Source organism: Hevea brasiliensis, chromosome 14 (assembly GCF_030052815.1).
Source record: "Hevea brasiliensis isolate MT/VB/25A 57/8 chromosome 14, ASM3005281v1, whole genome shotgun sequence".
In the NCBI taxonomy this organism is placed as follows: Eukaryota; Viridiplantae; Streptophyta; class Magnoliopsida; order Malpighiales; family Euphorbiaceae; genus Hevea; species Hevea brasiliensis.
The window spans coordinates 62767853-63056210 of record NC_079506.1 but is presented as its reverse complement, the minus strand read 5'-3'; the positions used below and the strand labels follow the sequence as shown (position 1 = coordinate 63056210).

General features: G+C 36.4%; 1 protein-coding gene across 1 annotated transcript; it reads left to right on the top strand.

The window, feature by feature from the left end:
* The first annotated feature begins 99657 nt into the window (after positions 1-99657).
* LOC131172965 (uncharacterized) lies at positions 99658-100604 on the top strand. Its single transcript, XM_058134601.1, has 2 exons — positions 99658-99749; positions 99845-100604. Exons 1-2 carry the CDS (start codon positions 99658-99660, stop codon positions 100602-100604), a joined length of 852 nt encoding a protein of 283 aa, XP_057990584.1.
* The last annotated feature ends 187754 nt before the right edge of the window (positions 100605-288358 follow it).

Here is a 288358-nt window from a genome sequence, read left to right as displayed (position 1 = left end):
GCAACTAGGAGCCCTAGACCCAGGGGAAAAATTATAAAATAATTTTTGAGACTCCAGAGAAGGGTCATTGAGGTTCTTATGGCATTAGAATGCCAAGAAAATACTTAGAAAAATTTTTCAATCGGTACAGACAATTTTGGCCCGTTAAGCAAAACAGAGGGCATTTTGGTCATTTCGTCTTCAGAGATGATTTTTGGCCGACTTGTCCAGTTAAGAAAATAATTATTATGATCTAAAATATGAATAAATATTGCTAAAAATTAAATTGAAAATGAGTAGAGAAGAGAAGAAAAGAAAATGAAAGAAAATGCTAATTATGACATCATATGATGTCATTTAAATTTCCTCCACCAATCACAATTTGTTAAACTCATTAAAAGAGATAAAAGAGACAAAAAAAAAAAAATTGAAAAACCAATCTGCATCTTTAACCTTTGGGCAGCCAAAAATTTTGAGAGAGAGAGAGAGAAGAGGTTCCACCATTTTCAAGCTTAAAAGCTTGAATTTCCTCTCCATTTGTTCACCAAAATTGCCAAGTCCCTTCACAAAAATTTTATCTTTCACCTTGAAAAAGCTATTGGCAGCCAAAGAAGAAGAGATTAGGGAGTTTCTAGTATTTTTAATTCAGGAGATTGTTTGCTAATCTCTTGGAATAGATGAGAGATGAAGAAGAAGAGAGGGAGAGCTTCAAAATGGCATCACAAAGGAGGAGTAGCTACTGGTTGTATTTTTTCTCTTCATAACAACACTTATATAGCTAGGTTAACACATTAAACCCTTGCCACATGTCACCCTCTGATTGGTTCTAGGTTTAATTGACCCAATCACATTGTGCCAAGTGTCAAACTTATATTTAATCTTAATTTTAATCATCTTACATGATTAAAAGACATTTGGCAAGCTTATGTGCAATGCCATGTGTCACCATCTCATGGTGCCATATGTCACCCTGTGAAATGACCAAAATGCCCCTGTGTCTTAATTTTGAGTTCTCAACCCAAAATAATTATTTATCTTCTTCTAATCAATTTATATCAAATATAAATTAATTAATTAATATTTATTAATTAATTTCTCATTAACTAAATTCATATTTAAACACTTTAAATATAAATTTAACTAATACTGTACATCCAATAATCTAGATTTGGTTTCAAGTCATGCTACGGACTTTGGAATCTAATTGCAAACCAAACCTATTTAATTAATCAATTAAACTCTTTAATTAATCAATTAAATCATATTTGATTAGGTGATAACTTGTGTATGTGTGTGACTTACCAGGCTCATCACTAATTGGCAATGAGATATGATATCAACTCTTAATATCATTAGAACTCTTTCTTACTATAAATGATTTCTCTAAATCATTTTATGCACCTCATAGACCATGGTTAACACCTAGCATAGCATGCCATGGCTACCCAATTAGTAATAAGGTTTACCTTAAATGAACCTATAATCATATGTTACCATGCACTAGAATCTCTCTATTACAAAATCCCAGCTCAAGCTGGAGTCATGATTTATGTCAAACACCATTTGCTATGAATATTATGTTCTCTTTTAATTCCAATTCTTGATTTAAAAGATTTCCTCATCAGAAACTCTTTTTGAATAAATCTATCCGTCCTGGCCGGGAACTTGAAACATCAAGAACAATTAAATTAACATAGGATTTTATCTCTATTTACTTAGAGGAAAAGATTCCATCTTGATCAACACCTACCTCCATATATAACTAGTAGGATCCAACACATGCCCATATACCCATACACAGTACAAGTATGAAAGCAGTACCAAACTCAAACCACCTATATACAAGATAACTGTGCTATCTCAGGTCTAAAGATTATATGCACTGATATAATTAATGACAATGCATTGACAAGAGTAAACTCCATGTGCTTGTCATAAGTGTCACTGGTTCGGCCTACTTATCATTTATAAGTGCCTATTATGTTTGTTATATGGCATGAGACTCACCATTCCATCTTATTTATATCTCATATAAATAACTTAGAAACAAACATGAATACAATCTTTCTGGATAAGTCATGTCCTTATTATGCAGTATCCTCGATTGTGAACCTATTTATGATACTTTGTACTATAAATACTGTCACTCATATTCTTAATAACTTAAGAATAGAATTTCGAACAAAATATCAATGGACCTTTTCTATTACACATAAATATATTATGTAAATAGAAAAGTGGAAATGCTTTTTATTAATAAAAACATGTACAAGATACATACTAAATGATATGCTCTAGGGCATACTACTAACAATCTCCCACTAGAACTAGAGTCATTCATTACAATATCTTAGACTCATCTTCTCAAGATGTCGGTCTAGCTGAGTCTGTGACATAGGCTTAGTGAATGGATCAGCTAGATTTTCAGCTGATGCTATTTTCTGCATGGCTACATCGCCTTGCCCAACTATTTCTCTACTAATGTGGTAGCGCCTTTCTATGTGTTTGGATTTTTGGTGAGACCTGGGTTCCTTAGCCTGTATGACTGCTTCATTATTGTCACAGTGTAGTGGAGCTGCTGACTCAATGGAAGGAACTACTACAAGTTCTGTCACAAACTTCTTTATCTAAACAGCTTCTTTTGCAGCATCTGATGCAGCAATATACTCAACCTCTGTAGTGGAATCTGCAGTCATGCCCTGTTTGGAACTTTTCCAACTGACTGCACCTCCATTACAAATGAACACATACCCAGAGGTAGACTTTCTACCATCAATATCTGATTGGAAATCAGAATTAGTAAAACCATCCAATTGCAAGTCTCCACCTCCATAGATCAAGAATAAATCCTTAGTTCTTCTCAAGTACTTAAGGATATTCTTGATAGCTATCCAGTGTTCCAAACCTGGATTGGATTGATACTTGCTAGTCAAACTAATAGCATATGCAATATCCGGCCTAGTACATAACATTGCATACATTAAACTTCCAATAGCCGAAGCATATGGAATCCTGGCCATCTTATCTCTCTCTTCAGGTGTCTTTAGAGACATCTCTTTAGAAAGGTGGATACCATGTCTCACTGGTAACAATCCTCTCTTGGAATCAAGCATGTTAAACCTCTTTAACATCTTTTCCAAGTATAGACTTTAGGATAAACCAATTATTCTTTTCGCTCTATCTCTATAGATACAAATCCCAAGAATATAGAATGCCTCCCCTAAATCTTTCATGGAGAATGTATTTGACAACCATACCTTTACAGTTGACAACATACCTGTGTCATTACCCATCAACAGTATATCATCCACATATAAGACAAGGAAAGTGATAGCACTGTCACTAACCTTCTTATATACACATGGCTCATCCTCATTTTTGATAAAAACCAAATGATTTAATGGCTTCATCAAAATGGATGTTCCAACTCCTCGAAGCTTGCTTCAACCCATAAATGGATCGCTTTAGCTTGCATAACTTTGAACCATCTTGGGATTCAAAACCCCTAGGTTGTTCCATGAAAATGTTTTCTTCAATGTATCCATTGAGAAAAGCTATTTTGACATCCATCTGCCAAATCTCATAATCATAGTATGCAACTATTGCTAATAGAATCCTAATTGATTTAAGCATGGCAATAGCCGAGAAAGTCTCCTCATAGTTGATTCCTTGCCTTTGGCGAAACCCTTTTGCTACTAACCTTGCCTTATAGGTTTCTACCTTTCCATTAAAATCAATTTTCTTCTTGAAAACCCATTTGTTCCCTATAGGTACAATACCTTCAGGTGGGTCAACAAGAACCCAAACTTGATTCTTATACATGGAATCAATTTCGGATTTCATAGCATCAATCTATTTTGAAGAGTCTATATCTGATAGAGCTTCTTCATAGGTAAGTGGATCATCTCCATGATCTACTTCTTCATGAGTAGACAACTCTTGTTCTTCTTCATGAAGGAAACCATATCTCACTGGTGGGTGAGATACCCTGGTTGTTCTACCAGGAATAGCTGTAGATGTTTCATCAATGGGTGTAGGTTGACTAGATGGATCTATATCCATCTGATCTGTTGGTTGGTCAGAATTCTCCAATTCCAACTCTATTTGCCTTCCTTTGCCTCCTTCTTGAACAAATTGTTGTTCAAGAAATGTGGCATCTTTACTTATCACAACCTTTTGTGAAGTAGGCAAATAAAAATAATATCCAAAACTATCTTTTGGATATCCAACAAATCAACCTTTTTCTAATCTGGTTTCTAATTTATCAGTGTTCAGCTTTTTGATATAAGCTGGACAACCCCAAATTTTAACATGCTTAAGACTTGGTTTTCTTCCATGTCATATCTCATAAGGTGTGGAAGAAACTGATTTTGATGGAATCCTATTCAAAATATACAAAGCTGATTCTAATGCAAATCCCCAAAAGGAGATTAGCATATCAGTATAGCTCATCATACTACATACCATATCCAATAGGGCACGATTTCTCCTTTTAGATACACCATTCAGCTGTGGTGTTCCTGGAGGAGTCAGCTGGGAAACAATGCCATGCTCTCTCAAGTGTTCATCAAATTCAGTACTCAAATATTCACCTTCACGATCTGATCGAAGAGCTTTAATACTCTTTCTTGTTTGATTTTCTACTTTAGATTTAAATTCTTTGAACTTTCAAAGGATTCATGCTTGAATTTCATCAAATACAAATACCCACACCTTGATTTATCATCAGTAAAGGTAATAAAATAATGAAAACCTCCTCAAGCCATTTTCTTAAATGGACCACATACATCACTATGTATTAGCTTCAAAATATTATCAACTCTTAGCCCTTGTCCAACAAAGGGTGTTCTAGTCATTTTGCTCTAAAGGCAAGATTCACACGTTGGAGTAGGCTCAAAACCCAATGAGGATAGAATCCCCATTTTCTCCAATTTTGCAATCCTATCTTCTGCAACATGACATAACCTTAAGTGCCAAATATATTTTGAACTTGAGTTGGTTTTCACCATGGCATTGCATTCATTTAGATCACTTGCATTCATTTTGTGTTTGTCATTATTATCCAAATAATAAAGACCATCATTCATATAACCCAAACTAACATATTTATTTCCAAAATAAATATTGCAAACATCATCTGTGAACTAAAACTCATAGCCATTTCTAGTCAAACTAGATATAGAAATGATGTTCTTAAAAGCATCAGGTACATATAAAATATTATCCAAACATAAAACATGTCCAGACATGTAAAAAGATTTAGATCCTATGGCTAAAGCTTCAACAGTTGAGCCATTGCCAATCCGAAGTCTAACATCTTGAGAATGCAAGCTGCTACTATTTACTAGTTCCTGCATATCATTAGAAATGTGAGAACTGGCACCAGTATCTAAAACCCAAGCTGTAGATGAACTATGAGTATCATCAGAATCTAAATAACAAGATAAGGACATATCTTCCGAAGGTGTATCCTTCTTGTCCTTCAGAGAAGCAAGATACTCTAGGCAGTTCCTTTTCCAGTGCCTATCCTTCTGGCAGTGGAAACACTTTCCTTTGCCTCCATCAGCTTTAGTCTTCCCTTTCTGTTCAGCTATTTTCTTGGAAGGACCAGGAATCTAAGGTTTCTTTTTCTTGTTGCCCTTCTTCTTGTTGGACTTTCCAGTAGAAGAAGATGCAATCAAAGCAACCTCTTTTCCTTTATTGCCCAACATATTCTTTTGGGCAATAACCAACATGTTGAGTGAACCAACTAAGGTGCTTTCCTGTTTAGTCATATGGAAATTTGTCACAAAATTCCCAAAAGACTCAGGAAGGGACTGAAGGATCAAATCCGTCTGTAGTTGGAAATCTATATTGAAATCAAGATGTTATAACTACTCAATCAGCCAAATCATCTTATGGACATGATTCCCAACATTTTGTCCCTCAGACATCCTTATGCGGAACAGCTGCCTAGATATCTCATACCTATCATTCCTGCTATGCTCACCATACAACTCTTGTAGGTGAAGGAGGATCTCACTCGCACTCTGCATGTTCTCATACTGCTTCTGTAACTCATTACTCATGGAAGCAAGCACGTAACACTTAGCTCTCATATCATGCTCCTTCCACTTGTCCAAAGTTTCATGTTCCTCTTGAGTGGCCTCTAGAGGTAAGGGACCAAGAACATTTAAATCTAGAATATATCCTATATGTTCAAGGTTCAGGACAAGTTTCAAATTTCTTAGCCAATCAAATAGATTAAGTCCTGTCAACCTATTGTGATCAAGTATGCTTGCAAGGATATTGGATGGTGGTGGTTGTTCTGTCCTCATTATTATTAGAAAATTAACTGCAAAAAATAACCAGATTAATTAGTAAATGTATCATGTAATTAACCAAAATGATTATGGTCTTTTAATCAAATTGGTCCTCCCACTAACTTAGCAAATCCTACACTTCTAAAGTAGAAAATGGAAATCCTAGTTGGATGGATTTCTAGTGGGTGATTGAATTCTTATAATTCTATTGATCATCCTCAGGTACATCTATTATTGGAATTACAATAAACTATAAGTGAGCAACTCCTTGCCCATCACATCTCATGTGAGGTTCAATCCTTTACCTAGCCCCTAATGCTCAAAATCTCAAGTACATCCATTATTGACTTATCTTGCATTAGTTAAGTTGATCCCATTGAGACAGTAATTATGCAAATAATTTTAATGTCCTCAGGTACATCCAATATTGGCCACCAAACCATTTACATATTTACAACATCTCATGCTTAACAATTATTCTTAAGAAAATCTCTTAAATTAATTGCATCTTATGCAAGTATTTAAAATTTCTTAAAATAATTGCCTCAATGGAGGGCCTATGTTATAATTACTTTAATTATTGCATTTGCAATTTAATCATTTGTTTGGAAGATTTTATGGTCATCCTAATTACTATTAAGGTCTCACTTTGCACATTATCCATTTAGCATGCATATATCATATAATTGTATACATTCCCATACATTTCATGCATTCATGGATAAGCAGTAAATATGGCATGATCATGGACTTTCTAAGGGATTCAATTCTGAGCCACCAAAAATTGAATCAGGGCATTCTTAGGTGCATTTCATTCATTCATTTTACAAGAGTTGCTGAAGGAGTACATAATCAACACTTGATCTTGAATTCCTCCCACTTGTCCCACCAATGCTCTTGACCTCCTTGAACTTCTTGCAATCCAATATTACATAGTAATCCTTGGCATACCAAGGCGAATTTACAAGAACTTATGTCACGACCCAGGGATGGGGTTGGGACGTGCTTGTTCAACTAGCTACGCACTGGGGTGGAAACTTCGTGTCCCACATCGGAAACGGGAAGAAAAGATTTGGGCCATATATGTGGGAGCCTTCCTCACCTGGTCAGCGCGCTTTTGGGAATGAAACCTCCCAAGGGACAAATCCGTGAGGCCCATGGGCCAAAGCGGACAATACTAACTGGAGAAGGATCAGGCTGTTACATTTGGTATCAGAGCTGGACTCCCTCTAGTACGGTGTGTGGTGCAAGGACGCACCAGGCGGAAGCTGGTGGGCTTGTCACGACCCAGGGATGGGGTTGGGACGTGCTTGTTCAACCAGCTACGCACTGGGGTGGAAACTTCGTGTCCCGCTTGAGAAAGAAAAGATTTGGGCCATATATGTGGGAGCCTTCCTCACCTGGTCAACGCGCTTTTGGGAATGAAACCTCCCAAGGGACAAATCCGTGAGGCCCATGGGCCAAAGCGGACAATACTAACTGGAGAAGGATCAGGCTGTTACATTGTAACAAGTGGCATAAAGGTGAATGTAGGGGATTGACTGGAGCCTGTTATAGATGTGGAGCCATAGAACATCGTCTGAAAGATTGTCCTAAGAGAAATTTACCACGGACCCAAACAGAGGTTGTGGAAGGACCAAGTACAACAGTAACACCACCTCGAAATGTCACCCAAGCCAGAGAGGAGCAAGAAGCCCCAAATGTGAATTTGAGGTAAAGTATCCTTCCCTTCTGATATGCCTAAGTGTATAATGATAGATTCGAAAAGACTAAATAGTACCATATATATGAAAGAAGTAGACAGAGGGAGCAATAGGAAGGTAAAAGAATTATCCTAGATACCTAAACCCAGTAAATTTCGAGGACGAAATTTAAATTAGAAGGAAAGAATTGTAACACCCTCATTGTAGCAATTACGTACATTCTACTGTTCCGGTGATCGGTGTCGGTTCGGACAGCTAGAACGTCCGAAAAAATATTTAAACTAAAGTAAGGAATTGTAATTAATTCAAATATTAATAAGAAAAATTTAGTAAAAATTTTAGAAATAAAATACAACCAAGTCAAATGAGCCGGTGCCCAAGCGATGGGTAACCAGAGGGAAGTTGCGGTTCTCGCAACTAGGAGCCCTAGACCCGAGAGAAAATTCATAAAATAATTTTTGGGACTCCAGAAAAGGGTCATTGAGGTTCCTATGCCATTAGAATGCCAAGAAAATATTTAGAAAAATTTTTCAATCGATACAGACAATTTTGACCCGTTAAGCCAAACGGAGGGCATTTTGGTCATTTCGCTTTCAGAGGTGATTTTTGGCCGACTTGTCCAGTTGAGTAAATAATTAATATGACATAAAACATGAATAAACATTACTACAAATTGAATTGAAAATGAGTAGAGAAAAGAAGAAAAGAAAATGAAGGAAAATGCTTAATTATGACATATGATGATGTCATTTAAAAGCCCCCTCCAATCACCATTTGACAAACCAATAAAAAGCGACAAAAATGAAGCAAAAATGAGATAAAAACAAAAGAAACCAGCAGTTTCCCTTCTTCATACGGGCTGAATCAAGAGAGAAAGAGAGAGAAAAGGAAAAGAAAGAAAGAAAGGAAGAAGGAGAAGGAGATGAACAGTAGCAGAAAAAGGGGTTCAGCAGGGCAGCATCTTTCTCTTCCGTCCAGGTGAGTTTGGCTCAACATCTATGGCTTATTTTTGGATATGTTTGAGGTATGTATGTGTGGAAGTTATGGTTAAAATTTGGTGATTTTTCAACGGTTGGATTTGGAGAAATATATTGTTGAACACAGGCTGTCTGTAGGTTGAATTCTGAATTTTGGCTACTGAAATTTGAGAAAAATAAATAGTTAGGATGCTTATAAAATTATGAAATTTGGTACAAATGATATTTGGGATGTTGAGGCTGCTGGGTTAAAATTTGGTGAATTTTAGACTTGTGGTTTATGAGATATAAATTGTTTTGCATGAGCTGTCTGAGTAAGACTGATTTCTGCAAAAATTCAGATTTTGAAGGGTTGAATGAATGTTTTGATATCTCATGATATAGAGATTATTTGATGCTAAAATTTTTACTGATATTGTATAGGGATGTCTTGAATATATGGTTAAAATTTGGGATTTATCTAACAGTTAGATCATTATATATAAATTTGAATGCACAAGCTGCCATATTGGGTATTAATGGGTGGTTGTGGATTTAAGATTTATGATAGGAGTTTAGTCCAATTTAAGGGGAAATGCTGTTGAATTTTTATCGGATATTTAATTTAGGAAAGTGAAGTTATAATTGATTATGATTATTATGATTCTAGGAGAAATCTTGAAGAATAACAAGCTCAAGGTTGGTTTCAAAAAGGTTAGTGCATATTTATACCTAAATCCCTTTCATTCCATGTTAAGGACTTAAAGTGAACAAGAATTTGTAAATTAAATGAAAAGAATTCATGTGTATGTATACCATGAATTTCGGCAGCCCTAATGAAGGAATGGTTTTGATTGTTTTGTTGGACTTAGAGTGAACTAGAAATGATGTTTAAGACATATATCTACATGGATAATAAATTGGTATGCTAACTAAGCTATCTTGTTGAAAACATAATGTGAAGCTAGGGTTTTGGGGAGTAAAAATTGACTTGGATTATGAAATTGTTAGAGAACATTTTAATGGTCAATTAGTGACCATTTTAGGTAAGTTGACCATAATATGGACTGAAAAATAGCATAGCAAAGTGAATGACTATGCTGCCTAGGGACAGCAACAATGGTGACTGAGATTCCAGTCCAATTAGACAGCCATAACTTTGGTTGTGTTGATCCAATTGGTGTTTGGCCAATTGGACATGAAACTAGGCTTATAATAGCACATTTTTTTCTGAAGAAACCATGCCCAAAAGACCAAAGCAAGAGGACCAAAAGTTGGCCCCAATCCGGATACCCTGCAACAGCACCTGCAGAAATGACCAAATGAACAGTAACTGTTCATTTGGCCATAACTCACTGTAGATTTGGTCCATTGACCTGAAATTTTTACAGAAATAAGTTAAGACATAGACAAACAACTTTCATGAAGGAACCTACCCCAAATTATGACCAGAACCAATTCAAAAATGCAGTCACATTCACTATTCATGGTACTGTAGATTTGGTAAATTCTGCAGAATTGAAATCCGGCTAGCTGTGGTTTTTGGAGCATATCTGGAGCTACAAAACTCCAAATGGAGTGATTTAAAAAAAGAAATTCAACTAGACAAAATAAGGAACAACTTTCATGTTTACCATTTCCTTAAATTCCCACTGCAACAGTGCTTAATGGAATAGTAAAGTTAGGCTTCAAAAACTGAAAATTCTGCCCTCTTGGTTTTAAGTTTAGAAATGGTATGGGTGCTCAATTCCAACAAGTTTTAAATGTAAAATGTGGTGCATTGGGAGTGTTAAAACCAATGTACCTATTTTCCATCCAAAATTCAACATTTTTGTTGACCAATAAGGTGAATAGTGACACCAAAAATTGAAATTTAAAATGTGAAATTAGAAATGCATCTAGGGGACTTTAAATTGCAATTGGCAATTAATACTAGCAAATGTAAAACTCAAAATGTGGGATCTTGGTGTAATTAGAACTAATATATCCATTAAGTAGAAAAAGTTAACATTTTGGTTGTCTAGTAAGGTGAATAGTAGTCAAAATAATTAGCAAATTAAGATGAAGACCTAGAACCAATTCTAAGCTTAATGCTTAGAATGGTATGACAAATGTGGACTATGCATCTTAGTCAAAATTGTTAAAAGGAAATTAAGAGCATAAATTTGAAGTCCATGAAATTTTCATGGATTACTGGAAACATGAAAAATAAGTCATCTAATTGATGTAAATAGATAGTTAGGGCTTATATGCCCATCACAAATGGAATTCATAAAATATTAGTAACTCAACTTAAAATATAAAAATTGTAATTACATAAGTAGATTCTTGAATGTATAAATGAGAAAGGAAAAATGTTTTGAATACAATGGTACATGTGAACCATTGTTTAGAATTGTAATCAATATGAATAACATAATGAATGAATAAATGAACTATATTAATGTATGAATGAGACATTAGTTCTCATTATTATAGAAAGGAGAAGTATTTTGAGTACAATGGTATAAAAGGATAATTGATGTGAATTGTGATCATATAAATGATCAAATGAATGCATGAATTATAATTGAAATTTATCATGAAATAATGAATTCATAAAATACAATATATTAATATTTAATGATATTATGTGCCCTTGTATTGCCTAGACACGTGTGTCAGATTGGATAGATTGGCATACCAATAGGGTATTGTTGTAGCAATACTGCAAAAGGCTTTATGCCTGTATTTATGGCTTTGTGCCCGCATTCATGGCTTTATGCCCGCATTCATGGCATTATGCCAACATTCATGGCTTTTATGCCTGATTATGTGTATCATGGCTTTTTAGCCATCGCATTATCGTGGTTGACGTTCTGCGTCCCATGGTATGACGGCCCGAGGCACCGCGGTGTCCAGTGCCAACGACCCGTTATCCAGTTTAGTCAGCCTGTCGTAGGTTACTTGGGCAGTGTAATCTATTGAAATAAATTAAGACTATTAGTAATTAAAAATATTAGAAATCAAATAAATGAGTTAATAAGACTTCAAAAGAATTAGTTAGAATTATGAAATGATCCAAACCACATAAAAAAAATTGTTAAGTAAAATGATAAAAGAGTTGCAAAAATAGGTATAACTTAACTAAATATTTTAAATGTACCTTCTATTGCCATATAAATATAAACTGAGTATTTTTATTAATTCTGTATGTTATATATTATCACTGTGAATTTCAGAATTAAACGCTTCCAAAGCGAAACAAATGAGAACAAAAGATAATTAATATTAGACACCTTGTATTAAATTAAACAGATTCTTAAATATTCAAATTATGCTTCGTTCTTTCTTTATTTGTATATTTTATTTTCTTGTTCTATTATGGCACCACTAAGCAGCAATGCTTAGCGCGATGGATTTGTTTCCTCGCAGTACTTTGACTAATATATTTGGACTCCAGAACAGCACAATTGGCTGGAGTATTCAAGGTTGTCACCTCCTCAGCAATGCATGTAGATAGGGCCCATATAGATCATATTTAGTATTTAGTATAAAATGCTAGATATTGTATTATAATGTAGATTATGAGCAGGTAATTAATAGAAATGTAATGTAATTTAATAAATTAGCTTTTTCATATGTAATTAATTTATATATCATGTAAATTATGAAATTATGTAAATTAAAGAAATTTGAAAATTTTACTTATGTGATTTGAGCATGAATGAGATTGTATGGATTCGAAGACAGATTTGACATATATAGATAATGCATGGAAATGAATATGAAATTGAGATATATGAATGAGATGTGAATTATGAGATGGTTATGAAAATAATTGATGAGATTTTATTTGTAAAATATTATTGAAACTTTCAAACAGGTAAAGAGTAAATTACGTCAACTGGTAGTAAAATAGGGGAAACTCTGCTGGTTTCTCCATCGAAGAATAATTAATATTAAAATATGACGAGATCAAAATATGAAAGGAATAAAGTAAGATAAGATAGGGTGCTCTGGCACCGAATGTAGCACACTTTGCTCGGCTACACTGTAGTCAGGTGAGGGGTGTTACAACTTAAATAAATGAAATTACATGTCACACCCTACTCCTTCATAAGATGTAACATGATCCCGTAGTACACCTAATGAATTAAAGTACTTCGCCTACTGGTAACCCATTAAATATACTACAAGGGATTTTAAATCAATTTTTGTGAAATTTAAATCATCGATTAAAATCTAGTGTTATAAAAAATTTTCAAAATTTCGACAGAGTGCCGGCTGTATTTTTAGAAAACAGTTCTTCAAAACCTGCAAGGAAACACAATCCCAATATGTTTTCTCAAATACAACTGCAATAACTTCATTTCAATTCACAATTCAAATATTAATAATCAAATCAATTCATTTTCAAACCAATCTCATCATAAAAGAAACATTTCATTGATTACAAGACTCAAAATTAATATTACAAAACTATTCAGGTAAATGAAATCTCAAATTTACATTTAAAATAATTTACATTTAATTACATACCAAAATATTTTACAAGAGTTTTTATACAACTGTTCAAATAATTTACATACATATTATTACATGCATACATCAAAACCTATGTACATGGGTATACCTATGATATACCTGGAGCTGATCTGAATGTGTCTTCAAAGAAGCTTACTCAATTACTCTATGCTCTTTTCACCTGCGACAGCATACAAAGCTATCGCTGAGTGGTGAACTCAGTGGTGCACAACTATAATTTAAAACATAGTACAATATACCTTAAAAAAAATTACAGCAATTAATTTGGAAATTTGGATACTCATCAAGTTCCAAAACTCAAAATATTCATTGCCAATAATATAAATCATTTGTATAAAATGACTTTGATCACAAAATTCAATTTATCAAATCATAACTAACCATTTAAGGTAATTCCAACAATTTATTGGAAATACAGATTTATTCCAATAAAATCAATTATACATAAATCATAATTGAAATCATAATTCTTTACTATTCAAAAACTATTCTTTATCTCAAAAGCCATTCTTTATCTCAAAAGCCATTCGTTATCTCAAAAACCATTCTTTATCTCACTAACTATGCAAGACTAATCCGAAAGGGCCATCTTCGGGGTGATTCTAACTCCCTATGGTCGGGGAGGTCAAATCATCGTGCACAATACACACTATAATAATGAATCTTCCGAAAGGGCCATAACATAAAAAAAAAAAAATAGATCTAACCTCTAATAAGAGGAGAATCTAAGCCTGTGCACGTACCATGGTAAGCAAAACACAACTAACTCCATTGTCTTCTCAACAAATGAGAGAGACGGGTAATAACCTAATCAAGCATCTATAGTGAGATATAAAGCAATATCACAATCCTTTTAGTGAGCATAATTCACTATACAATTCGATTCAAAGTCAATTCCAATATTCAAGAATTTTTATGCTCATCACAATTCAAATCATAAATTTGCATTTTTCCATGCAAATTGCCCATCACAATTCAAAACATGTTCTATCACAATTTTCCAAAACATAATTTATTCAATTCACAATAATGCTTAATACTTGTGGAAATACCATTTCACAAAGCTAAATTCATACATACTATAAAAATTTCAATAATCATTGAATTAAATCCAATGCTTGTTAAACATAATACATAAGAAAAATATATCATTTAATCATATGAAATATTCAGAACGAAATCAGTTAAAAACTAGTTGTGCACAAACCTCTGATAAATGCCTCTTGGCTCTGACTCAGTGTTTTCTTCCCCTTCCCTGAGTCTTTGCTAATTGAAACACACAATTTGAAGTGTTTCAGTACTCATTTAAACCGTCTCTAGCAATAAGGCTTAATAATTAATTTATTGAATTCTATTATTTCCTTAGTCAACCTATGATGTTGACCCTCGATGCATTCAAGGTGAATTAGGTTTCATATTACCAATATGTCACATTTTATAGCCCTTTAGTGTTGGTATATGTTACCAATTTCATTTTCAAGTATATTGCATTTTATTGCAATTTGCCAGATTTCGGTATACTAATTTGACCTAGCCGGATGACCTAGTTCCCTCGGTTTTCGAGTTTCAGTCCAAACTACAAACTTGTAGGTCTATGTCTTATTGCACGCGGGGCAAAATTTCAAGTCATTCTGAGTAGTGTAGACCAAGATATGGTCAATTTACCAATACTGGACAGAATGTACCAAAATGGTAACTTTAGGTCATTTTTATGTCAATTTTGGTTCGGCCAGTTTTAGTACCTAAACTTGTGTAAGCTATTTAGCTTGGTTATGGCCATTTCTAGGCTTTGGTGTCTTCATAAGAATTGTAGATATATGTCTAAAATATTCATGGTAAAAATTTCAGGTCATTTGGACCTGTTTTGAGTGAGTTATGGTCAAAACACTAACTTCTGCCCAAATGGTCAATTCTCAGGCTTTCAAGTCACTAATCTGGATTTGGTCATTTTTCAAGTCACCTTCTAGGCAGAATTTTGGTAAGCTTCCTTCAAGAAAGTTGGCAAATTTTGTGCCTAGTTTCACCTCCAATTAGTCTCATACCAATTGGAGTCACACACTTAAGGTTCTAAGCTAAAATGTACACTGCCCTATTACACATTGTTTATCCTTACCAATTACACATCCAACACTTACCAAATTAATTCTTCCATGCCAATTCTGGTTTGTACCATAACATTAACACACTTTACTTCACATTTTTTGTCATTTTGGTAGCTTGTAACAACTCTCAACAAATACATTATAACTCATAATTTTTCCAAGTCCAATTACAATAATTAACCACATGACATACCTCATTTACATGTCAAATTTCAAACCATTATACACATATCTATGCTGCCTTCAATAACAACATCTTAGACAACTATAAACAAGTAAAAACAAGCTACACATACAAAATTTATATGGCTGCCAAAAAGTACATCTCCATTAAAACATCAAACTTCAAAAATTCTTCCATAAATCAATTACCCACAAACTTGGTTACACTTTTAATGAAGCAAAAATTGAAAACACTCACTTATCACTTTTAAAATTCTTCAAAACCTCACCAAAACTTAACTTTCTTGCTGCCTATCTACTGCCCATGGTGTGAGGATCAAAATTAGTGAAGTGAGCTTTGGTGTTTGAGTTGAAAATGGTGAGGTTAGGAAGCTTTTACAATTTCGGCCATGGAGGATTTAAAGGAACTCACATTGGCATGGATAAGATGAAGGTTGAAGATGAAGTGCTTAGTGGACATACACATGTCCCTTAGTGCTTTTATACCTCCACTCATCCTTAGTGTAATTAATTAAATAATCAAGTTTTAATATTTCCAATTAGCACCTCTAATTTTTCCCTAATTACATTTTTATACATAATTTCATTTTTCATGTAATTTTCAAAATTTAATATTACTTATTTTTCATGAACATTTAAGTCAAAAGTCCACTTGGGGTGTCAAATGACCACAATGCCCCTATTTGGGTTGATTCCCGATTTTTCGGTAACACCGAGTTTTATCGTTTTCTCGATTTCTCATTTTTCTTTGTACTAATTAATTAATTTTTCTTTGATATTTCTGAAGACATTTATACTTCAATAGATGTTTATTTATGTCTTTCCAGGGTTCCCCATAGTTTAGGGCTAGTCAACGGTCCACGCCGCAACTTTTTGGTGTGGTCACCCATCGCTATGGTTCTCGGCGCGTTTAACATGGTTACATTTCATTACTATTATTTTTCTTTTGTTTTTCTTGTATTTTCTTTTCTTGTATTTCATTATTTTATGTCTCTTCACTAATATTCAAGTGTAGTTCTAGGCATCCTAGCTGTTCGGAAAACACTGGTCACCGAAACAGTAGAATGCACTACCGAACATAGGGGTGTTACATTACAATACAAAAATTATTACAAACTTAATAATACATGTCCAAAATAAATTAAAATAAATTAATTAATTTACAATCCCAAAGAAACATAAAAGAAATAAATCCAATCACATTGATCTTTTATAGTCCATGATCATCCATCATGCATATCACTATTTAACAATTAAATAAAACATACATACTTAAATTAAATTGAATATCTCATATTCAACTTAAAAATCCAGATTTGAATATGATTCAAATAAATTTAAAAATTCAGATTTGAATCTCATTCAAACAAATTTAAAAATTTAGATTTGAATCACATTCAAACAACCTTAAAAATTCAGATTTGAATCACATTCAAAAAACTTTTAAAATTCATATTTGAATCACATTCAAACAATTTTTAAAATTCTGATTTGAATCATAATTTAATTGTGTGATTAAAATTCTAATTAAACAATTTAATTAGACATAGGATGAGCTTTTAGATCATACAACAATTGTAAATTAAAAAGCCAAACCTTGAGCCACCCATGGAAGCCAAAATTGGCACACCAAAGATGGTGTTCTTCAAGCATGCCGCCACACATCCATTGCAACCAGCAATGGATAAATCATCTCTTGATCAAAACACACAATTAAATCATATAATCAACAATCTAAATAGCAAATATAGTGGCTCTGATACCAATTGAAGGAGCAGAAGTGTGAAAAACACAAGTTTATACCATTGAATTCAAAAATTTTCACCTAGGGTCACATGCATCATGCAAGATTTATTTTCATCTATTTGATTTCAATGATAAACAACATATTAAAACACTTTTAATATGTTTTTTGATCTGTATTTGCCATTTAAGATTTTAAAATTAATCAGATTAATTTTAGAACCCTAGATTAAATCAAGAACAAATACACTAACTTCTTGATGCACTATAGTGTATTTGTGCCTTTCAGATGCGTCTTTAGGACACCAGATGTTGTACTTCTAGCTTGTCCACACCAAGAACACCTATGACAGCCCTTGAACAGCTTCTAAAGCTTTTCTATTAATTAGAAAATCAAGTTCTGCCTTTTAAGAGATTAAATATGTAAACAGGACACTAGAAACGATTTCTAGTATTTTTAATTCAAGAGATTGTTTGCTAATCTCTTGGAATAGATGAGAGATGAAGAAGAAGAGAGGGAGAGCTTCAAAATGGCATCACAAAGGAGGAGTAGCTGCTGGTTGTATTTTTTCTCTTCATAGCAACACTTGTATAGCTAGGTTAACACATTAAACCCTTGTCACATGTCACCCTCTGATTGGTTCTAGGTTTAATTGACCCAATCACATTGTGCCAAGTGTCAAACCTATATTTAATCCTAATTTTAATCATCTTACATGATTAAAAGACATTTGGCAAGCTTATGTGTAATGCCATGTGTCACCATCTCATGGTACCACATGTCACCATGTGAAATGACCAAAATGCCCCTGTGTCTTAATTTTGAGTTCTCAACCTAAAATAATTATTCCTCTTCTTCTAATCAATTTATATCAAATATAAATAAATTAATTAATCTTTATTAATTAATTTCTCATTAATGAAATTCATATTTAAACACTTTAAATATAAATTTAACTTATACTGTACATCCAATAATCTAGATTTAGTTTCAAGTCATGCTAGGGACTTTGCAATCTAATTGCAAACCAAACCTCTTTAATTAATCAATTAAACTCTTTAATTAATTAATTAAATCATATTTAATTAGGTGATAACTTGTGTATGTGTGTGACTTACTAGGCTCATCACTAATTGGCAATGAGATATGATATCAACTCTTAATATCATCAGAACTCTTTCTTACTATAAATAATTTCTCTAAATCATTTTATGCCTCTCATAGACCATGGTTAACACCTAGCATAGTATGTTATGGCTACCTAATTAGTAATAAGGTTTACCTTAAATGAACCTATAATCATATGTTACCATGCATTAGAATCTCTCTGTTACAAAATCCCAACTCAAGCTGGAGTCATGGTTTATGTCAAACCCCATTTGCTATGAATATTATGTTCTTTTTTAATTCCAGTTCTTGATTAAAAAGATTATCTCATCAGAAACTATTTCTGAATAAATCTATCTGTCCTGGCCAGGAACTTGAAACATCAAGAACAATTAAATGAACATGGGATTTTATCTCTATTGACTTAGAGGAACAGATTCCATCTTGATCAACACCTATCTCCATATATAAATAGTAGGAGCCAACACATGCCCATATACCCATACACAGTACAAGTATGAAAGCAGTATCAAACTCAAACCACCTATATATAAGATAACTGTGCTATCTCAGGTCTGAAGATTATATGCATTGATATGATTTATGACAATGCATTGACAAGAGTAAACTCCATGTGCTTTTCATAAGTGTCACTGGTTTGGCCTACTTGTCATTTATAAGTGCCTATCATGTTTGTTATATGGCATGAGACTCACCATTCCATGTGAACCTATTTATGATACTTTGTACTAGAAATACTGTCACTCATATTCTTAACAACTTAAGAATAGAATTTCTAACAAAATATCAATGGACCTTTTCTATTACACATAAATAGATTATGTAAACAGAAAAGCGAAAATGCCTTTTATTAATAAAAACATGTACAAGATACATACTAAATGATATACTCTAGGGCATACTACTAACACTAATTACATAAGTTTGTCAAGTACAGGATATACAAATAATTTACAATATACTTAGAATGAACAAAATACATAACATGTGTAATTATGAGCCCTATCTACATGCATTGCTGAGGAGGTGACAACCTTGAATTCTTTTGACACTTCTATAGATCTGAACTCCAAAATCTCAGTTGAAGTACCTGCGCGAGGAAATAATTCCATCGCGCTAAGCATTTCTGCTTAGTGGTGCAATAATGTCACACCCTACTCCTCCGTAAGATGTAACATGATCCCGTAGTACACCTAATGAATTACCATGCTTCGCCTACCGGTAACCCATTAAATATACTAAAGGGATTTGAAATCAATTTTCATGAAATTTAAATCATCGATTAAAATCTGGTGTTATAAAAATTTTTCAAAATTTCAGCAGAGTGCCGGCTGTATTTTGAGAAAATAGTTCTTCAAACCTGAAAAAGAAAACACTCCCAATATGTTTTCTCAAGTGCAACTCCAAGAAACTTCATTTCATCTCACAATTTAATCTCAATAATCAATCATTTCATTTTCAAACCAAACTCATCATAAAAGAAACATTTCATTGATTACAAGACTCAAAAATTAATATTACAAAACTATTCAGGTAAATAAAATCTCAAATTTACATTTACAATAATTTACATTTAATTACATACCAAAATATTTTACAACAGTTTTTATACAACTGCTCAAATAATTTACATACATATTATTACATGCATACATCAAAACCTGTGTACATGGGTATACCTGGAGCTGATCTGAATGTTTCTTCAAAGAAGCTTACTCAATTGCTCTATGCTCTTTTCACCTGCGACAACATATAAAGCTATCGCTAAGTGGCGAACTCAGTGGTAGACAACTATAACTTAAAACATAGTTCAATATACCTTAAGAAAAATTATAGCAAACAATTTAGAAATCTGGATACTCATCAAATTCCAAAACTCAAAATATTCATTGCCAATAATATAAATCATTTGTATAAAATGACTTTGATCACGAGATTCAATTTATCAAATCATAACTAACCATTTAAGGTAATTCCAACAATTTATTGGAAATAAAGATTAATTCCAATAAAATCAATTATACATAAATCCCATTTGAAATCGAAATTCTTTATCTCAAAAACCATTCTTTATCTCAAAAGCCATTCTTTATCTCAAAAACCATTCTTTATCTCAAAAACTATTCTTTATCTCGAAAACCATTCTTTATCTCAAAAGCCATTCTTTATCTCAAAATCCATTTTTTATCTCAAAAACCATTCTTTATCTCACTAACTATGCAAGACTAATCCGAAAGGGCCATCTTCGGGGTGATTCTAACTCCCTATGGTCGGGGAGGTCGAATCGGATTCTAAGTCCCTATGGTCGGGGAGATCGAATCATAGTGCACAATACACATTATAATAATGAATCTTCCGAAAGGGCCATAACATAAAACTTAGATATAACCTCTAATAAGAGGAGAATCTAAGCCTGTGCACGTACCATGGTAATCAAAACACAACTAACTCTATTGTCTTCTCAACAAATGAGAGAGATGGGTAATAACCTAGTCAAGCATCTATAGTGAGATATACAATAATATCACAATCCTTTTAGTGAGCATAAATCACAATACAATTCGATTCAAAGTCAATTTCAATATCTAATCATTTTTATGCTCATCACAATTCAAATCATAAATTTGCATTTTTTCATGCAAATTGCCCATCACAATTGAAAACATGTTGAATCACAATTTTCCAAAACATAATTTATTCAATCCACAATAATGCTTAATACTTGTGGAAATACCATTTCACAAAGCTAAATTCATACATACTATAACAATTTCAATAATCATTGAATTAAATCCAATGCTTATTAAACATAATACATAAGAAAATATATGTCATTTAATCATATGAAATATTCAGAACAAAATTAGTTAAAAACTAGTTGTGCACAAACCTGATTTGAATCGCTCCTCAGCCTTGACTCAATGTTCTTTATGCTTCTCAATATCCTTATCAACTGAAACACACAATTTAAAGTGTTTCAGTACTCAATGAATTTGTTTCCAACCATAAAATCCAATATTTAAATTTTCTTGGTACTATTCCCTTCAATTCATTTCATTAGTCAACTTATAATGTTGACCCTTGATGCACTCTAAGTGAGTCAATTCCAATGTTACCAATATGTCACATTTTGTAGCCCTTTAGTGCTGATATATGTTACCAATTTTATTTTCAAGTGTATTGCATTTTATTGCAATTTATCGAATTTCGATATACTATTTTGACCTAGCCGGACGACCTAGTTCCCTCGGTTTTCGAGTTTTGGTCCAAACTATAAATTCATAGGTCTTATTGCACATGGGGAAAAATTTCAGGTCATTCTGAGTTGTGTTGACCAAGATATGGTCAATTTACCAATGCTAGATAGAATGCATTAAAATGGTAGTCTTAAGTCTTTTTTAGGTCACTTTTGGTTCGGCCAGTTTTGGTATCAGAACTTGTGCAAGCTATTTGGCTTGGTTCTAGCCATTTCTTGGCTTTGGTGTCTTCATAAGAATTGTAGATCTATGTTTAAAATATTCATGGTAAAAATTTCAGGTCATTTGGACCTATTTTGAGTAAGTTATGATTAAAATACTAACTGCTGCCTAATTGGTCAATTTTCAGGCTTTTAAGTCACTAATCCGGATTTGGTCATTTTTAAGGTCAATTTCTAGGCAGAATTTTGGCAACATTTCTCCATGAAAGTTGGCCTATTTGGTGTATAGTTTCACCCCCCATTGGCCTCATACCAATTGGGTTCACAGTTTTGCACTTATGACCTAATTTAGGTGTTGCCAACATACACAACCTGCACAAGACAATTACACTTCTAATTTGACATTCCTCCTCCTCCTCCTCATGACTTCATTATTTATTCATAGCACTTCTACAAATACTAAACACAATTCCAGCAAGCATATTGGGCAGAACAATCAAGTGCTCAATGCACACAATACACCATTAATGTTTAACATTTACTTCAACCCAAATTCAATGTACAACAACACATATATCACATAAACACTTCAATGGCAATTACACAAACTGCCCACCATTCAACACCATCATATTTCTTTGAAAAATTTCATAAACTCACACACAAATTCATGATATTTAAGGCTACCCAACATGGCAGTTTGGCAAAGCATCAAGGTCCCATTTCAAACCCTTAATTCAAGCATTAACATGCACATACTTGGACATTAACCTACTATAACTTTTATTTGAGTTAATCAACCTTAATTCCCATCCAATACATATAAGAATAAGTCACTAACCCTGCATGTCCACGGCTGCCAAAACTAAGGTTCACCAATACTCATCATTTCCTCAATTTTTCTTACCAATTCAACTTACCCAAAGCTCAACACAAGGATTAGTGAAGGAAAATGGAAAGATTAAGCACTAACCTTTATTTGGAGCTTGCTAAACCTCACCAAAACTTCTTTTTTTTTCTTCCTACATGCTGCCCATGAGGTAAGGACAAGTTCTTGTGAAGGCACCTTGTGGTTTTATGTGGAAAAATGGTGAGGATTGAGAGCTTTGATTGAAACCTTCCATGGAGATTTTGAGAGAATATGTTTCGGCCATGATTGTGCAAAATGAAGAAATGAATGTTGAAGTGGTCATTGCTGTCCACTTATGGGTATTTATACCCCCACTAAGGTCCACTAATTGTCCACTAATAACAATTAAACATTAGTTTAATCCAAGGTTTCAATATTTGCAAACTAATTCCCCATTTCTCTTTTAATTGCATTTCATTTTTAATTTCATTTTTCATGGAGTTCCAAAAATTTAATACCACTTATTTTTAATGGAAATTTAGGTCAAAAGTCCATTCTAGGTGTCAATGACCAAAATGCCCCTCTTCGATTTATATTCAGATTTTTCGATACTACCAATTAACTCCTTGTACCGCCGATTTCTTTAATTTTCATTTTTTGTTATACTAACTTATTAATTTTTCTTTGATATTTCCAATGTCAATTACATCTCAGTAGACCTTTAATTAGGTCCCGAAAATATTTCCCCGAGTTCCTCGTAGTCCAGGGCTAGTCAACGGTCCTCGCCATAACTTTCCAGTGTGGTCACCCATCGCTACGGGTTTGGCTCGTTTAACTTAGTCACATTTTATCTCTTTTATTTTTCCTTAATTTTTCTCATCACATATCTCATTATTTTATGCTTTTTTATTATCACTGGAGTGTAGCTCCAGACATTCTGACTTTCCGGCGCAGACATTAGCCATCGGAACAGTAGGACGTACGGACTACAAAAATGAGGGTGTTACAAATAATATAACAAGAAATAATATATACAAATAAAGAAAGAAATAAATCATAATTCGAATATCCAGGAATCAATTATTCTAACTGTATCGTATTTTAAGTCTCTACGGTTCTGTAAATTGTATTTTTTTTGTTATGTTTCTAGGGCTAATCTCTTTTACTCATTTCATTCAATGCTTAATTTAATTGTACTGAAATTTCCATATACTTAAATTAACTTAACTGCCTGAATTGAATAATGTTTTAATTGACTGCCCATGTAGCCTATACACTGACCAGACTGGATAAACTAATATACTAGCACTAGGTACCTAGTACATCGGGCCATCACACCATTGGTCACAAAGTATCTCCTGGTATGCAAACAATGTGGCTAAAAAGCCATACAATCAATCAGGCATTAAGCCGAGTATAATAACACAATCCGTATAGCCATAGGCTATTAAAATCATAGTATGGCATAATAAGCCAGAAAACACAGTACGGCGTGAAAAGCCATTTACAGAATAGCTGTCAGAATCCTATTGGCATGCTAACCAATCCAAACTAGTCAACTAGGCAAACTACGGCACATTATAAATTAATTGTTTAATTCTTCATTTTTAGAGTTTACTAGCTATTATGTAATTCACAAGTCAATGCAAATGTTGACCTTTTTAGATATCATGGATAACTTGATTTTAATATCAACATGTCACAATTTGTAATTCAATATGCTGTCAATATAGTGCAATTTACCCTTTTCACAAGTTGGCATTTATTGCCAAATTACTTCAAGCTTCATTGTATGTAAATGTCAAATTTTTAGTTTTAGTGTGCTAGTTTTAGTGTGCTAGATTGCCAAATTATAGCTCTATGTCTTATTGAACTTTTGGCACAAATTTCAGGTCATTCTGAGTTGTATAGACCAAGATATGGTCAATTTACTAAAGCTGGATAGATTGCATCTTTAATGTAAAATTTGATCAATTTTAGGTCAAATTCAGTTCAGGCAGTTTTGGTACCCTAAATTGGGCAAGCAATTTGACTTAGTTCTGGCAATTTTTGGCCTTTGGTGTCTTCATAAGAATTGTATCTCTATGTCTAAGCTTTCCATGGTATCACTTTTAGGTCATTTGGACCTGTTTTGTGTGAGCTATGGTCACATGAGTGACTACTGTTCAAATGGTCAAATTCTGGGTTGCAATGGTTCTGGACAGTTTGTTACCTCAACTTGTGCAAGCAATTTGACTTAGTAAATGACATTTCTGGGTTCTGTGATCTTCACCAAAGTTGTAGCTCTATGTCTAAGCTTCCCATGGTGTAAATTTCAGGTTATTTGGACCTGTTTTGTGTGAGTTGTGGCCAATTGAATGGCTACTATTCATATGGTCAAAATTTCTGGGTTCACTAATAGAAATCCGGATTTGGTCATTTCTTTAGGTCATTTCTAGGCAGAATTTTAGCCACATTTCTACATGAAAGTTGGCCTATTTTGTGTCTATTTTTGCCTCCAATTGGCCTCATACCAATTGGAATCACAAATTTTCACTTATGGTTCAATTTACCTACTGCCTTCAACACACACAACCTGCACATAAAAGAACACTTCCAATGTTTAATCCTTCTTCTCCCAAACTACAATACAATATTCATAGCACTTCTAATCTCATTCATCAAGTCTCAAGTTGGTCAATTTGGGCAGAACACAAGTGTTCAATACACATATTACTACCATAATTCTCAAAATTAAATTCAACACAATATATACATGTATTCACTTAATTTTTACTACATATAATTCCACCACTACTCCACATATACTGCCCTTAAACCATAATTACCATAATTCATCAATTTAATTCATGAAATCAAGCATCAATCCATGCACTTTAAGGCTGCCAAAAATGGCAGTTTGCTAAGGTCTCCAAATTTCTTTCCAAAACCCCTAAATTCAATACTTACTTACACATACATGGGAATTAATTGGCTAGCAATTCAATTTAACTCCATCAACACTAATTCCCATCAATTTAATGTAAGAAAAATTCAAAGAACATGAGCTCCCATGGCTGCCAAAAATTGTACACATCAATAACTCATCAAAACCTTCAAATTTCTTCAACATTCAACTCATCTCAACCTTAAAACAAACTTTAATGAAGCAATGAATGAAAAACTAGCACTAACCTTATTTTGAGCTTTATAAAACCTCACCAAAACTTCTTCTTTTTGTTGCCTGTGTTGCCCATGATGTGTAGACTAACTTTAATGAAGAACTCTTGAAGAAACTAGGGCTTGATCATGGAGGATTGGAGCTTCATGCATGGTGTGGCCATGGAGCTGTGGAAGAGAAATTAAATTCGGCAAGGGTGTTTGGAATGAAGAAATTAAGTGTTTTTTATCATGAATTATGTCCACTTAGGTCTATATATACTCCACTAATTTAGGTTTATAAATATATTTTGTGCCACTAACATTCCACTAACTTTAGGTTAACATTATAATAATTAACTTATGAATATTTTAATTATTTCCCCATAATTTCTTTTAATTACATTATGTATAAAACTTCTTATCTTCATGGCATTTTCAAAATTTAATGCCACTTATTTTCATGGACATTTAGGTCAAAAGTCAATTCAAGGTGTCAAATGACCAAATTGCTCCTCTTCGGGTTGTATTTCGGAATTTTTGGTACTACCGATTTACTCCTTGTACCGCCGATTTGTTTAATTTTTGTTTTTCATTTATACTAACTTATAATTTTTCTTTGACATTTCCAATGTCAATTAGACCTCAGTAGACCTTTAATTAGGTTTCAAAAATATTTTCCCGAGTTTCCTGCGGTCCAAGGCTAATCAACGGTCCTCATCATAACTTTCTAATGCAGTCACCGATTGCTACGGGTTTGGCTCATTTAACTTAGTCACATTTTATCTCTTTTATTTTTTCTTAATTTTTCTCATCACTTATTTTATTATTTTATGCTTCCTCACTGTCAATTAAGTGTAGTTCCAGACATTCTGACTTTCTGGGGTAAGCATTAGCCATCGGAACAATAGGACATACTAACTATGAAAATGTGGATGTTACAACTCTTCCCCTCTAAAAGGGAATTTCGTCCTCGAAATTCATCGAATTTAAACAACTAAGCATATCGTTATCTCACAATTCTATTCACTTTCCTATCATTGTTTTCTTTTGCCTTTAATATTTCTATTCATGAAAGTCTGTTATTCATTAGTTCTCTGATTTCTCATACTGGAATCCTTACTGGTCCTTCAGTCTCTTTTAGCAATTCCAACTCTGTTAAATTACCCTTTGTATAGGTATTCTACATTTATCTCATACAAAACTTATATCTTGATATCATTATGCTTATTTAATAACTATCACTACACACAAACTCCATCAGTGGAAGTTATCTATTCTTGCTTCCGGAGAGAGCATCAATGCAATTTCTAAATGTATTCTTAAATACCTACATCATTCCTTTCTGTCAAAAATATTAAAATACTTATAAGACTCCATATCGATGTCCAGATATCTTCATCCTCAAGGTGTTCTTTCTAATTTATAGCCATACTAAATTCTCTAAGCTCATAGTAATTTTTGTGGTAATGGCAATCCACATTAGTATAATCGAGTCATTGACTCTAGCTACTTTACAAGTAGGATCTTTCGATAGGCTAGTTCTAAAATTTTAAATTTCTGAATAGAATTTTCACATTTATTTCCCGTAATAGTACTCTATTTGGGCGTAACTGTATCAATTTATAGACTACTTACAAATATTCTTAGTTTATTGTATCACGAGGAAGCACGTAGCTCTACACAATAATCCCATATCGGTACTGTAATCTGCAGCTTACAATACAAACATCGAGAACATTACATAGTCACTACATTATAACCTCATGAACTAGGTTTTCTACTTCTTTTTCTAATGCCCTCTGCAGCTCTAAGTCCATATCTTAACTTTGAATAATCAAAAGTAAACAGATATGCATTAGTGTCATCTCGACTCTTATGAATGCAATGCATGTATGCACACTATCTTTCTACTTATCTTTGCCTAGGAACGCCTAAACCGTGCTCTGATACCACTAAATATAACACCCCTCACCCGTCTACAGTGTAGCCGAGCAAGGCGTGTCACACAGAGTGTCGAAGCACCTGATCTTATCTAATTTCATTATAGTTCTTGATTTACTTATTCAAAAACTTTATCTAAGGCTTAGGCTATTTTTACTATTTATCAAAATCTGACTAATTTTAAAATTTGAAAAATTTTAATAATAATCCAGCAGAGTGCCGGCTGTAATTTAGACTAACAGTTCTTCTGAACCTGCCAAAAACAATTTCAATATATATACTCAAATTCACAACTCAGAATCAGTCTCAAAATTTCTCATACTCAATCTCAATCAGAATCATCATGATCAGATACTTAACTCATATATCAGAATTCTTACATTTCATTATCTTACATAATTTGCCAACTAATTACATAAGTTTGTCAAGTACAAGATATACAAATAATTTACAATATACTTAGAATGAACAAAATACATAACATGTGTAATTATGAGCCCTATCTACATGCATTGCTGAGGAGGTGACAACCTTGAATTCTTCTGACACGTGTGCAGATCTGAACTCCAAAATCTCAGTCGAAGTACCTGTGTGAGGAAACAATTCTGCTTAGTGGTGCAATAATATAACAAGAAATAATATATACAGATAAAGAAAGAAATAAATCATAATTCGGATATCCAAGAATCAATTATTCTAACTGTATTATATTTTAAGTCTCTACGGTTCTGTAAATTGTATTTTTTTGTTATGTTTCTATAGCTAATCTCTTTTACTCATTTCATTCAATGCTTAATTTAATTATACTGAAATTTCCATATACTTAACTTAACATAACTGCCTGAATTGAATAATGTTTTAATTGACTGCCCTTGTAGCCTATACACTGACTAGACTGGATGAATGGATATACTAGCAGTGGGTACCTAGTACCTCGGGCCGTCACACCATCAATCACAAAGTATCTCCCGGTGTGCAAACAGTGTTGCTAAAAAGCCCTACAATCAATTAGGCATTAAGCCGAGTATAATAACACAATCCGTATAGCCATAGGCTATTAAAATCATAGTATGGCATAATAAGCCAGAAAACACAGTACAGCATGAAGCCATTTACATAATAGCTATCAGAATCCTATTGCCATGCCAACCTATCAAAACTAGTTAACTAGGGAAACTAGGGCACATTACAAATTAATTGTTTAATTCTTCATTTTTTAGAGTTTACTAGCTATTATTCAATTCATAAGTCAATGCAAATGTTGACCTTTTTAGATATCATGGATAACTTGATTCTAATATCAACATGTCACAATTTGTAATTCAATATGCTGCCAATATAGTGCAATTTACCCTTTTCACAAGTTAGCATTTATTGCCAAATTACTTCAAGCTTCATTGTATGTAAATGTCAAATTTTCAATTTTAGTGTGCTAGATTGGTCTAGCTTAATGTCCTATTTCTCTTGGTTTTTAGCTTCTGGTCAAAGAAGCAAAATTGTAGCTCTATGTCTTAATGAACTTTTGGCACAAATGTCAGGTCATTCTGAGTTGTACAGACCAAGATACGGTCAATTTACTAAAGCTGGACAGATTGCATCTTTAGTGCAAAATTTGGTCAATTTTAGGTCAAATTCTGTTCTGGTAGTTTTGGTACCCTAAATTGGGCAAGTAATTTGACTTGGTTTTGGCAATTTATCATCTTTGGTGTCTTCATAAGAATTGTAGCTCTATGTATAAGCTTTCCATGGTATAAATTTCAGGTCATATGGATCTGTTTTGTGTGAGTTATGGTCACATGAGTGACTACTGTTCAAATGATCAAATTCTGGGTTGCAATGGTTCTGGACAGTTTGTTACCTCAACTTTTGCAAGCAATTTGACTTAGTAAATGAGATTTTTGGGTTCTGTGATCTTCACCAAAGCTGTAGCTCTATTTCTAAGCTTTCTGTGGTATACATTTCAGGTCATTTGGACCTGTTTTGTGTGAGTTATGGCCAATTGAATGGCTACTGTTCATATGGTCAAAAATTCTGGGTTCACTAATGGCAATCCGGATTTGGTCATTTCTTTAGGCCATTTCTAGGCAAAATTTTTGCAACATTTCTACATAAAAGTTGGCCTATTTTGTGTCTAGTTTTGCCTTCAATTGGGCTCATACCAATTGGGATCACAAATTTTCACTTATGGTTCAATTTACCTACTGCCTTCAACACACACAACCTGCACATAAAAGAACACTTCCAATGTTTAATCCTCCTTCTCCCGAACTATAATACAATATTCATAGCACTTCTAATCTCATTCATCAAGTTTCAAGTTGGTCAATTTAGGCAGAACACACAAGTGTTCAATACACATATTACTACCCTAATTATCAAAATTAAATTCAACACAATATATACATGTATTCACTTAATTTTTACTACATACAATTCCACCACTACTTCACATATACTGCCCTTAAACCATAATTACCATAATTCATCAATTTAATTCATGAAATCAAGCATCAATCTATGCACTTCAAGGCTGCAAACAATGGCAGTTTGCTAAGGTCTCCAAATTTCTTTCCAAAACCCCTAAATTCAATACTTACACATACATGAGAATTAATTGGCTAGCACTTCAATTTAACTCCATCAACACTAATTCCCATCAATTTAATGTAAGAAAAATTCAAAGAAAATGAGCTCCCATGGCTGCCAAAAATTGTACACATCAATAACTCATCAAAACCTTCAAATTTCTTCACCATTCAACTCATCTCAACCTCAAAACAAACTTTAATGAAGTAAGGAATGAAAAACTAGCACTAACCTTATTTTGAGCTTTATAAAACCTCACCAAAACTTCTTCTTTTTGCTGCCTATGTGTTGCCCATGATGTGTAGATTCACTTTAATGAAGAACTCTTGAAGAAACTAGGGCTTGATCATTGAGGATTGGAGCTTCATGCATGGTGTGGCCATGGAGGTGTGGAAGAGAAACTCAATTCGGCAAGGAGGTTTAGAATGAAGAAATGAAGTGTTTTTTATCATGAATTCTGTCCACTTAGGTCTATATATACTCCACTAATTTAGGTTTATAAATATATTATGTGCCACTAACATTCCTCTAACTTTAGGTTAACATTATAATAATTAACTTATGAATATTTTAATTATTTCCCCATAATTTCTTTTAATTACATTATGTATAAAACTTCTTATCTTCATGGCATTTTCAAAATTTAATGCCACTTATTTTTTATGGACATTTAGGTCAAAATTCAACTCGAGGTGTGAAATGACCAAAATGCCCTTCTTCGGATTGTATTTCAGATTTTTCGGTACTACCGATTTACTCATTGTACCGCCGATTTCTTTAATTTTCGTTTTTCATTTATATTAACTTATTAATTTTTCTTTGACATTTCCAATGTCAATTACACCTCAGTAGACCTTTAATTAAGTCCCAAAAATATTTCCCCGAGTTCTCCGCTGTCCAAGGCTAGTCAACGGTCCTCGTCGTAACTTCCCGGTGTGGTCACCCATCGCTACGAGTTTGGCTCATTTAACTTAGTCACATTTTATCTCTTTTATTTTTCCTTAATTTTTCTCATCACATATTTTATTATTTTATGCTTCCTCACAGTCAATTAATTGCAGTTCCAGACATTTTGACTTTCCGGGGTAGGCATTAGCCATCGGAACAGTAGGACGTACGAACTACGAAAATGAGGATGTTACATAAAATATGGTTGTAACCTATTCAACATTGCTTGAAAAAGTGAGTCTAAAAATCTGCCTGGATTCTGGAAGTGACCTAAAACTTGAGATTTGGTCACCTGAATAGTTTTGGAAAAATGGCCATAAATCAAGCTACACAAATGAAAATTGAATGATTCCAAAGCCAAAATGATCATAACACATAGATCTAAAATTTTCATGAAGAAAGTACAGTATAATTCTTATTGTACCTTGGCCAAATCTATTAAGAAATTTGAGGTACCAAATCTGGAAATTATGAATGTTGAGCCAAGTAAACCTAGACAATGGGTATAGGATTGGATAAATGGGCATGCTAATGGTCAGAGCCATCGATTGGTCAGTACTGAGAATGAAAATCAGTGTTATACTGGTCAAAGCCACCGAGTGGTCAGTATCAAGAATGAAAATTAGTGTTATACTGAGAATGTAAGTTTGTGTTAAATCAACCAGAACCACTGAGTGGTCAGTGTCATGAGCCCCATTATCCAATGTATATGCCATCTGTCATAGGTTACTATGAGTACTAAACTGAAGTCATCAATCGTGATCATAGAAATAATAATTTCAAATAAGATATGATAAAGTGCAATTAACCTCATTCACTAGTATGACTAATAAGTCTGAATTTATTTACTTATTTTTTTATGTCATGATGTTGTATGATTATTTTAAAAACATTTAAATGCTCTTGTATGAACTTACTGAGTATGTTATGTGATAGTAAGCATAAGGAAAATTATTTTGTTTCAAATTAAAAGTGCACCACTAAGCTATTTAGCTTAGCATGAAGATTTGTTTCCTCGTGCAGGTACAGTAGATAAAGTATAGATAAGGACTAACAGGAAGTAGAGTGGATCTACAAAAAAGTCCAGAGTCACCGTGTCTCTGACTTTTGGGTAGATGCATCACCATCTTCTGCATTGTGCATTATTACTCATATGCATATGTATAGTTATATTGTAAACAATATGATGTAAATTTCATTTTAGAAATTGTAATCATCAGCATGTAAACATTAAATTAGCCATAGGAGTGGGTTAATGAATATTGTAACATTAAAATATTTCTTGTGCTTATGAAATATGAGTTAATGAATGGATTATGATGACATTGATGAGGATTGATGATTGTGATTGATAGAAATGATATAGAAATTGAGAATTGCATAGGTTATGAAATGTTTTTAACAGGGGAATTGCTTAAATTTAGGGGAAACTCTTGCAGTTTTGCCATTTAATAAAAGCTGTTAATTTATTATGTAAACAATATGGAAAGAAAATAAGCAAAATAAATAATAGACAGAGATAGGTGCTCCATGCACCGAATGTGATATTTCCTTAGTCAGTTTCACTGTAGACTGGGTAAGGAGTTGTTACATAAAAACTAACTCCACATACCAACTAAAATACTCCTTGATTACTATTCCTCTTAAAAGCAAAAATGCATAATATTAAACCAAAACCAACCTCGAACTCAACACTTAAAACACATAGATATCAACAAACAAGAATTTCTGATCATGATACTGTTTACATGATAAAATAGAGCAAAATTTTCATTTTTCAATTTTAAAAACAACCAACTATAGAAACACAATTCCATCATAGCATATCAAAGTTAGCAATAAGAAAATGAAATCAGTGGCGAATTGCTACTGTTCATATTGAAAGTGCAGATATGCTCACCAAAAATTTGCAATTTAGCAACAATTCTTGTAACGCCCTCACTTTTATGTAGTCCAAACATTCTACTGTTCCAATGACTAACTATTGTTCAGACAGCTAGGATGTCTGGAACTACACTTAAACTAGGGTGAGGAGACATAAATTGACTAAATTAAGACTAAGAAAAATTAAAGAAAAATAAAAGAAATTAAATGTTAATAAGTTAAAGGAGCCGGGACTTCGGCGATGGGTGACCTTAATGGGAAGTGACTGTGTATATAGTTGCCAACCCCATACTCATGAGAAAAGCTTGTGAAATAAATATTTGAGACCAAATTAGAGAATTTATGAGGTTTAAATGACAATAAAAATATCAAAGAAAATTTAAGAAAATTAAGTCAATCGGTATAGATAATTATAACCCGATAGACATAATGAAGGACATTTTGGTCATTTCACTTTTAGTGTTAAATTTTGACCTAAATGTCAATTAAAATGAGAGAGATTAAAACGCATAAAATGAATTAAAATTATGAAATATGAAATGGAAATGAAAAAAGAAAGAAAATGAAATAAAAATAGAATTATTACCTAAGCATTACATCATTGTGACATAGGCATGATAATAAAATGACATAATTAAAAATTAAATGAAATTGCATTAGGATAAAGATATAAACATAAGATAAATTTACATTGATTAAAGTCATCTTCTTCCTTTGAAGTCTCCCTTGGCCAAACCTCCATTAGAAAGAGCTTCCACCATTTTTTTCAAGCTCCAAGCTTGAATTCTCCCCCTTTCTCATCATAAAAAACCTAAGTGTCTTCACTAAAAATTACTTCTATACCTTGGAGAAGTGATTGGCTGCCAAGAAAAGCTAGGAAATTGAAGTCTTGGAAAACTTGGGATTGGTCACAAGAGGTTAGTGCACTAATTATACTCTCTTTCTTTTCTAGGAATGGTAAGCATGCTAAATTAGGTTGAAATTGCATGAAATCAAAAGAAAACCATGAACAAATGGGAACCCTAAATTCCGGTAGCCATGAAATGAGTTTGGATTTGATGATTTTTTATGAAATTAATTAGCTTGTTAGTGTTATTGATGAGTTTGTATATGGTAGAAATCAAATTATAAGGAAAATTGCATGAGTAGTGGACATTGAAGTTAGGGTTTTCACTTAACTTTGGGAACTTTGTGTGTGGCTTGAAATTAATGATACTTAACTTTGGGAACTTTATGTGTGGCTTGAAATTAATGATATTGAGATTAATTTTGATGATTAAAAGTGCTATGAATGTCAATTGAAGTTTGGGAGTTTGGAGGAATTGTTATTGGGAGTGCTGAATTTCCATGCAGGTTTTGGGACCTATGAGTTTGGTGTGGTTTTTAAGCCATAAGTAGAGTTCTGTTGCTCCAATTGATGTGAAGTTAATTGGAGATGAAACTAGAGTCATAATTCCCCATCTTTCATGAATAGACTATGCCCAAAAACTACCCCTAACCTGACCTAAAAACTGCTTGAATCCAGGAAATCCTAATCTGGACCTAGGAAAATGACCAAATGAACAATAAATATTCAAATAGCCGTAACTTACTCTAGAAAGGTTAGAATGACCTGATTCTTAAACCCATGGAAATATTAGATGTCGACACCATATTTTGGCCGATCCCTAGAATCAATAAAAATTCTTCTTTGAACAGCTAATCACGTTTCTGATCCCTCTTTGATAGGCGGTCACATTTCCGATCTCTCCTCACAAAGAATTGAATTAATGCTGAGTCCTCATATTCATTAAGGCCTTGCCGATCTCTCAAATCATTTACCGACCTCTCAAACCCGTTGTCGAATTTTCGGACCTGTCAAGTATATTCCTGATCTCTGTTGATAAATAAAATGAACTGGCACTAGATCTTTTCCTACCAGTTTTATTGCCGACCTCCTTTTCGGAAGATTAAGAGCTAAAGTTTTGGTTCGGTTTAACGAGGGTTCCGATCTTAAGTGTTCAAGTTAAATTTTCAATTTTAATCAAGTCCCGTTCAGCGTTTCTCCCCCACCGATCTCATGCTTATTGTGCTTTCCGATCTTTTATACTTAGATTAATAATGGCATTTAGTTCATGTTTCGCTATGCTCATACAATCAAATACTTAGGCAATTCAAAGATTTTCCAATCACATCCATTCATTGAACAAAAGAGATATTCCATTTCATTTCATAATTTGTACAAGTTATTCGGCTGGGGGATCACCCCACTGATTTACATTCTGCCACTCTCTCTCTCTCTTCCTCGCCTCCTCTTCACTATCTTCACCATCGCCCGGAGCCGTGTCGTCCATCCAAGAGAAGTCCTCTTCAGATAGCGCTTTGGAGTTCGCCAAGAGATCCTTATGAGCATTCACATAGGCTCCGGCTATTCCCGACACCATCTCTTCATCCTTTCCTTAAGCTCTTTGTCTTTCTCCGAAAGCTCCTTATCCTTCGCGTTAAGCTCCTCTACAAGTTGAGCGACTGAGCGGCCATGGCTCAAGTGCCCGGACTTCTCTCGAGAGCCCGTTCACTTTCACCAAGTCACGAGACCTTTCGCCACCGGGTCTTCATGGTACTTCGCCCGTCCCTCGACTTGAGATATATAATCCCGAGCGGATGAGAGTTGGGATCGGAGGGAAGCCAATTCCTGATTTTTCTTCCCGACCTCCTTACCCAGACGCTGAATCTTTTCCCGAATCATGGTCTGGTTCACCAGACACTCCACGTTTAGGCTCATGGTTCGAGTCAAGATATCATCGAGACCCATTCTGGGATAGCCTGTCCCGGTCCTCCTGAAAGAAGATGGTAGACCCGTGACTTTGGCAAAATCGGGTTCTCCTCGACAGCCGGTTATTCTTCAAGCGATGATCAGCATTTGAGCGCCACGAGAAGAGGTCCTCCCAGAAGCTTGAGGAGGCCCCCCTTCCGTGCTTGAGACAACTGAGAGAGGCGGAGGCTGCTCTTCCAATCTAGGAGGAGACCTGACAGCTTCAGTGGTCGGCGGACCCGAAGGTTGAGGTGGGTCTCTTTGTATCTCCCTGTGTTCGTGGATCGGTGTTTGAAGTCGTTCAACGCTTCATCTCCTTTACTTTCCTAAGATCTCTTTGTCCTTCTTCCGCTTCCTAGAACCCTCACCACCCGCCATACCGCACAAAGAAAAGGTTAGTGAGATCTCTAAGGTCCCGAACGAGATATAGAAAATACCAATGCCGAGGTCGAGAGCTAAGTTCGCGAGCTTGGCCGGTGATCGCTGCATGGTCCAATGGTGCGATTCGCCACCGCATTTGGACAGGAATATTTTAGAGTGGCGGCCTGACTTTTTAGCTCCATCACTACTGAGCTTTCCTCTTGACTCAAGGTAATGTGCTTCGGAAGCAGGGGCCCCTGGTACCACCAGCTACGAGGAAAGTCCTCAAAGCTCGGATCTTTACTCCTCAGAATGAAGAACCGGTTCTTCCAATTCTTAAGGGATGAGGGCGATCGGAAAAGAGTCCGCAATGAAGCTTCACTGAAAGAACCAAAGGTTCGTCATCCTTTCGGCGAGTTAGTCTGTGTAGCTCGGCGAACACCTTAGCCGTAGGTCTGATTCCCTTAGCTCGGCATAGACCTCGGAAAGCAACCAAGATCCGCCACGAGTTGGGGTGGATTTGAACAATGGATGTTCGGTGAAATTTTAGGACCGCCTTATAGAAATCGTCTAGAGGGAACCTCAGACCGGCCTTTAACTGTTCCTCATACACCATAACCATGTCATCCTCTTCAAAAGAGTGATCGACACGAAGATCGCCATGGCACTTGATCAGCTCATATGAATCAGGACAAATGTTGTATTCTTGAACAAACGATTGCAGATCGGATTCACGAAGAACCGACGGAAGCTCGTCTATAGGAAGGGTCTCTCTCCTTGAAGGTGGTGCAAGCCTTGATGGTATGACCCGACCCCGACCTGGAGCAGAGACCCTAGGGGGTTTAGGTTGCACGCTGGGCCCGACTGCCTCTTCTTCATCAGACGATGACCATGAGAACTGAATGGAAGGAGGGCTCGCCGCTCTCTGACCTTCGGCACCGCTCATTTTCAAAAAAACAAAGAACTTAAACTAAAAAGAGGATTAAAGCCCTTACCGGAGTCTGATCGGGCCAAGAACCGAGAAAAGGAGAGAACTTCGAAGTTGCGAACAAGAGGCTGAGAAAGGAATGAGAGAACAACTGGCTAACCCTCCCACCCCTATTTATACTAGTCCGAGCATTTAATGCTCGCGAAGTTCTAGGCAGCGCATCGATTGGTGGGACTCGACAGCTGTTCTCAAATAACCGAATGTTCTGAGATCGGTTAATTAGAGATCGGCATAATGAGTTAAAAATTTTGAATAAAGGATCAGTTAAGGGTCATTCAGGTAAAGAATCAGATTGGATAATCACATCAGAGATCGGAAAATAATCAATGCAAAATAATAAGATGATAACCGACAAAGTAAAGTCTTTATTTTCAAGAGATCGGATTATATCATTTGGGCAATCTCTAGGGATCGGATTACAATAAAGGTCTAACTACATCATTTGGGAGATCTCTAGAGATCTGATTACATTGAAGAATTACATCACTTGGGCGATCTCTAGAGACCGACGAAAATCCTATCTGAAGGGGCCGATCTAAGGATCAGTTTATAACTGATCCCAAGGATACCACCAGCCGATCTAAGGATCAGTTTATAACTGATCCCAAGGATATTGCCGACCGGATGCTTCATCCGCTGTCGGAACACCCAATGTGGATCAGAATCGCTGTCGGAACACTCAATGTGATGAGAAGCCGAATGAACTCAGTTGAGCAACTCGAGATCGGTACAACCGAGGCCCGCAATACGGATCGGTCAAATCCAGCTTCTCTCACCATCGCCAATTAGGATAATCCAATCACCGTGATCGTAAATATTCAGTCGGTGAGAAAGGGAATCCATCGGAAAAAGATCAAAGCCTCAGTAATAGCCAGAACTTATACCGGAGCAGATATAACAAGGAGAGAAAGAAATGAAGAGATGAAAGTCAGATGAAGAAAATGTCTCCGCGATGGGTATATATAGGGGAAATGGGCATTTAATGTCGAGCGGAAACGGCGACGCTTCGAGAATCGAGATGCAATTAATGCTTGGACCGAATCCAGACTGATCAAGGGACAATAGAGATCTGGAGATAGGAGATCAGCATGAGAGATCGGAATAGGAGCTAGGGGAGGGATCTGAAGACAAAAAGAATAAGCCAAATCCCAATAACCGCCGCCGAATCGAGCCGAGGTAGTTAAAGCGTGGCACGAGATCTCCACCGCACGCCTAAGAATCGCCCGCAATGCCGACAGTGCCGTGGTATGTCATGACAAATCCAGACATCCCAATCTCCACCGTTGATCTCACTTGTAAGGATGAATCCGGAACCCTTGGATCAAAAGAGAAGACGGCAATACCAGCATTTTTCACTCTTAGCCCTCAGATCGTTCCGGACAAGAGGACTCAAGACCGCCGATTAAAAGAGGAAAAGGACAAATATTCTCGAGAAGCGATTTCAGCCATTCGCTTTGATTCTCTTTAATTCCCGAACATCCGATCATGTACTTCAAAATCTTGACCCTCCATCTCCTCAAAATAAATCCTGACCCTTCATGGGGAGCACCCGATTCCTATAAATACCGCATGAAAAACTGCTCAAGGACGGAAAAATATAGACAAGAGGTCGCTATTATCGTGGAGGAACTCAAACTTCATTCAGCTTTGTTACTCATTGCTTTGTAGTGATTAAAAGACTTTTGAAACTAGTTTTCGTGGAGTGTTTTCTTGAAAAGATTTTGAATACTGGAACTCTACATTTCCAGCTTGTTCATTATTTGGTCATACTCTCATCATCTCGCTTTCTTTTCCTCTGCTCAAGCTCAACTTCCTTCCACTGGTTCTTACCGTTACCTTTTTGCTAAAGCATCTCTCGGTTTCACGAGCACATCAACTCTCGTGATGATCAATCCGCCATCTTCATCACTATTTACCACCTCATAGTTATTTCAATACATTTGGCTCCTCACAGACATCAACTCTCGTGCCGATCAATCCGCCATCTTCATCACTATTTACCACCTCACGCTTATTTCAATATATTTGGCTCCTCACGGTAAGAGTTCATATTATCGCTTTATTAAGTATTTGCATTTACTTTTCGCACTTTCTTTGTTCTCTTTACGCACGCGTTTTCTAAGTTTATTCTAAGCAAAAAAATCTCAAAGAACGTTACTCTCGAATTATCTCTTTAGTGATCGGTCCATCATTTCATCAATTTTCGTCATTTCGAATACGAGCTTTTAGCTCCTAGTAGCGTGTAAGTGGTCGTGCAAAATATAGGTATCTCAGAACTTAAGGGTCTCTTTAAAAGAGAAAGCTTGAATAACACGTCAGAAAATAGCCAAACTATTAGGGTCGACGTGAACGGAATTCGCAAGATACCATGAAGAGGAATAAAACCAAAATAAACTAGACAGTAATGTGATCGGACATTAATAGGTATGCGTAAAATGACTACATGGAAGGTCGGTAAATCAAGTTTAGTATTACCCATTTAGTCATAGGGTATCAAGAAACCTTATCTCCAGATTTTTGAATGCCAAAACCTTAGTTTTAGGTTCTTGTGACATGTAGCTGAAATTGAAATTCGAGATCGGCAAAGCCCCTTCCGTGCTCTCGCTAATCCGAAAGAGATCGGAGGAGGGTTCTTATCCTCCCCCAAAATTTTAATAAACGTCTAAAAGAGATCGGAGGAGAGTTCTTATCCGGTCTCCCTTCAAAATTTTAATAAACATTAAATAGAGATCGGAGGAGAGTTCTTATCCGGTCCCAACTCAAAACATTAATAAATAACTCTAAAGGAGATCGGAGGAGGGTTCTTATCCGGTCTCCCCTCAAAATTTTAATAAACGTCTAAAAGGGATCGGAGGAGAGTTCTTATCCGGTCTCATCCTAAAAATAAATAACTTAAAGGGGATCGGAGGAGAGTTCTTATCCGGTCTCCCCTCAAAACTTTAATAAATAACTTAAAAGAGGTCGGAGGAGAGTTCTTATCCGATTCTCACACTCGTTCACTAAGGTTGTCTCATTTACTTGTGTATCTGGGTAATCCTAATTAGTGAAAAACCAAATATTCCTCTTACCAAAAGGATTAACATTCCCGTTCAAGCCCTTCTAACTAATTTATAAAGGACGCAAAATTAAACCTACTTACCCTTATTAAGGGACGAGGTGGGGTGCCTAACACCTTCCCCACCCGTTTACGGACCCCGAACCTAGAATCTCTGTCTTGAAGTGGTTTCATTCTTTATTTATCTTCTCAAATGGTTTTCTTTAGTTCCCCTCAAAACTAAGGTGGCGACTCCTCACTCTTTCCCACTTCGGTGAGTGATCGTCCGGGCGACCGCAAAATCCCATTGCGACAGCTTGGCGACTCCACTGGGGACATATTGACCCAACCCCAGTCTAGAGGTCCAAAAGTAGGCTTAATTTTTGTCCGATCAAATTATATTTAGAGGGGCTCACTCGGCGATGTCTTATATGCTAATTATTATTGCTACTAACTATTTTGTTTTGCCTGTTTTATCTCCTACAGTGCTCTTCATTTCAAAGAAAAAGAAAAAAGAAAAATGGAAAAATAAAATCCCCCTGAATTGGGAAGAGGTAAAAGTGTCCCTTCACACACTGAACACTTACACAATGTCCTCACACACTATGGTCCTAACCCGGGCTTTCTTACCCTTTTAGGAAAGTAGGAGGGGGTCATGTAGCGGTACCCGTGGGTTTTACCCCGTTAGTATCCGTGAAGGCTTCTGCTCAAATTGAAACTCGTTCTATTTACCGTGATACCCGTGGAATTTTCCCGATAATATCATGGGGGTAGGATGGGGCTCTACTGTTTACAGTAGGGGCAATTTGGGAACCTGTGGCTATTAGAAAATTAGATCCTGAGCTAAACCGTCACGATAGCTGAAAGCCGTAGTAAACTGCCTCATAAGATAGAACTATCCAGATAGGTAGTGCTTACCCGGTGTTAGGAGTCTCCCTACTATAGGACAAAAGGGGCATACTTACTCTTACCCTATTCTGCTTTAATTTCCTTTTGTTCATTTCTTTAGAGGGTAATCTTGAATCCTACTAAAACGCCTACACATTTTCCTACTTTGATAAATGTGTACGTGTCACCCTGTCAACAGTATGATTCAAAATTACCCTAATTTGTCTTACTAACAAATTTTCCCGCAGGCGTTACCAAACCAAGAGTCTGTATAAGGATAGGCACCATTTTTATCATGGCATCCTTGAGTCAGTCGGCAGGAGAGGCTCAGCATGCTAAACTTTGGTCCAAATCAGCTCATTGGTCGGTACCCTCGCAAAATGATGTTTCCGAGGCACACGTTAGCTCAATACCTTCACTGGATCTGGACAAAATAGAGGTCAAAATGAACAACCTCGAGGGTCTGTCTAATAGATGGAGGTTGCTTCCCGATCAGGTCAAGGTACAGTTTGAAGAGAAGTACGGAAGGATTGCAACCTTAATGCAAGTCAAGGTCCAAATCCCTGCATTAAAAGCCATGTTGACGGTTTGGAATCCTAAGTACGGAGTGTTCTCTTTCAATGACATTGATACGGCCCCCACTATGGAAGAATATCAGGCATTGCTGGGGATCCCATACTCATTGCAGAACCGGATCTACTTACACCTCGAGCATAGGCGCACTGAAACGGTTGGCACATATGTTGGGTTCTCCCCGTAAGAAGTAAAGTCCGAGAAACAACAAAGGGAACACGCATGGATGGCATTGGACGTACCTTGAGAAGCGGTTAGATCATCACCTCCAAGAGAAACAAATGGGATCAAGCTCCGTGGCACTCGCCTTGGGAATCTATGGTCCGATCCTGTCCCGGGCCATTGGGGATCATCACTTGCAGCAAAGGAGGTATTTTGGACAAGAGAAAGGCGGGGATCATCCGATACCGCAATTCTTGCCGAAACCTTGTTAACCCTAACTTACCGCATAACAGGGAAAGGGTCCATTAAGTGTTGCTCTCGCTATTATACCTCTGGACTATCACCACATGTGTCCTTTGGAGACAAAAGGATTGACTTGGTACCTTGACCAGCCTCCCATTGAGAAGATGATCCGGTTAGTGATCACCAAGAATGAAAAACAAGTATGGAACGGATTTTGAGTTTCAATAGCCATGATTATCGTTGGAGGAAGTCGTGGACGCCAAGCCAACCCGCCTTAATTGGTACAGGAGGTATTCAGTCGGTGTCCCTGATTGGAATAACCGGGTATACAAGTTACATTCCAGCACTGGTAATGAGGCAGTTTGGCTCAACACAGTCCATGATCAACATTAAAGAATACCACCAAGGTCACTTCTACCATGAGCTCAAGGAAGAAGAAGGGTTGAAAATGGCTCGCAAGTCCTGGGAAAACATCACTCTAATGGAGAGATCACCCAAAGGCCCAAGTGCCTCGGGCGATTACCTTAAATGGAGAGCTGATAGGGACCAAGAACACTCTACCGTAGAATTCAAGGACGACAACCCTCGCCAAGACGCCCTATTAGAGGAAGCTGATAATCGCCTGGTTGACTCGCTACAAAAGGCAAATACCGAGAACTCACAGCTGCAAGAACGAATGAAACAATTGGAGGACCAACAGCAGAAACTTAAGAGAAGGGTAAGAAAGCTCAAGGAAGAGGCAAGGGCCGAAAGGATAGGGTTCGAAGAGCAAGAGGTACAGTGGGAAAAAGAAAGAAACTCTCTCCAAGCTGAGGTCAAAGAGATGAAAGGGCAGAATAGTAAGCTTCAGGAAAGGATGAAGTACCAAGAGGTACTCGTTGAAGAGTATAAACAGGAAAACAAGAAGAAGAAGCTTGAATTAAAAGAACAGCACTCCTCATCAACGACATCTTGAAAGAGTGTGCTAAAGAAAGGAAAGAGAAAGAGAAACAAGTCGCCTCTATCAAGGATCAAAGAAAATGTGGACCAGCTTGGAGAAAATGATAGCACAGGAAAAAAGGAACTATTACCAATCCGAGTATGCTCAAAGTGTTCGATCCTCGCCAAACAAGAGGAAAGGTTATATGAGTATCTCGTAAAATGTCATCTCATTATAAAGAACCTCCTAACCTAGGCCGATGTAAAGAATATGTCAGACAATTATTCATTAATGAAATGATTTTTGGACCATTGTTTAATAAGATTTTTGAATGAATAATATGACTCCCCTAGGATCTCCCTATCTAGGTTTATGTGAAAAATTGAGTTCGCTATATGAACAGTATCATAAATGCACATTCAATCCCCATTCACAAATGGACTATCAAACGATGCCATGATAAAGTTGATGCGTTATCCTTTGCGATTCCAACCGCTCTCAAATGCCATCAGTATCCTTCGTCCGCATCAGACTTTTAGTTTCTTTGCAAAACTCAAATTCATTTAAATTTTTATCTTTCACAGAAATCAATATTGATTCAAACAAGGCAAGTCCGACCAAGCACACGATCCAACCCAAGCGAGTGTACTTAACAAGATCTCGAACGAGGAAGATAATGGAAAATCGTGAGTGTGCAGTAACCTACAGGACAGTCTCCGAGTTGAAAGATCACCTTTCTCAAATTATGAGACTAATAAAGGAAATGTCTCGTAACAAACTCGCTCGTAACCTAGCCCACCATTACCTCCTCCGCCTCCTACAACAAATGATCCTCAGAAGCTTCAACCTCTTTTACCTTTCGCCTCCCATTCCGACCCGACAATCATCACAATCCGGTGACCATAAATAATGACCCACCTTTTTCCTATTACCCATTGCCTCAAATGCCGAGCCTCACCATTCAATCCCGATCCTCCAGCTTTACTCCACCCTCGCCTCCCGGTTGGAGGAGCGTATCACACGGTGGAAGGAGAACATAGGGCGAGAGAAAACGAGAAACTATCTCGCCTCTAGAAGAAAGATTGAGAGCAATAGAAGGGTTGAACATGTATGGCTCAGTCGATGTGTCGTCACTGAGATTGGTGCCAGATGTGGTGGTACCACCCAAATTCAAGGTTCCGGATTTCGACAAATACAATGAAACTCAGATCCTCAGATCCACTGCAACCTACATTGCCAAAATGTCTGCCTTAACAGAAGACGATAGGCTTCTCATTCACTTCTTTCACGAGAGCCTCTCCGGAGCAGCTCTGAGATGGTGCATACAATTGGACAGGAGCAAGCTGCACTCCTGGAAGGACTTAGCCGATACCTTTCTAAAGCAGTACAAATTCAATTGTGATGCGGCACCCACGAGGAGGGACTCCGTAACCCTGCATGAAAGACCGGAAGGTTTCAAGCAAGATGCCCAACGATGGAGGGAGAAGGCCGCAAGTATATCCTCCAAAGGACCGATAATGAACTCGCTCCTATTCATCGAAACATTGAAGGCTCCCTACTTCAACCCGATGATCGGAAATACCTCCAACACTTCTCAGATATCATCCAAGCCGGTGAGAGAATTGAAGCTAATCTGAGAATAGGAAGAATACAGGAGTTGGCTGAGAACCCTGTGAAAAAGACTGCCAATTTTGGCAAGAAAAAGGAGAGTGATGTGCATTCCATCACTCGACAGAATAATTTTCCCCAATTCCCCCAAAATAACTACCGGCCATATCCTCCCTCTCATGGCCAAACTATCGCAAACATCCCACCCCCTTTCCCTAATTATTCACAACCACGCCCACAATACGCCCCACCTGCAAATTTCCAACCAAGACCACCTCCTCCTCCAGCTCAACCACGACCACCACAAAATAACCCAAGACCTCCAAGGAATCCTGATCCACCCCTTCCCCTCTCGATGAAATATACCGATACCTTGTCGGTATAAACCAAATCGTACCAGTCCCTTTAGACCCAATCCAGCCGCCATATCCCAGGTGGTATGATGCCACTGCCCGTTGTGAGTATCATGGAGGAGCACAAGGGCATTCAACTGACAACTGCGGGGCACTCAGAGGGAGAGTGCACGCTCTAATCCGGAACGGGTGGTTGAAGATCGAGGGAAATGGTTCCCTCCCCAATGTCACCTCAAACCCACTACCTAACCATAATGCGGGTAGTGGTGTGAATATGATTGAGTCTGAGGGAGAAGGATCAACACCGGAAGTGGACAAGTTGGTCCCTTATTTCAAAGAAATTTTTGCCATATCAGTAAGAGAAGGTCACCTTTGCCCTCAGGTAGCAGGATTTGAAGAGAGTACGGGGTGTCCTTACCATGGAGGGGCAGCTAACCATAAGCTGCAAGATTGTGAGGGGTTCAGGCAAGAAGTCCGAAATTTGTTATCTCTTAAAGTTCTGAGATGCCAGACAAAGGCGGAAGGGGAAGTGAACACCGCTAGACTCAGCCAAACTGCTTCTACCTCCAAGCCCAGAATCACTTTCTCACCCCCAGTAGCCTCACCGCCAGTAACAGTTATCCGAACTACGCCCCAGCTTCCTGTCACCAATACTCACGCAGTCCCTTGGAACTATAATTTCCAAGTTTTTACTCGTGGAGCGCTGCAGCAAGATCCGTCCCTAGCCTTGCCCCCCCTCCGACACCACCAAAACCATGTTTCGCTCCTCACGAGCATTTCAGATGACTTATGCTGGACTCGCTAGCAACATTACTCCCAAACCGCTTCTTGGCCCGTTATTGCAACAAAACCTTCTCCACTGAGCAAGAAGTCGAGTTTATAACTCTGAGTGGGAGGTGTTACGGGAACGAAGAAAGAGAGAAGAAAAAAGGGAAAGTAAAAATGGGAGAGTCATCAAGAAACACGGAAGAGGAGGTTGAGAAAGCAGAGGAAGCAGAGCCTATTGAGCGCAAGGAAGATGAAGAACTGCTGCTCCAAATAATGAAGCAGAGCGAGTATGACGTGGTGGAGCAATTGAGAAAACCCCGCCCAATTTCATCAAGTATCACCGATCCTCGAGCTCTAAGTCCACCGACAAGCCCTACAAAGAATCCTGGATCAAGCCTTTGTGAACCCCGACATTACTCCGGGCGCTTTGAGAAAATAGTAGAACAAATCCAGCATCCACTGTAGCCTTTTCTCAAGAGGAGGTAGACCTGCGGGCTTAGGGCACAATAAAGCTCTACATGTAATCGTGAAGTGTAAGGGTTGTATAGTGGCCAAGGTTCTCATCGATAACGGATCGGCCCTCAATGTATCGCTTAGCGCGACCTTAGCCAAAGCACCGGTTGACCAATCGCATATACGCCGAGTGCAATGGTGGTAAGAGCCTTTGACGGTACCGTGAGAGAGGTATCGGGAGACATTGACTTGCCAATCCAAGTCGGGCATGTACTTTCAACGCCACGCTTCAAGTGATGAACATTAAGCCGCTTACACTATGTTATTAGGAGGCCGTGGATCCACTCTGCGAACGCTCCTTCAACTGTGCACCAAAAGATCAAATATATTAAGGACGGCAGAATTATCACTGTAAGGGGCGAAGAGGCCATACTGGTCACCAAGCCGCAATCACTTCCTTATGTGGAAGCGGCTGAGGAATCGTTGGAAAGTTCTTTCCAGGCCCTTGAGTTGCAAGATACTGGGAAGGAGGGGGCCATGGCTATGGTGGCCAAAGTAATGTCAAAGAACGGGTATCAAGAGGGGAAAGGCTTGGGCACTGCCTTGCAAGGAATCGTCGAGCCTATACCGGCTATTCAGAAGATAGGCCGTTGTGGTTTGGGATATGAGGAGGATGCCCTCGTGGATGGGCGATTCGGATGAGGAGAATGCTTCGGATCGGAGGTTCGACCAGAGACGGAAAATGAAAATAGTCCCAAGAATTACGAGATCTTCACCAAACCGGTCATCCAACATCCGCAAGTACGTAAGAATCACCGATGATCCATCCATAGATGTCATCCAACCGATTCCTTGTATGAGGCCCTAGTTTCACCCATGGCCGAGGAGCAGAGCTTGACAACCGGACAACGGAGGATATCCTCGCACTCAATTTCGAGTAAAGTACCTCTGGTTATCTACACTTGATCATTTTGTCCATGGTGACAAGTGTAATCAGAATGGACCTTTTCTTATGGCATTAATATTAATGAATTGATAGCGCATTTTAAATCCAATACTCTCTTTCTTTTTAATTCCATCCTTATAACATGTTCTATTCTTTATTCATTCAGACCATTCATCAATTAACACCTAATAATCCAATAGACTCGTAAATTCCTCCGTTAATTTTGAAATCCCCATAACCGCCATTACTTCAAGTAATTCGAGGAAGACCTTACGTAAGAAAGCAATGAAAAGATGAACCCTCCTCGTGCCTTGTGAAGATGAAACGCGCACAATAAACTTAGGCTCGGAAGAAGTAAAAAGGGAACTTAAGGTAGTGGAGAGTGAGGAATTGGGAGATATGATCGGTCCGCTAAGGAATTTCTCGACGATTTTCATGGAGCTATGATGATATGGTTGGTTTGGACCCCAGATAGTGACGCACAAGATTCCCTTAATTCCAGGAACGATCCCGGTGAAGCAGAAACTGAGGAGAATGAATCCCGACACACTGCTCAAGGTTCGGGATGAAGTCAAGAAACAGTATGACGCCGGATTCTTGGAAGTAGTCAAATATCCCCAATGGGTGGCTAATGTCGTCCCAGTAATGAAGAAAGACGGGAGAGTCAGGGTGTGTGTTGACTACAGGACCTTAATAAAGCAAGTTTGAAAGATGATTTCCTCTCCTCACATTGATGTGTTAGTTGACAATGCCATGGATTGGGTAGGTGTTCGTGTATTGATGGGGCATCAGGGTACAATCAGATTCCGATGGACAAGGAAGACAAGGATAAACTGCTTTCATCACCCAATGGGGGGTATTTTGCTATCGGGTCATGCCCTTCGGGTTGAAGAATGCCGGGGCTACTTACCACAAGCAATGGTCACATTATTCCACGATATGATGCATAAAGAAGTGGAGGTATATGTGGATGATATGATCATTAAATCCAGGAGAAGAGAGCCACGTTCAGTGATGAGGAGGGTGCTCAAAGGCTCAGAAATACAAGTTGAAGTGAACCCCGCTAAATGCATCTTCTGAGCTAGATCGGAAAACCGTTGGGATTCATAGTGCGAGAAAGGGATAGAAGTGGATCCGCATAAAGTTCGAGCTATTCAAGAAATGCCGTCCCCAAAAACAGAAAGGGAGGTGCGCAGTTTTCTAGGAAAGTTGAACTACATTTCAAGATTTATTTCTAATCTCACTGCCAAAGCTGAGCCTATTTTAAGACTACTCCGTAAGAAAAATCATACCCAATGTGATTCGGATTGTCAAAAGGCTTTCGAGACAATCAAACAGTATTTGTCAAACCCACCAAGATTGGTCCCGCTTTGTGGCAGTGTGCCTCGATCCTATACATGGCACCAACAGAGCTCTATGGGATGTGTTTTAGGACAAGATGATGATACCGCCAAAAGAGAGGGCCATTTACTACCCGAGCAAGAAGTTCAATGATTGTGAGTCAAGGTACTCTTTCTTAGAAAAGACTTGTCATACAAGCTCGACAAAGAAATCGCCTCAAGCACTACATGTTGAATCACAAGACATGGCTTATCTCCTGATGGATCCTATCGACACGTATTCGAAAGCCCATTCGTGCGGGAAGGATAGCCAAGTGGCAGGTTATACTCTCCCAATATGATATAGTCTACATGACCGAAAGCGGTGAAAGGTAGCGTAATTGCGACCTCCTAGCGGAAAACCCTATCCCGGATTATGAAGCTCGATTTTGAGTTCCCCGACGAACATATTAATGAAGTAGATCGCGAAGAAGAGGGGTCACTGATGTGGGAAATGTATTTTGACGAGCAACAATTTATCCGAATGGAATTGAGCCGCATTACTAGTATCCCCGTATGAAAGCACTTCCCAATAGCCGCTAAGTTGGGATTTGACTGTACCAACAATGTCGCAGAATATGAAGCTTGTGTAATGGGTCTACATGTCGCTATAGAGATGAAAATCGAAAGTTGGAGGTGTATGGAGACTCGGCCGATAATTTATCAGTCAAGGGAGAATGGCAAACCAAGGACCCCAAGCTAATCCCCTACCGTAAATACTTCATCGAGATGATCAGGAATTCAAGAAATCTCTTTCACTCATCCGAGTAGAGACAAGAATCAATTTGTCGACGCCTTAGCTACTCTAGCTGTTATGGCTCAAATCGAAGAAGGGCGACGCTTTGACGTTGAAGATTAAAGTAAGGGATGAGCCAGCCTATTGCTTCATGATTGAAGAAGAGCTCGATGGAAAGCCTTAGTATCACGACATCCCGGCTCATCAGAGAACCGGAGAATTCCCTTTAGGGGCAAGCAAAAATGAAAAGAAGATGATTCGGAGGTTAGCATTGGGGTACTTTCCCAGTGGGGAAACCCTATACAAAAGAAGCTCCAACGGTGAATTATTGAGATGTGTGGATGCAAAGGAGGCAAAGAGAATCCTTTTTGAAACTCATGAGGGAAATTGTGCAACTCACGCCAATGGACACATGATGGCCAAGCAAATCATGCGACGTGGGTATTTTTGGACCACAATGGAAAAGGATTGCATCGAGTATTTCCTAAGTGCCACAAGTGTCAGATTTACGCAGATCCGATAAATTGTGCCACCTCACAAGCTGTTCAATCTCGTCTCACCGTGGCCTTTTGCAATGTGGGGCATAGATGTGATTGGTCCCATCAATCCCAAGGCATCCAATGGGCACAGATTCATCCTTGTAGCCATCGACTATTTCTCCAAGTGGGTCGAGGCAACGTCCTATACTCACATCACGCTAACACGTTTCTCAAATTCTTCGTAAACAATATCATATGCCGCATGGTCTCCGAATGAAATTGTCACCGATAACGCCAAGAACCCGAACGGTCCAAGATTCGTAAGCCGTGTGATCAATACGTAATCCGACATCTCAATTCCTCCCCATACCGTCCCTCAGATGAATGGAGCGGTGGAAGCCGCGAACAAAAATCTAAAGAGGATAATCCGGAAAATGACGGTCACATATAGGGATTGGCATGACATGCTCCCCACGCTCTTCATGCATACCGACTTCCATAAGAACCTCAACTGGGGCAACTCCATACTCACTGGTCTACGGGATGGAAGCAGTATTACCTGTTGAGGTTGAAATTCCTTCCCTAAGGATTCTGAAGGAATCAGGGATTGGTGAGTCAGAATGGATCCAGTCAAGGTTGGATCAGTTAAACTTGCTGGATGAGAAAAGGTTAACAGCAGCATGTCACGGGCAATTATATCAGAGGAGAATGGCCGAGCATTTGATAAAACGCACGCCACCCGGAATTCCTACCCGGGACTTAGTTATAAAGAAAGTACTACTAAACCAAAACGATCCTCGGCAAATGGTCACCAACCTACGAGGACCCTATGTGGTTAAAAAGGCGCATCGGAGGAGCCTTGATTTTGACCCACATGGACGGTGAAGAATTCCCGAGACCTGTGAATGCCGACACTGTCAAGAGATACTATGCATAAAAAGGAGAAGGGATGAAAACCCGAAAGGGCGTCCTAAAAAAAAAAAAAAAAAAAAAAAAAACCTTCTTGGGGTGAAAACCAAAAAGGGCGTCCCAAGAACCAAACTGGAGGAATAAGGAAGGGGGCATGAAACCGCGGATAGAGAGGCAACCGTCACGTCATGGGACTTCAGAGAACTAGGAATATGGCAGTTAAAAGACTTCAAAACCAACTAAAAGGAATATATGAGATCTATCCTTGTACCTTTCCTTTTCCTTTGAAAGTCTATTTTTCCTAAAGCCATGATAAAGTTATACTCCATTCCTTCTGCTTTTGTTTTCCTGCTTACTCACTTTTTAATACTATCCTTTCTCTTTGACTAATGTGCTATTGATTAGTTAAATTTCTGCCATAAGATTTGAATTTAAAAATTGATAACCTCGCGTACTTTACTATGAGATTTGCAGGGAATAGCCGCCAAGAAAAAAAAAAAAAAAAAAAAAAAAAAAAAAAAAAACTAGAGGTGAAAACCCGAAAGGGCGCTTCTGGTCGAATGGACGAAAAGAAAGTGAAAACCCACAAGGGCGCTTTCCGAAGAATAAGGAGAAAGTCGGGAACAGAAAAGGGACATCCGAAAGAACGAGGTCATAGGTCAGGCCTTACAACTCCTCCTCCATTAATCGTCCGCCTTCATTATCTTGTTAAGTACACTTTGTCAGGAAATAACTTCATGTGCCAAAGTCAGACTTGTTTTGTAAGTTGATTTTAATTTCCAGCAATTTAAATTCCTGCTATCAACCTCTGGTTCCTTGATCTAAGTTGATTTTAATTTCATGCAATTTACATTTCCTGCTATCCCTTGATCTAAGTTGATTTTAATTTTCTGCAATTTACATTTCCTGCTATCAACCTCTGGTTCCTTGATCTAAGTTGATTTTAATTTCAAGCAATTTAAATTCCTGTTATCAACCTCTGGTTCCTTGATCTAAGTTGATTTTAATTTTCTGCAATTTACATTTCTGTTATCAACCTCTGGTTCCTTGATCTACGTTGATTTTAATTTCCTGCAATTCCACCATCAACCTCTGGTTCCTTGATCTAAGTTGATTTTAATTTCATGCAATTTACATTTCTGCTATCAACCTCTGGTTCCTTGATCTAAGTTGATTTTAATTTCATGCAATTTACATTTCCTGTTATTCCTTGATCTAAGTTGATTTTAATTTCCTGCAATTTACATTTCCTGTTATCAACCTCTGGTTCCTCGATCTAAGTTGATTTTTAATTTCCAGCAATTTAAATTCCTGCTATCAACCTCTGGTTCCTTAATCTAAGTTGATTTTAATTTTCTGCAATTTACATTTCATGCTATCAACCTCTGGTTCCTTGATCTAAGTTGATTTTAATTTCCAGCAATTTAAATTCCTGTTATCAACCTCTGGTTCCTTGATCTAAGTTGATTTTAATTTTCTGCAATTTACATTTCATGCTATCAACCTCTGGTTCCTTGATCTAAGTTGATTTTAATTTCCAGCAATTTAAATTCCTGTTATCAACCTCTGGTTCCTTGATCTAAGTTGATTTTAATTTTCTGCAATTTACATTTCTGTTATCAACCTCTGGTTCCTTGATCTAAGTTGATTTTAATTTCATGCAATTTACATTTCTGTTATCAACCTCTGGTTCCTTGATCTAAGTTGATTTTAATTTCATGCAATTTACATTCCTGTTATTTTCCTCTGGTTTCTAGATCCAAGTTGATTTTAATTTTCTAGGTCATTAACTTAGGTGTGCTTTAGTTCCCTAATTTCGAACACCTAATCGTCCAAAATATGAGTCTGAATCTTTACATAATTCCTATACGGAAATTTTTCCTTTAATAGAAATTATGTAAAGAGGGGCAGCTGTCGACACCATATTTTGGCCGATCTCTAGAATCAATAAAAATTCTTCTTTGAACAGCTAATCACGTTTCCGATCCCTCTTTGATAGGCGGTCACATTTCCGATCTCTCCTCACAAAGAATTGAATTAATGCTGAGTCCTCATATTCATTAAGGCCTCGCCGATCTCTCAAATCATTTACCGACCTCTCAAACCCGTTGTCGAATTTCCTGACTCCAAGTATATTCTGATCTCTGTTGATAAATAAAATGAACTCGCACTAGATCTTTTCCTACCGCTTTATTGCCGACCTCCTTTTCGTAATATTAAGAGATTAAGTTTTGGTTCGGTTTAACGAGGGTTCCGATCTTAAGTGTTCAAGTTAAATTTTCAATTTTAATCAAGTCCCGTTCAGCGTTTCTCCCCCACCGATCTCATGCTTATTGTGCTTTCCGATCTTTTATACTTAGATTAATAATGGCATTTAGTTCATGTTTCGCTATGCTCATACAATCAAATACTTAGGCAATTCAAAGATTTTCCAATCACATCCATTCATTGAACAAAAGAGATATTCCATTTCATTTCATAATTTGTTCTAGTTATTCGGTGGGGATCACCCCACTGATTTACATTCTCGCCACTCTCTCTCTCTTCCTCGCCTCCTCTTCACTATCTTCACCATCGCCCCGGAGCCAGTCGTCCATCCAAGAGAAGTCCTCTTCAGATAGCGCTTTGGAGTTCGGCCAAGAGATCCTTATGAGCATTCACATAGGCTCCGCTATTCCCGACACCATCTCTTCATCCTTTCCTTAAGCTCTTTGTCTTTCTCCGAAAGCTCCTTATCCTTCGTTAAGCTCCTCTACAAGTTGAGCGACCTGAGTGGCTTCGTTGGCCTCAAGTGCCCGGACTTCTCTCGAGAGCCCGCTCACTTTCACCAAGTCACGAGACCTTTCGCCACCGGTCTTCATGGTACTTCGCCCGTCCCTCGACTTGAGATATATAATCCCGAGCGGATGAGAGTTGGGATCGGAGGGAAGCCAATTCCTGATTTTTCTTCCCGACCTCCTTACCCAGACGCTGAATCTTTTCCCGAATCATGGTCTGGTTCACCAGACACTCCACGTTTAGGCTCATGGTTCGAGTCAAGATATCATCGAGACCATTCTGGGATAGCCTGTCCCGGTCCTCCTGAAAGAAGATGGTAGACCCCAGGACTTTGGCAAAATCGGGGTTCTCCCTGACAGTCCGGTTATTCTTCAAGCAGTCGATCAGCATTTGAGCGCCACGAGAAGAGGTCCTCCCAGAAGCTTGAGGAGGCCCCCCTTCCGTGCTTGGGACAACTGAGAGAGGCGGAGGCTGCTCTTCCAATCTAGGAGGAGACCTGACAGCTTCAGTGGTCGGTGGACCTGAAGGTTGAGGTGGGTCTCTTTGTATCTCCCCAGGTTCGTGACCGGGTGTTTGAAGTCGTTCCGAACGCTTCATCTCCTTTACTTTCCGGAAGATCTCTTTGTTCTTCTTCCGCTTCCTAGAACCCTCACCACCCGCCATACCTGCACAAAGAAAAGGTTAGTGAGATCTCTAAGGTCCTGAGAACTGAGATATAGAAAATACCAATGCCGAGGTCAGAGAGCGGAAGTTCGCGAGCTTGGCGGTGATCGCTGCATGGTCCAATGGTGCGATTCGCGCCACCGCATTTGGACAGAATATTTTAGAGTGGCGGCCCGACTTTTCACTCCATCACTACCGAGCTTTCCTCTTGACTCAAGGTAATGTGCTTGAAGCAGGGCCCTCGGTACCACCAAATACGAGGAAAGTCCTCAAAGCACTCGGATCTTTACTCCTCGAATGAAGAACCTGGTTCTTCCAATTCTTAAGGGATGAGGCGATCGGAAAAGAGTCCGCAATGAGGCTTCACTGAAAGAACCAAAGGTTCGCCATCCTTTCGGCGAGTTAGTCCGTAGCTCGGCGAACACCTTAGCCAGAGGTCCGATTCCCTTAGCTCGGCATAGACCTCGGAAAGCAACCAAGATCCGCCACGAGTTGGGGTGGATTTGAACAATGGATGTTCGTGAAATTTTAGGACCGCCTTATAGAAATCGCCAGAGGGAACCTCGCATCGCCTTTAATCGCCTCATACACCATAACCATGTCATCCTCTTCAAAAGAGTGATCGACACGAAGATCGCCATGGCACTTGATCAGCTCATATGAATCAGGACAAATGTTGTATTCTTGAACAAACGATTGCAGATCGGATTCACGAAGAACCGACGGAAGCTCGTCTATAGGAAGGGTCTCTCTCCTTGAAGGTGGTGCAAGCCTTGATGGTATGACCCGACCCCGACCTGGAGCAGAGACCCTAGGGGGTTTAGGTTGCACGCTGGGCCCGATCGCTCTTCTTCATCGACGATGACCATGAGAACTGAATGGAAGGAGGGCTCGCCGCTCTCTGACCTTCGGCACCGCTCATTTTCAAAAAAAACAAAGAACTTAAACTAAAAGGAGGATTAAAGCCCTTACCGGAGTCTGATCGGCGTCGGAAGAACTGGAGAAAAGGAGAGAACTTCGAAGTTGCGAACAAGAGGCTGAGAAAGGAATGAGAGAACAACTGGCTAACCCTCCCACCCCTATTTATACTAGTCCGAGCATTTAATGCTCGCGAAGTTCTAGGCAGCACATCGATTGGTGGGACTCGACAGCTGTTCTCAAATAACCGAATGTTCTGAGATCGGTTAATTAGAGATCGGCATAATGAGTTAAAAATTTTGAATAAAGGATCAGTTAAGGGTCATTCAGGTAAAGAATCAGATTGGATAATCACATCAGAGATCGGAAAATAATCAATGCAAAATAATAAGATGATAACCGACAAAGTAAAGTCTTTATTTTCAAGAGATCGGATTACATCATTTGGGCGATCTCTAGGGATCGGATTACAATAAAGGTCTAACTACATCATTTGGGAGATCTCTAGAGATCTGATTACATTGAAGAATTACATCATTTGGGCGATCTCTAGAGACCGACGAAAATCCTATCTGAAGGGGCCGATCTAAGGATCAGTTTATAACTGATCCCAAGGATACCACCACCGATCTAAGGATCGCTTTATAATCGATCCCAAGGATATTGCCGATCGGATGCTTCATCCGCCGTCGAACACCCAATGTGGATCGATCGCTTTAACACTCAATGTGATGAGAAGCCGAATGAACTCGCTTGAGCAACTCGAGATCGGTACAACCGAGGCCCGCAATACGGATCGGTCAAATCCAGCTTCTCTCACCATCGCCAATTAGGATCATCCAATCACCGGATCGTAAATTTTCGGTGAGAAAGGGAATCCATCGGAAAAGATCAAAGCCTCGCTTATAGCCGAACTTCTACCGAGCAATGAACAAGGTGAGTAAGAAATGAAGAGAGGAAAGTCGATGAAGAAAATGTCTCCGCGATGTGGGTATATATAGGGGAAATGGGCATTTAATGTCGAAGGAAACGGCGGACGCTCGAGAATCGAGATGCAATTAATGCTTGGACCGAATCCAGATCGATCAAGGGACAATAGAGATCGGAGATAGGAGATCGCATGAGAGATCGGAATAGGAGCTAGGGAGGATCGGAAGACAAAAAGAATAAGACAAATCCCAATAACCGCCGCCGAATCGAGCCGAGGTAGTTAAAGCGTGGCGCACGAGATCTCCACCGCACGCCTAAGAATCGCCCGCACGCCGACAGTGCCGTGGTATGTCATGACAACTCAGACATCCCAATCTCCACCGTTGATCTCACTTGTAAGGATGAATCCGAACCCTTGGATCAAAAGAGAAGATGGCAATACCAGCGTTTTCACTCTTAGCCCTCGATCGTTCCGACAAGAGGACTCAAGACCGTCATTAAAAGAGGAAAAGGACAAATATTCGAGAAGCGATCTCACCATTCGCTTTGATTCTCTTTAATTCCTGAACATCCGATCATGTACTTCAAAATCGTGACCCTCCATCTCCCTCAAAATAGATCCTGACCCTTCAGGGGAAGCACCCGATTCCTATAAATACCTGCATGAAAAACTGCTCAAGGACGGAAAAAATATAGACAAGAGGTCGCTATTATCGTGGAGGAACTCAAACTTCATTCATTTGTTACTCATTGCTTTGTAGTGATTAAAAGACTTTTGAAACTAGTTTTCGTGAGTGTTTTCTTGAAAAGATTTTGAATATCGAACTCTACATTTCCAGCTTGTTCATTATCCGGTCATACTCTCATCATCTCTCGCTTTCTCCTGCTCAAGCTCAACTTCCTTCCACCGTTCTTACCGTTACCTTTTAGCTAAAGCATCTCTCGGTTTCACGATGCACATCAACTCTCGTGATGATCAATCCGCCATCTTCATCACTATTTACCACCTCATAGTTATTTCAATACATTTGGCTCCTCACAGACATCAACTCTCAGCCGATCAATCCGCCATCTTCATCACTATTTACCACCTCACGCTTATTTCAATATATTTGGCTCCTCACGGTAAGAGTTCATATTACTGCTTTATTAAGTATTTGCATTTACTTTTCGCACTTTCTTTGTTCTCTTTACGCACGCGTTTTCTAAGTTTATTCTAAGCAAAAAATCTCAAAGAACGTTACTCTCGAATTATCTCTTTAGTGATCGGTCCATCATTTCATCAATTTTCGTCATTTCAATACGAGCTTTTAGCTCCTAGTAGCGTGTAAGTGGTCGTGCAAAATATAGGTATCTCAGAACTTAAGGGTCTCTTTTAAAAGAGAAAGCTTGAATAACACGCCAGAAAATAGCCAAACTATTAGGTCGACGTGAACGGAATTCGCAAGATACCATGAAGAGGAATAAAACCAAAATAAACTAGACGTAATGTGATCGGACATTAATAGGTATGCGTAAAATGACTACATGGAAGGTCGGTAAATCAAGTTTAGTATTACCCATTTAGTCATAGGGTATCAAGAAACCTTATCTCCAGCATTTTTGAATGCCAAAAACCTTAGTTTTAGGTTCTTGTGACATGTAGCTGAAATTGAAATTCGGAGATCGGCAAAGCCCCTTCCAGCTCTCGCTAATCCGAAAGAGATCGGAGGAGGGTTCTTATCCGGTCTCCCCCCAAAATTTTAATAAACGTCTAAAAGAGATCGGAGGAGAGTTCTTATCCGGTCTCCCTTCAAAATTTTAATAAACATTAAATAGAGATCGGAGGAGAGTTCTTATCCGGTCCCAACTCAAAACATTAATAAATAACTCTAAAGGAGATCGGAGGAGGGTTCTTATCCTCTCCTCAAAATTTTAATAAACGTCTAAAAGGGATCGGAGGAGAGTTCTTATCCGGTCTCATCCTAAAAATAAATAACTTAAAGGGGATCGGAGGAGAGTTCTTATCCGGTCTCCCCTCAAAACTTTAATAAATAACTTAAAAGAGGTCGGAGGAGAGTTCTTATCCGATTCTCACACTCGTTCACTAAGGTTGTCTCATTTACTTGTGTATCTGGGTAATCCTAATTAGTGAAAAACCAAATATTCCTCTTACCAAAAGGATTAACATTCCCGTTCAAGCCCTTCTAACTAATTTATAAAGGATGCAAAATTAAACCTACTTACCCTTATTAAGGGACGAGGTGGGATGCCTAACACCTTCCCCACCCATTTACGGACCCCGAACCTAGAATCTCTGTCTTGAAGTGGTTTCATTCTTTATTTATCTTCTCAAATGGTTTTCTTTAGTTCCCCTCAAAACTAAGGTGGCGACTCCTCACTCTTTCCCACTTCGGTGAGTGATCGTCCGGGCGACCGCAAAATCCCATTGCGACATTAGACATAGTAGAACAACTTTAATGAAGAACAGAAACCCAAATTCTGACCATAACCAAATTAAAATTGCTAACCAAAGCTAGCTTGTCAAAACTACCAGAACCAAAACTGCCCAGAAATTCTGGACTTGAACCTAACTGACCAGTTTTGGAAAACATGCCATACCTTTGTTCACAAAACTGCAAATGCAGTGAAACTAAAGCCAAAATCTCTATAAGACATAGAACTACAATTTTGGTGTTTTGACCAAAACCCAGAACCTAAGGGAACTTGGCTAATTTGCTAGGACAATTCAGCATGCCAAAACCTGAAATTGAACCAAATAACCACTTGACTCGAGAACAGTATTTACATCATAACTTTTAGTAAAAAACTTCAATTGGGTTGAACCAAACTGTTTTGGAAACCTAGGAAATAGGGCTTCAACTTTTATTCGGGCACTTTTCTCAAATTTTGAGTGTAAGAACCCTAAAATGGGAGACAAAGCCACTAACCTAAACCTAGAATCCTGAAGGCACATGGTACATGAGTCCAGGCTAGTCAATTGGCTATAACTCATTCTATATAACTTGAAAATTTGAAATTCTAAAATCTAAGTGATCCTAAGACATAGGGAAACAACTCATATGAAGAACATTAGGCCTAAAAGTGACTGTAACATGCCCAAATAATTGAACAAATTTGTACTCCAGAATCTGCTTATTTCTGAAACCAGAAAGAGATAATGAACTAGTTTTGTATATTTGACCATAACTTGAGTTCTAGAACTCCAAATGACATGATTTAAAAAACAAAGATAAGACATAGAGGAACAACTTCCATGAAGGAAATGTGGCCAAACAGTGGCCACATCTTGACCAATTTGCTAGGTGAAGTTAAGACACCATTTTTGGACCTAAAGAAAAGTTCAAGAAATAACTTGATATATGGTAGGGAAATTAACCCTAATGAATTACTAAATATAAAAGTGGCATGAATATATATGTGGGACCTATTTTCCCGCTATAAATTGACATGAAATAATAAAACTATACGTAATTAATAATATTTATTTGCCCAATGTATACCTAAACTTATGTATATAGCATGGATCATTTGGTATACCAATTAGGGACTACAGATAGTAGTACTGCCCATATGAATAATCATTGATAAACAATATCTGTTTGATATGGTTGTTCTAAAGGTTTTATGCCTGCCCATTGGCCATGGTGCTTGATATAATTTCTGGCTTTAATGCCTGCCCGCTAGTCTTATGCCTGAGATGACAGATGTATTCATGGTAGACATATGGCTGTCTAACTAGTATACTCCCATGTATTCAATCTTTATAGTCTGTTATAGATTACTTGGGCACTAATATGAATTTAATAAGATTGAATATAAGAGAAATGAACAGAAAAGATCCGATAAATTTAAATTATTCCCAAATTGCATTAAGTATGTAAATGACTCAAATTTATGAAATTATGCATAGAATCATTATCTTTTATTTATTTAGTTATTTTTATTTTGAATTATGCACCATAAAACGTTATGCTTAGTGCGTTGGTTTTCCATCGCGTAGGTACTGGAGACCACCACCAGCAGCAGCAGCCACAGCAATAGTGCTTTGGTAGAGAGAGTTGTGCAGATCTGCTATAGAGTTAGGTCACCTCTGCAGTCTATTTTTGATAGGGCCCATGTATTTATATTTTATATTTTGTTTATTGTACATAAGGGAATGATGTAAATTACATTTTGAGATTGTAAATAATTTGTAAATTACTGTATATGAATTTTTATATAAATGAAATGAAATGCATTTATTTAAAATAGATATGAGCAAATTTTATGAGTACATGATGACATGATATGATACATGAAAATATGAAATAACTATTAACTGTTTTAATAGGTAAACAGTGGAACCCACTGTAAATACTATATTTTGTTTGGATCAAAAATAATTTTTTTAAATAAAAATAAAATAAATTAGGAAAGTAAAGAAGAAAAAGAAATATTCTATTAGGTTTTAATTTGTTGCCATTAAATTTTAGTTATATATATGCATATATATATTTTTGGAAGAAATAAAAGAAAATAAAATCAATTAATGAGGAATTAATTTTATTAAATTTCCTAAACTTTTTATCTACCTGTACAAGGAAACTCTTCCCTTTTCCCTTTGATTGCTCTCTTGAAAACAACCCAATTTTATGTGAAAAGAGGAACCTTTCCACTCCCTTTGACTATCTCGAAAAGACACAAGCCTCTCTTTAAAAGGGGAGAACAAATCATCTCTTGGGGACTCTTGATAGCAACGTCATTAGCTTTCCTAGAAGGGGACTCATCTTCTTTCCTCTCAAAAGGAAAAATGTTATCCCCTCCAAGATTTGATTCTCGCATCAGCTGTCTTCGGTTCAATTCTCAGTTTTGCTCCAAGGATTAAGGTATCTTTCTTGATCCCAAACAACTCTTTTAGATTAAGTTTCATTCAATTTTAATGGGTTTTGTTAAAATAAATAAATTTATGACTTTGATAAGATGATGTTTGAAATTTGTAGCTTTAAAATTCAGATTGTTTTAAGTTGTTGAGTTGATTTCTTTTTGCTTTGGTAGTGATAGAGAAAAGGAAACCTTCATTGTTATTTGTTGGTAACCAATTATAATGCTGGGTAAATTGAAAACGTATTCTCCTAGATGATCTATTGATATATGAATTGATTGTTCAATTTTCTATGGGTTTAAAAATTATCTATCATATTGAAATGAAATGTCGGTGTGGAAAAATTATTAGTTCATTTTAGATCTCATCAATTAATCTTATATTTATTTATTATTTATTTTATTTATTTTATTTATTTTATTATTTTATTATTATCATTATTTTTTTTGTTGAGTCTAAATATAAGGCCTTCAAGTGGTATTATGTCAGTAGGGAGTAGTTGGACAGTTTTTTTAAGAATGGGTTTTTTACATTGGGTTGTGGTTTGGATAGATAATTTTTTTAAAAAAATAGTGACAATTCCATTGTAAATACTGAAAATAAATATTAAATAAATAAAATTAAAATTAATTAAAATTTTGAATTTACTGATATTTTCATCATAAATCTTGAAAAACAAAGTAAATAAACAAATTAAATTAAAGTAAAATTTAAATATCAGAGGCCTAATGATAATTTCATCATAGACCCTATTTGTCATGAATTTGATATTAATTATTCTAGGTCTATTGATAATTGCATCTTAGACCATGTAATTAAAAATATTAATTAAAAGATTAATTGGGATTTATTGATAATTTGATCATGAATCTTAAAAACAAAAAAAATATATATTGAAAATGAGCAAATTGGATTAAAGGAACAAGATCTTTGGTCTAATGATATTTGTATCTTAGACCTCACAAAATTATATTAATTTGTTAGACTTATTGATAATTTTATCATAAATTCTAAAGATAAAAATCTAAATTAAAGCTTTGGGGTTAATAATAATTTCACTTTAAATCCTATTGAAAATAAAATTTTATAATTAATGCTTTAAGTTTAATGGTAATGTTACCTTAAACCTATTAAAATAAAATAATTAATCTAAATCTTGGGTTTTATGAAAAGTTTTCTTAAGCCATATTAAAGTCCAATGGAAATAAATTAATTAAACCTTTGGGTTCATTGGCAATTTCGTCATGGACCCTAATTAATATTTGATGGTAATTTCACCTTAAACACACTTTAAAAAAAAATCATTAACTAAAATTTATTGGATTGGTTGATAGTTTCATCACCTAAATATAAGTATAGCCTTCAACCCATAAAATGCACTTAAATACAAAATTAAAATAATTTTAGGTCTAATGATAATTTCACCTTAGATCTTTTTAATTACAAAATCTGGAATTAATTACTTCAGGTCTAATGATAATTGCATCTTAGACCTTAGGATTTAAAAATATAAAGTATTGTTAGGATTTAATAATAATTTCATCTTAAATCTTACAAACTTGAAATAAAGTATATAAAAATCTTTCAGGATTTAATGATAATTTTATCTTAAATCTTATAAGTCAGATAATAATCAACATTTTAGAGTTTAACGATAATTCCATTTTAAGCTCTATGAATCAAATAAAACTAAAACAACTAGAGGTTTAATGATAATTTAATCTTAAATCCCACAAAATAAAATACAATAAAGATCATGGGTTCAATGATAATTGCATCTCAGACCTAAAGAAATAACAATTAATGGTTTGTTAGGTGTAATGATAATTTCGTCTTATACCCTATAAAATAAAATAATTAGATTAATTTCTCTTAAACTATTTTAAAGATAATAATAAATTCAAACAGAATATTATTCTTGTATGGGAATTATTTAACCTGTCGAGAGCTACAAATTTTTCAAAAATCCAAATTTTGGGAGCATCTTGCTAAATCTTTCGATCAATTTGTAAGTAATATACGTGTTCAACTCATAATTTGCATTTGTATGTAATTAGGCGCACCACACACATAACACCCTCAGTCATTCAGACATCGATGATGGGATTTACAATGGGGAGTTGAAAGTTTTCACGGTCTATTGAAATCCCTAGAAACTAAATGACACCTTTCCCTGTATTAAAGTTTTAATCAAGGAAAGGGAGGAAATTAGTAAAATGTTAAGTAGGCATCACTTGTATCACATATATGTTTGACTCCTTTTAACAATATTTGTATTTAATGAAAATAACTAAAAAATTTTTAAAATAAAACTAAAATTCAATTTCTTAAAAATAATTGGCTTTATTTTTTTAATAATATGGTTTAAAAAAAATAAAAATAAAACATAAAAAATCTTAAAACCAAGAAATCTATTTTAAAATCCATTTTCAATTTTAAACATATTTTAATTTTCAAGTTAACCCAATTTCCAAAAAATTTTAATTTATAAGTCATTTTTAAGATAATTTCATTTTAGGCGGAATTATATTTCAACAAATTTAATTTTCAAAGCTCAATTTAATTTTCTAGCAGAATTTACTTTTCAAACCAAATTTAATTTTCAAATAAAATTTCATATTAAAATCAAATTAATTGTCGAATTTAGGAGCCTCTTTTAAAATAAAAGTTTTCAAAAAAATAAAAATAAAACAAAGATCAAATGGAATCAAAATTCACTTTTAGGATTGCTTCACTTACTTGTGTATTTTTCTTGCCCTAATAGTGAGATATTTAAGCGTTTATACATTTATATTTCTGATAAAATGCAAGGAACCAATATTATAAATTAAGTTCCATTTCAAATTATTGACATTAATTTATTTGAGCACATTCTTAAATTCATCTACCCTTTTGGGACGATGTGGGATGCCTAACACCTTCCCCACATGTATAAGGACCCTGAATCTTGAATCTCTGAAATAGAAGTGGATCATTTTCTTTAAAACAAAAGTTTTGAAAATATAATAAAAATTTTCTCTATTTTTCCCACAAAAATTAGAGTGGCGACTCCTCACCTTTCCACTTCGGTGTGAATTATTTAGCAACCGTAAAATACGTTGCGACAGCTTAGCAACTCCACTGGATAACTGACTCAAACCAATGCTTTTGGTCCAGTGGTTCAATGGTGGATTTATTTTTGTGCTCTAATAAATTAAAGTTAATAATTATGGAGTTTAATTTATGGTATTCTTGAAATTTCGTGTGTTTGATTAAACTTGTTAAATTTGCCTCATCTTATTATTCTTTCTATGCTTTATTTGTTGATTGGTAATTTCTATTTGTACTTAAATGTATATTTGTGTATATATGTTTGTTTTTATTTTTTAGTTGTTTGGGTATAGTAGTGTAACCCCTCAAAGGGAAGAGGTTTGTATGTCCCTTCACACACATTCACTTTACACAATGTCCTCATGCACTTGAGCTCTACACCCAAGCTATTTTAACCCTTTAGGAATTAGGAAAAAATCGTGTAGCGATACCCGTGGGCTTCCCCGTCAGTATCTACGAGGACTTTTACTCAGGTTGGAACTTGTTTCATGTACTATGATACTCATGGATTCCTCGTCACTATCATGGAAGTGAAATGAGGCTCTACTGTTTATAGTAGGGACAATCTGAGGACCTTTTAAACCTTAGCAAATTAAATCTTGACTTGAAACTCTGCACGTTAAAAGCTACAGTTAACCACCTTTGAGGATAATACCATCCCATTCGATAGCCTCTTCCAAACCCATAGGATGGTTCCCTGTTAGGACAAAAGCGACATGCTTACTTCTCTCTTACTCTTTTGCATATCATTTCACAATCATTAAAGCAAGAACTTGAATCATGTGCCATTAATAATAGAGAATGTTTTCAAATTGTATTATCAAAATGAGTCAATAAGCATCTTCCTACTTTGACAAATGTTTAAATAATTTTTTCTCACCTTGATAATACAATTTGAAATTGTTGAATAAATACACACATAAATACGCATATCAGTGGGAATAATTTCTCACAAATTTTGGATGCTTGGATTGTCCATTCTTTGTGTTTTAACTTGTTTCTACAGTGTAGGCATCACTATTCGTTGTTTACAAAGGGTAATTAAATTATCTTCATGGCATCTTCAAGCCAATCACCCAATCAGATCTTGCAACAAGAATAAAATATTCAAGAGTCATGAGTGTTACATGGACACGTATCATGGATACGCACATGACCCCATCATTCATACGAAGTGATTATTGAATGATGTCAATGTATGGATGATTTGAAGTACCCTTTCTCGCAAACAATAACATGACAATTAATATTGTCACTGTATCCTTAAATAAAAAAAGAAGTGACCAAACAAAAAAGTGACTCAAATAATTTTTTTTTAATTAACATAATTATGCTTTCTAAGGGATTAATTTATCAAAATTGCTAAGATCAAATGATCCAGTAAAGCAATTTAATACGCAAATAAGAATTTACTAGACACGAGCTAGAGCAAGGAAACAGAGAATGGAGGAGCAAGAACAAAATCAGGATTTGCAAGGACAAGTAATAGAGCTGAAAAATCAGATTGCTGAGTTAACAAAAATTATAAAGGGAAAAGGAATGGCTAATCTAGAGTCATCTGGTCATCTACTTAACACAATTGTTCATTCTGATATTGCTACTTTTAAGCAGCATGTTGGTGATAATTTCCCTCAGGTTTACATGCCAGGATCCTCAAGACAACCTGGAACTGCTTTTACTTTTCAACCTCTACAAGCTTTTCACAATGTTTCTACCCCCCTAGAGGGATATGTTTACACATATACGATGCCTCTATCTGCCAATTTGCCAGTTCCTCCAAATGCCACTAGCTTGCCTATCCATAATTTTCCTGCCCACCAGAATTACCCTATGGAACAATTGACACAAAGCTTTGCCCAAACTTCTCTTGTCCCACCAGCTACTCCCACTACTCAGGCTATTAATTTTCAATATTCGACAGGAAATGAGATACCCCAGGGACCTACTACGTTTGATGAAGGAAAGGTAAAAGTAGAAGATGAGAAGTTTTCTTTAATTAAAGAAAGGTTATGAGCAATTGAGGGGTTGAACATGTATGGATCAGTCGATGTGTGTAACACCCCTCACCCATCTTCAGTGTAGCCGAGCAAAGTGTGTCACACGGAGTGCCAGAGCACCTGATCTTATCTGATTTCATTACAGTTCTTGATTTATTTGTTCAAAAACTTTATTTAAGGTTTAGGCTATTTTTACTTTTATCAAAATCTAACTAATTTGGAAATTTCAAAAATTTTAACGATAATCCGGTAGAGTGCCGGCAGTAATTTGAACTAATAGTTCTTCTGAACCTGTCAAAAACAATTTCAATATATACTCAAATTCACAACTCAGAATCAGTCTCAAAATTTCTCATACTCAATCTCAATCAGAATTATCATGATTAGATACTTAACTCATATATCAGAATTCTTACATTTTATTATCTTACATAATTTGTCAACTAATTACATAAGTTTGTCAAGTACAGGATATACAAATAATTGACAATATACTTAGAATGAACAAAATACATAACATGTGTAAATATGAGCCCTATCTACATGCATTGATGAGGAGGTGACAACCTTGAACTCTTCTGACACTTCTGCAGATCTGGACTCCAAAATCTCAGTCGAAGTACCTGCGCGAGAAACAATTCCATCGCGCTAAGCATTTCTTCTTAGTGGTGCAATAATATAACAAGAAATAATATATACAAGTAAAGAAAGAAATAAATCATAATTTGGATATCCAGGAATCAATTATTCTAACTGTATTGTATTTTAAGTCTCTACGGTTCTGCAAATTATATTTTTGTTATGTTTCTATTGCTAATCTCTTTTACTCATTTCATTCAATGCTTAATTTAATTGTACTGACATTTTCGTATACTTAAATTAACTTAACTACCTAAATTGAATAATGTTTTAATTGACTGCCCGTGTAGCCTATACACTGATCATACTGGATAAACGGATATACTAGCACTAGGTACCTAGTACCTTAGGCCGTCACACCATCAGTCACAAAGTATCTCCTGGTGTGCAAACAGTGTGGCTAAAAAGCCATATAATCAATCAGACATTAAGCCGAGTATAATAACACAATCTGTATAGCCATAGGCTATTAAAATCATAGTATCGCATAATAAGCCAGAAAACACAGTACGGCGTGAAGCCATTTATAAAATAGTTGTCAGAATCCTATAGGCATGCCAACTTATCGAAACTAGTCAACTAGGCAAACTAGGGCATATTACAATATTAAATATTTATTTTTAGGGTTTACTGGTCATTATACAATTCACTGGTCAATAAAAATGTTGACCTTTTCATACATCATGCATAAGTTGATTCTAGTATCAACATGTCACAATTCGCATTTCAATATGCTGCCAGTATAGTGCAATTTACAATTCTCATAAGTTGGCATTTATTGCCAAATTACTTCAAAGCTTCATTGTATGTTAATGTCAAATTTTCAATTTTAGTGTGCTAGATTGGTCTAGCTTAATGTCCTATTTCTCTTGGTTTCTAACTTCTTGTCAAAGAAGCAAAATTATAGCTCTATGTCTTATTGAACTTTTGGCACTAATTTTAGGTCATTCTGAGTTGTATAGACCAAGATATGGTCAATTTACTAAAGCTGGACAGATTGCATCTTTAGTGCAAAATTTGATCAATTTTAGGTCAAATTCAATTCTGGCAGTTTTGGTACCATAAATTGGGCAAGTAATTTAGCTTGGTTCTGGCAATTTCTGGGCTTTGGTGTCTTCATAAGAATTGTAGCTCTATGTCTAAGCTTTCCATGGTATAAATTTCAGGTCATTTGGACCAGTTTTGTGTGAGTTATGGTCACATGAGTGACTACTGTTCAAATGGTCAAATTCTGGGTTGCAATGGTTCTGGACAGTTTGTTACCTCAACTTGTGCAAGCAATTTGTCTTAGTAAATGACATTTCTAGGTTCTGTGATCTTCACCAAAGTTTTAGCTCTATGTCTAAGCTTTCCATGGTATAAATTTCAAGTCATTTGGACCTGGTTTCAGTGAGTCATGACCAAAATATTGGCTATTGTTTAAATGGTCAGTTTTCAAGTTTGCAAGGTTACAAATCCGGATTAGGTCAATTTTAGTGTCACTTTCCGGACAAAATTTAGGTATGCTTCCAACATGAAAGTTGGCATATTTTGTAGCTAGTTTCACCTCCAATTGGCCTCATGCCAATTGGCATCATATATTTACTGTTATAGGCTCAAATGTATACTGCCCTTAACACATTCCTCAAACACCCATCCAAATGCGCATTCAACTTGTTCTAGCTTACTTTCCATACCTAATTCTAACTTTTTATATTACCATATTCATCAATCACTTTACATTATAGTCAATTTGAGCAGAATACAAATATCTTCAATGCACCAATTATAATTCTAATTCACAAAGTCCAATTCTAACCATGTATACACATAAATACTCCTAAATATTACATACAACTTCCACTACTAAATTACATGCACATTCATCCATTCTTAATAATACAATTCATCAAGCAACTTCATGAATTCAAGCATTCTTTAAGAAGTCACAAAGCTATCGAATTGCCCCAAAATGCATAAGCCTTCTTCCATTGCTTCAACTCCAATTTCAAATGCTTAATCATCACATACACATGAAGTTAACTTTCTACTACATTAAATCACCTTAATCAACATTAATTCCCATCAAAAAAATTTAAGAATAAGTCACTAGCCATGCATTTTCATGGATTCCAAAACTAAGGTTCACCAATACTCAATCATTTCCTCAATTTTTCTTAGCAATTCAACTTACCCAAAGCTCAACACAAGTATTAGTGAAGGAAAATGGGAAGATTAAGCACTAACCTTTATTTGGAGCTTGCTAAACCTCACCAAAACTCTTCCTTTTTGTTCCCCATAATCTGCCCAAGGTGTGTGGACCACTTTTAATGAAGTGAGTTACAAGAACCATGGCTTGAAGATGAGGATTAAAGCTCTTGCATGTGGCTGGCCATGGAGGATTTAGGGAGAAGGACCATTCGGCCATGGATGGTGAAATGAAGAAAATGAGTTTTTTTAAGTGATGGAATCTGTCCCATATGTACTTATATACTCCACTAACTTTAGGTTAATTAATATAATATACTCCACTAACTTTATGTTAATTAATATAATAAGTAAAGTTTTATTATTTCAATTAGTCCCCCCTCATTTTTCTTTAATTGTATTACCTATGTAATTTCATCTTTTTATGGGGTTTCAAAATTTATTACCACTCATTTTTTTTAATGGACATTTAGGTCAAAGGTCAACTCTAGGTGTCAAGTGATCAAAATGCCCCTCTTTGGGTTGTATTTTGAATTTTTTGGTGCTATCGATTTACTCCTTGTACCACCAATTCCTTAAATTTTCGTTTTTGTTTATACTACCTTACTAAATTTTCTTTGACATTTCTAATGTCAATTATACCTCTTTAGACCTTTAATTTGGTCCCGAAAATATCTCCCAATGTCCCTCGCGGTTCAGGGCTAGTCAACGGTCCTCGCCGTAACTTCCCGGTGTGGTCACCCACCGCTACGGGTTCGGCTCCTTTAACTTAGTCACATTTTATCTCTTTTATTTTTACTTAATTTTTCTCATCACATTTCATTATTTTATACTTCCTCACTATCATTACAGTGTAGTTCCATACATTCTGACTTTCTGGGGCAGACATTAACCATCGGAATAGTAGGATGTACGGACTACGAAAATGAGGGTGTTACAATGTGTCTGCATTGAGATTAGTTCCCGATGTGGTTGTCCCCAAGAAGTTTAAGGTTCTAGAGTTTGAGAAATACAATGGAACTTCTGACCCACATATTGACTAACTGAGGATGACAAGCTCCTCATCCATTTCTTTCATGAAGGACTTCCTGGGTCAGCTTTATGCTGGTATGTTCAGCTAGACAGGATTAAGCTGCATACATGGAAAGATTTGGCAGATGACTTTCTTAAGTAGTATAAGTTCAATTGGGATGTTGCCCCAACTAGAAGGGATTTATAGAATCTACTACAGAAGGAGGGGGAAACTTTCAAAGATTATGCTCAGAGATAGAGAGAGAAAGCGGCAGAGGTGTATCCCCCTGTGACTGATCATGAACTTTGCTCCTTATTCATTGAAACTCTGAAGGCGCCTTACTTTAATCTGATGATTGGTAATACTTCCAATAGTTTTGCGGACATAATACAGACTGGGGAAAGGATTGAAGCAAATCAGAGAATAGGAAGGAAACTCTGAAGGCACCTTACTTTAATCTGATGATTGGTAATACTTCCAATAGTTTTGCGGACATAATACAGACTGGGGAAAGGATTGAAGCAAATCAGAGAATAGGAAGGTTACAAGAAATAGCAGGGGAGGGTACTATGAAAAAGGCTACTAATCCTAATAGAAAGAAAAAAGGAGAAGTGCATGTTGTAACTCATGGTAACTATCTGCCTTTTTTTTCCAGAGGCAATTTTAGCCCAAGATTCCCTAATCAAGCTCCCATGGTAACTCCAAAAGCCCAATGATTGCAAACATTCCTCAGACATACAACTAGCCATCATTCCAAACCTATCCTCAATACCAACAAATTCCTCATCCCAAAAACCAATACATCCCTAGACCAGTAAATTAATTCCCCAGACCACCACTGCAAGTGAATCAAAATAACTTTAAGCCCCTAAGAAATTTAAATCCTCTATTTCCTATGCCTTTGAGTGATATTTATCGCTACTTGGGGAGTATAAACAAAATTTTGCCCGTTCCTGTGGACCCCATTCAGCCTCCATACCCAAGATGGTGTGATGCCAATGCTAAGTGTGATTACCATACTGGGGCAATTGGCCACTCCATTGATAATTGTTTTAAGTTTCAAGGTGTAGTATATGCTCTCATTCAGAATGGTTGGTTGAAAATTGAAGATGATGGGACATCTCCAAATGTATCAACTAACCCTTTACCCACTCACAGGGCTGGAAATAGTGTCCAAGTAAATATGGTGGAATTCAAAAAAGGGGAACAAATTGTAAAAATAGAATAGTTGACAGATCATTTTGAAGATATTCTAGAATTGGCAATAAAGGAAGGGTATGTAACCCCAGTAGCATTAAACGTGGATGAAAAGTTTGTTGGGAATCAGCTAGAATTGAGTTGTAGCTTTCATAAGGGAGCTCGAGGTCATGACATCAGTAGTTGTAATCGCTTTAAAGAGGAGGTCTTGAGACTTCTAGATTTTAAAATTCTAAGGTGTCAAAAAGGAAGTTTGGAAAGAGAATAGGAAGTAAATGCTAATGAGTCAACTAAACCCACTTCAGTATCAGTTAGTGGCCCTAGAATCTCATTCACCGTTCCCATCATGTCGTCACCTCAAGTAGTTATCAGAGCTCCTACTCAACTCCCCATCACTAACACTCATGTTGTACCTTAGAATTACAATTACCAGATATTTACCCCGTCTGTTATGGTTAGCACTTCCTTTCCACCTTTGAGTAATCCCACTTTTGCCTCACCTGCTGTGTCATCTAGCCTACTTTGAAATACATCTCCAAGCCTCAAAATAATTTACACATGGTCATCTTACCTTGACAGTCACTTAAGCTTACACAATAACAAAATTGAGCCTAAGATTGAGTTTCAATCTCCTTACCCTCAAGGTAGTTCAGTTGCTAAAGAAGGGGAAATACAGTATATCACTAGAAGTGGAAGATGCTATGGCTCAGAAGAGGCTGAAAGGGCCAAGAAAGGGAAAGCAAAGGTAGGAGAATCAACTGAGAGTGCAGAAGAAGTTCCTAAAGAAAAGGAAGAGGGGGAGGTAAGTGAAAAGAAAGATGAAGGGGAATTGTTGCTACAAGTGATGAAACAAAGTGATTATAGTGTGGTTGACCAGCTGAAAAAAGCACCAGCCAGAATTTCACTTTTAACTTGATTATGAGTTCAAAAATGCATCGACAAGCACTACAGAGGGTGTTAGATCAAGCTTACATTGTTCCTGATATTTCTCTAGAAAAGTTTGAGAAAATTGTGGGGCAAAGTCAAGCTTTGAATTTTGTGACTTTCTCCTATGATTGTCGCAAGGGGATTTTGCGGTCGCCTGAACGAACCCTCACCGAAGTGGGAAAGAGTGAGGAGTCGCCACCTTAGTTTTGAGGGAAACTAAAGAAAACCATTTGTGAAAATAAGTTGAAATGAAACCACTTCAAGACAGAGATTCTAGGTTCGGGGTCCGTAAATGGGTGGGGAAGGTGTTAGGCACCCCACCTCGTCCCTTAATAAGGGTAAGTAGATTTAATTTTGCATTAGTTAGGAGGGCTTGAATGGACATGTTAATCCTTTTGACTAAAGGAACATTTGATTTTTCACTAAATTTGGATCACCCAGATACATAAGTAAATGAGACAACCTTAGTGAGTTACTGTTGTATGTTAATTTTATTTGAAAGGAATATTTTATTAAAATTTTAATTTAAGAATCAGATAAGAACCCTTCTCCGAACTCTTTTATTATTTATTAAAATTCTGAGTTGAGACCGGATAAGAACCCTCCTCTGATCTCTATTCAATATTTATTAAATTTTGAGTTGAGACCGGATAAGAACTCTCCTCCGATCTCTATTTAATGTTTATTAAAATTTTGAGTTGAGACCGGATAAGAACTCTCCTCCGATCTCTATTTAATGTTTATTAAAATTTTAAGTTGAGACCGGATAAGAATTCTCCTCCGATCTCTTTTAAATTAACAGGAGCCTGAATGGGATCTTTCCAATCTCCCGAATTTTAATTTCAGCTGCATGTCATAAGGACCTAAGGCTAAGGATTCTGGCGTTCAAAGGTGCTGGGGATAAGGCTTCTTTTAACTAATTGATATTTTGTGACTAAATAAGGGAAGCCGGACTGAATTTTGCTAACCTCCCCTAAGGTCACTTTACCAGTATCCTATCTGTACCCTTTTACTTATCTGAGTTTTGATTTTTATTCTGCCTTATGGCATTATGCTGGATCGCTTCCCACGTCAGCCTAGTGATTCATTCTTGCTATTTCCCTGACGTGTTATTTAGACCCTCTTTTTCCAAAGAGACACTTTAAACACAGTTACCTACATTTTGTCTAGCTGCTTCTACGTAACCCGGGGCTAGATGGCTTGTGTTCAGAAATAATAAAGATTAACAAAAGTGTGGATTAGCCAACACGGGAGTAAACTAGAGCATATCTTCCTTTTGTATTTTTTTTAGCGTGACATGAACTTAAAGAAAACAATAGGCATAAGAAAGAGGACAAAAGGAAATACGTAAAACGAGAAGTAGACTTAATGAAATGGCGATATTAACACTGACCTGTAGGGAGTCGAGTCTATTGAACCAACTACAGAATCGCAAAAAAGTAGCAAGATTGCAGGTTGGCAGCCGGAGGACTACGGTTTGCCTTGAAATGAAGTATCCTTTGTTAAAATGTAAACAGGTCAAAATAACCAAGCTTGAGTGGAGTTGAGCTTAGACAATATGAATGGAAATAGAGGATAACAAAGACAGAAAGTGGGAGTGCCACAGGATAATGAACGAACTGAAAATGAAAAATTTCAGTATTCAAGAATCCCTTTTTGCAAGAAAACACTTCAGAAAACTAGTTTCAAAAGTTTTTTCTACGAAAACTCCAAAAAGAAAAATAGCAGAGTAACAAACCGAATTAAGTTTCAGAGTTATTCTGCTATAGTTACTGCCTCTTGTCTATATATTTTTTCATCCCCTTTGAACAGTTTTCAGGCAGGTATTTATAGGAATCGGGTGCTCCCCATGAAGGGTCAGGATTTATTTTGAGGGAGATGGAGGGTCTGGATTTTGAAGGACATGATCGGATGCTTGAGATTTAAAGAGAACCAAAATGAACGGCTGAGATTATTCTTCAGAATATTTGTCCTTTTCTTCTTTCAATCTGACGGTCTCAAATCCTCTTGTCCGGAACGATCTGAGGGCTAAGAGCGAAAGACGCTGGTCTTGTCGTATTCTCTCTTGATCCAAGGGTTCCGGGTTTGTCCTTACAAGTGAGATCAACGGTGGAGATTGGGATGTACACGACTGTCATGACATACCCTGGCACTGTCGGCGTGCGGGCGATTCTTAGGCGTGCGGTGGAGATCTCGTCTGCCACGCTTTAACTACCTCGGCTCTGATTCTGACGATGGTTATTTGGGATTTGTCTTATTCTTTTTGCCTTCCGATCCCTCCCACGCTCCTATTCGATCTCTCATGCTGATCCCCCATCTTCCGATCTCTATTATTCCGATCCCTAGAGATCGCCCAAATGATGTAATCCGATCTTTTGGAAATAAAAGTCAATTCTCATCTTGTTATTATTGCATTGATTATTTTCCGATCTCTTATGTGTTTATCCGATCTGGTTCCTAACTGAACAACCCTTAACTGATCCACAATTCGAAACATTTATCTTAATATGTCGATCTCTAATTAGCCGTTCTCTTTATGGAATTTGGAGTGTTCGAGAGACGTGTCGAGCATTGTGAATCCCGTTAACCGATGCATTGCCTGGGACATCATGAGCATTAAATGCTCGGACGAGTATAAATAGGGGTAAAGGGTTAGCCATTTGCTCCTGTATGTCATTTTCAGTCTCTTGCTCATAACTTCAAAGTTCTCTCGTTTTCTCAAGTTCTTCCGACTCCGTTCAAGCTCCGGTAAGGGTTTTAATCCTTCTTTTAGCTTTAAGTTCTTTGTTTTCCTTAAAAATGAGCGGCGTCGAAGGTCAGAGACGGGCCTCCTTGCGTCTCCCCAGGTTCATGACCGGGTGCTTGAAGCAGTGCCGAACGCTTCATCTCTTTCACCTTCCGGGAAATCTCCCTTTCTTTCTTCCGCTTCCTGGAACCCTCACCACCCGCCATACCTGCACAAAAAAGAGGTCAGTGAGATAGCTAAGGTCCAAAGATCTGAGAAATAGAAAATACCAATGCCAAGATCAGAGAGCTGAAGCCCGCGACTTTCGCCCGTGATCAACTCCATCGTCCAATGATGCAGCTCAGCAGTCACCGCATCTAAACAGGAGTACTTTTGAGTGGCAGCTTGATTCTTCAGTTCCATCACTATTAGGCTTTCCTCCTTGTTCAGGGTAATACGCTTCGGAATCAAGGGCCCCTGGTGCCACCAGCTACGGGGGAAGTCCTCAAAGCAGGTCGAATTTTTGCTCCTCAGAATGAAGAAGCGGTTCTTCCAATTCTTAAGGGAGGAGGGCAGATCGGTGAAGAGCCCACAATGAGGCTTCGCCTGAAAGAACTAGTGCTCGTCATCCTTTCGGCGAGTCAGCCTGTGCAGTTCGGCGAACACCTTAGCCGTAGGTCTGATTCCCTTAGCTCGGCACAGGCCTCGGAAGGCTACCAAGATCCGCCACGAGTTAGGGTGAATTTGGGCAATGCACACTCGGTGAAATTTTAGGACCTCCTTGAAGAAGTCGTCCAGAGGGAACCGAAGACCGGCCTTTAACTGTTCCTCGTATACCATAACCATGTCATTCTCTTCAAAGGAGTGATCGGCTCGGTGATCGCCGCGACACCGGATAAGTTCATATGAATCGGGCTCAATGTTGTACTCCTGGCTAAACGACTGTAGATCGGTTTCTTGCAAGATCGATGGCAGCTCGTCCATAGGAAGATTCTCCCTCCCTGAGGAAGGTACAAGCCTTGATGGTGCGGTTCGCCCCCGAGCTGGAGCGGAGACCCTAGAAGGTTCTGGTCGTGCGCTTGGACCAACCACCTCTACTTCATCAGACGACCATGAAACATGGACGGAAGGTGGGCTTGCCACTCTCTGACCTTCGGCGCCGCTCATTTTTAAGGAAAACAAAGAACTTAAAGCTAAAAGAAGGATTAAAACCCTTACCGGAGCTTGAACGGAGTCGGAAGAACTTGAGAAAATGAGAGAACTTTGAAGTTATGAGCAAGAGACTGAAAATCACATACAGGAGCAAATGGCTAACCCTTTACCCCTATTTATACTCGTCCGAGCATTTAATGCTCACGATGTCCCAGGCAATGCATCAGTTAACGGGATTCGTCAGCTGTTCTGACACGTCTCTCGAACACTCCAAATTCCATAAAGAGAACGGCTAATTAGAGATCGGCATATTAAGATAAAAGTTTCGAATTGTGGATCAGTTAAGGGTTGTTCAGTTAGGAACCAGATCAGATAAACACATCAGAGATCGGAAAATAATCAATGCAATAATAACAAGATGAGAATTGACTTTTATTTCCAAAAGATCGGATTACATCATTTGGGCGATCTCTAGGGATCAGAATAATAGAGATCGGAAGGTGGGGGATCAGCATGAGAGATCGGAATAGGAGCGTAGGAGGGATCGGAAGGCAAAAAGAATAAGACAAATCCCAAATAACCGTCGTCAGAATCAGAGCCGAGGTAGTTAAAGCGTGGCAGACGAGATCTCCACCGCACGCCTAAGAATCGCCTGCAATGCTGACAGGTGCCAGGGTATGTCATGACAGTCGTGTACATCCATCCCAATCTCCACCGTTGATCTCACTTGTAAGGATAAACCCGGAACCCTTGGATCAAGAGAGAAGACGACAAGACCAGCGTCTTTCGCTCTTAGCCCTCAGATCGTTCCGGACAAGAGGATTTGAGACCGTCAGATTGAAAGAAGAAAAGGACAAATATTCTAAAGAATAATCTCAGCCGTTCATTTTGGTTCTCTTTAATTCTCAAGCATCCGATCGTGTCCTTCAAAATCCAGACCCTCCATCTCCCTCAAAATAAATCCTGACCCTTCATGGGGAGCACCCGATTCCTATAAATACCTGCCTGAAAACTGTTCAAAGACGACGAAAAAAACATATAGACAAGAGGCAGTAACTATAGCAGAATAACTCTGAAACTTAATTCAGTTTGTTACTCTGCTATTTTCTTTTTGAGTTTTCGTAGAAAAAACTTTTGGAACTAGTTTTCTGAAGTGTTTTCTTGCAAAAGAGATTCTTGAATACTGAAATTTTTCACTTTCAGTTCGTTCATTATCCTGTGGCACTCCCACTTTCTGTCTTTGTTATCCTCTATTTCCATTCATATTGTCTAAGCTCAACTCCACTCAAGCTTGGTTATTTTGACCTGTTTACATTTTAACAAAGAATACTTCATTACGAGGAAAATTATAGTCCTCTGGCTGCCAGCCTGCAATCTTGCTACTTTTGCGATTCTGTAATTAGTTCAATAGACTCGACTTCCTACAGGTCAGTGTTAATATCGCCATTTTATTAAGTCTAGTTCTTGTTTCACGTATTTTCTTTTGTCCTCTTTCTTATGCCTGTTGTTTTCTTTAAGTTCATGTCACGCTAAAAAGATACAAAGGAAAGATATGCTCTAGTTTACTCCCGTGCTGGCTAACCCACACTTTTGTTAATCTTTATTATTTCTGAACGCAAGTCATCTAGCCCCGAGTTACGTAGAAGCAGCCAGACAAAATGTAGGTAACTGTGTTTAAAGTGTCTCTTTGAAAAAAAAGGGTCCAAATAACACGTCAGGGAAATAGCAAAGTTGAATCACTAGACTGACATGGGAAGCAATCCAGCATAATGCCATAAGGCGGAATAAAAATCAAAACTCAGATAAGTAAAAGGGTACAGATAGGATACTGGTAAAGTGACCTTAGGGGAGGTCAGCAAAATTCAGTCCAGCTTCTCTTATTAAGTAATAAAATATCAATTAGTTAAAAGAAGCCTTATCCCCAGCACCTTTGAACGCCAGAATCCTTAGCTTTAGGTCCTTATGACATGTAGCTGAAATTAAAATTCGGGAGATCGGAAACATCCCATTCAGGCTCTTGTTAATTTAAAAGAGATCGGAGGAGATTTCTTATCCGGTCTTAACTCAAAATTTTAATAAACATTAAATAGAGATCGGAGGAGAGTTCTTATCCGGTCTCAACTCAAAATTTTAATAAACATTAAATAGAGATCGGAGGAGAGTTCTTATCCGGTCTCAACTCAAAATTTAATAAATATTAAATAGAGATCGGAGGAGAGTTCTTATCCGGTCTCAACTCAAAATTTAAAATAAATACTCAAAAGAGATCGGAGGAGAGTTCTTATCCGGTCTCAACTCAAAATTTAATAAATATTGAATAGAGATCGGAGGAGGGTTCTTATCTGGTCTCAACTCAGAATTTTAATAAATAATAAAAGAGTTCGGAGAAGGGTTCTTATCCGATTCTTAAATTAAAATTTTAATAAAATATTCCTTTCAAATAAAATTAACATACAATAGTAACTCACTAAGGTTGTCTCATTTACTTATGTATCTGGGTGATCCAAATTTAGTGAAAAATCAAATGTTCCTTTAGTCAAAAGGATTAACATGTCCATTCAAGCCCTCCTAACTAATGCAAAATTAAATCTACTTACCCTTATTAAGGGACGAGGTGGGGTGCCTAACACCTTCCCCACCCATTTACAGACCCCGAACCTAGAATCTCTGTGTTGAAGTGGTTTCATTTCAACTTATTTTCACAAATGGTTTTCTTTAGTTTCCCTCAAAACTAAGGTGGCGACTCCTCACTCTTTCCCACTTCGGTGAGGGTTCGTTCAGGCGACTGCAAAATCCCCTTGCGACAGCTTGGCGACTCCGCTGGGGACGTAATATCCGAATTTAACCCCGGTCTAGAGGTCTAAAAGTAGATTTGATTTTCCAATCAAATTATAGTTAGGTGGGCTCACCCGGCGATAGTTTACGTGTTAATTTTTGTTTATTCTTACTAACTGTTCCGCTTGTTTTGCTTGTTTTGCTTGTTTTATCCTCCTACAGTGCTCTTCGTCTCGAAAAAAAAGGAAAAAGAAAAAATGGAAAGAATAAAATCCCCCTGAATTGGGAAGAGGTAAAGGTGTCCCTTCACACATTGAACACTCACACGATGTCCTCACACACTTCGGTCCTATACCCGGGCTTTCTTACCCTTTTAGGAAAGTAGGAGGGGGTCATGTAGCGGTGCCCGTGGGTTTTACCCCGTTAGTATCCGTGAAGGCTTCTGCTCAGATTGAAACTCGTTCTATCCATTGTGATACTCGTGGAATTTTCCCGATAATATCATGGTTATAGAATGGGGCTCTATTGTTACAGTAGGGGCAATTTGGGAACCTGTGGCTTTTAGAAAATTAGACCTTAAGCTAAACTATCACAATAGCTGAAAGCCGTAGTAAGCTACCTTATAAGATAGAACTATCCAATTAGGTAGCACTCATCTGGTATCAGGAGTCTCCCTATGCTAGGACAAAAGGGGCATACTTACTCTCACCCTGTTCTGCTTTAATTTCCTTTTGTTCGTTTTTGTGAGGGTAATCTTGAATTCTACTGAAACACCTACACATTTTCCTACTTTGATAAATGTGTATGTGTCACCCTACATGAGATGATTCAAAATTACCCAAATTTATCTTGCTAACGAGTTTTTCATGAGCATCATCAAACCAAGAGTCTGTGAAAAGGATAAGGCATCATTTTTATCATGGCATCCTCGAGTCAGTCGGCAGAAGAAGTTCAGAATGCTAAACTTCGGTCCAAATCAACTCATACTCCAGTACCCTCGCAAAATAATGTTTCCAAGGCACATGCTAGCTTACTACCCTCATGGGATCTGAATAAAATTGAGGTCAGAATGAACAGCCTCGAGGGTCTGTCTAATGGATGGAGGTCGTTTCCTGATCAGGTCAAGGCATGATTTGAAAAGAAATACGGGAAAATTGCCACCCTAATGCGAGTCAAGGTCCAAATCCCGGCATTAAAGGCCATGCTGTCAGTTTGGAATCCAAAGTACGGGGTATTCTCTTTCAATGACATTGATACAGTTCCCACTATGGAAGAATATCAGGCACTACTAGAGATTCCTTACTCAACACATAATCAGATCTACCTACACCTTGAGCATAGGCAGACCTGGAAACGATTAACACATTTGTTGGGTATTCCTTCAGAGGAGGCAAAGTCAAAAGAAACGGTCAAAGGGAACACGCATGGATGGTATTAGACCTACCTCGAGAAGCGGTTGGATCAGTACCTCCAAGAGAAACAGTGGGATCAAGCTTCAGTAGCACTCGCATTGGGAATCTATGGCCTGATTTTGTTCCCGGGACCATTAGGAATCATAACCTGTAGCACGGTGGAAGTATTCTGGGCGGTAGAAAGGCAGGAGGTCAATCCGATATCGACAATTCTTGCGGAGACCTTATTAACCCTTACCTACTGCAGACAACAGGGTAAAGGGTCCATCAAGTGCTGTTCTCAATTGTTATATCTCTGGATTATCAGTCACATGTGCCCTGTGGAGACAAAGGGATTGACTTGGTACCCTGACCAGCCTCTCATCGAGAAGATGACCCGGTTAATAATCAGTCCAAAGAATGAGCCACAGTGGCAAAAACGAATTCTGAGCTTCAACAACCATGACTACTGCTGGAGGAAATTGTGGACGTCGGGTCAATCCATTTTGGTCGGCACGGGGGGTAATCAATCAGTATCCCTAATCGGAGTGACTGGATACACAAGTTACACTCCGGCATTAGCAATGAGACAATTTGGCTCAACACAGTCCAGAATCGACATTAAAGAATATCACCAAGGTCATTTCTACCATGAGCTCAAGGAAGAGGAAGGGTTGAAAATGGCTCGCAGATCCTGGGAAAACATCTCTCTGATGGAAAGGTCGCCTAAAGGTCCAAGTGCCACACGCGATTATCTTGAATGGAGGGCTGGCAGGGACCGAGAACACTCAACTCTAGAATTCGAAGATAGCGACCCTCGCCGGAACGTCCTGTTAGAAGAAGCTGATGATCGCCTGGTTGACTCACTACATAAGGCAAATACCGAGAACTCACAACTACAAGAACAAGTAAAAGAGTTGGAGGACAAACAGCAAATTCTTAAGAGGAAAGTAAGAAGGCTCAAGGAAGACGCAAGGGCCGAAAAGATGGGTTTTGAAGAGCAAGAGATACGGTGGGAAAAAGAAAAAAACTCTCTCCACGCTGTAATGAAAGAAGTAGAAGCACAGAATAGTAAGCTTCAGGAAAAGATGAAATACCAAGAGGTACTCGTTGAAGAGTATAAACAGGAAAACAAAAAGAAGAAGCTCGAATTAAAAGAACAGGCACTACTCATCAACGATATCTTGAAAGAGTGTGCTAAGGAAAGGAAAGAGAAAGAAAAACAAGCTGCTCTCTATCAAGAGCTGAAAGAGAATGTTGACCAGCTGGAGAGAACGATAGCACAGGGAAAGCAAGAACTCCTACCCGAATCCGAATATGCTCTGAAAGTTTTCGACCCTGTCAAACAAGAAGAAAGGTTATATGAGTATCTCAGAAAATGTCATCTCATTATAAAGAACCTCCCTGAGCCTAGGCCAATGTAAGGAATACGATGTATAAATTATTCAGTTAATGAAATGATTTTTGGGCCACTGTTTAGCAAATTGTGAATGAATAGTATGACTCCCGTAGGAACTCCCTCGCTAGGGTTATGTGAAAAATTGAATGCGCCATATGGACAGGTATCATAAATACGCATTCAATCCGGTCATTCACAGTCAGACTATTGAACGATGCCATGATAAAAGTGATGCAGTTATCCTTCAACAGATTTCATTTCTGGCTCTCAAATGCCACTGTATCCTTCGTCCACATCAGGACCCTATTTAATTTTGATCAAAATTCACTAAAAATTTCTTTTTTCGACTCCCTACAGAAAAACAACATTGCTTCGAACAAGGTAAGTCTGACCAAGCACGCGATTCAACCCCAGCGAGTGTACTTAACAAGATCTCGAACAAGAAAACTAATGGAAGACCAGGAACAAGTACAGAACCTACAGGGGCAAGTGTCTGAACTAAAAGACCAGGTTTCAGAACTTATGAAGCTGATGAGGGAGATGTCCCAAAATAAGCCAGCTTCAGACCTTAACCTACCATTACCTCCCCCACCTCCTACAACGGTTGATTCTCACTACGCTTCAACCTCTTTCACTTTCCAGCCATCAATCCCGGATCTGACGGTCACTGTCAATCCGGTTCCACTAAATAATGAACCTCCTTTCTCTTATTATCCAGCCATCCCAAATGCCGAACCATCCCTTTCGGTCCCGAACCCTCCAATTCATTCTGCCCTCATTTCCCAGTTGGGGGAGTACCTCACACAACAGGGGGAGAAAGTAAGATGAGAGAAAATGAGAAGCTGTCTGCTCTGGAAGAGAGATTGAGAGCTATAGAGGGCCTGAATATGTATGGCTCAGTTGACGTGGCATCACTAAGATTAGTACCGGATGTGGCGGTGTCGCCCAAATTCAAGGTCCCCGATTTTGACAAGTATACTGGGAATTCAGACCCTCGAATTCATTTGGCCACCTATATTGCCAAGATGTCCTCTATGACAGATGATGACAGACTGTTAATCCACTTCTTTCACAAGAGCCTCTTTGGAGCAGCCCTGAGGTGGTGCGTTCAGTTAGACAGGAGCAGACTGCACTCCTGGAAGGATTTAGCCGAGGCCTTTTTGAAGCAGTACAAATTTAACTGCAATGTGGCCCCCACAAGGAGGGATCTTCAAAATCTGGTGCAGAAAGACCGGGAAAGCTTCAAGGAGTATGCCCAGAGATGGAGAGAAAAGGCGACAGAAGTACATCCCCCGGTGACCGATAATGAGCTATGCTCTCTATTTATCGAGACTTTGAAGGCTCCCTACTTCAACTTGATGATTGGAAACACTTCCAACAGCTTCTCTGACATCATCCAGGCGGGTGAGAGAATTGAGGCCAACTTAAGAATGGGACGACTGTAGGAGTCAGCTGAGAACCCTGCAAAGAAGACTGCCAATTTTTGCAAGAAAAAGGAAAGTGATGTGCATTCCATCACTCGGCAGAATAATTACTCCCCATTTCTCCAAAATAACTACCGGCCATATCCTTCCTCTCATGGCCAAACCATCGCAAACATTCCGCCTCCTCTCCCAAATTATCCACACCCGCGCCCACAATATCCCCCGCCTGCAAATTACCAACCAAGACCACCTCCTCCTCCTGTTCAACCAAGACCACCACAAAACAACCCAAGACCTCCAAGGAACCCTGATGCACCTCTTCCTCTCCCTCTCAGTGAAATATACCGATACCTTGTCGGTATAAACCAAATTGTACCAATCCCCTTAGACCCGATCCAGCCGCCATATCCCAGGTGGTATGATGCCAGTGCCCGTTGTGAGTACCATGGAGGGGCACAAGGGCATTCAACTGATAACTGCGGGGCACTCAGAGGGAGAGTGCACGCTTTAATCAGAAATGGGTGGTTAAAGATCGAGGGAAATGGTTCCCTCCCCAATGTTACCTCAAATCCATTGCCCAACCATAATGCGGGTAATGGAGTAAATATGATAGAGCCAGATGGAGAGAGGTTGGCACCAGAGGTAGACGAGCTCATCCCTCACTTTGAGGGGATTTTTGCCATGGCAGTAAGAGAAGGCTACCTTTGCCCCCGGATATCAGGGTCGGGAAAGGATACGGGATGTCCTTACCATGGAGGGGTAGCTGACCATGAGCTGCGAGATTGTGAGGGATTCAAATAAGAGGTCCAGAACTTGTTATCCCTCAAAGTTCTGAGATGCCAGACAAAGTCAAAGACGGAAGGGGGAGTGAACACCACTAGATTCAGCCAAACTGCTTCTACCTCCAAACCCAGAATCACCTTCCCACCCCCAGTGGCCTCACCGCCAGTAATGGTTATCCAAACTCCGCCCCAGCTCCCTGTCACCAATACTCACGCTGTCCCTTGGAACTATAATTTCCAAGTTTTCACTCAGGGAGCGTCAAGTAGTACATTCGCTCCTAATCTTGCCTCACCTCCGGCACCACCAAAACCATGTTTTGCTCCTCACGAGCATTTCAGAATGGCGATCTTTGGACCTACCAGCAACATTACTCCCCAAACCAGTCCTCAGCCCGTTATCGCCACAAAGCCCTCTCCACCTGAGCAAGAAGTCGAGTTTATAACTCGAAGTGGGAGGTGTTACGGGAACGAAGAAAGAGAAAAGAGGAAAGGGAAAGTAAAAATGGGAGAGTCATCAAGAAATACAGAAGAGGAGGTTGAGAAAGCAGGGGAAGTAGACCCTGCTGAACATAAAGAAAAGGAAGAACTGCTGCTCCAAATAATGAAACAGAGTGAGTATGACATAGTGGAGCAGTTGAGGAAGACACCTGCCCGAATTTCACTGTTATCATTGATCCTGAGCTCAAAAGTCCACCGACAAGCCTTGTAGAGAATCCTGGATCAGGCCTTTATAAACCCCGACATCACACCGGGGCAATTTGAGAAGATAGTAGAACAAATCCAGGCATCCAGCTTTGTAGCCTTTTCTGAAGAGGAGATAGACCCTGCAGGCTTAGGGCACAATAAAGCTCTGCATGTAACTGTGAAATGTAAGGGTTGTATAGTGGCCAAGGTCCTCATCGATAACGGATCAGCCCTCAATGTACTGCCTAGCGCTACCTTAGCCAGGCTGCCGGTTGACCAATCTAATATACGTCAGAGTGCTATGGTGGTGAGAGCCTTCGACGGTACAAGGAGAGAAGTGCTGGGAGACATTGATTTGCCAATCCAAGTCGGTGCATGTACTTTCAACGTCACGTTTCAGGTGATGAACATTGAGTCGGCCTACACTATGTTGTTGGGGAGGCCGTGGATCCATTCTGCGAATGCTGTTCCTTCAACTTTGCACCAGAAAATAAAATACATTAAGGACGGCAAAATCGTCACTGTAAGGGGTTAAGAAGCCATATTGGTCACCAAGCTGCAATCACTTATGTGGAAGCGGCTGAGGAGTCGTTGGAAAGCTCTTTCCAGGCCCTCGAATTACAAGATACCGGGAAGGAGGGGGCTATGGCTATGGTGGCCAAAGTAATGTCAAGAAATGGGTATCAAGAGGGAAAAGGCCTAGGCACTGCCTTACAAGGATCGTGGAGCGATCTGGCTATCGTAAGATAGGCCGTTATGGATTGGGTTATGAGTAAGATGCTCTCATGGATGGGCGATTACGGATGAAAGCAGACTTGAGATCGGAGATTCGACGTAAAACCGGAGAATGAAAGTAGTCCCGAGAATTACGGATGTATTCACTAAACCGGTCATTGACAATCCGGCAGATGTGGAAGAATCACCTGATGACCCATCCATCGATGTCATTCACCTGGATTCCTTCTATGAAGCTCTGGTCTCACCAGTGACTAAGGGGCAAGAACTGGACAACTGGATAGCAGAGGACATCCCTGTACTCAATTTCGAGTAAAGTACCTTTTGGTTATCTACACTTGATCATTTTGTCCATGGTGGCAAGTGTAATATTGTAAATGGACCTTTTTCTTATGGCATAAATATTAATGAATTAATAGCGCATTTTAAATCCAATTCTCTTTTCCTTTCCTTTTGAATTCCATCCTTATAATATGTTCTATTTTCATTCATTCAGGACCATTCATCAATTAACACCTAATAATCCAATAGACTCGGAAATTCTTCCGGTTAATTTTGAAATCCCCATAACTGCCATTACTTCAAGTGATTCTGAGGAAGACCTTACAAAGGAAAGCAATGAGAAGGATGAACCCTCCCTAGTGCCTTGTGGAAACGAAACGCACACCATAAATTTAGGCACAGAAGAAGTAAAAAGGGAACTTAAGGTAGTGGAGAGTGAAGAATTGGGAGATATGATCAGTCTGCTTAAAGAATTCCTCGACGTATTTTCCTGGAGCTATGATGATATGGTGGGTTTGGACCCTCAGATAGTGACACATAAAATTCCCCTAATTCCGGGGACAGTCCCAGTAAAGCAGAAGTTAAGGAGAATGAATCCAGACACACTGCTCAAAGTTCGGGATGAAGTCAAGAAACAATATGACGCTGGGTTCCTGGAAGTGGTCAAGTATCCCCAATGGGTGGCTAACGTCGTCCCGGTAATGAAGAAGGACGGGAGAGTCAGGGTGTGCGTTGACTACAGGGATCTTAATAAAGCAAGTCTAAAAGATGATTTCCCTCTCCCCCACATTGATGTGTTGGTAGATAATGCTGCGGGATTGGGTAGGTGCTCATGCAATGATGGGGCATCTGGGTATAATCAAATCCCAATGGATGAGGAAGACAAAGAAAAACCGCTTTCATCACTCAATGGGGAGTATTTTGCTATCGGGTCATGCCTTTCGGGTTGAAGAATGCTGGTGCCACCTATCAGCGCGCTATGGTCACATTATTCCACGATATGATGCATAAAGGGGTGGAAGTGTATGTGGATGATATGATCATCAAATCCCGGGGAGAAAAAAGTCATGTGCAGGTACTAAGGAAAGTATTTGAGAGACTCAGGAAATATCAGTTGAAACTAAACCCTGCCAAATGCATATTCGGAGCTAGGTCAGGAAAATTGTTGGGGTTCATAGTGAGCGAAAAGGGAATAGAGGTAGATCCAGACAAGGTTCGAGCTATTCAAGAGATGCCATCCCCAAGAACAGAAAGGGAGGTGCGCAGTTTTCTGGGAAAGTTGAACTACATATCGAGATTTATTTCTAATCTCACTGCTAAGGCCGTGCCTATTTTCAGACTACTCCGGAAGAACAACACCACCCAATGGGATTCAGTTTGTTAAGAGGCTTTTGAGAAAATCAAGCAGTACATGTCAAACCCACCAGTGTTGGTTCCGCCAGTGGCGGGAAGACCTCTGATCCTGTATATGGCAGTCCAGCAAAACTCCATGGGGTGTGTTTTGGGGCAACATGACGATATTGGCCGAAAGGAAAGGGCTATTTATTACCTGAGCAAAAAGTTCAATGATTGTGAGTCAAGGTACTCTTTCTTATAAAAGACTTGCTGCGCGTTAGCCTGGACAGCAAACCGCCTCAAACACTACATGTTGAATCACAAGACCTGGCTCATCTCCAGGATGGATCCTATCAAATATGTATTCGAAAGCCCATTCGTGCCAGGAAGGATAGCTAAATGGCAGGTCATACTCTCCCAATATGACATAGTCTATATGACCCGGAAAGCGGTGAAAGGTAGTGTAATCGCTGACCTCCTAGCAGAGAATCCTATCCAGGATTATAAAGCTCTGGATTTTGAGTTCCCTGATGAGCACATTAATGAAGTAGACTGCGAAAAAGAGGGACCAGCCGATGTATGGGAAATGTATTTCGACGGAGCTGTCAATTTGTCCGGTAATGGAATTGGAGCTTTGTTGATATCCCCGGATGGAAAACACTTTCCGATAGCTGTCAAGTTGAGATTTGACTGCACCAACAATGTTGCGGAATACGAAGCTTGTGTGATGGGACTACAGGCTGCCATCGAAATGAAAATCAGGAAGTTGGAAGTATATGGAGACTCAGCCCTGATTATTTATCAAGTCAAAGGAGAATGGCAAACCAAGGATCTGAAGCTAATCCCGTATCAGAAGTACTTATTGGAGTTGATTAAGAAATTCGAAGAAATCTCTTTCACTCACCTTAGTAGGGACAAGAATCAATTTGCTGATGCCTTAGCTACTCTAGCTGTTATGGCTCAAATCGTAGAGGGTCAGATGATTCAGACATTGAAGATTAAAGCAAGAAGTGAGCCAGCATATTGCTTCATGATTGAGGAAGAACCCGATGGTAAACCTTGGTATCATGACATCCTGGTCTACATTAGAACCAGAGAATTCCCTTTGGGAGCAAGCAAAAACGAAAAGAGGATGCTTCGGAGATTAGCATTGGGATACTTCCCTAGTGGTGAAACCCTATACAAGAGAGGGTCCAACGGTGAACTGTTGAGATGTGTGGATGCAAAAGAGGCAAAGAAAATCCTTTTTGAGACTCATGAGGGAAATTGTGCAACCCATGCCAATGGGCACATGATGGCTAAGCAAATCATGCAACGGGGATATTTTTGGATCACAATGGAAAAAGATTGCATCGAGTATTTCCGAAAGTGCCATAAGTGTCAGATTTATGCTGATCCGATAAATGTGCCACCTCACAAGTTGTTCAACCTCGTCTCACCATGGCCTTTCGCAATGTGGGGCATCGATGTGATTGGTCCCATCAATCCCAAGGCATCCAATGGGCACAGATTCATCCTTGTGGCCATCGACTATTTCTCCAAGTGGGTTAAAGCCACGTCATACGCCCATATCACGCAGAACACGTTTCTCAAATTCCTCAGAAACAATATCATCTGCCGACATGGCCTCCCTAATGAAATCGTCACTGATAACGCTAAGAATCTGAATGGTTCGAGGATTCAGAAATTGTGTGATCAATACAAAATCCAACACCTCAATTCCTCCCCATACCGTCCCCAGATGAATAGAGCGGTGGAAGCTGCAAACAAAAACCTCAAGAGGATAATCCGGAAAATGACGGTCACGTATAGGGATTGGCATGATATGCTCCCTTACGCTCTTCACGCATACCGGACTTCTGTAAGAACCTCAACCGGGGCAACTCCGTACTCACTGGTTTACGGGATGGAAGCAGTATTACCTGTAGAAGTTGAAATTCCTTCCCTAAGGATCCTGAAGGAATCAAGGATTGATGAGTCAGAATGGATCCAATCGAGGTTGAATCAGTTAAACTTGCTGGATGAGAAAAGATTAACAGCGGCATGTCATGGCGATTATACCAGATGAGAATGGCTAATGCATTTGACAAAATGGTTCGCCGTCGCGAATTCCAACCCGGGACCTAGTTACAAGAAAGTCTTGCCGAATCAAAATGATCCCGGGCAAATGGTCACCAACCTACGAGGACCCTATGTGGTTAAGAAGGCATTTTCTAGAGGAGCCTTGATTTTGACCCACATGGACGGTGAAGAGTTTCCAAGGCACATGAGCCGACACCGTCAAGAGATACTATGCCTAAAAAAAAAAAAAAAAAAAAAAAAGAGAAAAAGTAGGAGTGAAAACCAGAAAGGGCGCTCCTAGCAAAATGTGGGAAAGAGGGTGAAAACCCGAGAGGGCGCCTTCTGCAAAATGAGTGAAGGATGAAAACCCGAAAGGGCATCCCGAAAAAGTGAGTTAAAAAAAAAAAAAAAATTCTAGGGGTGAAAACCTGAAAGGGCATCCCAAGAACCAAAAGGGAGAAATAAGGAAAGAAGCATAAGATCGAGAAAGGAAATAAACCGTCGTGACATGAGGCTCCAGAAAACTTGAAATAATGGTAGTTAAGGGATTCCAAAGCCAGCCACAAGGAATATGTGAGATCTATCCTTGTACCCTTCTTCTTTGAAACTCTATCTTTGTTTTTATTAAAACCGTAATCAAGTCATACTTCATTCCCTATGCTTTTATCCTTCCCTTATATTTATTCTTTAACATTATTCTTCTGCAATCTCGTTATTTAATGCGCTATTAATCAGTTAAAATTTTTGCCATAAGATTAGGATCTAATAATTAATAACCTCACGTACTTTACAATGAGATTTGCAGGGAATGACCAGGAAAAGGGTATATAAAAGGAAATAGGGATGAAAACCCGAAAGGGTATCTTTAAAAAAAATTAAAAAAAAAAAAAAAAAAAACTAGAGGTGAAAACCCGAAAGGGCATTTGTAGTCATATGGACGAAGGGGAAGTGAAAACCCGTAAGGGCGCTTTTCGGGAGAAAGTCAAAAGAACAAAAATGGGACATTTGAAAAGTGGGGTCATAGGTTAAGTCTTGTAACTCGTCCTCCATTAATCTTTGGCCTTCGGGATTCTGTTAAGTACACTTCATTGGGGAAGAACTTCTTGTGTCGAGATTAGGCTTGCTTTGTAAGTGCAATTTAAATTTCCTGTTATCAACCTCTGGTTCCTTGATCTAAGTTGATTTTAATTTCCTGCAATTTACATTTCCTGCTATCAACCTCTGGTTCCTTGATCTAAGTTGATTTTAATTTCCCGCAATTTAAATTTCCTGTTATCAACCTCTGGTTCCTTGATCTAAGTTGATTTTAATTTCCTGCAATTTAAATTTCCTGTTATCAACCTCTGGTTCCTTGATCTAAGTTGATTTTAATTTCCTGCAATTTAAATTTCCTGTTATCAACCTCTGGTTCCTTGATCTAAGTTGATTTTAATTTCCTGCAATTTAAATTTCCCGCCGATTTTAATTTCCTGCGATTTAAATTTCCTGTTATCAACCTCTGGTTCCTTGATACAAGTTGATTTTAATTTCCTGTTATCAACCTCTGGTTCCTTGATCTAAGTTGATTTTAATTTCCCGCAATTTAAATTTCCCGTTATCAACCTCTGGTTCCTTGATCTAAGTTGATTTTAATTTCCTGCAATTTAAATTTCCCGTTATCAACCTCTGGTTCCTTGATCTAAGTTGATTTTTATTTCCTGCAATTGGCATTTCCTGTTATCAACCTCTGGTTCCTTGATCCAAGTTGATTTTAATTTCCTGTTATCAACCTCTGGTTCCTTGATCTAAGTTGATTTTTATTTCCTGCAATTGGCATTTCCTGTTATCAACCTCTGGTTCCTTGATCCAAGTTGATTTTAATTTCCTGTTATCAACCTCTGGTTCCTTGATCTAAGTTGATTTTAATTTCCCGCAATTTAAATTTCCCGTTATCAACCTCTGGTTCCTTGATCTAAGTTGATTTTAATTTCCTGCAATTTAAATTTCCCGTTATCAACCTCTGGTTCCTTGATCTAAGTTGATTTTTATTTCCTGCAATTGGCATTTCCTGTTATCAACCTCTGGTTCCTAGATCCAAGTTGATTTTAATTTCCTGTTATCAACCTCTGGTTCCTTGATCTAAGTTGATTTTAATTTCCCGCAATTTAAATTTCCCGTTATCAACCTCTGGTTCCTTTATCTAAGTTGATTTTAATTTCCTGCAATTTAAATTTCCCGTTATCAACCTCTGGTTCCTTGATCTAAGTTGATTTTTATTTCCTGCAATTGGCATTTCCTGTTATCAACCTCTGGTTCCTTGATCCAAGTTGATTTTAATTTCCTGTTATCAACCTCTGGTTCCTTGATCTAAGTTGATTTTAATTTCCCGCAATTTAAATTTCCTGTTATCAACCTCTGGTTCCTTGATCTAAGTTGATTTTAATTTCCTGCAATTTAAATTTCCTGTTATCAACCTCTGGTTCCTTGATCTAAGTTGATTTTAATTTCCTGTTATCAACCTCTGGTTCCTTGATCTAAGTTGATTTTAATTTCCTGTAATTTACATTTCCTGTTATCAACCTCTGGTTCCTTGATCTAAGTTGATTTTAATTTCCTGCAATTTAAATTTCCCGTTATCAACCTCTGGTTCCTTGATCTAAGTTGATTTTAATTTCCTGCAATTTAAATTTCCCGTTATCAACCTCTGGTTCCTTGATCTAAGTTGATTTTTATTTCCTGCAATTGGCATTTCCTGTTATCAACCTCTGGTTCCTTGATCCAAGTTGATTTTAATTTCTTGTTATCAACCTCTGGTTCCTTGATCTAAGTTGATTTTAATTTCCTGCAATTTAAATTTCCTGCTGATTTTAATTTCCTGCGATTTAAATTTCCTGTTATCAACTTCTGGTTCCTTGATCTAAGTTGATTTTAATTACCTACAATTTACATTTCCTGCTATCAACCTCTGGTTCTTTGATCCAAGTTGATTTCAGTTCAACTTCTGTTGCCAATTTTTAGGCCACCAACTTAAGTGTGCTTTAGCTCCCTAACTTCGAACACCTAATCGTCCAAAATATGAGTCTGAATCTTTACATAATTCCTACATGGGAAATTTTCCCTTTAATAGAAATTATGTAAAGAGGGGCAGCTGTCGACACCATATTTTGGCCGATCCCCAAAATCAATAAAACGTTGAAACTGACCCCAGTACTAAGTCTCCTTTCGACCTCATTTCCGATCCCTCTTTGATAGACAGTCACATTTCCGATCTCTCCTCAAAGAATTGAATCAATGCTAAGTCCTCACATCTGTCAAATCCTTACCAGTCTATTAAATCGCTTACTGATCTCTCCGACCTGTTGTAGTATAAACAAAGTGAACTAGATCTTTTCTTACCAGTTTTGTTGATGATCTCCCTTTCAAAAGTTTAAGAGCCAAGGTTTTGGTCCGGTTTAATGAGGATTCCGATCTTAAGTGTTCAAGTCAAATTTCCAATTTTAATCAAGTTCCGTTCAGCATTTCTTCTTTACCGATCTCATGCTCATCGCGTTTTCCGACCTCTCACACTTAGGTTAATAATCATTTTCAGTTATTTCAACATACTCAGACAATCAAGTGTTTAATAATTCAGAAATTTTCCGATCATAACCATTCATCGAACAAAAAAGGGCATTCCACTTCATTTCATTTCAAAAGTTTGTACAAGTCATTCGGCTGGGGGATCACCCCCAGCCTGATCTACATTTTGCTCATTTTCTCTCTCATCCTCGGCCTCCTCTTCGCTTTCCTCCTCGCCTCCGGGAGCCAGGTCGGCCATCCAAGAGAAGTCCTCCTCTGGGTAACGCTTTTGGAGCTCGGCCAAGAGATCTTTGTGAGCGTTCACATAAGCTCCGGCTATTCCTGTCACCATCTCTTCATCTTTTGCCTTAAGCTCCTCAGCAAGGTGAGCGACCTGAGCAGCTTCGTTGGCCCGGAGCGCCTGGACTTCTCTAAGGGCATGATCCCTTTCAGCCAGAACATGAGTGCATTGGCGGCTTATCTTCATAGTACTTCATGCGCCCCTCAATTCGAGATATGTAATCCTGAGCAGATGAGAGTTGGGATCGGAGGGATGCCACTTCTTGACCCTTCTTCTCGACCTCCTTACCCAGGCGGTGCGCCTTTTCCCGAACTATGTGCTGGTTCACCAGGCACTCTACATTCAGACTCATGGAGCGGGTTAGGATGTCGTCAAGATTGTCCGGAGACAGTCTGTCCCGATCCTCCCGAAGGCAGATGGAAGACCCCAAGACTTTGGCAAAATCGGGGTTCTCCCGAACAGTCCGGTTGTTCTCCAGAGAAGCGATCAGCACTTGGGTGCCACGAGAAGGGGGCCTCGCAGGAGGTCGAGAACGACCCCCTTCTGTGCTTGGAACAGCTGAAGGAAGTGGAAGCGGCTCTTCCTGTTGAGGAGGAGATCGGACAGCTTCTGTGATCGGCGGCCCCGAAGGTCGGGACGGGCCTCCTTGTGTCTCCCCAGGTTCATGACCGGGTGTTTGAAGCAGTATCGAACGCTTCATCTCTTTCACCTTCCGGGAAATCTCCCTTTCTTTCTTCCGCTTCCTGGAACCCTCACCACCCACCATACCTGCACAAAAAAGAGGTCAGTGAGATCGCTAAGGTCCAAAGATCTGAGAAATAGAAAATACCGATGCCAAGATCAGAGAGCTGAAGCCCGCGACTTTCGCCCGTGATCAACTCCATCGTCCAATGATGCAGCTCGGCAGTCACCGCATCTAAACAGGAGTACTTTTGAGTGGCAGCTTGATTCTTCAGTTCCATCACTATTAGGCTTTCCTCCTTGTTCGGTGTCGCTTGAATCAAGGGCCTGGTGCCACCAGCTACGGGAAGTCCTCAAAGCGGTCGGATTTTGCTCCTCATAATGAAAAAGCATTTCTTCCAATTCTTAGGGAGGAGGCGGTCGGTGAAGAGCCACAATGAGGCTTCGCTGAAAGAACCGATGCTCGTCGTCCTTTCGGTGAGTCACTGTCTGATTCGGCGAACACCTTAGCGTGTCTGATTCCCTTAGCTCGGCACAGGCCTCGGAAGGCTACCAAGATCCGCCACGAGTTAGGGTGAATTTGGGCAATGCACACTCGGTGAAATTTTAGGACCTCCTTGAAGAAGTCATCCAGAGGGAACCGAAGACCGGCCTTTAACTGTTCCTCGTATACCATAACCATGTCATTTTCTTCAAAGGAGTGATCGGCTCGGTGATCGCCGTGACACCAGATAAGTTCATATGAATCGGGCTCAATGTTGTACTCCTGGCTAAACAACTGCAGATCGGTTTCTTGCAAGATCGATGGCAGCTCGTCCATAGGAAGATTCTCCCTCCCTGAGGAAGGTACAAGCCTTGATGGTGCGGTTCGCCCCCGAGCTGGAGCGGAGACCCTAGAAGGTTCTGGTCGTGCGCTTGGACCAACCACCTCTACTTCATCAGACGACCATGAAACATGGACGGAAGGTGGGCTTGCCGCTCTCTGACCTTCAGCGCCGCTCATTTTTAAGGAAAACAAAGAACTTAAAGCTAAAAGAAGGATTAAAACCCTTATCGGAGCTTGAACAGAGTCGGAAGAACTTGAGAAAACAAGAGAACTTTGAAGTTATGAGCAAGAGACTGAAAATGACATACAGGAGCAAATGGCTAACCCTTTACCCCTATTTATACTCGTCTGAGCATTTAATGCTCACGATGTCCCAGGCAATGCATCGGTTAACGGGATTCGTCAGCTGTTCTGACACGTCTCTCGAACACTCCAAATTCCATAAAGAGAACGGCTAATTAGAGATCAGCATATTAAGATAAATGTTTCAAATTGTGGATCAGTTAAGGGTTGTTCAGTTAGGAACCAGATCGGATAAACACATCAGAGATCGGAAAATAATTAATGCAATAATAACAAGATGAGAATTGACTTTTATTTCCAAAACATCGGATTACATCATTTGGGCGATCTCTAGGGATCGGAATAATAGAGATCGGAAGATGGTGGATCAGCATGAGGTAGTTAAAGCATGGCAGACAAGATAACCATCGTCAGACAAATCCCAAATAACCATCGTCAGAATCAGAGCTGAGGTAGTTAAAGCGTGGCAGACGAGATCTCCACCGCACGCCTAAGAATCGCCCGCAATCTTGGCAGTGCCGTGGTATGTCATGACGATGTGTACATCCCAATCTCCACCGTTGATCTCACTTGTAAGGACAAACCCGAAACCCTTGGATCAAGAGAGAAGACGACAAGACCAGCGTCTTTCGCTCATAGCCCTCAGATCGTTCCAGACAAGAGGATTTGAGACCATCAGAATGAAAGAAGAAAAGGACAAATATTCTGAAGAATAATCTCAGCCGTTCATTTTGGTTCTCTTTAATTCTCAAGCATCCGATCATGTCATTCAAAATCCAGACTCTCCATCTCCCTCAAAATAAATCCTAACCCTTCATGGGGAGCACCCGATTCCTATAAATACCTGCCTGAAAACTGTTCAAAGACGACGAAAAAAACATATAGACAAGAGGCAGTAACTATAGCAGAATAACTCTGAAACTTAATTCAGTTTGTTACTCTACTATTTTCTTTTTGAGTTTTCGTAGAAAAAACTTTTGAAACTAGTTTTCTGAAGTGTTTTCTTGCAAAAGGGATTCTTGAATACTAAAATTTTTCATTTTCAGTTCGTTCATTATCCTGTGGCACTCCCACTTTCTGTTTTTGTTATCCTCTATTTCCATTCATATTGTCTAAGCTCAACTCCACTCAAGCTTAGTTATTTTGACCTGTTTACATTTTAACAAAGAATACTTCATTACAAGGCAAATTATAGTCCTCCGGCTGCCAGCCTGCAATCTTGCTACTTTTGCGATTCTGTAATTAGTTCAATAGACTCGACTTCCTACAGGTCAGTGTTAATATCGCCATTTTATTAAGTCTAGTTCTCGTTTCACATATTTTCTTTTGTCTTCTTTCTTATGCCTGTTGTTTTCTTTAAGTTCATGTCACGCTAAAAAGATACAAAGGAAAGATATGCTCTAGTTTACTCCCGTGCTGGCTAACCCACACTTTTGTTAATCTTTATTATTTCTGAACGCAAGTCATCTAGCCCCGAGTTACGTAGAAGCAGCCAGACAAAATGTAGGTAACTGTGTTTAAAGTGTCTCTTTGAAAAAAGAGGGTCCAAGTAACACGTCAGGGAAATAGCAAAGTTGAATCACTAGGCTGACATGGGAAGCGATCTAGCATAATGCCATAAGGCGGAATAAAAATCAAAACTCAGATAAGTAAAAGGGTACAGATAGGATACTGGTAAAGTGACCTTAGGGTAGGTCAGCAAAATTCAGTCCGGCTTCTCTTATTAAGTCATAAAATATCAATTAGTTAAAAGAAGCCTTATCCCCAGCACCTTTGAACGCCAGAATCCTTAGCTTTAGGTCCTTATGACATGTAGCTGAAATTAAAATTCGGGAGATCGGAAACATCCCATTCAGGCTCTTGTTAATTTAAAAGAGATCGGAGGAGAGTTCTTATCCGGTCTCAACTCAAAATTTTAATAACCATTAAATAGAGATCGGAGGAGTTCTTATCCGGTCTCAACTCAAAATTTTAATAAACATTAAATAGAGATCGGAGGAGAGTTCTTATCCGGTCTCAACTCAAAATTTAATAAATATTAAATAGAGATCGGAGGAGAGTTCTTATCCGGTCTCAACTCAAAATTTAAAATAAATACTCAAAAGAGATCGGAGGAGAGTTCTTATCCTATCTCAACTCAAAATTTAATAAATATTGAATAGAGATCGGAGGAGGGTTCTTATCCGGTCTCAACTCAGAATTTTAATAAATAATAAAAGAGTTCGGAGAAGGGTTCTTATCCGATTCTTAAATTAAAATTTTAATAAAATATTCCTTTCAAATAAAATTAACATACAACAGTAACTCACTAAGGTTGTCTCATTTACTTATGTATCTGGGTGATCCAAATTTAGTGAAAAATCAAATGTTCCTTTAGTCAGAAGGATTAACATGTCCATTCAAGCCGTCCTAACTAATGCAAAATTAAATCTACTTACCCTTATTAAGGGACGAGGTGGGGTGCCTAACACCTTCCCCACCCGTTTACGGACCCCGAACCTAGAATCTCTGTGTTGAAGTGGTTTCATTTCAACTTATTTTCACAAATGGTTTTCTTTAGTTTCCCTCAAAACTAAGGTGGCGACTCCTCACTCTTTCCCACTTCGGTGAGGGTTCATTCAGGCGACCGCAAAATCCCCTTGCGACAATGATGAAATTGACCGAGCTGGGTTAAAGCACACTAAGGCTTTACATATCACCATAAAATGTAAGGGATGCATGGTAGCCAAAGTTTTGGTTGATAATGGATCTGCTCTAAATGTATTGCTAATTGCCATTCTGGCTAAACTTTTTGTTGAACCTTCTCTAATGCATTCAAGCAATATGGTAGTTAGAGCCTTTGACGGAACCAAAAAAGAGGTGTTAGGGGACATTGAACAGCCATTACAAGTTGGGGCTTGTACCTTTAATGTCATTTTTTAAGTAATGGATATAGAGCCTACCTATACGATGTTGTTGGGTAGACCATGGATACATTCGTCTAATGTACCTTCCTCCTTACATCAAAGAATTAAGTATGTTGCAAATGGAAAGCTAGTGACAGTCAAGGGGGAAGAAGCAATGCTAGTTACTAAACCTCAATCGATCCCTTATATAGAAACAACTAAGCAAGCGCCTGAAAGTTCTTTTCAAGCACTAAAATCAATAGGTATACCTGGGCATACTCTGTAGGGGTCCAACATGGTGGCAAAGGTGATGTTAAAGAGTGGATATCAAAAAGGAAAAGGCTTGGGCATTAGGCTACAAGGGATAGCAGAACCTATTACTATAACTAAGAGAGAAGGGCATTTTAGGTTAGGGTACAGTGAAAATGGTTTATTTGATAAGAAGCCCTGGATGAAGCATATTCTGAGAGATTGGTGCTTTGACCAATTTTATGATGAGAAGATGGTTATCCCTCACATTCAAGAGACTTTCCTCTCAGCCACTCAAGTAGCTCATCCACTCCCAGTCATTCAAGATATCACTGAAGAGATTGAGGGGTCTCTGCCAAAATTATCCATTAATGTCCTTGAGCCAAGTTAGAGCTATGATCTATTGATTGTGCCTATGTAAGAAGGCAAACAGCTGAACAATTAGGAAGAAGAGGATGCTCCAGCATTATTTTTAAAGTAATATATGTGATGTTACCAACCCCTTGATTACTTAGTCCATGGCGTCGAGTGGGTCTTATGTAAATGGACCTTATTTTATGATTTTGCATTAATAAAAACAGTGCATCTTTTAAATCTTGTTTCTTATGTTTAATTCTTCTTTCCAAGCCAATAATTGACTTCTCCTTTTTCATTATTTTCCAGGCCCAATATTAATAATTTAATCAATATGGATATTCCCCAGATTCACTTTGATAAACCTTTGATTGCCATGGAGGACAATAGTATTGATAGGGAAGAAGAGTGTACACCTCTAAAAGAAATAGTTAAACAACTATAAATAAATGAGCCCAGTCTAATGCCTTGTGGTGACGGAATGAACACGTTGAATTTGGGAATAGAAAAGGATAAAAAGGAGTTAAAAGTCATAGATAATGAGAAGATGAATGAAATGGTTTATTGCTCAAAAAGTTCCTAGATGTATTTTCCTAGACTTATGATGACATGCCAGGAGTTGATCCGCGCATTGTAACTTACAAAATCCCTCTGGCACCAGGGACGATACCTGTGAAGCAAAAACTTAGAAGAATGCATCTGGACATGTTGATAAAGGTTAGGGATGAAATCAAAAAGCAATATGATGCTGGGGTTTTAGAAGTGGTAAAATATTCTGAATGGGTAGCTAATATGGTTCCAGTAATGAAGAAAAATAGTAAAGTAAGGGTATGTGTGGATTATAGAGATCTCAATAAAGTTAGCTTAAAGGATGATTTTTCTCTCCCACATATCGATGTACTAGTTGACAATGCTGCAAGTTTGGGCAGGTGTTCTTGTGTTGATGGAGCCTCTGGTTATAATCAAATTCTAATGGATGAGCTAGATAAGGAAAAGATGACTTTCATCACCTAGTGGGGAGTTTTCTGCTACAAAGTCATGCCATTTGGGCTTAAGAATGCTAGGGCAACATATCAGCATGCTATGGTTACTTTGTTTCACGACTTGATGCACAAAGAAGTTGAAGTTTATGTAGATGATATGATTATTAAATCAAGAAGGGCAGAAAGCCATGTGGCAGTCTTGCGAAAAGTGTTCGAAAGATTGAGGAAATACATACTGAAACTGAATCCTACAAAATGTGTCTTTGGGGCAAAATCGAGAAAATTTTTAGGATTTATTGTTAGTGAGAAGGGAATTGAAATTGACCCTGATAAGGTCAAAGCTATCCAGGATATGCCACCACCGCAGACTGAAAAAGAAGTTTGAAGCTTTCTAGGGAAATTGAATTACATTTCCCGATTCATTTCTAATCTCACAACCAAAGCTAAACCAATTTTCAAGTTATTGAGAAAAAACAACTTTGCTACTTGGAACGATGATTGCCAAGAGGCATTTTAGAATATTAAGAATTACTTATCAAATCCACCCATTCTGGTTCCACCTATTCCTGGCAGACCATTAATCTTGTTCATGGCAGTTCTTTTGGTCTCAATGGGATGTGTTTTGGGGCAATATGATGATTCTAGCAAGAAAGAAAGGGCTATTTACTATCTGAGCAAAAAGTTCAATGATTGTGAAGCTCGGTATTCATTTGTTGAAAGAACTTGTTGTGCACTAGCCTGGCTGCTAATCGCCTCAAGCATTATATCTTAAATTACAAGACCTGGCTCATTTCCAGAATGGATCCAATCAAGTATGTGTTTGAAAGTCCATATCTACCAGGGAGAATAGCCAAATGGCAAGTCATACTGTCCCAATATGATATCATCTATATGACCAGAAAGGCTATAAAGGGAAGTATTATAGCAGCTCTTTTAGCAGAAAATCCAATTGAGGAATATGAAGCTTTGGATTTTGAATTCCCGGATGAGTATGTAAATACAGTGGAGGAAGAAATGGGAGAGCAGAGTGATGTCTGGCAAATGTATTTTGATGGAGCAGTCAATTTATCAGGTAGTGGAATCGGATCAGTCTTGGTAACTCCTGATGGAAAACATTTCCCAATTACAGTAAAGTTAAAATTTGAATGTACAAATAACGTCGTTGAATATGAAGCTTGTGTGAGTGGTTTACAAGCAGCTATTAAAATGAAAATCAAGAAGTTAAAAGTCTATGGCGACTCAGCTTTAATAATTTATCAAGTGAAAGGGGAATGGCAGACTCGAGATCCGAAGTTGATTCCATACCAGAAATATCTCATTGAATTAATTAAGAAATTTGATGAGATTACTTTTACTCATTTAAGTCATGATAAGAATCAGTTGGCCGATGCTCTAGCAACACTAGTTGTCATGGTACAAATTGAGGAAGGTAAAGGAGTGCAGATTCTTCTTATAAAGGCCAAAGATAACCCTGCTTATTGCTTAATGATCGAAGAAGTAGTGGATGGGAAGCCCTGGTATTATGATATTCAACAATATATCAAGACAAGGGAATAACCACAAAAAGCAAGCAAAATGACAAGAGAATGGTCAGAAGAATGCCTTTAGGATATTTCCCTAGTGGGGAAATCTTGTACAAAAGGAATTTTGATGGGGAATTGTTACGTTGTGTTGATGCAAATGAAGCTAAAAAGATTCTATTTGAAATGCATGAGAGGAATTGTGCAACACACGCTAATGGACACATGATGGCTAGATAGATTCTCTGTCGAGGTTATTTTTAGCTTACTTTGGAAAAAGATTGTATTGAGTATTTTCGAAGATGTCATAAGTGCCAGATTTATGCTAATAAAATAAATGCTCCTCCTCATCAGCTCTTCAATTTAGTAGCCTTGTGGCCCTTTGCAATGTGGGGCATGGATGTTATTGGTCCAATCACTCCAAAAGCATCAAATGGGCATCGGTTTATTCTTGTTGCCATCGATTACTTTACTAAATGGTTTGAAGTAGAATCATATGCCAGTATTACTCAGAATGCATTGGTGAAATTTCTTAAACGAAACATTATTTATAAATATGGTCTTCCTGACAAGCTTATAACTGATAATGCAAAAAACTTGAATGGCTCAAAAGTCAAAGAGTTGTGTGATCAGTATAAAATTCGTCATCTCAATTCATCACCATACTGGCCACAGATGAATGGGGCAGTAGAAGCTGTGAATAAGAATCTTAAGAAGATAATTGAGAAAATGACAATCACGTATAGGGATTGGCACGAAGTGCTCCCATTTGCTCTACATTCATATCGGATTGCGGTGAAAACTTCTACTAGGGCAACTCCATACTCACTAGTATATGGAATGGAAGCAATCTTGCCAATAGAGGTAGAGATACCTTCATTGAGGATTTTGGTAGAAGCAGAATTAGATGACATGGAGTGGGTTCAAACGTAGTTGGATCAACTCAACTTCATTGATGAAAAACGGTTGGCTGCTGTGTGTCATGGTCAATTGTACCAAAGTCGAATGGCTCGGGCATTTGATAAGAAAGTCCATGCTCGAGAGTTTCAACCTAGAGACATTATTTTGAAGAAAGTTTTATTGAATCAAAGTGATCTGAGAGGAAAATGGACACCAGGTTATGAATGTCCTTATGTAGTCAAGAAATCATTTTCGAGAAGAGCTCTAATATTGACACACATGAATGGAAAGGAGTTGCCAAACCCAGTAAACTCAAATATGGTGAAAAAGGTATTTTGCTTAAAAAAAAAAAAAAGGTTGCAAGGATGAAAACCCAAAAGGGCGTCCTTGGCAAAATGAGTGAAAGAGGGTGAAAACTCGAAAGGGCACTCTCTGCAAAATGAGAGAGAGACGAAAACCTGAAAAGACGTCCTATAAAAGGAAAGAAAAAAATAGAAAAAAAAAAGAGAAAAAGAAAAACATATGAGGATGAAAACCCGAAAGGGCATCTTCGAAACTTTAAAGGAATAAGGGAGATTAGTACAACAGTTGAAATGTTAGGGTTTTCCAAATCTAGAGATTCAAGCACTGAGGTACTTTTCTAAAGAATAGAATTACCAAAGAGATAGGGCTGCTGGCATTCATGGCAAGAAGAGGTTTTAAAAGTTAATTTGTCGAATTCCAGAGATTGTCTGCCACTTCCTGTTCAAAGTCATAAATCATATTCTTGCTCCTAATCCTTGTACAAGTCTATCCAATGTGAAGAAAGTAACACTTTTGCCATCATCTTTTTCCTTCGGCTATCATATTTTCTCATGACAATTGTGTTGTTTTTCTTACTAATGCTTGATCATAAAATAAGAGATTACAAATTCAGGTGACATTATGTATCTTGCTTTTGAATAGTGTTGGAAAGATTTCCTGATAACTTGAACACATAGATACAAAGGACAAGTGGATTTCTCTGATGGCTTAAACATGTAGATATAAGGGCAAAAGGCCAAACTCGATTGGGGCAGCAATTGGTAGAGAAAGTTTCCCAAGTAAAAAAAAAAAAAAAACCCTCAAGGACGAAAACTCGAAAGTGCGTCCTTGGCAAAATAAGGGGAAAAGAGTGAAAACCTGAAAGGGCACTCTCTGCAAAATGAGCAAAAGATGAAGACTTGAAAGAAGAGAGTAACAGGAAAAGAAAAGCTTGAAGGGGGGGAATCTGAAAAGGGTGTTCACGGTAAATGCTCAAAAAGAATACAAGTCCTTCAGGTTCTATTGGGATTGACTCTATGTCTCTGTTTTGGCTTCAAGCTTAATGTCCAGTAAGCTCTTGCAAGTAAAAGGATCCTTTACTAGAGTTTCTTTAAGATCTTACACTATTTTGTAGGCCTTAAATCAATACTATATTTAATTATTTAGGTTTTCCTTAAAATGCACAGATACCTTAACGAATTTAAGAGGCAACTTATTCAAAAATTTCAGGTAATTAAATTTTTTTTCAATTCATGCGTTTAAATTTCTGTCGGGCTATGTCGCCCTTCAAATTTTCATATTGCTTTTAAATTTATGTTAAGCTATGTCGCTCTTTCAATTTCTGCGTTTAAGTTTCTTTTGGGTTACGTCGCCCTTCAAATTTTCATATTGCTTTTAAATTTCTATTGAGCTATGTCGCTCTTTCAATTCCTGCGTTTAAATTTCTGTTGGGCTACGTTGCCTTTCAAATTTTCATATTGCTTTTAAATTTCTATTGAGCTATGTCGCTCTTTCAATTCCTGCGTTTAAATTTCTATCGGGTTATGTCGCCCTTCAAATTTTCATATTACTTTTAAATTTCTGTTGAGCTATGTCACTCTTTCAATTTCTGCCTTTAAATTTTTATCGAGCTACGTCGCCTTTTAAATTTTCATATTGCTTTTAAATTTCTGTTGAGCTATGTCGCTCTTTCAATTCCTACGTTTAAATTTCTATCGGGCTACGTCGCCCTTCAAATTTTCATATTGCTTTTAAATTTCTATTGAGCTGTGTCGCTCTTTCAATTCCAGCGTTTAAATTTCTGTCAAATTTTCATATTGTTTTTAAATTTTTGTTTCTATTGAGCTATGTTGCTCTTCCAATTCTTGTTTTTTTAAATTTCTGATAAGTTGTGTCACTTTTAAATGTTCTATTTTCCAATTTTTCTGAGCCATGTCGCTCTTGAAATTTTCACTTTTAAATATCTAGTAAGCTATGTTGCTCTTTAAATTTCCTACATTTAAGTTTCTGTTGAGCTCAAGTTGTTCATTTATTTCTTCCCTTTCATCCAAAATATGAGACTATACCTTCTCATGTCTCCTGTTATGAGAAAATTAGAAAATTCTTTTACTTTTTGGACTTTAGTTTCCATAACCTTGCATCGTAATTTAAATTTCTCTTACCTAGCTTGTTTCTTCTCCATTTTAAATTCTTTTTTTTTTCTTTTCTTTGTCTTTTAATTTGCTTATTTTGCCTTTTGATATCGCCCGTCCAAAATATACATCTTTTTGTCTTCACATGTTTCCTATCTTGAGGAAACTAGAAATTACTTTTCTTCATTCCTCTAATAAAAAACATGTAAAGAGGGGCAGCTGCAAATAGTATATTTTGTTCGGATCAGAAATAATTTTTTTTAAAATAAAAATAAAATAAAATAGGAAAGTAAAGAAGAAAAAGAAATATTTTATTAGGTTTTAATTTGTTGCCATTAAATTTTAGTTATACATATGCATATATATATTTTTGGAAGAAATAAAAGAAAATAAAATCAATTAATGAGGAATTAATTTTATTAAATTTCCTAAACTTTTTATCTACCTGTACAAGGAAACTCTTCACTTTCCCTTTAATTGCTCTCTTGAAAACAACCAGTTTCATGTGAAAAGAGTAACCTTTCCACTCCCTTTGACTCTCTTGAAAAGACACAAGCCTCCCTTTAAAAGGAAAGAACAAATCATCTCCTGGGGACTCTTGATAGCAACGTTATTAGCTTTCCTAGAAGGGGACTCATCTTCCTTTCTCTCAAAAGGAAAAACGTTATCCCCTCCAAGATTTGATTCTCGCATCAGCTGTTTTCTGTTCAATTCTCAGTTTTGCTCCAAGGATTAAGGTATCTTTCTTGATCCCAAACAACTCTTTTAGATTAAGTTTCATTCAATTTTAATGGGTTTTGTTAAAATAAATAAATTTATGGCTTTGATAAAATGATGTTTGAAATTTGTAGCTTTAAAATTCAGGTTGTTTTAAGTTGTTGAGTTGTTTTCTTTTTGCTTTGATAGTGGTTGAGAAAAGGAAACCTTGATTGTTATTTGTTGGTAACCAATTATAACGCTGAGTAAATTGAAAACGTACTCTCCTAGATGATCTAATGATATATGAATTGATTGTTCAGTTTTCTATGGGTTTAAAAATTATCTATTATATTGAAATGAAATGTAGGTGTGGAAAAATTGTTAGTTCATTTTAGATCTCACCAATTAATCTTTTATTTATTTTATTTTATTTTCTTTATTTTATTATTTTTTTTGCTGAGTCCAAATATAAGGCCTTCAAGTGGTATTATGTCGGTAGGGAGTAGTTGGACAGTTTTTTTAAGAATGGGTTTTTTACATCGGGTTGTGGTTTGGATAGATAATTTTTTTAAAAGAAATAGTGGCAATTCCATTGTAAATACTGAAAATAAATATTAAATAAATAAAAATAAAATTAATTAAAATTTTGAATTTACTGATATTTTCATCTTAAATATTGAAAAACAAAGTAAATAAACAAATTAAATTAAAGTAAAATTTAAATATCGGAGGTCTAATGATAATTTCATCATAGACCTTGTTTGTCATGAATTTGAGATTAATTATTCTAGGCCTATTGATAATTGCATCTTAGACCTTGTAATTAAAAAATATTAATTAAAAGATTGATTGAGATTTATTGATAATTTGATCATGAATCCTAAAAAAAAAAAAAATAAATAAATTGAAAATAAGCAAATTGGATTAAAGGAACAAGATCTTCGGTCTAATGATAATTGTATCTTAGACCTCACAAAATCATATTAATTTGTTAGACTTATTAATAATTTTATCATAAATTCTAAAGATAAAAATCTAAATTAAAGCTTTGGGGTTAATGATAATTTCACTTTAAATCCTATTGAAAATAAAATTTTATAATTAATGCTTTAGGTTTAATGGTAATGTTACCTTAAACCTATTAAAATAAAATAATTAATCTAAATCTTGGGTTTTAATGAAAAGTTTTCTTAAGCCTTATTAAAGTCCAATGGAAATAAATTAATTAAACCTTTGGTTTCATTGGTAATTTTGTCATGGACACTAATTAGTATTTGATGGTAATTTCACCTTAAACATACTTTAAAAAAAAAAAACAATCATTAATTAAAATTTATTGGGTTGGTTGATAGTTTCATCACCTAAATATAAGTATAACCTTAAACCCATAAAATGCACTAAAATACAAAATTAAAATAATTTAAGTCTAATGATAATCTCATCTTAGATCTTTTTAATTACAAAATCTAGAATTAATTACTTCAGGTCTAATGATAATTGTATCTTAGACCTTAAGATTTAAAAATATAAAGTATTGTTAAGATTTAATAATAATTTCATCTTAAATCTTATAAACTTGAAATAAAGCATATAAAAATCTTTCAGGATTTAATGATAATTTTATCTTAAATCTTATAAGTTAGATAATAATCAAGATTTTGGATTTAATGATAATTCCATTTTAAGCTCTATGAATCAAATAAAACTAAAATAATTAGAGGTTTAATGATAATTTCATCTTAAATCCCACAAAATAAAATAAAATAAAGATCATGGGTTCAATGATAATTGCATCTCGGACCTTCAGAAATAACAATTAATGGTTTGTTGGGTGTAATGATAATTTCATCTTATACCCTATAAAATAAAATAATTAGATTAATTTCTCTTAAACTATTGCAAAGATAATAATAAATTTAAACAGAATATTATTCTTGTATAGGAATTATTTAACCTGTCGAGAGCTACAAATTTTTGAAAAATCCAACTTTTGAGAGCATCTTGCTAAATCTCTCGATTAATTTGTAAGTAATATACGTGTTTAACTCATAATTTACATTTCTGTATAATTAGGCGCACCACACGCATAACACCCTAAGTCATTCGGACACCGATGATGGGATTTACAATGGGGAGTTGAAAGTTTTCACGGTCTATCGAAATCCCTAGGAACTAAATGACACCTTTCCTGGTATTAAAGTTTTAATCAAGGAAAGGGAGGAAATTAGTAAAATGTTAAGTAGGCATCACTTGTATCATATATATGTTTGACTCCTTTTAACAATATTTGTATTTAATGAAAATAACTAAAACTTTTTTAAAATAAAACTAAAATTCAATTTCTTAAAAATAATTGGCTTTCATTTTTTTAATAATATGGTTTAAAAAATAAAAATAAAAAATAAAAGATCTTAAAACCAAGAAATGTATTTTAAAATCCATTTTCAATTTCAAACATATTTTAATTTTCAAGTCAATCCAATTTCCAAAAAATTTTAATTTATAAGTCATTTTTAAGATAATTTCATTTTAGGCGGAATTATATTTCAACAAATTTAATTTTCAAAGCTCAATTTAATTTTCTAACAGAATTTACTTTTCAAACCAAATTTAATTTTCAAATAGAATTTCATATTAAAATCAAATTAATTGTCGAATTTAGGAGCCTCTTTTAAAATAAAAGTTTTTAAAAAAATAAAAATAAAACAGAGATCAAATGGAGTCAAAATTCACTTTTAGGGTCGCTTCACTTACTTGTGTATTTGACTTACCCTAATAGTGAGATATTTAAGCGTTTCTACATTTATATTTTCGATCAAATGCAAGGAACCAATATTATAAATTAAGCTCCATTTCAAATTATTGACATTAATTTATTTGAGCACATTCTTAAATCCATCTACCCTTTTGGGATGATGTGAAATGCCTAACACCTTTCCCACACGTATAAGGGTCCCGAACCTTGAATCTCTGGAATAGAAGTGGATCATTTTCTTTAAAATAAAAGTTTTGAGAATATAATATCTCTATTTTTCCTGCAAAAATTAGAGTGGCGACTCCTCACCTTTCCACTTCGGTGTGAATTACCTGGCAACCGTAAAGTACATCGCGACACTCGCCAAACATTAATAAACAGAGGAGACTCTGTTCAGATCTCCATAAAAATAAATTGTGATATATATATAAATAAATAAAAATTCCATAACATGGATAATATGAATAAATGGAGTTTAAATTAACTATGTACATGACAAGACAAGATAAAGTGCTTTGACACCAAATATGGCACACTTTACTCAACTACACTGTAGACAGGTAATGTGACACCCCTTATCTGTCTACAGTGTAGCCGAGTAAGATATGCCACACAGTGTACCGTAACACTATATTTTATCTCAATTATTTTTATCCTTCCTTATTTTATTTCTTTATGGTGATGAAATGCAATTTGTGAAATTTGACTCATTTAATTCATTTATTGAAATTATAAATTTATTTGAGGTTTCAAAAATTTTATAGAAAATCCGATAGAGTACCTGCTAAAAATGGATAAAACAGTTCTTCGGAGCCTGTGAAAAACACTTCTAATACATTTCCAATCATTCTCAAACTCTATTATATCAACATAATCTCAATATTCCTCAATCATTTTTCAAAAATTCTTTTATTTATCATTCATTCATTTCACATGATAATAATGTACAAATAATAAATAAATACTCAATTTTCATTTTTAAATACAAATTACAAATATTTGCATTAATACCAAAATATATTACATGAGTTTCAACTATACAGCAGAAAATAAAAGTTTAATTACAAAATATAAACAGTATAAAATATCAAAATGGGACCCAGTGTCCTACCAATGCACTGAAGTCTATGAGGTGACACAGACACTATGCAGAACTGTGAATGGCCTCACCTAGTCTATGGTCTACTGGGGCTTTCTGTCAGTCTCTGCAGAACCTACGCCTGTCACACCTTAACCCTCTGTAAGGCATAACATGATCCCTTAGAATACCTAATGAACTACTGAACTTCACCTACCGATAATTCATTAAGTATACTACAAGGGATTTTAAAACCATTTTCTTACATTTTGGTAGTGGTGAGCACTTGGGTAGGAATTAAAATAATTTAATTGAAGTTTCAAAACTAGTTAAAACTTTTGCCCATTTTAATTTTTCTGCAAATTTTATAAAAATTTCGGCAGACTGCCGTCTGTATTTTGAGAAAACAGTTCTTCAAATACCTGAGAAAAATACTTCCAATAAATTTCTCCACAACTCCAAACCCAAATCAACTCAAAATTCTCAAATCAAACCACTTCAAAATAATTCCACAATTCAATCCAAGTTTATCATCTCAAAATATTTCATCATTTCATTCAATAAAGCTAATTTACATTCACAAGTTTAATTTACAGATATAAAATATAAAAATAATATTATTACAATTTATTATACAACTGCTCAACTTTACATTGATACATAAAATATTACAATATTTACATCAATTAACTATAAGGGCATAAATAAATACCCGTACAAAAGATCAACGGAAGCTTTTCCGATTCAGTAGCTCACTCTACTGCTTTTTCCTTGCTCCTATCTGCGACAGCAAAATAAGCTATTGCTGAGTATAAAAATACTCAGTGGTGCACAATAAAAATTTGAAATACAATACATAAAATATTCATTGACAAAACACAATTTAAATATTGCACAATTACATTTCACAAATTATCAAAAGTAATTATAGCACAATTTTGGTCAAACAATTTAATAAACATAGTGTTGCCAATTCATACACAACTTAAGCTATGACATAAAATTTTCGATCAAATCTGCGTTGTACATGAAGGAACGGAAGCGTGAAAAACACAAGTTTATACCATTGAATTCAAAAATTTTCTTCTAGGGTCATATGCATCATGCAAGATTTATTTTTATCTATTTGATTTCAATGATAAACAACATATTAAAACTTTTTTAATATGTTTTTGAATATGTATTTGCCATTTAAGATTTTAAAATTAATCAGATTAATTTTAGAACCCTAGATTAAATCAATAACGATTACACTAATCTCTTAATGCACTGCAGCGTGTCTGCACCTTTAAGATTCGTCTTCAGGACACCAGATGTTCTCCCTCTAGCTTGTCCACACCAAGAACACCTATGGCAGCCCTTGATAAGCTTCTAAAGCTTTTTCTATTAATTAGAAATTCAAGTTCTACCTTTTAAGAGATTAGAGATATAAACAGGACACTAGAAACAATTTCTAGTGTTCTTAATTCAAGAGATTGATGGCTAATCTCTTTGAATTGATGAGAGATGAAGAAGAATAGATGGAGAGCCCTAAAATGGCGTGACAAAGGAGAGGAGTGGCTGCTATTTTTTTTTCTTTTCATAACAACACTTATATAGCTAGGTTAACACATTAAACCCTTGCCACATGTCACCCTTTGATTAGCTCTAGGTTTAAGTGACCCAATCACATTGTGCCAAGTGTCAAACCTATATTTAATCTTGACTTTAATCATCTTACATGATTAAAAAACATTTGGCAAGCTTATGTGTAATCCCATGTGTCACCATCTCATAGTGCCACGTGTCACACTGTGAAATCACCAAAATGCCCCTGTGTCTTAATTTTGAGTTCCCAACCCAAAACAATTATTTTTCTTCTTCTAATCAATTTATATCAAATATAAATTAATTAATTAATCTCTATTAATTAATTTCTCATTAATTAAATTCATATTTAAACACTTTAAATATAAATTTAACTTATACTATACATCCAATAATCTAGATTTGGTTTCAAGTGATGCTAGGGACTTTGCAATCTAATTGCAAAACAAACCTATTTAATTAATCAATTAAACTCTTTAATTAATTAATTAAATTATATTTAAATAGGTGATAACTTGTGTATGTGTGTGACTTACTAGGCTCATAACTAATTGGCAATGAGACATGATATCAACTCTTAATATCATCAAAACTCTTGTAACACCCCTCACCCGTCTACACTGTAGCCGAGCAAGGCGTGCTACACGGCGTGCCGGAGCACCTGATCTTATCTGATTTCATTACAGTTCTTAGTTTACTCGTTCAAAAACTTTATCTGAGGTTTAGGCTATTTTTACTGTTTATCAAAATCTGACTAATTTGGAAATTTAAAAAATTTTAACGATAATCCGGCAACGTGCCGACTGTAATTTGGAGTAACTGTTCTTCTGAGCCTGCCAAAAACAATTTCAATATATTCTTAATTTCTCAAACTTAATAGTCTCAAAAATTTTCGAACATAATGTATCTCAATACAGCATCCAGATTTCTCAGAAATCTCATCAGATTTTCAACATCTCAATATTCACAAGTACAATCTCATTATAACTCAAATTCAATTTACATATTAAAATACTTACTTTGAGTAGCTTCCATAATTCATAGGTTAATTATATGAGTTTATTTTGTACAAGATATACAAATAATTTACAATGTGCTAGGAATGAACAATATACATAACATGTATAAAATGAGCCCTATCTACATGCATTGCTGAGGAGGTGACAATGTTGAACTCTTCTGACACTTCTGCAGGTCTAGACTCCAAAAATCTCAGTCGACAGTCTACTGGTTTTACCTTCAGTACCTGCGCGAGGAAGCAATTCCATCGCGCTAAGCATTTCTGCTTAGTGGTGCAATAGTATAACAAGAAATAATATATACAAATAAAGAAAGAAATAAATCATAATTCGAATACTCAGGAATTAATTTAATTTGGTATGGTACTTCTAGTATCAATGATCATATGTACTAGTTTGTTCCTCTTCGGAAGTGCTTAGTTTATAACTTTTCAGTAATACTACCTAGTATACAAATTATTCTAACTGTATTGTATTTCAGGTCTCTACTGTTCTGCAATTTATATTTTTGTTATGTTTCTTTTGCTAATCTCTTTTACTCATTTATTCAATACTTAATTTAATTGTACTGAAATTTCATTATACTTAACTTAGCTTCTTGAATTGAATAATGTTTTAAATGACTGCCCATATAGCCTATACACTGACCAGACTGGATAAACGGATATACTAGCACTGGGTACCTAGTACCTCGGGCCGTCACACCATCGGTCACAAAGTATCTCCCGGTGTGCAAACAGTGTGGCTAAAAGCCATATAATCAATCAGGCATTAAGTCGAGTATAATAACACAAACTGTATAGCCATAGGCTATTAAAATCATAGTATGACATAATAAGCCATAAAACACAGTATGACGTAAAGTCATTTACAGAACAGCTGTCAGAATCCTATTGGCATGCCAACCTACCCAAACTAGTTAACTAGGCAAATTAGGGCATATTACAAGGTTACGTATTTATTTCTTTATTTTCAGGGTTTACTGGTCATTACACGATTCACGGGTCAATGAAAATATTGACCTTTTTATACATCATGGATAAGTTGATTCTAGTATCAACATGTCACAATTTGCATTTCAATATGCTGCCAATATAGTGCAATTTACCATTTTTACAAGTTGGCATTCATTGCCAAATCACTTCAAGCATCATTTTATGTAATTACCAATTTTCAATTTTAGTGAGCTAGATTGATCTAGCATAAAGTCCTATTTCCCTTGGTTTTTAGCTTTTGGTTAAAGAAACAAAATTGTAGCTCTATGTCTTATTGCACGCGGGACAAAATTTCAGGTCATTTCGAGTTGTATAGACCAAGATATGGTCAATTTACTAAAGCTGGACAGATTACACCTTTAGTGCAAAATTTGGTCAATTTCTCAATTTTTGTGTGCTAGATTTGTCTAGCTTAAAGTCCTATTTCTCTTGGTACTATTCCCCTCAATTCATTTCATTAGTCAACCTATAATGTTCACCCTTGATGCACTCTACGTGAGTCAATTCTAATGTTACCAATATGTCACATTTTATAGCCCTTTAATGTTGGTATATGTTACCAATTTCATTTCCAAGTGTATTGCATTTTATTGCAATTTACCGGATTTCGGTGTACTATTTTGACCTAGCCGGACGACCTAGTTTCCTCTGTTTTTGGGTTTCGGTCCAAACTACAAACTTGTAGGTCTATGTCTTATGGAACGCGGGAAAAAATTTTAGATCATTCTGAGTTATGTAGACCAAGTTATGGTCATTTTACTATTGCTGGTCAAAATGTATCAAAATTTGTCACTTTAGGTCATTTTAGGTCATTTTAGGTTCGGCCAGTTTTTGGACCCGAACTTGTGCAAGCTTTTTGACTTACTTATGGCCATTTATGGGCTTGGGTGTCTTCATAAGACTTGTAGATATAGGTCTTAACTATTCATAGTCAAAATTGCAGGTCAATTGGACCTGTTTTGAGTGAGTTATGGCCTAAACACTAACTGCTGCCCAAATAGTCAGTTTTCAGGCCTTAAATGCACTAATCCGGATTTGGTCACTTTTTAAGGTCAGTTTCTAGGCAGAATTTTGGCAACCTTTCTACATAAAAGTTGGCCTATTTGGTGTCTAGTTTCACCCTATATTGGCCTCATACCAATTGGGTTCATAGTTTGGCACTTATGGCCTCATTTATGTGCTGCCTTCAATACACAACCTGCACAAAGCTCATACACTCCCAATTTAATGTTCCTTCTCCTCCTCATTACTACAATTTTCAATCAACAACACTTCCATACATATATTGTACACAATCCCAGCAAAAATTCTGGGCAGAATACTCAAGTGCACAAGGCACACAATACACCATTAAACTTCAATATTTACATCCAGCCAAATTCAACATACTTCAATGTTAATATTACACATATACTTCAACATATTCATACTTCAACATCACTTACACTTGCTGCGCACAAATTGACATTCACATATATCATTAATAACCATATATTCACACATAATTTCATGCTATTAGGGGCTGCCATAGCAGTTTGCTCAAGGCTTCAAGGTTCCATTTCACACCTTTAATCTAAACACTACATGTACATACTTGTGCACAAACTTACTACAACTTTCATTTGGACAATTCAACCTTCATTTTCATTCATTAGAAGTAAAAATAACTCAAGCTCAACAAGGGTTCATAGCTGCCCAAAATGAAGCAACATCACAAATCTCCAATAATTGTTTCAAACCATAATTTAAATTTCTCAATTTCAATCAATTCAAGTCCTATCACTTCCCATATATATACCCATATCAAACATCATCTTTAAACTCATCTACATCATTAAAACACATCAAAATCCCATGAATATCTTGGCTGCTGAAATGAAGGGCTCACCAAATATACATTAATTTACTCAATTTCTTCACAAATCAACTCACCCAAAGCTCAAAACAAGATCTAATGAAAGAAAATGGGGAGATTAAGCACTAACCTCATCTTGGGCTTGATTAAACTTCACCAAAACTCCTCTTTCTTGCTTCCTACATGCTGGCCATGATGTGTAGAACAAGTTTAATGAAGGACTCTTGAAGAAATGATGGCTTGATTAATGGTGCATGAAGGCTTGTATATGGGCATCCATGGATGAAGCTTGGAGAACTTGAATTCGGCCATGGGTGTTTGGATAAAGAAATGGAAGGCTTTTGGGTCATGAATTCTGTCCACTTAAGTATTATACCCTCCACTAATGTAGATTAATGAATATAATATTTACCACTCACTTTAGGTTAATATTAGAATAATTAAACTTATGTTTATTTTAATCATGTCCCCATAATTTCTTTTAATTATATTATGTATAAAACTTCTTATTTTCATGACATTTTCAAATTTTAATACTACTTATTTTTCATGGATATTTAGGTCAAAGATCAACTCTAGGTGTCAATTGACCAAAATGCCCCTCTTCGGGTAAAGTTCGGACTTTTTCGATAAGACCGATTTACTCCTTGTACCGCCGATTTCTTTAATTTTTATTTTTCGTTTATACTAACTTTCTAGTTTTTCTTTGACATTTTCTAAGTGTAATATCATTTATTTTTAATGGAGATTGAGGTCAAAAGGCAAAACTATGTGTCGAATGACCAAAATACCCCACTTCAGGTTATATTCTCGATTTTTCGGTAACACCAATTTTTGTCTGTTTCTCGATTTTTCATTTTTTCTTTGTACTAATCTATTAATTTTTCTTTGATATTTCTAGTGTTAATTACATTTCAATAAACCTTTAATTATGTCCCGAAAATATTTCTCGGGGTTCCCCGCATCCAGGGTTAGTCAACGATCCTCGCCGTAACTTCCCAGTGCGGTCACCCATCGCTACGGGTTTGGCTCGTTTAACTTAGTCACATTTTCTATCTTTCATTTTTGTTTGATTTTTGTTGTATTTTCTTTTTATTTATTTCATCATTATATGTCTGTTTACTATCACCGAAGTGTAGTTCCAGACATCCTGACTTGCCTGGACTGTTATTTGGCCACTAGAGCAACAGAACGTACAGAACACGTACAGTGGGGATGTTACAACTCTTCCCCTCTAAATAAAAATTTCGTCCTCGAAATTTACCTGATGTGAAGAGCTGAGGGAACTGTTGTCTCATTGTCTCCTCGCTCTCCCATGTTGCCTCTTCCGTGTTGTGGTGTCTCCATAGGATTTTCACTAGTGGAATTGTCTTATTTCTGAGCTCTTTTACCTCTCGTGCCAAGATTTTAAGTGGTTCTTCTTCATATGTCAGGTCAGGTTGTACCATAATTTCTTCTGCTGAGATGACATGTGAAGGATCTAATCTGTATCTTCTGAGCATCAAGACATAGAACACATTATGTATCTTGTCTAGCTCAGGTGGTAAGGCTAATCTGTAGGCTACTAGTCTCACATGTTCAATACCTTCATATGGGCCAATGAACCTAGGGCTTAATTTTCCCTTTTTCCCCAATCTCAACACTTTCTTCCACGGTGATACTTTGAGAAATACCTTCTCGCCAACTTCAGACTCAATGTCTTTTCTCCTCAAGTCAGCATAAGATTTTTGTCGGTCAGAGGCAATTTTCAAATTGGCCTTTATCAGTTTCACCTTTTCCTCTGTCTGTTTTATCAGGTCTGGCCCCACTAGCTTATCTTCACCCAACTCAGTCCAACATACAGGTGTTCTGCATTTTCTCCCATATAGTGCATCATAGGGTGCCATTTGTATGCTAGCTTGATAGCTATTATTGTATGCAAATTCTGCCAGTGGAAGGTATCTGTCCCAACTTCCCTCAAACTCAATAACACAACTTCTCAGCATATCCCTGAGGACCTATCACCTATGTTCGGTTATTATTATCATTATCAGTTCAACTATTATTTACAATAACTCAATGAGTTTCAAAATTTACCTGGATTATTCTTTCTGACTGTCCATCCGTCTGAGGATTAAAAGCCGTACTAAAATGGAGTTGTGATTGTTAGTAGTATGCCCTAGAGCATATCATTTAGTATGTATCTTGTACATAATTTTATTAATAAAAGGCATTTCCACTTTTCCGTTTACATAATATATTTATGTGTAATAGAAAAGGTCCATTGATATTTTGTTAGAAATATTATTCTTAAGTTGTTAAGAATATGAGTGACAATATTTCTAGCACAAAGTATCATAAATAGGTTCACAATCGAGGATACTTCATAATAAGGACATGACTTATCCAGAAAGATTGTATTCATGTTTGTTCCCAAGTTATTTATATGAGATATAAATAAGATGGAATGGTGAGTCTCATGCCATATAACAAACATGATAGGCACTTATAAATGATAAGTAGGCCGAACCAGTGACACTTATGACAAGCACATGGAGTTTACTCTTGTCAATGTTTTGTCATAAATCATATCAGTGCATATAATCTTTAGACTGAGATAGCAGCTTATCTTGTATATAGGTAGTTTGAGTTTGATCTGCTTTCATACTTGTACTATGTATGGGTATATGGGCATGTGTTGGCTCTGCTAGTTATATATGGAGGTAGGTGTTGATCAAGATGGAATCTGTTCCTCTAAGTAAATAGAGATAAAATCCTATGTTCATTTAATTGTTCTTGATGTTTCAAGTTCTGGCAGGACAGATAGATTTATTGTAAAAGAGTTTCGATGAGAAAAATCTTTTAATCAAGAACTGGAATTAAAAGAGAACATAATATTCATAGCAAATGGAGTTTGACATAAACCATGACTCGGCTTGAGTTGGGATTTTGTAAATGAGAGATTCTAGTGCATGGTAACATATGATTATAGGTTCATTTAAGGTAAACCTTATTACTAATTGGGTGGCCATGGCATGCTATGCTAGGTGTTAACCATGGTCTATGAGGTTCATAAAATGATTTAGAGAAATCATTTATGGTAAGAAAGAGTTATGATGATATTAAGAGTTGATATCATGTCTCATTGCCAATTAGTGATGAGCCTAGTAAGTCACACACATACACAAGTTATCACCTATTTAAATATGATTTAATTAATTAATTAAAGAGTTTAATTGATTAATTAAATAGATTTGGTTTGCAATTAAATTGCAAAGTCCCTAGCATGACTTGAAACCAAATCTAGATTATTGGATGTGTAGTATAAATTAAATTTATATTTAAAGTGTTTAAATATGAATTTAATTGATGAGAAATTAATTAATAGAGATTAATTAATTAATTTATATTTGATATAAATTAATTAGAAGAAGAAAATAATTATTTTGGGTTAAGAACTCAAAATTAAGACACAGGGGCATTTTGGTCATTTCACAGTGTGACACGTGGCACCATGAGATGGTGACACATGGCATAACACATAAGCTTGCCAAATGTTTTTTAATCATGTAAGATGATTAAAATCAAGATTAAATATAGGTTTGACACTTGGCACAATGTGATTGGGTCACTTAAACCTAGAGCTAATCAAAAGGTGACATGTGGCTAGGGTTTAATGTGTTAACCTAGCTATTTAAGTGTGGTTATGAAAAGAAAACATAACCAGCAGCCTCTCCTCTCATATATCACGCCACTTTGAGCCTCTCCAGCTATTTCTCTTCATCTCTCATCAATTCAAAGAGATTAGCCATCAATCTCTTGAATTAAGAACGCTAGAAATTGTTTCTAGTGTCCTGTTTACATCTTTAATCTCTTAAAAGGCAGAACTTGATTTTCTAATTAATAGAAAAAGCTTTAGAAGCCATTCAAGAGCTGCCATAGGTGTTCTTGGTGTGGACAAGCTAGAGGGACAACATCTGGTGTCCTGAAGATGAATCTCAAAGGCGCAGACACGCTGCAGCACATCAAGAGGTTAGTGTAATCGTTCTTGATTTAATCTAGGGTTCTAAAATTAATCTGATTAATTTTAAAATCTTAAATGGCAAATACAGATCCAAAAACATATTAAAAGAGTTTTAATATGTTGTTTATCATTGAAATCAAATAGATAAAAATAAATCTTGCATGGTGCATGTGACCCTAGGTGAAAATTTTTGAATTCAATGGTATAATCTTGTGTTTTTCACGCTTCCGTTCCTTCAATTGGTATCAGAGCCACTATATTTGCTATTTAGATTGTTGATTATATAATTTAATTGTGTGTTTGATCATGAGATCAAGAGATTCATTGCTGGTTGGATCATGAGGTGTGGCGGCACACATGGTGAAGCCACCATTGGTGGCGGCAATAATGGTTCCTTGGGTGGTTCAAGGTTTGGCTTTTAATTCTGCAATTGTTGTATGATCTAAGGCCTATTCTTTGACTAATTAAAGTGTTTAATTAGTTGTTTTAATCACACAATTAAATTATGATTCAAATCAGAATTTTAAAAATTGTTTGAATGTGATTCAAATCTGAATTTTAAAAGTTGTTTGAATGTGATTCAAATCTGAATTTTTAAAGTTGTTTGAATCATATTTAAATCTGATTTTTTAAAATTGATTCAATAAAATTTAGATCTGATTTTTTAAAAAATATTTGAATGTAATTCAAATCTGATTTTTTAAAAAATGTTTGAATGTGATTCAAATATGAATTTTTGAAGTTATTTGAATATGATTCAAATCTGAATTTTTAAATTTATTTGAATGAGATTCAAATCTGAATTTTTAAATTTATTTGAATCATATTCAAATCTGGATTTTTAAGTTGAATATGAGATATTCAATTTAATTTAAGTATGTATGTTTTATTTAATTGTTAAATAGTGATATGCATGATGGATGATCATGGACTATAAAAGACCAATGTGATTGGATTTATTTCTTTTATGTTTCTTTGGGATTGTAAATTAATTAATTTATTTTAATTTATTTTGGGCATGTATTATTAAGTTTGTAATATTTTTGGGTTGTAATTTCATTTATTTAAGTTCTTGTAAATTCGCCTTGGTATGCCAAGGATTACTATGTAATATTGGATTGCAAGAAGTTCAAGGAGGTCAAGAGCATTGGTGGGACCAGTGGGAGGAATTCAATATCAAGTGTTGATTATGTACTCCTTCAGCAACTCTTGTAAAATGAATGAATGAAATGCACTTAGGAATGCCTGATTCAATTCTTGGTGGCTCAATTGAATCCCTTAGAAAGTCCATGATCATACCATATTTATGCTTATCCATGAATGCATGAGATGTATGGGAATGTATGCAATTATATGATATATGCATGCTAAATGGATAATGTGCAAAGTGAGACCTTAATAGTAATTAGGATGGCTATAAAATCTTCCAAACAAATGATTAAGTTGGAAATGCTATAATTAAAGTAATTATAACATAAGCCCTCCATTGGGGCAATTATTTTAAGAAATTTTAAATAGTTGCATGAGATGCAATTAATTTAAGAGATTTTCTTAAGAATAATTGTTAAGCATGAGATGTTGTAAATATGTAAATGGTTTGGTGGCCAATATTGGATGTACCTGAGGACATTAAAATTATTTGCATAATTACTGGCTCAATGGGATCAACTTAACTAATGCAAGATAAGTCAATAATGGATGTACCTGAGATTTTGAGCATTAAGGGCTAGGTAAAGGATTGAACCTCACATGAGATGTGATGGGCAAGGAGTTGCTCACTTATAGTTTATTGTAATTCCAATAATGGATGTACCTGAGGATGATCAATAGAATTATAAGAATTCAATCACCCACTAGAAATCCATCCAACTAGGATTTCCGTTTTCTACTTTGGAAGTGTAGGATTCGCTAAGTTAGTGGGAGGACCAATTTGATTAAAAGACCATAATCATATTTGGTTAATTACATGATACATTTACTAATTAATCTAGTTATTTCTGCAATTAATTTTCTGATAATAATGAGCACAGAACAACCACCACCATCCAATATCCTTGCAAGCATACTTGATCGCAATAGGTTGACAGGACCTAATCATGCGATTGGCTAAGAAATTTGAAACTTGTCTTGAACCTTGAACATATAGGATATGTTCTAGATTCAAATGTTCCTGGTCCCTTACCTCCAGAGGCCACACAAGAGGAACATGAAACTTTGGACAAGTGGAAGGAGCATGATATGAGAGCTAAGTGTTACATGCTTGCTTCCATGAGTAATGAGTTACAGAAGCAACATGAGAACATGCAGAGTGCGAGTGAAATCCTCCTTCACCTACAAGAGTTGTATGGTGAGCACAGCAGGAATGCTAGGTATGAGATATCTAGACAGCTATTCCGTATGAGGATGTCTGAGGGACAGAATGTTGGGGATCATGTCCACAAGATGATTCGGCTAATTGAGCAGTTGGAACATCTTGACTTCAACATGGATTTCCAACTACAGACGGATTTGATCCTTCAGTCCCTTCCTGAGTTTTTTTGGGAATTTTGTGACAAATTTCCATATGACTAAACAGGAATGCACCTTAGCTGGTTTACTCAACATGCTAGTTATTGCCCAAAATAATATGCTGGGCAATAAAGGAAAAGAGGTAGCTTTGGTTGCATCTTCTTCCGCTGGAAAGTCCAACAAGAAGAAGGGCAATAAGAAAAAGAAACTTCATATTCCTGGTCCTTCCAAGAAAATAGCTAAACAGAAAGGGAAGACCAAAGCTGACAAAGGCAAAGGAAAGTGTTTCCACTGCCAACAGGAAAGTGTTTCCATTGCTAACAGGAAAGTGTTTCCATTGCCAGTAAGAAAGTGTTTCCACTAGCCAGAGTATAGCAATCTAAATGAATGCAATGCCATGGTGAAAACCAACTCAAGTTCAAAATATATTTGGCACTTAAGGTTATGTCATGTTGCAGAAGATAGGATTACAAAATTAGAGAAAATGGGGATTCTATCCTCATTGGGCTCTGAGCCTACTCCAACTTGTGAATCTTGCCTTCAAGGCAAAATGACTAGATCACCCTTTATTGGACAAGGGCTAAGAGCTGAAAATATTTTAGAACTAATACATAGTGATGTATGTGGTCCGTTTAAAGAAATGGCTAGAGGGGGCTTTCATTATTTTATTACCTTTACTGATGATAAATCAAGGTTTGGGTATTTGTATTTGATGAAATACAAACATGAATACTTTGAAAAGTTCAAAGAATTTAAATCTGAAGTAGAAAATCAAACAGGAAAAAATATTAAAGCTCTTCGATCAGATCGTGGAGGTGAATATTTGAGTACTGAATTTGATGAATACTTGAGAGAGCATGGCATTGTTTCTCAGCTGACTCCTCCAGGAATGCCACAGCTGAATGGTGTATCTGAAAGGAGAAATCGTACCCTATTGGATATGGTACGTAGTATGATGAGCTATACTGATATGCCAATCTCCTTTTGGGGATTTGCATTAGAATCAGCTTTATATATTCTGAATAGGATTCCATCAAAATCAGTTTCTTCCACACCTTATGAGATATGGCATGGAAGAAAACCAAGTCTTAAGCATGTTAAGATTTGGGATTGTCCAGCTTATATCAAAAAGCTGAACACTGATAAATTGGAGACCAGATCAGAAAAGGGTTGATTTGTTGGATATCCAAAAGATAGTTTTGGATATTATTTTTATTTGCCTACTTCACGAAAGGTTGTGATAAGTAGAGATGCCACATTTCTTGAACAACAGTTTGTTCAAGAAGGAGGCAAAGGAAGGCAAATAGAGTTAGAATTGGAGAATTCTAACCAACCAACAGATCAGATGGATATAGATCCATCTAGTCAACCTATACCCATTGATGAAACATCTACAGCTATTCCTCGTAGAACAACCAGGGTATCTCACCCACCAGTGAGATATGGTTTTCTTCATGAAGAAGAACAAGAGTTGTCTACTCATGAAGAAGTAGATCATGGAGATGATCCACTTACCAATGAAGAAGCTATATCAGATATAGACTCTTCAAAATGGATTGATGCTATGAAATCCGAGATTGATTCCATGTATAAGAATCAAATTTGGGATCTTGTTGACCCACCTGAAGGTATTATACCTATAGGGAACAAATGGGTTTTCAAGAAGAAAATTGGTTCTGATGGAAAGGTAGAGACCTATAAGGCAAGGCTAGTAGCGAAAGGGTTTCGCCAAAGGCAAGGAATAGACTATGAGGAGACTTTCTACTTTGTTGCCATGCTAAAATCAATTAGGATTTTATTAGCAATAGTGCATACTATGATTATGAGATTTGGCGGATGGATGTCAAAGCGACTTTTCTCAATGGATACATTGAAGAAAACATTTTCATGGAACAACCTAAGGGATTTGAATCCCAAGATGGTTCCAAGGTATGCAAGCTAAAGCGATCCATTTATGGGTTGAAACAAGCTTCGAGGAGTTGGAACATCCGTTTTGATGAAGCCATTAAATCCTTTGGTTTTATCAAAAATGAGGATGAGCCATGTGTATATAAGAAGGTTAGTGACAGTGCTATCACTTTCCTTGTCTTATATGTGGATGACATACTGTTGATAGGTAATGATACAGGTATGTTGACGACTATAAAGGTATGGTTGTCAAATACATTCTCCATGAAAGACTTAGGGGAGGCAACCTATATTCTTGGGATTCGCATCTATAGAGATAGAGCGAAAAGAAAATTTTGGTTTATCCCAAAGTCTATACTTGGAAAAGGTGTTAAAGAGGTTTAACATGCTTGATTCCAAGAGAGGATTGTTACCAGTGAGACATGGTATCCACCTTTCTAAAGAGATGTCTCCAAAGACACCTGAAGAAGGAGATAAGATGGTCAGGATTCCATATGCTTCGGCTATTGGAAGTTTAATGTATGCAATTTTGTGTACTAGGCCGGATATCGCATATGCTGTTAGTTTGACTAGCAGGTATCAATCCAATCCAGGTTTGGAACACTGGATAGCTATCAAGAATATCCTTAAGTACTTGAGAAGAACTAAGGATTTATTCTTGATTTATGGAGGTGGAGACTTGCAATTGGATGGTTATACTGATTCTAATTTCCAATCAGATATCGATGATGGAAGTCTACCTCTGGATATGTGTTCATTTGTAATAGAGGTGCAGTCAGTTGGAAGAGTTCCAAATAGAGCACGACTGCAGATTCCACTCATCGAGGTGAGTATATTCTTTGCATCGAGATCTTTGCAAAGGAAGCTGTTTGGATAAAGAAGTTCGTGACAGAACTTACAGTAGTTCCTTCCACTGAGTCAGCAGTTCCATTACACTGTGACAACAATGGAGCAGTCATACAGGCTAAGGAACTAAGGTCTCACCCAAAATCCAAACACATAGAAAGGCACTACCACATTATCAGATATATAGTTGGGCAAGGCAATATAGCCATGCAGAAAAATAACATCAGCTGAAAAAACCAGCTGATCCATTCACTAAGCCTTTGTCACAAGCTCAGTTAGACTGACATCTTGAGAAGATGGGTCTAAAATATTGTAATGAATGGCTCTAGTGCTAGTGGGAGATTGTTAGTAGTATGCCCTAGAGCATATCATTTAGTATGTATCTTGTACATAATTTTATTAATAAAAGGCATTTCCACTTTTCCGTTTACATAATATATTTATGTGTAATAGAAAAGGTCCATTGATATTTTGTTAGAAATATTATTCTTAAGTTGTTAAGAATATGAGTGACAATATTTCTAGCTCAAAGTATCATAAATAGGTTCACAATCGAGGATACTTCATAATAAGGACATGACTTATCCAGAAAGATTGTATTCATGTTTGTTCCCAAGTTATTTATATGAGATATAAATAAGATGGAATGGTGAGTCTCATGCCATATAACAAACATGATAGGCACTTATAAATGATAAGTAGGCCGAACCAATGACACTTATGACAAGCACATGGAGTTTACTCTTGTCAATGTTTTGTCATAAATCATATCGATGCATATAATTTTTAGACTGAGATAGCACAGTTATCTTGTATATAGGTAGTTTGAGTTTGATCGCTTTCATACTTGTACTATGTATGGGTATATGGGCATGTGTTGGCTCCTGCTAGTTATATATGGAGGTAGGTGTTGATCAAGATGGAATCTGTTCCTCTAAGTAAATAGAGATAAAATCCTATGTTCATTTAATTGTTCTTGATGTTTCAAGTTACTGGCAGACAGATAGATTTATTCAGAAAAGAGTTTCTGATGAGAAAAATCTTTTTAATCAAGAACTGGAATTAAAAGAGAACATAATATTCATAGCAAATTGAGTTTGACATAAACCATGACTCCAGCTTGAGTTGGGATTTTGTAACAGAGAGATTCTAGTGCATGGTAACATATGATTATAGGTTCATTTAAGGTAAACCTTATTACTAATTGGGTGGCCATGGCATGCTATGCTAGGTGTTAACCATGGTCTATGAGGTTCATAAAATGATTTAGAGAAATCATTTATGGTAAGAAAGAGTTCTGATGATATTTAGAGTTGATATCATGTCTCATTGCCAATTAGTGATGAGCCTAGTAAGTCACACACATACACAAGTTATCACCTATTTAAATATGATTTAATTAATTAATTAAAGAGTTTAATTGATTAATTAAATAGATTTGGTTTGCAATTAAATTGCAAAGTCCCTAGCATGACTTGAAACCAAATCTAGATTATTGGATGTGTAGTATAAATTAAATTTATATTTAAAGTGTTTAAATATGAATTTAATTGATGAGAAATTAATTAATAGAGATTAATTAATTAATTTATATTTGATATAAATTAATTAGAAGAAGAAAATAATTATTTTGGGTTAAGAACTCAAAATTAAGACACGGGCATTTTGGTCATTTCACAGTGTGACACGTGGCACCATGAGATGGTGACACATGGCATAACACATAAGCTTGTCAAATGTTTTTAATCATGTAAGATGATTAAAATCAAGATTAAATATAGGTTTGACACTTGGCACAATGTGATTGGGTCACTTAAACCTAGAGCTAATCAAAAGGTGACATGTGGCTAGGGTTTAATGTGTTAACCTAGCTATTTAAGTGTGGTTATGAAAAGAAAACATAACCAGCAGCCTCTCCTCTCATATGTCACGCCACTTTGAGACTCTCCAGCTATTTCTCTTCATCTCTCATCAATTCAAAGAGATTAGCCATCAATCTCTTGAATTAAGAACGCTAGAAATTGTTTCTAGTGTCCTGTTTACATCTTTAATCTCTTAAAAGGCAGAACTTGATTTTCTAATTAATAGAAAAAGCTTTAGAAGCCATTCAAGAGCTGCCATAGGTGTTCTTGGTGTGGACAAGCTAGAGGGACAACATCTGGTGTCCTGAAGACGAATCTCAAAGGCGCAGACACGCTGCAGCACATCAAGAGGTTAGTGTAATCGTTCTTGATTTAATCTAGGATTCTAAAATTAATCTGATTAATTTTAAAATATTAAATGGCAAATACAGATCCAAAAACATATTAAAAGAGTTTTAATATTTTGTTTATCATTGAAATCAAATAGATAAAAATAAATCTTGCATGGTGCATGTGACCCTAGGTGAAAATTTTTGAATTCAATGGTATAATCTTGTGTTTTTCACGCTTCCGTTCCTTCAGTGTGCTCAAGGATTCTTGTAATTTCTTCCAAAATCTAGATGTAAACCTTGGGTCTCTATCAGATATAATGGAAAGTGGAATTCCATGTAGTCTAACTATCTCACTGATGTACAATTCTGCTAGCTTTTCCAGTGAGTAGTCAGTTCTAACTGGCAAAAAATGTGCTGATTTGGTTAACCTATCCACAATCACCCATACTGCATCATGCTTCTTCTGAGTGAGAGGTAGACCACTGACAAAGTGCATAGTGACTCAGTCCCATTTCCATTCAGGTATGTTTATGGTAAATAACAAACTGATGGTACTTGATTTTTTGGTTTGACTTGCTGACATGTCAAGCATCTAGTTACATAGTCAACTATGTCCTTCTTGATACCAGCCACCATGATCGGAGTTTCGGTCATGGTACATTTTGTGCTTCTGGGTGCATAGCATACACCTTTATTATGTGCTTCTTTCAGAATACTGGTTTTCAATTCTTTATCATCTGCAATACACACTCTTTCTTTATAGTACAGGCACCCATTTTCTTTCACTTCATATTCAGTTTCCTTCCCCTCAGTGATTTTGCCCATAACAGCCATTAATTTCCCATCTGTCTTCTGCCCATACTGTATTTGTTGTAATAGATTCGGCTTCACTTGCAGCTCAGCCAAAATAACTCCATCAATGGAAGGTATCTATTCTTGCTTTCGGAGAGAGCATCAATACAATTTCTAAATGTATTCTCAAATACCTACATCATTCCTTCCTGTCAAAAATATTAAAATACTGATAAGACTCCATATCAATGTCCAGATATCTTTATCCTCAAGGTGTTCTTTCTAATTTATAGCCATACTGGATTCTCTAAGCTCATAGCAATTTTTGTGGCAATGGTAGTCAATATTAGTGTAATCGAGTCACTTACTCTAGCTACCTTAGAAGTGTAGTCTTTCGATAGGCTAGTTCTGAAGTTTTTAATTTCTGACTAGAATTTTCACATTTATTTTCCGTAATAGTACTCTATTCGGGCGTAAATGTATCAAATTATAGATTACTTAGAAATATTCTTAGTTTATTGTACCATGAGGAAGCATGTAGCTATACACAATAATCCCATGTCGGTACTGTAATCTGCAGCTTACAATACAAACATCGAGAATATTACATAGCCACTACGTTATGACCTCATGAACTAGGTTTTCTACTTCTTTTTCTAATGCCCTCTGCGACTCTGAGTCCATATCTTAACTTTGAATAATTAAAAGTAAATAGATCTGCATTGTGTCACCTCGACTCTTATGAATGCAATGCATGTATGCACACTATCTTTCCACTTATCTTTGCCTAGGAACGCCTAAACCATGCTCTGATACCACTAAATGTAACACCCCTCACCCGTCTACAGTGTAGCCGAGCAAGGTGTGCTACACGGCGTGCCGGAGCACCTGATCTTATCTGATTTCATTACAGTTCTTGGTTTACTCGTTCAAAAACTTTATTTGAGGTTTAGGCTATTTTTACTGTTTATCAAAATCTGACTAATTTAGAAATTTCAAAAATTTTAACGATAATCCGGCAACGTGCCGACTGTAATTTGGACTAACAGTTCTTCTGAGCCTGCCAAAAACAATTTCAATATATACTCAATTTCTCAAACTTAATAGTCTCAAAAATTTTCGAACATAATGTATCTCAATACAGCATCCAGATTTCTCAGAAATCTCATCAGATTTTCAACATCTCAATATTCACAAGTACAATCTCATTATAACTCAAATTCAATTTACATATTAAAATACTTACTTTGAGTAGCTTCCATAATTCATAGGTTAATTATATGAGTTTATTTTGTACAAGATATACAAATAATTTACAATGTGCTAGGAATGAACAATATACATAACATGTATAAAATGAGCCCTATCTACATGCATTGCTGAGGAGGTGACAATCTTGAACTCTTCTGACACTTATGCAGGTCTGGACTCCAAAAATCTCGATCGGCCATCTCTGGTTTTACCTTGATCACTGTACTGCGAGGAAGCAATTCCATCGCGCTAAACATTTCTGCTTAGTGGTGCAATAGTATAACAAGAAATAATATATACAAACAAAGAAAGAAATAAATCATAATTCGAATACTCAGGAATCAATTTAATTTGGTATGGTACTTCTAGTATCAATGATCTTATGTACTAGTTTGTTCCCCATTGGAAGTGCTTAGTTTATAACTTTTCAGTAATACTACCCAGTATACAAATTATTCTAACTGTATTGTATTTGTGTCTCTCTGATTCTGCAATTTATATTTTTGTTATGTTTCTTTTGCTAATCTCTTTTACTCATTTATTCAATACTTAATTTAATTGTACTGAAATTTCATTATACTTAACTTAACTTAGCTTCCTGAATTGAATAATGTTTTAAATGACTGCCCATATAGCCTATACACTGACCAGACTGGATAAACAGATATACTAGCACTGGGTACCTAGTACCTCGAGCCGTCACACCATCGGTCACAAAGTATCTCCCGGTGTGCAAACAGTGTGGCTAAAAGCCATATAATCAATCAGGCATTAAGCCGAGTATAATAACACAAACTGTATAGCCATAGGCTATTAAAATCATAGTATGACATAATAAGCCATAAAACACAGTATGACGTAAAGTCATTTACAGAACAGCTGTCAGAATCCTATTGGCATGCCAACCTACCCAAACTAGTCAACTAGGCAAATTAGGGCATATTACAAGGTTACGTATTTATTTCTTTATTTTCAGGGTTTACTGGTCATTACACGATTCACTAGTCAATGAAAATATTGACCTTTTTATACATCATGGATAAGTTGATTCTAGTATCAACATGTCACAATTTGCATTTCAATATGCTGCCAATATAGTGCAATTTACCATTTTTTACAAGTTGGCATTCATTGCCAAATCACTTCAAGCATCATTTTATGTAATTACCAATTTTCAATTTTAGTGAGCTAGATTGATCTAGCATAAAGTCCTATTTCCCTTGGTTTTTAGCTTTTGGTTAAAGAAACAAAATTGTAGCTCTATGTCTTGTTGCACGCGGGGCAAAATTTCAGGTCATTCCGAGTTGTATAGACGAAGATATGGTCAATTTACTAAAGCTGGACAGATTGCACCTTTAGTGCAAAATTTGGTCAATTTCTCAATTTTTGTGTGCTAGATTTGTCTAGCTTAAAGTCCTATTTCTCTTGGTACTATTCCCCTCAATTCATTTCATTAGTCAACCTATAATGTTCACCCTTGATGCACTCTACGTGAGTCAATTCTAATGTTACCAATATGTCACATTTTATAGCCCTTTAATGTTGGTATATGTTACCAATTTCATTTCCAAGTGTATTGCATTTTATTGTAATTTACCGGATTTCGGTGTACTATTTTGACCTAGCCCGACGACCTAGTTTCCTCTGTTTTTGGGTTTCGGTCCAAACTACAAACTTGTAGGTCTATGTCTTATGGAACGCGGGGAAAAATTTCAGATCATTTTGAGTTATGTAGACCAAGTTATGGTCATTTTACTATTGCTAGTCAAAATGTATCAAAATTGGTCACTTTAGGTCATTTTAGGTCATTTTAGGTTCAGCCAGTTTTTGGACCCGAACTTGTGCAAGCTTTTTGACTTACTTATGGCCATTTCTGGGCTTGGGTGTCTTCATAAGACTTGTAGATATAGGTCTTAACTATTCATGGTCAAAATTTCAGGTCAATTGGACCTGTTTTGAGTGAGTTATGGCCTAAACACTAACTGCTGCCCAAATGGTCAGTTTTCAGGAATTAAATGCACTAATCCGGATTTGGTCACTTTTTAAGGTCAGTTTCTAGGCAGAATTTTGGCAACCTTTCTACATAAAAGTTGGCCTATTTGGTGTCTAGTTTCACCCTATATTGGCCTCATACCAATTGGGTTCATTGTTTGGCACTTATGGCCTCATTTAGGTGCTGCCTTCAATACACAACCTGCACAAAGCTCATACACTCCCAATTTAATGTTCCTTCTCCTCGTCATTACTACAATTTTCAATCAACAACACTTCCATACATATATTGTACACAATCCCAGCAAAAATTCTGGGCAGAATACTCAAGTGCACAAGGCACACAATACACCATTAAACTTCAATATTTACATCCAGCCAAATTCAACATACTTCAATGTTAATATTACACATATACTTCAACATATTCATACTTCAACATCACTTACACTTGCTGCCCACAAATTGACATTCACATATATCATTAATAACCATATATTCACACATAATTTCATGCTATTAGGGGCGGCCAAACATAGCAGTTTGCTCAAGGCTTCAAGGTTCCATTTCACACCTTTAATCTAAACACTACATGTACATACTTGTGCACAAACTTACTACAACTTTCATTTGGACAATTCAACCTTCATTTTCATTCATTAGAAGTAAAAATAACTCAAGCTCAACAAGGGTTCATGGCTGCCCAAAATGAAGCAACATCACAAATCTCCAATAATTGTTTCAAACCATAATTTAAATTTCTCAATTTCAATCAATTCAAGTCCTATCACTTCCCATATATATACCCATATCAAACATCATCTTTAAACTCATTTACATCATTAAAACACATCAAACTCCCATGAATATCTTGGCTGCTGAAATGAAGGGCTCACCAAATATACATTAATTTACTCAATTTCTTCACAAATCAACTCACCCAAAGCTCAAAACAAGATCTAATGAAAGAAAATGGGGGAGATTAAGCACTAACCTCATCTTGGGCTTGATTAAACTTCACCAAAACTCCTCTTTCTTGCTTCCTACATGCTGGCCATGATGTGTAGAACAAGTTTAATGAAGGACTCTTGAAGAAATGATGGCTTGATTAATGGTGCATGAAGGCTTGTATATGGGCATCCATGGATGAAGCTTGGAGAACTTGAATTCGGCCATGGGTGTTTGGATAAAGAAATGGAAGGCTTTTGGGTCATGAATTCTGTCCACTTAAGTATTTATACCCTCCACTAATGTAGATTAATGAATATAATATTTACCACTCAATTTGGGTTAATATTAGAATAATTAAACTTATGTTTATTTTAATCATGTCCCCATAATTTCTTTTAATTACATTATGTATAAAATTTCTTATTTTCATGACATTTTCAAATTTTAATACTACTTATTTCTCATGGATATTTAGGTCAAAGATCAACTCTAGGTGTCAATTGACCAAAATGCCCCTCTTCGGGTAAAGTTCAGACTTTTTCGATAAGACCGATTTACTCCTTGTACCGCCGATTTCTTTAATTTTTATTTTTCGTTTATACTAACTTTCTAGTTTTTCTTTGACATTTTCTAAGTGTAATATCATTTATTTTTAATGGAGATTGAGGTCAAAAGGCAAAACTATGTGTCGAATGACCAAAATACCCCACTTCAGGTTATATTCTCGATTTTTCGGTAACACCAATTTTTGTCTGTTTCTCGATTTTTCATTTTTTCTTTATACTAATCTATTAATTTTTCTTTGATATTTCTAGTGTCAATTACATTTCAATAAACCTTTAATTATTTCCCGAAAATATTTCTCGGGGTTCCCCGCATCCAGGGTTAGTCAACGATCCTCGCCGTAACTTCCCGGTGCGGTCACCCATCGCTACGGGTTTGGCTCGTTTAACTTAGTCACATTTTCTCTCTTTCATTTTTGTTTGATTTTTCTTGTATTTTCTTTTTATTTATTTCATCATTATATGTCTGTTTACTATCACCGAAGTGTAGTTCCAGACATCCTGACTTGCCTGGACTGTTATTTGGCCACTAGAGCAACAGAACGTACAGAACATGTACAGTGAGGATGTTACAACTCTTTCTTACCATAAATGATTTCTCTAAATCATTTTATGAACCTCATAGACCATGGTTAACACCTAGCATAGCATGCCATAGCCACCTAATTAGTAATAAGGTTTACCTTAAATGAACCTATAATCATATGTTACCATGCACTAGAATCTCTCTGTTACAAAATCCCAACTCAAGCTGGAGTCATGGTTTATGTCAAACTCCATTTGCTATGAATATTATGTTCTCTTTTAATTCCAGTTCTTGATTAAAAAGATTTTCTCATCAGAAACTCTTTTCTAAATAAATCTATGTGTCCTGGCCAGGAACTTAAAACATCAAGAACAATTAAATGAGCATAGGATTTTATCTCTATTTACTTAGAGGAACAGATTCCATCTTGATCAACACCTACCTCCATATATAACTAGTAGGAGCCAACAGATGACCATATACCCATACACTGTACAAGTATGAAAGCAGTATCAAACTCAAACTACTTATATACAAGATAACTGTGCTATCTCAGGTCTGAAGATTATATGCACTGATATGATTTATGACAAAACATTGACAAGAGTAAACTCCATGTGCTTGTCATAAGCGTTACTGGTTCGGCCTACTTATCATTTATAAGTACCTATCATGTTTGTTATATGGCATGAGACTCACCATTCCATCTTATTTATATCTCATATAAATAACTTGGTAACAAACATGAATACAATCTTTCTGGATAAGTCATGTCCTTATTATGAAGTATCCTCGATTGTGAACCTATTTATGATACTTTGTGCTAGAAATATTGTCACTCATATTCTTAACAACTTAAGAATAATATTTCTAACAAAATATCAATGGACCTTTTCTATTACACATAAATATATTATGTAAACGGAAAAGTGGAAATGCCTTTTATTAATAAAAATATGTACAAGATACATACTAAATGATATGCTCTAGGGCATACTACTAACAATCTCCCACTAGCACTAGAGCCATTCATTACAACACCTTAGACCCATCTTCTCAAGATGTCGATCTAACTGAGCTTGTGACAAAAGCTTAGTGAATGGATCAGCTGGATTTTTCAGCTGATGTTATTTTTCTGCATGGCTATATCGCCTTGCCCAACTATATCTCTGATAATGTGGTAGTGCCTTTCTATGTGTTTGGATTTTGGGTGAGACCTTAGTTCCTTAGCCTGTATGACTGCTCCATTGTTGTCACAGTGTAGTGGAACTGCTGACTCAATGGAAGGAACTACTGTAAGTTCTGTGACGAACTTCTTTATCCAAATAGCTTCCTTGCGAGATCCGATGCAGAAATATACTCAGCCTCTGTAGTGGAATCTGCAGTCGTGCTCTGTTTGGAACTCTTCCAACTGACTACACCTCCATTACAAATGAACACATATCCAGAGGTAGACTTTCTATCATCGATATCTGATTGGAAATCAGAATTAGTATAACCATCCAATTGCAAGTCTCCACCTCCATAAATCAAGAATAAATCCTTAGTTCTTCTCGAGTACTTAAGGATATTCTTGATAGCTATCCAGTGTTCCAAACCTGGATTGGATTGATACCTACTAGTCAAACTAACAACATATGCGATATCCGGCCTAGTACACAACATTGCATACATTAAAATTCCAATAGCCGAAGCATATGGAATCCTGGCCATCTTATCTCTTTCTTCAGGTGTCTTTGGAGACATCTCTTTAGAAAGGTGGATACCATGTCTTACTGGTAACAATCCTCTCTCGGAATCAAGCATGTTAAACCTCTTTAACACCTTTTCTAAGTATAGACTTTGGGATAAACTAATTATTCTTTTCACTCTATCTCTATAGATGCGAATCCCAAGAATATAGGTTGCCTCCCCTAAGTCTTTCATGGAGAATGTATTTGACAACCATACCTTTATAGTTGTCAACATACCTGTGTCATTACCCATCAACAATATGTCATCCACATATAAGACAAGGAAAGTGATAGCACTGTCACTAACCTTCTTATATACACATGGCTCATCCTCATTTTTGATAAAACCAAAGGATTTAATGGCTTCATCAAAACAGATGTTCAAACTCCTCGAAGCTTGCTTCAACCCATAAATGGATCGCTTTAGCTTGCATACCTTAGAACCATCTTGGGATTCAAAACCCCTAGGTTGTTCCATGAAAATGTTTTCTTCAATGTATCCATTGAGAAAAACTGTTTTGACATCCATATGCCAAATCTCATAATCATAGTATGAAGCTATTGCTAATAAAATCCTAATTGATTTAAGCATGGCAATAGGCGGGAAAGTCTCCTCATAGTCGACTCCTTGCCTTTGGCGAAACCCTTTCGCTACTAGCCTTGCCTTATAGGTCTCTACCTTTCCATCAGAACCAATTTTCTTCTTGAAAACCCATTTATTCCCTATAGTTACAATACCTTCAGGTGGGTCAATAAGATCCCAAACTTGATTCTTATACATGGAATCAATCTCGGATTTCATAGCATCAATCCATTTTGAAGATTCTATATCTGATATAGCTTCTTCATAGGTAAGTGGATCATCTCCATGATCTACTTCTTCATGAGTAGACAACTCTTGTTCTTCTTCATGAAGAAAACCATATCTCACTGGTGGGCGAGATACCCTGGTTGTTCTACGAGGAACAGCTATAGATGTTTCATCAACGGGTATAGGTTGACTAGATGGATCTATATCCATCTGATCTGTTGGTTGGTCAGAATTCTCCAATTCTAACTCTATTCGCCTTCCTTTGCCTTCTTCTTGAACAAACTGTTGTTCAAGAAATGTGGCATCTCTACTTATCACAACCTTTTGTGAAGTAAGCAAATAAAAACAATATCCAAAACTATCTTTTAGATATCCAACAAATCGACCTTTTTCTGATCTGGTCTCCAATTTATCAGTGTTCAGCTTTTTGATATAAGATGGACAACCCCAAATCTTAACATGCTTAAGACTTGGTTTTCTTCCATGCTATATCTCATAAGGTGTGGAAGAAACTGATTTTGATGGAATCCTATTCAGAATATACAAAGCTGATTCTAATGCAAATCCCCAAAAGGAGATTGGCATATCAGTATAGCTCATCATACTACGTACCATATCCAATAGGGTATGATTTCTCCTTTCAGATACACCATTGAACTGTGGCGTTCCTAGAGGAGTCAGCTGAAAACAATGCCGTGCTCTCTCAAGTATTCATCAAATTCAGTACTCAAATATTCACCTCCACGATCTGATCGAAGAGCTTTGATACTCTTTCCTGTTTGATTTTCTACTTCAGATTTAAATTCTTTAAACTTTTCAAAGGATTCATGTTTGTATTTCATCAATTACAAATACCCAAATCTTGATTTATCATCAGTAAAGGTAATAAAATAATGAAAGCCCCCTCTAGCCATTTCTTTAAATGGACCACATACATCACTATGTATTAGCTCCAAAATATTTTCAGCTCTTAGCCCTTGTCCAACAAAGGGTGATCTAGTCATTTTGCCGTGAAGGCAAGATTCACAAATTGGAGTAGCTCAGAGCCCAATGAGGATAGAATCCCCATTTTCTCCAGTTTTGCAATCCTATCTTCTGCAACATGACATAACCTTAAGTGCCAAATATATTTTGAACTTGAGTTGGTTTTCACCATGGCATTGCATTCATTTATATTACTATACTCTGGCCAGTGGAAACACTTTCTTACTAGCAATGGAAACACTTTCCTATTGGCAATGGAAACACTTTCCTATTGGCAGTGGAAACACTTTCCTTTGCCTTTGTCAGCTTTGGTCTTCCCTTTCTGTTTAGCTATTTTCTTGGAAGGACTAGGAATTTGAGGTTTCTTTTTCTTATTGCCCTTCTTCTTGTTGGACTTTTTAGCAGAAGAAGATGCAATCAAAGCTACCTCTTTTCCTTTATTGCCCGGCATATTCTTTTGAGCAGCAACTAGCATGTTGAGTAAACCAGCTAAGGTGCATTCCTGTTTAGTTATATCGAAATTTGTTACAAAGTTCCCAAAAGACTCAGGAAGGGACTGAAGGATCAAATCCGTCTGTAGTTGGAAATCCATGTTGAAGTCAAGATGTTCCAACTGCTCAATCAGCCGAATCATCTTGTGGACATGATCCCCAACATTTTATCCCTCAGACATCCTCATACGGAATAGCTGCCTAGATATCTCATACCTAGCATTCCTACTGTGCTTACCATACAACTCTTGTAGGTGAAGGAGGATCTCACTTGCACTCTGCATGTTTTCATGCTGCTTCTGTAACTCATTACTCATGGAAGCAAGCATGTAACACTTAGCTCTCATATCATGCTCCTTCCACTTATCCAAAGTTTCATGTTCCTCTTGTGTGGCCTCTGGAGGTAAGGGACCAGGAACATTTGAATCTAAAACATATCCTATATGTTCAAGGTTCAGGACAAGTTTCAAATTTCTTAGCCAATCAGACAGATTAAGTCCTGTCAACCTATTGCGATCAAGTATGCTTGCAAGGATATTAGATGGTGGTGGTTGTTCTGTGCTCATTTTTTATCAGAAAATTAACTGCAGAAAATAACCAGATTAATTAGTAAATGTATCATGTAATTAACCAAAATGATTATGGTCTTTTAATCAAATTGGTCCTCCCACTAACTTAGCGAATCCTACACTTCCAAAGTGGAAAACGGAAATCCTAGTTGGATGGATTTCTAGTGGGTGATTGAATTCTTATAATTCTATTGATCATCCTCAGGTACATCCATTATTGGAATTACAATAAACTATAAGTGAGCAACTCCTTGCCCATCACATCTCATGTGAGGTTCAATCCTTTACCTAGCCCCTAATGCTCAAAATCTCAGGTACATCCATTATTGACTTATCTTGCATTAGTTAAGTTGATCCCATTGAGCCAGTAATTATGCAAATAATTTTAATGTCCTCAGGTACATCCAATATTGGCCACCAAACCATTTACATATTTACAACATCTCATGCTTAACAATTATTCTTAAGAAAATCTATTAAATTAATTGCATCTCATACAACTATTTAAAATTTCTTAAAATAATTGCCCAAATAGAGGGCCTATGTTATAATTACTTTAATTATAGCATTTCCAACTTAATCATTTGTTTGGAAGATTTTATGGTCATTCTAATTACTATTAAGGTCTCACTTTGCACATTGTCCAATTAGCATGCATATATCATATAATAGCATACATTCTCATACATCTCATGCATTCATGGATAAGCAATAAATATAGTATGATCATGGACTTTCTAATGGATTCAATTCTGAGCCACCAAGAATTGAATCAGGGCATTCCTAGGTGCATTTCATTCATTCATTTTACAAGAGTTGCTGAAGGAGTACATAATCAACACTTGATCTTGAATTCCTCCCACTGGTCCCACTAATGCTCTTGACATCCTTGAACTTCTTGCAATCCAATATTACATAGTAATCCTTGGCATACCAAGGCGAATTTACAAGAACTTAAATAAATGAAATTACAACCCAAAAATTATTACAAACTTAATAATACATGCCCAAAATAAATTAAAATAAATTAATTAATTTACAATCCCAAAGAAACATAAAAGAAATAAATCCAATCACATTGGTCTTTTATAGTCTATGATCATCCATCATACATATCACTATTTAACAATTAAATAAAATATACATACTTAAATTAAATTGAATATCTCATAAAATTAAATTGAATATCTCATATTCAACTTAAAAATCCAGATTTCAATATGATTCAAATAAATTTAAAAATTCATATTTGAATCTCATTCAAACAAATTTAAAAATTCAGATTTGAATTACATTCAAACAACTTTAAAAATTCAGATTTGAATCACATTCAAACATTTTTTAAAACAATCAAATTTGAATCACATTCAAACATTTTTAAAAAAATCAGATCTGAATTTTATTCAATCAATTTAAAAAAATCAGATTTAAATATGATTCAAATAACTTTAAAAATTCAGATTTGAATCACATTCAAACAACTTTTAAAATACAGATTTGAATCATAATTTAATTGTGTGATAAAAATTCTAAATAAACAATTTAATTAGACATAAAATGGATCTTAGATCATACAACAATTTCACATTCACCATCCATTTATCTTTGCACACCATTGTGGTGCATCAACCATGCGCACCATGGTGTTCATCATTTGTGACGCTACCTTGGCTTTGCAACTAGCAATGAACTTTTGATCTCACATTCAAACACACAATTAATTCATATAAAAATCAATCTAAATGGAAAATATAGTGGCTTTGATACCAATTGAAGGAACGGAAGCGTGGAAAACACAAGTTTATACCATTGAATTCAAAAATTTTCTTCTAGGGTCATATGCATCATGCAAGATTTATTTTTATCTATTTGATTTCAATGATAAACAATATATTAAAACTCTTTTAATATGTTTTTGGATCTGTATTTGCCATTTAAGATTTTAAAATTAATCAGATTAATTTTAGAACCCTAGATTAAATCAAGAATGATTACACTAACCTCTTGATGCACTGCAACGTGTCTGCGCCTTTGAGATTCGTCTTCAGGACACCAGATGTTGTCCCTCTAGCTTGTCCACACCAAGAACACCTATGGCAGCCCTTGATCAGCTTCTAAAGCTTTTTCTATTAATTAGAAATTCAAGTTCTGCCTTTTAAGAGATTAGAGATGTAAACAGGACATTAGAACCAATTTATAGTGTTCTTAATTCAAGAGATTGATGGCTAATCTCTTTGAATTGATGAGAGATGAAGAAGAATAGATGGAGAGCCTTAAAATGGCGTGACAAAGGAGAGGAGTGGCTGCTAGTTTTTTTTTCTTTTCATAACAACACTTATATAGCTAGGTTAACACATTAAACCCTTGCCACATGTCACCCTTTGATTAGCTCTAGGTTTAAGCGACCCAATCACATTGTGCCAAGTGTCAAACCTATTTTTAATCTTGATTTTAATCATCTTACATGATTAAAAAACATTTGGCAAGCTTATGTGTAATCCCATGTATCACCATCTCATGGTGCCACGTGCTACACTGTGAAATGACCAAAATGCCCCTGTGTCTTAATTTTGAGTTTTCAACCCAAAACAATTATTTTTCTTCTTCTAATCAATTTATATCAAATATAAATTAATTAATTGATCTCTATTAATTAATTTCTCATTAATTAAATTCATATTTAAACACTTTAAATATAAATTTAACTTATACTATACATCCAATAATCTAGATTTGGTTTCAAGTCATGCTAGGGACTTTGCAATCTAATTGCAAACCAAACCTATTTAATTAATCAATTAAACTCTTTAATTAATTAATTAAATCATATTTAAATAGGTGATAGCTTGTGTATGTGTGTGACTTACTAAGCTCATCACTAATTGGCAATGAGACATGATATCAACTCTTAATATCATCAAAACTCTTTCTTACCATAAATGATTTCTCTAAGTCATTTTATGAAACTCATAGACCATGGTTAACACCTAGCATAGCATGCCATGGCCACCCAATTAGTAATAAGGTTTACCTTAAATGAACCTATAATCATATGTTACCGTGCACTAGAATCTCTCTGTTACAAAATCCCAACTTAAGCTGGAGTCATGGTTTATGTCAAACTCCATTTGCTATGAATATTATGTTCTCTTTTAATTCCAGTTCTTGATTAAAAAGATTTTCTCATTAGAAACTCTTTTCTGAATAAATCTATCTGTCCTGGCTAGGAACTTGAACCATCAAGAACAATTAAATGAACATAGCATTTTATCTCTATTTACTTAGAGGAACAGATTCCATCTTGATCAACACCTACCTCCATATATAACTAGTAGGAGCCAACAGATGCCCATATACCCATACACAGTACAAGTATGAAAGCAGTATCAAACTCAAACTACCTATATACAAGATAACTGTGCTATCTCAGGTCTAAAGATTATATGCACTGATATGATTTATGACAAAACATTGACAAGAGTAAACTCCATGTGCTTGTCATAAGCGTTACTGGTTCGGCCTACTTATCATTTATAAGTGCCTATCATGTTTGTTATATGGCATGAGACTCACCATTCCATCTTATTTATATCTCATATAAATAACTTGGTAACAAACATGAATACAATCTTTCTGGATAAGTCATGTCCTTATTATGAAGTATCCTCGATTGTGAACCTATTTATGATACTTTGTGCTAGAAATATTGTCACTCATATTCTTGACAACTTAAGAATAATATTTCTAACAAAATATCAATGGACCTTTTCTATTACACATAAATATATTATGTAAACGGAAAAGTGGAAATGCCTTTTACTAATAAAAATATGTACAAGATACATACTAAATGATATGCTCTAGGGCATATTACTAACAGTACACCACGACAAAGCGATCTACAACCCCACTAATCGAAATTAATGAGGGAGGTGGCTAGCTAGCTAATGAGTACTCATCTGATCTACAACCTCAACTGGTAAACTAGAGAGGGAGGAAAATAATCGATCTCAACCCCATAAATGGAGGAGGAATAATGTGGTACTGTCATGCTAAGTGTGAATACAAAATCAATTCAAAACAATTTAATTAAATAATTTGTGAGAAATCTGGTCAATTCCCAAAGTCATATTTGCAATCATAAAATGGCAACGCAATTCATAATTAACACAGAAGTCAAATTTTCAAGAATAAAATATTTAAACAAGAATTATTGTGCATAGACCTGACATGAGCCACCTCTAGGCCTTGACTCAGTCTCTCAAACTTTTCGAGTCTTTTTCAGCTAAAACACAAAATTTATAGTGTCTCAGTATCTTTACTTCATAACAATTCCAATAACTAATTCCAATATGTTTAAACTTACATTCTTGCAATTTCATGTTGAGGTTACTATTCATGTCAATTTGTTGACTTTCTAAGGCTTAATAGGTATGGGAACTCCAACTTCACCCACATACCACATTTTGGTCACCAATTTTGTTGGTTTTAGTTGTTTTCTCAAAACTTATGTCTTTTAAGCAAAATTGCCAATTTTCAGTTTTGGTGTCTTAGGTTGCACTATTGCATTAGTCATTTTGCTGTTAGAATTGGGCTATTTTTACTTCACAGAAATTGTCCCTTAATGTCTTAAATTTATTCTCCTTTCTGAATCACTCCATTTGGAGTTTTGTAACTCAAGTTATAGCCATTTGAATCATGGCTGCCGGATTGGACTTAACCCATATTTCTGGTCACCAAACTGGTTCTGGCAGTTTTAGGTCACCAACTTTGGGTGGCCAAATGACTTGGTTAAGGGCATAATTTGGGTTTGTGTTCTTCATGAAAGCTTTAGGTCTATATCTCAGCTTTCCACTGGTAAAATTTCAGGTCATTTAGACCTGTCTAGCCCTAGTTATGGCCAAATGAATAAACACTATTCATTTAGTCATTTTTGTACAGGTCAGATTGCCTAAGTCCATATTTGGTAAATTTGTTCTCTAGGTTTTGGTCACTTTTTGGGCATGATTCCTAAATGAAAAATGTTTCATTTTGTGTCTATTTTCATTCTCAATTGGTCTCAAACCAATTGGACTTGTAAATTTTCAGTTCTGGTCCTTGAAAAGGACCTTGGTCCTGCTGCCTGCAGGCTGCCTACAACCAATCTGAATTCAAGCCTAATTCTAACACTTCTAACATACCTCAACTGGTCACAAATGACCATTTTTCATCTCGAACAATGTTAAACACACCATTTGACTATTTCTCAAAATTTTTGTCTCCAAACCCTAGGTGCTATGAACCCTAATTATACAATTCATCATAACTCATACAATTAAAATGTTCTAATCATCTTTACATGCTTAATCAAGCTTACATACATAATTAATTGAACTAAAACACTTCAACATCTCCTAATTCCATGGATGCCAAAATCTCACTCCCATTATTCAAGCATAGTTTTCTTTATTTCTAATGAAATTTCATCACATTTAAACTTAAATTCATGCATTTGATAAAAATCTAAGCTTAAAGTTACACTTACCTCAACTTGTGAATTCCCTAATTCTTCAATTCTCCACTTTCCTCTTCCTTTTTGTTCACAAGATGCTTGTCAAGCTCCAAGAATAAGATTTACTTAAAGGAGTTGGGAGTTTATAAAATAAAATCAAGCTTTTGAAAGCTTGAGATGGGTGTTAATGGTGGAAAGGAAATGAGAGAAATGAAAGAGAAAGGGGTGACGAAAAATGGAAGGAGAAGTAATTAATTTTTTTTTTCTTTTTGTTATTTTATTCTCTTTTAATAGATAGTTATCCCACAATTTTCAATTTCTTAAATTAGTAAGTTTATTGCATCATGCATGATGTCATGCATGATGTAATCAACCTTTTTCAACTTTTTCTTATTTCTCTTTTTTTTTTTCTATTAGTTCTTTAATTTAATTCTCGATTCTGAATTTTTCTTTTCTCTTATTTTATTTGACAGTTAGGTTAGGAGTTAGCTCTCGGGGTCAATTGATCAAATTGCCCCTCGTCGGTTCGACCCGGTGTGCAAATAATTCAATATTTCTTCCGGATCCCTAACCTAATTATTTGACTGGCTTAACAATTCTTTTTCGTGATTTTCTCTTTTCCACTGTGTTCATAATGGTCATAAGGACCGCAGTGTCACATTTTTTGGTTCAAAATTTGAGTTTAAATCGACTTCGCAATCCTTCCCGAGAAGGTCACCCATCGCTGTGACTCTCGTCTCATTTAACTTCTTATGTTCTGTTTTTCTTATTTATACTTAACAAATTGAAAATTACTAATTATCTGTGTTCAGGGCTTATCTAGTTGTCTTAAGTGTGGTTCTAATCCCCTTAATTGTCCAGACCGACACCTGTCACCGGAATAGTGAAATATACCAGGCTATACAAATAGGGGTGTTACAATTCTCCCCCCCTTAAAATAAATTTCGTCTTGAAATTTTACCTGGTATTAATCTCTGAACAGCTGTGGGTGCTATCTCCTCATGTCCTCCTCTCGTTCCCAAGTAGCCTTCTGGCCCGAATGATGGTTCCACAGCACTTTCACTAACAGGATCTGCTTGTTCCATAGCTGCTTCACCTCATAAGCCAGAATCTCTATGGGTTCTTCCTCATATGTGAGGTATGGATTCACTTCAATTTCTTCTACTGGTAGTACATGATATGGGTCTGATCTATACCTCCTCAACATGGACACATGGAAGACATTACATATCATCTCTAACTTTGGAGGTAGTTGAAGGAACGGAAGCGTGAAAAACACAAGTTTATACCATTGAATTCAAAATTTTTCACCTAGGGTCACATGCATCATGCAAGATTTATTTTTATCTATTTGATTTCAATGATAAACAACATATTAAAATCCTTTTAATATGTTTTTGGATCTGTATTTGCCATTTAAGATTTTAAAATTAATCAGATTAATTTTAGAATCCTAGATTAAATAAAAAACGATTACACTAACCTCTTGATGTACTGCAGCGTGTCTGCGCCTTTGAGATTCGTCTTCAGGATACCAGATGTTGTCCCTCTAGCTTGTCCACACTAAGAACACCTATGGCAGCCCTTGAACAGCTTCTAAAGCTTTTTCTATTAATTAGAAATTCAAGTTCTGCCTTTTAAGAGATTAGAGATGTAAACAGGACACTAGAAACAATTTCTAGTGTTCTTAATTCAAGAGATTGATGGCTAATCTCTTTGAATTGATGAGAGATGAAGAAGAATAGATGGAGAACCTCAAAATGGCGTGACAAAGAAGAGGAGTGGCTGCTGGCTATTTTTCTATTCATAACAACACTTAAATAGCTAGGTTAACACATTAAACCCTTGCCACATGTCACCCTTTGATTAGCTCTAGGTTTAAGTGACCCAATCACATTGTGCCAAGTGTCAAACCTATATTTAATCTTGATTTTAATCATCTTACATGATTAAAAAAAACATTTGGCAAGCTTATGTGTAATCCAATGTGTCACCATCTCATGGTGCCACTTGTCACACTGTGAAATGACCAAAATGCCCCTGTGTCTTAATTTTGAGTTCTTCACCCAAAATAATTATTTTTTTTTCTTCTTTTAATTTATATCAAATATAAATTAATTAATTAATCTCTATTAATTAATTTCTCATTAATTAAATTCATATTTAAACACTTTAAATATAAATTTAACTTATACTATACATCCAATAATCTAGATTTGGTTTCAAGTCATGCTAGGGACTTTGCAATCTAATTGCAAACCAAACCTATTTAATTAATTAATTAAACTCTTTAATTAATTAATTAAATCATATTTAAATAGGTGATAACTTGTGTATGTGTGTGACTTACTAGGATCATCACTAATTGGCAATGAGACATGATATCAACTCTTAATATCATCATAACTCTTTCTTACCATAAATGATTTCTCTAAATCATTTTATGAACCTCATAGACCATGGTTAACACCTAGCATAGCAAGCCATGGCCACCCAATTGGTAATAAGGTTTACCTTAAATGAACCTATAATCATATGTTACCATGCACTAGAATCTCTCTGTTACAAAATCCCAACTCAAGCTGGAGTCATGGTTTATGTCAAACTCCATTTGCTATGAATATTATGTTCTCTTTTAATTCCAATTCTTGATTAAAAAGATTTTCTCATCATAAACTCTTTTCTGAATAAATCTATGTGTCCTGGCCAGGAACTTGAAACATCAAGAACAATTAAATAAATATAGGATTTTATCTCTATTTACTTAGAGGAACAGATTCCATCTTGATCAACACCTACCTCCATATATAACTAGTAGGAGCCAACAGATGCCCATATACCCATACACAGTACAAGTATGAAAGCAGTATCAAACTCAAACTACCTATATACAAGATAACTGTGCTATCTCAGGTCTGAAGATTATATGCACTGATATGATTTATGATAAAACATTGACAAGAGTAAACTCCATGTGCTTATCATAAGTGTCACTGGTTCGGCCTACTTATCATTTATAAGTGCCTATCATGTTTGTTATATGGCATGAGACTCACCATTCCATCTTATTTATATCTCACATAAATAACTTGGGAACAAACATGAATACAATCTTTCTGGATAAGTCATGTCCTTATTATGAAGTATCCTCGATTGTGAACCTATTTATGATACTTTGTGCTAGAAATATTGTCACTCATATTCTTAACAACTTAAGAATAATATTTCTAACAAAATATCAATGGACCTTTTCTATTACACATAAATATATTATGTAAACGAAAAAGTGGAAATGCCTTTTATTAATAAAAATATGTACAAGGTACATACTAAATGATATGCTCTAGGGCATACTACTAACAGTAATGCCAAATGATATGCCAAAGGACCTACTCTTTCCAGAACCTCATAAGGCCCAATGAAGCGAGGACTTAGTTTCCCCTTTCTGCCGAATCTCATAATCCTCTTCCATGGGGAAACCTTGAGGAATACTTTGTCACCCACTGCATATTCAATATCCCTTCTTTTCAAATCAACATAGGACTTCTAATGATCTGATGCAGTCTTAAGTCGATCTCTGATCACCCTGATTTTCTCCTCAGTCTGCTGAACAATTTCGGGCCCAATCATCTTCCTTTCACCCACGTCATCCCAACACAACGGGGTTCTACTTTTTCTGCCATACAAAGCTTCATATAGAGGTTTCCCAATGCTTGATTGGTAGCTGTTGTTGTAAGCAAACTCAATTACAGGCAAGTGTGTGTCCCAACTGCCCTTAAACTCAATCACACAAGCTCGTAGCATGTCCTCCAAGATCTAAATTACCCTCTCAGATTGGCCATCTGTTTGTGGGTGGAATGTCGTACTAAAGTTTAATCTAGTTCCTAGGGCTCTTTGAAGACTGCCCTAGAATCTAGAAGTGAACCTAGGATCTCTAACTGATACGATGGATACTGGTACTCCATGTAGTCTCACAATCTCATCAATGTACAACTTGGCCAATCTTTCTAAACTGTAGTCCATCCAGACTGGCAGAAAATGAGCAGACTTGGTCAGTCTGTCAACAATAACCCATATTACATCATGAATCTTCTGTGTTCTCCGAAGTCCCATCACAAAATCTATAGTTATTCTCTCCCATTTCCATTTTGGCACTGGTAGTGGATGTAACAACCCAGTTGGTACTTGATGCTCTGCCTTCACTTGTTGACAAGTTAGGCATTTGGAAACAAACTCTACCACATCTCTCTTCATACCCATCCACCAGTAATGCTCCTTTAGCCCTCTATACATTTTTATACCACTAGGGTGCATGGCAAAAGGAGACTCATGTGCTTCTTTCAAAATGATCTGCCTCAAATCAATATCATTAGGAACACACATTCTACCCTGGTGTAGCAATAAACCATCATCTCTTATTGAGAATTCTAGTTTCTTGCCCTGCTGGACTTCTTCCAACAACCTCTGATACTTCTGATCATTCTGAGCAGCCATTCCGATCTGATCAATCAACATTGGTTGTACATGCCATGCAACTATTGTCTGCCCCTCATCATTAATCTCTAAGCTGGCATGTAATGATCTCAACTCATGTACCATAGACAAAGGAGTAACCCGTAGACTTGCCATAGTCTTACGACTTAAAGCGTCAGCCACAACATTAGCTTTCCCTGGCTGATAGTCTATTAAACAATCATAATCTTTTATCAACTCTAACCATATCCTCTGTCTCAAATTTAGTTCTTTCTGGGTGCCCAAATACTTCAAACTCTTATGATCTATGTAGATTTAGCATTTCTCCCCATACAAATAGTGCCTCCAGATCTTAAGAGTAAACACAATAGTTGTAAGCTCCAAGTCGTGTGTCAGATAATTCCTCTCATGCAGTTTTAGCTGACGTGATGCATAGGCAATGACATTTCGATCTTGCATCAACACACAGCCTAACCCATTGTGAGAAGCATCATTATAAACTGTATATTCTTTACCCGATGTAGGTAAAGTTAAGACTGGAGCCTCAGTCAAACACCTCTTCAATTCATTAAAACTCTATTGGCATTTGTTCGTCCACTGAAATTTCACATCTTTCCTAAGCAGCTTGGTCAATGGAGATGCCAACATGGAGAATCCTTTCACAAAACGGCGGTAGTATCCAGCTAACCCCAGGAAACTGTGAATCTCTGTGATATTTCTGGGTGGCTTCCAATTAAGGACAGCTTCTATCTTGCTAGGATCTACCTTAATACCCTCTGCTGATACTATGTGTCCCAAAAAGGATATCTCCTTCAGCCAAAATTCACACTTCGATAATTTGGCGTATAACTGTTTCTCCCTCAAAGTTTGCAGTACAATCCATAGATGTCTATCATGCTCTTCTGCACTCCTCGAATAGACCAATATATCATCTATGAATACCACAACAAATTGGTCGAGGTATGGTCTGAAGATAGTATTCATCAGATCCATAAAAGCAGCCGAAGCATAAGTTAACCAGAATGGCATGACCAAGAACTCATAATGGCCATAGTGGGTTCTAAAAGTAGTTTTAGGAATACTCTGCTCTTGTACTTTCAGCTGATAATAACCTGATCTCAGGTCAATTTTGGAGAACACAGCTGCACCCCTTAACTGATCGAACAAGTCATCAATGCGGGGCAATAGGTATCTGTTCTTTATTGTCACCTTATTCAATTGTCGATAGTCAATGCATAACCGGAGAGTGCCATCCTTCTTCTTTACAAATAACACTGGCGCTCCCCAAGGTGACACACTAGGGCGTATAAAGCCCTTGTCAAGTAGCTCTTACAACTGCACTTTTAACTCTTTCAATTCTACTGGAGCCATTCTATATGGTGTTATAGAGATTGGGTCCACACCAGGCATAACATCAATTTCAAACTGCACTTCTCTTTCTGAAGGTAATCCTTGCAATTCATCAGGAAATACATCCGAAAAGTCACATACCGTAGGGATCTTCCTCAATACTGGACTACCCACTTGGGTGTCAATCACATGTGCCAAGTTCGCCTCACACCCCTTCCTAATCATTTTTTTGGCCAGTGCAGCTAAAATGATGTTTGAAGGCAATAACTGCCTCTCCCCATGTATTACTATATCATCATACTGAGGGAGACCAAAAGTGACTGTCTTCAGTCTACAGTCAATCATTTTTCTGGCCAGTGCAGCTAAAATGATGTTTGAAGGCAATAACTGCCTCTCCCCATGTATTATTATATCATCGTACTGAGGGAGACCAAAAGTGACTGTCTTCAGTCTACAGTCAATCATTGCATGATGCCTAGCTAACCAATCCATGCCTAAGATAATGTTATAATCTTTGAAGGGCATTTCAATCAAATTAGACAGAAAAGTGTGTCCTTGGATCACCAAAGGACAATCCCTATATAGTCTATTTACCCTGACCTCCTGGCCTAATGGACTAGTTACTAGCACATCATAGTCCATTGATACACACTGAATAGTAATAGAATACATCACACTAGCACTGACATATGAATGTGTGGAGCCAGGATCAAACAACACATATACATCTTGGTCAAGGATGGAGAAAATACCAGCTACTACATCTGACGTTTTAGCCTCCTCCCTTTGACGCATGGTATACACTCGATCAGTGCGCCATCAGCCGGGTCTGGTTAACGATGCTTTGACTTCTAGGAGTGTTACCAGGACCCCTACCTCTGCCTCTACCTCTACTAGCTGGCTGTGACCCTCTAGGTGCAGAGACTTGGGCTGATCCCTCAGATGTAATAGAAGGTCCAGATCGGCGCGGACTAGTACAATCCTTAGCGAAATGTTCGCTCCCTCCACAGTTAAAACATGCACCGGTGGCCTTAAAATAAACCCCACCGTGTGTTATACCACAAGTTTCACACTGCCGTACTGATAGAGCTCCTCGGGGTGCTTGCTGGGTCTACTGACCAGGCCGGGGTGGTCTTTGGCCAGAGAATCTACCTCTGCCAGATCTACGATAGCTGGATCCTCCAGACTGTTTCCTCTTCCGTGAACTACTTTCAGGTGCTTGACCAGTAGTCTTTTCAGTCTTCTCTTTCTCTTATGCACCCTTCTTCACTGCCCTTTCTGATTCTATCCTTTCTAGTTCCAGGGCTTCTGAAATCAGCTCAGAAAAATTCTAGTGTCTGAATCCCACAACTTGCATCCTCAGATTCGGCCTTAACCTGGACTCAAACCTCTTATATCTGTCTCTGGGGGTGGAGACTAAGCTTCCAGCATAGTGGTTTAGCCTTGAAAAGTCTCGTTCATACTCTGCTATTATTTTATCCCCTTGTTTCAAACTCAGGAATTCTTGTAACTTCATCTCCACATAAGCATCAGGGACCCACTTCTATCGAAACTCCCTCAAAAAGTCTGACCAGGTCAACACAGGTGGCTCAACTAAGCTGTGGGGGATGGTCTTCCACCATTCATATGTATCCCTTTGGAGAAGAGATACTGAATATTCAAATTCTAATTCTTCAGTACACTGTAGCTTTCTGAAAACCCATTCCATTCTTTCCAACTACTGTTCTGCCTCCAGTGGATCCATAGTGCCCTTAAACTCGGTGGCCCCAAATTTCATCAATTTTTCATATTGCCGAGCCTCTGAGGGCTGTGGTTGTGCTACAAGTGTTTGCTTCTGAACTTGAGGTGGCACATTTTCCGCCATTTATTGAAAAAATGCAGCCATTTGCTGTGTAAACTGAGCAGGAAACTGTGGTGCTAGAGTAGGAGCTGGAGTGGCTGACCCACTCACGTTCTGGAGTGCCGGGGCTTCCCCTTGAACCTCAGCCTCAACAGATTGTTCCACGGAATGATTTCCTTCTTCCATTCCATTTCCTCAAAATTTCTACTTCCTGAGATCAAAGACAAGGAGGTTGAGCTCCGTTAGTGCATATTCATGATGTAAATATGTCATATGTATCAATTAAAGACACTTGAGTAGTTGTACTTATCAAAGAAATATTCACACGCATAGTCAAAATTTATTGCAAAACCATGCTCTGATACCACTAAAACATGTCACACCTTACCCCTTTGTAAGGCATAACATGATCCCGTAGAATACCTAATGAACTACCGAACTTCACCTACCGATAATTCATTAAGTATACTACAAGGGATTTTAAAACCATCTTCTTACATTTTGGAAGTGGTGAGCATTTGGGTAGGAATTAAAATCATTTAATTGAAGTTTCAAAACTAGTTAAAACTTTTGCCCATTTTAATTTTGCCGCAAATTTTATAAAAATTTCGGCAGAGTGCTATCTGTATTTTGAGAAAATAGTTCTTCAAACACCTGAAAAAAACACTTCCAATAAATTTCTTCACAACTCCCAACCCAAATTAACTCAAAATTCTCAAATCAAACCACTTCAAAATAATTCCACAATTTAATCCAAGTTTGTCATCTCAAAATATTTCATCATTTCATTCAATAAAGCAAATTTACATTCACAAGTTTAATTTACATATATAAAATACAAAAATAATATTATTACATTTTATTATACAACTGCTTAACTTTACATTGATGCATAAAACATTACAATATTTATATCAATTAACTACAAGGGTATAAATAAATACCCGTACAAAAGATTAACGGAAGCTTTTCCGGTTCAGTAGCTCACTCTGCTGCTTTTTCCTTGCTCCTATCTGCGACAGCAAAATAAGCTATCACTGAGTATAAAAATACTCACTGGTGCACAGTAAAAATTTGAAATATAATACATAAAATATTCATTGACAAAACACAATTTAAATATTGCACAATTACATTTCACAAATTATTAAAAGTCATTATAGCACAATTTTGGTCAAACAATTTAATAAACATAGTGTTGCCAATTCATACACAACTTAAGCCATGACACAAAATTTCCGATCAATGCCGCGTTGTACATCACGACAAAGCAATCTATAACCCCACTAATCGAAATCAATGAGGGAGGTGGCTAGCTAGCTAATGAGTACTCATCCGATCTACAACCTCAACTGGTAAACCAGAGAGGGAGGAAAATAATCGATCACAACCCCATAAATGAAGGAGGAATAATGTGGTACTGTCATGCTAAGTGTGAATACAAAATCAATTCAAAATAATTTAATCAAATAATTTGTGACAAATATGGTCAATTCCCAAAGTCATATTTGCGATCATAAAATGGAAACACAATTCATAATTAACACAGAAGCTAAATTTTCAAGAATAAAATATTTAAACTAGAATTATTGCGCACAGACCTGACTTGAGTTGTGACACCCCTTACCCGTGTACAGTATATTCGAGTAAGCAATGTCACACGGTGTATCGGCACCCTCTATTTTAACTTAATTAATTTTTGTCATAGTTTTGAATATAGTTTATGAAATATAATTTATTTAAGCTATTTATCAAAATTATTATTTATTTGAGGTTCCGAAAATTTTAAGCAAAATCCGGCAGAGTACCGGCTAAAAATGGAGAAAACGGTTCTTCGGAACCTGTTAAAAACACTTCCAATATTCATATCTCATCACTCTCAAACTCCAATATCAAAATCTCCACATTTTTCAATTTCATTTCTCAATCATTCATCTCATATAATATCATGTATAAATCACAATCAAACATTCACTTTTCCATTCACAAACACAATTCTCATTATTTACATGAACATCAAAATAGATTTCATAAGTTCAACAACATATGAGAAAATAAAAATTTAGTTACAAAATACCAAAATGACACCTAGTGTCCTACCAATGCACTGTAGAAGTTGAGGTGACACGGACACTGTGCAGAGCTGCAGGATGGACTCACCCAGTCTGCGGTCTACTGGGCTCACGATCAAGATCTCTAACTCACGCGTGGCAAAAGCAACGCGCTAAGCAATGATGCTTAGTGGTGCAATAATAAAATAAAAGAAAATAGCAGAAAATAAATATGTATTTAATGTATATGTCTTATTTGTTTTGTATCTGTTATATTCATTTATTTCTTTAACTTTGTCCATTTTCATTCATTTGGTTGCCCAAGTAACCTATACTAGACGACTGGACTGGATAAACGGGTAAACTGGCACTGGGTATCAAGTACCTCGGGCCGTCACACCATCGGTCACATATGTATCTCCCAGTGCAATGTAACTAACAAGTCAGAATAATATTAGGCACGAGGCCACATCTCAATATAAGGTCAGAATGGCTAAAAGCCATGAAATCACAGAATGGCATATTGCCATGTGCAGTACTGCTAACTGAACCCTATTGGCATGCCAAACTATCCAAACCAATCTTGTTAGGTATACTAGGGCATTTGATACTTTAAAATTCTTCAATTTGTGAATTTCAAGTTTTGGTGTCACTATTCACTTCATTAGTCAACAAAAATGTTGACTTTTGGATAGAAAATAGGTGTATTGGTTTTAACACTCCCAATGTACCACATTTTGCATTTAAAACTTGTTGTGATTAATCACCAAATTCATTTCCAAACTTAGCACTAAAGGGCAGATTTTCGGTTTTTGTACCATAAGTTTACTGTTCCATTAGGGACTGTTACAGTGGAAATTTGAGGAAATGGTAAACATGAAAGTTGTTCCTTATTTTGTCTAGTTAAATTTCTTTTTTTGAATCACTCCATTTGGAGTTTTGTAGCTCCAAGTATGGTCCAAAAACCACAGCTGGCCGGATTTCAATTCTGCAGAATTTACCAAATCTACAGTACCATGAACAGTGACTGCCACTGCCTTGTTGGATGGGTTTTGGCCATAATTTGGGGTAGGTTTCTTCATGAAAGTTGTTTTTCTATGTCTTATCATGTTGCTGTAAAAATTTCAGGTCAATTGACCATATCTATAGTGAATTGTGGCCAAATGAACAGTTACTGTTCATTTGGACATTCTGCAGAACCTGTTTGCAGGGTATCCGGATTGGGGCCAACTTTTGGTCCTCTTGCTTTGGTCTTTTGAACATGGTTTCTTCAGCAAAATTGTGCCATTATAAGTCTAGTTTCATGTCCAATTGGCCAAACACCAATTGCACCTACACAGCCAAAAATATGGCAGTCCAAACAGGCTGGACTCACAGCCTCATTTCTGCAGTCTTTAGGCAACCTTCCCATTTCAGTTTGCCATGCATTAGCTCACTTCAAATTATGATTAACTTGCCTTAAATGGTCACTAATTGACCATTAGAATGTCCATTAATCATTTCATAAGCCAAGTCCAATTTTTCACTCCCAAAACCCTAATTTCCATTTCAATTCACCCATACACCTAATTAAACACTTTCATTCATTATATATGTGTATATACACCTTAAACATAATCTCTAATTCATTCTAAATCCATTAAAACAATCAAACACATTCCTTCCTTAGGGCTGCCGAAATTCATGTACACATACACATGAGTTTTTGTCCATTTAAATTACAATTTCTTACTAAATTCAAGTCCCTAATCATGAAATTAAAGAGTTTTAGGTATATAGATGCACTAACCTCTTGTAGGGCAGAATTTTCCAAGTTTAATCTTCACTTTCTTTCCTTTTCTAGGCTGCCAAACACTTTCCCAAGATGAGTGGACAAGTTTTAATGAAAGGGGTTTAGGGTTTAGTAGTGGAAACAAGAGAGAAATGAAGCTTTTTGATGGTTTTAATGGAGGTTTGGCTAGGGCAAGGTTTTCGGCTGGTTGGGGAGGATGATGGCTGCTGTGTCTTTTTAATTTTTTTGGTCTTCATTTATCTCTTTTATTAGTTAGTTACTTGGTTGTTTACATATGATTGGTGGTAGCTTTTTAAATGACATGACATTATGTCATAAATGAGCCTTTTTTTTTTATTTTTCTTTTCTTTTCATCACTACTCAATTTCAATTTAATTTTTAGTAACGTTTATTCATATTTTATGTCATATTAATTATTTACTTAATTGGACAAGTCGGCCAAAAATCACGTCTGAAGGCGAAATGACCAAAATGCCCTCCGTTTGGCTTAACGGGTCAAAATTGTCTGTACCGATTGAAAATTTTTTCTAAATATTTTCTTGGCATTCTAATGCCATAGGAACCTCAATGACCCTTCTTTGGAGTCCCAAAAATTATTTTATGAATTTTCTCTCGGGTCTAGGGCTCCTAGTTGCGAGAACCACAACTTCCCTCTGGGTTACCCATCGCTAGGGCCCCGGCTCGTTTAACTTGGTTGTATTTTATTTTTAAAATTTTTTCTAAATTTTTCTTATTAATATTTGAGTTAATTATGGTTCCTCACTTTAGTTTAAATATTTTTTCCGAACGTTCTAGCTGTCCGGACTGACACCGGTCACCGGAACAGTAGAATGTACGGAGTTGCTACCGGGAGTGTGTTACAACTCTTCCCCTCTAATTTAAATTTCGTCCTCGAAATTTACCTGATGCAAACAGTTGAGGGAACTGTTGCCTCATCGTCTCTTCACTTTCCGAAGTTGCCTCTTCGGTGTTGTGGTGCCTCAAAAGCACTTTCACCAGTGGAATCTGCTTGTTCCTCATTTCTTTTACTTCGCGAGCCAGGATCCGTAGAGGTTCTTTTTCATATGTCAAATCCGGTTGTATTTCAATTTCTTCCCTGGAGATGACATGTGAAGGATTTGAGCGGTATCTTCGGAGCATGGACACGTGGAACACATTGTGGATCTTGTCCAGCTCTGGTGGTAAAGCTAGCCTATAGGCCACTGGACCCACACATTCAATGACTTCATATGGGCCAATGAACCTAGGGCTTAACTTACCTTTCCTTCCAAACCTCAATACCTTCTTCCACAGTGACACCTTGAGGAACACTTTGTCGCCAACAACATATTCTATTTCTTTTCTCTTCAGGTCGGCATAAGATTTACATGCATTTGAGGCAACCTTGATTGGCTTTGATTAGTTTAACTTTCTCCTCGACCGTTTCACTGTGTCCGCCCTACCAGTTTGTCTTCGCCCAATTCAGTCCAGCACACTGGAGTTCTACATTTTCTCCCATACAGTGCTTCATACGGGGCCATTTGGATGCTAGCTTAGTAGCTATTGTTGTATGCAAATTCTGCCAGTGGGAGGTATCTATCCCAACTTCCCTCAAACTCAATGACACAACTCCTCAGCATATCCTCAAGGACCTGACATATATTTCATGTTATTATTATCATTTTAATTCAATATTTGTATCAATTCCATTGGTTTCAATTGTTTACCTGGATTACTCTTTCTAATTGCCCATCCGTCTGAGGATGGAAAACTGTGCTGAAGTGGAGTTGTGTACCCAAGGACTCATGCAACTTCTTCCAAAATCTCGATGTGAACCTTAGGTCTCGATCAGATATGATGGAAAGTGGAATTGCATGCAGTCTAACTATCTCACTGATATACAATTCTGCTAACTTCTCCAGTGAGTAGTCAGTTCTAACTGGCAGAAAGTGTGCTGACTTTGTCAATCTATGAACTATCACCCATACTGCATCATGTTTCTTCCGGGTGAGAGGTAGACCACTTACAAAATCCATGGTGACCCGATCCCATTTCCATTCAGGTATGCGTATAGGCTGTAGCAAACCTGATGGAACTTGATGTTTTGCCTTGACTTGCTGACATGTCAAGCATTTAGTCACATAGTCAGCTATGTCCTTCTTCATACCAGGCCACCAATATCAAGCTTGGATCATGATACATTTTTGTACTTCCTGGGTGCATAGCATATACACTGGTGTGTGCCTCTTTTAGAATACTGGCCTTCAATTCCCCATTATCTGGTACACACAGTCTTTCTTTGTAATACAGACACCCATCTGCTTTCACCCCATAGTCAGTTGCTTTTCCCTCTGGGATTTTGCTCATAATAGCCATTAGCTTCTCATCAGCCTTTTGCCCATCTAAAATCTATTGTAACAGGTTTGGCCTCACTTGCAACTCAGCCAAAATAGCTCCATCTCGAACCAAAGATAAACGGGCATTCAATGATCTCAAAGCTGTGATGGATTTTCTGCTCAAAGCATCAGCAACTACATTTGCCTTCCCAGAATGGTAGTCAATTACACAATCATAATCCTTCAGGAACTCAATCCATCGTCTCTGTCTAAGGTTGAGCTCCTTCTGGGTTGGCAAGTATTTCAGGCTTTTGTGGTCCATGTAAATGTAGCACTTTTCACCACACAAGTAATGCCTCCATATCTTCAGTGCGAAGATAATTGCTGCAAGCTCTAGATCATGGGTAGGGTAATTTTGTTCATGTGGCCTTAACTGCCTGGAAGCATAGGCAATCACTTTCCCCTCTTGCATCAATACACACCCTAACACGTTATGAGAGGCATCACTGTAGACCACAAAGTCCTTTCCTGACACTGGCTGTATAACACTGGTGCCTCTGTCAACATAGCCTTTAACTTCTCAAAACTGGTCTGACACTTGTCATTCCAGTCAAATCTGACGTTCTTGTGTAACAACTTGGTCATTGGAGCAGCTATTAAGGAAAATCCCTTCACAAATCTCCTGTAATATCCAGCTAGCCCCAAGAAGCTTCTGACCTCAGTTGTATTCCTGGGAGGCTTCCATTCCATCACTGCTTCTATTTTCTTGGGATCCACCCTAATCCCATCAGCTGACGCTATGTGTCCAAGGAATGCAATCTCATTCAACCAGAAGTCACACTTGGACAGCTTAGCATACAGCTTCTTTTCTCTCAGGGTTTGCAGAACAATTCTTAAATGCTCATCATGTTCTTCACTGGTCTTGGAATACACCAAAATATCATCAATAAAGACCACTACGAACCGATCTAGGTATGGATGGAAGATACGGTTCATAAGGTCCATGAATGCTGCTGGTGCATTTGTTAGGCCAAAGGGCATTACTAGGAACTCATAATGCCCATATCGGGTCCTGAATACAGTCTTGGGCACATCTACATCCTTCACCTCAATCGATGATACCGATGCGAGATCAATCTTAGAAAATACTCCTGCTCCCTTTAACTGATCAAATAGATCATCAATTCTAGGCAACAGATATTTGTTCTTCACAGTCACTTTATTCAACTGTCGGTAATCGATGCATAGCCTCAAAGTCCCATCCTTCTTTTTCACAAACAGCACTGGAGCTCCCCATGGCGACACACTGGGGCGTATGAACCCCTTATCAAGCAACTCTTGCAACTGAGTTTTCAACTCCCTCAATTCAGTGGGTGCCATCCTATAAGGGGCAATGGAAATGGGTGTCAGCATCTACAGTTGTCTCAATAGCAAATTCAACTTCCTTCTCGTGGCAACCTGCAATTCTTCAGAAATTCCTCCGAAGTCTCTTACTGTGGGTATATCACTCAGGTTTGGCTTAGCCTGCCTAGTATCCACCACATGTGCTAGGTAGGCTTCACAGCCTTTTCTCATCATTCTTCTTGCAACTGTGGCTGAGATAACATTGGATAAGAAATCTGTCCTTTCACCCACAACAGTGATCTCATTACCCTCTGAAGTTTTCAGAGAAATTCTCTTCAATTTGCAATCAACTATTGCCTGATGACGTGACAACCAGTCCATTCCCAAAATCACGTCAAACTCGTGGAAGGGCAACTCAATCAGGTCTGCCAAGAATTCATACCCCTGAATCCTTAACGGGCAACCCTTGTATACTTTGTTCACCACTACACTGTGGCCCAATGGATTAGTGACCAGAATGTCTTGGTCACTCTCCCCTACTAGTATCCCCCTTTCTACGGGTAGGTTGATGCAGATGTATGAATGAGTGGATCCTGGATCCACCAATGCATGCACAGATGTATTGTAGAGGGAGAACGTACCCCTGATGACGTCCGGGGCATCTTGCTCCTCCTGAGCTCTAATAGCATAAGCTCTTGCAGGTGGTCTGCTGTCAGGCCTCTCTGCTGGCTCAGATGCAGGCCTTTGTGATGGTCCCACAGCCTCAGATTTGCCAGATTTTCTACCCCTCTGTGGTGCAGGAGCAGGTCTGTCTGCTTGTGTTGGAGCAGCTGTAGTAGTTCTGCGTGGACAGTTCCTCAGCTGATGCTCTGTCGACCCACACCTTAAACAGGCACCAGTCACTCTCCAACACTCCCCCTTATGCCATTTCAGGCAATGCGGACATGCAGAAGTTGCTGGGGCTGGTCCCATGAACCCCATCCCTGGAGAGCTGCCCACTGATGGTGTGGACTGACCTCTCCTAGGGGTAAACTGTGGCCTGGGCCCCTGAGACTGACCCTGACCTTGTGGCTGACCTGAACTCTGTGCAGATGGACCCTTGAACCTCTTCCCAGGTGCAGGAGATGAATTAGACTGACCCGGGCCCCTCTTCTGCTGTTTATCCCTTCTGGTCTGCTCACTGATTCTTACTTTTTCAACCTTTATTGCAGCTTCCACTAACTTGGTAAATTCTGTGATTCCCAGGGCAGTGAGCTGGATCTTTATGTTGTCATTTAGTCCCTCTTCAAATCTCTTACACCTTTCAGCTTCATTAGGGACTATCTCCCTTCCGTAGCGGCTTAATCTAACGAATTCCTTCTCATATTCGGCCACTGACAGCTATCTCTACCTCAGGTTAATGAATTCCCTTCTTCTCTCTTCTAGGTATACAGTACCCACATATTTCTTCTTGAATTCAGAGAGGAAGAAGTCCCAAGTTACTATTTCTGGCTGTACTTCACTGGACACCGTATCCCACCATTCATAGGCATCATCTTGTAACAGAGATATGGCAGCTTCCAAGTTTTGCTCTGGAGTGCAATGGAGTTGTTTTAAAACTCTGCCTGTTCTGTTCAACCAGTTTTCGGCTGCAACAGAATCATCTTCTCTCTTGCCAAAGAAGTCCACTGCTCCATACTTTCTCAATTTTTCCAGGTGTGATTTTGGTTGTGGAGGTGGTGGTGGTGGTGCTGCTGTTGGCATTACCTCAGCCATTTGTCTGAAGAATTTGGCCATTTGTTGGAACATGGCCTGTGGAGGCCGAAAGGTGCTCGCTTGAGTGGCGGAGCAGTTCTCCCATATCCCCGCCTCACCGCTGCAGTGGAGCATGACTCTCCACTTCCTCCTCAACTGCCCTCTGAGATGTAGGGTCCATATCCTATTCAAAATAACAAAGACAAACAGATCTGCATTAGTGTCACCTCGACTCTTACAAATGCAATGCATGGTATGGACTCAATATAGGCCCAGAAATGCCTAAACCGTGCTCTGATACCACTAAATGTGACATCCCTTACCCGTGTACAGTATATCCGAGTAAGCAATGTCACACGGTGTATCGGCACCCTCTATTTTAACTTAATTAATTTTTGTCATAGTTTTGAATATAGTTTATGAAATATAATTTATTTAAGCTATTTATCAAAATTATTATTTATTTGAGGTTCCGAAAATTTTAAGGAAAATCCGGCAGAGTACCGGCGAAAAATGGAGAAAACAGTTCTTCGGAACCTGTTAAAAACACTTCCATTATTCATATCTCATCACTCTCAAACTCCAATATCAAAATCTCAACATTTTTCAATTTCATTTCTCAATCATTCATCTCATATAATATCATGTATAAATCACAATCAAATATTCACTTTTCCATTCACAAACACAATTCTCATTATTTACATGAACATCAAAGTACATTTCATAAGTTCAACTACATATGAGAAAATAAAAATTTAGTTACAAAATACCAAAATGACACCTAGTGTCCTACCAATGCACTGTAGAAGTTGAGGTGACACGGACATCGTGCGAGTCAGCAGGATGGACTCACCCACTGCGGTCTCACTGGCTCACGATCGATCTCTCGGAACCTACGCGTGGCAAAAGCAACGCGCTAAGCAATGATGCTTAGTGGTTCAATAATAAAATAAAAGAAAATAGCAAAAAATAAATATGTATTTAATGTATATGTCTTATTTGTTTTGTATCTGTTATATTCATTTATTTCTTTAACTTTGTCCATTTTCATTCATTTGGTTGCCCAAGTAACCTATACTAGACGACTGGACTAGATAAACGGGTAAACTGGCACTGGGTATCAAGTACCTCGGGCCGTCACACCATCGGTCACATATGTATCTCCCGGTGTGCAACAGAACAACTAACAAGCTGTAAATAATATTAGGCACGAGGCCACATCTCAATATAAGGTCAGAATGGCTAAAAGCCATGAAATCACAGAATGGCATATTGCCATGTGCAGTACTGCTAACTGAACCCTATTGGCATGCCAAACTATCCAAACCAATCTTGTTAGGTATACTAGGGCATTTGATACTTTAAAATTCTTCAATTTGTAAATTTCAAGTTTTGGTGTCACTATTCACTTCATTAGTCAACAAAAATGTTGACTTTTGGATAGAAAATAGGTTTATTGGTTTTAACACTCCCAATGTACCACATTTTGCATTTAAAACTTGTTGTGATTAATCACCAAATTCATTTCCAAACTTAGCACTAAAGGGCAGAATTTTCAGTTTTTGTACCATAAGTTTACTGTTCCATTAGGGACTGTTACAGTGGAAATTTGAGGAAATGATAAACATGAAAGTTGTTCCTTATTTTGTCTAGTTGAATTTCTTTTTTTGAATCACTCCATTTGGAGTTTTGTAGCTCCAGATATGGTCCAAAAACCACAGCTGGGCGGATTTCAATTCTGCAGAATTTACCAAATCTATAGTACCATAAACAGTGATTGCCACAGCCTTGTTGGATGGGTTCTGGCCATAATTTGGGGTAGGTTTCTTCATAAAAGTTGTTTGTCTATGTCTTTTCTTGTTTCTGTAAACATTTCAGGTCAATTGACCATATCTACAGTGAGTTGTGGCCAAATGAACAGTTACTGTTCATTTGGTCATTCTGCAAAACCTGTTTGCAGGGTATCCGGATTGGGGCCAACTTTTGGTCCTCTTGCTTTGGTCTTTTGAACATGGTTTCTTCAGCAAAATTGTGTCATTATAAGTCTAGTTTCATGTCCAATTGGCCAAACACCAATTGAACCTACACAGCCAAATATATGGCAGTCCAAATAGGCTGGACTCAGAGCCTCATTTCTGCTGTCTTTAGGCAGCCTTCCCATTTCAGTTTGCCATGCATTAGCTCACTTCAAATTATGATTAACTTGCCTTAAATGGTCACTAATTGACCATTAGAATGTCTATTAATCATTTCATAAGCCAAGTCCAATTTTTCACTCCCAAAACCCTAATTTCCATTTCAATTCACCCATACACCTAATTAAACACTTTCATTCATTATATATGTGTATATACACCTTAAACATAATCTCTAATTCATTCTAAATCCATTAAAACAATCAAAATCATTCCTTCCTTAGGGCTGCCGAAATTCATGTACACATACACATGAGTTTTTGTCCATTTAAATTACAATTTCTTACTAAATTCAAGTCCCTAATCATGAAATTAAAGAGTTTTAGGTATATAGATGCACTAACCTCTTGTAGGGCAGAATTTTCCAAGTTTAATCTTCACTTTCTTTCCTTTTCTAGGCTGCCAAACACTTTCCCAAGATGAGTGGACAAGTTTTAATGAAAGGGGTTTAGGGTTTAGTAGTGGAAACTAGAGAGAAATGAAGCTTTTTGATGGTTTTAATGGAGGTTTGGCTAGGGCAAGGTTTTCGGCTGGTTGGGGAGGATGATGGTTGCTGTGTTTTTTTAATTTTTTTGGTCTTCATTTATCTCTTTTATTAGTTAGTTACTTGGTTGTTTACATATGATTGGTGGTAGCTTTTTAAATGACATCACATTATGTCATAAATGAGCCTTTTTTTCTATTTTTCTTTTCTTTTCGTCACTACTCAATTTCAATTTAATTTTTAGTAATGTTTATTCATATTTTATGTCATATTATTTATTTACTTAACTGGACAAGTCGGCCAAAAATCACCTCTGAAGGCGAAATGACCAAAATGCCCTCCGTTTGCCTTAACGGGTCAAAATTGTCTGTACCGATTGAAAAATTTTTCTAAATATTTTCTTGGTATTCTAATGCCATAGGAACCTCAATGACCCTTCTCTGGAGTCCCAAAAATTATTTTATGAATTTTCTCTCGGGTCTAGGGCTCCTAGTTGCGAGAATCGCAACTTCCCTCTGGGTTACCCATCGCTAGGGCACTGGCTCGTTTAACTTAGTTGTATTTAATTTTTAAAATTTTTCCTAAATTTTTCTTATTAATATTTGAGTTAATTATGGTTCCTCACTTTAGTTTAAATATTTTTTCCGAACGTTCTAGCTGTCCGGACCGACACCAGTCACCGAAAGAGTAGAATGTACGTAGTTGCTACCGGGAGGGTGTTACATGAGTTGCCTCTAGGCCTTGACTCAGTCTCTCAGACTTTCCGAGTCTTTTTCAGCTGAAACACAAAATTTATAGTGTCTCAGTATCTTTACTTCATAACAATTCCAATAACTAATTCCAATATATTTAAACTTACATTCTTGCAATTTCATGTCGAGGTTACTATTCGTGTCAATTTGTTGACTTTCTAATTCTTAATAGGTATGGGAACTCCAACTTCACCCACATACCACGTTTTGGTCACCAATTTTGTTGGTTTTGGTTGTTTTCTCAAAACTTAGGTCTTTTAAGCAAAATTGCTAATTTTTAGTTTTGACGTCTTAGGTTACACTGTTCCATTGGTCATTTTGCTGTTAGAATTGGGCTAAGTTTTCTTCATAGAAATTGTCCCTTAATGTCTTAAATTTATTCTCCTTTTTGAATCACTCCATTTGGAGTTTTTTAGCTCAAGTTATAGCCATTTGAATCATGGCTGCCGGATTGGACTTAACCCAGATTTCTGGGCACCAAACTGGTTCTGGTAGTTTTAGGTCACCAACTTTGGGTGGCCAATGACTTGGTTAAGGGAATAATTTGGGTTTGTGTTCTTCATGAAAGCTTTACGTCTATATCTCAGCTTTCCACTGGTAAAATTCCAGGTCATTTAGACCTGTCTAGCCCAAGTTATGGCCAAATGAACAAACACTGTTCATTTGGTCATTTTTGTACAGGTCAGATTGCCAAAGTCCGGATTTGGTCAATTTGTTCACTAGGTTTTAGTCACTTTTTGGGCATGATTCCTCAATAAAAAATGTTCCATTTTGTGTCTATTTTCATTCCCAATTGGTCTCATACCAATTGGACTTGTAAATTTTCAGTTTTGATCCCTGAAAGGGACCTTGGTCTTGCTGCCTGCAGGCTGCCTACAACCAATCCGAATTCAAGCCTAATTCTAACACTTCTAACATATCTCAACTGGTCACAAATGACCATTTCTCATCTCAAACAATGTTAAACACACCATTTGACCATTTCTCAAACTTTTTGTCTCCAAACCCTAGGTGCTATTAACCCTAATTATACAATTCATCATAATTCATACAATTAAAATGTTCTAATCATCTTTACATGCTTAATCAAGCTTACATACATAATTAATTGAACTAAAACACTTCAACATCTCCTAATTCCTTGGTTGCCAAAATCTCACTCCCATTATTCAAGCATAGTTTTCTTTATTTCTAATGAAATTTCATCACATTTAAGCTTAAATTCATGCATTTGATAAAAATCTAAGCTTAAAGTTACACTTACCTCAATTTGTGAATTCCCTAATTCTTCAATTCTCCACTTTCCTCTTCCTTTTTGTTCACAAGATGCTTGTCAAGGTCTAAGAACAAGATTTACTTGAAGGAGTTAGGGAGTTTATAAAATAAAATTAAGCTTTTGAAAGCTTGAGATGGGTGTTAATGGTGGAAAGGAAATGAGAGAAATGAGAGAGAAAGGGGTGACGAAAAATGGAAGGAGAAGTAATTAAATTTTTTGTCTTTTTGTTATTTTATGCTCTTTTAATAGATAGTTATGCCACAATTTTCAATTTCTTAAATTAGTAAGTTTATTGCATCATGCATGATGTCATGCTCGATGTAATCAACCTTTTCCAACTTTTTATTTTTCCTCTTTTTTTTAATTTATTTTTCTATTAGTTCTTTAATTTAATTCTCGATTCCGATTTTTTTTTCTCCGATTTTATTTGACAATTAGGTCAAGGGTCAGCTCTTGGGGTCAATTGACCAAGTTGCCCCTTGTCGGTTCGACCCGGTTTGAAAATAATTCAATATTTCTTTCGGATCTCTAACCTAATTATTTGACTGGCTTAACAATTCTTTTTCGTGATTTTCTCTTTTCCACTATGTTCACAAGGCTCCTAAGGACCGCAGTGTCACATTTTACAGTTCGAAATTTGAGTTTAAATAGACTTCGCAATCTTTCCCAAGAAGGTCACCCATCGTTGTGACTCTCGGCTCATTTAACTTCTTATGTTTTGTTTTTCTTATTTATACTTAACCAATTGACAATTACTAATTATTTGTGTTCAGGGCTTATCTAGTTGTCTTAAGTGTGGTTCTAATCCCCTTAATTGTACGGACTGACACCGGTCACCGGAATAGTGAAATATACCAGGCTATACAAATAGGAGTGTTACAACGCATGGCAAAAAGCAATGCGCTAAGCAATAATGTTTAGTGGTGTCAATAATAAAATAAAAAGGAACTAAAAGAAAATAATTATGCAGTGTATATGTTATTTCTCATACAGACAAATTATTGGTAATTATTTGTAGTAATATTTATTTGGTAATTGTTATATCCATTATTTCATTAAATTTATCAACTTGCATTTTTGGTTGCCCAAGTAACCTATACTGAATGACTGGACTAGATAAACGGGTGAACTGGCACTGGGTATCATGTACCTTGAGCCGTCACACCATCGGTCACATAGTGTCTCCCAGTGTGCAACAGAACAGCTGATAAGCTGTAATAAATATTAGGCACAAGGCCAAGTATCATCATAATATCAGAATGGCTAAAAGCTATAAAATCACAGAATGACATAATGCCATGTGTAGTACTGCTAACTGAACCCTATTGGCATGCCTGCCTATCCAAACCAATCTTACTAGGTGTACTAATGAACATTACAAAGTTATTAATTGAATTTTCATATTTTACTTGTAAGGTTACTATTCATTTTACTATTTAGGTCAAATTATTGACTTTCTAATGCATAATAGTTACATGAGTCCTAATCACACAAATTTACCACATTTTGGTTCCTAAAAGTGTTGGCATTAGTTGCCAATCCATACTTCTAACCAATAGATAATAAATCAAAATTTCAGTTTTTGGGTGCTAGAGTTCACTGTTTCATTGGGCCATTCTACAGTGAGAATTTGGCCAAGTGTTCTTAATCAAAGTTGTTCTTTATTGTTTCTAGTTACATTTCACTTTTTGAATCATCCCATTTGGAGTTTTCTAGCTTAAGTTATGGCTATTGCACCATAACTAGTCAGATTGCCTTTACCCAGAATTTCTGGGCAATTTTTGCTTCTGCCAGATTTGGTAGTCCAAATTTGGCTGGCAATTTCATTTAGTTAAGTCCAGAATTTGAGTTTGTGTTCTACATGAAAGTTGTTCTAAATTGCCTCAGCTTTCCATTGATATAAATTTCATGTCAATTGGACCTTTCTACACTGAGCTATGACCAAATGAATGAATACTGTTCATTTGGTCATTTTGCCTCGGTAGTATTGGTGCAACCTAGATTTGGTCAATTTTTAGGGCATCCTAAGTTTGTTTTCTGGATAGGTTTCCTTCATCAAAGTTGTGCCATTATGTATCTAAGTTCATGTCCAATTGGCCTTGCACCAATTGAACATACACAAGTCAAGTTATAGCTTCCCAAACTAGCTGGACTCACATCCAGTCCTGCAGGGCACTCAAGGCAGCACACCCAATCTCAAATCCAAAGCTACAATTCACTTCATTTCCTACTCAAACATGACCAAATGGTCACTAATTGACCATTAAAATGTTTATACACTATTGTATGAGAAAATCCTAGTTTTGTTCAAACCCTAATTTGTTAAAATTACAAATCTCATGCAAGTTCATTCAATTTCAATTCTATTCATATATATACTTTAAGTAACAAAAATATACAAGTTTAATTTAATCAAATTCTTCAAAACCTTAACCCTCTCTAAGAGACCAAATTTCCACTTCCTCCTTAAGCCTAAATTCCTTTCCTTTTAGATAAAATTTTAACTTCCATCAACTCATTTACAAGATTCAAATAACAATTTTAAGGTTTCATGGCACATACCTCTCTTATGGAAATTCCCAAGCTCCCACAACTTCAATTTCTCTTCTTCTTCTTTCTCCCCAAGTGCTAAGGAAGGTTCAAGGATAAATTTTTGTGTTTGGAAAGTAGGAAATTATGGTAGAAATTGGAGAGAATTAAGCTTGAGAAGAAGAAATGGGAGAGCTCTCTACACCCATGGTGGTTCGGCCTAAATACCCAAGGAAGAAGATGAAACTCAATTTTGTTTTATTTATTTCCTTCTTATCTTTTTATATATGTTTGTCTTGTTTTTATTGGTTAGTAATTTTAATTACATCATTATGAGGTCATTATTTGACTTTTATTTCCATTTATTTTATTTACTTTTCTTTTCTTTACTACTCATTTTTATTTTAATTTGTAGCAATATTTATTCATATTTTATGTCATAATAATTATTTACTTAACTGGACAAGTTAGTCAAAAATCATCCCTGAAGACGAAATGACCAAAATGCCCTCTATTTGGCTTATCGAGCCAAAATCATCTATAATGATCTAAAAATTTTTATAAGCATTTTCTTGGCATTCTAATGCCATCAAAACCTCAATGACTCTTCTCTGGAGTATCAAAAATTATTTCATAAATTTTCTCCAGGGTTTAGGGCTTTTAGCTGTGAAAACCGCAACTTCCCACTGAGTTTCCCATCACTAGGGCACTGACTCATTTAATTTAGTTGTATTTTATTTCTAAAATTTTTTCTTAATTTTTCTTATTAGTATTTGAATTATTTACGACTCCTCACTCTAGTCTAAATATTTTTCCAAATGTTCTAGCTGTCCGAATGAACACCAGTCATTGAAATAGTAGAATGTACAGAATTGTTACAGTGAGTATGTTACAACTCCTTCCCTCTAATTTAAATTTCGTACTCAAAATTTACCTGATGCAAACAGTTGAGGGAACTGTTGCCTCATCGTCTCTTTACTTTCCCAAGTTGCCTTTTCGGATCTGTAAGGGTTCTTCTTCATATGTCAAGTTCGGTTGTACTTCAATTTCTTTCATGGAAATGACATGTGAAGGATTTGAGCGGTATTTTCTCAGCATGGATACATGAAACACATTGTGGATCTTGTCTAGCTCAGGTGGTAAAGCTAGCCTATAGGCCACTAGTCCCACACGTTCAATGATTTCATATGGGCCAATGAACCTAGGGCTTAACTTACCCTTTCTTCCAAATCTTAGTACCTTCTTCCATGGTGACACTTTGAGGAACACTTTATCGCTAACTACATATTCTATCTCTTTCCTCTTTAGGTCAGCATAGGATTTTTATCTGTCTGAGGCAACCTTCAGATTGGCTTTGATTAACCTTACTTTCTCCTCAGTCTATTTCACTAGGTCTGGCCCTACTAGTTTATCTTCACCCAATTCAGTCCAACACACTGGGGTTCTACATTTCCTCCCATACAATACTTCATACTAGTTTGATAGCTGTTGTTATATGCAAATTCTGCCAGTGGGAGGTATCTATCCCAACTTCCCTCAAACTCGATGACACAACTCCTTAGCATATCCTCAAGGACCTAACATATATTTCATGTTATTATTATCATTTTAGTTCAATATTTGTATTAATTCAATTGGTTTCAATGTTTACCTGAATTACTCTTTCTGATTGCCCATCCATCTGAGGATGGAAAGTTGTGCTAAAGTGGAGTTGTGTACCCAAGGATTCATGCAACTTCTTCCAAAATCTAGATGTAAACCTTGGGTCTCGATTAGATATGATGGAAAGTGGAATTCTATGCAGTCTAACTATCTCACTGATATACAATTCTGCTAACTTCTCCAGTGAGTAGTCAGTCCTAACTAGCAGAAAGTGTGCTAACTTCGTCAATCTATCTACTATCACCCTTACTGCATCATGCTTCTTCTGGGTGAGAAGTAGACCACTTACAAAATCCATGGTGACCCAATCCCATTTCCATTCAGGTATGTGTATGGGTTATCGCAAACCCGATGGAACTTGATGTTCTGCCATGACTTGCTAACATTTCAAGCATTTAGTCACCTAGTCAGCTATGTCCTTCTTCATAGCAGGCCACTAATAATGAAGCTTTAGATCATGATACATTTTTGTACTTCCTGGGTGTATAGCATAAACACTAGTGTGTGCCTCTTTTAGAATACTGGCTTTCAATTCCCCATTATCTGGTACACACACTCTTCCTTTGTAGTACAGACACCCATCTGCTTTCACCTCATAATTAGTTGCCTTCCCTTCTGAGATTTTGCTCATAGTAGCCACTAACTTCTCATCTACCTTTTGCCCATCTAAAATCTTCTGTAGCAGGTTTGGTCTCACTTGCAACTCAGCCAAAATAGCTCCATCTCGAGCCAAGGATAGATGGGCATTCAATGATCTCAAAGCTATGATGGATTTTCTGCTCAAAGCATCAGCAACTACATTTGCCTTCCCAGGATGGTAGTCAATCACGCAGTCTTAGTCCTTTAGGAAATCAATCCATCATCTCTGTCTAAGGTTGAGCTCCTTCTCGGTTGGCAAATATTTTAGACTTTTGTGGTCTTTGTAAATATAACACTTTTAACCATACAAGTAGTGCCTCCATATCTTTAGTGCGAAGATAACTGCTGCAAGTTCTAGATCATGAGTAGGGTAGTTCTGTTTATATGCCCTTAGCTGCCTAAAAGCATAGGCGACCACCTTCCCCTCTTGCATCAATACACACCCTAACCCATTATGTGAGGCATCACTGTAGACCACAAAATCCTTTCTAGACACTGGCTGTGTTAACACTGGTACCTCTGTCAACATAGCCTTCAACTTCTCAAAACTGGCCTGACATTTGTCATTCCAGTCAAATCTGACATTCTTGTGTATCAACTTGGTCATTGGAGCAGCTATTAAAGAAAATCCCTTCACAAATCTTCTGTAATACCCAGCTAGCCCCAAGAAACTTCTGACCTCAGTTGTATTTCTGGGAGGCTTCCATTCCATCACTGCTTCTATCTTCTTGGGATCCACCCTAATCCCATCAGCTGACATTATGTGTCCAAGAAATGCAATCTCACTCAACCAGAAGTCACACATGGACAGTTGAGCATATAGCTTCTTTTCTCTCGAGGTTTGCAGAACAATCCTCAAATGTTCATCATGTTCTTCCCTGGTCTTGGAATACACTAAAATATCATCAATAAAGACCACTATGAACTGATCTAGATATGGATGGAAGATACGATTCATAAGGTCCATGAATGCTGCTGGTGCATTTATTAGGCTAAAGGGCATCACCATGAACTCATAATGCCCATACCGGGTCTTGAATGCAGTCTTTGGTACATCTGCATCCTTCACCCTCAACTAATGATACCCTGATCTGAGATCAATTTTAGAAAATACTCCTGCTCCCTTCAACTGATCAAATAGATCATCAATTCTAGACAACGGATACTTGTTCTTCACAGTCTCTTTATTAAACTGCTGGTAATCAATGCATAATCTCAAAGTCCCATCCTTCTTCTTTACAAACAGCACTGGAGCTCCCCATGGTGACACACTGGGGCCTAGGAACCCCTTATCCAGTAACTCCTGCAACTAGTTTTTCAGCTCCTTTAACTCAGTAGGTGCCATCCTATAAGGAGCAATAGAGATTGGTGTTGTATCTGGTAGTATCTCAATAGCAAATTCGACTTCTCTTTCTAGTGGCAAGCTAGGCAATTCTTCAGGGAACACATCTGGGAAGTCTCTTGCTGTGGGTATGTCACACAGATCTAGCTTAGCCTGCCTTGTATCCACCATATGTGCCAGGTAGACTTCACAGCCTTTTTTCATTAGTTTTCTTGCAACTGTTGCTGAGATGATATTGGACAAGAAATCTGTCCTTTCCCCCACAACTGTGATCTCATTACTCTTTAGAGTTTTCAAGGAAATTCTCTTCAATTTACAATCAACCATTGCCTGATGACGTGAGAACCAGTCCATTCCCAAATCATGTCAAACTCATGGAAAGACAATTCAATCAGGTCTACCAAGAATTCATACCCCTGAATCCTTAACGGGCAACTTTTGTACACCTTATTCACCACCACACCAGTCAAATAATAAGGTTAGGGATCCGGAAAAAATATTCAATTATTTACAAACCGGATTGAACCGGTGAGGGGCAATTTGGTCAATTTACCCCGAGAGCTGACTCCTGACCTAACTGTCAAATAAAATTTGAGAAAATAAAATTTTGGGATTAAGAATTTAATTAAAGAACTAATAGAAAAATAAATGAAAAAGAAAAAGAAAAAGGAAAAGTTTATTACATCACCCTTATGACATCATCATGATGTCAAAATTCATTTTAATTTAATTACTTCAATTGACTAAGTCAAATTATGGATAAATATACACAAATGAAAAAAAAAAAGAGAAAGAAATCATTTTGGGTCTTCATCTTTATCATTGCCGTCTCTCATCTCTCCCTTGTCTCTTTCTCAAAATTTCCTCCATGAAAGCTTATTCTTAAGCTTTCTAAACACTAAATTTCACCATAAATTCTTTAATTTTCTTGAAGAAAAATTATAAGCAAACCTTGAAAAGAAGCTTGAGCAAGAAAGAAAGAAGAAAAGGAGAAGGAAATTGAAGTTTTGGAAATCCAAAGTAAGGTTAGTAAGCAAACTTTACATTTTTAATTTGATTTTTTGCATTTTTAACTCATAGAACTTGGAAATATGCTTAAAATGAAATGAAAATAATTGTTGGAGGACTAGAAGTAAATTTGACCAGCTAGGGTTTGATGGGTTATACATGTGTTTTGATTAAATTAAAAGTTTAGGTAAGTTTGTATGAATGTGGAAGTGATGTTGGTATGCTTAGAATTAATTAAGTGTAACAAATTAGTGAATTAGGATTTGGCACCTAAGGTTTGGAAGACAAAATTGTGAGAATGTGTTAAATGGTGTGTTGAACTTGGTTTGAGGTGAGAAATTGTCATTTTTGACCAATTGGAGTATGTTAGAAGTGTTGGAAGCAAATGCAAATTTGGATTGCTTAGGTCATGCTGCAGGCAGCAAGACTAAGGTCCCATTGAGGGATTAAAATTGAAAATTTACAAGTCCAATTGATATGAGACCAATTGGTAATGAAAATAGACACAAAATGAAACATTTTTCATTTAGGAATCATGCCCAAAAAGTGACCAAAACCTAGTGAACAAATTGACCAAATTTGGAATTGGCAATCTGACCTGTACAAAAATGACTAAATGAACAGTGTTTGTTCATTTGGCCATAACTTGGGCTAGACAGGTCTAAATAACCTAAAATTTTACTAGTAGAAAGCTGAGATATAGACCTAAAACTTTCATGAAGAACACAAACCCAAATTATGCCCTTAACCAAGTCATTTAGCCACCCAAATTTGATGACCTAAAACTGCTAGAACCAGTTTGGTGCCCAGAAATCTGGGTTAAGTCCAATCCGGCAGCCATGATTCAAATGGCTATAACTTGAGCTACAAAACTCCAATTGGAGTGATTCAAATAGGAGAATAAAGTTAAGACAATAAGGAACAATTTCTATGAAGAAAACTTAGCCCAATTCTAACAGCAAAATGACCAATGAAACAGTGCAACCTAAGACACCAAAACTGAAATTTTGCAATTTTGCCTAAAAGACCTAAGTTTTGAGAAAACAACCAAAACCAATAAAATTGGTAACCAAAATGTAGTATGTGGGTGAAGTTTGAGTTCCCATACCTATTAAGCCTTAGAAAGTCAACAAATTGACTTGAATAGTACCATGAAAAATAACCTCAACATGAAATTTACAAGAATGTAAATTTAAACATATTAGAATTGTTATGAAGTAAAGATGCTGAGACACTATAAATTTTGTGTTTCAGCTAAAAAAGACTCGAAAAGTTTGAGAGACTGAGTCAAGGCCTAGAGGTGACTCACGTCAGGTTTGTGCACAATAAACCCTATTTCAGCATTTTATCCTTGAAAAATTGATTTAGTACGCATTATGAGTTTAAGAACTTTTGTGTTGCCACTTTGTGAATGAAAATGTAATTTTGGAAATTGATTTGATTTTTGTATGCAATATTTGAATAAATTTTTTTAAATTGATTTTGGGTTCACACTTAGCATGACAGTGCTTTATTATTCCTCCTCCATTTATGGGGTTGAGATCCATTATTTTTCTCCCTCTCTGGTTTACCAGTTGAGGTTGTAGATCAGATGAGAACTCATTAGCTAGCTAGCCACCTCCCTCATTGATTTCGATTAGTAGGGTTGTAGATTGATTTGTCATGGTATACAACACGACATTGATAGGAAATTTTGTATCATGGCTTAAGTTGTGTATGAATTGGCAACACTGTGTTTAGTAAATTATTTGACCAAAATTGTGCTATAATGAGTTTTGATAAATTGTGAAATGTGATTATGAAATATTCAAATTGTGAATTTGTCAAGGAATGTTTTATGTATTGCATTTCAATTTTTATTGTGCACTACTGAGTATTTTTATACTCAGCGATAGCTTATTTTGCTGTCGCAAATAGGAGCAAGGAAAAAACAGCAGAGTGAGCTGCTACTGAGATAGTGGACTTCACTGATCCTTTTTGTACAGGTATTTATTTATACCCTTGTAATTATTTGATGTAAACATGGTAGTGTTCTATGTATCAATGTAAAGTTGAGCAGTTGTATAATAAATTGCAATAATATTATTTTTGTATTTTATATCTGTAAATTAAACTTGTGAATGAAATTATGAAATATTTTGAGATGACAAACATGGATTAAATTGTGGAATTATTTTGAAGTGGTTTGATTTGAGAATTGAGATTATTTGGAGGTTGGGAGTTGTGGAAAAATTTATTGGAAGTGTTTTTCTCAGGTATTTGAAGAACTGTTTTCTCAAAATACAGACAGCACTCTGTTGAAATTTTTATAAAATTTGCGAAAAAATAAAATGGGAAAAAGTTTTAACTATTTTTGAAACTTCAATTAAATGATTTTAATTCCTACCAAAACGCTCACCAGTTCCAAAATGTAAGAAAATGGTTTTAAAATCCCTTATAGTGTACTTAATGAATTATCGGTAGGTGAAGTTCGGTAGTTCATTAGGTATTCTATGGGATCATGTTATGCCTTACAGAGGGGTAAGGTGTGACATGTTTTAGTGGTATCAGAGCATGGTTTTCCAATAAATTTTGACTATGTGTGTAAATATTTCTTTGATAAGTACAACTGCTCAAGTGTTATTAATTGATACATATCACATATTTACATAATGAATATGTACTAACGGAGGTCAACCTCTTTGTGTTTGATCTCAGGAAGTAGAAATTTTAGGAAAATGGAATGGAAGAAGGAGATCATTCCGTGGAACAATCTGTTGAGGCTGAGGTTCAAGGGGAAGCCCTAACACTCCAGAACATGAGTGGGTCAGCCACTCCAGCTCCTACTCTAGCACCGCAGTTTCCTGCTCAGTTTGCACAGTAGATGGCTATGTTTTTCCAACAAATGGCTAGAAATGTGCCACTCTAAGCTCAGATGCAAGCACCTGTAGTACAACCATAGCCCTCGGCTCGGCAATATGAAAAATTGATGAAATTTGGGGCCACCGAGTTTAAGGGCACTGTGGATCCACTGGAGGCAGAACAGTGCTTTGAGCGAATGGAACGGGTTTTCAGAAAGCTGTAGTGTGCAGAAGAGCTAAAGTTCGAGTACTCTGTTTCTTTGTTGCAAGGGGATGCATATGAATGGTGGAAGACCATCCCCCACAGCTTGGTTGAGCCACCTGTGTTGAACTGGTCAGACTTTTTTAGGGAGTTTCGACAGAAGTGGGTCCCTGATGCTTATGTGGATATGAAGTTACAAGAATTCCTGAGTTTGAAACAAGGGGATAGAACAATAGTAGAGTATGAACGGGACTTTTCAAGGCTAAGCCACTATGCTGAAAGCTTAGTCTCCACCCCCAAAGACAGATGTAAGAGGTTTGAGTCTGGGTTAAGGCCGAATCTGAGGATGCAAGTTATGGGATTCAGACATCAGAATTTCTCTGAGTTGATCTCACAAGCCCTGGAGCTGGAAAGGATAGAATCAGAAGGGGCAGTGAAGAAGGTTACACTAGAGAAAGAGAAGACTGAAAAGACTACTGGTCAAGCACCTGAAAGTGGTTCAAGGAAGAGGAAACAGTTTGGAGGATCAAGCTCTCACAGATTAGGCAGAGGCAGATTCTCTGGCCAATGACCACCCGAGTCTGGTCAGCAGACCCAACAAGCTTCTTGAGGATCTTTATCAGTCCGGCAGTGTGAAACCTGTGGTAGAACACACGGTGGGGTGTGTTTTAAGGCCATAGGTGCATGCTATAACTATGGAGGGAGCGGACATTTCGCTAAGGATTGTACTAGTCCGCACCGGTCTGGACCTTCTGCTACATCTGAGGGATCAGCCCAAGTCTCTACACCTAAAGGGTCACAGTCAGCTGGTAGAGGTAGAGGCAGAGGTAGTGTCACACCCTACCCCTCTGTAAGGCATAACATGATCCTGTAGTATACCTAATGAATTACCAACTTCGTCTACTGATAACCCATTAGATACACTACAAGGGATTTTAAAACTTTTCTTACTTCTTTTTACAGTGGTGAGCACTATTTACAGGTGTTAAAAATTTTTTTGTAATGAAGTGAAACAGCTAACACATTTGAATTATTAGTAATTTCTGTAAAACTTTTGGCAGAGTGCCATCCGTATTTTGAATAAAACAGTTCTTCAAAAACCTGTAAAATGCACTTCAAATATATTTTTCAATCTCAAAATCCAACATTTAATCAACTCAATATGTTTCTCAACTCAAATCCACAGTAATTTTTCAGTATTTTCAAAGGCTGAGATAAAAGAAATATAGTACAAATTTTACAAGCCAAAATAATTCACAATTTATTTTACAACTTCAATGTACAATTTTAATTTACAACTGCTCAAAACCAAGAACACTATATACATATAGTGAACATACATTACAATACAAAATGCAGAATATGGTATACTCAATATACCCGATGATCTCTCACTAAAGCACTAGCAGCCTAGTCTGCTGCCCTGTCAGTATGTCTACCTGCGACAACAATGAAAAGCTGTCGCTGAGTCATTGTCTCAGTGGTGCACAACATTAATCAAATACAACTTTAAATCACAAATCATAAGTCATATAAATAGTGGATACTTAAACCATAGTTAAATTCAAAGACAATGAATGCCATAAAGAATTTAAACTCCATTTCACAATCTCACAATACATATCAATAAATCACACATAGCTTAATCATGTTCCAAAGTTCAATTCGTCCCAAAAGCCGATGGCTAATGAAGAATTCAATTCGTTCCAAAAGCCAATGGCTAATAAGGAATAACATAGCTAGCTAGCAATAATATGAGTTTTCATTTTATTCGTCCTCAACAGGCACACACCTCAACACTTCAGCCAGAGAGGGAATTCAATTTGTCCCACTAGACAGGCTAGCGAGGAATTCAATCAATATACATGATAATTGTGGTTTCAAACCATTTACAATGCTTTTCAATCAATAAGTATCCATCAAATATCATTCAAACAATTTTTCACAGTTTCAAACCATTTACAATGCTTTTCAAGCAGTAAGTATCCATTCAAACACATTTTCACAATTTAAAACAATAATATACAAATAGTCATAATTTATTTAAATTGAAAAATTCAAAAGAAATAACTGTTGTGCACAAACCTCTGATAACTGTCTCTTGGCTCTGACTCAGTGTTTCCTTTCCTTTCCCTAAGTATTTGCTAACTAATAAACACAATTTGAAGTGTTTCAATATTCATTTAAATTGTCTCTAACGATAACTCTTAATAATTAATTCATTGAGTTCTATTATTTCCTTAGTTAACCTAAGATGTCGACCCTTGATACATTCTAGGTGAATTAGGTTTTAAGGTTACCAATATGTTACATTTGTAGCCTTTTGGTATCAGTACATGTTACCAAATTCATTTCCATGTATATTGCGTTTTATTACAATTTGTCGGATTCCGGTAAACTAATTTGACCTAGCCGGATGACCTAGTTCCCTCGATTTTCGGGTTTTGGTCAAAACTACAAACTTGTAGATCTATGTCTTATTGAACATGGGGAAAAATTTCAGGTCATTCTGAGTTTACTAGACCAAGTTATGGTCATTTTACTATTGCTGGTCTGAATGCACCAAAATTGGTCACTTTAGGTCATTTTATGTCATTTTAGGTTCAGCCAGTTTTTGGACCCGAAATTGTGCAAGCTATTTGACTTGCTTATGGTCATTTCTGGGCTTTGGTGTCTTCATAAGACTTGTAGATATATGTCTTAACTATTTTTGGTAAAAATTTCAGGTCAATTGGACCTGTTTTGAGTGAGTTATGGCCAAAACACTAACTGCTGCCCAAATGGTCAATTTTCAAGCCTTAAATGCACTAATCCGGATTTGGTCATTTTTCAAGTTACCTTCCAAGTAGAATTTTGGCAAGCTTCCTTCATGAAAGTTGGCACTTTTTGTGCCTAGTTTCACCTCCAATTGGTCTCATACCAATTGGAGCCACACACTTAAGGTTCTAAGCCCAAAACATAAACTGCCCTATTGCATTTTGTTCATCACTCATCAAAGGACACATTTAACATTACCAAGTTACACACTTATGCCATTTCTGTTTTGTACCATAACATAAACACATTTCACAATACATTTTTAGTCATTTTGGCAGCTTGTAATCACATTCAATATGCACCTTATAGTACAGAATTTACCAAGTTCAAATTACAACAATTTAATCACATAACCTAGCTCATTTACATGTCCACATTCAAACCCTTATACACATACACAAGCTGCCACAACAAGGACCATAATTCAATCATATAATTCCATAAACCAAACCATGAAATACATATTTTGGGTTCACACTTCAAGTTTCCGAATTGTAGTCTTCATCAATTAGCTTTCCAAGCTTCCAAAGTCAAGTGTACATTCACATATACAACTAATATACATCACCCAATTTATTCTTACACACATAAACACTTAATCAACCCTTTAATCTACCATTTACAAGCAAGGATAAACTGTTCTTATGGAGTTTCCATGGCTGGCAAAAATATACATCTCCCTTAAAACATCAAACTCCAAAATTCCTTCCACAATTCAACTACCCATAACATCCACACAAACTTTAATGAAGCAAACATCAAAAATACCTACATACCACTTTGGAAACTCTTCAAAACCTCTCCAAAACTTGGTCTTCTTGTTGCTTATCTACTGCCCAAGGCGTATGGACAACTTTTAGTGAAGGAAAGTGCAAAGAAAGAAGTTTGGATCATGCTTGCATGGAGCTTCAAAACCATGCGGCCATGGAGTTCTTCATTCTTCCATTTTCGGCTGAATTTGAGAGGTAAGGAAGAAGATGAATCTGCTGTCCTAAATGAAGAGTAAGTGGTCCACTTAGGTGAGTTAGTGGAGCACTATGTTAAAATTAAATGTTAGTTTAATCTAAAGTTTCATTTTCCCACATTAAGCTCCTAACTTTTGCTATTTACATTAGGTACCACCAATTTAATTTTTCATGACATTTTCCAAGTGTAATATCATTTATTTTTAATGGAAATTTAGGTCAAAAGACAACTTGGGGTGTCAAATGACCACAATGCCCCTATTCTGGTTGCATTCCCGATTTTTCGGTAACACCGAATTTTGTCCATTTTTTGATTTTTCACTTTTCTTTGTACTAATTAATTAATTTTTCTTTGATATTTCTAATGGTATTTATACTTCAATAGACATTTATTTAAGTCCTAAAAATATTTTCCAGGGTTGCCCGCGGTCCAGGGCTAGTCAACCGTCCACGCCGCGACTTCCCGGTGCGGTCACCCATTGCTAGGGTTCTCGGCTCGTTTAACTTGGTTACATTTCATTGCCATTATTTTTCCTTTGTTTTTCTTATATTTTATTTTCTTGTATTTCATTATTTTATGTCTTCTCATCCATATCTAGGTGTAGTTCTAGGCATCCTAGCTGTCCGGACAATACTAGTCACCGGAATAGTAGAACGCACTACCGAACATAAGGGTGTTATAGGTAGGGGTCCTGGTAACACTCCTGGAAGTCAAAACACTGTTTACCAGCCAGTACCCAGTGGCGCACCAGTCAGAGTGTATACCATGCGTCAAAGGGAGGAGGTTAAAACATCAGACGTAGTAGCTGGTATTTTCTCCATCCTTGACCAAGATGTATATGAGTTGTTTAATCCTGGCTCCACACATTCGTATATTAGTGCTAGTGTGATGTGTTCTACTGCTATTCAGTGTGTACCAATGGACTATGATGTGCTAGTAACTAGTCCATTAGGCCAGGAGGTCAGGGTAAATAGACTATATAGGAATTGTCCTTTGGTGATCCAAGGACACACTTTTCTATCTAATTTGATTGAAATGCCCTTTAGAGATTATGACATTATCTTGGGCCTGGATTGGTTAGCCAAGCATCATATAATGATTGACTGTAGATTGAAGATAGTCACTTTTGGTCTCCCTCAGTATGGTGATGTAGTAATATATGGGGAGAGGCAGTTATTGCCTTCAAACATCATTTCAGCTGCACTGGCCAGAAAAATGATTAGGAAGGGGTGTGAGGCGTACTTGGCACATGTGATAGACACCCAAGCAGGGAGTCCAGCACTGAGGGACATCCCTACGATATGTGACTTTCCGGATGTATCCTGATGAATTGCCAGGATTACCTCCAAAAAGAGAAGTGCAGTTTGAGATTGATGTTATGCCTGGTGAAGACCCAATCTCCATAACGCCATATAGAATGGCACCAGCAGAACTAAAAGAATTGAAAGTGCGGTTGCAAGAGCTGCTTGACAAGGGCTTTGTCCACGCTACTGTGTCACCTTGGGGAGCGCCAGTGTTGTTTGTAAAGAAGAAGGATGGCACTCTCTGGTTATGCATTGACTATCGGCAGTTGAATAAGGTGACAATAAGGAACAGATACCCATTGCCTCGCATTGATGACTTGTTTGATCAGTTGAGGGGTGCAGCTGTTTTCTCCAAAATTGACCTGAGATCAGATTATTATCAGCTGAAAGTACAAGAGTAGAGTATTTCTAAAACTGCCTTCAGAACCCGCTATGGCCATTATGAGTTCTTGGTCATGCCATTCGGGTTAACTAATGCTCTGGCTGCTTTTATGGATCTGATGAATACTATCTTCAGACCATACCTCGACCAGTTTGTTGTGGTATTCATAAATGATATATTGGTCTATTCGAGGAATGCAGAAGAGCATGATAGACATCTGCGCATTGTGCTGCAAACTTTGAGGGAGAAACAGCTATATGCCAAATTATCAAAGTATGAATTTGGTTGAAAGAAATATCTTTCTTGGGGCATGTAGTAGCGGTAAAGGGTATTAAGGTGGATCCTAGCAAGATAAAAGTTGTCCTTAATTGGAAGCCACCCAGAAATATCACAGAGATTCACAGTTTTTTGGGTTTAGCTAGATACTACTGTCGATTTGTGAAGGGATTTTCTATGTTGGGATCTCCATTGACTAAGCTACTTCGAAAAGATGTGAAATTTCAGTGGACGGATAAATGCCAGTAGAGTTTTGATGAATTGAAGAAATATTTAACTGAAGCTCCAGTCCTGACTTTACCTACACCAGGTAAAGAATATACAGTTTACAACAATGCTTCTCACAATGGGTTAGGCTGTGTGATGCAAGATCGAAATGTCATTGCCTATGCATCACGCCAGCTAAAACCGCATGACAGGAACTATCCGACACATGACTTAGAGCTTGTAGCTATTGTGTTTGCTCTTAAGATTTGGAGACACTATTTGTATGGGGAGAAGTGCTATATCTACACAGATCATAAGAGTTTGAAGTATTTGGGCACCCAGAAAGAGTTGAATTTGAGACAGAGGAGATGGTTAGAGTTAATAAAAGACTATGATTGTCTGATAGACTATCAGCCAGGAAAAGCTAATGTTGTGGCTGATGCCTTAAGTCGCAAGACTATGGCAAGTTTACGGGTTACTCCTTTGCCTATGGTACATGAGTTGAGGTCATTACATGCCAGCTTAGAGGTTAATGATGAGGGGCAGACAACAGTTGCATGGCATGTACAGCCAGTATTGATTGATTAGATCAGAATGGCTGCTCAGAATGATCAGAAGTATCAGAGGCTGTTGGAAGAAGTCCAGCAGGGCAAGAAACCATAATTCTCAATAAGAGATGATGGTCTATTGCTACACCAGGGCAGAATGTGTGTTCCTAATGATGTTGATTTGAGGCAGATCAATTTGAAGGAAGCACATGAGTCTCCTTTTGCCATGCACCCTGGTGGTACAAAAATGTATAGAGGGCTAAAGGAGCATTACTGGTGGATTGGTATGAAGAGAGATGTGGCAGAGTTTGTTTCCAAATGCCTAACTTGTCAACAAGTGAAGGCAGAGCATCAAGTACCAACTAGGTTGTTACATCCACTACCAGTACCAGAATGGAAATGTGAGAGAATAACTATGGATTTTGTGATGGGACTTCTGAGGACACAGAAGAGTCATGATGCAGTTTGGATCAATGTTGACAGACTGACTAAATCTGCTCATTTTTTGCCTGTTCGGATGGACTATAGTCTAGAAAGATTGGCCAAGTTGTACATTGATGAGATAGTAAGACTGCATGGAGTGCTAGTATCCATCGTATCAGACAGAGATCCTAGGTTCACTTCTAGATTCTGGGGTAGTCTTCAGAGAGCCCTAGGAACTAGATTGAACTTCAGTACTGCATTCCACCCACAGACAGATGGCCAATCTGAGAGTGTAATTCAGATCTTGGAGGACATGCTACGGGCTTGTGTGATTGAGTTTGAGGGCAGTTGGGACACACACTTGCCTTTGATTGAGTTTGCTTACAACAACAGCTACCAATCAATCATTGGGATGCCTCCATATGAAGCTTTGTATGGTAGAAAATGTAGAACCCCATTGTGTTGGGATGACGTGGATGAAAGGAAGATGGTTGGGCCCGAAATTATTCAACAGACTGAGGAGAAAATCAGGGTGATCAGAGATCGACTTAAGACTGCATCAGACCGTTAGAAGTCCTATATTTATTTGAAGCGAAGGGATATTGTGTACACAATAGGTGAGAAAGTATTCCTCAAGGTTTTCCCTTGGAAGAAAATTATGAGATTTGGCAGAAAGGGGAAACTGAGTCCTCGTTTCATTGAGCAATATGAGGTTCTGGAAAGAGTGGGTCCTTTGGCATATCGATTGGCACTACCTCCAGAGTTATAGAAGATAGATAATATCTTTCATGTGTCCATGTTGAGGAGGTATAGATCAGACCCATCTCATGTACTACCGGTAGAAGAAATTGAAGTGAATCCAGACCTCACATATGAGGAGGAACCCATAGAGATTCTGGCTTATGAGGTGAAGTAGCTATGGAACAAGCAAATACCATCGGTGAAGGTGCTGTGGAACCATCATTCGGGTCAGGAGGCTACTTGGGAATGAGAGGAGGACATGAAGAGACAACACCCACAGCTGTTCAGAGATTGATACCAGGTAAAATTTCGAGATGAAATTTATTTTAAGGGGGAGAATTGTAAGATCCCTATTTGCATAGCCTGGTATATTTCACTATTCCGGTGACTGGTGTCGGTCTGAACAACTGAGGGGATTAAAACAATACTTAAGACAACTAGATAAGCCCTGAATACAAATAATTAGTAATTGCCAATTAGTTAAGTATAAATAAGAAAAACAGAACATAAGAAGTTAAATGAGCCGAGAGTCACAACGATGGGTGACCTTCTCGGGAAGGATTACGAAGTCGATTTAAACTCAAATTTTGAAATGTAAAATGTGACGCTGCGGTCCTTTAGACTATTGCAAACATAGTGGAAAAGAGAAAATCACGAAAAAGAACTATTAAGCCAGTCAAATAATTAGGTTAGGGATCTAGAAGAAATATTAAATTATTTACAAACAGGGTCGAACCGGCGTGGGGCAATTTGGTCAATTGATCCCGAGAGCTGACTCCTGACCTGACTGTCAAATAAAATTTGAGAAAAGAAAATTTTAGGATTAAGAATTTAATTAAAGAACTAATAGAAAAATAAATGAAAAAGAAAAAGAAAAAGGAAAAGTTTATTACATCACCCTTATGACATCATCATGATGTCAAAATTCATTTTAATTTAATTACTTCAATTGACTAAGTCAAATTATGGATAAATATACACAAATGAAAAAAAAAAAAAAAAAAAGAGAAAGAAAATCATTTTGGGTCTTCATCTTTATCATTGTCGTCTCTCATCTCTCCCTTGTCTCTCTCTCAAAATTTCCTCCATGAAAGCTTATTCTTAAGCTTTCTAAACACTAAATTTCACCATAAATTCTTAATTTTCTTGAAGAAAAATTATAAGCAAACCTTGAAAAGAAGCTTGAGCAAGAAAGAAAGAAGAAAAGGAGAAGGAAATTGAAGTTTTGGAAATCCAAAGTAAGGTTAGTAAGCAAACTTTACATTTTTAATTTGATTTTTGACATTTTTAACTTATAGAACTTGGAAATATGCTTAAAAAGAAATGAAAATAATTGTTGGAGGACTAGAAGTAAATTTGACCAGCTAGGGTTTGATGGGGTATACATGTGTTTTGATTGAATTAAAAGTGTAGGTAAGTTTGTATGAATGTGGAAGTGATGTTGGTATGCTTAGAATTAATTAAGTGTAACAAATTGGTGAATTAGGGTTTGGCACCTCGGGTTTGGAAGACAAAAATGTGAGAATGTGTTAAATGGTGTGTTGGACTTGGTTTGAGGTGAGAAATTGTCATTTATGACCAATTGGAGTATGTTAGAAGTGTTGGAAGCAAATGCAAATTTGGATTGCTTAGGGTCATGCTGTAGGCAGCAAGACCAAGGTCCCTTTGAGGGACCAAAACTGAAAAATTTACAAGTCCAATTGGTATGAGACTAATTGGTAATGAAAATAGACACAAAATGGAACATTTTTTCATTTAGGAATCATGCCCAAAAAGTGACCAAAACCTAGTGAACAAATTGACCAAATCCGGAATTGGCAATCTGACCTGTATAAAAATGACCAAATGAGCAGTGTTTGTTTATTTAGCCATAACTTGGGCTAGGCAGATCTAAATGACCTGAATTTTTACCAGTGGAAAGCTGAGATATAGACCTAAAACTTTCATGAAGAACATAAATCCAAATTATGCCTTAACTAAGTCATTTAGCCACCCAAAAATTGGTGACCTAAAACTGCCAGAACCAGTTTTAACTATTTTTGAAACTTCAATTAAATGGCTGTAATTCCTACCAAAATGCTCACCACTTCCAAAATGTAAGAAAATGGTTTTAAAATCGCTTGTAGTGTACTTAATGAATTATCGGTAGGTGAAGTTCAGTAGTTCATTAGGTATTCTACGGGATCATGTTATGCCTTACAGAAGGGTAAGGTATGACAATCTTGCCCCTCTTGAGCTCTCATAGCATAAGCTCTGGCAGGTGCTCTAGCCTCTGGCCTCTCGGCTGGCTCAGATGCAGGTCTCTGTGATGGACCGACTGCCTCAGATTTACCAGACTTCCTACCCCTTTGAGGTGCAGGGGCAGGTCTATCTACTTGTGCTATAGCAGCTATGGCAGTTCTACGTGGACAATTCCTTAACTGATGCTCTGTCGACCCACACCTTAGGCAAGCACCCGTCACTCTCCAACACTCCCCCTTATGCCACTTTAGGCAGTGTGGACAAGCAGAAGATGCTGGGGCTGGTCCCCTGAACACCATCCCTGGAGAGCTGCCCACTGATGGTGTGGACTGACCTCTCCTAGGTGTAATCTGTGGCCTAAGCCCCTAGGACTGACCCTGACCTTGAGGCTGACCTGAACTCTGAGCAGGTGGACCTTTGAACTTCTTCCCAGGTGCAGGAGATGAGCTAGACTGACTTGGACCCCTCTTTTGCTGTCTCTCTCTTTTGGTCTGCTCACTTATTCTGACTTTCTCAACTTTTACTGCAGCTTCGACTAACTTGGTCAAGTCTGTGATTCCCAAGGTAGTGATCTTGATGTTGTCATTCAACCCCTCTTTCAATATTCTACACTTTTCAGCCTCATTAGGGACTATCTCCCTTCCATAACGGCTCAATCTGACAAATTCTCTTTCATACTCAGCTACTGCCAGTTGTCTCTGCCTCAGGTTAATAAATTCTCTCCTCTTGTCTTCCAGGTACACACTTCCCATATACTTCTTTCTGAATTGAGCGAGGAAGAACTCCCAGGTTATTTGTTCTGGCTGTACTTCACTGGACACTGTATCCCACTATTGATATGCATCATCTTGCAATAGAGATACAACAGCTTCTAGGTTTTGCTCTGGGGTACAGTGGAGTTATTTTAAAACTCTTCCTGTTCTATCCAACCAGTACTCAGCTGCAACAGAATCATCTTCTCTCTTGTCAAAAAAATCCACTGCTCCAAATTTTCTCAGTTTTTCCATATGGGATTTCTGCTGTGGAGGTGGTGGTGGTGGCATTACCCCTCCCATTTGTCTTAAAAATTTGACTATTTGCTGAAACATGGCCTATGGAGGCTGTGCAGACTCTTTGGTCTTTGGTGGAGCAGTTCTCCCCCTTTGATCTCACCTTTGTAGGTGGAGCATAACTCTCCACTTCCTCCTTAACTACCCTCTGAGACGTGGGGTCCATATCCTAATCAAAATAAGAAAACCAAACAGATCTGCATTAGTGTCACCTCGACTTTTACAATTGCAATGCATGGTATGGACTTGATCTAGACCCAGAAACGCCTAAGCCGTGCCCTGATACTACTAAATGTGACACCCCTTACTTGTCTATAGTGTAGCCGAGTAAGATATGCCACACAGTGTACCAGAACACCATATTTTATCTCAATTATTTTTATCCTTCCTTAATTTATTTCTTTATGGTGATGAAATGCAATTTGTGAAATTTGACTCATTTAAGTCATTTATTGAAATTATAAATTCATTTGAGGTTCTGAAAATTTTATAGAAAATCCAACAGAGTACCAGCTAAAAATGGATAAAACAGTTCTTCGCAACCTGTGAAAAACACTTCTAATACATTTCCAATCATTGTTAAACTCCATTATATCAACATAATCTCAATATTTCTCAACCATTTTTCAAAAATTCTTCTATTTATCATTCATTCATTTCACATGATAATCATGTGCAAATCATAAATAAATACTCAATTTTCATTTATAAACACAAATTACAAATATTTGCATTAATATCAAAATATATTACATGAGTTTCAACTATACAGGAGAAAATAAAAGTTTAATTACAAAATACAAACAATACAAAATACCAAAATGGGACCTAGTGTCCTACCAATGCACTAAAGTCTGTGAGGTGACACGAACACTATGCAGAATTGTGAATGGCCTCACTCAGTCTGTGGTCTACTAGGCTTTCTGTCAGTCTCTCCAGAACCTACGTGAGGCAAAAAGCAACGCGCTAAGCAATAATGCTTAGTGGTGCCAATAATAAAATGAAAAGGAACTAAAAGAAAATAATTATGCAATGTATATATTGATTTCTCATACAGACAAATTATTGGTAATTATTTGTCGTATTATTTATTTGGTAATTGTTATATCCATTATTTCATTAAATTTAACAACTTGCCTTTTTGGTTGCCCAAGTAACCTATACTGGATGACTAGATAAACGGGTGAACTGGCACTGGGTATCAAGTACCTCAGGTCGTCACACCATCAGTCACATAGTGTCTCCTAGTGTGCAACAGAATAGCTGATAAGTTGTAATAAATATTAGGCACAAGGCCAAGTATCATCATAATATCAGAATGGCTAAAAGCCATAAAATCACAGAATGGCATAATGCCATGTGCAGTACTGCTAACTGAACCCTATTGGCATGTCAACCCATCCAAACCAATCTTACTAGGTGTACTAGGGCACATTACAAAGTTATTAATTGAATTTTCATATTTTACTTGTAAGGTTACTATTCATTTTACTATTTAGGTCAAATTATTGACTTTCCAATGCATAATAGTTACATGAGTCTTAGTCACATAAATTTATCACATTTTGGTTCCCAAAACTATTGGCATTAGTTGTCAATCCATACTTCTAACCAATGGAGAATAAATCAAAATTTCAAATTTTGGGTGCTAGAGTTCACTATTCCATTAGGCAATTCTACAGTGAGAATTTGGCCAAGTGTTCTGAATCAAAGTTTTTCTTTATTGTGTCTAGTTACATTCACTATTTGAATCACCCCATTTGGAGTTTTCTAACTCAAGTTATGGCTATTGCACCATAACTAGTCAGATTGCCTTTACCCATAATTTTTGTGCAATTTTTTGTTCTGCCAGATTTGGTAGTCCAACTTTGGCTAGCAATTTCATTTAGTTAAGTCTAGAATTTGAGTTTGTGTTCTACATGAAAGTTGTTCTAAATTGCCTCAACTTTCCATTGATATAAATTTCAAGTTAATTAGACCTTTCTACACTGAGTTATGACCAAATGAATAAATATTGTTCATTTAGTCATTTTGCCCAGGCAGAATTGGTGCTACCCTGATTTGGTCAATTTTTAGGGCATCCTAAGTTTGTTTTTTGGACATGTTTCCTTCATCAAAGTTGTGCCATTATGTGTCTAAGTTCATTTCCAATTAGCCTTGCACCAATTGAACCTACACAACTCAAGTTATAGCTGCCCAAACTTAATGGACTCACATCCAGTCCTACAGGGCACTCAAGGCAGCACACCCAACCTCAAATCCAAAGCTACAATTCACTTCATTTCCTACTCAAACATAACCAAATGGTCACTAATTAACCATTAAAATGTTCATACACTATTTTTTGAGCAAACCCTAGTTCTGTTCAAACCCTAATTTGTTAAAATTACAAATCTCATGCAAGTTCATTCAATTTCAATTCTATTCATATATACACTTTAAGTAACATAAATGTACAAGTTTAATTTAATCAAATTCTTCAAAACCTTAAACCTCTCTAAGGGACAAAATTTCCACTTCCTCCTTAAGCCTAGATTCCTTTCCTTTTAGATAAAATTTTAACTTCCATCAACTCATTTATAAGATTCAAATAACAATTTTAAGGTTTCATGGCACATACCTCTCTCATGGAAATTCCCAAGCTTCCACAACTTCAATTTGTCTTCTTCTTTTTGCTCCCAAAGTGCTAAGGAAGGTTCAAGGATAAATTTTTACGTTTGGAAAGTAGGAAATTGTGGTAGAAATTGGAGAGAATCAAGCTTGAGAAGAAGAAATGGGAGAGCTCTCTACACCCATGGTGGTTCGGCCTAAACACCTTAAAGGAGTGGAAGCTTGAAAAACATAAGTTTAGATCATTGAATTCAAAAATTTTTCATCTAGGGTCATATGCATCATGCAAGATTCATTTTTATCTATTTAATTTAAATGATAAAAAACATATTAAAACTCTTTTAATATATTTTTGGATCTACATTTGCCATATAAGATTTTAGAATTAACAGATTAATTCATTAGAACCCTAGATTAGATCAAGAACAAGTGCACTAACCTTTTTGATGCACTGCAGTGTGTTTGGCACCTTTGGGATGTGCCTAGGACACCAGATGTTGTCCCTCTAGCTTGTCCACACCAAGATCACCAATGGCAGCCCCTTGAACAGCTTCTAAAGCTTTTCCAATCATTAGAAAATCAGGTTTTGCCTCTTGAGAGATTACAGATGTAAACAGGACACTAGAAACAATTTCTAGTATTTTTAATTCAAGAGATTATTGGCTAATCTCTTTGAATTGATGAGAAATGAATAAGATGAGAAAAAGAACACTCCAAGGGTGGTGGCACCAAGAGAATACAACAACTTTTTATTTTTTTGTGTTTCATCCTTACACTTATATAGCTAGGTCACCACTTAAAACCCTTGCCATATATCACCTTCTGATTGGCTCTAGGTTTAATTGACCCAATCACATTGTGCCAAGTGTCAAACCTATATTTAATCTTGACTTTAATCATCTTACATGATTAAAAGACATATGGCAAGCTTATGTGTAGTGCCATGTGTCATCATCTCATGGTGCTGTTAGTAGTATGCCCTAGAGCATATCATTTAGTATGTATCTTGTACATATTTTAATAATAAAAGGCATTTCCACTTTTCCGTTTACATAATATATTTATGTGTAATAGAAAAGGTCCATTGATATTTTGTAAGAAATATTATTCTTAAGTTGTTAAGAATATGAGTGACAATATTTCTAGCACAAAGTATCATAAATAGGTTCACAATCGAGGATACTTCATAATAAGGACATGACTTATCCAGAAAGATTGTATTCATGTTTGTTCCCAAGTTATTTATATGAGATATAAATAAGATGGAATGGTGAGTCTCATGCCATATAACAAACTTGATAGGCACTTATAAATGATAAGTAGGCCGAACCAGTGACGCTTATGACAAGCACATGGAGTTTACTCTTGTCAATGTTTTGTCATAAATCATATTAGTGCATATAATCTTTAGACCTGAGATAGCACAGTTATCTTGTATATAGGTAGTTTGAGTTTGATACTGCTTTCATACTTGTACTATGTATGGGTATATGGGCATCTGTTGGCTCCTACTAGTTATATATGGAGGTAGGTGTTGATCAAGATGGAATATGTTCCTCTAAGTAAATAGAGATAAAATCCTATGTTCATTTAATTGTTCTTGATGTTTCAAGTTCCTGGCCAGGACAGATAGATTTATTCAGAAAAGAGTTTCTGATGAGAAAAATCTTTTAATCAAGAACTGGAATTAACAGAGAACATAATATTCATAGCAAATGGAGTTTGACATAAACCATGACTCGGCTTGAGTTGGGATTTTGTAACAGAGAGATTCTAGTGCATGGTAACATATGATTATAGGTTCATTTAAGGTAAACCTTATTACTAATTGGGTGGCCATGGCATGCTATGCTAGGTGTTAACCATGGTCTATGAGGTTCATAAAATGATTTAGAGAAATCATTTATGGTAAGAAAGAGTTCTGATGATATTAAGAGTTGATATCATGTCTCATTGCCAATTAGTGATGAGCCTAGTAAGTCCCACACATACACAAGTTATCACCTATTTAAATATGATTTAATTAATTAATTAAAGAGTTTAATTGATTAATTAAATAGATTTGGTTTGCAATAAAATTGCAAAGTCCCTAGCATGACTTGAAACCAAATCTAGATTATTGGATGTGTAGTATAAATTAAATTTATATTTAAAGTGTTTAAATATGAATTTAATTGATGAGAAATTAATTAATAGAGATTAATTAATTAATTTATATTTGATATAAATTAATTAGAAGAAGAAAATAATTATTTTGGGTTAAGAACTCAAAATTAAGACACAGGGGCATTTTGGTCATTTTGCAGTGTGACACGTGGCACCATGAGATGGTGACACATGGCATAACACATAAGCTTGCCAAATGTTTTTAATCATGTAAGATGATTAAAATCAAGATTAAATATAGGTTTGACACTTGGCACAATGTGATTGGGTCACTTAAACCTAGAGCTAATCAAAAGGTGACATGTGGCTAGGGTTTAATGTGTTAACCTAGCTATTTAAGTGTGGTTATGAAAAGAAAACATAACCAGCAGCCTCTCCTCTCATATGTCACGCCACTTTGAGCCTCTCCAGCCATTCTTCTTCATCTCTCATCAATTCAAAGAGATTAGCCATCAATCTCTTGAATTAAGAACACTAGAAATTGTTTCTAGTGTCCTGTTTACATCTCTAATCTCTTAAAAGGCAGAACTTGAATTTCTAATTAATAGAAAAGGCTTTAGAAGCTGTTCAAGGGCTGCCATAGGTGTTCTTGGTGTGGACAAGCTAGAGGGACAACATCTGGTGTCCTGAAGACGAATCTCAAAGGCGCAGACACGCTGCAGCACATCAAGAGGTTAGTGTAATCGTTCTTGATTTAATCTAGGGTTCTAAAATTAATCTGATTAATTTTAATATCTTAAATGGCAAATACAGATCAAAAAAACATATTAAAAGAGTTTTAATATGTTGTTTATCATTGAAATCAAATAGATAAAAATAAATCTTGCATGGTGCATGTGACCCTAGGTGAAAATTTTTGAATTCAATGGTATAATCTTGTGTTTTTTACGCTTCCGTTCCTTCAGGTGCCACATGCCACCTTATGAAATGACCAAAATACCCCTGTGTCATAATTTTGAGTTCTCAACCCAAAATAATTATTTCTCTTCTTCTAATCAATTTATATCAAATATAAATTAATTAATTAATCTCTATTAATTAATTTCTCATAATTAAATTCATATTTAAACACTCTAAATATAAATTTAACTTATACTATACATCCAATAACCTAGATTTGGTTTCAAGCCATGCTAGAGACTTTGCAATCTAATTGCAAACCAAACCTATTTAATTAATCAATTAAACTCTTCAATTAATTAATTAAATCATATTTAATTTGGTGATTGCTTGTGTATGTGTGTGACTTACTAGGCTCATTACTAATTGGCAGTGACACATGATATCAACTCTTAATATCATTAGAACTCTTTCTTACTATAAATGATTTCTCTAAATCATTTTATGCAGCTCATAGACTATGATTAACACCTAGCATAGCATGCCATAGCCACCCAATCAGTAATAAGGTTTACCTTAAATGAGCCTATAATCATATGTTACCATGCACTAGAATCTCTCTGTTACAAAATCCCAATTCGAGCTGGAGTCATGGTTTATGTCAAACCCCATTTGCTATGAATATTATGTTCTCTTTTAATTCCAGTTCTTGATTAAAAAGATTTTCTCATCAGAAACTCTTTTCTGAATAAATCTATATGTCCTGGCTAGAAGCTTAAAACATCAAGAACAATTAAATGAACATAGGATTTTATCCCTATTTACTTAGGGTAACAGATTCCATCTTGATCAACACCTACCTCCATATATAACTAGTAGGAGCCAACACATGCCCATATACGCATACACAGTACAAGTATGAAAGCAGTATCAAACTCAAACCACCTGTGTAACACTCCTATGTTCGGTAGTGCGTTCTACTGCTCCAGTGACCAGTGTTGTCCGGACAGCTAGAATGCCTAGAACTACACTTCGATATGAGTGAGGAGACATAAATAATGAAATACAAGAAAAACAAAGTAAAAATAATAGCAAAGAAATGTAACCAAGTTAAGCGAGCCGAGAACCCTAGCGATGGGTGACCACACCGGGAAGTCACAGCATGGACCGTTGACTAGCCCTGGACCACGGGGAACCCTGAAAAAAAAAATATTTTTAGGACTTAAATAGACATCTATTGAAGCATAAATACCATTAGAAATATCAAAGAAAAATTAATTAATTACTATAAAAAAAAGTGAAAAATTGAAAAACGGACAAAACCCGGTATTATCGAAAAATCGGGAATGCAACCCGAACAGGGGCATTGTGGTCATTTGACACCCCAAGTTGTCTTTTGACCTAAATGTCCATTAAAAATACATGATATTACACTTGAAAAATATAATTAAAAATTAAATTAGTGGTATCTAATGTAAATAGCAAAAATGGGGAGCTTAATGTGAGAATTTGGAAAAATTAAGAATAAACAATCATTAATTCTCACTTAGTGCTCCACTCACCTCACCTAAGTGGGCCACTACACATCTTTGGGCATAAATAAATCACCTTCTTCAACCTCCCAAACTAGAACCAGCCGAATCCTTTTCTTCTCTCAAGTTCCTCCACGGCCATCCATGGCCAAACTCCATGCAACCATGATTTAGCCATATTTTTCACTAGCTTCCTTCACAAAAACTATTCTACACCACTTGGGCAGTAGATAGACAGTAAGAAGATCAAGTTTAGTTAAGGTTTTGAAGAGTTTCTAAAGTGGTAAGTTTGTGTTTTTGGTTATTGCTTCATTAAAGTTTGTGAGGAGGTTATGGGTACTTGAATTGTGGAAAGAATTTTGGAGTTTGATGTTCTAAGGGAGATGTTTATTTTTGTCAGCCATGGAAACTCCTTAAGGGCAGTTTATTCTTTCTTGTAAATGGTAGATTAAAGGGTTGATTATGTGATGTGTGTAAGAATTTATTTAGGTGATGTATATTAAGTATATGTAAATGTGTACTTGAATTTGGAAGCTTGGAAATTAATGGAGTGTGATGTATGAATCGGCAGCTTGATTTGGTGAACCATAAAAATATTATTTCATTTTTGGTTTATGGAATATTAATGTTGAATTGTGGTAGTTGTTATGGCAGCTTGGATATATGTATGATGGTGTGAGGTTGGACATGTAAATGAGCTAGGTTAGGTGATTGAATTACTGTAATTGAGCTTGAAAAATTCTGCACTATATGGTGCATGTTGAGTGTGATTATAAGCTGCCAAAATGACCAACAATATGTTGTGAAATGTGTTTAGGTTATGGTACAAACCAAAATTGGCATGAATGTGTAGTTTGGTAAGTGTTAAAAGTGACCTTTGATGAGTAATGAACAAAATGCAATAGGGCAGTTTATGTTTTAGGCCTAGAACCTTAAGTGTGTGGCTCCAATTGGTATGAGACAAATTGGAGGTGAAACTAGGCACAAAATGTGCCAACTTTCATGAAGGAAGCTTACCAAAATTCTGCTTGTAAGGTAACTTGAAAAATGACCAAATCCGGATTAGTGTAATTAAGGCCTGAAAATTGACCATTTGGGCAGCAGTTAGTATTTAGGCCATAACTCACTCAAAACAGGTCCAATTGACCTGTAATTTTGACCATTAATAGTTAAGACCTATATCTACAAGTCTTATGAAGACACCAAAGCCCAGAAATTACCATAAGCAAGTCAAACAGCTTGCACAATTTCGGGTCCAAAAAATGGCCGAACCTAAATGACCTAAAATGACCTAAAGTGACCAATTTTGATGCATTTTGACCAACAATAGTAAAATGACCATAACTTGGTCTACATAACTCAGAATGACCTGAAATTTCTCCCCGCGTGCAATAAGACATAGATCTACAAGTTTATAGTTTTGACCAAAACCCGAAAACCGAGGGAACTAGGTCGTCCGGCTAGGTCAAATTAGTAGACCGGAATCCGGCAAATTGCAATAAAACGCAATATATAGGGAAATGAATTGGGTAACATGTACCAACCCTAAAAGGCTACAAATGTGACATATTGGTAACATTAAAACCTAATTCACCTAGACTGCATCGAGGGTCAACATATTAGGTTGACTAAAGAAATAATAGAATTCAGTGAATTAATTATCAAGTATTATCGCTAGAGACAGTTTAAATGAGTACTGAAATACTTCAAATTGTGTTTCTCAGTTAGCAAAGACTCAGGGAAAGGGAAGGAGACACTGAGTCAAGGCCAGGAGACAGTTATCAGAGGTTTGTGCACAACAGTTATTTCTTTTGAATTTTTCAATTGAAATAAATTATGACTATTTGAATATTATTGTTTTCAATTATGGAAATGTGTTTGAATGGATACTTATTGCTTGAAAAGCATTGTAAATGGTTTGAAACTGTGGAAAAATTTATTTAGTGTGATTTGTGAAAATTGAAGTTAATTATGAATTGTGTTGCCATCTTTTGAATGAAATTATGACTTTGGAAATTTATTGGATTTCTCATGAATCATTTGAATAAAATGTTTGGAATTGATTTTGTGTTCACACTTAGCATGACAGTATCACATTATTCCTCCTCCATTTATGGGGTTGAGATCGTTTATTTTTCTCCTCCATTTATGGGGTTGAGATCGTTTATTTTCCTCCCTCTCTGGCTTACCAGTTGAGGTTGAGATCAGATGAGTACTCATTATATAGCTAGCTTCCTCCCTCATTGATTTCGATTAGTGGGGTTGTAGATTGCTTTGTCGTGGTGTACAATGCGGCATTGATCGGAAATTTGTGTCATGGCTTAAGTTGTGTATGAATTGGCAACACTGTGTTCTTAAATTATTTGATTAAATTGTGTTATTATGAGCTTTGATAATTTGTGAAATGGAGTTTAAATTCTTATTGACATTCACTGTCTTTTGAATTTAACCATGTTTTGACTTATTGAGATTTATTATGATATTGTGAAATGGAGTTCAAATTCTTTATGACATTCATTGTCTTGAATTTAACTATGGTTTAAGTATCCACTATTTTTATTACTTATGATTTGTGATTTAAAGTCGTATTTTGTTAATGTTGTGCACCACTGAGACATTGTCTCAGCGATAGCTTTTCATTGCCGCAGTGTAGACAGATTTGACAGAAAGAAACTAGGCTGCTAGTGCATTCAGCGAGAGATCATCGGGTATATTGAGTATACCATAATTTGCATTTTGTATTGTAATGTATGTTCACTGTATGTATATAGTGTTCTTGGTTTTGAGCAGTTGTAAATTAAAATTGTACATTGAAGTTGCAAAATAAATTATGAGTTATTTTGGCTTGTAAAATTTGTACTGCATTTCTTTTATCTCAACTTTTGAAAAATTATTATGGATTTGAGTTGAGAAACATATTGTGTTGAATTATGTTGCAGTTTGAGATTGAGAAATATATTTGAAGTGCTTTTTACAGGTTTTTGAAGAACTATTTTATTCAAAATATAGAGGGCACTCAACCAAAATTTTTACAGAAATTCCTAATAATTCAAATGTGTTAGCTCTTTCACTTAAGTTCAAAAAAATTTTTAACACCTGTAAATAGTGCTCACCACTGTAAAAAGAAGTAAGAAAAGTTTTAAAATCCCTTGTAGTGTATTTAATGGGTTATCCGTAGACGAAGTTGGTAATTCATTAGGTATACTACGGGATCATGTTATGCCTTACAGAGGGGCAAGGTGTGATAACCTGTATACAAGATAACTGTGCTATCTCAGGTCTAAAGATTATATGCACTTATATAATTTATGACAATGCATTGACAAGAGTAAACTCCATGTGCTTGTCATAAATGTCACTGGTTCGGCCTACTTATCATGTATAAGTGCCTATCATGTTTGTTATATGGCATGAGACTCACCATTCCATCTTATTTACATCTCATATAAATAACTTGGGAACAAACATGATTACAATCTTTCTGGATAAGTCATGTCCTTATTGTGAAGTATCCTCGATTGTGAACCAATTTATGATACTTGTGCTAGAAATACTATCACTCATATTATTAACGACTTAAGAATTGAATTTCTAATAAAATATCAATGGACCTTTTCTATTACACATAAATATATTATGTAAATGGAAAAGTGAAAATGCTTTTTATTAATAAAACATGTACAAGATACATACTAAATGATATGCTTTAGGGCATACTACTAACAATCTCCCACTAGCACTAGAGCCATTCATTACAATATCTTAGACCCATCTTCTCAAGATGTCAGTCTAGCTGAGCTTATGACATAGGCTTAGTGAATGGATTAGCTGGATTTTTAGCTGATGCTATTTTCAGCATGGCTATATCGCCTCACCCAACTATTTCTCTGATAATGTGGTAGCGCCTTTCTATGTGTTTGGATTTCTAGTGAGACTGGGATTCCTTAGCCTGTATGACTGCTCCATTGTTGTCACAGTGAAGTGGAACTGTTGACTCAATGGAAGGAACTACTGCAAGTTCTGTCATGAATTTCTTTATCCAAACAACTTCCTTTGTAGCATCTGATGCAGCAATATACTCAGCTTTGATAATGGAATCTGCAGTCATGCTCTGTTTGCAACTCTTCCAACTGACTGCACCTCCATTACAAATGAACACATACCCAAAGGTAGACTTTCTACCATTGATATCTGATTGGAAATCAGAATCAGTACAACCATCCAATTGCAAGTCTCCACCTCCATATATCAAGAATAAATCCTTAGTTCTTCTCAAGTACTTAAGGATATTCTTGACAGCTATCCAGGGTTCTAAACCTGGATTGGATTGATACCTACTAGTCAAACTAACAGCATATGCGATATCCAGCCTAGTACACAATATTGCATACATCAAACTTCCAATAGCCGAAGCATATGGAATCTTGGCCATTTTATCTCTTTCTTCAGGTGTCTTTGGAGACATCTCTTTAGAAAGGTGGATACCATGTCTCACTGGTAACAATCCTCTCTTGGAATCGAGCATGTTAAACTTCTTTAGCACCTTTTCCAAATATAGACTTTGGGATAAACCAATTATTCTTTTTGCTCTATCTCTATAGATGTGAATCCCAAGAATATAGGTTGTCTCCCCTAAGTCTTTCATGGAGAATATATTTGACAACTATACCTTTATAGTTGTCAACATACCTGTGTTAATACCCATCAACAAAATGTCATCCACATATAAGACAAGGAAAGTGACAGCACTATCACTAACCTTCCTATACACACATGGCTTATCCTCATTTTTGATAAAACCAAATGACTTAATGGCTTCATCAAAATGGATGTTCCAACTCCTCGAAGCTTGTTTCAACCCATAAATGGATCACTTTAGCTTTCATACGTTGGAACCATCTTGGGATTCAAAACCCCTAGGTTGTTCCATGAAAATGTTTTCTTCAATGTATCCATTAAGAAAAGCTATTTTGACATCCATCTGCCAAATCTCATAATCATAGTATGCAACTATTGCTAATAGAATCCTAATTGATTTAAGCATGGCAATAAGCGAGAAAGTCTCCTCATAGTTGATTCCTTGCCTTTGGCGAAACCCTTTCGCTACTAGCCTTGCCTTATAGGTCTCTACATTTCCATCAGAACCAATTTTCTTCTTGAAAACCCATTTGTTCCTTATAGGTACAATACCTTCAGGTGGGTCAATAAGATCCCATACTTGATTCTTATACATGGAATCAATCTTAGATTTCATAGAATCAATCCATTTTGAAAAGTCTATACCTGATATAGCTTCTTTATAGGTAAGTGGATCATCTCCATGATCTACTTCTTCATGAGTAAACAACTCTTGTTCTTCTTCATGAAGGAAATCATATGTCACTGGTGGGTGAGATACCCTGGTTGATCTACGAGGAATAACTGTAGATGTTTCATCAATAGGTGTATGTTGACTAGATGGATCTATATCCATCTGATCTGTTGGTTGGTTAGAATTCTCCAATTCTAACTTTATTTGCCTTCCTTTGCCTCCTTCTTGAACAAACTATTGTTCAAGAAATGTGGCATCTCTACTTATCACAACTTTTTGTGATGTAGGCAAATAAAAATAATATCCAAAACTATCTTTTGGATATCCAACAAATCGACCCTTTTCTGATCTAGTTTCCAATTTATCAGTGTTCAGCTTTTTGATATAAGCCAGATAACCCCAAATCTTAACATGCTTAAGACTTAGTTTTCTTCCATGCCATATCTCATAAGGTGTGGAAGATATTGATTTTGATGGAATCCTATTCAGAATATACAAAGCTAATTCTAATGCAAATCCCCAAAAGGAGATTGGCATATCAGTATAGCTCATCATACTACGTACCATATTCAATAGGGTACGATTTCTCCTTTCAAATACACCATTCAGCTATGGTGTTCTTAGAGGAGTCAGCTGGGAAATAATGCCATGCTCTCTCAAGTATTCATCAAATTCAGTACTCAAGTATTCATCAAATTCAGTACTCAAGTATTCACCTCCACGATCTGATTGAAGAGCTTTAATACTCTTTCCTGTTTGATTTTCTACTTCAGATTTAAATTCTTTGAACTTTTCAAAGGATTCATGTTTGTATTTCATCAAATACAAATACCCAAACCTTGATTTATCATCAGTAAAGGTAATAAAATAATGAAAACGGCCTCTAGCCATTTCTTTAAATGGACCACATACATCACTATGTATTAGCTCCAAAATATTTTCAGCTCTTAGCCCTTGTCCAACAAAGGGTGATCTAGTCATTTTGCGCTGGAGCCAGGATTCACAGGTTGGAGTAGGTTCAAAACCCAATGAGGATAGAATCTCCATTTTCTCTAGTTTTGCAATCCTATCTTCTGCAACATGACCTAACCTTAAGTGCCAAATATATTTTAAACTTGAGTTGATTTTCACCATGGCATTGCATTCATTTAGATCACTTGCATTCATTTTGTGTTTGTCATTATTATCCAAATAACAAAGACCATTATTCATATAACCCGAACCAACATATTTATTTCCGAAATAAATATTGCAAACATTATCTGTGAACTGAAATTCATAGCCATTTCTAGTCAAACTAGATATAGAAATGATGTTCTTAAAAGCATCAGGTACATATAAAATATTTTCCAAACACAAAACACGTCCAGACATGTAAAAAGATTTAGATCCTATGGCTAAAGCTTCAACAGTTAAGCCATCGCCAATCCATAGTCTAACATCTCGAGAATGCAAGCCGCTACTATTTGTTAGTTCCTGCATATCATAAGAAATGTGAAAACTGGCACCAGTATATAAAACCCAAGCTGTAGATGAACTATGAGTATCATCAAAATCTAAATAACAAGATATGGACATACCTTCCGAAGGTGTATCCTTCTTATCCTTCAGGGAAGCAAAATACTCTGGGCAGTTCCTTTTCCAATGCCCATCCTTCTAGCAGTGGAAACACTTTCCTTTGCCTCCATCAGCTTTAGTCTTCCCTTTCCATTTAGCTATTTTCTTGGAAGGACTAGGAATCTGAAGTTTCTTTTTCTTATTGCCCTTCTTCTTGTTGGACTTTCCAGTAGAAGAAGATGCAATCAAAGCTACCTCTTTTCCTTTATTGCCCGAAATATTCTTTTAGGCAATAACCAACATGTTGAGTAAACCAGCCAAGGTGTATCCCTGTTTAGTCATATAGAAATTTGTCACAAAATTCCCAAATGACTCAAGAAGGGACTGAAGGATCAAATCCGTCTGCAGTTGGAAATCCATGTTGAAGTCAAGATGTTCTAGTTGCTCAATCAGCCGAATCATCTTGTGGACATTATCCCCAACATTCTGTCTCTCAGACATCCTCATGCGGAACAGCTGCCTAGATATCTCATACCTAGCATTCCTGTTGTGCTCACCATATAACTCTTGTAGGTGAAGGAGGATCTCACTCACACTCTACATGTTCTCATACTGCTTCTGTAACTCATTACTCATAGAAGCAAGCATGTAACACTTGACTCTCATATCATGCTCCTTCCACTTTTCCAAAGTTTCATATTCCTAATGAGTGGCCTCTGGAGGTAAGGGACCAAGAACATTTGAGTCTAGAACATATCCTATATGTTCAAGGTTCAGGACAAGTTTCAAATTTTTTAGCCAATCAGATAGATTAGGTCCTGTCAACTATTACGATCAAGTATGCTTGCAAAGATATTGGATGGTGGTGGTTGTTCTATACTCATTATTATCAGAAAATTAACTGTAGAAAATAACCAGATTAATTAGTAAATATATCATGTAATTAACCAAAATGATTATGGTCTTTTAATCAAATTGGTCCTCCCACTAACTTAGCGAATCCTACACTTCCAAAGTAGAAAATGGAAATCCTAGTTGGATGGATTTCTAGTGGGTGATTAAATTCTTATAATTCTATTGATCATCCTCAGGTACATCCATTATTGGAATTACAATAAACTATAAGTGAGCAACTCCTTGCCCATCACATCTCATGTGAGGTTCAATCCTTTACCTAGCCCCTAATGCTCAAAATCTTAGGTACATCCATTATTGACTTTTCTTACATTAGTTAAGTTGATCCCATTGAGCCAGTTATTATGCAAATAATTTTAATGTCCTCAGGTACATCCAATATTGGCTACCAAACCATTTACATATTTACAACATCTCATGCTTAACAATTATTCTTAAGAAAATCTCTTAAATTAATTGCATCTTATGCAAGTATTTAAAATTTCTTAAAATAATTGCCTCAATGGAGGGCCCATGTTATAATTACTTTAATTATACCATTTCCAACTTAATCATTTGTTTGGAAGATTTTTTTGGTCGTCCTAATTACTATTAAGGTCTTACTTTGCACATTATCCAATTAGCATGCATATATCATATACTTGCATATATTCCCATACATCTCATGCATTCATGGATAATAAATATGGTATGATCATGGACTTTCTAAGGGATTCAATTCTGAGCCGCTAAGAATTAAATCAGGGCATTCCTAGGTGCATTTCATTCATTCATATTACAAGAGTTGCTGAAGGAGTGCATAATTGATGGGTGTTGAATCCACTATAAATTAAATTAACTAAAATTACCAACTATAAAATATTTTCAATAGCAAATGGTAAGTCCAGGTTGAACCCTAGAGACTGAATTATTGGATTTTCGTGCACTTGTGTAATAGGAAACGGAAGAGACAAAGATTGGGGGGTTTTGTAACACAAAATCAGAAGAAATTAGAAATTCAAGAACTAAATATTAAAATCTCAATCTAAACAAACTTCAGTCCAAGGTAATTCTCATTCCAATGCATTGACTTGATCATAGACAAAAGAAATACAATTATCTCTTATTGAATACTTAATGTAGATTTACCAAACAAGGAGGCAAACCCCTGACTTCCCTATACTCATCAATTCGAGCCTAACACTCTTATTGACTCTAATTATTAACTGAGTTAGTATTAAGCAATCCTCATCAAATTAATAACTGCTTTAAGAAAAGAAAGTAGTTAAGCTGAATAACAATTTATGAAGTGTAAATCATTTAATCCACGCTATTGTTTCCTTAGGTTATTATCGAAAACTGGGATCATAATCAATAAAACCTAATTGTTACTTATGTTCAATCTTACACAACAATTACGGATTATGAAGATGAACTAGCAATTGATCTCATCAAGCAATCAACTAATAGACCTTTTTAGCAAATCATTTAATAGATCAAAGACAATTAAATTAGAAAATAATAGATATTTAAAAAGACATAAATTAAATTAAGAACCTGGTTTCACAAATCAAGCAAAAGAACTTGAATCCCTTGAACTGAATTAAGAACTTAGTCACTCATGGCTTACAGAAAAATAAAGAAGAATTATAAGAGATGAATGGAGAGGCTGCTGAATGATTTTGGAGGCATCTGAATACCCTCTGAGTCGGTTGCTATCTCTTCTATTTATAATAAATGGTCTAGGGTTAGGTTTTTTAGAGTCTTTGTCAAAAACTGCAACTGAAGCAAAATTAGGAATCTGACTGTCGCCGGATACACGGCCCGTGTATCACTACACGGCCCAGGGCCGTGTAACTTACTGGAGCTAAGTGGGTCTGTCTCGCATTGGCGCAGAAAGTTACACGGGTCTCCAGGATTTACACAGGTCAAATTACACGGCCCATGTACTTAGTTTGTTCCTCGGTTCTCTGGATTCCTTCTGGCAGAATGTTACACGGGTCTCTAGTTATGCTTACACGACCCATTTACTTTGTATCAACAATGCTTCTTAATCCTTCGACCTTTCCAAGCTTCCTTCCACAATATATTGCTCCGGAACTTCACCAAAACCCTGAAAAATACAGCAAGAGTCAAATTTCTCCATTTAACACAATTATTTCAACAACTCTCTAAATGTGACACCCCTTACCCGTGTACAGTATATCCGGGTAAGATATGTCACACGGTGTACCGGCACACTCTATTTTACCTTAATTAATTTTTGTCATAGTTTTGAATATAACTTGTGAGATATTAATTATTTAAGTCATTTATTGAAATTATAATTTATTTGAGGTTTCGAAAATTTTATAGAAAATCCGGCAGAGTACCGGCTAAAAATGGAGAAAACAGTTCTTCAGAACCTGTGAAAAACACTTCCAATAGCCATGTTCAATCATTCTCAAACTCCAATATTTTTCAACAACATTTCTCAATCAATCATTTCAAGTGGTAATCATGTATAAAACACAGATAAACATTCACTTTTCCATTCACAAACACAGTTCTCATTATTTACATGAAAACCAAAATACATTACATAAGTTTCATTTACACAAGGGAAAATAAAAATCAATTACAAAATACCAAAATGAAGCCTGGTGTCCTAACAATGCACTGTGGATGGTGAGGTGACACAGACACTGTGCAGAACTACAGGATGGACTCACCCAGTCTGCGGTCTACTGGGCTCACAATCGGTATCTCCAGAACCTACGCGTGGCAAGAGCAACGCGCTAAGCAATGATGCTTAGTGGTGTAATAATAAAATAAAAGAAAATAGCAGAAAATTAATATGTATTAAATGTATATGTCTTATTTGCTTTGTATCTGTTATATTCATTTATTTCTTTAATTTTGTCCATTTTCATTCATTTGGTTGCCCAAGTAACCTATACTGAACGACTGGACTAGATAAACGGGTAAACTGGCACTGGGTATCTAGTACCTCGGGCCGTCACACCATCGGTCACATATGCATCTCCCGGTGTGCAACAGAACAGCTAACAAGCTGTAAATAATATTAGGCACGAGGCCAAGTCTCAACACAATATCAAAATGGCTAAAAGCTATAAAATCACAGAATGGCATAATGCCATGTGCAGTACTGCTAACTGAACCCTATTGGCATGCCAAACTATCCAAATCAATCTTGTTAGGTATACTAGGGCATTTGATACTTTTGAATTCTTCAATTTTTGAGTTTCAAGTTTTGGTGTCACTATTCACCTCATTGGTCAACAAAAATGTTGACTTTTTGATAGAAAATAGGTACATTGGTTTTGGCACTCCCAACATACCACATTTTGCATTCAAAACTTGTTGGCATTAAGCGTTAATACCATTTCTAAGCTTAAACCAAGGGAAGGAGAAATTTCAGTTTTTGTAGCCCAAATTTACTATTCCATTGGGCACTGTTGCAGTGGGAATTTGAGGAAATGCTAAACATGAAAGTTGTTCCTTATTTTGTCTAGTTGGATTTCTTTTTTTGAATCACTCCATTTGGAGTTTTGTAGCTCCAGATATGGTTCAAAAACCACAGCTGGCCGGATTGGAAAAACTGCAGAATTACCAAATCTACAGTACCATGAACAGTGACTGTGACTGCAATTTGGGTTAGGTTCTGGTCATAATTTGGGGTAGGTTTCTTCATGAAAGTTGTTTGTCTATGTCTTAACTTGTTGCTGTAAAACTTTCAGGTCAATTGACCATATCTACAGTGAGTTATGGCTAAATGAACAGTTACTGTTCAATTGGTCATTCTGCAGAATCAATTTGCAGGGTATCCGGATTGGGGCCAACTTTTGGTCCACTTGCTTTGGTCTTTTGGACATGGTTTCTTCAGCAAAATTGTGCCATTATAAGTCTATTTTCATGTCCAATTGGCCAAACACAAATTGGACCTACAAACCCAAAGTTATGGCTGTCTAAGTGGGCTGGAATCACAGCCACCCTTGCTGTTGTCTCTAGGCAGCCTACACAATTCACTTTGCCATGCCATATTTCAGTCCAATTTATGGTCAACTTACCTCAAATGGTCACTAATTGACCATTAGAATGTTCTTTAACCATTTCATAAGCCAAGTCCACATTTTACTCCCAAAACCCTAGTTCAAATTCATGGTTTACACAATTTACTTTAGTTAGCTACTAATTCATTATTCTTATGTTTATAAACTTCAAACATGATTTCTAGTTCACTCCAAGTTCATCAAAAATACTCATTCCTATTCCTTCAATAGGGCTACCGAAATCCATAGTGTGTATACACATAATTTTTGTTCATTTAAGTTACAAATTCTTACTCAATTCAAGTTACTAACATGGAAATAAAGAGCTTAAGGTATATATGTGCACTAACCTCTTGTAGGGCAGAATTTTCCAAGTTTAATCTTCACTTTCTTTCCTTTTCTAGGTTACCAAACACTTTCCCAAGATGAGTGGACAAGTTTTAATGAAAGGGGTTTAGGGTTTAGTGGTGTAACAAAGAGAGAAATGAAGTTTTTTTGTGGTGTTAATGGAGGTTTTGGGCATGGCTTCGTTTCAACTGGTTGGGAGGATGAAGATGGCTGCTGTGTTTTCTTTAATTTTTTTGTCATATTTATCTCTTTTTATTAGTTAGTTAAATGGTTGTTTGAATGCAATTGGTGATAGCTTTTAATGACATCACATTATGTCATAAATAAGCCTTTTTTTTCTCATTTTCTTTTCCTTTCATCACTACTCAATTTCAATTTAATTTTTAGTAATGTTTATTCATATTTTATGTTATAATAATTATTTACTCAACTGGACAAGTCGGCCAAAAATCACCTCTGAAGGCGAAATGACCAAAATGCCCTCCGTTTAGCTTAACGGGTCAAAATTGTCTGTACCAATTCTAAATATTTTCTTGGCATTCTAATGCCATAGGGACCTCAATGACCCTTCTCTGGAGTCCCAAAAATTATTTTATGATTTTTCCCTCGAGTCTAGGGCTCCTAGTTGCGAGAACCGCAACTTCCCTCTGTATTACCCATCACTTGGGCACCCGCTCGTTTAACTTGGTTGTATTTTATTTCTAAAATTTTTCCTAAATTTTTCTTATTAATATTTAAGTTAATTATGGTTCCTCACTTTAGTTTAAATATTTTTCCGGACGTTCTAGCTGTCCGGACCGACACTGGTCACCGAAAACAGTAGAATGTACGGAGTTGCTACCGGGAGGGTGTTACAACTCTTCCCCTCTAATTTAAATTTCGTCCTCGAAATTTACCTGATGCAAACAGTTGAGGAAACTGTTGCCTCATCGTCTCTTCACTTTCCCAAGTTGCCTCCTCGGTGTTGTGGTGCCTCCAAAGCACTTTCACCAGTGGAATCTGCTTATTTCTCAATTCTTTTACTTCGCGAGCCAGGATCCGTAGAGGTTCTTCTTCATATGTCAAATCCGGTTGTATTTCAATTTCTTCCCTGGAGATGACATGTGAAGGATCTGAGCGGTATCTTCTGAGCATGGATATGTGGAACACGTTGTGGATCTTGTCCAGCTCTGGTGGTAAGGCTAGCCTATAGGCTACTGGACCCACACGTTCAATGACTTCGTATGGGCCAATGAACCTAGGGCTTAACTTACCTTTTCTTCCAAACCTCAATACCTTCTTCCAAGGTGACACCTTGAGGAACACTTTGTCGCCAACCGCATATTCTATTTCTTTTCTCTTCGTGTCAAGATAAGATTTCTCTGCATGCGAGGCAACCTTCGATTGGCTTTGATTAGTTTCACCTTTTCCTCACCTGTTTCACTGTGTCCGCCCCACCGCTTGTCTTCGCCCAATTCAGTCCAGCACACTGGAGTTCTACATTTTCTCCCATATAGTGCTTCATACGGGGCCATTTGGATACTAGCTTGGTAGCTATTATTGCATGCAAATTCTGCCAGTGGGAGGTATCTATCTCAACTCCCCTCAAATTCAATGACACAACTCCTCAGCGTATCCTCAAGGACTTGACATATATTTCATGTTATTATTATCATTTTAATTCAATATTTGTATCAATTCCATTGGTTTTAATTGTTTACCTGGATTACTCTTTTGGATTGCCCATCCGTCTGAGGATGGAAAGCTGTGCTGAAGTGGAGTTGTGTACCCAAGGACTCATGCAACTTCTTCCAAAATCTCGATGTAAACCTTGGGTCTCGATCGAATATGATGGAAAGTGGAATTCCATGCAGTCTAACTATCTCACTGATATACAATTCTGCTAATTTCTCCAGTGAGTAGTCAGTCCTAACTGGCAGAAAGTGTGCTGACTTCGTCAATCTATCCACTATCACCCATGCTGCATCATGTTTCTTCTGGGTGAGAGGTAGACCACTTACAAAATCCATGGTGACCCGATCCCATTTCCATTCAGGTATGCGTATAGGCTGTAGCAAACTCGATGGAACTTGATGTTCTGCCTTGACTTGCTGACATGTCAAGCATTTAGTCACGTAGTCAGCTATGTCTTTCTTCATACCAGGCCACCAATACTGAAGCTTCAGATCATGATACATCTTTGTACTTCCTGGGTGATGTGTGCCTAGCATATACACTGATGTGTGCCTCTTTTAGAATATTGGCCTTCAATTCCCCATTATCTGGTACACACAGTCTTCCTTTGTAATACAGACACCCATCTGCTTTCACCCCATAGTCAGTTGCTTTTCCCTCTGGGATTTTGCTCATAATAGCCATTAGCTTCTCATCAGCCTTTTGCCCATTTAAAATCTGCTGTAACAGGTTTGGCCTCACTTGCAACTCAGCCAAAATAGCTCCATCTCGAATCAAAGTTAGACGGGCATTCAATGATCTCAAGGCTGTCATGGATTTTCTGCTCAAAGCATCAGCAACAACATTTGCCTTCCCAGGATGATAGTCAATCACACAATCATAGTCTTTCAGGAACTCAATCCATCGCCTCTGTCTAAGGTTGAGCTCCTTCTGAGTTGGCAGATATTTTAGGCTTTTGTGGTCTGTGTAAATGTAGCACTTTTCACCATACAAGTAATGCCTCCATATCTTCAATGCGAAGATAATTGCTGTAAGCTCTAGATCATGGGTAGGGTAATTCTGTTCATGTGGCCTTAGCTGCCTGGAAGCATAAGCGACCACCTTCCCCTCTTGCATCAATACACACCCTAACCCATTATGAGAGGCATCACTGTAGACCACAAAGTCCTTTCTCGACACTAGCTGCTGCACACCGTGCCTCTGTCAACATAGCCTTCAACTTCTCAAAACTGGTCTGACACTTGCTATTCCAGTCAAATCTGACGTTTTTGTGTAACAACTTGGTCATTGGAGCAGCTATTAAGGAAAATCCCTTCACAAATCTCCTGTAATACCCAGCTAGCCCCAAGAAGCTTCTGACCTCAGTTGTATTTCTGGGAGGCTTCCATTCCATCACTGCTTCTATTTTCTTGGGATCCACCCTAATCCCATCAGCTGACACTATGTGTCCAAGGAATGCAATCTCATTCAACCAAAAGTCACACTTGGACAACTTAGCATACAGCTTCTTTTCTCTCAGGGTTTGCAGAACAATCCTCAAATGCTCATCATGTTCTTCCCTGGTCTTGGAGTACACCAAAATATCATCAATAAAGACCACTACGAACCGATCTAAGTGTGGATGAAAGATACGGTTCATAAGGTCCATAAATGCCGCTGGTGCATTTGTTAGGCCAAAGGGCATCACTAGGAACTCATAATGCCCATATCGGGTCCTGAATGCAGTCTTTGGCACATCTACATCCTTCACCCTCAACTGATGATACCCTGATCTGAGATCAATCTTAGAAAATACTCCTGCTCCCTTCAACTGATCAAACAGATCATCAATTCTAGGCAACGGATATTTGTTCTTCACAGTTACTTTATTCAACTGCGGGTAATCGATGCATAGCCTCAAAGTCCCATCCTTTTTCTTTACAAACAGCACTGGAGCTCCCCATGGTGACACACTGGGGCGTATGAACCCCTTATCAAGCAACTCTTGCAACTGAGTTTTCAACTCCCTCAATTCAGTGGGTGCCATCTTATAAGGGGCAATGGAAATGGGTGTTGTACCCGGCAGTGTCTCAATAGCAAATTCAACTTCTCTTTCTGGTGGCAAACCAGGCAATTCTTCAGGAAACACCTCTGAGAAGTCTCTTACTATGGGTATAGCACTCAGGTTTGGCTTAGCCTGCCTAGTATCCACCACATGTGCTAGGTAGGCTTTACAGCCTTTTCTCATCATTCTTCTTGCAACTGTGGCTGAGATGACATACGACAGGAAATCTGTCCTTTCCCCCACAACTGTGATCTCATTACCCTCAGAAGTTTTCAGAGAAATTCTCTTCAATTTGCAATCAACTATTGCCTGATGACGTGACAACCACTCCATTCCCAAAATCACGTCGAACTCGTGGAAGGGCAACTCAATCAAGTCTGCTAAGAATTCATACCCCTGAATCCTTAACGGGCAACCCTTGTATACGTTGTTCACCACTACACTGTGGCCCAATGGATTAGTGACCAAAATGTCTTGGTCACTCTCCCCTACTAGTATCCCCCTTTCTACGGGTAGATTGATGTAGATGTATGAATGAGTGGATCCTGGATCCACCAATGCATGCACAGGTGTATTGTAGAGGGAGAACGTAACCCTGATGACGTCCAGGGCATCTTGCTCCTCTTGAGCTCTAATAGCATAAGCTCTTGCAGATGGTCTGCTGTCAGGCCTCTCTGCTGGCTTAGACTCAGGCCTCTGTGATGGTCCCACAGCCTCAGATTTGCCAGATTTTCTACCCTCTCGTGGTGCGAGAGTAGGTGCATGCGCTTGTGTTGGAGCAGCTGTAGTAGTTCTGCGTGGACAGTTCTTCAACTGATGCTCTGTTGACCCACACCTTAAGCAGGCACCAGTCACTCTCCAACACTCCCCCTTATGCCATTTTAAACAGTGTGGACATGCAGAAGATGCTGGGGCTGGTCCCCTGAACCCCATCCCTGGAGAGCTGCCCACTGATGGTGTGGACTGACCTCTCATAGGGGTAAACTGTGGCCTGGGCCCCTGAGACTGACCCTGACCTTGTGGCTGACCCGAACTCTGTGCAGGTGGACCCTTGAACCTCATCCCAGGTGCAAGAGATGAACTAGACTGACCCGGGCCCCTCTTCTGCTGTCTATCCCTTCTGGTCTGCTCACTGATTCTTACTTTTTCAACCTTTATTGCAGCTTCCACTAACTTGGTAAATTCTGTGATTCCCAAGGCAGTGAGCTGGATCTTTATGTTGTCATTTAGTCCCTCTTCAAATCTCTTACACCTTTCAGCTTCATTAGGGACTATCTCCCTTCCGTAGCAGCTTAATCAGACGAATTCCTTCTCATACTCGGCCACTGACAACTGTCTCTGCCTCAGATTAATGAACTCTCTTCTTCTCTCTTCCAAGTATACAGTACCCACATATTTCTTCTTGAATTCTGAGAGAAAGAAGTCCCAAGTTATAGCTTTTGGCTGCAATTCACTGGATACCGTGTCCCACCATTCATATGCGTCGTCTTGCAGCAGAGATACAGCAGCTTCTAGATTTTGCTCTGGAGTGCAGTGGAGTTGTTTTAAAACTCTGCCTGTTCTGTTCAACCAATTTTTGGCTGCAACAGAATCATCTTCTCTCTTGCCAAAGAAGTCCACTGCTCCAAATTTTCTCAATTTTTCCAGGTGTGATTTTGGTTGTGGAGGTGGTGGTGGTGGTGGTGCTGCTGGCATTACCCCAGCCATTTGTCTGAAGAACTCGGCCATTTGCTGGAACATGGCCTGTGGAGGCTGAGCAGGCTCTGCTTGAGCTAGCGGAACAAGTTCTCCCATACCCCCAGTCTCAGCTGCTGCAGGTGGAGCATGACTCTCCACTTCCTCCTCTACTGCCCTCTGAGATGTAGGGTCCATATCCTATACAAAATAAGAAAGACAAACAGATCTGCATTAGTGCCACCTTGACTCTTACAAATGCAATGCATGGTATGGACTCAATCTAGGCCTAGAAACGCCTAAACCGTGCTCTGATACCACTAAATGTGACACCCCTTACCCGTGTACAGTATATCCGGGTAAGATATGTCACACGGTGTACCGGCACACTCTATTTTACCTTAATTAATTTTTGTCATAGTTTTGAATATAACTTATGAAATATTAATTATTTAAGTCATTTATTGAAATTATAATTTATTTGAGGTTTCAAAAATTTTATAGAAAATCCGGCAGAGTACCGGCTAAAAATGGAGAAAACAGTTCTTCGAAACTTGTGAAAAACACTTCCAATAGCCATGTTCAATCATTCTCAAACTCCAATATTTTTCAACAACATTTCTCAATCAATCATTTCAAGTGGTAATCATGTATAAAACACAGATAAACATTCACTTTTCCATTCACAAACACAGTTCTCATTATTTACATGAAAACCAAAATACATTACATAAGTTTCATTTACACAAGGGAAAATAAAAATCAATTACAAAATACCAAAATGAAGCCTGGTGTCCTAACAATGCACTGTAGATGGTGAGGTGACATGCATCGCAAGCGTAATCAGAGGATGGACTCACCCAGTCTGCGGTCTACTGGGCTCACGATCGGTATCTCCAGAACCTACGCGTGGCAAAAGCAACGCGCTAAGCAATGATGCTTAGTGGTGTAATAATAAAATAAAAGAAAATAGCAGAAAATAAATATGTATTTAATGTATATGTCTTATTTGCTTTGTATCTGTTATATTCATTTATTTCTTTAACTTTGTCCATTTTCATTCATTTGGTTGCCCAAGTAACCTATACTGAATGACTGGACTGGATAAACGGGTAAACTGGCACTGGGTATCTAGTACCACGGGCCGTCACACCATCGGTCACATATGCATCTCCCGGTATGCAACAGAACAGCTAACAAGCTGTAAATAATATTAGGCACGAGGCCAAGTCTCAACACAATATCAAAATGGCTACAAGCCATAAAATCACAGAATTGCATAATGCCATATGCAGTACTGCTAACTGAACCCTATTGGCATGCCAAACTATCCAAACCAATCTCGTTAGGTATAATAGGGCATTTGATACTTTTGAATTCTTCAATTTTAGAGTTTCAAGTTTTGGTGTCACTATTCACCTCATTGGTCAATAAAAATGTTGACTTTTTGATAGAAAATAGGTACATTGGTTTTGGCACTCCCACATTTTGCATTCAAAACTTGTTGGCATTAAGCATTAATACCATTTCTAAGCTTAAACCAAGGGAAGCAGAAATTTCAGTTTTTGTAGCCCAATTTTACTATTCCATTGGGCACTGTTGCAGTGGGAATTTGAGGAAATGGTAAACATGAAAGTTGTTCCTTATTTTGTCTAGTTGGATTTATTTTTTTGAATCACTCCATTTGCAGTTTTGTAGCTCCAGATATGGTTCAAAAACCACAGCTGGCCGGATTGGAAAAACTGCAGAATTACCAAATTTACAGTACCATGAACAGTGACTGTGACTGCCATTTGGGTTAGGTTCTGGTCATAATTTGGGGTAGGTTTCTTCATGAAAGTTGTTTGTCTATGTCTTAACTTGTTGCTGTAAAACTTTCAGGTCAATTTACCATATCTACGGTGAGTTATGGCCAAATGAACAGTTACTGTTCATTTAGTCATTCTGCAGAATCAGTTTGCAGGGTATCCGGATTGGGGCCAACTTTTGGTCCACTTGCTTTGGTCTTTTGGACATGGTTTCTTCAGGAAAATTGTGCCATTATAAGTCTAGTTTCATGTCCAATTGGCCAAACACCAATTGGACCTACACAGCCAAAGTTATGGCTGTCTAAGTGGGCTGGAATCACAGCCACCCTTGCTGCTGTCTCTAGGCAGCCTACACATTTCACTTTGCCATGCCATATTTCAGTCCAATTTATGGTCAACTTACCTCAAATGGTCACTAATTGACCATTAGAATGTTCTTTAACCATTTCATAAGCCAAGTCCACATTTTACTCCCAAAACCCTAGTTCAAATTCATGGTTTACACAATTTACTTTAGTTAGCTACTAATTCATTATTCTTATGTTTATAAACTTCAAACATGATTTCTAGTTCACTCCAAGTTCATCAAAAATACTCATTCCTATTCCTTCAATAGGGCTACCGAAATCCATAGTGTGTATACACATAATTTTTGTTCATTTAAGTTACAAATTCTTACTCAATTCAAGTTACTAACATGGAAATAAAGAGCTTAAGGTATATATGTGCACTAACCTCTTGTAGGGCAGAATTTTCCAAGTTTAATCTTCACTTTCTTTCCTTTTCTAGGTTGCCAAACACTTTCCCAAGATGAGTGGACAAGTTTTAATGAAAGGGGTTTAGGGTTTAGTGGTGTAACAAAGAGAGAAATGAAGTTTTTTTTGTGGTGTTAATGGAGGTTTTGGGCATGGCTTGGTTTCGGCTGGTTGGGAGGATGAAGATGGCTGCTGTGTTTTCTTTAATTTTTTGGTCATATTTATCTCTTTTTATTAGTTAGTTAAATGGTTGTTTGAATGCAATTGGTGGTAGCTTTTAATGACATCACATTATGTCATAAATAAGCCTTTTTTTTTCTCATTCTCTTTTCTTTTCATCACTACTCAATTTAAATTTAATTTTTAGTAATGTTTATTCATTTTTTATGTTATAATAATTATTTACTCAACTGGACAAGTCGGCCAAAAATCACCTCTGAAGGCGAAATGACCAAAATGCCCTCCGTTTGGCTTAACGGGTCAAAATTGTCTGTACCGATTGAAAAATTTTTCTAAATATTTTCTTGGCATTCTAATGCCACAGGGACCTCAATGACCCTTCTCTGGAGTCCCAAAAATTATTTTATGATTTTTCCCCCGTGTCTAAGGCTCCTAGAGAAACCGCAACTTCCCTCTGGGTTACCCATCACTTGGGCACCGGCTCGTTTAACTTAGTTGTATTTTATTTCTAAAATTTTTCCTAAATTTTTCTTATTAATATTTAAGTTAATTATGGTTCCTCACTTTAGTTTAAATATTTTTCCGGACGTTCTAGCTATCCGGACCGATACTGGTCACCGGAACAGTAGAATGTACGGAGTTGCTACCGGGAGGGTGTTACACTAAACATATGCCTAATAGATAACTATACTTAACCAACTAAATTAAACATAAAAACACATTAAAAACACTAAATGTGATGGGAGTAAAATTAATAAATTATGCACTTATCAAATTCCTCCACACTTATTCCATGCTTATCCTCAAGCATGACTTAAATTCCTAATCAACTCCACGTAGAAGTTCCTTAACTTCACCCTATCATAATCATTCTCTAACAAAAGATTAAAAATTTGAAATAAGAGGCAATTAACATAATAACCATCTCAACAAATTCCATCAACACCATACCAATATATCAATAATTTTTCTACACAAAACAAAAGGCTTGAGATCAATTAAGCTCACACAATTAGAGTTCCATAAAATTTTTAAATCAATACATATCAAAACACAAGGTTAATTTATCAAGACACAACAATTATAGTCTTTGCAAATCTTAGAGGAGGTAGAAATGCCTTTATCTATATATATATATATATATATATATATATATATTTGAAATTGGTACTTGTCTCTTGTCACAGTTTTTTTTTTTTTTTTCAACCGTCACCTTCAGAAAAGTACCTTGCTCATATCTTAGCTAGCTTTTGGCCTGAGAATCGACATGGGGTTTATGAAGAGCCCTGGTTAGTTTGCTTAACTAAAATAGCGGAGCAATTTTCAAGTTCAACATTTTATTTTCCCCAATATATGCATCCACATATTATAAAGTGTCTTGATAGATTAAACAAAGTTCTGAAATATGCATGACACTAGTTTAAACCACACATAACTAATCATTTCACCATTAAATGAAGCCTAAATGATTTATGCAGGAAAAAATTTCTCTATGGTATGGAGAAGAGGGAAAATCCATCGTTAGAGTTACTATTACCTTGCCTAAAATCTTAAAAATTCAATCTAAAGTAGAAAAGTTATTTCAAAGATAAAGCACTTCTCTCCGAGAGTTAATATAGAATCATGAATCAAGCTTACGAGAACAAATTTTATTTTATTTATTTTTATTTTTATTTTTATTTTTTTTTAACAATTAAAAAGATTACAGCAACAAATTTCTCCTCCCCCACACTTAAAACTTACATTGTCCCCAATGTAAAGCCCAAATGCAAAAGAAAATAAAAAAATGCTAGAAAATAAAATAAAATAAGGAAAAGAAAACAAATCTAATTGTGGCTAACAAGCCACCCATGGGTTGCCTCCCAAGAAGCAGCTTTTTTTTATTGTCATTAGCTCGACATGGCAAAGCTCCTTAATCCTCATAAATTGGGTTACTCAATTTGAGTTCCTCCACTGTATTCTCCTGAAATCCTTCATAAAATGGCTTGAGTCTATGATCGTTGACCTTGAACACCTTATTAGTTCCTAAACTTTGAATTTCAACTGCATCATAAGGAAACACATTAGTAACAATAAAGGGTCCAATCCAATGAGAACTCAACTTACCAGGCATCAGCTTCAATATGGAATTATATAACAAAACTTTTTGTCCAACCACAAATTGCTTCCTTAGAATTAGTTTGTCATGGAATGCCTTGGTCTTTTCCTTATAGATCTTAGAGTTCTCATAAGCCTCAAGTCGAATTTCCTCTAATTCCTGCAATTGCAATTTTCTTTCCACACCAGCAGTATCGGAATCCAAATTACATTGTCTAACAGCCCAATAAGCCTTATGTTCTAACTCCACAGGAAGGTGACACAACTTACCAAATACCAATTTGAAGGGGGACATACCTATGGGTGTCTTATAAGTAGTCCTATAAGCCCACAAAGCATCATCAAGTCTAAGGCTCCAATCTTTTCTGTTTGGCTTTACTGTTTTTTCCAAAATAGACTTGATCTCTCTATTAGACACATTTGCTTGCCCACTTGTTTGAGGGTGATAAGCTGTAGATACTCTATGGAAAACACCATATCTTCTCAATAATGCCTCAACAGTTCTATTACAAAAATGTGCGCCCCGGTCACTAATTATAGCTCTAGGAACTCCAAACCTGCTAAAAATGTTTGACTTGATAAAACCTACAACAGCTTTAGAATCATCAGTTGTGGTAGCTTTGGCTTCCACCCATTTCGAAACATAATCAACAGCAAGTAATATATAAACAAAGCCAAAAGAGGAAGGAAATGGACCCATAAAATCAATACCCCACACATAAAAAATCTCACAAACAAGAATTGGATTCTAAATCTGTAACACCCTCCCCGTAACAACTCCGTACAGTCTACTGTTCCGGTGACCGGTGTCGGTCCGGACAGCTAGAACGTCCAGGAAAATATTTAAACTAAAGTAAAGAACCATAATTAACTCAAATATTAATAAGAAAAATTTAGAAAAAATTTTAGAAATAAAATACAACTAAGTCAAATAAGCCGGTGCCCAAGCGATGGGTAATCAGAGGTAAGTTGCGGTTCTCGCAACGAAGAGCCCTAGACTCGGAGAAAAATTCATAAAATAATTTTTGAGACTCCAGAGAAGGGTCATTGAGGTTCCTATGGCATTAGAATGCCAAGAAAATACCTAGAAAAAATTTTCAATCGGTACAGACAATTTTGACCCGTTAAGCCAAACGGAGGGCATTTTGGTCATTTCGCCTTCAGAGGTGATTTTTGGCCGACTTGTCCAGTTGAGTAAATAATTATTATGACATAAAATATGAATTAATGTTGATGAAAAATTAATTTGAAGCTAGTAGAAAAGAAAAGAAAAGAAAATAAGGAAAATTAAAGATAATGACATCACATGATGTCACTCACTTAATCCCAACCAATCATAAGTTAATAAGCATTCTTAAAACACTTAAAAGAGTCAAAATGGACCAAAATAAATCTTCTCTTCTTCTTCTTCTTCTTCCTCCAATACGTGACTCTCTTCTCCATAGCCTCCATAGAAGTTTCTTTCATCACTTTCATTTTTCCCATGAATTTCCACTACTAAACCCTAAGTCACCTTCATCAAAACTTGTCCATACCTCTTGGGGAAATGTTTGGCAGCCAAGAAAAGGAAAGGAAGTGAAGTTTGAGTTGGGAAAAATCTACCCTATTCAAGGTTAGTGCACATATATACTCAAAACTCTTTATTTCCATGAATTTGTAACTTAAATGAACAAAAATTATGTGTATGCCTACTATGATTTTCGGCAGCCCTAAGGAAGGAACAATGATGGAGTGTTTTTGATGGTTTTAATGGACTTAGAATGAATTAGAGATTATGTTTAAGGTGTATATACACATATATAATGAATGGAAGTGCTTAAGTAGGTGTATGTGTGAATCATAAGGGAAAACTAGGGTTTTGAGAAGTGAAAATTTGACTTGGCTTAGGAAATTGTTAGACAACATTTTAATGGTCAATTAGTGACCATTTTAGGTAAGTTGGCCATAAATTGGACTGAAATGTAGCATGGCAAAGTGAAGGAGCAGGCTGCCTTGTAAGTGCAGTAGGGTGACTGAAATTTCAGTCCACTTGGACTGCCATATCTTGGGCTGTGTTGGTCCAATTGGTGTTTGGCCAATTGGACATGAAACTAGGCTTATAATGGCATATTTTTGCTGAAGAAACCATGCCCAAAAGACCAAAGCAAGAGGACCAAAACTTGGCCCCAATTCGGATACCCTGCAAACAGCCCCTGCAGAAATGACCAAATGAACAGTAACTATTCATTTGGCCATAACTCACTGTAGATATGGTCAATTGACCTGAAATTTTTACAGCAACAAGATAAGATATAGACAAACAACTTTCATGAAGGACACCAATCTAAATTATGCAATTAAACTAATCAAATCATTGAGCAAAGTGAAGTTTACTGTACTGAGATTTCCAGAATTTTCATTTGAGCAGTAATGTTTGGATGGCCATAACTCTTTCTAGAAAACTTGGATTTAGGCGATTCTTGAACCGATGAAAACCTAAGGCATAGTAGAACATTTCATATGAAGAAAGTTAGGCCAAATTATGAACTTAACTTGATCAAATTACTGACAAACGTTGGACCAAAATCTGCCAAAACCCAAAAGTGCAGCATGAACAGTGCACGTGAACAGTAAACTTATTTTGGCCATAACTTGAGCTACAAAACTCCAAATGGAGTGATTCAAAAAAGGAAATTCAACTAGACAGAATAAGGAACAACTTTCATGTTTACCATTTCCTCAAATTCCCACTGTAAAAATAACAAATGGAACAGTAAAGATGAAGCACCAAATCTGAAAATTTTGTTCAATTAGCATTAAGCTTAGAAATGGTATTGGCAACCAATACCAACAAGTTTTAAATACAAAATGTGGTATGTTTGGGGTGTTAAAACCAATACACCTATTTTCTATCCAAAAGTCAACATTTTTGTTGACCAATGAGGTGAATAGTGACACCAAAACCAAAAATTGGCAATTTTGCCAAAATGACCTAAGCTTTGAGAAAGTGACCAAAACCAACAAGTTTTGAATACAAAATGTGGTATGTTGGGAGTACTAAAACCAATGTACCTATTGTTTATGCAAAAGTCAACATTTTAGTTGACTAATGAAATGAATAGGGACATGAAAACTTGAAATTCAAAAATTGTGAAACTTAAAAGTGCAAAATGCCCTAGTAGGCCTAATGTGATTGGTTTGGATAGGTTGGCATGCCAATAGGGTATTGTTTTAGCAGTACTGCGAAAGGCTTTATGCCTGTATTCATGGCTTTATGCCCGTATTCATGGCTTTTATGCCCATATTCATGGCTTTTATGCCAATTATGTGATATCATGGCTTTTTAGCCATACTGACTGCATACGTGGTTGACGTTCTGCGTCCCATGGTATGACGGCCCGAGGCACCGCAGTGTCCAGTGCCAACGACCCGTTATCCAGTCCAGTCGTCCAGTATAGGTTACTTGGGCATAGAAAAGTATAACTGTGATTGAACTGATTATTAAAGAAAATACGAAAATTAAGTATCAGGAATGATTACAAAAATACAAAGAAGCTCAAGATCATGAAGAAAATAATTAATGAAATGCATGAAGAAGTTAATATCATAAAACATGATTAGCCCTCGACTAAACAATAAGTTAGTAATTAGTCAATTCTTATGAACACAATACCAAGGAAACTATTATTTTTATTTGCATATTATATTTTCTTGTATTATTGGCACCACTAAGCTTTATGCTTAGCGGTCGCTTTTGCAACGCGTAGGTACTGAAGATTTGGACAGAGGGCCCGGTAGACCACAGATTGGGTAAGGCCATTCACAGTTCTGCATAGCGTCCGTGTCACCTCACAGACTACAGTGCATTGGTAGGACACTAGGTCCCATTTTGTATTTTGAGATTTTTGTAAATTTGGTAATTAAACTCTTATTTTATTATATGTATTTGAACAAATGTAATATAATTTTGTATTAATGTAAGTACTTGTAATTTGTGATTATAAATCACATGTGAGAATTTATTTATGATTTGAGTCTAATGATGATGTGAGATGACAAATAAAGGAATCGTTAAGAAATTGCTGTAACTTGATGTGATACAAAATGTGAATTGTATATGAGTACCATGAGATGAATGATTGAGAAATAAATGAAATTGATGAAATTATTCTGAGACTTTATTGATAATTGGAGTTGGGATTGATTCAATATGATCATAGGAAGTGTTTTTCACAGGTTCCAAAAAACTGTTTTCTCCATTTTTAGCCAGACTCACGATTTTCTATAAAAGTTTCGGAACCTCAAATAAATTACAATTTCAATAAATGAATTATATTTCACAAGTTATTTTCAAAACTATGATAAAAATGAATTAAGATAAAATAGAGTGCTCCGGCACACTGAGTGGCATAACTTGCTCGGCTACACTGTAGTCGGGTAAGGGGTGTCACATTTAGTGGTATCAGAGTGCGGTTTAGGCGTTTCTGGGCCTAGATTGAGTCCATATCATGCATTGCATTCATAAGAGTCGAGGTGACACTATTGCAGATCTGTATTTCTCGTTTATTTTAGGTTAGGGTATGGAATAAGAGAGTGAAGAGACAATGAGATAGCGAATGGAAATGAGAAGGAGACTGTATTTAAGATGAAAAATGATGAGTACATAATTGTTTGAGGATGAGATTGAGACTAAGAAGAAAGTGAAATAGGATAACACGGGAAGGTGAAGAAATAAAGAGGTAGTAGCTCCTTGGCTATTTACATTGGGTAAATTTCGAGGACGAAATTTAAATAAGAGGGGAAGAGTTGTAACACCCTCCCCGTAGCAACTCTGTACAGTCTACTGTTCCGGTGACCGGTGTCGGTCCGGACAGCTAGAACGTCCGGAAAAATATTTAAACTAAAGTAAAGAACCATAATTAACTCAAATATTAATAAGAAAAATTTAAAAAAAATTTTAGAAATAAAATACAACTAAGTCAAATGAGCCGGTGCCCAAGCGATGGGTAATCAGAGGTAAGTTGCGGTTCTCGCAACGAGGAGCCCTAAACTCGGAGAAAAATTCATAAAATAATTTTTGAGACTCTAGAGAAGGGTCATTGAGGTTCCTATGGCATTAGAATGCCAAGAAAATACCTAGAAAATTTTTTCAATCGGTACAGACAATTTTGACCCGTTAAGCCAAACGGAGGGCATTTTGGTCATTTCGCCTTCAAAGGTGATTTTTGGCCGACTTGTCCAGTTGAGTAAATAATTATTATGACATAAAATATGAATTAATGTTGATAAAAAATTAATTTGAAGCTAGTAGAAAAGAAAAGAAAAGAAAATAAGGAAAATTAAAGATAATGACATCACATGATGTCACTCACTTAATCCCAACCAATCACAAGTTAATAAGCATTATTAAAACACTTAAAAGAGTCAAAATGGACCAAAATAAATCTGCTCTTCTTCTTCTTCTTCCTCCAATACGTGACTCTCTTCTCCATAGCCTCCATAGAAGTTTCTTTCATCACTTTCATTTTTCCCATGAATTTCCACTACTAAACCCTAAGTCACCTTCATCAAAACTTGTCCATACCTCTTGGGGAAATGTTTGGCAGCCAAGAAAAGGAAAGGAAGTGAAGTTTGAGTTGGGAAAAATCTGCCCTATTCAAGGTTAGTGCACATATATACTCAAAACTCTTTATTTCCATGCTAGAGACTTGAAACAAGTATGAATTTGTAACTTAAATGAACCAAAATTATGTGTATGCCTACTATGATTTTCGGCAGCCCTAAGGAAGGAACAATGATGGAGTGTTTTTGATGGTTTTAATGGACTTAGAATGAATTAGAGATTATTTTTAAGGTGTATATACACATATATAATGAATGGAAGTGCTTAAGTAGGTGTATGTGTGAATCATAAGGGAAAACTAGGGTTTTGAGAAGTGAAAATTTGACTTGGCTTAGGAAATTGTTAGACAACATTTTAATGGTCAATTAGTGACCATTTTAGGTAAGTTGGCCATAAATTGGACTGAAATGTAGCATGGCAAAGTGAAGGAGCAGGCTGCCTTGTAAGTGCAGCAGGGTGACTGAAATTTCAGTCCACTTGGATTGCCATATCTTGGGCTGTGTTAGTCCAATTGCTGTTTGGCCAATTGGAAATGAAACTAGGCTTATAATGGCACATTTTTGCTGAAGAAACCATGCCCAAAAGACCAAAGCAAGAGGACCAAAACTTGGCCCCAATCCGGATACCAGAATGAAATTTCGCAGAAATGACCAAATGAACAGTAACTGTTCATTTGGCCATAACTCATTGTAGATATGGTCAATTGACCAAATGAACAGTAACTTATTTTCTCCTTTCTATATGATCGTATAATCTTCTTTCTCTCGAATTTGTATAAGACTTTTAACAATCTAATACAACATTTAATTTGTTTGTATAACACCAATCTTCTCTTACTATTGTCCTGTCTAATATTTCAATTCATGTTCCTTCTTGAATGACCCTTGAGGTCATGTTAGAATCATTTATCTAGTCATTGGTCCTCTGACCATTCTAGTCCATAGTCTTCCTCACATTCGTAACATTTCTTTGTTATATTTGAACCAACTATTCGAATTTTTACTTCCATAACTCTTTTTATCTGTCAATATTCTATAACTTACTTTCTTTTGTACTGAACTATAACCTTTCGATATTCTAACCTTTGAGTTTTAGATCCCTAAGTAGGATTTTCAAACTTATTTCTAACAATTAAATTTTGTCATGGCATAACTATACCAAAACAGATGCCGTTGGCAACTATTCTTATCTAGGTGTACTATCAAGTGGTACGTAGCTCTACACAATAATCTCAAGTCGATCAGAATCTGCACTACAAGATAAACATCAAGAACATTGCATAGTTACTACGATACATCCCAATAGATCAAATTTTCCTATCTTTTATCCTTTTCGAATTTACTAATATCCCGAACTTATTATGATTACAATATCCATTAACAATTACTAATAGTGACATTCTTGCCCTCATCTAGAGCAATTCCATTACTGCATCTTACTTTTATGTCCTCTTGCCTTACATTAAGTAGGCTCGCCAATTAGCTTTATAATTTATGGTGTGTTAGAAAATACTTTTCGCCAATAAACTCTTTCAAAACTAATTTCACTTATTATCACAATCCTTATTTTAAAGGGCTAATCACTAATGCATCAAAATTTATTCCTCAGAAGGAATAACAATAGAACATATAGTTCTAACACTAACATAAAAGTATGCACTTGTGTCAAACAATACATATATATATCTTAGTTACTATTTGAGAAAGTACCAACAATAATATCAAAAGTCTAAGTCTCTTCTCTCTGCAGATAGCGTATACTCCAGTGGAGCATCACCTGCTCGGTGATTCACGATCTCGACTTCTAGGTGTACTACCCCTACCTCTACCTTTGCCTCTACTAACGGTGGTGAACTCTTTGGGGTAGAAACTTGGGTTGATCCCTTTGGTGTAGTAAATGATCCGACGACTGGATTTACACAATCCCTAGCAAAATGGCTAGTCTCTCCATAGTTAAAACATGCTCCTACGGCTCTATAACATACCCCACTATGTGGTTTACCACAAGTTTCACAAAGTCAATCACAAATGCATTCTCGGGTTTCTGTTGAGTTTGCTGATCGGATCCAGGTGGTTTCAGTCCAGAAGATCTATCTCTACCGGACTTCTAACTATCTCTGTTGTATACCCCAAAATAAGTCCTCTTTCCAGTAAGACCACTAGAACTCTGTTCTACTGACTTTCCCTCTTTTTCAGTCTTCTCTGATTTCTTTTTCTTAGAAGCTGCTTCAGATTCAATTCTTTCTAATTCTAGTGCTTGAGAAATAAGTTCAGAGAAGTTGTTATGTTTGAATCCGACCACTTGTAATCTGATACTAGGCTTCAAGCCGGTTTCAAACCTCTTACATCTCTCCCTACTGGTAGAAAGTAGACTTACTGCATAATGGCTCAGGCGGAAAAACTCCCTTTCATATTCAGCCACCGATCTACTCCCCTGTTTTAGACTTAGAAACTCTTGCAGTTTCTGATCTACATAAGCATCAGGGACATATTTTTGTCTGAATTCCCTGAGAAAGTCACTCCAGGTTAGCATTGTAGGTTCTACCAAACTGTGGGGAATGGTTTTCCACAAGTCATAAGCATCCCCCTGTAGCAAAGATACTGAGTATTCAAATCTGAGCTCCTCTGTGCAGTGCAGTTTCTTGAATACCCTATCCATCCTTTCTAACCACTGTTTTGCCTCTAGAGGATCTACTGTCCCCTTGAACTCTGTAGCCCCATATTTCATCAATTTGTCATATTGTCTAGCAGAAGACTGTGGTTGTACCACTGGTGTCTGTATTGGGGCTTGAGTAGGCACATTACCAGCCATTTGTTGGAACATTGCAGCCATCTATCGAGCGGCGAGCAGGAATCATGATGCTGGGTCGGTGTCTTGAACCATCGACATTATGTAGGGCTGGGGCATCCCCTTGCACCTCAGCCTCTATAGATTGATCGACTGAATGATCACCCTCTTCCATAGTCAATGCGAGGATCTTAGACCTCCTAAACAAATAACACAAGAGATTTCCTCCCGTTAGTGCATATTTATAATGTAATGTACTGTATGTATCAAACAATGATATTGAGCAGTTGTACTATGAAGAAAGAATATTCAAGTAACATGTGAAAACAGAATTTAAAAAAATTAGCTCTGATACCACTAAAACATGTCACACCCTACCCCTCTGTAAGGCATAACATGATCCCGTAGTATACCTAATGAATTACCAACTCCGTCTACTGATAACCCATTAAATACACTACAAGGGATTTTAAAAACTTTTCTTACTTCTTTTACAGTGGTGAGCACTATTTACAGGTGTTAAAAACCTTTTTGAACTGAAGTTATAAAACTAACACATTTGAATTATTTGGAATTTCTGTAAAAATTTTGGCAGAGTGTCATCTATATTTTGGATAAAACAGTTCTTCAGAAAAACCTGTAAAAAGCACTTCAATATATATTTCCAAATCTCAACTCCAACATGTTTCTCAACACAACATATTTGTCAACTCAAATCCATAGTAAATTTTCAAAGACTGAGATACAAGAAATATAATACAATTTTTACAAGTCAAAATAACTCATAATTTATTTTACAGCTTTAATGTACAATTTTATTTTACAACTGCTCAAAACCAAGAACAATATATATACATACAGTGAACATACATTACAATATAAAATGCAGAATATGGTATACTCAATATACCCGATGATTTCTCGCTGAATGTACTAGCAGCCTAGTCTGCTTTGCCTCGATCTGTCTACTGCGGCGATAAAGAATGAAAGCTATCGAGTAAAATTTACTCAGTGGTGCACAATAACAATTTGAAATGCGATATATAAATCTTTTATTGACAGTTCACAAATCAAATGATTCACAATTCCATTTCACAATTTACAAAATTCACCTAACACAAATTTGATCAAGTAATTGAATAATACCGTTTTGCAAATCAATAACACAATTCGATCAAATAACTGAATAATACCGTTTTGCAAATCAATAACACAATTCGATCAAATAACTGAATAATACAATGTTGCCAATCGATAACATAATTTAGGCCATGACACAATTTTTCTACACATGCCGTGTTGTACACCACGACAAGACACACTCACCCCAGTAATCGAAATCAACGAGGGAGGAAGCTAGCTATATAATGAGTACTCATCCACACTCACCTCAGACTGGCAAGTCAAAGAGGGAGGAACATAATCACACTCACCCCAGACTGATAAGTCAAAGAGGGAGGAATATATCAACAGTGTCCTGCCAAATGTGAATCAAAACAATTTCAAATCACAATATTTCATGCAAACCATAAATCACATTTTATCTCAAAATTTCCATTTGCAAAGTTGGCAATACAATAAGTTCCAAATAATATTCCCAAAACCAAAGCAATCAAAACTTATTCATAACTCATTTCTCTACATAAATTTGCTAGTAAAAGCAGTGAATATAAAAGTATTGTTGTAACACCCTAGGCAAATCCCACATCGGCAAAACACGGGAGAGATGCTGGGTTTATAAGTTGGTGGTTCGTAACCCCTAGTGATGCGTTTTAAAACCATGAGGGCTTCGGCCCAGAGTGGACAATATCACTAGTGGGCCGGGCCACTACATTTGTGGTCCGGGCCACTACATTTGTGGTATCAGAGCTGCTCCGCGTGCAACCTTGAACGATGGTGGGGCAAACCTCAGCGAGGACGCTGAGTCCCATAAGGGGGGTGGATTGTAACACCCTAGGCAAATCCCACATCGGCAAAACACGGGAGAGATGCTGAGTTTATAAGTTGGTGGTCCGTAACCCCTAGTAACGCGTTTTAAAACCGTGAGGGCTTCGGCCCAGAGCGGATAATATCACTAGTGGGCTGGGCCATTACAATTGTGCACGGACACAATTTAAAACTATAATGTTGAATTAAATTTTTAAGTAGAAAATGAGAAGTCAAACTTATTGTGCACAAACACAATTTAAAATAATAACATAGAAATAATCATAATTTATTTCAATTGAAAAATTCAAAAGAAATACTTATCATGCACAAACCTCTGATAACTGTCTCTTGGCTCTGACTCAGTGTTTCCTTCCCCTCCCTGAGTCTTTGCTAACTGAGAAACACAATTTGAAGTGTTTCAGTACTCATTTAAACTGTCTCTAACGATAATGCTTGATAATTAATTCACTGAATTCATTTATTCGCTTAGTCAACCTACTATGTCGACCCTTGGTACATTCTAGGTAATTTAGGTTTTAATGTCATTAATATGTCACATTCGATAGTCTTTTAGGGTTGGTACATGTTACCAAATTCATTTCCGTGTATACTGCATTTTCTTGCAATTTGCTGGATTCCGGGATACTAGTTTGACCTAGCCGGACGACCTAGTTCCCTCGGTTTTCAGGTTTCGGTCGAAACTAAAAACTTGTAGATTTATGTCTTATTGCACGCGGGGCAAAATTTCAGCTCATTCTGAGTTATGTAGACCAAGTTATGGTCATTTTACTATTGCTGGTCAAATTGCACTAAAATTGGTCACTTTAGGTCATTTTAGGTTCGGCCAGTTTTTGGACCCGAACTTGTGCAAGCTGTTTGACTTGCTTATGGTCATTTCTGGGCTTTGGTGTCTTCATAAGACTTGTAGATATGGGTCTTAACTATTCATGGTTAAAATTTCAGGTCAATTGGACCTGTTTTGAGTGAGTTATGGCCCAAACATTAACTGCTGCCCAAATGGTCAGTTTTCAGGCCTCAATTGCACTTAATCCGGATTTGGTCATTTTTCAAGCTACCTTGCAAGCAGAATTTTGGCAAGCTTTCTTCATGAAAGTTGGCACATTTTGTGCCTAGTTTCACCTCCAAATGGTCTCATACCAATTGGAGTCACACACTTAAAGTTGTAGGCCTAAAACTCAAACTGCCTTATTGAAATTCTTACATACACATCAAGCATCACTTTTAACACTCACCAAACTTAACCTTCAAACCAATTCTGGTTGTACCACAACCTAAACATAATTTATAACATATTATAGGTCATTTTGGCAGCTTACAATCACGTTCAATGTGCACCAACAAGTGCAGAATTTGTCCAACTCAATTTACAACAATTCAATCACCAATTCATGCCCATTTACATGTCCCACTTTATACCACCATACATACACTCAAACTGTCATAACAACCAACACATTTCAACACCATTATTTCATAAACCAAGCATGAATTCCAGCATTCCTCAAGAGTTAACAAATTGCCACAATGGTACACTTACATTCCATTACTTTCCAAGCTTTAAACTTCATTTTACATTTACATATACTAAGTATACATCACCCAAACAATTTCCTACACAATATACATTTAATCAATCATTTAATTCACCATTTACAAGCACAATTAAACTGCCTTCAAGGTGTTCCCATGGCTGCCAAAAGTGCACATTCCCATTCAACATCAAAACTCAAAATTTTCTCCATAAATCAAACACCCATAACACCCTTACAAACTTTAACAAAGCAACATTCAAAAACACAAACTTACCTATGGATGAGACTTCTTAAATCTTCACCAAAACTTGGTCTTCTTGCTGCTAATCTGCTGCCCAAGTGGTGTAAACTAACTTTGATGAAGGAAGGTAGAAGGAAAGAAGCTTGAATCTCATATGCATGGAGCTTCAACCATGCGTCAATGGAGTTTTTTGGGAGCAAATTTTCTGCTGGTTCTAAGGTTGAAGATGAAGATGTATATTCTGCTCAAATGAAGCTTTAGTGGTCCACTTAAATGAGTTTGTGGACCACTATGTAAGAATTAAATCATCGTTTATTCTAAGGTTTCATTTTTCCACATTTAACTCCCAATTTTTGCTATTTACATTAGGTACCACCAATTTAATTTTTCATGACATTTTCCAAGTGTAATATTATTTATTTTTAATGGAAATTTAGGTCAAAAGACAACTCGGGGTGTCAAATGACCACAATGCCCCTGTTCAGGTTACATTCCCGATTTTTCGGTAACACCGGGTTTTGTCCGTTTTTCGATTTCTCACTTTTCTTTGTACTAATTATTTAATTTTTTTTTTGATATTTCTTATGATATTTATACTTCAATTGATGTCTCTTTAAGTCCTAAAAATATTTTCTAGGGTTCCCAACAGTCCAGGGCTAGTCAACGGTCCACGCCGTGACTTCCCGGTGCCGTCAGCCATCGCTAGGGTTCTTGGCTCGCATAACTTAGTTGCATTTCTTTACTATTATTTTTTCTTTATTTTTCTTGTATTTTCTTTTCTTTTATTTCATTATTTAATGTCTCCTCACTCATATTGAAGTGTAGTTCTGGGCATTCTAGCTGTCCGGACAACACTGGTCACCGAAACAGTAGTACGCACTACCGAGCATAGGGGTGTTACAATTTACATGTCCATACATTTATATGCAATACATACATCAAAAGAAATATTTACAATTAGGGTATAAATTATACCCGATGACTTCAAGCTGATAGCTCCTTACACCTCAGTAGCTCAGTCTGCTGCTCCTCTAGTGTCTAAATCTGCGACAGCAATAAAAGCTGTCGCTGAGTACTAGGACTCAGTGGTGCACAACATACTAAAATAATCTTTATGCAAAAATAAAATCACATTTATTCAAAATTTGAACTGAGCATGCGAGTTAAACACAAAACATAATTTATGAGATTTTAAATCCCAAACAATTTCATTTTGAAGTGTCAAATCACATTTCATAAAACCCATAGTTAGATCATGCCATTCGAAACAAATAGAATCTCAATAGCCAGAGGCTAAGAGAAATCACATCACAAGGCTAGCTAGCTCAAATATATGGATATCCATTCACATCCTCTTCTACTGGCACACCTCAACACTTCTCCAGAGAAGGAATCAAAATTCAAAACTAATTATCCCCACTAGTCGTGCTAGTGAGGTGTTTAAATATATAGTCATGACACTGTGGTTTCAAAACTTATCTTAACAATTTGCTAAACATTGTCGTTTTAAATATACACAATAACTTTCACAATTTAAATCAAACATCATAAGAATGCCATAATTCAATATTTCACATTATTCAAAACACTATGCAGAAGATAATTATAAAAAGTATACGTTGTGCACAAACCTCAAACAAGTCGCCTATTGGCCTTGACTCAGTTCCTCGGGTTCTTTTCCGGTATTCTTTTCAACTGAAACACACAATTTTACAGTGTTTCAGTACCATAATTTAACATAAATTCAAAAATAAATTTAACTTCACTTTTACCTAGCTCTAACATGCTAAATTCGACGTTCTTGAAATTTTGTGTTTCGGGTTACTATTCATTACACTATTCAAGTCAAATTATTGACTTTCTAAGGCTTAATAGGTATGGGAATTCCAACTTCACCCACATACCACATTTTGGTCACAAAACTTGTAACACCCTCACTCTAGCAATTTCGTACATTCTACTGTTCCGGTGACCGATGTCGGTCCGGACAGCTAGAACGTCTGGAAAAATATTTGGACTAGAGTGAGGAGTCATAAATAACTCAAATAAGTATAAGATAAATTAAGAAAAAATTTTAGAAATAAAATACAACCAAGTTAAATGAGCCGGTGCCCTAGCGATGGGTAACCTAGTAGGAAGTTGTGGTTCTCGCAACTAGGAGCCCTAGACCTGGGGGAAAATTCATAAAATAATTTTTGGGACTCCATAGAAGAGTCATTGAGTTTTCTATGGCATTAGAATGCCAAGAAAAGGTTTAGAAAAATTTTTCAATCGGTACAGACAATTTTGGTCTGTTAAGCCAAACGGAGGGCATTTTGGTCATTTCGCCTTCAGAGGTGAATTTTGGCCGACTTGTCTAGTTAAGTAAATAATTATTATGATCTAAAATATAAATAAATATTGCTAAAAATTAAATTTAAAATGAGTAGAGAAGAAAAGAAAAAGAAAATGAAAGAAATTGGGAATTATGACATCACATGATGTCATTAACAATGCCTCCACCCAATCACCATTTGACAAACTAATAAAAATGGATAAAATATGAATAAATATTGATAAAAGATTAATTAAAAATAAATAAAAAGAAATTGGATGGAAAATGAAATAATTAGTTACATATTTTAAATAAAAATTAATTAGCAAATTTGCCTAATAAGACAAATACATTATTTAATATTTAAATTTATATAAATATCTTATAATAATGAAAGAAAAAAGATTTTTCTCTTCTTCTCTACTACTTTGCCGTCCCACATTCCCATTTCTCTCTCAAAACAAAATTTTCTCCATTGAAGCTTGCTTAAGCTTCCAAACCATGCAAATTTCTTGACCAAAATTCTTAGAAATTTAAAGAAAAACCTTCATCAAGGCATGAACTCCAAGAATAAGCAAGAAAAACCAAGAAAAAGAAGGAAGAAAAAGAAGAAAGAAATTCAGTGGGCAGCCCAAGGAAGAAGATCAAAGTGTTTTAAATGAATTGAAGATTAATTGGAGTAGCTTGGAGTTGATTGAAGCTAGCACACAAAGGTTAGTGCTAGAAATTCTCTTAGAATTTAAAATTTATGCAAGTTGATTTAGGTTTGCTCAAATATGGAATTTTGTGTTGTGACTTGAATTTGATGATGTTGAGGTTGATTATTGACTATTAGAAGTGTTATAAATGTGAATTGAAGTTTGGAAGTTGGGTGAAATTGAAAATTGGGAGTGCTTCTCTTATGCAGGAAATTTGGACCTATGAGTCTAGGGTATTGTTTGACCTATAACTGAGGTTGTGTGACTCCAATTGGTATGAGGCCAATTGGAGGTGAAACTAGACATATAATGGCACAACTTTGGTGAAGAAACTATGCCCAGAAAACCAAACCAACTTGACCAAAAGTTTGCCCTAATTCGGGTGACCTGCAATCTGCCTGGGCAAAATGACCAAATGAACAGTATTTAGTCATTTGGCCATAACTCAATGTAGCAAGGTCCAATTGACCTGAAATTTTACCAGAAACAATTTGAGATATAGACCAATAACTTTCATGAAGAAACCTGACCCAAATTATGACCATAAGCTAGTCAAATTGCCAACCAAACTCGAGTTACCAAATCTGCCAGAAACAATTTTATCCAAATTTTTGGTGTGAAGTTGGACATGTAAATGAGCATGAATAGGTGATTAAATTGTTGTAAATGAGTTTGAAAAATTCTGCACTTTATGGTGTCTGTTGAATGTGATTGTATGCTGCCAAAATGATCAACAATATGTGGTAAAATATGTTTAGGTTAGGGTACAAACCAGAATTGGCATGAAGGTGAAGTTTGGTAAGTGTTCAAGGTGATCTTGATGAGTATAAACAAAATGCAATAGGGTAGTTTGTGTTTTGGGCTTAGAACCTTAAGTGTGTGGCTCCAATTGGTATGAGACCAATTGGAGGTGAAACTAGGCACAAAATGTGCCAACTTTCATGAAGGAAGCTTGCCAAAATTCTGCTTGCAAGGTAGCTTGAAAAATGACCAAATCCGGATTAAGTGCAAATAAGGCCTGAAAATTGACCATTTGGGCAGCAGTTAGTGTTTAGGCCATAACTCACTCAAAACAAGTCCAATTGACCTGAAATTTTGACCATGAATAGGTTAGACCCATATCTACAAGTCTTATGAAGACACCAAAGCCCAGAAATGACCATAAGCAAGTCAAACAGCTCGCACAAGTTCGGGTCCAAAAACTGGCCGAACCAAAATTGACCTAAAATGACCTAAAGTGACCAATTTTGATGCACTTTGACCAGCAATAGTAAAATGATCATAACTTGGTCTACATAACTCGGAATGACCTGAAATTTTGCCCCGCGTGCAATAAGATATAGATCTATAAGCTTGTAGTTTTGACCAAAATCCGAAAACCAAGGAAACTAGATCGTCCGGCTAGGTCAAACTAGTATCCCAGAATCCACCAAATTGCAAGAAAATGCAAGATACATGGAAATGAATTTGGTAACATGTACCAACCCTAAAAGACTATCGAATGTGACATATTAGTAACATTAAAACCTAATTTACTTAGAATGCATCGAGGGTGGACATATTAGGTTGACTAAGCAAATAATAGAATTCAGTGAATTAATTATCAAGTATTATCGTTAGAGACAGTTTAAATGAATACTGAAACACTTCAAATTGTGTTTCTCAGTTAGCAAAGACTCAGGGAAAGAGAAGGAAACACTGAGTCAGAGCCAAGAGACAGTTATCAGAGGTTTGTGCACAATAGTTATTTCTATTGAATTTTTCAATTGAAATAAATTTCGATTATTTATATGTTATTGTTTTAAATTGTGCTTGTGAACAATAATTTTGATATTCACTGCTTTTACTAGCAAATTTATTTGGAGAAATGAGTTATGAATAATTTTTGATTGCTTTGGTTTTGAGAATATTATTTGGAACTTATTGTGTTGCCAACTTTGCAAATGGAAATTTTGAGATAAAATGTGATTTATGGTTTGTATGAAATATTGTGATTTTAAATTGTTTTGATTCACACATGGCATGACACTGTTATATATTCCTCCCTCTTTGACTTATCTGTCTGGGGTGAGTGTGATTATGTTCCTGTTAGTAGTATGCCCTATAGCATATCATTTAGTATGTATCTTGTACATATTTTTATTAATAAAAGGCATTTCCACTTTTCCGTTTACATAATATATTTATGTGTAATAGAAAAGGTCCATTGATATTTTGTTAGAAATATTATTCTTAAGTTGTTAAGAATATGAGTGACAATATTTCTAGCACAAAGTATCATAAATAGGTTCACAATCGAGGATACTTCATAATAAGGACATGACTTATCTAGAAAGATTGTATTCATGTTTGTTCCCAAGTTATTTATATGAGATATAAATAAGATGGAATGGTGAGTCTCATGCCATATAACAAACATGATAGGCACTTATAAATGATAAGTAGGCCGAACCAGTGACACTTATGACAAGCACATGGAGTTTACTCTTGTCACTGTTTTGTCATAAATCATATTAGTGGATATAATCTTTAGAGCTGAGATAGCACAGTTATCTTCTATATAGGTAGTTTGAGTTTGATACTGCTTTCATACTTGTACTATGTATGGGTATATGGGCATGTGTTGGCTCCTACTAGTTATATATGGAGGTAGGTGTTGATCAAGATGGAATCTGTTCCTCTAAGTAAATAGAGATAAAATCCTATGTTCATTTAATTGTTCTTGATGTTTCAAGTTCCTGGCCAGGACAGATAGATTTATTCAGAAAAGAGTTTCTGATGAGAAAATCTTTTTAATTAAGAACTAGAATTAAAAGAGAACATAATATTCATAGCAAATGGAGTTTGACATAAGCCATGACTCCAGCTTGAGTTGGGATTTTATAACAGAGAGATTCTAGTGCATGGTAACATATGATTATAGGTTCATTTAAGGTAAACCTTGTAACACCCCTATTGGTATAGCCTGGTATATTTCACTGTTCTGGTGACCGGTGTTGGTCCGGACAATTAATGGGATTAGGGCCACACTTAAGACAACTTGAGAAGCCATAAACACAAATAATTAGTAATGTTTAATTAGTTAACTATAAATAAGAAAAACAGAACATAAGAGGTTAAATGAGCCGAGAGTCACAGCGATGAGTGACATCCTCGGGAACGACTGCAAAGTCATTTTAAACTCAAATTTCGAACCGTAAAAAGTGACGCTGCGGTCCTTAGGACCCTTATGAACACAGTGGAAAAAAGAAAATCACGAAAAAGAACTATTAAGTCAGTCAAATAATTAGGTCAGGGAGCTGGAAGAAATATGAAATTATTTGCAAACCGGGATGAACCGGCGAAGGGCAATTTGGTCAATTGACCCCGAGAGCTGACTCCTGATCTAACTGTCAAATAAAATCGGAGAAAAGAAAATTTCCAAATCGAGAATTAAATTAAAGAACTAATAGAAAAAAAAAAAAGAAGAGGAAAATGAAAAAGTAAAAAGGTGATGACATCATGCATGACCTCATGCATGATGTCATAAAAGAATTAATTAAATTAATTAATTAAATTTTTTTATGGTCTTCCATAGCAAAATAAATAAAAGAAAACAAAAGAAAAAAAAAACTAAAATCACTTCTTCTTCCATAAACTTGCCACCTCACTCCCTCCCTCAACTCTCCCTCTCCACAAACTTCATTAAAGCTCAATTTTGAGCTTGTATATTATAAGATTTCACCATAGAAAAGTAAGCCACCATAGTTAAAGCTTATCTAGGCAACTTGAGAAGAGGATTGAGCAAGAAAGAAAGAAGGAAAGAGGGGTAGAATTGAATATTGAAATTCAAAGTTTAAGGTTAGTGAATTTAAATTGAAAATTTATGTTTAATATTTGTGTTCTTGATGTAGGTAACTTAAATCTTAACTTAAAATGAAATAAAAACATTTGTGAAGGACCAAACTGAAAATTTGGCCAACTAGGGTTACTATGCATATGTTTGAGTTTTGATTGAATTCAATATGTTAGGCAAGCTTGTTTGAATGAAGTAGTAAGATTGAGATGTTTAGAATTAGTAAAATGTAACAAATTAAGTGAGTTAGGGTTTTGGACCTAGGGTTTTGAGGCAAATTTTGGAGAAATGCATAAATGATGACTTTAACCTATTGTGAAGTGAAAAATGGTCAATAATGACCAAAAGAGATGTGTGGAAATTGTTGGAATGAAAACCAAATTCGGAGGGTGAATGGTCATGCTGCCAGCAGCATGACCAAACCAACTTTGAAGGACCAAAACGGAAATTTTACAAGTCCAATTGATATGCCATCAATTGGAGATGAAAATAGACATAAAATGACACAATTTTCATTAAGGAACCATGCCCAAAAACTGACCAAAACCTAATGAACCAATTGACCAAAGTTGGTTAAGAGCAGTCTGCCACTGTACAAACTGACCAAATGAACAGTGTTTGTTCATTTCGTCATCACTCGAGCTAGGAAGGTCAAATTGACCTGAAATTTTACCAGAGGTTAGATCACATATAGACTTAAAACTTTCATGAAGAACACAAGTCCAAATTCTGCCAGCAACCAAGCCATTTGGCCACCCCAAGTTGGTGATCCAAATCTGCCAGCACCAAACTTTGCCCAGAAAATCTGGGTTATTTTCCATCCGGTAGCCCTGATTCAAAGGGCCATAACTTGAGTTACAAAAGTCCAATTGGGGTGATTCAAAAATGAGAATAAACTTAACACATTAAGGAACATTTTCTATGAAGGAAGTTTTGCCAAATTTCAACAGTAAAATTGCCAATGGAACAGTGCAACTTGGAGCACCAAAACTGAAAATTTGACAATTTGGCCAAAATGACTTAAACTTTGAGAAAATGACCAAAACCAACAAATTTAATGACCAAAATGTGGTATGTGGGTGAAGTTGGAGTTCCCATACCTATTAAGCCTTAAAAAGTCAACAATTTGACTTGAATAGTGTAGTAAATAGTAACCCGAAACACAAAAACTTCTAGAACGTCGAAATTAGTATATTAAAGCTAGGTAAAAATGAAGTGAAATTTATTTTTAGATTTATGCTAAGTTATGGTACTGAAACACTGTGAAATTGTGTGTTTACGCTGAAAAAGACTTGGAAACTCGAAGAGACTGAGTCAAGGCCTAAAGGCAACTCACGTTAGGTTTGTGCACAATAATAATTGTTTAAATATTTTAATCTCAAAAAATTTGACTTCTTTGATTAATTATATACTGTGTTGCCATTTTATAATCGTAACTGTGACTTTGGAAATTGATCAGATTTCTCATAAATTGTTTGAATAAATTGTTTTGAATTGATTTTATGTTCACACTTAGCATGACAGTATCACATTATTCCTCCTCCATTTATGGGGTTGAGATCGTTTATTTTCGTCCCTCTCTGGTTTACCAGTTGAGGTTGAGATCGGATGAGTACTCATTAGCTAGCTAGCCACCTCCCTCATTGATTTCGATTAATGGGGTTGAGATTGCTTTGTCGTGGTGTACAACACAGCATTGATCGGAAATTTTGTGTCATGGCTTAAGTTGTGTATGACTTTGGCAACACTATGTTTATGAAATTATTTGACTAAACTGTGTTTAATAGATTATTTGACAAAATTGTGTTATTGTGAGCTTTATTAATTTGCGAAATGTGATTGGAAAATATTTAAACTGTGTTTTGATAGTGAATGATTTATGTATTGCATTTTAAATTTTTTGTAACACCCTCCCGGTAGCAACTCCGTACATTCTATTGTTCCGGTGACCAGTGTCGGTCCGGACAGCTAGAACGACCGGAAAAATATTTAAACTAAGGTAAAGAACCATAATTAACTCAAATATTAGTAAGAAAAATTTAGTAAAAATTTTAGAAATAAAATACAGTTAAGTCAAAAGAGCCGGTGCCCAAGCGATGGGTAACCAGAGGTAAGTTGCGGTTCTCGCAACGAGGAGCCCTAGAACCGAGGAAAAATTATAAAATAATTTTTGGGACTCCAGAGAAGGGTCATTGAGGTTCCTATGGCATTAGAATGCCAAGAAAATACTTAGAAAAATTTTTCAATCGGTACAGACAATTTTGACCCGTTAAGCCAAACGGAGGGCATTTTGGTCATTTCGCCTTCCGAGGTGATTTTTGGCCGACTTGTCCAGTTGACATAAAATATGAATAAATATTACTAAAAATTAATGTGAAAATGAGTAGAGAAAAGAAGAAAAGAAAATGAAAGAAAAACCTAAATATGACATCACATGATGTCATTTGGAGGGCTTCCACCAATCACAACCTAATAAGCCAAATTAAAAAGAGAAAAAAATGACAAATGAAGACACAAAATTTCTGGTTCTTCTTCTTCATTTGGACATGAATCTCTCCCTCTCCCTCCACCATTTTATCAAGCTTTGAACTTGATTTTCTCTTCATCCACTCACTAAAACCCATAAGTCTCTTCATCAAAAATTAATCCCACACCTAGACAAAGCTTTTGGCAGCCTAGAAAAGAAAGGAAAGTGAAGTTTTAGCTTGAAGAAATCTGCCCTACAAGAGGTTAAAGTGAGGTTAGTGCTATCCTTTCACTCTCACTCCTTTAATCCTTGTTAAAGCATCATTTTAAGTTAAGAAATTATAAGAGTTTGAAGTAAGTTATATGTGTTAGGGCATCTTTAATTTTTGGCAGCCCTAAGGAAGGATGAGGTTGATTGTTTTAATGAATTTAGAATGGATAGAAATGATGTTTAAGGTATGAATATGCATGGATGTTGAATTAGTGTGCTAATTGAGGTTTATGGATAATTTAAATTGGACATTAGGGTTTTGAGAAGTGAAACTTGGATTTAGCTAATGGAATTGTGAAAGAACATTATAAGGGTCAATTAGTGACCATTTTAGGTATGTTGACCATGAATTGGACTGAAAAATAGTATAGCCAAGTGAATGTGTAGGCTGCCTTGTTAGTGCAGTAGAGGGACTGAAAATTCAGTCCACTTGCACAGCCATAACTTTGGCTGTGTTGGTCCAATTGGTGTTTGGCCAATTGGACATGAAACTAGGCTTATAATGACACATTTTTACTGAAGAAACCATGCCCAAAAGACCAAAGCAAGAGGACCAAAACTTGGCCCCAATCCGGATCCCCGCAACAAAGACTGCAGAATGACCAAATGAACATTAACTGTTCATTTGGCCATAACTCACTGTAGATTTGGTCAATTGACCTGAAATTTTTACAGCAACAATTTAAGACATAGAAAAACAACTTTCATGAAGAAACCTACTCCAAATTATGACCAAAACCTAACCCAAATGGCAGTCACAGTTACCGTTCAAACCTACAACTCTGCAGATTTTCATTTGAGCAGCAATGTTTGGAGGACTATAACTCTCTCTAGAAAACTCGGATTTAGTCTATTCTTTTACCGATGGAAAAATAATTTATTGTTTAACATTTAATAAGAATAAAGTTAGATCAAATTATGAACTTATCTTGATCAAATTACTTACAAATGTTGTACAAAAATCTGCACTCCAAAATCTCAAAGATGAATAAAGCACGTGAACAAGAAACTTATTTTGGCCATAACTTGAGCTACAAAACTCCAAATGGAGTGATTCAAAAAAAGAAATTCAACTAGACAAAATAAGGAACATTTTCTATGAAGGAAGTTTTGTCAAATTCCAACAGTAAATCGACCAATGAAACAGTGCAATTCGGAGCACCAAAACCGAAAATTGGCAATTTTGCCAAAATGACCTAAGCTTTGAGAAAGTGACCAAAACCAACAAGTTTTAAATGAAAAATGTAGTATGTTTGAAGTGCCAAAGTCAATGTACATATTTTCTATGCAAAAGTCAACAATTTAGTTGACTAATGAAGTGAATAGTGACATGAAAACTTGAAATAAGCTTGGAAATGGATTTGGTAATTGATTCCAACAAGTTTTAAATGCAAAATGTGGTACATCGGGAGTGTTAAAACCAATGTACCTATTGTCTATGCAAAAGTCAACATTTTTGTTGACCAATGAGGTGAATAGTGATACCAAAACTTGAAATTCAAAATTTGAAATTAGAAATGCATCTAGGGGACTTTAAATTGCAATTGGCAATTAATACTAGTAAATGTAAAACTCAAAATGTGGGATCTTGGTGTAATTAGAATTAATATATCCATTAAGTATAAAAAGGTCAATATTTTGGTTGACTAGTATGGTGAATAGTAATCAAAATGATTAGTGAATTAAGATGAAGACCTATAACCAATTCTAAGCTTAAATGCTTAGAATTGTATGACAAATATGGACTATGCATCCTAGTCAAAATTGTTAAAAAGAAATTTAGGCCATAAATTTGAAATCCATGAAATATTCATGGATTACTTGAAACATGAAAAATAAGTCACCTAATTGATGTGAATAGATAGTTAGGGCATATATGCCCATCACAAATGAAATTCATAAAATATTAGTAACTCAACTTGAAATATAAAATTTGTAATTACATAAGTAGACTCTTGAATGTATAAATGAGAAAGGAAAAATGTTTTAAATACAATGGTACATGTGAACCATTGTTTAGAATTGGGATCGATATGAATAACATAATGAATGGATAAATAAACCATATTAATGTATGAATGAGACATTAGTTCTCATTATTGTAAAGAGGAGAAGTATTTTGAGTACAATGGTATAAAAGGATAATTGATGTGAATTGTGATCATATAAATGATCAAATGAATGTATGAATTATGATTGAAATTTATCATGAAATAATGAAGTCATAAAGCACAATATATTAATATTTTAAAGTATCAAATGCCCTAGTATACCTAACAAGATTGGTTTGGATAGTTTGGCATGCCAATAGGGTATTGTTTTAGCAAGATCGCGAAAGGCTTTATGCCTGTATTCATGGCTTTATGCCCGTATTCATGGCTTTTATGCCCGTATGCATGGCTTTTATGCCCGATTATGTGATATCATGGCTTTTTAGCCATACTGACTGCATACATGTTTGACGCTCAAGGTCCCATGGTATGACGGCCCGAGGCACCGCGGTGTCCAGTGCCAACGACACGTTATCCAGTCCAGTTGTCTAGTATAGGTTACTTGGGCAGTCAATTAAAGTATTATTCAATTCAGTCAGCTAAGTTAAGTTAAGTATAATGAAAATCCAGTACAATTAAATTAAGTATTGAATGAATAAGCAAAAGAGATTAGCAAAAGAAACATAACAAAAATATAAATTGCAGGATCGCATGCACTTGAAATACAATACGATAGAATAAATTATATACCGCTAGTATTATCAAAAGTTATAAACTAAGCACTTCCAAAGAGGAACAAACTAGTATATAAGATCGTTGATACTAGAAATACCATACCAAATTAAATTGATTCTTGAGTATCTGAATTATCATTTATTTCTTTCTTTACTTGTATATATTATTTCTGGTTATATTATTGCAACACTAAGCAGAAATGCTTAGCGCGATGGAATTGCTTCCTCGCGCAGGTACTGAAGGTAAAACCAGTAGACTGTCGACTGAGATTTTGGAGTCCAGAGTCGCGAAGTTTCGTAAGAGTTCAAGATTGTCACCTCCTCAAAGAATGCATGTAGATAGGGCTCATTTTATACATGTTATGTATATTGTTCATTCCTAGCACATTGTAAATTATTTGTATATCTTGTACAAAATAAACTCATGTAATTAACCTATGAATTATGGAAGCTATTCAAAGTAAGTATTTTAGTATGTGAATTGAATTTGAGTTATAATGAGATTATACTTGTGAATATTGAGATATTGAAAATCTAATGAGATTTCGAGAAACTGGATAATCGCATTGAGATACATTATGTTTGAAAATTTTGAGACTATTAAGTTTGAGAAATTGAGTATATATTGAAATTGTCTTTGGCAGTTCAAGAACTCATAGTCCAAATTACAATGACACTTTGTCGGATTATCGTTAAAATTTTTGAAATTTCCAAATTAGTTAGATTTTGATAAAAGTAAAAATAGCCTAAATCTTCAATAAAGTTTTTGAATAAATAAATCAAGGACTGTAATGAAATCAGATAAAATAGAGTGCTCCGGCACACTGAGTGGCATAACTTGCTCGGCTACACTGTAGTCGGGTAAGGGGTGTCACATTTAGTGGTATCAGAGCGCGGTTTAGGCGTTTCTGGACCTAGATAGATTGCATATCATGCATTGCATTCATAAGAGTCGAGGTCACACTATTGCAGATCTGTATTTCCCGTTTATTTTAGGTTAAGGTATGGAATAAGAAAGTGAAGAGACAATGAGATAGCGAATGGAGATGAGAAGCAGACTGTATTTAAGATGAAAAAGGATGAGTACAGAACTGTTTAATGATAGGATTGAGACTAAGGAGAAAGTAAAGTATGATAACACGAAAAAGTGAAGAAGCAAGGAGGTAGCAACTCCCCGATTACTTAAATCAGGTAAATTTCGAGGGCGAAATTTTTATAAGAGGGGAAGAGTTGTAACACCCTCCCGGTAGCAACTCCGTACATTCTACTGTTCCGGTGACCAGTGTCGGTCCGGACAGCTAGAACGTTCGGAAAAATATTTAAACTAAGGTAAAGAACCATAATTAACTCAAATATTAGTAAGAAAAATTTAGTAAAAATTTTAGAAATAAAATACAGTTAAGTCAAAAGAGCCGGTGCCCAAGCGATGGGTAACTAGAGGTAAGTTGCGGTTCTCGCAACGAGGAGCCCTAGACCCGGGGGAAAATTTATAAAATAATTTTTGGGACTCCAGAGAAGGGTCATTGAGGTTCCTATGGCATTAGAATGCTAAGAAAATACTTAGAAAAATTTTTCAATCCAGATGCATAATTTTGACCCGTTAAGCCAAACGGAGGGCATTTTGGTCATTTCGCCTTCCGAGGTGATTTTTGGCCGACTTGTCCAGTTGAGTAAATAATTAATATGACATAAAATATGAATAAATATTACTAAAAATTAATGTGAAAATGAGTAGAGAAAAGAAGAAAAGAAAATGAAAGAAAAACCTAAATATGACATCACATGATGTCATTTGGAGGGCTTCCACCAATCACAACCTAATAAGCCAAATTAAAAAGAGAAAAAAATGACAAATGAAGACGCAAAATTTCTGGTTCTTCTTCTTCATTTGGACGTGAATCTCTCCCTCTCCCTCCACCATTTTATCAAGCTTTGAACTTGATTTTCTCTTCATCCACTCACTAAAACCCATAAGTCTCTTCATCAAAAATTAATCCCACACCTAGACAAAGCTTTTGGCAGACTAGAAAAGAAAGGAAAGTGAAGTTTTAGCTTGAAGAAATCTGCCCTACAAGAGGTTAAAGTGAGGTTAGTGTTATCCTTTCACTCTCACTCCTTTAATCCTTGTTAAAGCATCATTTTAAGTTAAGAAATTGTAAGAGTTTGAAGTAAGTTATATGTGTTAGGGCATCTTTAATTTTTGGCAGCCCTAAGGAAGGATGAGGTTGATTGTTTTAATGAATTTAGAATGGATAGAAATGATGTTTAAGGTATGAATATGCATGGATGTTGAATTAGTGTGCTAATTGAGGTTTATGGATAATTTAAATTGGACATTAGGGTTTTGAGAAGTGAAACTTGGATTTAGCTTATGGAATTGTGAAAGAACATTATAAGGGTCAATTAGTGACCATTTTAGGTATGTTGACCATGAATTGGACTAAAAAATAGTATAGCCAAGTGAATGTGTAGGCTGCCTTGTTAGTGCAGCAGAGGGACTGAAAATTCAGTCCACTTGCACAGCCATAACTTTGGCTGTGTTGGTCCAATTGGTGTTTGGCCAATTGTACATGAAACTAGGCTTATAATGACACATTTTTACTGAAGAAACCATGCCCAAAAGACCAAAGCAAGAGGATCAAAACTTGGCCCCAATCCGATCCCCGCAACAAAGACTGCAGAAATGACCAAATGAATAGTAACTGTTCATTTGGCCATAACTCACTGTAGATTTGGTCAATTGACCTAAAATTTTTACAGCAATAAGCTAAGACATAGATAAAAAACTTTCATGAAGAAACCTACCCCAAATTATGACCAGAACCTAACCCAAATGGCAGTCACAGTTACCATTCAAACCTGCAACTCTGCAGATTTTCATTTGAGCAGCAATGTTTGGAGGACTATAACTCTCTCTAGAAAACTCGGATTTAGGCGATTCTTGAACCGATGGAAACCTAAGGTATGGTAGAACATTTCAAAAGAAGAAAGTTAGACCAAATTATGAACTTAACTTGATCAAATTACTGACCAAAGTTGGACCAAAAATCACTGCACTCCAAAATCTCAAAGATGAATAGTGCACGTGAACAGTAAATTTATTTTGGCCATAACTTGAGCTACAAAACTCCAAATGGAGTGATTCAAAAAAAGAAATTCAACTAGACAAAATAAGGAACATTTTCTGTGAAGGAAGTTTTGTCAAATTCCAACAGTAAATCGACCAATGAAACAGTGCAATTCGGAGCACCAAAATCGAAAATTGGCAATTTTGCCAAAATGACCTAAGCTTTGAGAAAGTGACCAAAACCAACAAGTTTTAAATGAAAAATGTAGTATGTTTGAAGTGCCAAAGTCAATGTACATATTTTCTATGCAAAAGTCAACATTTTAGTTGACTAATGAAGTGAATAGTGACATGAAAACTTGAAATAAGCTTGGAAATGGATTTGGTAATTGATTCCAACAAGTTTTAAATGGAAAATGTAGTACATCGGGAGTGTTAAAACCAATGTACCTATTGTCTATGCAAAAGTCAACATTTTTGTTGACCAATGAGGTGAATAGTGACACCAAAACTTGAAATTCAAAATTTGAAATTAGAAATGCATCTAGGGGACTTTAAATTGCAATTGGTAATTAATACTAGTAAATGTAAAACTCAAAATGTGGGATCTTGGTGTAATTAGAATTAATATATCCATTAAGTATAAAAAGGTCAATATTTTGGTTGACTAGTATGGTGAATAGTAATCAAAATGATTAGTGAATTAAGATGAAGATTTATAACCAATTATAAGCTTAAATGCTTAGAATTGTATGACAAATATGGACTATGCATCCTAGTCAAAATTGTTAAAAAGAAATTTAGGCTATAAATTTGAAATCCATGAAATATTCATGGATTACTTGAAACATGAAAAATAAGTCACCTAATTGATGTGAATAGATAGTTAGGCATATATGCCCATCACAAATGAAATTCATAAAATATTAGTAACTCAACTTGAAATATAAAATTTGTAATTACATAAGTAGACTCTTGAATGTATAAATGAGAAAGGAAAAATGTTTTGAATACAATGGTACATGTGAACCATTGTTTAGAATTGGGATCAATATGAATAACATAATGAATGGATAAATAAACCATATTAATGTATGAATGAGACATTAGTTCTCATTATTGTAAAGAGGAGAAGTATTTTGAGTACAATGGTATAAAAGGATAATTGATGTGAATTGTGATCATATAAATGATCAAATGAATGTATGAATTATGATTGAAATTTATCATGAAATAATGAAGTCATAAAGCACAATATATTAATATTTTAAAGTATCAAATGCCCTAGTATACCTAACAAGATTGGTTTGGATAGTTTGGCATGCCAATAGGGTATTGTTTTAGCAGTACTGCGAAAGGCTTTATGCCTGTATTCATGGCTTTATGCCCGTATTCATGGCTTTTATGCCCGTATGCATGGCTTTTATGCCCGATTATGTGATATCATGGCTTTTCAGCCATACTGACTGCATACATGGTTGACGCTCGCGTCCCATGGTATGACGCCCGAGGCACCGCGGTGTCCAAGTGCCAACGACGTTATCCACCCACTGCCTAGTATAGGTTACTTGGGCGCCAATTAAAGTATTATTCAATTCAGCACTAAGTTAAGTTAAGTATAATGAAAATCCAGACAATTAAATTAAGTATTGAATGAATAAGCAAAAGAGATTAGCAAAAGAAACATAACAAAAATATAAATTGCGTGATCGCATGACTTGAAATACAATACGATAGAATAAATTATATACCGCTAGTATTATCAAAAGTTATAAACTAAGCACTTCCAAAGAGGAACAAACTAGTATATAAGATCATTGATACTAGAAATACCATACCAAATTAAATTGATTCTTGAGTATCTGAATTATCATTTATTTCTTTCTTTACTTGTATATATTATTTCTAGTTATATTATTGCACCACTAAGCAGAAATGCTTAGCGCGATGGAATTGCTTCCTCGCGCAGGTACTGAAGGTAAAACCAATAGACTGTCGACTGAGATTTTTGGAGTCAAGAGCTGCGTATGTCGTAAGAGTTCAAGATTGTCACCTCCTCAAAGAATGCATGTAGATAGGGCTCATTTTATACATGTTATGTATATTGTTCATTCCTAGCACATTGTAAATTATTTGTATATCTTGTACAAAATAAACTCATGTAATTAACCTATGAATTATGGAAGCTATTCAAAGTAAGTATTTTAGTATGTGAATTGAATTTGAGTTATAATGAGATTATACTTGTGAATATTGAGATATTGAAAATCTAATGAGATTTCTGAGAAATCTGGATACTGCATTGAGATACATTATGTTTGAAAATTTTTGAGACTATTAAGTTTGAGAAATTGAGTATATATTGAAATTGTCTTTGGCAGGTTCAGAAGAAATGTTAGTCCAAATTACAGCCGACACTTTGTCGGATTATCGTTAAAATTTTTGAAATTTCCAAATTAGTTAGATTTTGATAAAAGTAAAAATAGCCTAAATCTTCAATAAAGTTTTTGAATAAATAAATCAAGGACTGTAATGAAATCAGATAAAATAGAGTGCTCCGGCACACTGAGTGGCATAACTTGCTCGGCTACACTGTAGTCGGGTAAGGGGTGTCACATTTAGTGGTATCAGAGCGCGGTTTAGGCATTTCTGGACCTAGATAGATTGCATATCATGCATTGCATTCATAAGAGTCGAGGTCACACTATTGCAGATCTGTATTTCCCGTTTATTTTAGGTTAAGGTATGGAATAAGAAAGTGAAGAGACAATGAGATAGCGAATGGAGATGAGAAGCAGACTGTATTTAAGATGAAAAAGGATGAGTACATAACTGTTTAATGATAGGATTGAGACTAAGGAGAAAGTAAAGTATGATAACACGGAAAAGTGAAGAAGCAAGGAGGTAGCAACTCCCCGATTAGTTAAATCAGGTAAATTTCGAGGGCGAAATTTTTATAAGAGGGGAAGAGTTGTAACACCCTCCCGGTAGCAACTCCGTACATTCTACTGCCGTGACGATGTCGGTCCCAGACTAGAACGTTCGGAAAAATATTTAAACTAAGGTAAAGAACCATAATTAACTCAAATATTAGTAAGAAAAATTTAGTAAAAATTTTAGAAATAAAATACAGTTAAGTCAAAAGAGCCGGTGCCCAAGCGATGGGTAACCAGAGGTAAGTTGCGGTTCTCGCAACGAGGAGCCCTAGACCCGGGGGAAAATTTATAAAATAATTTTTGGGACTCCAGAGAAGGGTCATTGAGGTTCCTATGGCATTAGAATGCTAAGAAAATACTTAGAAAAATTTTTCAATCGGTACAGACAATTTTGACCCGTTAAGCCAAACGGAGGGCATTTTGGTCATTTCGCCTTCCGAGGTGATTTTTGGCCGACTTGTCCAGTTGAGTAAATAATTAATATGACATAAAATATGAATAAATATTACTAAAAATTAATGTGAAAATGAGTAGAGAAAAGAAGAAAAGAAAATGAAAGAAAAACCTAAATATGACATCACATGATGTCATTTGGAGGGCTTCCACCAATCAAAACCTAATAAGCCAAATTAAAAAGAGAAAAAAATGACAAATGAAGACGCAAAATTTCTGGTTCTTCTTCTTCATTTGGACGTGAATCTCTCCCTCTCCCTCCACCATTTTATCAAGCTTTGAACTTGATTTTCTCTTCATCCACTCACTAAAACCCATAAGTCTCTTCATCAAAAATTAATCCCACACCTAGACAAAGCTTTTGGCAGACTAGAAAAGAAAGGAAAGTGAAGTTTTAGCTTGAAGAAATCTGCCCTACAAGAGGTTAAAGTGAGGTTAGTGCTATCCTTTCACTCTCACTCCTTTAATCCTTGTTAAAGCATCATTTTAAGTTAAGAAATTGTAAGAGTTTGAAGTAAGTTATATGTGTTAGGGCATCTTTAATTTTTGGCAGCCCTAAGAAAGGATGAGGTTGATTGTTTTAATGAATTTAGAATGGATAGAAATGATGTTTAAGGTATGAATATGCATGGATGTTGAATTAGTGTGCTAATTGAGGTTTATGGATAATTTAAATTGGACATTAGGGTTTTGAGAAGTGAAACTTGGATTTAGCTTATGGAATTGTGAAAGAACATTATAAGGGTCAATTAGTGACCATTTTAGGTATGTTGACCATGAATTGGACTGAAAAATAGTATAGCCAAGTGAATGTGTAGGCTGCCTTGTTAGTGCAGCAGAGGGACTGAAAATTCAGTCCACTTGCACAGCCATAACTTTGGCTGTGTTGGTCCAATTGGTGTTTGGCCAATTGGACATGAAACTAGGCTTATAATGACACATTTTTACTGAAGAAACCATGCCCAAAAGACCAAAGCAAGAGGACCAAAACTTGGCCCCAATCCGGATCCCCTGCAACAGCACCTGCAGAAATGACCAAATGAACAGTAACTGTTCATTTGGCCATAACTCACTGTAGATTTGGTCAATTGACCTAAAATTTTTACAGCAACAAGCTAAGACATAGACAAAAAACTTTCATGAAGAAACCTACCCCAAATTATGACCAGAACCTAACCCAAATGGCAGTCACAGTTACCGTTCAAACCTACAACTCTGCAGATTTTCATTTGAGCAGCAATGTTTGGAGGACTATAACTCTCTCTAGAAAACTCGGATTTAGGCGATTCTTGAACCGATGGAAACCTAAGGTATGGTAGAACATTTCAAAAGAAGAAAGTTAGACCAAATTATGAACTTAACTTGATCAAATTACTGACCAAAGTTGGACCAAAAATCTGCCAGACCCAAAATCTCAAAGATGAACGATTGCGTGAACAAGAAACTTATTTTGGCCATAACTTGAGCTACAAAACTCCAAATGGAGTGATTCAAAAAAAGAAATTCAACTAGACAAAATAAGGAACATTTTCTATGAAGGAAGTTTTGTCAAATTCCAACAGTAAATCGACTAATGAAACAGTGCAATTCGGAGCACCAAAACCGAAAATTGGCAATTTTGCCAAAATGACCTAAGCTTTGAGAAAGTGACCAAAACCAACAAGTTTTAAATGAAAAATGTAGTATGTTTGAAGTGCCAAAGTCAATGTACATATTTTCTATGCAAAAGTCAACATTTTAGTTGACTAATGAAGTGAATAGTGACATGAAAACTTGAAATAAGCTTGGAAATGGATTTGGTAATTGATTCCAACAAGTTTTAAATGCAAAATGTAGTACATCGGGAGTGTTAAAACCAATGTACCTATTGTCTATGCAAAAGTCAACATTTTTGTTGACCAATGAGGTGAATAGTGACACCAAAACTTGAAATTCAAAATTTGAAATTAGAAATGCATCTAGGGGACTTTAAATTGCAATTGGTAATTAATACTAGTAAATGTAAAACTCAAAATGTGGGATCTTGGTGTAATTAGAATTAATATATCCATTAAGTATAAAAAGGTCAATATTTTGGTTGACTAGTATGGTGAATAGTAATCAAAATGATTAGTGAATTAAGATGAAGACCTATAACCAATTCTAAGCTTAAATGCTTAGAATTGTATGACAAATATGGACTATGCATCCTAGTCAAAATTGTTAAAAAGAAATTTAGGCCATAAATTTGAAATCCATGAAATATTCATGGATTACTTGAAACATGAAAAATAAGTCACCTAATTGATGTGAATAGATAGTTAGGGCATATATGCCCATCACAAATGAAATTCATAAAATATTAGTAACTTAACTTGAAATATAAAATTTGTAATTACATAAGTAGACTCTTGAATGTATAAATGAGAAAGGAAAAATGTTTTGAATACAATGGTACATGTGAACCATTGTTTAGAATTGGGATCAATATGAATAACATAATGAATGGATAAATAAACCATATTAATGTATGAATGAGACATTAGTTCTCATTATTGTAAAGAGGAGAAGTATTTTGAGTACAATGGTATAAAAGGATAATTGATGTGAATTGTGATCATATAAATGATCAAATGAATGTATGAATTATGATTGAAATTTATCATGAAATAATGAAGTCATAAAGCACAATATATTAATATTTTAAAGTATCAAATGCCCTAGTATACCTAACAAGATTGGTTTGGATAGTTTGGCATGCCAATAGGGTATTGTTTTAGCAAGGAGAAAGTAGCAGAGTGAGCTTCTATTAAATCGAGGACTACTCTGGTCTTTTTGTATGGGTATTATTGTATACCCTTGTAAATAATTTTGATGTAAATATAGAAATGTCGTATGTATCAATGTAGTTGAGCAGTTGTAAATAAATTGTAATAATATTATTTTGGATTTGCTTCTGTAAATTTAACATTTGTATATATAAATCTCCTGCTTTATGCCTTGTTAATGAAGTAGTAAATATTTTGTGATGATCAATTTTGATTAAATTGTGAAATTTGCTTTGAAGTGATTTGAATTGGATTGATTTGAGTTTTATTGGAGGCTAGGAGTTGTGAAAAATTTTTGGAAGTGTTTTTCACAGGTATCTGAAGAACTGTTTTCTCTAATTACAAACAGAACTCTGTCAAAATTTTTATAAAATTTTCGGCAAAATTTAAATGGATAAAAATTTTTACTAGTATTAAAGCTTTGAATAAATGATTTTTAATTCTCATCAAAATGCTCACCACTTCCAAAATGTAAGAAAATCATTTTAAAATCCCTTGTAGGGTACTTAATGAGTTATTGGTAGGTGAAGTTCGGTAGTTCATTAAGTATTCTACGAGATCATGTTATGCCTTACGGAGGGGTAAGGTATGACAAATCTTATTACTAATTGGGTGGCCATGGCATGCTATGCTAGGTGTTAACCATGGTCTATGAGGTGCATTAAATGATTTAGAGAAATCATTTATGGTAAGAAAGAGTTCTGATGATATTAAGAGTTGATATCATGTCTCATTGCCAATTAGTGATGAGCCTAGTAAGTCACACACATACACAAGTTATCACCTATTTAAATATGGTTTAATTAATTAATTAAAGATTTTAATTGATTAATTAAATAGGTTTGGTTTGCAATTAAATTGCAAAGTCCTTAGCATGACTTGAAACCAGATCTAGATTATTAGATGTGTAGTATAAATTAAATTTATATTTAAAGTGTTTAAATATGAATTTAATTAATGAGAAATTAATTAATAGAGATTAATTAATTAATTTATATTTGATATAAATTAATTAGAAGAAGAAAAATAATTATTTTGGGTTAAGAACTCAAAATTAAGACACATGGGCATTTTGGTCATTTCACAGTGTGACACGTGGCACCATGAGATGGTGACACATGGGATTACACATAAGCTTGCCAAATGTTTTTTAATCATGTAAGATGATTAAAATCAAGATTAAATATAGGTTTGACACTTGGCACAATGTGATTGGGTCACTTAAACCTAGAGCTAATCAAAGGGTGACACGTGGCAAGGGTTTAATGTGTTAACCTAGCTATTTAAGTGTGGTTATGAAAAGAAAAATAACCAGCAGCCACTCCTCTCCTTTGTCACGCCACTTTGAGGCTTTTCATCTATTCTTCTTCATCTCTCATCAATTCAAAGAGATTAGCCATCAATCTCTTGAATTAAGAACACTAGAAATTGTTTCTAGTGTCCTATTTACATCTCTAATCTCTTAAAAGGCAGAACTTGAATTTCTAATTAATAGAAAAAGCTTTAGATGCTGTTCAAGGGCTGCCATAGGTGTTCTTGGTGTGGACAAGCTAGAGGGACAACATCTGGTGTCCTAAAGACGAATCTTAAAGGCGCAAACACGTTGCAGTGCATCAAGAGGTTAGTGTAATCGTTCTTGATTTAATCTAGGGTTCTAAAATTAATCTGATTAATTTTAAAATCTTAAATGGCAAATAAAGATCCAAAAACATATTAAAAGAGTTTTAATATGTTGTTTATCATTGAAATAAAATAGATAAAAGTAAATCTTGCATGATGCATGTGACCCTAGGTGAAAATTTTTGAATTCAATGGTATAAACTTGTGTTTTTCACGCTTCCGTTCCTTCAGTTCCTCCCTCTTTGACTTGCCAGTCTGAGGTGAGTGTGGATGAGTACTCATTATTCAGCTAGCTTCCTCCCTCATTGATTTCGATTATTGGAGTGAGTGTGTCTTGTCGTGATGTACAACACGGCATGTGTGAAAAAATTGTGTCATGGCCTAAATTGTGTTATCGATCAGCAACACTGTATTATTCAGTTATTCGATCAAATTGTGTTAATTCAGTTATTTGATCCAATTGTGTTAATTCAGTTATTTGATCAAATTGTGTTATTAATTGGCAAAACTGTATTGCTCAGTTATTTGATCAAATTTGTGTTATATGAACTTTATAAATTGTGAAATGGAATTATGAATTATTTGATTTGTGAATTGTCAATAAAAGATATATATATCGCATTTCAAATTGTTATTGTGCACCACTGAGTAAATTTTACTCAGCGATAGCTTTTCATTGCTGTCGCAGGTAGACAGACTGACAAGGCAGCAGACTAGGCTGCTAGTACTACATTGAGAGATCATCGGGTATATTTGAGTATAACACATTTTGCATTTGGTACTGTAATGTATGTTCACTGTATGTATATATTGTTCTTGGTTTTGAGCAGTTGTAAATAAAAATTGTATATTGAAGTTGTAAAGCAAATTATGAGTTATTTTGGCTTGTAAAATTTATACTGTATTTCTTTTATCTCAGTCTTTGAAAAATTATTGTGGATTTGAGTTTAAAAACATATTGTGTTGAATTATGTTGGAGTTTGAGACTGGGAATTATATTGAAGTGTTTTTACAGGTTTTCTAAAGAACTGTTTTATCCAAAATACAGATGGCACTCTGTCAAAATTTTTACAGAAATTACTAATAGTCCGAATGAGTTCACTGTTTCACTTTAGTTCAAAAAGGTTTTTAACACCTGTAAATTGTGCTCACCACTGTAAAAAGAAGAAAAGTTTTAAAAATCCCTTGTAGTGTATTTAATGGGTTATCAGTAGGCGAATTTGGTAATTCATTAGGTATACTACGGGATCATGTTATGCCTTACAGAGGGGTAGGGTGTGACATTACATGTCCATACATTTATATGCAATACATACATCAAAAGAAATATTTACAATTAGGGTATAAATTATTCCCGATGACTTCAAGCTGATAGCTCCTTACACCTCAGCAGTTCAGTCTGCTGCTCCTCTAGTCTCTAAATCTACGACAGCAATAAAGCTATCGCTGAATACTAGGACTCAGTGGTGCACAGCATACTAAAATAATCTTTATGCAGAAATAAAATCACATTTATTCAAAATTTGAACTGAGCATGCGAGTTAAACAAAAAACATAATTTATGAGATTTTAAATCCCAAACAATTTCATTTTGAAGTGTCAAATCACATTTCATAAAACCTACAGTTAGATCATGCCATTCGAAACAAATAGAATCTCAATAGCCAGAGGCTAAGAGAAATCACATCACAAGGCTAGCTAGCTCAAATATATGGATATCCATTCACATCCTCTTCTACTGGCACACCTCAACACTTCTCCAGAGAAGGAATCAAAATTCGAAACTAATTACTCCCACAAGTCATGCTAGTGAGGTGTTCAAATATATGGTCATGACACTGTGGTTTCAAAACTTGTCTTAACAATTTGCTAAACATTGTCATTTTAAATATACACAATAACTTTCACAATTTAAATCAAACATCATAAGAATGCCATAATTCAATATTTCACATTATTCAAAATACTATGCAGAAGATAATTATAAAAAGTATACCTTGTGCACAAACCTCAAGCGAGTCGCCTCTTGGCCTTGACTCGGTTCCTTGGGTTCTTTCCCGGCATTCTTTTCAACTAAAACACACAATTTTACAGTGTTTCAGTACCATAATCTAACATAAATCAAAAAATAAATTTAACTTCACTTTTACCTAGCTCTAACGTGCTAAATTCGACGTTCTTGCAATTTTGTGTTTCTGGTTACTATTCATTACACTATTCAAGTCAAATTGTTGACTTTCTAAGGGTTAATAGGTATGGGAATTCCAACTTCACCCACATACCATATTTTGGTCACGAAACTTATTGGTTTTGGTCATTTTCTCAAAACTTAGGTCTTTTAGGCAAAATTGCCAAATTTTTAGTTTTGGTGTCCCTAGTTGCACTGTTCCATTGATCACTTTTCTGTTGGAATTTGGCAAAACTTCCTTCATAGAAAATGTTCCCTATTATCTTAAGTTTATTCTCCTTTTTGAATCACTCCAATTGGAGTTTTGTAGATCAAGTTATAGCCAAAATACAGTTACTGTTCATGCTGCAGATTTTGGTTCTAGCAAATTTATTGATCTAAATTCGTTCAGCAATTTGATCAAGTTAAGTCCATAATTTGGTCTAATTTTCTTGATATGAAATGTTCTACTATGTCTTAGGTTTCCATTGGTTCAAGAATCGCTAAAATCGGAGTTTTCTAGAGAGAGTTATAGCTATTGAAACTTTACTGTTCATATGATAATCTGCAGTTCTGCAGATTCAGTGAGTCAACTTTGCTCACTAATTTGATTGGGTTAATGGCATAATTTGGGTTTGTGTTCTTCATGAAAGTTTTAGATCTATATCTCATCTAACCACTGGTAAAATTTCATATCATTTTGACCTGCCTAGCTCGAATTATGACCAATTGAACAAACACTGTTCATTTGGTCAGTTTATACAGGGTAGCCTGCAATTTTCCAACTTTGGTCAATTTGTTCACTAGGTTTTGATCACTTTTTGGGCATGCTTCCTAAATGAAAATTGTGTCATTTAGTGCCTATTTTCATTCCCAATTGGTCCCATACCAATTGGACTTGTAAAATTTCATTTTTGGTCCCTCAAAGGAACTGGCAGCATGACCATACTCCATCTGAATTTAGCTTTGATTCCAACACCTCTAACACTCTTCATTAGGTCACAAATGACCATTTCTCAACTCAAATAAGGTTAACTACATCATATGGCTCATTCAAAAATTTTTCTCCCTAAACCCTAGGTGCCAAGAACCCTAAATTTTCAACTTCTCAATCCTAAGCATTTCAAGGCAACCTCAACCTAGACATCATATAAGCATCACTAATCAAGCTAGAAGGCATGTTTAATTAAATCAAAACACATCAATTCCATAAACTTCCATGGCTGCCAAAAATTCATTATTTCCATACAAGCATCAATTCTTCCATTTCATATGAAATTTCAACTCAACTTCACTTAATTAAACTAAAGAAAAAGATTAAATTAACTTACCTCTCTTGTGAGATTTCCAAGCTAATCCACTCTTCACTTTCTTCCTTCCTATTCTTCTTCATGAAGGAACGGAAGCGTGAAAAACACAAGATTATACCATTGAATTCAAAAATTTTCACCTAGGGTCACATGCACCATGCAAGATTTATTTTTATCTATTTGATTTCAATGATAAACAACATATTAAAACTCTTTTAATATGTTTTTGGATCTGTATTTGCCATTTAAGATTTTAAAATTAATCAGATTAATTTTAGAACCCTAGATTAAATCAAGAACGATTACACTAACCTCTTGATGTGCTGCAGCATGTCTGCGCCTTTGAGATTCGTCTTCAGGACACCAGATGTTGTCCCTCTAGCTTGTCCACACCAAGAACACCTATGGCAGCCCTTGAACAGCTTCTAAAGCCTTTTCTATTAATTAGAAATTCAAGTTCTGCCTTTTAAGAGATTAGAGATGTAAACAGGACACTAGAAACAATTTCTAGTGTTCTTAATTCAAGAGATTGATGGCTAATCTCTTTGAATTGATGAGAGATGAAGAGAAATAGCTGGAGAGGCTCAAAGTGGCGTGACATATGAGAGGAGAGGCTGCTAGTTATGTTTTCTTTTCATAACCACACTTAAATAGCTAGGTTAACACATTAAACCCTAGCCACATGTCACCTTTTGATTAGCTCTAGGTTTAAGTGACCCAATCACATTGTGCCAAGTGTCAAACCTATATTTAATCTTGATTTTAATCATCTTACATGATTAAAAAAACATTTGGCAAGCTTATGTGTTATGCCATGTGTCACCATCTCATAGTGCCACGTGTCACACTGTGAAATGACCAAAATGCCCCTGTGTCTTAATTTTGAGTTCTTAACCCAAAATAATTATTTTCTTCTTCTAATTAATTTATATCAAATATAAATTAATTAATTAATCTTTATTAATTAATTTCTCATCAATTAAATTCATATTTAAACACTTTAAATATAAATTCAATTTATACTACACATCTAATCATCTAGATTTGGTTTCAAGTCATGCTAGGGACTTTGCAATTTAATTGCAAACCAAATCTATTTAATTAATCAATTAAACTCTTTAATTAATTAATTAAATCATATTTAAATAGGTGATAACTTGTGTATGTGTGTGACTTACTAGGCTCATCACTAATTGGCAATGAGACATGATATCAACTCTTAATATCATCAGAACTCTTTCTTACCATAAATGATTTCTCTAAATCATTTTATGAACCTCATAGACCATGGTTAACACCTAGCATAGCATGCCATGGCCACCCAATTAGTAATAAGATTTACCTTAAATGAACCTATAATCATATGTTACCATGCGCTATAATCTCTCTGTTACAAAATCCCAACTCAAGCTGGAGTCATGGTTTATGTCAAACTCCATTTGCTATGAATATTATGTTCTCTTTTAATTCCAGTTCTTGATTAAAAGATTTTCTCATCGAAACTCTTTTACTGAATAAATCTATCTGTCTGGCAGAACTTGAAACATCAAGAACAATTAAATGAACATAGGATTTTATCTCTATTTACTTAGAGGAACAGATTCCATCTTGATCAACACCTACCTCCATATATAACTAGCAGGAGCCAACACATGCCCATATACCCATACATAGTACAAGTATGAAAGTAGTATCAAACTCAAACTACCTATATACAAGATAACTGTGCTATCTCAGGTCTAAAGATTATATGCACTGATATGATTTATGACAAAACATTGACAAGAGTAAACTCCATGTGCTTGTCATAAGTGTCACTGGTTCGGCCTACTTATCATTTATAAGTGCCTATCATGTTTGTTATATGGCATGAGACTCACCATTCCATCTTATTTATATCTCATATAAATAACTTGGGAACAAACATGAATACAATCTTTCTGGATAAGTCATGTCCTTATTATGAAGTATCCTCGATTGTGAACCTATTTATGATACTTTGTGCTAGAAATATTGTCACTCATATTCTTAACAACTTAAGAATAATATTTCTAACAAAATATCAATGGACCTTTTCTATTACACATAAATATATTATGTAAACGGAAAAGTGGAAATGCCTTTTATTATTAAAAATATGTACAAGATACATACTAAATGATATGCTCTAGGACATACTACTAACAATCTCCCACTAGCACTAGAGCCATTCATTACAATATCTTAGACCTATCTTCTCAAGATGTCGATCTAACTGAGTCTGTGACATAGGCTTAGTGAATGGATCAGCTGGATTTTCAGTTAATGCTATTTTCTGCATGGCTACATCGCCTTGCCCAACTATTTCTCTGATAATGTGGTAGCGCCTTTCTATGTGTTTGGATTTCTGGTGAGACCTTGGTTCCTTAGCCTGTATGACTGCTCCATTGTTGTCACAGTGTAATGGAACTGCTGACTCAATGGAAGGAACTACTATAAGTTCTGTCACAAACTTCTTTATCCAAACAGCTTCCTTTGCGACATCGATGCGAGAATATACTTAGCCTCGATGAGTGGAATCTGCAATGTGCTCTGTTTGGAACTCTTCCAACCGAGTGCACCTCCATTACAAATGAACACATATCCAGAGGTAGACTTTCTATCATCGATATCGATTGGAAATCGAATCGTGATAACCATCCAATTGCAAGTCTCCACCTCCATAAATCAAGAATAAATCCTTAGTTCTTCTTAAGTACTTAAGAATATTCTTGATGACTATCCGATGTTCCAAACTGGATTGGATTGATACCGCTAGTCAAACTAACGATATGCAATATCAGGCCTAGTACACAACATTGCATACATTAAACTTCCAATAGCCAAGCATATGGAATCTGGCCATCTTATCTCTTTCTTCGTGTGTCTTTGGAGACATCTCTTTAGAAAGGTGGATACCATGTTTCACTGGTAACAATCCTCTCTTGGAATCAAGCATGTTAAACCTCTTTAACACCTTTTCCAAGTATAGACTTTGGGATAAACTAATTATTCTTTTCGCTCTATCTCTATAGATGTGAATCCCAAGAATATAGGTTGCCTCCCCTAAGTCTTTCATGGAGAATGTATTTGACAACCATACCTTTATAGTCGTCAACATACCTGTGTCATTACCCATCAACGAGATGTCATCCACATATACGACAAGGAAAGTGATATACTTGCACTCACTAACCTTCTTATATACACATGGCTCATCCTCATTTTTGATAAAACCAAAAGATTTAATGGCTTCATCAAAACGGATGTTCCAACTCCTCGAAGCTTGTTTCAACCCATAAATGGATCGCTTTAGCTTGCATACCTTGGAACCATCTTGGGATTCAAATACCCTAGTTTGTTCAATGAAAATGATTTCTTCAATGTATCCATTGAGAAAAGGCTTTGACATCCATCCGCCAAATCTCATAATCATAGTATGCAGCTATTGCTAATAAAATCCTAATTGATTTAAGCATGGCAACAAAGCAGAAAGTCTCCTCATAGTCTATTCCTTGCCTTTGGCGAAACCCTTTCGCTACTAGCCTTGCCTTATAGGTCTCTACCTTTCCATCGTAACCAATTTTCTTCTTAAAAACCCATTTGTTCCCTATAGGTACAATACCTTCAGGTGGGTCAACAAGATCCCAAACTTGATTCTTATACATGGAATCAATCTCGGATTTGATAGCATCAATCCATTTTGAAGAGTCTATATCTGATATAGCTTCTTCATAGGTAAGTGGATCATCTCCATGATCTACTTCTTCATGAGTAGACAACTCTTGTTCTTCTTCATGAAGAAAACCATATCTCACTGGTGGGTGAGATACCCTGGTTGTTCTACAAGGAACAGCTGTAGATGTTTCATCAATGGGTATAGGTTGACTAGATGGATCTATATCCATCTGATCTGTTGGTTGGTCAGAATTCTCCAATTCTAACTCTATTTGCCTTCCTTTGCCTCCTTCTTGAACAAACTGTTGTTCAAGAAATGTGGCATCTCTACTTATCACAACCTTTTGTGAAATAGGCAAATAAAAATAATATCCAAAACTATCTTTTGGATATCCAACAAATCGACCTTTTTCTGATCTGGTCTCCAATTTATCAGTGTTCAGCTTTTTGATATAAGCTGGACAACCCCAAATCTTAACATGCTTAAGACTTGGTTTTCTTCCATGCCATATCTCATAAGGTGTGGAAGAAACTGATTTTGATGGAATCCTATTCGAATATATAAAGTCGATTCTAATGCAAATCCCCAAAAGGAGATTGGCGGTCGGTATAGCTCATCATACTACGTACCATATCCAATAGGGTACGATTTCTCCTTCGGATACACCATTTAGCCGTGGCGTTCTGGAGGAGTCGGTGAGAAACAATGCCATGCTCTCTCAAGTATTCATCAAATTCGACTCAAATATTCACCTCCACGATCTGATCGAAGAGCTTTAATATTTTTTTCCTGTTTGATTTTCTACTTCAGATTTAAATTCTTTGAACTTTTCAAAGGATTCATGTTTGTATTTCATCAAATACAAATACCCAAACCTTGATTTATCATCAGTAAAGGTAATAAAATAATGAAAGCCCCCTCTAGCCATTTCTTTAAATGGACCACATACATCACTATGTATTAGTTCCAAAATATTTTCAGCTCTTAGTCCTTGTCCAACAAAGGGTGATCTAGTCATTTTGCCTTGAAGGCAAGATTCACAAGTTGGAGTAGGCTCAGAGCCCAATGAGGATAGAATCCCCATTTTCTCCAATTTTGCAATCCTATCTTCTGCAACATGACATAACCTTAAGTGCCAAATATATTTTGAACTTGAGTTGGTTTTCACCATGGCATTGTATTCTTTTAGATCACTTGCATTCAATTTGTGTTTGTCATTATTATCCAAATAATAAGGACCATCATTCATATAACCTGAACCAACATATTTATTTCCAAAATAAATATTGCAAACATCATCTGTGAACTGAAATTCATAGCCATTTCTAGTCAAACTAGATATAGAAATGATGTTCTTAAAAGCATCAGGTACATATAAAATATTATCCAAACACAAAACATGTCCAAACATGTAAAAAGATTTAGATCCTATGGCTAAAGCTTCAACAGTTGAGCCATTGCCAATCCGGACTCTAATATCTTGAGAACGCAAGTTGCTTGTTTGCTAGTTCCCGCATATCATTAGAAATGTGAGAACCTGGAACCAAGATCTAAAACCCAAGTCGTAGATGAACTATAAGTATCATCGAATCTAAATAACAAGATATGGACATACCTTCGAAGGTGTATCCTTCTTGTCCTTTAGAGAAGCAAGATACTATGGGCGGTTCCTTTTCCAAAGGCCCATCCTTTTGGCAATGGAAACACTTTCCTTTGCCTCCATCGCCTTTAGTCTTCCTTTTCTGTTTAGCTATTTTCTTGGAAGGACCAGGAATCTGAGGTTTCTTTTTCTTATTGCCCTTCTTCTTGTTGGACTTTCCAGCATAAGAAGATGCAACCAAAGCTACTTCTTTTCCTTTATTGCTTGGCATATTCTTTTGGGCAATAACCAGCATGTTGAGTAATTCAGCTAAGGTGCATTCCTGTTTAGTCATATGGAAATTTGTTACAAAATTCCCAAAAGACTCAGGAAGGGACTGAAAGATCAAATCCGTTAGTAGTTGGAAATCCATGTTGAAGTCAAGATGTTTCAACTGCTCAATCAGCCGAATCATCTTGTAGACATGATCCCCAACATTCTGTCCCTCAGACATCCTCATGTGGAATAGCTGCCTAGATATCTCATACCTAGCATTTCTGCTATGCTCACCATACAACTCTTGTAGGTGAAGGAGGATCTCTCTTGCACTCTGTATGTTTCCATGTTGCTTCTGTAACTCATTACTCATGGAAGCAAGCATGTAACACTTAGCTCTCATATTATGCTCCTTCCACTTGTCCAAAGTTTCATGTTCCTCTTGTGTGGCCTCTGGAGGTAAGTGACCAGGAACATTTGAGTCTAGAACATATCCTATATGTTCAAGGTTCAGGACAAGTTTCAAATTTTTTAGCCAATCATAGAGATTAGGTCCTGTCAACCTATTGCGATTAAGTATTCTTGCAAGAATATATGGTGGTGGTTGTTTTGTGCTCATTTTTATCAAAAAATTAACTGCAGAAAATAACCAGATTAATTAGTAAATGTATCATGTATTTAACCAAAATGATTATGGTCTTTTAATCAAATTGGTCCTCCCACTAACTTAGCGAATCCTACACTTCCAAAGTAGAAAACGGAAATCCTAGTTGGATGGATTTCTAGTGGGTGATTGAATTCTTATAATTCTATTGATCATCCTCAGGTACATCCATTATTGGAATTACAATAAACTATAAGTGAGCAACTCCTTGCCCATCACATCTCATGTGAGGTTCAATCCTTTTGCTAGCCCCTAATGCTCAAAATCTCAGGTACATCCAATATTGACTTATCTTGCATTAGTTAAGTTGATCCCATTGAGCCAGTAATTATGCAAATAATTTTAATGTCCTCAGGTACATCCAATATTGGCCACCAAACCATTTACATATTTACAACATCTCATGCTTAACAATTATTCTTAAGAAAATCTCTTAAATTAATTGCATCTCATGCAACTATTTAAAATTTCTTAAAATAATTGCCCCAATGGAGGGCTTATGTTATAATTACTTTAATTATAGCATTTCCAACTTAATCATTTGTTTGGAAGATTTTATAGCCATCGTAATTACTATTAAGGTCTCACTTTGCACATTATCCATTTAGCATGCATATATCATATAATTGCATACATTCCCATACATCTCATGCATTCATGGATAAGCAGTAAATATGGTATGATCATGGACTTTCTAAGGGATTCAATTCTGAGCCACCAAGAATTGAATCAGGGCATTCCTAGGTGCATTTCATTCATTCATTTTACAAGAGTTGCTGAAGGAGTACATAATCAACACTTGATATTGAATTCCTCCCACTGGTCCCACCAATGCTCTTGACCTCCTTGAACTTCTTGCAATCCAATATTACATAGTAATCCTTGGCATACCAAGGCGAATTTACAAGAACTTAAATAAATGAAATTACAACCCAAAAATATTACAAACTTAATAATACATGCCCAAAATAAATTAATTAATTTACAATCCCAAAGAGACATAAAAGAAATAAATCCAATCACATTGGTCTTTTATAGTCCATGATCATCCATCATGCATATCACTATTTAACAATTAAATAAAACATACATACTTAAATTAAATTGAATATCTCATATTCAACTTAAAAATCCAGATTTGAATATGATTCAAATAAATTTAAAAATTCAGATTTGAATCTCATTCAAACAAATTTAAAAATTCAGATTTGAATCACATTCAAACAACTTCAAAAATTCAGATTTGAATCACATTCAAACATTTTTTAAAAAATCAGATTTGAATCACATTCAAATATTTTTTTAAAAATCAGATCTGAATTTTATTGAATCAATTTTAAAAAAAATTAGATTTAAATATGATTCAAACAACTTTAAAAATTCATTTTTGAATCACATTCAAACAACTTTTAAAATTCAGATTTGAATCACATTCAAACAATTTTTTAAAATTCTGATTTGAATCATAATTTAATTGTGTGATTAAAACAACTAATTAAACACTTTAATTAGTCAAAGAATAGGCCTTAGATCACACAACAATTGCAGAATTAAAATCCAAACCTTGAACCACCCATGGAACCATTGTTGCCGCCACCAATGGTGGCTTCACCATGTGTGCCGCCACACCTCATGATCCAACCAGCAATGAATCTCTTGATCTCATGATCAAACACACAATTAAATTATATAATCAACAATCTAAATGGCAAATATAGTGGCTCTGATACCAATTGAAGGAACGGAAGCGTGAAAAACACAAGATTATACCATTGAATTCAAAAATTTTCACCTAGGGCCACATGCACCATGCAAGATTTATTTTTATCTATTTGATTTCAATGATAATCAACATATTAAAAATCTTTTAATATGTTTTTGGATCTGTATTTTCCATTTAAGATTTTAAAATTAATCAGATTAATTTTAGAATCCTAGATTAAATCAAGAACGATTACACTAACCTCTTGATGTGCTGCAGCGTGTCTGCGCCTTTGAGATTCGTCTTTAGGACACCAGATGTTGTCCCTCTAGCTTGTCCACACCAAGAACACCTATGGCAGCCCTTGAACAACTTCTAAAGCCTTTTCTATTAATTAGAAATTCAAGTTCTGCCTTTTAAGAGATTAGAGATGTAAACAGGACACTAGAAACAATTTCTAGTGTTCTTAATTCAAGAGATTGATGGCTAATCTCTTTGAATTGATGAGAGATGAAGAGAAATAGCTGGAGAGGCTCAAAGTGGCGTGACATATGAGAGGAGAGGCTGCTGGTTATGTTTTCTTTTCATAACCACACTTAAATAGCTAGGTTAACACATTAAACCCTAGCCACATGTCACCTTTTGATTAGCTCTAGGTTTAAGTGACCCAATCACATTGTGCCAAGTGTCAAACCTATATTTAATCTTGATTTTAATCATCTTACATGATTAAAAAAACATTTGGCAAGCTTATGTGTTATGCCATGTGTCACCATCTCATAGTGCCACGTGTCACCATCTCATAGTGCCACGTGTCACACTGTGAAATGACCAAAATGCCCCTGTGTCTTAATTTTGAGTTCTTAACCCAAAATAATTATTTTCTTCTTCTAATTAATTTATATCAAGTATAAATTAATTAATTAATCTCTATTAATTAATTTCTCATCAATTAAATTCATATTTAAACACTTTAAATATAAATTTAATTTATACTACACATCCAATAATCTAGATTTGGTTTCAAGTCATGCTAGGGACTTTGCAATTTAATTGCAAACCAAATCTACTTAATGAATCAATTAAACTCTTTAATTAATTAATTAAATCATATTTAAATAGGTGATAACTTGTGTATGTGTGTGACTTACTAGGCTCATCACTAATTGGCAATGAGACATGATATCAACTCTTAATATCATCAGAACTCTTTCTTACCATAAATGATTTCTCTAAATCATTTTATGAACCTCATAGACCATGGTTAACACCTAGCATAGCATGCCATGGCCACCCAATTAGTAATAAGATTTACCTTAAATGAACCTATAATCATATGTTACCATGCGCTATAATCTCTCTGTTACAAAATCCCAACTCAAGCTGGAGTCATGGTTTATGTCAAACTCCATTTGCTATGAATATTATGTTCTCTTTTAATTCCAGTTCTTGATTAAAAGATTTTTCTCATCATAAACTCTTTTCTGAATAAATCTATCTGTCCGTGCCAGGAACTTGAAACATCAAGAACAATTAAATGAACATAGGATTTTATCTCTATTTACTTAGAGGAACAGATTCCATCTTGATCAACACCTACCTCCATATATAACTAGCGTGAGCCAACACATGCCCATATACCCATACATAGTACAAGTATGAAAGCGAGATCAAACTCAAACTACCTATATACAAGATAACTGTGCTATCTCAGTCTAAAGATTATATGCATCGATATGATTTATGACAAAACATTGACAAGAGTAAACTCCATGTGCTTGTCATAAGTGTCACTGGTTCGGCCTACTTATCATTTATAAGTGCCTATCATGTTTGTTATATGGCATGAGACTCACCATTCCATCTTATTTATATCTCATATAAATAACTTGGGAACAAACATGAATACAATCTTTCTGGATAAGTCATGTCCTTATTATGAAGTATCCTCGATTGTGAACCTATTTATGATACTTTGTGCTAGAAATATTGTCACTCATATTCTTAACAACTTAAGAATAATATTTCTAACAAAATATCAATGGACCTTTTCTATTACACATAAATATATTATGTAAACGGAAAAGTGGAAATGCCTTTTATTATTAAAAATATGTACAAGATACATACTAAATGATATGCTCTAGGACATACTACTAACACTTCAATCTTCTTTTCTAGAGTAACTTAGAAGCTTTTTAAGATTTAGGGTTGAAATTTGTGGGGGAAGAACTAAATTTTTCAAGCTTTAAAAGCTTGTTAATGGAGGAAAGTGAGGGTGAGGGAGAGAGAGAGGTGAGTGACGGGTTGAGAGATAAATTTTCTCTTTTTTCTTTCTTTTCTTTATGCTTCTTTTATGTCTTATGAGAGACAAAAAATCTAATTAATTAAATTCACAAATTCTTATTTTTATGGCATCATGCATGATGTCATGCATGATGTCATCACCTTTTTAACTTTTTCATTTTCTTTCTTTTTTTTATTTTTCTATTAATTCTTTATTTAATTCTCGATTCCAAAATTTTCTTTTCTCCAATTTTATTTGACAGTTAGGTTAGGAGTTACCTCTCGAGGTCAATTGACCAAATTACCCCTTGCCGGTTCATCCCAGTTTGCAAATAATTCCATATTTCTTTTGGCTCCCTGACCTAATTATTTGACTGGCTTAACAGTTCCTTTTCGTGATTTTCTCTTTTCCACTGTGTTTATAAGGGTCCTAAGGACCGCAGCATCACATTTTACGGTTCGAAATTTGTGTTTAAAATGATTTCGCAGTCCTTCCCGAGAAGGTCACCCATCGTTGTGACTCTCGGCTCGTTTAACTTCTTATGTTCTGTTTTTCTTATTTATACTCAACTAATTGAACATTACTAATTATTTGTGTTTATGGCTTCTCTAGTTGTCTTAAGTGTGATTCTAATCCCCTTAATTGTCGGGACCGACACCGGTCACCGGAACAGTGAAATATATCAGGCTATACGAATAGGGGTATTACAAAATGGAGATTAAATTAACTTGTACATGTCAAGACAAGATAAGATGCTCCGACACCGAATATGGCACACTTTCCTCAGCTACACTATAGATGGGTAAGGAGCGTCACAATTCTAACCTTTAATATTGCTTTATTACTGTGACAGATATGAAATACAAATTAATGCAAATTCTTTACTCACTAAAGATAACTTTGAAACACAACAAATAAAGAAAAGGGTTAGAAACTTCCTAGAAATGTATTTATCCTATCCGACATACAAAATTGCCCAAAATTCACAATTAACCTACAAAAAACAAATGCATGTCAAAATTGAGTCAAATGAGGTGCAAAAATAAAATAAAACAAAAGAAATTTTAAATAATACTAAAAAAGAAAAATAAAAAAATTTTGGGGTGCCTCTTAAAGAGCACTAATTTAAGGTCATTAGCTTGACCCTATCTCAAATCAATGAAGTGGTGGATCATTAAGGAAACAAATTGTTCCATTCTCAACTGTTTGCCCTATGATATATCCTTTGACCATTAACTTTACAAATTCTTGAATTCTCACTCCAAATGTCCATAGCTTCATAAGGATAACCTTAATAACCTTGAAAGGACTAGACCATCTTGATTTCAACTTTCTAAGAAAGAATCTAAGTCTAAAATTATATAATAAAACCAAGTCACCATTTTTAAACTCTTTCCCTCTAACATGTTTGCCATGCCAAATTTTGGTCCTCTTCTTATATATCCTAGCATTCTCATAAGCATCTATTTTTATCTCTTTAAGCTCATTTAATTGAAGAAATCTTTTCCCTCTAGCACTCCTCAAATCAAAATTCAAGGTTTGAATTGCCTAATATGCCTTGTGTTCTAGCTCTACAGGCAAATAATGTGACACCCCTTACCCGTCTATAGTGTAGCTGAGCAAGATATGCCACTCAGTGTGCCGGAGCACCAATTCATGTTTCAATTACAATTTATCCCATTTAATTCATTTATTTACTATTTTTGAAAAATCTGAATTTTTCCGCAAATTTTATAGAAAATTCGGCAGAGTGCCGGCTATAAATTGGAAAAATAATTCTTCTGAACCTGTTTAAAAACACTTCCAATATAATTTCCAAATCCCAAACTCCATTATACACACATATCTCAAGTCAATCTCATAATCTCAATACTATTCTCAGAAATTTTTCTTTTCTGTTTCACATCATCACTGAAAGCACATTCATAAATATTTCTCAACATTTCATTTTTCAACATTATACAGAAAATTTCAATAATATGAAATTTCATATATTTACATTATTACATAATTACAAGAGTTTATAGTTACAATCCCAAAACTAATACAAAATACAAATTACAAAATACTACCCAAAATCCTAATGTCCTACCATATGCAGTGCAGATGTGAGGTGACTTTGGACTCCGGATGCAGCTGTGAATGCTCACCCTGTCTAATGTCTGCTGGGCTCTCCAGCTAGGTCTCCAGTACTTGCGCGTGGCAAAAGCAACGCGCTAAGTAATTCTGCTTAGTGGTGACAATATAAAATAAAATAAAATATAATAAAAATAAGTATGTAGAATGTATGTTAACATTTTTTTTGTTAGACTTAATTTCTAATATTATTTGCAATATTATTCGATTAAAATTTAGTAAGGTTTATTATCATTGCCCGAGTAAACCATACTAGTTGACTAGACTGGATAAACGGGTAAACTAGCACTGGGTACTAAGTACCTCGGACCATCACACCATCGGTCACATTGTGTCTCCCGGTGTATAACAGAACAGCTAATAAGCTGTAATAATTATCAGGGTTAAAACCCAAGTATATCAACTCAAATAACATAGCCAAAGGCTATTATGTCACAGAATGGCATGGAAAGCCATGAAACACATAATGGCATGAAGCCATATGCAGTACTGCTAACAGAACCCTATTGGCATGCCAAGCTATCCAAACCAATCTTGTTAGGTATACTAGGGCATATTACACTTTTAAATTTCACATTTCTTGAAATTCAGGTTTTAGTGTTACTATTCATTTCATTAGTCAACTAAAATGTTGAATTTTGCATAGGCAATAGGTACATTGGTTCTAATACTCCCAACATACCACATTTTGCATTCTAAATTTGTTGGTATTGGCTGCCAATACCATTTCTAAGCTTAATGTTTATTGGACAGAATTTTCAGTTTTCAAGCTTTGTGTTTACTGTTCTATTAGTCATTTTTGCAGTGGGAATTTAGCAAAATGATCAACATGAAAGTTGTTCCTTAATTTGTCTAGTTGCATTTCCTTTTTTGAATCACTCTATTTGGAGTCTTGTAACTCTATTTATGGCCCAAAAAGCACAACTGGCCAGATTGAGATTTTGTCCAGAATTTCTGGATTGACCAAATCTATAGTGTTAGGAACAGTGACTGCAACTCACTTTTTGAATATGTTCTAGCCATAATTTGGGTTAGGTTTCTTCATGAAAGTTGTTGGTATATATCTCAGTTTGTTTTTGGTAAAATTTCATATCAATTGGACCTTTATACACTGAGTTATGCCTAAATGACCAAACACTATTCATTTAGTCATTTTGCCCAGGCAAAATGCAGTTCACCCGGATTAGGGCAATCTTTTGGTCAACTGGGTTTGGTTTTCTGGGCATGGTTTCTTCACCAAAGTTGTGCCATTATGTGTCTAGTTTCATGTCCAATTGGCCTTACACCAATTTAACCTCTACAATTCAAGTTATTGCTACCCAAACCTGCTAGACTCATGCCTATTCCTGCAGGTCACAAAGGGCAGCCACACCAAACTCAAATCCCACTACACACTTCACTCCATTTTTTATTCAAACAGAACCAAATGGTCACTAATTGGCCATTAAAACCTACTTTCATCATCACATGGGCAAGGTCTTATTTTCCACCCCGAACCCTAACTCAAACATTACAAATCATGCATTACCATTACACTTCATCACTCCACTTACAAGATGCATATTAAGGGCAACCATACTAGCATGTTAGGTCCACAAAAATCATCACCATATTACCCTAACCAAGGCTTCCGAAATTTAGGGATTACATACAAATGGTTTTCCATCAATTTCCTTATCATTTGCACTTATTCATAGTCATAATACATGAATTTAAAGTGAAAGAACAAGGTTAGGTCACTAACCTCTGTGGAGTGAAGTTTCCCACTTGCTAGGGTTCTTGTTTTCCTTTTCTTTTTCCTCCCAAAAGAATCTCCAAGGTGTAAGAACACTTTTTTGTGTTGGGAGTATAAGGTTTAGTGGGGTAGAAACTAGGGAGATCAAGCTTTGAAAAGCTTGTTTATGGTTAGCTATGGAAGAGGGTCATGGCAAGGAGAAGATGAGGAAGAAGAAGTTCTGATTCTTTTCATTTCTCCAGCCCTTTTTTCTCTTTTAAATAAGTTTATGCCATGTGTCCACATTAGGTTGGTTGGGAGAACTTTAATGACATCATGATGTTGTCATTATTCCATTTTCTTTCATTTTCTCTCCATTTCTTGTCTATTTAATTTCAATTAAATTTTTAACAATATTTATTCATATTTTAGTTATATAAATTATTTATTTAACTGGACAAGTTGGCCAAAAATCATCTCTGAAGATGAAATGATCAAAATGCCCTCCATTTGGCTTAACGAGCCAAAATTGTCTGTACCGATTGAAAAATTTTCCTAAGCATTTTCTTGCCATTCTAATACCATAAGAATCTCAATGACCCTTCTCTGGAGTCCCAATAATTATTTTATAATTTTTTTCCCTGGGTCTAGGTTTGCTAACGGCCTTCACCGTCACTTCCCCTTTGGGTTACTCATCCCTAGGGTTTCGGTTCGTTTAACCTTAGTGTATTTGGTTTCTAAAATTTTTCCTTGATTTTTATGAGCATTATTTAGTTTCTTTATAACTCCTCACTCTACTTTATTTATTATTTCAAACATTCTAGCTGCCCGGACCGACATTGGTCACTAGAACAGTGACTGTACGGACTAGCTAAAGTGAGGATGTTACAAATAACACGACTTCCCATTAACTAACCTAAAAGGTATAGGTCCAATAGGTGTCTCATAAGCTAACCTATATGCCCATAATACATCATCTAATCTCAAGGACTAATCCTTCCTTGAATAATTAATTGTTTTCTATAAGATTCTCTTCAATTCCTTATAGACACTTCCCCTTGACCACTAGTTTTAGGGTGGTAAGGTGTAGCTACCTTATGAGTGACCCCATATTTTCTCAAAAGATTTCAAACTATTTGTTGCTGAAATGAGATCCACCATCACTTATTATAGCTCTTAAGGCTCCAAATTTAGTGAAAACAAACTTCTTTAAAAATTTCACTACTACCCTTGCATCATTTGTAGGGTAAGCAATTGCCTAAACCCATTTTGACACATAATCTGCACCTAATAAGATATACTTGTTCCCATAAGAGGATAGGAAAGGTCCCATAAAATCAATATCCCAAACATCAAATAAATCAATCTCTAATATTCCTTATAGCATTTCATTCCTTTTTGAGATATTACCTATCTTCTGACATCTATCACACCTCAAAATGAACTCTCTCACTGTCTTGAACATATATGGCTAATAAAATCTAGCTTAAAGTACCTTAGCCACTATTTTATCCACACTAAAATGACCGCTATAGTAAGAAGAGTAACAATGCTCTAAAATATTCACAATTTCCTATAACGATCGGGCTCCAACCACTAGAGGAAATTTCCGCTTTGGCCTTAAGCCTCATGGTTTTGTCCCATAGGTGGAATGGAGAACTGAGGCAGACCATTTTAAAGGAAGCACATGATTCACCTTTTGCAATGCACCCTAGTGGAACCAAAATGTACAGAAGTGAGAAAGAGCACTATTGGTGGAGAGGAATGAAGAAAGACATAGCAGAATATGTTGCCAAATGCCTAACTTGTCAGCAATTAAAGGCAAAACACCAAGTGCCTGTAGGTTGCTACAGCCATTGCCAATTCCCGAGTGGAAATGGGAAAGAATCACTATGGATGGAATGTTGTACTTGTAACATCCTCACTTTAGCTAGTCCGTACAGTTTACTGTTTCAGTGACCAGTGTCGGTCCGGATAGCTAGAACATCCAGAAAAATATTTAAATTAAAGTGAGGAACCATAATTAACTCAAATATTAATAAGAAAAATTTACAAAAAATTTTAGAAATAAAATACAACCAAGTTAAATGAGCCGGTGCCCTAGCGATGGGTAACCTAGTGAGAAGTTGCGGTTCTCGCAACTAGGAGCCCTAGACCCGAGGGAAAAATTATAAAGTAATTATTGGGACTCTAGAGAAGGGTTATTGAAGTTCTTATGGAATTAGAATGCCAAGGAAACGCTTAGAAAATTTTTTCTATCGGTACAGACAATTTTGGCTCGTTAAGCCAAATGGAGGGCATTTTGGTCATTTCGTCTTCAGAGATGATTTTTAGCCAACTTGTCAAGTTAAATAAATAATTTATATAACATAAAATATGATTAAATGTTGTTAATAATTTAATGGAAATTAATTAGACAAGAAATGGAGAGAAAATGAAAGAAAATGGCATTATGACATCATAGTGATGTCATTAAAGTTTTTTCCCAACCAACCCAATGTTGACACATGGCATAAACTTGTTTAAAAGAGACCAAATGGGCTGGAAAACAAAAGAAAATCAGAACTCTTCTTCCTCATCTCTTCCTTGCCGTGACCTATCCACCATTACCAACCATAGCAAGCTTTTTTCAAAGCTTGATTTCACTAGTTCTCACCCCACTAAACCTTAAACTCCCATAACAAAAAAGTGTTCTTGCATCTTGGAGATTCTTTTGGGAGCAAAAAGAAAAAGAAAACAAGAACTCTAGCAGGTGGGAGACTTCACTCCATAAAGGTTAGTGACTTAACCTTGTTCTTTCACTCTAAATTCATGTGTAAGGACTAAGAATGAGTGTAAATGACAAAGAAAATTGATGGAATACCATTTGTATGTAAGCCATAAATTTCGACAACCTTGGTTAGGGTAATATGGTGATGATTTTTATGGAGCTAACATGCTAGTATGGCTGCCCTTAATGTGTATCTCTTAAGTGAATTGATAAATGCAATGATAATACATGATTTATAAGGTTTGAGTTAGGGTTTGGGGTGGAAAAATGGGACTTTGGCCATGTGATTATGAAAATAGGTTTTAATGGTTAATTAGTGACCATTTGGTTCTATTTAAATAAAAAATGAAGTGTGTTGAGTAGTGGGATTTGGATTTGGTGTGGCTGCCCTTGGTGACCTACAGAATTAGACATGAGTCCAGCAGGTTTGGGCAGCAATAACTTGAATTATAGAGGTCCAATTGGTGCAAGGCCAATTGGACATGAAACTAGACACATAATGGCACAACTTTGGTGAAGAAATCATGCCCAGAAAACCAAACAAAGTTGATAAAAAGTTTGCCCTAATCCGGGTGACCTGCAATCTGCCTGGGCAAAATGACCAAATAAATAGTGTTTGGTCATTTAGCCATAACTCAGTGTAGAAAGGTCTAATTGACCTGAAATTTTACCAGCAACAAGCTGAGATACAGACCAACAACTTTGATGAAGAAACCTAACCCAAATTATGACCAAAACATATTCAAAAGGTGAGTTGCAGTCACTGTTCCAAGTACTATAGATTTGGTCAGTCCAGAAATTCTGGACAAAATTTCAATCCGGCTAGTTGTGGTTTTTGGGCCTTAACTAGAGCTACAAAACTCCAAATGGAGTGATTCAAAAAAGGAAATGCAACTAGACAAAATAAGAAACAACTTTCATGTTGATCATTTTACCAAATTTCCGCTGCAAAAATGACTAATGGAACAGTAACCACAAAGCTTAAAAACTGAAAATTCTGTCTAATTAACATTAAGCTTAGAAACGGTATTGGCAACCAATACCAACAAATTTAAAATGCAAAATGTGGTATGTTGATGATATTTAAACAAATATACCTATTATCAATGTAAAATTCAACATTTTAGTTGACTAATGAAATGAATAGTAGACATAAAATTTCAATTTCAAAGAATTACATAAATTAAAAGTGTTAAATGCCCTAGTATGCCTAATGTGATTGGTTTGGATAGGTTGGCATGTCAATAGGGTTCTGTTAGCAGTACTGCATATGGTTTCACACCATTCTATGTTTCATGGCTTTCCATGCCATTCTGTGACATAATAGCCTTTGGCTATGTTATTTGAGTTGTTACACTCAGGTTTTAACCCTGATGATTATTACAGCTTATTAGCTGTTCTGTTGCACGTCGGGAGACACAATGTGACCGATGGTGTGATGGTCTGAGGTACTTAGTACCCAGTGCTAGTTTACCCGTTTATCCAGTCCAGTCAACTAGTATGGGTTACTCGGGCAATGATAATAAATCTTATCAAATTTTAATAGAATAATACTGTAAATAATATCAAAAATTAAGTCTACCCAAAAATGTAATCATACATTATGCATAATTATTTTATTTTATATTATTTTATATTGTCACCACTAAGCAGAATTGCTTAGCGCGTCACTTTTGCCACGCGCAGGTACTGGAGACCTAGCTGGGGAGCCCAGCAGACATCAGACCGGGTGAGCCTTCAGACCTGCATCCAGAGTCCAGAGTCACCTCACATTCTACAGTGCATATGGTCCTCATTAGGACTTTGGGTAGCATTTTGTATTTTGCATTTTGTATTAGTTTGGATTGTAATTATGAACTCTTGTAATTATTTGATAATGTAAATATATGAAATTTCATATTATTGAAATTTTCTGTATTTTATGTTGAGAAATATTGATGAATGTGCTTCCAGTAATGAAGTGAAAAGAAAAATTTCTGAAAATAATGTTGTGATTTGAGATTGAGATTTTGAGATTGACTTGAATGTGTATAATGGAGTTTGGGTTTGGAAATTATATTGGAAGTGTTTTTAAACAGGTTCAGAAGAACTATTTTTCCAATTTATAGCCGGCACTCTGTCGGATTTTCTATAAAATTTGCGGAAAAATCCAGATTTATCAAAAATTGAAAATAAGTGAATTAAAAGGGATAAATTGTAATTGCAACATGAATTGGTGCTCCGGCACACTGAGTGGCATATCTTGCTCGGCTACACTGTAGACGGGTAAGGGGTGTCACATTTAGTGGTATCAGAGCATCGGTTTAGGTAGAGTGCATACCATTGCATTGCATTTATAAGTGTTGAGGTGACACTGATGCAGATCTATTTGTTTTCTTATTTTGAATAGGATATGGATCCTGCTTCACAAAGAGCAGTTGATGAAGAGGTGGAGAGTCGTACTCCACCAAGAGTTGAATCTGGGGGCAGGGGAGAATCTGCTCCACCAGCAGCTGAGGCCTGCCCAACCTCTGTTTGCTCAATTTCAGCAAATGACTGAATTTTACGGGCAAATGATGGGGGCAATTCCACCACCACAACCACAACCACAACCTCCACTAGTACCACAGAAGTCCCATCTGGAGAAACTACGGAAACGTGGGGCTATGGACTTCTTTGGGAAAAGGGAAGATGATCCCATGACCACAGAAAACTGGTTGGATAAAACCATCAGAGTGCTGAAATAGCTTAACTGCACCCCCGAGCAGAACTTGGAGGGTGCTGTGTCCCTACTTCAGGATGATGCATATCAGTGGTGGGACACAGTAACCAATGGGGTGCTGTAACACCCTCCCGGTAGCAACTTCTTACATTCTACTGTTTTGGTGACCGGTGTCGGTCCGGATAGCTAGAACGTCCGAAAAAATATTTAAACTAAAGTTAGGAACCATAATTAACTCAAATATTAATAAGAAAAATTTAGGAAAAATTTTAGAAATAAAATACAACCAAGTTAAACGAGCCGGTGCCCAAGCGATGGGTAACCCAGAGGGAAGTTGCGGTTCTCGCAACTAGGAGCCCTAGACCCGGGGAAAAATTCATAAAATAATTTTTGGGACTCAGAGAAGGGTCATTGAGGTTCCTATGGCATTAGAATGCCAAGAAAATACTTAGAAAATTTTTTCAATCGGTACAGACAATTTTGACCCGTTAAGCCAAACGGAGGGCATTTTGGTCATTTCGCCTTCAGAGACGATTTTTGGCCGACTTGTCCAGTTAAGTAAATAATTATTATGATCTAAAATATGAATAAATATTGCTAAAAGTTAAATTAAAAATGAATAGAAAAGAAAGAAAAAGAAAATGACTTAAATGCTTAATTATGACATCACCATGATGTCATTTAAGTGCCCTCCACTAATCACCATTCAACAACACAACAAAGACTCTTTAAAAAGAGAAAAATGGCAAATTAAGAAACCAATTTTCTGGTTCTTCTTCTTCCTCAAAACGTGAACCTCCCCTCCATAACCCTCCATGAAAGTTTCCTTTAATTACTTCCATTTCCCATGAAATTCCACTACTAAACCCTAAGTCACCTTCATTAAAACTTGTCCACTCATCTTGGGGAAGTGTTTGGCATCCTAGAAAAGGAAGGAAAGTGAAATTTAAGCTTGGAAAATTCTGCCCTACAAGAGGTTAGTGCACCTATCTACTTAAAACCCTTATTTTCTATGTTAGAGACTTGAAACCAATATGAATTTGTGAATTAAATGAACCAAATTTGAGTGTATGCCTACCATGAATTTCGGCAGCCCTATTGAAGGAATAGGAATGAGTGTTTTGTTGGACTTAGAGTGGACTAGAAATGATGTTTAAGGTACATATACACAAGTATAATGAATTGGTATGCTAACTAAAATAATTGGTGTAACCCTTGAATTTGAGCTAGGGTTTAGGAGTGAAAAATTGGACTTGGCTTATGAAATTGTTAAAGAACATTCTAATGGTCAATTAGTGACCATTTGAGGAAATTTGACCATAATTGGGATTGAACTATAGCATGGCAAAGTGAATGAGTATACTGCCTAGAGAGTGCAGCATGGTGGCTGAGATTCCAGCCCACTTAGACAGCCATAACTTTGGCTGTGTAGGTCCAATTGGTGTTTGGCCAATTAGACATGAAACTAGGCTTATAATGGCACATTTTTGCTGAAGAAACCATGCTCAAAAGACCAAATCAAGAGGACCAAAAGTTGGCCCCAATCCGGATACCCTGCAAACAGGTTCTGCAGAATGACCAAATGAATAGTAACTGTTCATTTGGCCATAACTCACTGTAGATATGGTCAAATGACCTGAAATTTTTACAGAAACAAGTTAAGACATAGACAAACAACTTTCATGAAGAAACCTACCCCAAATTATGGCCAGAACCCATCCAACAAGGCAGTGGCAGTCACTATTCATGGTACTGTAGATTTGGTAAATTCTGCAGAATTGAAATCCGGCCAGCTGTGGTTTTTGGACCATATCTGGAGCTAGAAAACTCCAAATGGAGTGATTCAAACAAAGAAATTCAACTAGACAAAATAAGGAACAACTTTCATGTTTACCATTTCTTCAAATTCCCACTGCAACAGGACCAAATAGAACAGTAAATTTGGGTTACAAAAACTGAAAATTCTGCTCTCTTGGTTTTAGGTTTGGAAATGGATTTGGTGGTTAATTCCAACAAGTCTTAAATGTAAAATGTGGTACATTGGGGGTGCTAAAACCAATGTACCTATTTTCTATCCAAAAGTCAACATTTTTGTTGACCAATGAGGTGAATAGTGATACCAAAACTTGAAATTCAAAATTTGAAATTAGAAATGCATCTAGGGGACTTTAAGTTGCAATTGGCAATTAATACTAGCAAATGTAAACCTCAAAATGTGGGATCTTGGTGTAATTAGAATTAATATATCCACTAAGTATGAAAAAGTCAACATTTTGGTTGACTAGTAAGGTGAATAGTAATCAAAATGATTAGTAAATTAAGATGAAAACCTAGAACCAATTCTAAGCTTAAATGCTTAGAATTGTATGACAAATGTAGACTATGCATCCTAGTCCAAATTGTTAAAAAGGAATTAAGGCCATAAATTTGAAATCCATGAAATGTTTATGGATTACTTGAAACATGAAAAATAAGTCACCTAATTGATGTGAATAGATAGTAAGGGCTTATATGCCCATCACAAATGGAATTCATAAAATATTAGTAACTCAACTCGAAATATAAAATTTGTAATTACATAAGTAGATTCTTGAATGTATAAATGAGAAAGGAAAAATATTTTGAATACAATGGAACATGTGAACCATTGTTTAGAATTGTGATCAATATGAATAACATAATGAATGAATAAATGAACCATATTAATGTATGAATGAGACATTAGTTCTCATTATTGTAGAGAGGAGAAGTATTTTGAGCACAATGATATAAAAGGATAATTAATGTGAATTGTGATCATATAAATGATCAAATGAATGTATGAATTATAATTGAAATTTATCATGAAATAATAAACTCATAAAACACAATATATTAATATTTAATGATATTATGTGCCCTTGTATTGCCTAGACATGTGTGTCAGATTGGATAGTTTGGCATGCCAATAGGGTATTGTTTTAGCAGTACTGCGAAAGGCTTTATGCCCGTATTCATGGCTTTATGGCCACATTCATGGCTTTATGCCTGTATTCATGGCTTTTATGCCCGTTTATGTGTTATCATGGCTTTTTAGCCATACTGACTGCATACGTGGTTGACGTTCTGCGTCCCATGGTATGACGGCCCGAGGCACCGTGGTGTCCAGTGCCAACGACCCGTTATCCAGTTTAGCCAGCCTGTCATAGGTTACTTAGGCAATGAAATTTATTGAAAAAAGTTAAGAATATTAGTAATAAAAAAATATTAGAAATTAAATAAATGAGTAAGATGACCTAAAATAAATTAGAATAGTTATTTATTAGAAAGAATCGAAATGAACTAGACCGGTATCAAAATTTACTTATTACGAAACAATCTGAGACAACCTAGAAAGTATTGAGAAAATGCTAAAAGATTAGCAAAGAAAATTATAACATACATAAATATTGCAAATGTGACTTACATGATAATATAAGCATAAATTTATCATTTTTATATCATTTTTCTTTGTACATGATTACTATACATTGGCGAAATAAACACTTTCAAAGAAGACTAAATTACAATAAAACATATTAAATTTTAGAATCGCATGTGAAGTATAAATAAATCTTAATTATTTAAATTATGTTTTATTTCTATCTTTATTTGTATATTATTTCCTTGTTATATTATTGCACCACTAAGCAGCAATGCTTAGCGCGATGGAATTGTTTCCTTCGCGCAGGTACTGAAGCTAGAACCCAATGGATGTTTGACTGGAAATTTTGGGAGTTCTGATCTGCAGAAGTGTTTGAAGTATTCAAAGCTTATCACCTCCTCAGCAATGCATGTAGATAGGGCCCATATAGATCATATTTTGTATTTTGTTTAAAATGCTAGATATTGTATTATAATGTAGATTATGAACAGGTAATTAATAGGAATGCGATGTAAATTAATTAATTAGCTTTTTCATATGTAATTAATTTATATATTATGTAAATTATGAAATTTTGTAATTATTTTGTAAATTAAGGAAATTTGAAAATTTTGCTTATGTAATTTGAGAATGTTTACATATGAATTGAGTATGAATGGAAATGTATGGAAATGATTATGAAATTGAAATGTATGGATGAGATTTGAATTATGAGAAAATTTTGAGAATGATTGATGAGATAATTATGATTAGCATGGATAAGATTTTATTTTGGAAATATTATTGAATTTCAAACAGGTGAATATTGAAATACGCCAAACGATAATAAAATAGGGGAAACTCCGCTGGTTTCTCCGTCGAAAAATAATTGATATTAAATTAAATGAATTCAAAATTATTTAAAAAAAAAGTAAGATAAGTTAGGGTGCTCCGGCACCGATTGTAGCACGCCTTGCTCGGCTATACTGTAGTCGGGTGAGGGGTGCTACATTTATTGGTATCAGAGCATAGTTTAGGTGTTCTTAGGCTTAGATAGATAGAATGAGATAGTGTGCATAACATGCATTGCATTCATATGAGTTGAGGTGACACTAATGCAGATCTATTTTATTGGTTATTTTAGGTTAAGGTATGGACTCAGAATCGCAGAGGGCAGTAGAAGAAGAAGTAGTAGGCCGTATCCCGACTGGGAGTGATATTGGAAATCGGGGAGATCCTGCTCCACCAGTGCAAGAGGTGCCTGTACAACCCCAACAGGCCTTGTTTGAGCAGATGACTGAATTCTTCGGACAGATGACTGGGGTTATTCCACCACCGCTTCAGCGAAAATCACCTCTAGGAAAAATTAGGAAATATGGAGCTGTAGATTTCAATGGTAGAAAGGAAGATGATTCTTCAGCAGCTGAGTATTGGTTAGAAAGGACTGAAAGAGTCCTGCAGCAGCTCCATTGCACACCGGAACAGAGTTTGGAGTGTGCAGTTTCGTTGTTACAAGAAGCTGCATATCGATGGTGGGATGTCGTAACCAAGGTAGTGCCACCAGCCGACGTAACTTGGGAATTCTTTCTGATAGAGTTCAGAAAGAAATATATTAGCTGTGTTCATGAAGAGAAACATAAGAGGAGTGGTAATCAGCAAAAGAGGAAATTTGGACAGTCTAGTAATAAGAGGCTGAGAGAACAATTAAGTCAGACATTTGATCAAAGTAGGAGATCCAGACCCAGGCCTATACCCAGAAGAGATCAACCAAAAACACTAGTAGTGAGTGCGTCAGGATTAGCAAGAAAATGTGGCCATTGTAACAAGTGGCATAAAGGTGAATGTAGGAGATTGACTGGAACCTGTTATAGATGTGGGGCCATAGACCATCTTCTGAAAGATTGTCCTAAGAGGAATTTACCACGGACCCAGATAGAGGTCGTGGAAGGACCAAGTACAACAGTAATGTCACCCAAGCCGGAGAGGAGCAAAAAGCCCCAGATGTGAATTTGAGGTAAAGTATTTCCCTTCTGATATGCCTAAGTGTATAATGATGGATACGAAAAAAAAAACTAAATAGTACTATATATATAAAAGAAGTAGACAGAGGGAGTAAAAGAAAGGTAAAAGAATTATCTTAGAACCTAAAACACCCAGTAAATTTTGAGGACGAAATTTAAATTAGAGGGGAAGAGTTGTAACACCCTCCTGGTAGTAACTCCGTACATTCTACTGTTCCGGTGACCGGTGTTGGTCCGGACAGCTAGAACGTCTGGAAAAATATTTAAACTAAAGTTAGGAACCATAATTAACTCAAATATTAATAAGAAAAATTTAGGAAAAATTTTAGAAATAAAATACAACCAAGTTAAACGAGCCGGTGCCCAAGAGATGGGTAACATAGAGGGAAGTTGCGGTTCTCGCAACTAGGAGCCCTAGACCCAGGGAAAAATTCATAAAATAATTTTTGGGACTCCAGAGAAGGGTCATTGAGGTTCCTATGGCATTAGAATGCCAAGAAAATACTTAAAAAAATTTTTCAATCGGTACAGACAATTTTGACCCATTAAGCCAAACGGAGGGCATTTTGGTCATTTCGCCTTCAGAGACGATTTTTGGCCGACTTGTCCAGTTAAGTAAATAATTATTATGATCTAAAATATGAATAAATATTGCTAAAAGTTAAATTAAAAATGAATAGAAAAGAAAGAAAAAGAAAATGACTTAAATGCTTAATTATGACATCACCATGATGTCATTTAAGTGCCCTCCACTAATCATCATTCAACAACACAACAAAGACTCTTTTAAAAGAGAAAAATGGCAAATTAAGAAACCAATTTTCTGGTTCTTCTTCTTCCTCAAAACGTGAACCTCCCCTCCATAACCCTCCATGAAAGTTTCCTTTAATTACTTCCATTTCCCATGAAATTCCACTACTAAACCCTAAGTCACCTTCATTAAAACTTGTCCACTCATCTTGGGGAAGTGTTTGGCAGCCTAGAAAAGGAAGGAAAGTGAAATTTAAGCTTGGAAAATTCTGCCCTACAAGAGGTTAGTGCACCTATCTACTTAAAACCCTTATTTTCTATGTTAGAGACTTGAAACCAATATGAATTTGTGAATTAAATGAACCAAATTTGAGTGTATGCCTACCATGAATTTCGGCAGCCCTATTGAAGGAATAGGAATGAGTGTTTTGATGGACTTAGAGTGGACTAGAAATGATGTTTAAGGTACATATACACAAGTATAATGAATTGGTATGCTAACTAAGGTAATCGGTGTAACCCTTGAATTTTAGCTAGGGTTTAGGAGTGAAAAATTGGACTTGGCTTATGAAATTGTTAAAGAACATTCTAGTGGTCAATTAGTGACCATTTGAGGAAATTTGACCATAATTGGGACTGAAATATAGCATGGCAAAGTGAATGAGTATACTGCCTAGAGAGTACAGCATGGTGGCTGAGATTCCAGCCCACTTAGACAGCCATAACTTTGGCTGTGTAGGTCCAATTGGTGTTTGGCCAATTGGACATGAAACTAGGCTTATAATGGCACATTTTTGCTGAAGAAACCATGCTCAAAAGACCAAAGCAAGAGGACCAAAAGTTGGCCCCAATCCGGATACCCTGCAAACAGGTTCTGCAGAATGACCAAATGAATAGTAACTGTTCATTTGGCCATAACTCACTGTAGATATGGTTAAATGACCTGAAATTTTTACAGCAACAAGTTAAGACATAGACAAACAACTTTCATGAAGAAACCTACCCCAAATTATGGCCAGAACCCATCCAACAAGGCAGTGGCAGTCACTGTTCATGGTACTGTAGATTTGGTAAATTCTGCAGAATTGAAATCCGGCTAGCTGTGGTTTTTGGACCATATCTGGAGCTACAAAACTCCAAATGGAGTGATTGAAAAAAAGAAATTCAACTAGACAAAATAAGGAACAACTTTCATGTTTACCATTTATTCAAATTCCCACTGCAACAGGACCCAATGGAACAGAAACTTTGGGTCACAAAAACTGAAAATTCTGCTCTCTTGGTTTTAGGTTTGGAAATGGATTTGGTGGTTAATTCCAACAAGTCTTAAATGTAAAATGTGGTACATTGGGGGTGCTAAAACCAATGTACCTATTTTCTATCCAAAAGTCAACATTTTTGTTGATCAATGAGGTGAATAGTGATACCAAAACTTGAAATTCAAAATTTGAAATTAGAAATGCATCTAGGGGACTTTAAGTTGCAATTGGCAATTAGTACTAGCAAATGTAAACCTCAAAATGTGGGATCTTGGTGTAATTAGAATTAATATATCCACTAAGTATGAAAAAGTCAACATTTTGGTTGACTAGTAAGGTGAATAGTAATCAAAATGATTAGTAAATTAAGATGAAAACCTAGAACCAATTCTAAGCTTAAATGCTTAGAATTGTATGACAAATGTAGACTATGCATCCTAGTCAAAATTGTTAAAAAGGAATTAAGGCCATAAATTTGAAATCCATGAAATGTTTATGGATTACTTGAAACATGAAAAATAAGTCACCTAATTGATGTGAATAGATAGTTAGGGCTTATATGCCCATCACAAATGGAATTCATAAAATATTAGTAACTCAACTCGAAATATAAAATTTGTAATTACATAAGTAGATTCTTGAATGTATAAATGAGAAAGGAAAAATATTTTGAATACAATGGAACATGTGAACCATTGTTTAGAATTGTGATCAATATGAATAACATAATGAATGAATAAATGAACCATATTAATGTATGAATGAGACATTAGTTCTCATTATTGTAGAGAGGAGAAGTATTTTGAGCACAATGATATAAAAGGATAATTAATGTGAATTGTGATCATATAAATGATCAAATGAATGTATGAATTATAATTGAAATTTATCATGAAATAATAAACTCATAAAACACAATATATTAATATTTAATGATATTATGTGCCCTTGTATTGCCTAGACATGTGTGTCAGATTGGATATTTTGGCATGCCAATAGGGTATTGTTTTAGCAGTACTGCGAAAGGCATACTTTATGCCCGTATTCATGGCTTTATGCCCACATTCATGGCTTTATGCCTGTATTTATGGCTTTTATGCCCGATTATGTGTTATCATGGCTTTTTAGCCATACTGACTGCATACATGGTTGACGTTCTGCGTCCCATGGTATGACGGCCCGAGGCACCGTGGTGTCCAGTGCCAACGACCCGTTATCCAGTTTAGCCAGCCTGTCATATGTTACTTGGGCAGTGAAATTTATTGAAATAAGTTAAGAATATTAGTGATGCTGTTTGGGTTAACTAATGCGCCAGCAGCATTTATGGACCTTATGAACCGTATCTTCCATCCATATTTAGATCAGTTTGTAGTGGTCTTTATTGATGATATTCTGGTGTATTCCAAGACCAGGGAAGAACATGATGAACATTTGAGGATTGTTCTGCAAACCCTGTGACAAAAGAAGTTGTATGCTAAGTTGTCCAAATGTGACTTCTGGATGAGTGAGATCTCTTTTCTTGGACACATAGTATCAGCTGAGGGGATTAGAGTGGATCCCAAAAAGATAGAAGCAGTGATGGAATGGAAGCCTCCCAGAAATACAACTGAGGTCAGAAGTTTATTGGGGTTAGCTAGGTATTACAGAAGATTTGTGAAGGGGTTGTCTCTTATAGCTGCTCCAATGACCAAGTTGTTGCATAAGAATGTGAAATTTGGCTGGAACAACAAGTGCCAAGCCAGTTTTGAGAGACTAAAGGCTATGTTGACAGAAGCACCAGTGTTAACACAGCCAGTGTCGGGGAAAGACTCTATGGCCTACAGTGATGCCTCACATAATGGGCTAGGGTGTGTATTGATGCAAGAGGGAAAAGTGGTTGCCTATGCTTCCAGGCAGTTAAGGCCACATGAATAAAACTACCCTACTCATGACTTGGAGTTAGCAGCAATTATCTTTGCACTGAAGATATGGAGGCATTATTTATATGGTGAAAAATGCTACATCTATACAGACCACAAAAGTCTAAAATATTTGCCAACCCAGAAGGAGCTCAATCTTAGACAGAGGCGATGGATTGAGTTCCTAAAGGACTATGATTGTGTGATAGATTATCATCCTGGGAAAGCAAATGTAGTTGCTGATGCTTTGAGCAGGAAGTCTATCACAGCTTTAAGGTCACTAAATGACTGTCTGTCCTTGGCTCAAGATGGAGCTATTTTGGCTGAGTTGCAAGTGAGGCCAAACCTGCTACAGCAGATACATGATGGGCAGAGGGCAGATGAAAAATTAATGACCATTGTGGGTAAAATTCTAGAGGGAAAGGAAACTGATTATGAGGTAAAAGCAGATGGGTATCTGTACTACAGAGGAAGAGTGTGTGTACCAGATGATGGGGAATTGAAGACTAGTATTCTGAAAGAAGCACACACTAGTGTTTATGCTATGCACCTGGGAAGCACAAAAATGTATAATGATTTGAAGCCTCATTGCTGGTGGCCTGGTATGAAGAGGGATATAGCTGACTATGTGACTAAGTGTTTGACATGTCAGCAAGTTTAAGCAGAACATCAAGTTCCATCAGGATTGCTACAGCCTATAAGCATACCTGAATGGAAATGGGACCGGGTCACTATGGATTTTGTTAGTGGTCTACCTCTCACCCAAAAGAAGCATGATGCAGTGTGGGTGATAGTGGATAGATTGACGAAGTCAGCACATTTTCTGGCAGTTAGGACTGACTACTCACTGGAGAAGCTAGCATTCAAATGGCTTCGTATGAAGCACTGTATGGGAGGAAATGTAGAACCCCAGTGTGTTGGACTGAATTGGGCGAAGATAAGCTGGTAGGACCAGACCTGGTGAAACAGACTGAGGAGAAAGTGAAAATAATCAAAACTAACCTGAAGGTTGCCTCAGATAGACAGAAATAATATGCCGACTTGAAGAGAAAAGAAATAGAGTATGCAGTTAGTGATAAAGTGTTTCTCAAAGTCTCACCGTGGAAAAAAGTACTGAGGTTTGGAAGGAAGGGTAAGTTAAGCCCTAGGTTCATTGGCCCATGTGAAGTCATTAAACATGTGGGACCAGTGGCCTATCGGCTAGCTTTACCACCAGAACTGGATAAAATTCATAATGTATTCCATGTTTCCATGTTGAGAAGATATCGCTCAGACCCTTCACATGTCATTTCCATGGAAGAGATTGAAATCCAACCGGACTTGACATATACAGAAGAACCTATACAGATCCTAGCCCGGGAAGTGAAGGAACTGAGAAATAAACAAATTCCACTAGTGAAAGTACTTTGGAGGCACCACAACACTGAAGAGGTAACTTGGGAAAGTGAAGAGATGATGAGGCAACAGTTCCCTCAACTGTTTGTGTAACACCCCTATTGGTATAGCCTGGTATATTTCACTGTTCCGGTGACCGGTGTCGGTCCGGACAATTAATGGGATTAGGGCCACACTTAAGACAATTTGAGAAGCCATAAACACAAATAATTAGTAATGTTTAATTAGTTAACTATAAATAAGAAAAACATAACATAAGAGGTTAAACAAGCCGAGAGTCACAGCGATGAGTGACCTCCTCGGGAACGACTGCTAAGTCATTTTAAACTCAAATTTCGAACCGTAAAAAGTGACGCTGCGGTCCTTAGGACCCTTATGAACACAGTGGAAAAGAGAAAATCACGAAAAAGAACTGTTAAGTCAGTCAAATAATTAGGTCAGAGAGCCGAAATAAATATTGGATTATTTGCAAACCGGGATGAACCGGCGAGGGGCAATTTGGTCAATTGACCCCGAGAGCTGACTCCTGACATAACTGTCAAATAAAATCGGAGAAAAGAAAATTTTGGAATCGACAATAGAATTAAAGAACTAATAGAAAAATAAATAGAAAAAAAAAAGAAAAGGAAAGAAGTTAGAAAAGTCAAAGGTGATGTCATAAAAGAATTAATAAATTGAATTAATTAATTTGGATTTAAGGGTCTTCCATAAGCAAAATAGATAAAAGAAAAGAAAAAAAAATTTTTTTGATTACTTCATTCCCGTCACTCTTTCTCCCTCATTTCTCTCATTTCCCTTTCCACCATTAACACCCATTTCAAGCTTTCAAAAGCTTGATTTTATTTTATAAACTCCCTAACTCCTTTAAGTAAGTCTTGTACTTGGACTTTGACAAGCATCTTGACAACAAAAAGAGGAGGAAAGAAAGAAGATTTGAAAAGGGAGAAATTCAACAAAAGAGGTTAGTGGTTAGTTTTTAATATTATGTTTAAATTCATAATTAAGTAGTTGAATTACACTAGAAATTGTGGAAAAATACAATGAAATAAATTGTTGAATGACCAAACCTAAATTTTAGTCAACTAGGGTTTGAGGATGTGTATGCATGAACTTGGTGAATTTAAAGGTGTATGTGAGCTTATTGGTGTTGAATGATTAGCATTAAAACAATTAAGTGTGATTAATTACAATAATTAGATGAATTAGGGTTTGGAGGCCTAGGGTTTGAGGCAAATTTTCGAGAAATACATAAATGGCATGTTTGACCTATTGTGAAGTGAAATAGTGGTCAATTATGACCAAATGAATTGTGTGGGAATGGTAGGAAATTAAACCAAATTCGTAGGTCAATGGTCATGCTGCTGGCAGCATGACCAAACCCACTGAAGGACCAAAACTCAAATTTTACAAGTCCAATTGATATGCCACCAATTGGAGATGAAAATAGACATAAAAGAGCACAATTTTCATTAAGGAACCATTGCCAAAAACTGACCAAAACTTGGTGAAACAATTGACCAAAGTGAGTTGATAGCAGGCTGCCACTGCACTAAACTGACCAAATGAACAGTAACTGTTCATTTGGTCATAACAAGCTAGGTAGGTCAAATTGACCTGAAATTTTACCAGCAATTAGATATGATATAGACCTAAAACTTTCATGAAGAACACCAACCCAAATTATGCCATTAACTCATTCAAATCATTGAGCAAATTTAAAATTTCTGTACTGAAATTCTGCAGATTTTTAGTTGAGCAGCAATGTTTGGATAGCTATAACTCTCTCTAGAAAACTCGGATTTAGGCGATTCTTGAACCGATGGAAACCTAAGACATAGTACAACATTTCATATGAAGAAAGTGAGACCAAATTATGAACTTAACTTGATCAAACAATTGACCAAATTTGAACCAAAAATCTGACAGCACCTAAATTGCAGTATGAGCGATTGCACGTGAACAGTAAACTTATTTTGGCCATAACTTGAGCTACAAAACTCCGATTGAGGTGATCCAAAAATGAGAATACACTTAAGACAATAAGGAACATTTTCTATGGAGGAAGTTTTATCAAATTCCAACAGTAGATCGACCAATGGAATAGTGCAACTTCGGAAAACCAAAACCGAAAATTGGCAATTTTGCCAAAATGACCTAAGCTTTAAACAAATGACCAAAACCAACAAGTTTGGTGACCAAAATGTGGTATGTGGGTGAAGTTGGAGTTCCCATACCTATTAAGCCTTAGAAAGTCAATAATTTGACTTGAATAGTGCAGTGAATAGTAACCCGAAACACAAAATTTCGAGAACGTCGAATTTAACACGTTAGAGTTAGGTAAATGTGAAGCTAAGTTTATTTTGAATTTATTTTAAGTTCTAGTACTGAAACATTGTAAAATTGTGTGTTTCAGTTGAAAAGAATATCGGGAAGGAACCCGAGGAACCGAGTCGAGGCTAAAGGACGACTCGTTTGAGGTTTGTGCACAATATTACTATGCTTTAAAAAAATTCATTGATTAAATGAATGAAATATGCATTTTATTGTTGCTTTGAATTCTTGAAAGTATTGTGACCTTACTTATGATGTTTTGATTCAAATTGTGAAAATTATTGTGTATATTTGAAATGACAATATTTAGCAAATTGTTAAGATAAGTTTTAAAACCACAATATCATGACCATATATTTGAACACCTCACTAGCACGACTAGTGGGGGTAATTAGTTTCGAATTTTGATTCCTTCTCTGGAGAAGTGTTGAGGTGTGCCAGTAGAAGAGGATGTGAATGGATATCCATATATTTGAGCTAGCTAGCCTAGTGACATGATTTCTCTTTAGCCTCTGGCTATCGAGATTCATGTGATTTCTCTTAGCCTCTGGCTATTGAGATTCTATTTGTTTCGAATGGCATGATTTAACTGTGGGTTTTATGAAATGTGTTTTGATACTTTGAAATAAACTTGGTTTACATGTAAAATCTTACAATGCATGATTATATTTAATTTTCATGTTTAGTCAAATTTTTGAATGAATGTGCTTTAAGTTTTGCATAAAGATTATTTTAGTATATTGTGCACCACTGAGTCTTAGTACTCGTGATAGCTTTATTCTTTGTCAGATATAGAGATTAGAGGAGCAGATCGAGGCTTGAGGTGTGTGAAGTCATCGACTTGAAGTCTTGGTATAATTTATACCCTAATCAGAAATATTTCTTTTGATGTATATATTGCACATAAATGTATGGACATGTACATGGGTCTTGAGCAATTGTACAAAGTTTGTATAAAAGTTGTAATAAATTTTAGTTTGGACTTCCTGAATGTAAATTTTAGTATGATGAATATATAAATTGTTTATCTTGAATGGAATACGAATAAATGATATTGATGGACAGTATTTTGAAGAAATTATTGAACTTGTGAATTTGAGAAATTGATTGAGATTGAGTTTGAAAATGAAGTAGTGGTTGAGAAAAACTTTTAGAAGTGCTTTTTACAGGTATTCGAAGAACTGTTTTCTCAAAATACAGAGGAAACTCTGTCAAAATTTTTATAAAATTTGCGGAAAACTAAAATGGCCAAAAATATTAATTAGTTTTAATTTCAACTAAATGTTTTAAATACTTATTTGAAATGCTCACCACTTGTCAAAGATAAGAAAATTGTTTTAAAATCCCTTGTAGGGTACTTAATGAGTTATCGGTAGGTGAAGTTCGGTAGTTCATTAGGTATTCTACGGGATCATGTTATGCCTTACAGAGGGGTAAGGTGTGACATGTTTTAGTGGTATCAGAGCAAGTTTTTGAATTATGTTTTAAATTGTGAATTTGTGTTTTTCTTTGTTAAGTACAACTGCTCAATGTCCATAATTGTTACATACAGTGCATTACATCATGAATATGACCTAACGGAGGGAAATCTCCTTGTGTTATTTGTTCAGGAGATACCCTAACTTCAGACTGAAATGGAAGAAGGGGATCGCTCAGTTGAGCAGTCTGTTGAAGCTGAGGCACAAGGGGAAGCCCCAGCTTTACCCAATGTTAGTGGGTCAGCAGCACCAGCCCCACAAATGCCACAAATTCCTGCACAGTTCGCACAGCAGATAGCGGCAATGTTTCAACAAATGGCTGGGGGTATGCCTGCTCAAGCTCCACCCCAACCACCTGTGGCACAACCACTGCCTCCAGCCAGATAGTTTGATAAATTGCTAAAGTATGGGGCTGCAGAATTTAAGGGTACAGTGGACCCTTTAGAGGCAGAGCAATGGCTTGAAAGAATGGACAGAGTGTTTAAGAAACTGATCGCCAAGATGAGCTGAAGTTGGAATATTACTGTCGCCATGCGCAAGGGGATGCGTATGATTGGTGGAAGACCATCCCCACGGCTTTGAACCACGATCTTGACACAGGATGACTTCATCGGAGAGTTCGATGTAAATACCTCCCAGATGAATATGTTGATCAGAAACTGCAAGAATTTTTGAGTTTGAAACAAGGGAACCGAACTGTAGCAGAGTATGAAAGAGATTTCTCAAGGCTAAGCCTCTATGCTGGAAGCTTAGTCTCCACCCCTGCAGACAGATGCAAGAGGTTTGAGTCCGGCTAAGACAGAGTCCGAGAATGCAAGTTGTGGGTTTCAGACATTAGAATTTTTTCTGAATTGATCTCACAAGCCGTGGACTTAGAAAGGATAGAATCAGAAGGGGCAGTGAGGAAGGGTTCACAAGAGAAATCAGAAAAAGACAAGGGGGAAAAATCGGTTGAAGCAGAGTTACGGTGCTACTCTGGAAAGAGAAAGAAGTTTAGTGGACCCGGTAGGGGTCGGGGTGGAAGATTTAGTAGAGGCAGATTTTCCTGACAGAGACCCCTAGGTCCGGCGATCAAGCGAGGGGTTCACGATGCGCCCGCCTGTGAGACTTGTGGCAAGATTCATGGGGAGTGTTATTGGGCCACTGGAGCCTGTTTTAACTGTGGAGGCAAGGGTCATTTAGCAAGAGACTGTACTAATGCTCCGAGATATGGTCCAGCTCCTACTACTGCCGAGGGATCTATTCAGAGTCCTGCTCCCAGAGGTTCACAGTCAGTTGGCAGAGGAAGAGGCAGAGGTAGAGGCACCGCCGTGCGATCGAGGCACAATTGGTCGATCAGACAAGGAAGTGCTTCAACAGAATCTACGCAATGAAACAGCGAGAAGAGGCTGAGACTTCTGATGTGGTAGCTGGTACATTCTCTATCTCTGATCAAGAAGTATTTGTATTGTTTGATCCGGGTTCAACCCATTCATATGTTAGTGCTAGCATAGTTTGTTCACTTGCTGTTCCATGTGTGCAAATGGGTTTTGAAGTGCTAGTAACTAGTCCGTTAGGACAAGAAGTCCGGGTCAACAGAATCTATAGAGACTGTCCTTTGGTGATCCAAGGACATATTTTCCTGTCAGACTTAATTGAAATGCCCTTCAGAGAGTATGATATCATCTTGGGCATGGATTGGTTAGCCAGGCATCATGCCATGATTGACTGTAGACTGAAGACAGTCAC

Coding starts and splice junctions, on each gene's coding strand:
- LOC131172965 (XM_058134601.1), top strand. CDS start 99,658: ATGGGATGTGTTTTGGGGCAATATGATGATTCTAGCAAGAAAGAAAGG. Junction 99,750..99,844: donor TTCAATGATTGTGAAGCTCG/GTATTCATTTGT, acceptor GCTCATTTCCAG/AATGGATCCAATCAAGTATG.